Raw genomic sequence first — 288,358 nt, 5'->3', positions numbered from 1 at the left:
CTAGAAATGTAAAAGAAGAGCACATGGCCTTGCACTCTAGTTGCTACAAATCAGCAAAACATGGATATTCTGAGCAATGCACTATCTAATATGTAAGACAAAATTCACTGGATAAAGAATTGCCTGGATGGTGGTACACAGAGTGGTGATCAAGGGCACCATGTCCACCTGGAGACATGAGCCAAGTGGTGCCCCTCAGGGGTCGGTGCTGGCACCAGTGCTGTTTAGCATCTTGGTCAGTGATGTGGACAGAGGAATCAGTGCACCCTAAGTAAGTCTACAGTGGACATCAAGCTGTGTGGCACAATCGACTTGCTAAAGGGCAGGGATGTCATCCAGAGGGACCTGGAGAGGTGTGTCCAGGCCAACCTCATGACATTCAACCAGACCAAGTGTAAGGTCATGCACCTGAGGCAGTCCAATCGCAAACACAGATCCAAGCTGGGTGGGAAAGGGCTGAGAGCAGTCCTGAGGAAAAGGACCTGGGGGTTTGGGGGGATGAAAAGCTCAACATGAGCCTGCAGTGAGTGCAGCCCAGACAGGAACCATGTGCTGGGCTGCAACAAGAGCAGTGTGGGCAGCAGGGCAAGGGAGGGGATTCTGCCCCTTGGCTCTGCTCTCCTCAGACCCCACCTGGAGTCCTGTGTGCAGTTCTGGAGCCCCCCAGCACAAAGAGGACATGGAAGTGTTGGAGCCAGTCCAGAGGAAGGCCAGGAATATGCTCAGAGAACTGCAGCATCTCTGCCATGATGACAGGCTACAAGAGCTGGGACTCCACAGCCTGGAGAAGAGAAGGCTTAGAGGAGACCTTATAGTGGCCTTCCAGTATCTGAAGAGGGCTTAGAGGAAGGCTGGAGAGGGACTGCTGACAAGGTCTTGTAATGACAGGAGAAGGGGGAATGGGTTTAAACTGGCAGAGGGAAGATTGAAAGTAGATGTTAGGAAAGGGTTCTTTGCAGCAAGGGTGGTGAGACACTGGCACAGGCTGCCCAGGAAGGTTGTGTCTGCAGAAGGATTAGTTACCGAGAAGGCAGGTCAGGGAAAAAAGTACACATTCTGCAGCAGAGAGTCACTGCAACTGTTATCTATGCCTTGTGTTCCTGTTTTTATACATCTCAGCAAACCTGTGTGCAGCAGGCATCACCATTGCTCCCTTTTCACAGCCTATAATCTAATTTCTTTCGCTAGAACATTTCAGCTAGCCTCAAACTGGCACAAAAAAATCACAAATTCTCTGATTGATTTGGGCTGTCAGTGTTTGCAGTGTTTTTTAGAGAAAATTCAGCAAAAGATAGTAAAAATAATTTTGATTACAGTAATTCAACTGGAATTTGAATGTCTAATCATGCAGGATTGAAGTCGGTTGTCTGCAATGGGTACAAGTATAGAATCATAGAATCAGTCAGGTTGGAAGAGACCTCCAAGATCATCCAGCCCAACCTAGCACCCAGCCCTGTCCAGTCAACTAGACCATGGCACCAAGTGCCTCATCCAGGCTTTGCTTGAACACCTCCAGGGATGGTGACTCCACCACTTCCCTGGGCAGCCCATTCCAATGCCAATCACTCTCTCTGCCAACAACTTCCCCTTCACATCCAGCCTAGACCTCACCTGGCACAACTTGGGACTGTGTCCCCTTATGTTGCTGGTTGCCTGGGAGAAAAGGCCAACTCCACCTGGCTACAACCTCCCTTCAGGTAGCTGCAGACAGCAATGAGGTCTGCCCTGAGCCTCCTCTTCTCCAGGCTGCACACCCCCAGCTCCCTCAGCCTCTCCTCACAGGGCTCTGCTCTAGGCACCTCCCCAGCTTTGCCACTCTTCTCTGGACACCTTCCAGTACCTCAACATCTCTCTTGAATTGAGGAGCCCAGAACTGGACACAGCACTCAAGGTGTGGCCTGAGCAGTGCTGAGTACAGGGGCAGAATAACCTCCCTCGTCCTGCTGGCCACACTGCTCCTGAGCCAGGCCAGGATGCCATTGGCTCTCCTGGCCACTTGGGCACACTGCTGGCTCACGTTCAGCTACTGTTTACCAGTACCCCCAGGTCCCTTTCTGCCTGGCTTCTCTCCAGCCACTCTGTCCCCAGCCTGTAGTGCTGCTTCGAGTTGTTGTGGCCAAAGTGCAGAAAACCCTGCACTTGGCCTTGTTCAATCTCATCCCATTGGTCTCTGCCCACCCATCCAGCCTCTCCAGGTTCCTCTGCAGGGCTCTCCTACTCTCCAACAAATCCACAACTGCTCCTAGCTTTGTGTCATCTGCAAACTTACTGCTGCTGGACTCAGTCCTGTGGTCCAGGTCATCAATAAAGATATTGAACAGGACTGGGCCCAGCACTGACCCTTGGAGGACACCATTTCAGCATTGTTTGTGATAAAGGAGAGGCAAAGAAAGAAAATATTGAATCTGTGATCCTATAAGACGTATTTAGACATATTTAGGTTCATTGTTTAGAGCCCAGAAGTTATTCTTGGTAGGGAAATGACTGCAGCTGGGGAAGCAGTATTCTCAGTGCAAAAAAACTCCCTTCCAAGGAATCTTTCTTTTGCAAGTGGAGATGGCATCTTGAAGAAACAAAGGTTCTCTTATATTGCCATCTCTCATGAATGTTTATTGCACTAAAGATGAATTCTGGTGATCTCTTTCAACAGCATGAACTCCAAGAACGATACTGCTTTCCAGTTTTATGTGGTTCCTCAGAACTGTCCCCTGAGTCAGCTAAAGCTCTAAGCCAGCTTTCTGTGGTCAGGAATTCAGAAAACTGCAGACAGAGGAAGTGAGAGGAGGCAGGAAGATGAGAGCTGAGGAGAGCGAGGAACTGATAGCAAAAGAGAAAATGGAAAGCAAATAAAAATCCCACATTGAGCTCTAAGGGAGCAGGAGAGCCATATCTAGCAGAGAAAGTTTAATTTTCAAACTCCTTTGTAAGGTTTATCGTTTATATTGTTTGAATGCTTATGTCTAACACTGCAGAAATCCACACAAGGCATTGCACAAGAGTTGCTGGACTTGGAAATGACAGAGATCTCTCTTAAGATCTCTATGACTGCATACTGATATTTTTAAGTTGTTGCATCATACTTCTACTACAGACTTCAGAAGATCCAATGTTTATAGTTTCTAACTGTCTGTTGTAGTGCTTATCAACATTTCTGCTAAAAGTCTCACTGGCTAGCATTCAGGGAATCAGGTTGTATTAAGTAGAAGATTATAGAACCATAGGAAAGGTAGAACAGGAGTAAGTGGAGTGACCGAATGAGTGGTAGCCCTGCTAGAAAAGATATAGAATCAACCAGGTTGGAAGAGACCTCCAAGATCATTCAGTCCAACCTAGCACCCAGCCCTAGCCAATCAACCAGACCATGGCACTACATGCCTCAGCCAGGCTCTTCTTGAACACCTTCAGGGACTGCAACTCCACCACCTCCCTGGGCAGCCCATTCCAATGGCCAATCACTTTCTCTGGGAAGAATTCCCCCTCTTAACATCCAGCCTGTACCTCCTCTGGCACAACTTACATTACAATCACCTGCTTGCTATGGTACCTAATTACATTTCCTAAAATATCTTTCCTCCTGATATCATTTAAGTGTTTCACAGGCTATTTAAATGTTCATGTTACTGTCCTGTTCAGTGACTGGCAGGAGAGACAGGTCAGGAAAAGCAGCCTATTTATATTACACAGCTTCCAACACTAATGACTTCTGTTAGTGATAATAAATATGCTAAATAGATTTTGTTTTTTTTAATATTCCCTAGCTTGGTAAAATGATACTAATTTATGGTTCTCCAAACACATTGCAATGAGCCATGTGTTCTTGCAGTACATAAGGGAAAGCTCTGACTGTGGTCCCTGAACTGCCAGTAGATTATTGGCATTTATTTGCATTACTTTCCCTTTAGTGGCCCTGGGAGCAACTGAGACACTCCCATACAAGCATATTTGTTGAGAACTCCAGCTTCATAAGTGTGCCTATATTTTTTAAGCATTAAGTTGAGATCATGTTAAGAGCTACAACCATTTTCTCATTCCACTCCCACCTATCCCACACCACTCCTATTGATTACAGTGGAGTTATCCCAATCCCACCTGCCCAGTGCCCCGTTACAGGCAGCAAGTACATATGCCTCAAGGAGATCTTTAAGTCTTTGCAAATTTGCATTTCCTGCAAAATTTTAATCCACAAGTTCTGTAGGACAGGGACAGTTATTTACCACAAGCTTCTCAGACCTAGATGAGGCTTTTTGACACTGTGAAAGTTATTTAACTGCTGACTATGTTAGCAATGCAACCATCTTGACTTCTTACTCAAGGCTGGAGATGCCAAACCTGTAATTAATATGCTTCTAAAAGCAAAAAACCAACACATCCTAGATTAATTTTTCCATTTCCTAAGTCCTGAAGAGTACTCATGTAGGGCACATTATTATGTCCTCCTCTATTTTCAATCCCTTGTAGAATAGCAGAAACTAAAATCTAGGTTTTCACTGTCTTACAAGATTCTTTCTTCTCTTATTTGTCTTGTCAGACTTACTGCATCTATACAATTCCCTTAGTAGATTAAGAAGCCTCAGAGGCTATTACTCAGATTAAGCAGAAGCTCTTACTGTAAGCTTCTTATTCTCTGTTTCCATCTTCTGCCCTATCCACACGATTAAACAATAAGTATATTTAATCTTTCAGTACATCTGTCAGTTCAAGACCCATCACTTATTACTGACATTGCCCAGCATAACAAGCCATGGTATCTGTTCTTTGTATAGACAGTGCATATAGCCCACTTTGACCATTCTAGAAAGATGACATACTCAGTGATGCCTGTTACTTACTATGCTGCTTATAACAATTACATTCACTGCCACTTGCCACCATCTTTCAGTACAAAAAGGTCCCTAAGAGTTACCAAGCAATCTCATCAAATCAATTACAAGTGATTCTAGGAGAGTGTCTGGTCAGCCAAGCAGAATATCCTACCTTCACATTTTTTATCAATACTCTACTGAAGCATAATGGGACCATTAATTTTAAGGCTGTCTGCTGCCATGGTAAATAGGCATAGAATCATAGAATCAAGCAGGTTGGAAGAGACCTCCAAGATCATCCAATCCAACCTATCACTCAGCTGTAGCCAATCAACTAGACCATGGGCTGCCCAGGGAGGTAGAGTTACCATCCCTGGAGAAGTTGAAGAAAATCCTGGATGAGGCAACTAGTGCCATGGTCTATCTGATTGGACAGGGCTGGGTGCTAGGTTGGCCTGGATAACCTTGGAGGTCTCTTCCAACCTGGTTGATTCTATGATTTTAAATGCCTCAGTCTTTTCTTGAACACCTCCAGGGATGGTGACTCCTCCATCTCCCTGGGCAGCCCACTCCAATGGCAAATCACTCTCTCTAAATGTCCCAAAGGCTCAGGAACAATACTTTTTTCTTTTCCCCACTTGGAACATGTCTGACATTAACAAACTTTTTTGGTTTTGTTAATGATTAATTTTTTTTACTGTTACTGGTGTTAACACATGACAATAAACTTGAGATGTTAGGATGTGTCAGAATCCTGAAACTTGCAGCAACTGCAAGAAATACATTCTTCAGACCAAATTTACCACGTTCAGGCTTAGATTCAGGCTCAGACCTCTAGACTGTGGAGAGTTTCTTTTGGCCTGGTGATTAGGATCAGGATGAAAACAAATTACAGACCTGAAGGAGACCCAAATATATTTGCTACAGCAAATAAAGCTCTAGTAAATGCAATGTGCCTACTCCCCGTGATTGTTCTGCCTCTGACAGCAGTGGAGGATGAAGCCCTTTCAGTTTATGAGCAGAGCGAGAACACTTTTCAAAGGCAACGAAGGAAGTAGGAAGAAAAAAAATTAAAACCCACCCCACTAAAAAAACAAACCCAGACTGCAATATAGGGACTTGATTTGTTGGATGTATTGAAAGCATTTAACTGAAGCAGCTGAAAAAAAAAAAAACAAAGCAGAAACAGCAACTTCCAAACCCTATGAGGAGAGGCTGAGGAAGCTGGCGGTGTGCAGCATGGAGAAGAGGAGGCTCAGGGCAGACCTCATTGCTGTTTACAACTACCTGAAGGGAGGCTGTGGCCAGGTGGGGTTGGTCTCTTCTGCCAGACAACCAGCAACAGAAGAAGGGGACAGAGTCTCAAGTTGTGCCAGGGGAGATCTAGGTTGGATGTTAGGAGGAAGTTCTTCCAGGGAGAGTGATTGGCATTGGAATGGGCTGCCCAGGGAGGTGGTGGAGTTGCTGTCCCTGGAGGTGTTCAAGAAAAGCCTGGCTGAGGCACTTAGTGCCATGGTCTGGTTGATTGGCTAGGGCTGGGTGCTAGGTTGGACTGGCTGATCTTGGAGGTCTCTTCCAACCTGGCTGATTCTATGAACTTTCTTCTGCAGAAAAGAGCTACAGCAACCAATCCTAACCAGAATGCAAAATACTTCAATTCTCTAAGACCTTTGATAACGGAGGCAATTATGAGGGGATGTAGCAACCATGCCTTTCCTCCAAGGTTATCGTGCCCAAGGAAGCAGAATCATAGGTTGTATAGAGTTTGTTTACAAACTAACAATTAAAAATTCACCTCTTAGCAGCTCCTCAAGGACCAAAATATCTAGCAAAACAACAATCTCGTTAGAAAAGCCAAAGAAAATGGGCCTTACCCAGCTGTCAGTTATCTAAGAAAACACAGTAGTATTCCAGGTTGCCTTGACATAACGAACCAAAAGTAAATAAAAGGACAAAAAAAAACAAACAAACAATAAGAAACAAAAACTACTAAAATCACAGGATGTTAGGGGTAGGAAGGGACCCAAGGAGATCAGCGAGTCCAACCCCCCTGTCAGAGCAGGACAATCCTATCTAACACAGATCACAGAGGAACACATCCAGACAGGCCTTGAAAGTCTCCAGAGAAGGAGACTCCACAACCTCTCTGGGAAGCCTGTGCCAGTGCTCTGGAACCCTTACAGCAAAGAAGTTCCCATGTTGCTGCAATTTACACCCATTGCTCCTTGTCCTATCCCAGGGAGCAGTAAGCAGAGCCTGTTCCCCCCATCCTGGTCAGCCCTCAGATACTTATAAACATTTATCAAATCCCCTCTCAGTCTTCTCTTCTCCAGACTAAAAAGTCCCAATTCCTTCAGCCTCTCCTCATCAGCCATGCCCTCCAGTCTCCTCATTATCCTCATAGCCCTCCCTTGAACTCTCTCTAGCAGATCCCCATGCTCTTAAACTGAGGAGCCCGAAACTGATGGCAGTACTCATAATGAGGTCTCACCAGGGCAGAGTAGAGGGGCAGGAGAACCTCCCTTGCTCTGCTGCACACACTCCTCCTAATACAGCCCAGGATCCCATTGGCCTTCTTGGCCACAAGGGCACATTGCTGTGCCATGGTTATGTAGGATTGTTAACTTTCAATACCATCTCAGTGGGAAGGGAGTCATTCTAAGGAATCACAAACAGCTTTTGCAGACGAAATTGTGGCAGGGTCCTTTTCCTCCTGTTACTCGTGGTACAGAGATTGTGTCTAGTTTCCAGACTAAAGCATAGCCATTTGGCTTCTTGCTGAGGAAAACACATTGTTAGGCTAAGACCTGATGTTAGGGATCATGTCACATATACAAATACTAATGCATATTCACTAGATATGCAAATAAGAACGAAAGACAGATTAGTTTAATCCCAGAGCCAAAAACCTTCAGGTTTAAATAGTGCCTACATGACTGCTTGCCTATCACTGCAACTTCAGCATGCTTCATGATTCACTACAGATCAGCCACATACACAACTTTCCTATGTAACCAGGTCTTATCTGTATTAAAAGTGAAAGTATTTATTGTTAAGACTTACTCTTCCAATTCTCTTTCAAAGACTCATCTAACAACCCTGAATTTGGCAGTGTATTCCAGCTACTTCAGGTAGGTTCTCAAGAGCACCAGCTTTCCTTTCTAATCCCTCACTGAAAGGAGTGAGCTGCCAATACAGCAGATCCAGTTATTTAGTTTTGATCGATTTCCTGCAGAGTTATGCAGCAGAGAGAACTCCCTTGAGGGCTGATCAGCTGAATGGGGACATCAAGTCTATAATAATCTATGGCCGCTAATAATAAATGTAAAAATTTCTTTCCATACACTTGTGTTGGGAATGGTAGGAATTTTAGTGCTGTATAGTTGCTTGGTCTTGACACACTGGAACATAAGCCATGGGTTCAGAATGTATGCAGGGGAAAAGTACTGAGTTAAGTAAAAGAGAGGGTCGAAATGACCTTAGAGAATGTTGCAGCAGGCAAAACTATGTAAAGCACAAACCTGAGGTTTGTTAACCTTTGATTACCTAGTTGCTAATGTACGAGGTTTGTCTTGATGAGGCATGTACTGAGGTCTGCCTTAGTGACCAATTAGGGTTAGGCATGATATTTTAGCTTGTATGTTAAGGTATATAATCAAGTGCTGAAAGTACAATAAACAGAACTTAGCCTGCATCAAGCTGCTTCCCCGTCTTGTCGTCATGGCACACACTAGTATAAAAACTTTTACTGCACTGCATATGCCTCTTCATCTACAGAATAACTGATTTTAGTTGTGACTGTCTGAACTAAGTATTCACTTGGAAATTTGTGAGCTTCTACACTTAGCCCATAAACTACTCCCTGCTCCAATAGAGCCCTTGAAAAAATGGGCACAGATCAACTGACTCTCGTCCAAACCATTCATGCACTTTCCTCCAAACTATAGAAAACAATCTTTATATTACAGAGATGGGAAGAATTAATTTGTGTTTTAATTGAACTGGCACAGTGTTAATTTTCATATGCTCAAAAGACTTAGGAAGGGCAAGCGCAGGGTTCTACACTTTGGCCACAACAACCCCAAGCAGCACTACAGGCTGGGGACAGAGTGGCTGGAGAGCAGCCAGGAAGAAAGGGACCTAGGGGTACTGGTAGGTAGTAGCTGAAGATGAGCCAGCAGTGTGCCCAGGTGGCCAAGAGAGCCAATGGAAATCTGGCCTGCATCAGGAGCAGTGTGGCCAGTAGCACAAGGGAGGTTATTCTGCCCCTGTACTCAGCACTGGTCAGGCCACACCTTGAGTGCTGTGTCCAGTTCTGGGCTCCTCAATTCAAGAGAGATGTTGAGGTGCTGGAATGTGTCCAGAGAAGGGTGACGAAGATGGTAAGGGGCCTGGAGCAGAGCCCTGTGAGGAGAGGCTGAGGGAGCTGGGGATGTACAGCCTAGAGAAGAGGAGGCTCAGGGGTAACCTCATTGCTATCTACAGCTACCTGAAGGGAAGTTGTAGCAGGTAGAGTTGAGCTCTTCTGCCAGGCAACCAGCAACAGAACAAGGGGACACAGTCTCAAGTTGTGCCGAGGAGGCCTAGGCTGGGTGTTAGGAGGAAGTTGTTGGCAGAGAGAGTGATTGGCATTGGAATGGGCTGCCCAGGGAGGTGGTGAAGCTGTTGTCCCTGGACGTGTTGAAGCAAAGCCTGGCTGAGGCACTTAGTGCCATGGTCTAGTTGACTGGATAGGGCTGGGTGCTAGGTTGGGCTGGATGACCTTGGAGGTCTCTTCAAACCTAGTTTCATTCTATGATACTATGATTTCAGCAGCCACACAAATTTCTACAGTAAAAGAACTTCTCATCCAACTATAGAATCAACCAGGTTGGAAGAGACCTCCAGCATCATCCAGCCCTAGCCCTGTCTAATCAACATCAGTCCTTTCACAGGCGCTGATTTCAGCCTGAAACAAGTTTTCACCATCCCATGTATATTCCCATGTTTTATGCTACCATATATCACTGATATGTCTGCAAGTATGATGACTGTGATCTTAGGATCTGAAGAGTATAAACATAGTTGAGCATCCAGCCCTTGGTTAATATTTAATATTGCTTTGATTAATTGCCTTTAAGGAAATTACATTAGGAAGCTTAAAAGACAATGCTGCATTTAAATATTTATAAATATAAATTATGAAATTATAAGTCTGAAATTCTTCAGCTCTCAGTATTTCTTTCCTTGTCTGAGTTCTGCAGTTGATTCTTGTTGCTAGGTTTTAGACACTTCATACATTTAAACACCAAGAGCTGTCAGATCGTGTTCGGTGGGTCACAGGATTGCCATAGTTCTCTCCAGCGTGGATGCCAATTGAAAGCTTGCAGTGACTAACTGGATGAACATTCTTCCACCAACAACAATAATTTAGGAGTTATGCTGATAAAAATACTTAGATTTCAGTTTTCAGACTTACAAAAGCTTGTTAGCAAACCTTTGATTCATACAGAGCTACAGAAAGCTATGTTGAAATCTAGGAGGAAACCAATGAAAATCAGGAACTGGGAGAAAGCAACACCAACTAAATATAGAATTGGTTTACTTCCCATTCTTGTGTTAGCCTAGAACATAGATCTGAAGAAAAAGTAAGTTAAACCCTTTATTTGTCCAGTAAATAACATTCAGTTTATGCTATTTGCCTGAATGTTTTACGTTCCCAGAATGAAAAACTCAAGAGGAAATTTCTGGGGGAGAAGCACAGAACTAAACAAAAAGGATGCATAATTTTAATGCAAGACCAAAAGCTCAATCCTTTCCCATACCTCCCAGAAAAATCAATAGCCAACACAAATTACCTTCAAGCACTCCATCAGTCTTTTATTTTTGGTTTGAATGTTTTGCTTGATGCACTTAAAATTCAATAGGAGAGGATCTTGGCTGAATCTTTTCCCAACATTAATTTATAGGAACAACAAAAGAGATGTATTTTATCTGAAGAGATCTAAAGTGTATTGTTTCAAAGCTGCATCCAGGTGCATAACCTCTCCTGGTGTAGGGCTGACTGGCAGTTAGATGAAAGGCAAATACAGACTCTTTGTTTAAAGGCTGGAGAATCCAAGTCAGCTATTAGATAGCATCAAGTTTAGAGGTTGAATTTGAAGGATACATGGGTTGTATCCCTCCCCAAAGCTATTTTTCCTATGCAATGGCAGATCACATCAAGTTGTCTTTCCACTCCCTTGATTTCTGCTCACCTGAAAGAGCAGAGCCATTGATCCCAGCTATGGTAGGGCCCCTTTTCTGACCACAGTGAGGCTCCCTGATCTCTAAATATGCCATTACCAACAGAAACATGTCAAAGCAGTCACAATCACAGAATCAGCCATACTGGAAGAGACCTCCAAGATCAGCCAGTCCAACCTAGCACCCAGCCCTATCCAGTCAACTAGACCATGGCACTAAGTGCCTCATCCAGGCTTTGATTGAACACCTCCAGGGATGGTGACTCCACCACCTCCCCCTGGGCAGCCCATTCCAATGGCAAAGGAAAACTAAAGATAACTGACAAAAGCTAGCTGACTGCACATATACTGCAACATAAACAACACAAGACTTTCTTCCTGTAGCTCACACTTCCAAGAGGTGCTTATTAAACATGTTTAGTGCATACCATTGAATATTTGGAACTGAGGCAAGTTGCTCCAACTCAGAAGAGCAGATGGCTGTGGAAGCTGCTCTTCAAATGCCATATGTATGCAAATGTGTGTTGCATTATATACCATTAGATTTCTTCTACCCTAAGTACATATGCATTCTTTCTTCAACGTAGGATTAAAACATTCAACATTCCTGGGTTCCTTCCTCTTGCTAGAAGCAGGAAATGAACACTCAAAATATGAGCCTCGAGATCTCACCCAGTCCCTCAAATCCCCTTCAGAAATGAAATCTAGAGGGCCATAAGATAGAACTCAAATATGCCTCTGAGCTTTTCCTTTATTCCCCACACCATGCTTATTGTGCTTATAATGCAAAAATAAGGAGAAAACAAAAAGCTCCAAACCATCACCAGATGGCCTGATTTAGTCAGCTAGAATAATAAATTCTACTTCATGTATTAATACATAAGCATTTCTCAGGGTTTTATCCACTCTAAACACTCATGAGATTCTACTAACACTTACTATTAAAGTGGAAAACATATAAATTCACTTCTAAAACATGACATGGAATTAGAAGAAGCTGCATAAGGACTACAGATCTTGTCTACAGTGATTCCAACACCACCTTAGATACTATTATGTCCAGTAAAAAGAAGGCTTCGTGGTAACAGGTGTTAATCTGTTGGAGGGCAGGAGAGCCATGCAGAGGGAGCTTGACAGGCTGGATGGGTGGCAGAGGCCAATGGGATGAGATTGAACAAGGCCAAGTGCAGGGTTCTGCACTTTGGCCACAACAACCCCAAGCAGCACTACAGGCTGGGGACAGAGTGGCTGAGAGCAGCCAGGCAGAGAGGGACCTGGGGGTACTGGTAGATAATAGCTGAAGATGAGGCAGCAGTGTGCCCAGGTGGGCAGGAGAGTCAATGGAATCCTGGCCTGGATCAGGAACAATGTGGCCAGCAGGACAAGAGAGGTTATTCTGCCCCTGTATTTAGCACTACTCAGGCCACACCTTGAGTGCTGTGTCTAGTTCTGGGCCCCTCAATTCAAGAGAGATGTTGAGGTGCTGGAAGGTGTCCAGAGAAGGACAACAAAGCTGGTGAGGGGCCTGGAGCACAAATCCTATGAGGAGAGGCTGAGGGAGCTGGGGTTGTTTATCCTGGAGAAGAGGAGGCTCAGAGGTGATCGTATTACTGTCTACAACTACCTGAAATGACATTGTAGCCAGGTGGGGGTTGGTCTCTTCTCCCATGCAACCACCAATAGAACAAGGGGACACAGTCTCAAGTTGTGCCGGGGTAGGTCTAGGCTGGATGTTAGGAGGAAGTTGTTGTCAGAGAGAGTGATTGGCATTGGAATGGGCTGCCCAGGGAGGTGGTGGAGTCACCGTCCCTGGAGGTGTTGAAGAGAAGCCTGGATGAGGCACTTAGTGCCATGGTCTGGTTGACTGGATAGGGCTGGGTGCTAGGTTGGACTGGCTGATCTTGGAGGTCTCTTCCAACCTGGTTGATTCTATGATTCTAAGTAAAAGCACCACATATTCACACAACAATGTTCTTTTGGTCTCACTGAACATAAAAAGAAGAAGGTCTCTTCCAACCTGCTTGATTCTATGATTTGCATTCAGCCACACAAATTAGATATAGATTTACATGATTAGTCATAGGAATAAATATTTTTACTTCCCATCTCACAGTCTACAAACAAGAGAAACTATGATGTTCACACACATACATTTGTCTGTAGTACCCACATTTAGTGTGATACCTTATTTCTTATACAGAATGTGAAAATTTGCAGTAAGAATATGCTTTGAAGAGTCTTCTCTGTATTATGTCATCTGCTTTTCAAATGGATTCAATTAAATTCAAGTGTTGATCTAATAAAGATGTACCAGCATAGAATCAACCAGGTTGGAAGAGACTCCAGGCTCATCCAGTCCAACCTATCACCCAGCCCTGTCCATCTTCTATATCAGTTAGTAGTGTCACAGCCTGCACAGAGAAGCAAGCATGCAAGATACAGATAATGAGAGCAAAAGAGGGGAAAAAAAAGAGAAAGACAAAATGTACAAAAGAAGCACATACATCAGTTTTGAAATTATTTCCAGAACTACCTTGAGGTACACTAGTGACAGATGGTCAGGTAATGTTAATTCCAAACCCTCAAAATTTGTTGACTATAAATGTGTGTGATGGTTTGGGAGTTAATTACCCCCACATACACTTAAGAAAACAATCCTGACTAGACTCAGCTAGATGGAGGTTAAGGAAGGAAGCTCTATTTACAGCTTAGCACAATATACAAGAAGATATATACACAAGTTGCTGTCTACAACTACCTGAAGGGTGGTTGTGGCCAGGAGGAGGTTGCTCTCTTCTCTCAGGTGGCCAGCACCAGAACAAGAGGACACAGCCTCAAGCTACATCAGGGGAAACTTAGGCTGGAGGTGAGGAGAAAGTTCTTCCCTGAGAGAGTCATTGGACACTGGAATGGGCTGCCCGGGGAGGTGGTGGAGTCGCCGTCCCTGGAGCTGTTCAAGGCAGGATTGGACGTGGCACTTGGTGCCATGGTCTGGCCTTGAGCTCTGTGGTAAAGGGTTGGATTTGACGATCTATGAGGTCTCTTCCAACCTTGGTGATACTGTGATACTGTGAAATCTTTACAGTTAAATACAAGTTAAAAGTAGTTCAGAAACACAACACCCCTCCCAGAACAATCAGAGTCCCAGAAGGGTCTCCAACCCAAACCTCCTGAAGGGAGGGAAAGAGGGAGGGGGGAGAAGTAATCAGATCAAGCCCAATATATCTGACATGATAAATCTGAAGAGATCTGAGGTGAGATGTCAAAAAGATGACAAGGAGGTTAGAGGGAAAAAAGGTTAGGTCAGATTAAAGAGTTAAGGCAGAGGCAACCACACAGACCCACCAGAAAGAAGTGAAGAGCTGAGAAGTGAGTGTTTTATCTTTATTTTGACTAGTTGCATTTCTCAGCAGAAGAGTGGGTGATAAAGGGTACTGCTGGGGTTTTTTCCTTCTTCTCACAGCTAAGAGTTTCATTTCTCTCAGTAAAATATTCCAATTAGCCTCAAACCAACACAATATGTAGTGGCTACAGTTGGATGAGACTTAACACAGGTTTTAGAATTAAAGTATTAATAAAATAACTTCTCAGATAGTCTCCAGCCTGTAGAGGCCTGTTCTAAGACAGTAGAAATGGGAAAGGAGGACAGAAACACAAGTCCTGTTTGGGGTGAGCATTCTTGAGGTCTGCTGTGGGAAGATTTACCACTGTAAGCACGATACTACACAACAGGGCAAACTACTAGGTTTTAAAGGACCAGTTCATTGTTACCATAGCTATAAAACCAGCACTACTCTTATATAACCCTTGACAGGAGCCATTTGCTCAGCTCTGTGCAAATATGAAGTCGTCCTTGTTCTGCAGCTCTGTACTGCAAAGTTCTGCTCCTGTGAAACCATTAGTATTTAAATGCTCTGCGAGAGAAAAATTACAACACTCTGACCTGGTGGGATTAGGATGTCAGTGCACATAAAGCAAAGATACAGATGAGAAAGGCAAAATGCTTCAGGAAGCAAAGACTCAAGAGATCACCAGGATCCAATGAAAATGAAGTCTGACATTCATGATAACATCTGAATAAGAATTATTTTGAACAAAGCTTCAAACAGAAGGAAAAACAGATTTTGTGCAAGAGAAAACTAAAAGCAATCTTTGATCATCACTGCCATTTATAAAGAAAAAATCATTATATATAAAGTGACATTGAATTACAGAATCACAGAATTTCTTAGATTGGAAAAGACCTTCAAGATTGTCAAGTCCCATCATTAGTTTCACACTGACAAGTCCTTGACTAAACCAAATCCCTCAGCACAGCATCTCATCACTAGGAATCGCTGTGGTTGGAAATGACCACCAGAATCATCCAGTCCCAACATCCTTCATCACTAGACCTCAAGCACCACATCCACTCTCCTTTTAAACACCTCCAGGGACGGTGACTCCACCACCTCCCTGGGCAGCCTCTTCCAGTGCCTGACCACCTGCTCAGGAAAGAACTTCCTCCCAACATCCAACCTAAACCTCCCCTGATGTAACTTGAGGTCACTTCCCCTTGTCCTATCATTAGTAATCTCGGAGAAGAGACCAGCTTCAGCCTCACTACAACCTCCTTTTTGGTAGTTGCAGAGTTCAATAAGATCCCCTCTCAGCCTCCTCTTCTCCAAACTAAACACCCCCAGCTCCCTCAGCCGCTCCTCATAGGTCATGTTTGCCAGACTTCTCTCCAGCCTTGTTGCCCTTCTCTGCACCCGTTCCAGCACCTCAATGTCCCTCCTATACCATGGTGACCAAAACCAGACACAGTACTCGAGGTGTAGTCTCACAAGTGCTAAGTACAGGGGCATGACTTGAGAAAGAGCAATTCCAAGGCATAAGGATTATCACTAGAAGAATTAATGACAAACACAGGACATGACTTCTTCCTGTAAGAAATACAAAGACAGAAGATTGTTCTCTGTCACAAAGACAAGGGAGGCTGAAAGAAGTGATGTTAAAGCAAACACAGCTAGAATTTCCAAAGGTAAAATCAAGTGATATTAAGATAGATCCAGATGCTACTGTCTTGAGCTTCTCTGCCAGGAGTAAGTAGCCCCACCACATCAGCAGCACCTCGGCCAGTCTGGCACAGTCACACTAACTGTCAGAAAAAGCTGCCAGTTTGAGCAGGTACTTTGCCTGGAGACATGTTTCATGCTGCCAGTTTTGTTCTCCTGGCTGTAACCTCAGCTGACAGGCTGAGCAGGCAGCTGGAAAGAATTATGTCTTAACCTCTCATTGCTAAACCTGCCGTAGTTCATTGGTCCAGGTCTTTCTTTTTTCCCCCTTCTCTCCCAAGGAACACCAATATCACAAAACAAAGTCAAATTCAGCCTTGGTAAAAAAAAAAAGGATGTGAGTACAAGGGCTAGAGAGGAACATACAATTCTGCCAAGGCTACAATTGCAGTCTAGAAAATATTAAGCACATGACAAAGGAGGAGAGAAATTAAAAAGAAAATGCTTCAATAAATCTTCCATACTTAGCCTTTAAAAAAAATTAGTTAGGTGGAATTCCATGACAAAGACATTATTTCAGAGAAAGCTGCCTATGTGAAAGACACAGATGAAGTAAAGGCTTAAGAATTTGAAAGTTGGCAGAAGAAATATTTCAGTTTCTAACTTGCTCTTCAGAAGTGAACTAGAGTGAGTCAGTGCCATGGTCTAGCTGATTGGATAGGGCTGGGTGCTAGGTTGGACTGGATGACCTTGGAGGTCTCTTCCAACGTGGTTGATTCTATGGCTTTGGAGTTGTGATTAAAGATGCAAGTTCACTCTCATTTATTTTAAAGCACTAACTTTTGAGAACCAAGTGTGTTAAACTTCAAAAAGGCTATCAGAACTTTTAGTTAGACATCTGTCAATATTTGGCAATGGAACCTGTAAAACCTTATTTCAGATGATGCAGCTTGTGATAGGACAGGAGGGAACGGACTGAAGCTTGAGGAGAGGACATTTAGACTGGGCAGGAGAAAAATTCTTTACTGTGAGGGTGGGGAGACACTGGAACAGATTGCCCAGAGAGACTGTGGTTGCTCTCTCCCTGGAGGTGTTCAAGGTCAGGCTGCATGGCTGTGCTGGTTTGAGGCTAATATTTTACTAAGAGAAATTAAATCCTTATCTGTGAGAAGGAAAAAACTACATGTACCCTACATCAGCATTCTTCTGCTGAGAAACACAACTAGTCAAAATATAGATAAGACACTTCTCATGCACTGCTCAGCTCTCGTTCTGGCTGTGCCTTCTTTCCAGTGGTCTGCTCTCTGTGGCTGTTTCTACCTTAACTCTAATCCCATCTAACCCTTTTGCCTTTAACCTCCTTGTTGTCTTTTTTTGACATCTCACCTCAGATATCTCCAGATTTACCACGAGAGATATACATGGGTTGACCTGGTTATTTCTGAAGGGAAGGAAAGAGGAAGGGGGGGAAGGGAGATTGGGTCAGGAGCCCTCCTAGAGACTGTTTCTGAGGAGGGTATTGTGTTTCTGTATTACTTTTAACGGTATACATTTGTGTGCACCTGCTTGTATATTGTGCTAAGCTGTAAATATAGCTTCACTGCTTAACTTCCAGCCAGCTGAGTCTAGTCTAGGTCATTTAAAAGGGGAGTGGGGGGTGTGTGTGTTCTCCCAAACCATCACAATGGTGCCTTCAGCAACCTGGTCTACTGGAAGATGTCCCTGCCCATAGCATAGAGGTTGGAACTAGACGACTTCTAAGGTCCCTTCTAACCCAAATCATTCTATTCTGTGTGACACACTGCACCTCACTTCCCAACCCATCACAAAACATGAGATGTGAACAAAGATTGGTGGTTTTTCATCAGCAGACAGCATATATTCTACTTAGTCAAGTCTGCATTTCGGAAACAGCTGAGTGGTGCTTATCCAGTGAGTCACAAAACACAGCCAAAATTAAAAGCTTTACTGCCTCCAAGGCTGCATATACACAGAGTAGCTCTAAGAAAAGGCTCCCTTTAGCAGCCTCAAACTGCTCTGCACAGTAGTGTAATTAGTCTCAACACGGTATAATCAAACACATTGATGATTTTGTGACCCAGAAACATTGACAGGGCCAAGGTAACGAGGGTAAATATCACTGTAATCTTGTTCTTAAGCAATATGGGTTTTTGTTTCAATTCCAGCCACAGAGGAGGTAAAGAGATTGGAATAGACTTGCTGAAGCCAGTATTGGAAGAGAAAATGAAGTCTTTTTTGCTCACAAATCTTCCATACTAAAGAGTTAATTGCAGTCTTCGGTCATTTTCATTGCCTTTGCTGCATTTTTCAGGAACATGTTTCACCACAAAACAATCTCTCAGAACTTGCTGCCCATGTTACCTGTGCCTTTCTTGGGGGTGATAGCTCTCACTGATTTCCTTAAAATTCCCCACAGCTACTTTCAGGGAAGAGTGCCTTTCATCAGCCCTCATTAGGAGAGCTTATACAAGCCTCTAAACATGTGCTAGTTTGAAGCCAGCTAGAATGTTCTGGTGAGCACGATTAGTTCACAGGCTGTGAAAGGGAAACAATGGTGATGTCTTCTTCACTCATAGGCTTGCTGAGACATATAAGAACAAGAGTATAAATACAGATAAGGCATTCGGGCACTGCCTGGGCTCTGGCTGCATTTCTCTCTAACCTCACTTACCATCTCTGATTAATCCACTTTGCTTCCTAACCCCCCTGGCTGAACCTTCATTTTTCCTTGGAGCACAAGGTAACATCTGGGGTAAGGTTGAGAGGGGTGGAAAGAAGGTGGAAGGGTGGTTGGGAGCCCCTCCTGGGGACTCAGGTTTCTGGGAGGGCTGTTGTGTTTCTGTCTTACCTTTTACCTTGTCTATTTCTGTCTATAACTGTATATACTGCAAATATCTGCTTGTATATTGTGCTAGATGTAAATATAAGCTTCATTCATATTTCCAGAGCCAGCTGAGTCTAGTCTGGGTGATTTCCAAAGTGTGTGTGTGGGGGGGGGGGGGGCTGGGAACAGCCAAACCATCACAATTGCTCAAGATATGAGAGATTCTTTGACCTACATGAATGTGCAAAACCAAAAACAAGTGATAGGAAGCAGGAAGAACACAGGAACTGACCCAAGGACAAAGAACTGCCTAGCAGGGGTTTCTCAGTACAACAGCCTGCAATACCATGGTTTTATCCAATTAAGGTGGTGAAAGGCCTGGAACACAAACCCTGTGAGAAGCGGCTGAGGGAGCTGGGGGTGTGCAGCCTGGAGAAGAGGAGGCTCAGGGCAGACCTCATTGCTGTCTACAACTACCTGAAAGGAGGCTGTAGCCAGGTGGGGTTGGTCTCTTCTGCCAGGCAACCAGCAACAGAACAAGGGGACACAGTCTCAAGTTGTGCTGGAGGACTTCTAGGCTGGATGTTAGGAGGGAGTTGTTGTCAGAGAGAGTGATTGGCATTGGAATGGGCTGCCCAGGGCGATGGTGGAGTCATCATCCCTGGAGATGTTGAAGAAAAGCCTGGCTGAGGCACTTAGTGCCATGCTCTAGTTGACTGGATAGAGCTGGGTGCTAAGTTGGAGTGGATGATCTTGGAGGTCTCTTCCAACCTGCTTGATTCTATGATTCTAAGTTCTATGACTCTAACTGGTAAATTTGAGAGAAAATAGCTGGCATTTAAGAGGGAAAACCACCCAAAAAAAGCCTTTCAGAGAGAGCTGTTAGCCGGACTGTAGATAATACATTGGCAGTACCTGCAGAACAGATAGCAGCTGGGGAATATCACAGTAAAACCTCATTGCTGTTGAGAAAGATTCTTACTTGAGGTAAATTTATATCTGCTGAGCTCCAAGTCTGATGATCCAAACACGACCCTTAAGCCCACACACATTCTGTATCAGTCGCCTGAAATTTGAGTATCAAATACTGTGTACATGTGAAATTCAAACTGTTAGTGAAGCATAAAAGAGAGATGCTTCTAAATCTGTTGGGTTTGTTTTTTTTAATATGCACACGTTTTCAGAGTCAGGAAAGCCTAAGCAGCATGAAGACATTGATAGAATTAATTTTTAAAATCTCATTTTGTGGAATGCAAGCAATAAACGCTTTCAGGACAAGCAACTTATTCAGAAAATTACAACCATCTGGGAAAATGGCTTTGAAAGAAAGTGACTTTTATCACCTCAATTACAGGAGAATAATAATTCAACCGTCCCCACATCTGTGTGAGGCTGCAGTGTTATAATTGCAAAGCTAGAATAGAAATATGTGAAATCAGTCAGGGAATTATTCAGATGCAATCTACGCAGAACAAACAGGCAGGATTAATGCTGCAAGAGCAGAGGCAAGCAGCATCAGAGAATATCTACCCAATGATGACAGTTTCTGAGAAGTTTCACAACGTGGCTCATCTAGTGGCAAGTAATTTCAGTACCTAGGAAGCTGTTCCACTCCTCCCTCTCCACAGATGGAGCAATTTTATATTTGGGGTTAGAAAGAATAGAAAGAGAAAGATAGATCATTACAGGACCTCACAGGGAAAAGCAAGCTGGCAAGGTGTAAACCTTCAATCCAGTGACAGTGTTTAGGAAATCAAAGATCCTGAAGTAGGAAAAAGGGCCTAGTGTATTAGGGCATGATCCTAGCTCTGATTAGAAATAGACCCAACTGAATTCAGACTCTTCAGATTCCTAGGCACTACAGAAATTGTGTATTCCTCCCACACATCTCAGCAACAGGTTATATACTATAGCACTGTGGTAGCTGCATCAAAGCAGTGATCAGCCACAAGTGTGACCAGTGCAGGATCACTTACAACTGTCCTAAGGACAGTAAAATGTGACTTGATGGAAACTAACAGGAAGCTATTTAGTATTTATCTCACAACTTAAACCAGCAGGACTCTGTTTACAGTAGCAGGAGTATCCTGAGCAGACCTATTATCACAGCTATTTAACAGGGTTTATAGATTCCCTTTGGCTTCCATTGCTCAGACAAAAATCCAAATTGTGTCAAAACAAAACCATCTGGTTTTTTTTTTTTTAGCCAGTTTTGAGTCATGACAAATATAGAAAGAATTAAGGAAGTGGCCAACTTAAAGCATATCCCCAAAGAGCTGCATAAAACCACTGCATGCCAGTGAGTAGCTGACTAGAATTTGGCTAAAACACTTGGGAAACCTTGATTAAACATGAACTAGATAGTAGTTCTAGTGGTTTATCTTCAGACTGGATCTTACAAGAAGCTCTTCAGTACAAGGGTGGTAGGACTCTGGAACAGGCTGCCCAGGAAGGCTCCTTCCTGGGGGTGTTCAAGGCCAGGTTGAAGGAGGCCTTGAGCAGTTGAGTCTAGCTGAGAGGAATCTCTGTCCATGGCGGAGAGACTGGAGTAGCTAATCTCTAAGGTCCCTTCCAACTTAACCTGTTCTATGATTCTACATCACTTCATTCAGTTTCTATTTTCTCTACACAAGCCTGACTCCCCAGTAGAGGCAAACTACCTGTAGATTAAGCTTTCTCCTCTAGTGCCTTTGCAAGGTAGCAAGATGCTCTGTTAGAAGGCTCTCTCCAGTTTAAGTTGCATAAAGCTGGAATTCACACTCAAGTGAAGCTCATTAAAAACTGTTTTGATTGCTTTTATAACATATAGTGACATGCTTAACTCTCTTAGCCTACTCAGGCTTAAAATTATTATTGGACTCACTGTCCTCATCACTAAAGGATAATAAAAATGTCAAAGCATATTCTTTAAAACTATTGCCATTGAACAGATGAAGAAAGGTAACTGATCAGGCACAAGGTTTCAAATGCACTCTATCTGGCTGAGCTGCATCTTGCTCTGTAACCTCACTCTCCATTTTGAACTAACCCACTTTGCTTCCTAACCCCCTGGCCAAACCTTCATTCTTCCTTGGGACTGGGGTAAGGTTGAGAGGGGTAGGGGGAAGGTGCAGGAGTGGTTGAGAGCCCCTCCTGGGCACTCAGGTTTCTGGGAGGGCTGTTGTGTTTCTGTATTACATTTTCCCTTGTCTATTTCTGTCTATAACTGTATATACTGTAACTATCTGCTTGTCTATTGTGCTAGCTGTAAATATAAGCTTCATTCATATTTCCAGAGCTGGCTGAGTCTAGTCTAAGTGATTTCTAAAACATGGGGGGGTGGGGAACACCCAAACCATCACATCTGGGAAAATATAATCTCACATTAATTAATTACCCTTCCGTTACAATAACAAGCAACATAATTCATCAAGGAGGACAGTACAAGTATCATATTATCAAGAGGTAGGGTTTAGTACTTGAATAACTGGTATGTTACATAGTAGGTAGAAATGCCTGATTCAGTATGTCCAATTTTAACCCAATGTGAGTCACTGCTTAGTGCTTGGGTGCTATGAAATTGAGTTTGGTCATGCTAATTAAAGCTCAGAATGCTGAGTGACTGAACTAAAAAAGAAATTTGAGAAGTGATCTCTCTTTATAAATATTCTCTACTCAGAGCTGGGGGGAGTATGCACACCAGAACCACTACTTGGAAATACAGCTGAGTCATGATCTGAAGTATAAAAGAAGTGTATGTGTGGAAGAATATGGCTTAAACCATATTAGACTCAATGAAACTCAAATTCACCAAATGCCAAGAGAAATAAAGAAAAAAAACAGAAAAATAATCAATTATTTTATCACTTTTTTGCCTTTAAAGCAGCAAAACTACTTATAACTTACCAAGAATGAAAAATATCTGAATATGTGCCATGATGTCTAAACATTACTTCATACCTTTAATTATTAAATCTAAATAAGCACCACAGAAATCTGTGGTTTTGATTTCAAGTGAAACAAGATTTTAAGACATTTCCTACCCTAGACAAATGTCTCTGTCAGAAAACTGTGCCAATAATAGAATATTCCTGTTAGGTAAGAAAATATAATTAAACTGGAATCATCTCTTGTCAGAACAGCAACACTTCCATCCTTTTATTTTTTTCAATCTTATTTTTCTTTCCAAGAGCTAAGTTATAACAGGAGTTTGGCTATGAAGTGAATAGTTTTATTATTGAACAACTTGTTTGAATTGTGCCACACATTTCTAACACACACAAGAATGCAAGAAAGTAAGCCTTACAGTAGCTGTGTCGTGTCCCCATCATAAACATTGCCACTTCAAGACTAGAATCCATGATTAAACACTGCATCAAAAGGAGCAAGACAGCTCCTGGTGGATTAGCACAGCTGCAGTATTAGCACAGATGAGATAGTTTCACAAGCCACAGCCCTGGGCTGTCACACATGTTCAGCTGAAATTAGAAAGAGCAAAGTTCAGGAGGTAAGAGACAAGTCTACAGGACACACAAGTACCCAGAGCATTCCTGGAATCTGCTAGCAAAGTCTCGCTCAGGCAAAGAATTGGTCAGGAAGGTTTTCAGCAGAGGAGCAGCCTATGGGAGCTTTCAAGAGCTCAGTCTGTAACACGTTGGCCTGGCAGTAAGCAGGCTGGGGAGTAGGCTGAAGACAAGCCAGCAGTGTGCCCAGGTGGCCAAGAGAGCCAGTGGCATCCTGGCCTGGATCAGGAACAGTGTAGACAGTAGGACAAGGGAGGTTATTCTGCCCCTGTACTCAGCACAGGTCAGGCCACACCTTGAGTGCTATGTCCAGTTCTGGGCTCCTCAATTCAAGAGAGATGTTGAGATACTGGAATGTGTCCAGAGAAGGGCAACAAAGCTGGTGAGGGGCCTGGAACACAAACCCTATGAGGAGAGGCTGAGGGAGCTGGGGGTGTTTAGCCTAGAGAAGAGGAGGGTCAGGGGTGACCTCATTGCTGTCTACAACTGCCTGAAGGGAGGTTGTGGACAGGTGGGGGTTGCCTCTTCTCCCAGGCAACCAGCAACAGAAGAAGGGAACACAGTCTCAAGTTGTGCCAGGGGAGGTCTAGGCTGGATGTTAGGAGGAAGTTGTTGGCAGAGAGAGTGATTGGCATTGGAATGGGCTGCCCAGGGAGATGGTGGAGTTGCCATCCCTGGAGGTGGTCAAGAAAACACTGGATGAGGCACTTAGTGCCATGGTCTAATTGATTGGATAGGGCTGGGTGCTAGGTTGGACTGGCTGATCTTGGAGGTCTCTTCAACCTGTCTGATTCTATGATTCTAAGAGACAGTGCTTAATCAAGCACAAGTTTCACAGTACATTCCTATGGCTTCTGTTGAAGTGAATCAATGCATCCCACACGAACAGGCTTCTCCTAAATTTGAAGTGCAGTGCTGTGTGCATAGCCACTGTCATAGCAGTGAGACATATGCCACCTCCTTCCCCTACTTCTTGTGTTCAAGTTTCTCTCAAATGGCTCATCCCATGTGGAAAAGCAGTTTCTGTTTTCAGTGTCTTCCCCCAATCCTCTGACACATTCTTCAGTTAGAAGGCTTGCACCTCCTTCTCAGAAGGCAGAAGACTACATGATAATTGAGAGCCCTACATAGAACGTGGATATATTTTAAGGTCAGCATATTTTAACACAATTAAGTTCAATTAGTTCACATAAGCAAAGTTATTGTGCCATTCAGCAAAGCTTCTCTACATGTAAGATGTCTCAAGATCAGGTAACTTATTTTGAGGAGATATTTAGCTTTGCAGTGTTTTACTTATCTGCCTTATGCAATCTGCCACAACAACCCCATGCAGAGATACAGGCTGGGGTCAGAGTGGCTGGAGAGCAGCCAGACAGAGAGGGATCTGGGGGTGCTGATTGATATCCACCTGAATATGAGCCAGCAGTGTGCCCAGGTGGCCAAGAGAGCCAGTGGCATCCTGGCCTGCATCAGGAATGGTGTGGCCAGCAGGAGCAGGGAGGTCATTCTGCCCCTGGACTCTGCACTGGTTAGACCACACCTTGAGTGCTGTGTTCAGTTCTGGGCCCTCCAGTTTAGGAGGGACATTGAGATGCTTGAGCATGTCCAGAGAAGGGCAACGAGGCTGGGGAGAGGCCTTGAGCACAGCCCTATGAGGAGAGGCTGAGGGAGCTGGGATTGGTTAGCCTGGAGAAGAGGAGGCTCAGGGGTGACCTTATTGCTGTCTACAACTACCTGAGGGGTGGTTGTGGCCAGGAGGAGGTTGCTCTCTTCTCTCAGGTGGCCAGCACCAGAACGAGAGGACACAGCCTCTGGCTGCACCAGGGGAAATTTAGGCTTGAGGTGAGGAGAAAGTTCTTCCCTGAGAGAGTCATTGGACACTGGAATGGGCTGCCCGGGGAGGTGGTGGAGTCACCATCCCTGGAGGTGTTGAAGAAAAGACTGGCTGAGGCACTTAGTGTCATGGTCTAATTGACTGACTAGATGCTAGGTTGGATTGGATGATCTTGGAGGTCTCTTCCAATATGATTGATATCTCCCCTCTTGTTTCCAATAGAATATTCTATCTGACCTTTTAACTCTTTCATTTGAAAAGCAGAAATAAGAGAAATTAACTGCATTGTTTAAAAATCATCCCTATAACATGCATCTTACTGAAAGTTATTTGAACATCACTCATGCAGTCATATCATCATCAAAAGAAGAATCCTGCATTCCATCCTTCCTCATTCATTATCATAAAGTGGGTAATTGGCATCATTAACATTCTTCCCAGCTGGAAAGAATGCATTTCTACAGTGCAGCTAAAATAACACATTGTTCAGAGATGCCTTTTCTTCCACAGGCATTCAATGGCAATTAAAATTTTCCATGTATTCTTTTTCTTTAATAAAGGCTACTCTCAGAAGTATTCCTTGAATTCCTAAGAAAAGTAAAATATTTAAACAACAAATCATGGAGGTGTTGAAGAAAAGCCTGGATGAGGCACTTAGTGCCATGCTCTAGTTGACTGGATAGTGCTGGGTGCTAGGTTGGACTGGCTGATCTTGGAGGTCTCTTCCAACCTGGCTGATTCTATGATTCTATGTCTCTTTTCACAGAAGTCATCTCTCCTTATGTAACCAGAGTAGCTCTGGGACAGGCAGAGTATAACAGGCAGTAATTACTTTCAAGAGAGAAAGCCTCACTAGAGTTATTGCTACGTCACAAACGAAGTGTCTTGCATCAGGACAGCTTTGCAAAACTGAAGTGATCCAGGGGACAAGCAGCATTTTTCTTACTCCTTGACTATGAATGGTTGGCAGCCCAACAAGTTTTCATAGGCATTACTGAGCCCAGTCCTTGACTCAATTAAATGGGACATAAGGTTTCAGCTGGCTAAGATTGCATAGCATGGACAAAACTTAAAGATAAAAGTGCCTTCAGTGTTTATATCAGTGAAAAAAAAGGCAAGCAAACTAAAAAGCCAAGAAACAAAAAGCATCCCTCAAGAAAAGGCAAAACTAATTGGGAATGGGACTGTTTATTATTTCTTGGCATGGATCCATCAAAACTGGAAAGGAAAATTAACCCAAAAGTTGTTTTAGTCGAGACAAAAAAAAATAATAAATTCTCCTTTACTCTAATTGAAAAATAAATGAGCTTTCTTTGTATCTATGATTAAACCTTATTTTTGGCAAGCTAACGTCATACCTCTTGCCTTCCAGACCTCATCTGTATTCATATTTCCAGTTTCTGATAGTGCTATGGCTAGAGTCACCTAGACTAAATCATAAATCACAGAATTTCTGAACTAAATCATAGAATCAAGCAGGTTGGAAGAGACCTTCAAGATCATCCACTCCAACCTAGCACCCAGCCCTATACAGTCAACCAGACCATGGCACTAAGTGCCTCAGCCAGGCTTTGCTTCAACACCTCCAGGAACAGTGACTCCACCACCTCCCTGGGCAGCCCATTCCAGTGCCAATCTCTCTGCCAACAACTTCCTCCTAGCATCCAGCCTAGACCCCCCCCCCCCCGGCACAACTTGAGACTGTGTCCCCTCGTTCTGTTGCTGGTTGCTTGGCAGAAGAGACCAACCCCACCTGGCTACAGCCTCCCTTCAAGGAGTTGTAGACAGCAATGAGGTCTGCCCTGAGCCTCCTCTTCTGCAGGCTAAACACCCCCAGCTCCCTCAGCCTCTCCTCATAGGGTTTGTGCTCCAGACCCCTCATCAGCTTTATTACCCTTCTCTGGACACCTTCCAGCACCTCAACATCTCTCTTGAATTGATGGGCTCAGAACCGGACACAGTACTCAAGGTGTGGCCTGACCAGTATGATCAGTGACCAGACTCTCTACACCTTAATCAGGATGCTGAGTGAGTAGGAAGGATCCATGGTACAAAGAAATTAAAGCTTCACAGTAATATGAGGGAAATCAAATATTCACAGTAGTATTAGAGGAGGGAATGATTGTTCTAGTTCTTCCTTAAAGAAACTGAACAGCAGCAGCATCAGTTACCACCATGGTGATGGCAGTTCTCACCCACATCTCCTCCAGCAGGTGACTAATCAAAGCAGATGTTAAAGACAACTTTGCCTACATGCCCATCTGGAAGTCTGCAGCTCAAAGCTGTGGCTTTTGTTCCAAGACTGAAGCTACAGATTTCAGGCTAAGCTGAACTTTTGCATTTACCCCTGCCAGAAAAAAAATAAAAGGCAGTGTAGTACTTTGTACTCCTTACAAACTTAGAGCGAACATGCTTTCTGGCACTTGTGACACTTGGAACTATGTTGACTGGACAGAAAGTCTGGTCTAATAACCAGCATCCTAATATGGCTGTCTCCTTACAAGCAAATTCCACTGCAGCTACAGTAAACAATGGTGGAAAAGTGATTTGATTGATCCTTCTTATCTCTAAAGGAGGAGCTATTATTTTATGCATCATGAATACTAAGATACACATACTTTAATGCTCATCAGCCTGTGGAAGCACATAGTTAATGCATGAGAAGCTTTATCAGAGTATATACAATCTAGTAAAAGTGTAGGAGCCTTAGCTTCTTGCCACCTCATCATGTTTTCACAAAACTTCCACACCCACAGCATTTCTATTTTACTAAGCTAATAATATCAACCTATAAATCATATTTAACAGCAGAAAGATTCCCAGAGCTGCAACTATTAGGGGGAAAAAAAACAATCAGGTTAAAATATTGATGCTACTCAAGGGTGAATGATGCTCAAGTATATACCTGTGTTGGTCTAAGCAGGTGTATGAAAGTTCAGATGGTGTTATAGTGTTGTAGTGTTTCTAGCTAGGATATCCAATAAGAAATAGACAACCAATAGAACAAGGGGACACAGTCTCAAGTTGTGCCGGGGGAAGTACAGGCTGGAAGTTAGGAGGAAGTTGTTGGCAGAGAGAGTGATTGGCATTGGGATGGGCTGCCCAGGGAGGTGGTGGAGTTGCTGTCCCTGGAGGTGTTGAATAAAAGCCTGGATGAGGCACTTAGTGCCATGGTCTAATTGACTGGATATGGCTGGGGGATAGTTTGGACTGGCTGATCTTGGAGATCTCTTCCAACCTCGTTGATTCTATGACTCTATTCTTACTGTTAAATGGATGGTATTTTTTGATCTAAATGACAGTATAAATGAGGCAGGGAGAGGTTGGAACTGCTCCCATTTCCCTTCAGGAGTCTCTTGTGCAACAGTCTGATCTTCCTGAGCTGAACTGAAATGTAGAATGCGCTCTCTTCCTGGCGAATAAGAACAAGATACAATTTCCCTTTCATTTGGTGCTCTACTCAAACCTTAAGTTGTAACACTCAAAGCTCAGCAAGATACCTACAGAAGTACTGAAAGAGCCAGCTAGGCACTGGGGAGAGGTTTGGCTCTGCTCTTGTTTTTCAAGAGGAGCAGCTGGATCACCACTGAAGTCAAAGTGAAATGTCACTGGCTTATAAATTACTATAGCCCTCAACACAGAAACAACAATCTTGACTTTCAGAACTGATGCTACCTGGATTCCTAACATAACACTTGCAATTTCCCCCAGGGTTCTGCTCCAAGTGCAAAAAGAAAAAAATGACAAAGCCCACACAAACAGAAAGCCCAAGCAAACAAGCAGCACTTCCCACTACTACAACAACAGGGTGGAAAACAAGTGTTTCTTTGCACTCTTATTAGACACACAAATTACATCAGTAGTAGTACATGAATACTGTGCCAGTCATTTTAGTTCCATGTACAACAAGGCTATTAGTCTTAAAAGTTCAAGCTGACTTCACAGGTTTCAGGTCAAATATTTTCATCCATTTCTACAGGCTCTTAATCTGAGTCTAAGTCCTTAAGATCCTCTTAGCCTTGCAGCTTCTACTCATGCCTTCTCTTTACTCTTCTAACCACAGTAGAAATGACAACATGGAAAAAAATTGCACCACTTATTTTACAGGAACAATTAACCACTCCTTAGGGTATTCTGACAAACTAACAATGCACCTTCATCAGCCTGTTTCCATAAGTAAGCCTTTGCCTACCCATAAATGGTAAATTCTCCTCTGTTTAGAGCCAGCACATGCAGTGCTGTGTAGACCATATTGTCACCCTTTATCCCTGTGCTGTGACAGCAACTGAGTTCACACCAGGGTAATCGGTGCATGGGGCAAGGTACTGGAATCGTAGAATCAGAACTAGTCAGTGTTGGAAGGGACCACAAGGATCATCTAGTTCCAACCCCCTGCCATGCCCTGGGGCACCTAGATCAAGCTGGCCACAGCCTCTGCCAGCCTGGCCTTAAACATCTCCAGGCATGGGGCCTCAACCACCCCCTGGGCAACCCATTCCAGCCTCTCACCACTCTCATACTCAACAACTTCCTCATCATGTCCACTCTGAACCTCCCTGCCTCCAGCTTTGCTCCATCCCCTCTGGTTCTGTCACTGCCTGATATCCTGAAAAGTCCCTCCCCAGTTTTTTGGTAGCCCCCTTCAGATACTGAAAGGCCACAAGAAGGTCACCTGGGAGCCTCCTCTTCTCCAGACTGAACAGTCCCAACTCTTTCAGTCTGTCCTCATAGCAGAGCTGCTGCAGCCCTCTGAGCATCCTTGTGGCCCTTCTCTGGACACACTCCAGCATCTCCACATCCTTCTTGTAATGAAGGCTCCAGAACTGGATGCAGTACTCCAGGTGGGGTCTCACCAGAGCAGAGTAATAGATGCGTGAAAGGACAGTCAAATCTCATTGCTTGGAATTTGCTGTTTTAAATCAAAGGATGAAATTCCAAGTTCAGAACAGAATGTCAGTCTCTGATAATAGCTCATCTCAAAGTTTTTCTTTACGTTTGTGATTCACTCTATTAAGGGAAATGTCACTTCCTTCTCCCTTCTCTATCCAGAAGAAAACATACCTTAAGTAGATCCAACTGTTTACAATATATCACTTTTCCCATTATCTTCAACAGTATCCTTTAGCTGATCAGTGTCAAGGCTAATATCCAGCCATAAAAATCTATTCTCCATCTTCCAATACTAGACCAAAAAGACATTTCAAGAACAGCAAGATTTCTGTTTTCTCACCACCTTAGCCTTGAAGACACTGTATCTTCCAATTTCCTACCCACTGCTTAATGTTATACAGTGTCAGTCACATCACATTATGTCATTCTACACAGCAGGTCAGCAGGAACTGCCATGTTCAGAGATACCTGATATTTTGCCAAAGCATTTGGCACATGGCACATTCTCATCAATTTGAATTACTTGCAGATCATTTCAAAAGAGAGGCATAATTATTGGCAACCCTTTAGTAAGTGGCAGTCTACTGAGTGCTTTGCTGGCCTTCTCATCCATCTATAAACTGCAAGATAGACAGATTTTCATATGAGAGTGTAACTATGTCAGATTAACACATGCAATTTGAGCTTACATTTACTCTCTTAGGAGAATGCTTGGCAATTCTTCCTTACAGTGATTAGAACTTCATTTCACAATTTCCCTAAAGGCAGCTCATAAATCAGTGCTATTAAAAATACCAGATTCTCACCCTGAGGCTGAGATTATATTAATTCAACAGCACATATTTGTGAGAGTAAGCAGGTGTAAGACAAAAGGAGTTCATATGTGTTCTGATCAGAAGTAGACAGCAGGCCAAAGAGTTGCCAGGTTACCAGAAGGTAAGATCTGGGAACTACTGGGTCTTGGAGCTCACAAATGACAAACAGAGCCTGCAGGACCATCCCTGTAATCAGAGACTGGAGTGTGGTGTTGGCAAAACAGTATGTGGAGCCAGCAATGACCTTGACAAGCTCCACAGAGGGAGCTGAAGAATGACGAAGGCTCCCCTCGCTAGGAGGGCACATGATCACCGTGTGCATGAGGAGCAGGGAAGGTCATTGTGTAACAAGTTGTGAAACAAGGAAGATGTTTGGTTCTCCTTGGTTCAGCCTTCTGGGATGTACTGGCCACACATCACAGAATTCTGAGCACATAAACCAGGAGTGTAGGTAGGGGAGCTGGAGCCACACCAGTCTCAGGAGCTCTGCTGGCCAGTGGGGTAGGGTGAGTATAGGCTGCCCTTCCATCAGGAGAGATACTCCAGATTGTTTGTCATAGAATCAACCAGGTTGGAAGAGACTTCCAAGATCATCCAGGCCAACCTAGCACCCAGCCCTAGCCAGTCACCTAAACCACAGCACTAAGTGCCTCATCCAGGCTTTTCAACAACACCTGCAGGGACGGTGACTCCACCACCTCCCTGGGCAGCCCATTCCAATGGCAAATCACTCTCTCTGTGAAGAACTTCCTCCTAACATCCAGCCTGTCTTACTCAGCATCATTGTTTCTCCCTATGGCTGTAGCAGGTGAGACATAGGTATTGTGGTTTCCAGTATACCTTTCTCCTTGTGGTTTTAGTGCTTAAGCTATAATATAGTATTGAAACCGTACCCAGAGTGGGGTACACACATACAAGAGCCTTCCCTGGCTCCAAGAACTCACTGGAACAGCAGGTATCTTTCATCCTTTCAAGCATTCTTACAGTGTTTCTACACCAAGTATAATAATTAAAGCATTCTTTACATCAAACTCTACATTAGTTACCTCTTTTCAATTATGTACATTTATTTTCATGACAACATGTTGCACATCAGAGCATAGTAGGTAAACAGTGCCAAATTAATGGTTAAGTTCCAGAAAAGACCTTGGGTAGTGAGGAGCACAATAGGTAAACAGTGTCAAATGAATGGTTAAGTTCCTGAAAAGACCTTGGGTAGTGAGGAGCACAACAGGTAAACAGTGCCAAATGAATGGTTAAGTTCCAGAAAAGACCTTGGGTAGTGAGGAGCACAACAGGTAAACAGTGCCAAATTAATGGTTAAGTTCCAGAAAAGACCTTGGGTAGTGAGGAGAACAACAGATAAACAGTGCCAAATTAATGGTTAAGTTCCAGAAAAGACCTTGGGTAGTGAGGAGAACAACAGGTAAACAGTGCCAAATTAATGGTTAAGTTCCAGAAAAGACCTTGGGTAGTGAGGAGAACAACAGGTAAACAGTGCCAAATTAATGGTTAAGTTCCAGAAAAGACCTTGGGTAGTGAGGAGCACAACAGGTAAACAGTGCCAAATGAACGGTTAAGTTCCTGAAAAGACCTTGGGTAGTGAGGAGCACAACAGGTAATCAGTGCCAAATTAATGGTTAAGTTCCTGAAAAGACCCTGGGTAATGAAAGCAAAACAAAAAGCACAATGTATAGAGTATTGGTGAAAGCTGAGGTAGTTTTAAAGGATGACAGGTCTCTGTGGAAAACAAAGCTGCAACACAAAGCAGAGAGTCTTCCTTGCAATGGGAAACTGTGCAAAGAATTATCAAGTGACTACGACTCAGTAACAAGAAAGCAGATTGGGAGAGCAGTAATTTTGATGTAAACGAATGAAAGGTCTTCACCTAGTTGCCCAGACATGGAGAAGGCTGCAAAGCAGTACTTGTTCAAAAGTAAACAGACTAGAGGTTAAAAATTGGTAGAGAATTTGCACTGATAGTAGATGTGGGCCAAGAAGATAGACAAAGATCTTAAGTCTGTTGTACAGACTAGGTATTTGGGCAATAAGCAGAAACTTGCACACGCCAGCAGACTCACCCAGGGGTAGCCAGTGAGATATTCTAGACTGAAATGTCAGCACACTAGAGCCCTTTTGTGAAATACAAGCCCCCAAGCAGAGAAGGCTTGACATTTCCAAGTGGACTCCTTTGCATAACCGCTTTCATCAAGCATGGTTTTCTGATTTAAAAGCCTTGATTCCCATTAAGTCACAATAATTAAAACCCAGGCACAACAGACAATCTATATCTTTATCAAGTCAGAGTCATAAAATGTTCTCCAAATAAGGGCTAAATCCAGAGACCCTCTGAAATTACTAAATTATTTAAGCTTATGTAAAGAAACGTTTGTGGTGTTTAACTGCTCACAAGAAACGTTTGTGGTGTTTAACTGCTCACCACAACAAAAGCTGGTCATTAAGTCTGTGTTTGCAGAGATGCAAGGAAGACTGAGCTGTAAACCTAATTACCACCTTGAAAGAAGTGTTGAAGAAACAGCTGCTCTCAGCCAGAGAATGACAGCATTGTGAGACTGAAAAAGCAGCTTCCCCTGTGATTTGACATACAGTGAGAGGTTAAAGTGAGTGTATTTTGCCTTAAGTGGATGTCCTGGCAAGGCAGTGGAGGATAAAATAACCTTTAGGTGTTGCAAGGCAGCTAAAAGCTACTTAAAATCTAATCTCCACCTACAGTTTTACCAAGCCCAGAAAGTCAAATATAAGAACTTTGAAAAAGCTAAACAGTCTCCTAGGCTACTAAGAAGGCATTTTGGTGTCAGATTCAAGTGTCACCTGTTAAAGACAAAGAAGTAGTTTATAAAGCAAAAGGAAAAGGGGGAGCCTAAGTTAGAGCACGGAGAGGAAAGAAATGGACAGGAGGCAACCGAGCTCCTCCTCTGTAATTCTTGGTCAGTGGCAGGGCAAAGAGGACTCAACAAACCTCTCAGCCCTAGATCTTCTCTGCAATGTAATTTGGTTAAGAATATTCATTTATACATACTTTTAACTTTTTCACTTAGAAAATAGAGACTGTGTTAGGAAGGAAGAAATAGCTTAAATAAACTGAGTTATGCTACTAGTGGTAACTTTTCTAGCTACCTAGCCTTTTATCTGTAGTAACTGTATTGATAAAAGAGGCCACCAATAATTACCAGTGAATATTGTTGAGACTTGGAAATAATTTAATCCCAAAGTACAGGATCCTTTATTATTTTTAAGACAATCCTCATTCCCTTATTTCATTAAGGTTATAATACTTCCCTAAATTTCAGTGCTCCATTTTGAGGGGGAAAAAGGGTGACATCTGATTTTAATTTTACATTCTAAGAAAAAGATTTCCTAATTAATTACCTTTTTTAATTTTAAGCCATTCAAATTCCATCAGAGTCCTATTCCCAGCAGAAATCTATTCCATCAGACCAACCTTAATTTACCTCTCTCATACATTTAACCTATTTTCTTTGACCTGTATGACTGAGTTTTCATTACAGAAGTTTAGGAAAGAGCAAGACACACAAAAGCATATCAAAACTGAGATCAGTCTGAACCAAGTTGCTGCCTTTCTTTGACTGAAATAAGATCAAGGCCTGGGGAGGTGGGGGAGACTCCTAAGCAGCCAGCACAGAAGTGGGTAACAGCAGAATAATTTCCACACATTTTATTTTCATTCTTGAGCAAAAATGGATTCCTTGGATTTGAAAACAATTTCAAGTAGCATACACCAGGTAAGATAATTCTTACCTTCATGAATTGATCAATATTCACTTTTCCAAGAGAGGAACAATTCCTAGTTTCCTAGAGCATAAACATTTCAGAGTGACTCATCTTTTGACAAGCCATCATCTTTATGTGAGCATAGATGGCTATGCTACTACCACACTGTGCTAGTTTGAGCCTAGCTGGAATGCTTTGGTGAGAAGAATTAGATTACAGGCAGTGAAAAGGAAACAATGGTGAAGTCTCTGCACTCATAGGCTTGCTGAGGTGGATAAAAACAAGAACATAAATATAGATAACGGAATCTCTGGGCTTTGTGGGCTCAACCTCTCTCTCTAACCTAACCTGCCATCTGTGTGACTAATCCATCTGCTTCCTAACCCCCCTGGCTGACCCTCCAATCTACCTTGGGCATAAGGCAACATCTTGGGTAAGGTAGAGAGGTGGGAAGAAGGTGGAAGGGTTAATGAGACCCCCTCCTGGGGACTCAGGTTTCTGGGAGGGCTGCTGTGTTTCTGTATGACTTTTTAACTTGTATATTTCTGTCTATAACTGTATAGGTTGTAACTATCTGCTTATATATTGTGCTAAGCTGTAAATATAAAGCTTCATTCAATTTCCAGAGCCACTGAGTCTAGTCTGGGTGATTTCCAAAGTCAGGGGGGGCAGGAAACATCCAAACCATCACAAACACTAATTCAGAGTCTAACCCAGCACAACTAATAACAGTTTTCTTTCCTGACCAAAGGTGAAGCAAAACAAAATGTTTGTTGCAGAGAAATGCAAGTGCTTTCTAATTTTGATTCCCCAAAAAGTCAAGCAACCATTTTAAGTCAATGAAAACATATCATCCCCTTCCCCCTAAATATTTTTCTCTATTCCTAGGATTCAAAAACAGCAGCAAAATCTTTGGACACGAGTAGTTATTGTGGGATAGAATCACATAAATTACTTGTTTCCAGATGTTCATTTGACCACAACTTTGATTCATTCAATTCCAAACAGCAGCAATTACCAAAAGAAAAGCTGAGGTGTGCAATGGGAAAATCCTTCCTGGTGCCTCTAGTGTCTGCAAATTATATTGGATTAAGAAACTTCAACATACTCCTTCTAAATTCTGATGATTCTGAATTTGTGATTTTGTTTACAAGGAATCCTGTGTTTCTTTTCATCCAAAAGAAATGTCAATATTCACATGAGGGAATAGGCAGGTGGACTACACACTTCTGGTTAAAAAAAACATCTGCTTCATTCCAAAGTGGTAGAGGTGTTCATTCAACATTATTAGTTCAACTTTAATGTCCTCAGATCCTGTCCTGTTCCTGAGCCAGGTCAGGATGCCATTTGCTCTCCTGAGCACACTGCTGGCTCATGTTCAGCCAATATCAACTGGCTCCCCCAGGTCCCTTTCTGTCTGCCTGCTCTCAGCCACTCTGTCCCCAGCCTGTACCACTGCTTGGGGTCGTTGTGTCCAAAGTGTAGAACCCTGCACTTGGCCTTGGTTCAATCTCATCCCATTGGCCTCTGCCCACCCATCCAGCCTGTCAAGCTCCCTCTGCAGGGCTCTCCTACCCTCCAACAGATCCACTCCTGCTTGGCACCATCTGCAAACTTACTGATGCTGGACTCAATCCCCTGGGGTCCAGATCATCAATAAAGATATTGAACAGAACTGGGCACTGCACTGATCCCAGTAACTGGCTGCCACCTGGATGAAGATACTGATCTAAAGACACAAGCCTTGGATGACAAGTGCAAACACAAGTGTCAGGCTTCACAGACTAAATCACAATTACCATTTCAGATCTTGTAGACAAAGAAAGAATTAAACTGAAGACCACTTAATTATATAGCAGAGTATTTTACACAAAGTGCAGGCTGAAAGCCCCTAACAGCACTAATGATCATTACTAGTTTAAGTAATAACTGTGTACATACAAGTCACTTGTGTACGTAGCTGCCTTGTTACATCTATCTTTGTGAAACTCAGGCTCTGAAAACTATTTTTTTTAGTGGTGTTTTTTTGTTTAGGTTTTTGGTTGGTTTGGGGGTTTTTGTTGGTGGGTTTTTTTTTTGTTTGGGTGGGTTTTTGGGTTGATTTTGCTTTGTTGTTGGGTTTTTTTGTTTGGTTTGGTTTGTGGTATTTTTGGTGTTTTGCCCTTTTTTTTTTTGTTTGGATGGATTTTGTTGTTCTTTCCTTGGTTTTTTTTTTAATAGATATTATAATTTAGTGTACTTTATTGGGTGTTCACCTATGACCATTTTGATGCAGTTTATTGGATGTTCACCTATGACCATTTTGATGCAGTTTATTGGGTGTTCACCTATGACCATTTTGATGCAGTTTATTGGGTGTTCACCTATGACCATTTTGATGCAGTTTATTTGGTGTTCACCTATGACCATTTTGATGCAGTTTATTTGGTGTTCACCTATGACCATTTTGATGCAGTTTATTTGGTGTTCACCTATGACCATTTTGATGCAGTTTATTTGGTGTTCACCTATTACCATTTTGATGCAGTTTATTTGGTGTTCACCCTTTATCATTTCATGTAGTTTATTTGGTGTTCACCATCCTGGTATTTATTTCAGTAGAAGCATTTTTTTATGCTTGCAGTTGAAAACTTATTTCATTCCTTAGCAGAACTAAACAGAAATTTATAACCCAGAGGCAGTCCAGTGAGACATGGTCAGATGGAGACAAGCAACATCCCTGTTCATTCAGCAAGAGTCTCTGTAGAATACTGGCTAACAATAAGCTCTATTCATAAACACACACACACAGAGGATGTTGCAGTGCTATGACAAAAGAAGCTCAGATAAAAACATTGCTTGCCAAGGTCCTGTGTGAACTGCTCCAACTGGGTTGCACAGAATGGGTAATATGATTCTGAATGGGATGCTGTGCTGCAGTTAATAAGACACCACTGCTATGCATTCCCCCCCATCACCCCCAATATAGGGAGAGGCAGATGGCCTCAACATGTTTTCATGCTTGATCAGGTGTTATTAATCTATGAGCAAGGGAGCAGGTGGCTGTCACAAATTGCAAGAGTCTTTCACAAACCATTCATCTCTCCAAAGATGACAAGTACCTGAATATGCTTTTATTTTGTCTTTAAAAAGACAGAAGGAAGGAAGAGATTGTAACCAAATGCTATTTAAAGCAATTTCTAAGTTCATATAATCATGCATTCCAGGAGGAACTGGAAATGCTCTGTCTAGCAGCCTCCTGTGTCTCAATGTTTTTCCTATTAAAAAAATATATGAAAGACATCCATGTAAAGTAACAAAGCTCTGCTTCCAAAGGAAACACACAATTTGGGAATAACAAAAAAGCATTTGAGGGATGCTGAAATGGAATTACTTTATGCTGAGCATTCTGCTGTCAGGGAGTTTTACCATGTCTTATTTCATATAATCATTATATTTCATATAATTCAAACCATGTCAGAAGAGACCTCCAAGATCAGCCAGTCCAACCTAGCACCCAGCCCTAGCCAATCAACCAGACCATGGCACCAAGTGCCTCATACAGGCTTTTCTTCAACACCTCCAGGGACAGTGACTCCACCACCTCCCTGGGCAGCCCATTCCAATGCCAATCTCTCTCTCTGCCAACAACTTCCTCCTAGCATCCAGCCTAGACCTCCCCCAGCACAACTTGAGACTGTGTCCCCTTGTTCTATTGCTGCTTGCCTGGCAGAAGAGATCAACCCCCCACCTGGCTACAATCTCCCTTCAGGGAGTTGTAGACAGCAATGAGGTCTGCCCTGAGCCTCCTCTTCTGCAGGCTGCACACCCCCAGCTCCCTCAGCCTCCTCCTAACAGGGCTGTGCTCTAGGCCCCTCACCAGTTTCGTTGGCCTTCTCTGAACAGGTTCCAATACTTCATCTCTCCTGAATTGATGAGCCCAGAACTGGACACAGTCCTGCACAATGATCTCAAGTGCAGTCCTGAGTCAGTCTAAGATACTGCCATACTACAAAAGCAGCAAGAGACAGGTCTGTCTTGGAGGAAGTCACCATCAGCACAAAAAAGAGAACCAGAGAGAAAGGCTAGTGATGTTGCTCATCTGTAGAACAGGGAAGGCAGCAAATATCAAAGGTCAACTCTTGAAGAACTCAGCTCCCACTTCATCATGCAAACTAAGGATCCACATTTGCAAGTGTGTCCATATTTGCACTGACATAAGGAAGCAAAGCTGGAAAATTAATTTCAGTATCCCATGATCCTGCCCAGCTCTCTGACTAAGATACTGCCTCCTACCACCACAATGAACTGACCACAAAGCCAGCCCCATGAAAACAACATGGGTGATTTTACAGAAGCATCCATCCTGCACCAGCTAATGAAGAGGAAGTGAAAGCAGTATTGTGGAAGGCACCTTTCTGCTGATCTACTCTCTCGGGTAGGCTTGGATACAGTTAATACATGCCATAATATACTACAATTATTGAGTTACTGGGATTTTATCTGCACAGCTGTGCCAGTTTGAAGCAGGCTAGAAGGTTTTGGTGAGAAGAATTAGATTACAGGCTGTGGAAAGAAAACAGTGGTGATGGCTACTGCACTCACAGGCTTGCTGAGATGTATAGGAACAAGAAATAAAAGCATTAGATAGCCACTCTCCCTTGGGCAGCTGGCTGAGGTGCATCTTACTCTCTCTAACCTCACCCTCCTTTTAGAACTAATCTACTTTGCTTCCTAACCTCCCTGGTTGAACCTCCATTCTTTTTTGGGACTGGGCTAAGGTTGAGCGGGGTAGGGGGAAGGTAAAGGGGCAGTTGAGAGCCCCTCCTGGGGACTCAGGTTTCTGGGAGGGCTGTTGTGTTTCTGCATTACCTTTTACCTTGTCTATTTTTGTCTATAACTGTATATACTGTAAATATCTGCTTGTCTATTGTGCCAGCTGTAAATATAAGCTTCATTCATATTTCCAGAGCTGGCTGAGTCTAGTCTGGGTGATTTCTAAAGTGGGGGGATGGGGGGGAGCAGGGAGCACCCAAACCATCACAACTGCTAAAAGTAGCTGTGCTACTTGCACAAGTGATTTGATATTTTATTGACATTCCTTGCCCAATATCACTGGAAAGTTGTGGGGTTTTTGGAGGTGCAATGAACTTTAATTCAGCTTGCCCTGATTCTTAAATAACTTCTGCCACATTTCTGACAAAACCCTCAAGGCAAATAAAAACTGACTCCATGTGCTCATCTTCAATCCGAACAAATTGAATCTAAGCCCTTGATGCAGACGAGATAGTGTGTAAAAGGCAGAGGAAGAATCCCAGGGGATCTCTGGCTAACAATTATCTCACTTGTGCATCTGGTGCCTCACTCAAGGAGCTTTAAAACTCCAGAGTTACAAATCATAACTCCTGGCATCAGTGTGTGCCTCTGTGTGGAGTACCACAGCAATAAGCAAAAACTAGGGGAACTTATACAACTAAAGAAACTAAAACATAAACTGAAGATGTTAATTTAAGAATATGGAGATGGAATTCATTGAATTTAACATTAAACCATTTGTAGCAGATGGTTAAATGAGATCAGTCAAGCAAAACCAGACACAGATAACACAAAATCCTTTCCACAACATTCTTTTCCAGATGTACTCTATGACAAGAGGTGATAGCTTGGTGGCAGTTTTCCTTGACAGCTACTATTAATAAACACTAATGAATCTCTCTTCAACAGAGGTGTGCTGGTTTGAGACTAATTGGAATATTTTACTGAAATTAAATCCTTAGCTGTGAAAAGAAAGGAAAAACAAACAACAGCATCAGAGAATCAGTCAGAATTGGAAGGGACCACAAGGATCATCTAGTTCCAAGCCCACTACCATGGGCAGGGACACCCTACCCTAGATCAGCCTGGCCAGAGCTTCATCCAGCCTGGCCTTAAACACCTCCAGAAATGGGGCCTCAACCACCTCCCTGGGCAACCCATTCCAGGCTCTCACCACTCTCATGCTGAATAACTTACTCCTCACATCCAGTCTGAACCTACCCATCTCCAGATTTGCTCCATTCCCCCTAGTCCTATCACTCCCTTATATCCTGAAAAGTCCTTCCTGAGCTTTTTTGTAGGCCCCCAAATAAATCAATTACTTTACTCAGCCTCAACAAGAATAACTTTTCCAGTAAGTGGAGCTGCACAAGAAGATGACAGGACTAGGAGGAATGGAGTGAAAATGGAGATAAGTAGGTTCAGACTGGATGTGAGAAGGAAGTTCTTCACCATTTTATTTTTAACAAGAGATCTGAAGATGACAGATGGTACCAATATGACAGATGATGACCTGGACAGACTGGAGAGCTGGGCACAGAGGAACCAGATGAAGTTCAACAAGGACAAGTGCAGAGTCCTGCATCTGGGGAGAAATAACAAACTGCACCAGTACAGGCTGGGAGGTGATCTGCTGGAAAGCAGCCCTGTGGAGAGGGACCTGGAGGTCCTGGTGGCTAACAAGTTAACTATGGCACAGCAATGTGCCCTTGTGGCCAAGAAGGCCAAGGGGATCCTGGGCTGTATTAGGAAGATGTGTCCAGCAGATCAAGGGAGGTTCTACTCTGCCCTGGTGAGACCTCATCTTGAATACTGTATTCAGTTTTGGGCTCTCCAGTTGAAGAGGGACAGGGATCTGCTGGAGAGGATGCAGCAGAGGGCTGCAAGGATGATGAGAGGACAGGAGAGCATGGCTGATGAGGAGAGGCTGAAGGACCTGGGGCTTTTCAGTCTGGAGAAAAGAAGACTGAGAGGGGATTTGATAAGTGTAGCCAGGAGGGGGAGGACAGGCTCTGCTTACTTGCTCCCTGGGATAGGACAAAGAGCAATGGGTGTAAATTGCAGCACAAGAGGTTCCATCTCAACACAAAGGGGAACTTGTTTACTGTAAGGGTCACAGAGCACTGGCACAGGCTCCCCAGAGAGGTTGTGGAGTCTCCTTCTCTGGAGACTTTGAAGGCCTGTCTGGATGTGCTCCTCTGTGATCTGTGTTAGATAGTATTGTCCTGCTCTGGCAGGGGGATTGGGCTCAATCTCTTTGAGTCCCTTCCAACCCCTAACATTCTATGATCCTATGATGACCATCAAGAAATAACTCCTGGATCCGTATCTTTGGGTCTCAGTGCCCAAAGATTTACTGGCTAAAGGCTGGTTAAAAACTACTTTGGAGAAGGCATCAGCAGTTACACATTTTCTGCACATAAACATAGGATAGCAGTGAAGTTCAAAGGTGACAGAGATGTGCTATTTCATTTCCAATCCAGCTGCAATCTGATGATTGTTTCCTTCCTTAAACCAAAGGTACTCTTTGGTTTAAAACACAAACAGAAAAACCCTTAATGTGTTTACTTGCCACAACTATTACTTCCAGCAAGGTCATACACTAAATGCAGCATCACAATTGCTGCCTCCACTGCTTATTCATGTGAGTTGCCCAAGAGTTGATATTCTATTATACCGAATTACATACATATTACATTGTTGAATAGAAGTTGGACAAAGGTTCAGGCGAAATACGTCATCTCTTTGACCACCACAAACATGAATTGCTCTTTCTTATCTGCTTGCAACAATAGACCTGTCACAGTATCACAGTATCACCAAGGTTGGAAGAGACCTCACAGATCATCAAGTCCAACCCTTTACCACAGAGCTCAAGGCCAGACCATGGCACCAAGTGCCACGTCCAACCTTGCCTTGAAGTGCCCCAGGGACGGCGACTCCACCATCTCCCCGGGCAGCCCATTCCAGTGTCCAATGACTCTCTCAGTGAAGAACTTTCTCCTCACCTCAAGCCTAAATCTCCCCTGGAGCAGCTTGAGGCTGTGTCCTCTTGTTCTGGTGCTGGCCACCTGAGAGAAGAGAGCAACCTCCTCCTGGCCACAACCACCCCTCAGGTAGTTGTAGACAGCAATAAGGTCTCCCCTGAGCCTCCTCTTCTCCAGGCTAACCAATCCCAGCTCCCTCAGCCTCTCCTCGTAGGGCTGTGCTCAAGGCCTCTCCCCAGCCTCGTCGCCCTTCTCTGGACACGCTCAAGCATCTCAATGTCCCTCCTAAACTGGGGAGCCCAGAACTGAACACAATACTCAAGGTGTGGTCTAAGCATTGCAGAGTACAGGGGCAGAATGACCTCCCTGCTCCTGCTGACCACACCATTCCTGATGCAGGCCAGGATGCCACTGGCTCTCTTGGCCACCTGGGCACACTGCTGGCTCATGTTCAGGCAGGTATCAATCAGCACCCCCAGATCCCTCTCTGTCTGGCTGCTCTCCAGCCACTCCAACCCCAGCCTGTATCTCTGCATGGGGTTGTTGTAGCCAAAGTGCAGCACCCTGCACTTGGAGCTATTGAACTCCATCCCCTTGGACTCTGCCCATCTGTCCAGGTGATCAAGGCATTTTCTAGATGGAAAATAGGCTTTGATTTCCACATATTCTCATTAAAATCTAATTAGTGTGATTTTTGCTTGGAGCAAACGAGGTTACCATTTAAAACTTTCATCATCACAGACCATTGTAAAGGAAGAAGCAGCGTTACAACAGTCACAGCCTTAAAATAAGCAGAAAGCTGTAAGATGTGGTCATGGGAGTGAAATCAGTGACAAAAAAACTTGTGGTCTGTAGACAGGGGCAGAAGCCTATGCAAATCATTCTGAACAGGTAGCGCTGAGGAATTAGGGATGGTTCTTCCTGCGATGCACAAGTCAGCAAAGCCTGATTATATCAGCCTCAGTACTGTCACATTGATATACTGCTGCCTGCAAGCAAATGACCCTGACAGACCCTATCAGGTACAGTCCATGACACAGCTCATCTGTAAATAAATGCAAGCTGACTACCTTCTTTGCTTAAAAAAAGTCAGATCAGAACATTGCATGCCAAAGTATTTGAAAAGTCATGTGGATGTATTGAGGCAGAGGTGTTTAACAGTTTTGAGTTTCTTGAACTGTTTAGCAAAAGGCATTAGTTAATACAATCCAAAAATGAAAGTTTACCTTCTGTGCTAGTTTGAAGCTAGCTAGAATGTTTTGGTGAGAAGAACTAGATTACAGGCTGGGAGAAGAAAACAATGGTGATGACTACTGCACTCATAGGCTTGCTGAGATGTATAAGAATGTAAATATAGATAAGACAGATGCTCTCTGTCTGGGCTTTGGGCTGCATCTCCAACCTAACCTGCCATTTGTATGGCTAAATCCACCTGCTTCCTAACCCCCTGGCTGACTCCCCAGTGTTCCCTGGGCACAGGGCAATGTCTGGGGCAAGGTGGAGAGGGGTGGGGAGAAGGTGGAAGGTCAGCTGAGAGCCCTCCTGGGGACTCAGGTTTCTGGGAGGGCTGTTGTGTTTCTGTATTACCTTTTTAACTTCTATGTTTATGCATATACTGTAAATCTCTGCCTGTATATTGTGCTAAGCTGTAAATATAAAGCTTCATTCAATTTCCAGAGCTGCTGAGTCTAGCCTGGGTGATTTCCAAAGTGTGTGGGGGGGTGGGTAACACTGAAACCACCACACCTTCCCACAGTATCTTCTGAACTGCTGAATTTAACCTACAAAGCCTCAGTTTCTAATTAGTCAGGAAATGAGAAGGCTTTAGGCATTGACAGTATTATCTAGACTAAAAGGTGAAGAGTTTATAATATGTTAATGTAGTGAATTCCTATAAGCAGACACAAGCCAGCAACATCAGAGAAACAAATAGTCTTATAGAACAGCAATAGATTACAGGTTTCAGGTGCCTGCAACAGTCCAAAAACACAAGGTGAGATGGTTTCCTGTTATCCAAGCATTTAATAATATAGAAAGATTTTAAGCTTAAGAAAAAAAAAATAGGTGAAAATGCATTTTTCTCCAACGTTCCTCTGTCATTGCTGCTGGGATTCTAGTCATCTATACGCAACAATCAAAATCTGTAGGTGAAAATACCACACTATTTATTTTTGCAAGTTATTTGGGCTACTCTGTTCTCTGAGTAGTCATTTGTACCACTTTTTAAGACACAAACATTTCATCTAGAAGCTGTAAAAGGCCTTAGCTCTAACACAGGCATCCCTTTATCTGACAACAGTGATTTTTACCAGGTCATTGGTTTCATGCCTTTAAGTCCTTGATAAATCAGTGCAGCCAAATGATTTTGTCACCTTTGTAACAGCAGCTGCAGTGTTGAAGAACTGGTTTTCAATGGAAGATCTGCAATCAAAACCCTTCAGCAGTTTTAAATCAATCTCATCCTATCCACATGAGTTAAGGAATTGCAAGGAGCACGCTGCTATCATTATGGTGCCATATCTCAAACCTAGAGATGATGATGTGAGAGAGGAGGAGTCTAATTACACATGGGTAACTGAGGCATTTTTAACTCTTAGGAATACACAAACATCTCCCACAGTCTGCCCCCAGAAAAAAAACATTTCAACTCAAGTTAATCCTTGCTGATGTCAACTAACTCTGTGCTTTTTCTAGCATTAAGCATTTGTGATTGTTTGGGAGTTACCCCACACACACGCTTAAGAAAATCACTCAGACTATACTCAGTCAAGCTGGAAGCTAAGAAATGAAGCTATATTTATAGCTTAGCACAATATACAAGCAGATACACACACATATATACAGTTTTATACAAGGTAAAAGTAATAGAGAAACACAACACCCCTCCCAAAAAGAGTCCCCAAGAGGCTCCTGACCCAAACCCCTCCAGAAATAACCAGATTAACCAATGTATATATCACGTGATAAATCTGGAGAGGTCTGGGGTGAGATGTGAAAAAGACAACAAACAGGTTAGAGGAAAAAGGATTAGGTTGGATTAAAGAGTTAAGGCAGAGGCAACCAGACAGACTGCCAGAAAGAAGCAACCAGAACTGAGAGGTGAGAAGTGTCTTATCTATATGTTGACTAGTTGTGTTTCTCTGAAGAATGGGTGATGTAGGGTACCGTTATTTTTTATTCTTTCTTCTCACAGCTAAGGACTTAATTTCTCTCAGTAAAATATTCCAGTTAGCCTCAAACCAGTACAGCATTGCTTAAACGCTTGCTGGATCAAGCTTCAGCACTAGTTTCTAGGTAGAAAGGCAAAAGCATACAGCATGAAAATCTTTCACGCATGTATTTATTTAATATTGCATCTTTTCCCTTTTAATGCTCATTAAAAAAATGAGCCATTATGTGACAGAAGTTGTGTGCTTCCTAGAAATCAAGTTCCTTCTAAGAAGAACTTGAATTCTTAATCATGTTACAGAAGTACTTCATGTGGGCATAACATTGCTGACACTGGTCAGGCCACACCTTGAGTACTGTGTCCAGTTCTGGGCTCCTCAATTTAACAGAGATGTTGAGGTGCTGGAAGGTGTCCAGAGAAGGGCAACAAGGCTGGTGAAGGGCCTGGAACACAAACCCTATGAGGAGAGGCTGAGGGAGCTGGGGGTGTGCAGCCTGGAGAAAAGGAGGCTCAGGGCAGAGCTCATTGCTGTCTACAACTACCTGAAGGGAAGTTGTAGCCAGAAGGGAGTTGGTCTCATCTGCCAGGCAACCAGCAATAGAACCAGGGGACACAGTCTCAAGTTGTGCCATGGGAGGTCTAGGCTGGATGTTAGGAGGAAGTTGTTGGCAAAGAGAGTGATTGGCATTGGAATGGGCTGCCCAGGGAGGTGGTGGAGTCACTGTCCCTGGGGGTGTTGAAGAAAAGCCTGGATGAGGCACTTGGTGCCATGGTCTGGTTCACTGGCCAGGGCTGGGTGCTAGGTTGGACTGGATGATCTTGGAGGTCTCTTCCAACCTGCTTGATTCTATGAAAACAGTGCTTAAATGAAGCAGGTATATATTATTGATGGTTGTCATGATCTGTGAAGAAGTTTTGGAATGAAGAGCAAGTCTAATAGGGTCTGTTTTCCTCTAAAGAGTACTGTAGGTTTTGAAAGCCAGCTCTAAATGATGCCTGCAAACTGTACAGGTGTCTGCAACATACAGAACACACTGACCTGAAAACACATCTGCTTGGATCAGAAATCACAATCCAAGTGAGTGGCAGATTCCCAGTCCTTGACAATGTGCATCTCCCTGAGGAGGGAAGGGTGTAGGCGGGGTGGCTGAGTGACCTTGGTACACGGAGCTAGTCACAAATCAGCATTGCAAGACTGCGCTCCAGGGAACTTGTGATGTTATTAAGACAACAGGAGAAATATTGCCAGAGGCACTGCTACTATAATAAGGATTTGTGAGGCGGGGAAAATTGAAAGAAACAAGAGCAGCAGTTGGGAAAGAGGATTGTGATAAGGGGTAGCTAACCAGCAGGGCTATGTGCTCTGTATTCTCACAGAGCTCCTGAATGTCCAGGCACAGTGAAGTTAAGGTATCAGGGAGCTGCATAGGGACGAAAATAAATCCCATGATCTACAGCTGCATTGGGCGAAGAGTGAAGTACTTTTTCTTTATACCAGCTACAAATCACTGAAGGTAGAACTGTCTGTGAGACTGCAGAACTGAAGAACAATCAAGAATGAGGAGAGAGTCAAAATAAACTTACACTGCCAGCTTCCCCTGTCAGCGCTTTCAAAGCGCTTCAGCCCATTGCCCTCCCCAGCCATGGCTCGCCACTGCAGCTGTCACTGCAGTGACAAAGAGGACTCTGCTCAGGAGACGAGCCCTCCATCCCAGGCCTCACACCTACTCAGAGCACATGTGCCCTGGAGAGTTGTGCTGCCAGATCACACTCTGCTCACCATGAAACATGTCACGGGCGGCTGGTCTAGGCAGTGTGTAACTTGCAGGCTGGCAGGCAGTTTCCACAGCAACAGCCACCTCAAACAGCATCACAGGGGAAGGCAGCACACAACCCCCATCCCCAGGGCACACAGCTCTCCGGAGGAGCAGACGAGTGTGAAAGGGCTACCAAATGCCAGGGGGGACACTTCCTCTGACTATCTTCCCACATTCGTCAGGCCATCCTGTCCCCTGCTCCTTCTCACAGCTTGCCCCCTGCACCACCTCTGGTTGGAGGCAGCCCTGCCTCTGAAAGGTCTAACCAAACAACCAGGCTACCCCCAACACACCTGTGATGTTTGCCATTGGTTATACCACTTGTTTTAGCAGGTTTCTATGTTTTTCCTACTGTGCTCTTCACTGTAATGCCTGTGTGTGGAACTAGACTTCCCCAGGGGAGTGGTCACATAGCATCACCACAGCTTGGACCTCCCTCATCAGGGTGAGGAGAGGTGGCACAGCAGGATCCAAAGGAGGAACACACAACAGCAACAAAACCAGAAGACAACAAATTGAAGAAAAAAAGGCTGAAAAGTAAGGTTTGAAGAATGTGCCTTTGCTGTGTTTTAGAAGCACCCTTTTAGTAAGCATTGGTGTCATGGCTGGAGTTGAATCTCATGATGATATTCAGTACAATACTGACATCATGCCAGCTTCAAAATGGAAGAGTTGGCTGGAGCAAGCCCCATCATGGGGCTTGAAGTAAAACTACTTCAACCCAGGGGTGTTTTTTGTGTTACCTCGCTTCCCATCTGTGTGGGGAGAAAAGGGGGCTTGTGAGAGCACAATGTGTTATCCCAGGACAGCTGCATATAGCATAGAGCAAGTACCAGTGTAGAGAAAAGTGATATTCAGAGAATCAAGCAGGTTGGAAGAGACCTCCAAGATCATCCACTCTAACCTAGCACCCAGCCCTAGCCAGTCAACTAGACCATGGCACTAAGTGCCTCAGCCAGGCTTTTCTTCAACACCTCCAGGCACAGTGACTCCACCACCTCCCTGGGCAGCCCATTCCAATGCCAATCACTCTCTCTGCCAACAACTTCCTCCTAACATCCAGCCTAGACCTCCCCCAGCACAACTTGAGACTGTGACCCCTTGTTCTGTTGCTGGTTGCCTGGCAGAAGAGACCAACCCCACCTGGCTACAGCCTCCCTTCAGGTAGTTGTAGACAGCAATGAGGTCACCCCTGACCCTCCTCTTCTCCAGGCTAAACACCCTCAGCCTCTCCTCACAGGGGCCTGCTCCAGGCCTCTCACCATCTTTGTTGCCCTTCTCTGGACACCTTCCAGCACCTCAACATATCTCTTGAATTGAGGGGCCCAGAACTGGACACAGTACTCAAGGTGTGGCCTGAGCAGTGCTGAGTACAGGGGCAGAATAATCTCCCTTGTCCTGCTGGCCACACTGCTTCTGCTCCAGGCCAGGATGCCATTGGCTCCCCTGCCCACCTGGGCACACTGCTGGCTACTATCCACCAGCACCTCCAGCTCCTTTTCTCCTTGGCTGCTCTCCAGCCACTCTGTCCCCAGTCTGCTGCACTGCTAGGGGTTGTTGTGGCCAAAGTGCACAGCCCTGCACTTGGCCTTGTTCAATCTCATCCCATTGGCCTCTGTCCACCCATCCAGCCTGACAAGGTCTCTCTGCAGGTCTCTCCTACCCTCCAACACATTGACACCTGCTCCTAGCTTAGCATCTTCTGCAAACTTCCTATTGGACACCATCTCCTGATCTTGATCATCAATAAAGATATTGAACGTTTTTTGTAGCCTTTAAGGATAGGCAAAAGAAGCTGAAAAGAGACAAAACTGTATAGTTAGCCCCCTTGTTTCAAAAATAGTTGTTCCTAGAGGTTATCAAATGGATTCCTGTGCTACACAGTTTTACACATACCTATGTTTAACCAAAGATTTACTGCAGTATTAACTTTTCTTTCTAAGCCAGTAAATTGTCAGATTCTGAAAAGCCAAAACTACTACAGAAAACTCACCAACCACCTCCAGAATCAGAGTGGTTTTATAAGTACTTTTCTTACTGGGACGACAGCAAGGAGCCAAGCAGCGCTATAGGCTGGGGACTGAGTGGCTGGAGAGCAGCCAGGAGGAAAGGGACCTGGGGGTACTGATAGATAGTAAGCTGAAGATGAGGCAGCAGTGTGCTCAGGTGGCCAAGAGAACCAATGGCATCCTGGCCTGCATCAGGAACAGTGTGGCCAGTAGGACAAGGGAGGTTATTCTTCCCCTGTACTCAGCACTGATCAAACCACACCTTGAGTGCTGTGTCCAGTTTGGGGCCCCTGAATTTAAGAGAGATCTTGAGGTGCTGGAAGGTGTCCAGAGAAGGGCAACAAAGCTGGTGAGGGGCCTGGAGCACAAATCCTATGAGGAGAGGTTGAGGGAGCTGGGCCTGTTTATCCTGGAGAAGAGGAGGCTCAGGGGTGATCTTTTTACTGTCTACAACTACCTGAAGGGGCATTGTAGCCAGGTGGGGGGTGGCCTCTTCTCCCAGGCAACCAGCAATAGAACAAGGGGACACAGTCTCAAGTTGTGCCAGGGTAGGTCTAGGCTGGATATTAGGAAGAAGTTCTTCACAGAGAGAGTGATTGGCATTGGAATGGGCTGCCCAGGGAGGTGGTGGAGTCACCGTCCCTGGGGGTCTTCAAGAAAAGCCTGGATGAGGCACTTGGTGCCATGGTCTATTTGATTGGATAGGGCTGGGTGCTAGGTTGGCCTGGATGATCTTGGAGGTCTCTTCCAACCTGGTTGGTTCTATGTTTCTATGGAGCCACACCAGTGCAGCACTAACACAGAGCTGAAATGCAATGCCTGTCTCCACAACTGCTAATTCACACCCCTTGGTGTGACAGCAGAAAGAGCAATGCAAAAAAAAGGGCTAACTGACTTTGCACAAATAAATACTTGGGAGAAGATCATGATGTTCCTTCAGCCAGCTTCTGTGTGTTGATAAAAACATGCTGAACTGTTCGCTTTGCCTTTCAGCTGCTGATTCAGCTACTGCTGCAAATCTAAACTTCCCCTGAAGGCATATCACTTAACAATCTAAAACCCAGTAAAGTCATTGCACAATTAGCATGTGAGATTACACCGTCACACACTATAAAAAGGGTCAATCATCAAAGTGTTTAAATACATATTTACTCTGTTGTACTTTTTTAAGGTAGCTTGATAATGCAGAGCAGCCACTGCCTCACTTCCTGCTCCAGTTTTGCATTTATCTGAAATAAGCCAGAAACTTGGTATCCAATAGAAAATAAATCTGAAACAAAACACTACAGTGTTCTTCAACAAAGCATCCCAGGGGATTCCCATAAGCTTCATTAAGCACATTCCTGAAGAGGAGGTGGATTACTAGAATCATAGAACCAACCAGGTTGGAAGAGACCTCCAAGATCATCCAGTCCAACCTAGCACCCAGCCCTAGCCAGTCAAATAGACCATGGCACTAAGTGCCTCATCCAGGCTTTTCTTCAACACCTCCAGGTGCTGAGATGCTGGAATGTGTCCAAAGAAGGGCAACAAGGCTGGTGAAGGGCCTGGAACACAGACCCTATGAGGAGAGGCTGAAGGAGATGGGGCTGTGCAGCCTGCAGAAGAGGAGGCTCAGGGGTGACTTCATTGCTGTCTACAACTACCTGAAGGGAGGTTGTAGCCAGGTGGGGTTAGTCTCTTCTGACAGAAAACTAGCAATAGAACAAGGGGAAACAGTCTCGAGCTGTGCCAGGGGAAGTATAGGCTGGATGTTAGGAGAAAGTTCTTGACAGAGAGAGTGATTTGCCATTGGAATGGGCTGCCCAGAGAGGTGGAGTCAGTGTTCAAGACTGGATGTGGTCAAGAAAACACTGGATGAGGCACTTGGTGCCATGGTCTAGTTGACTGGATAGGGCTGGGGGATAGTTTGGACTGGCTGATCTTGGAGTTCTCTTCCAACCTGGCTGATTCTATGAAGAATTAGCTTCAAAGACCCCAGAATTACATCTATCTCTACATTTAGATTTCTTTGGTTAAAATCCAACACTATATATCCCCAAAATGGGAAAGTCCATCCATACAATCTCTTGAGATCTTACTGTCTTTATTTAAGCCTCTTTCCCAGTTTAACATCATCTGATCTACAGATTTTCAGTACTGCTGAGCTCCATGAAACAATTCCTGTAGTCTGTTCCTTGAAGTCATCTCATCTCAGTGGGGAGGGGAATTATCCTTTTACAGACTGTAGACATTCTTTTAACAGAAAAATATTTATTTACAGACTTTTACTAAAGGTAAATTTCCATACATAACCTTAGAGAAAGAACCAGAAGCCTGCCAAAGCAATGATTTTAGATAAGATCTATTGCTATTAAGACCACAAACATTTGCTGATGGATTTTCAGCTTGTTTCTGAAGAATAAAAAGAAGACTTGGATCTGCTGGAGAGGGTCCAGCAGAGGGCTATGAGGATTAGGGGACTGGAGAGCATGGTTGATGAGAAGAGGCTGGAGGACCTGGGGCTTTTTAGTCTGGAGAAGAAAGGACTGAGAGGGGATTTAATAAATGTTTACAAACACCTGAGGGCTGGGGACCGGGTCAGGCTCTGCTCAGTGCTCCCTGGGATAGGGCAAGGAGCAATGGGTGTAAGCTGCAACACAGGAGGTTCCACCTCAACACAAGGGGGAACTTCTTTACTGTAACAGTCCCAGAGCACTGGCACAGGCTCCCCAAAGAGGTTGTGGAGTCTCTTTCCCTGGAGCCTTTCAAGGCCTGTCTGGATGTGTTCCTCTTATCTGTGCTAGATTGTGTGGGCCTGTTCTGGCAGGGAGGTTGGACTTGATGATCTCCTTGGGTCCCTTCCAACCCCTTGACATCCTGTGATGTTCAAATATTATTCTGAAGGGGAGAGGCTGTGGCTGCTCCCTCATTGGAGGTGTTCAAGGCCAGGTAGGATGAGGCCTTGAGCAGCTTGTTCTAGTGGGAGGTGTCCCTGACTATTGCAAGGGGTTGGAGCTGGATGATCCTTGAGGTCCCTTCCAACCTAAACCATTCTATGGTTCTAAGATTGCCAAGGTTTGTAATGCTAATCAGGCCTTGGGATTTTGTTGTCAGGCTCCTCTAAATATATCCATCTTGAATGGCATTTCAGAACCTACTGCAAAGTAAAATAATCCATTTTGATTATCTCACAAATAGAAGCTCTAGAAATATACTGTTCCTTTTCCCTAGATAGTCAGATTTACTCAAAAGTCTGGATGTGGAGCTAGCAGTTGAACCATGCTTTAAGTGCCCAAGTGATGTAGTAGGCTATTGTGGCCTTTCAGTACCTTAAGGGGACTTACAAGAAAGATGGGGAGGGACTTTTTAGGATGTCAGGTAATGATAGGACTAGGGGGGATGGAACAAAGATAGAAGTGGGTAGATTCAGACTGGATGTGAGGAAGACATTCTTCACCCTGAAGGTAGTAAGACCCTGGAATGGGTTGCCCAGGGAGGTGGTGGAAGCCCAATCCCTGGAGGTGTTTAAGGCCAGGATGGATGAGGCTCTGGACAGCCTGATCTAGTGTGAGGTGTCCCTGCCTGTGGCATGGGGGGTTGGAATAAGATGATCCTTGGGGTCCCTTCCAACCCTGACTGATTCTATGATTCAAAAAAGTAGCTGATGAAAGAAGTAGAGAGACAAGGCAAAAGAACACATGTTCTTTGGTTTTGCCCATCTTTGTTTCTCTAGGCAGCCCATAAAATATATGCACTGTTAGACTCTTTATACTAGTTGAATGAGGTGAATCCTCACTAAGATAAAATGGAATGACATACAGTATGCCTTTTAAATAACAACTGAGTTTTGAATTAATTAGAGAAGACTAAATTTCATTAAAGAAGGTAGTATCTTTAACTGAGAGGCCACAGAAATGATGGACTGACAAATATGCACACCAGAGTTAAAAAACATTCTTTTAAGAGGCAAATTGACTTTCTGTAAAGCCTAACAAATGTTTTTCTACCACATGCTTTCTTCCCAAGTCACTCCCTCAAACCAGCTACCACGTTTGTCAGAATTACTTGTTCCTTTATGAAAGCAGTGACAAAGCAAACAAAACCCCCAGATGTTTATCTTTCAAACCTAGTATCATCTTATCAGGCTTCCAAAAGCACAGCAGGTGGTAAATACTGTGCTAAGAAACTTTTCTTGGCTGCCATCATAAATGAAGCAATTTCTAAAGATATTGTCAGGTATAATATGATGATTAGAAGTTACTAACTGGCTTTCTGCCATCATATGATTTACTTGCTCCTGATTTATTACTTACCCAACCACATATGCCTAAAAGTGCAGACAGATCCAGTACAGAACTGGCAAAACATAATTTCTTTCTTATTTGCAGAGTTAGCTCTTTTGTAAGAGCTACCTTGAAAGGGCTACCCCACTAAAATATAGCAGAAGTATGCTGGCAACAGTTCCAGCTGTCTCTTCATCTGCTTTGCAGGTCCTTGCTACATTTAAAGCAGATTACTGTCCACAGGAAAAATTCATTTGGGTCCAATAGAAACGCACTGAGGCATACAGCACACTTGTCAGAAAGATAAATGTAGACCTTAGTAATAAGATTCACCTCAAATCTAGGGTTAAGCTCTACCCCACTGCAGGCAGACCAGGAAAGCTGCAGCAGCAGCATGAACCCACAACACTTCTCCACACCCAGGCCAGCAAAAGCTAAAAGCAGTACACAGCCCAGGCAAAACCTGTTAGTCTCCCAGATAACTCCATTAGCTAACTCTGCCAAGGTTAGCTAATCTCTAAGCTGCTGTAGGGACTACTCAGGTAGAACTAAGCAGAGGAGCCAGAACAAACACTTGCCTACCCATCGATTGGATCACAGAGGAGCAGGAGATGCACCCAGGCACACACCAAGTAGTGAATCCCAGGGGAGCTGGGGCAGCCCAAGCCAACATGCTGCCATTAATCTATACCAATCAGCAGTATCTCCAGAGGCTTCATCTCACAACACTAAACATCTACACTGACACATCAGCTCTCACAATAACAAAAGGCTAAATCATTCCCAGTCTTACCTGCAACGCTGTCTCAGCAAAACATATCTCCCTCCTTCCAGACAGTCACCACTAGAAGAGCTTCTTAACCAAGCAGGAAGAATTTAAACCCTCTCACCTCAGCAGGACCTCTCCCAGAAATCAGCTATACACCTGCCACAGTGTGAAATGCTGATCAGCCACAGCTGATCTACCACAGCTGATCTTGATCACACAAATTGCCTCACCCTTCTTCCCCCATCAACATCTGCATGGCATAAACCAGCCTCTGAATGGTAAGGGTATTTAAACTTTATTTCCCAGGTATGAATTCAGACACCCAGAGTATAACTGTGTCACTTGGTGTGATGGTTTGGGTGTTCCCCCCCACACCTTGGAAATCACCCAGGCTAGACTCAGCCAACTCTGGAAATATGAATGAAGCTTATATTTACAGCTGGCACAATAGACAAGCAGAGATTTACAGTATATACAGTTATAGACAGAAATAGACAAGGTAAAAAGGTAATACAGAAACACAAGAGCCCTCCCAGAAACCTGAGTCCCCAGGAGGGGCTCCCAACTGCCCCTTGGCCTTCTCCCTACCCCTCTCTAACCTTACCCCAGTCCCAAGGAAGAATGGAGGTTCGGCCAGGGGGTTAGGAAGCAAAGTGGGTTAGTCAGAGAGGCTAGAGAGAGAGACACAGCTCAGCCAGAAGTAAGTGTGGGTATCTATGTTTATATTTCTTGTTCTTATACATCTCAGCAAGGCTGTGAGCGAAGTAGACATCAGCCTTGTTTCCCTTTCACAGCCTGTAATCTAGTTCTTCTCACCAAAACACTCTAGCTTGCTTCAAACTAGCACACTTGGGTTTAACTCAAAACATCTCCCCAGCTCCCAGAAGTTGCTAAGTCAGTCTTGGATCAAAAGTAGGTATTTGAAGCTAATACACTAAATTGGATTAAAGAGAGTGAAATGTATCCAAATACAGTTTGTAGGTGATCCATACCTCTTAAACAATTTTGATTCCTGTAAGCATTCAGGGACATCAAACTGCTGTGCATTAGCAGTAATTTGAGCTGAGAACAGAGAATGAAGTTTCTTCAGTTCAGAGAATCATGGAATCGGTCACGGTTGGAGGGACCACAAGGATCATCCAGTTCCAACCCCTCTGCTCATGGGCAGGGACACCCTACCCTAGAGCAGGCTGCCCAGAGACCCATCCAGCCTGGCCTTAAACACCTCCAGGGATGGGACCTCAACCACCTCCCTGGGCAGCCCATTCCAGCCTCTCACCACTCTCGTGCTGAACAATTTTCTCCTCACATCAAGTCTGAACCTACCTATCTCCAGCTTTGCTCCATACTCCTAGTCCTGTCACTCCTTGATAGCCTAAAAAGTCCCTCCCCAGGTTTTCTCGAGGCCCCCTTCAGATACTGAAAGGCCACAAAAAGGTCACCTGGGAGCCTCCTCTTCTCCAGACTGCACAGCCCCAACTCTTTCAGTCTGTGCTCACAGCAGAGCTGCTGCAGCCCTCTGAGCATCCTCTTGGCCCTGCTCTGGACGCACTCCAGCATCTCCACATCCTTCTTTTAATGGGGGCTCCAGAACTGGATGCAGTACTCCAGGTGAGGTCTCAGCAGAGTGGAGTAGACAGGGAGAATCACCTCCTGCAGTAGTTAGTTACTCCCTGTGGCATGAAGAAGTTTAGCTAATGCAAATTTGAAAAACGAGGAAGATGCAAATTGCCCTTAGCAGAAGCTGTTCAAATGAAATAATCTTTAAACAGAAGCAATGGGGGCCTTGTTGTTCTGAGAATTTAAACTTGGGCTAGCCAAAACACTAAAGCAAATATATAGCAATCTTCTAGTGGCAGGGAATTGCTATAGAAGAGGAAGAGACAATTTCTGGTTACAGTGACTGAGTATTTATTATATTTGTATTAAATAACTTCAATCCTATTGAAGCAGTGGCTAGCATGTCATTTTGTGATACTGAAAATTAACTTCTTGTCATGTTTGAATGCATCTCAGTATCCATCTCTGAGGAACAGCATTAGCAACCAAGTTCCAAATGGATTTCAAACCAGTGATTGTTACTTTCTGAGCTGCACAGACGAGCAGACTTTCTACCCACAAGCTCTTCCACAATGAGTGCCTTGATCTCACCAGCTTTCAGAAATCCTCCTATTAAAACTATCTTGTGTGGCCCAAACAGAAATCCACAGTCTGTGTGGTAGCACAGCATTGTCACCTGCCTAACCCACAGGCTACACAGGCCTTCATGTTCAAAGACATCACAACACTGTGCTTGGCTTGATTTCTCTGAGGCAGAATATTGCTCTCGCTAGAGGCAGAAAAGCACACTTGCTGGCAGGTTAAGATTGTGACTGTTTACACTCTGTTGGTGTCATGGTAGGCCTGAATAGACCACAATAGACTTATACATGTCCTGACTTGCCCAGGCATGTTCTTCTGCTCTCCCTCTCTCTGTTCTCAGGGGAAGCAACTGCAGAAAAGAGGACAAAGAACCTGGAGCCACTGAGTTTAAGGACTCTGGCTTGCCCAGACTTGTTTACATCCTGTGGTAAATAAGGTACACACACTTAGCTTGTGCCTGCCTTGTGCAAGGCCTAGGCTTTTCCCAAATTTGGGTAAAACAGGCCTATGGTTTCACCTAATATGGTCAAACTTGGATAACCACCATTCTGATTGGTTATTCTGTGTCCAAAGGCCCTTTACTCTCAGGCTACGTTGATAAAAAGAGTTGAGCAGGTAACTCAATAAGCTCAGCCATTCTCTGCCCTTGTACTTGTGCTTGCTTGCCTGCTGCTACTGCTCTCTGCTTCTGGCAGTGTTCTGCCTTATTGTATCCTGAACTGCCTCGAGTTTACCAGGAACAGGCTCTAAATGCCTCCACGTGATCAGCCTGCACAGCCAGCCTGATGTCATGCTAAGGCTGCACATCGTAAGACATCCTGCCTACACCCAAAAATCTCCTGCCAACACAGGAAGTTCTGGAGATACACAGATCACCCAGAGGAGCCAAGAGATAAGGTCAGAGATTGTCCATCTCCTTTCCCAGCACTCTGTGAAGCCTGGGAAGAATCAGAAGTGACTGACAAGACAGTAACAGAATTCTCTGAAAGCATTTGGATACTGTCTGAAGCTGTAGCTAACCCCAAGAGTCGGGAGATAATATTTTGTGAGTAAACACTTACAGCCTCTTGTGATTCACCAATTGCCTTCTGCCATAAGCAGAAAGGAGCTCCCTGAGTCCATCTAGTGGGCAAGTGGTGTATATTGACTGCAGAAACCTCTTCCAGTTCAATTATGTTCATATATTTTTGCTAGTTCTTTCTAGATCTGGTTATTCCCCTGTATGTTTCCACGACTGTGTGAAGAAACAGTCACTATTAAAATTAGTGGTCAGGAGCAGTGAGAGTTCTGAATATCAAAATTAATAAACAATATTAATTTGGGGAAAAATATCATCTCACATTAATCAATTACCCCTACATTACACTTCTATTCAGAAAAGTAAAGACAAAGAAAGAGATGTGAAGGACAGAGGTCTTCAGGTTGTGTGTTGATTATGCCTGTTGTCATGTGCTGTCACCTACAGCAGTATAAACTGCTTCAGGCCAGACTGTCCTCAGTTATATCTGCACAAATCCTGCTGAAGACTAATACATTTGGATAAGTTTATCCTGAAATGTCCTTTAAGAAAGAATGGGGGCAAACAATTAAAGTGATGGTATAATTTGAACTGTGGTGTTCTTACTAACAGCAGTAGTATCCAGCTTGTCTTTCAGATCCTAGTGATCTGGGCTAAAAGGGAAAGTCTTTCATACATAAGCAGAGCACAACTGATAAAACTCCATGACAACATATAAAAAGTCTTATTGAGTCACTATCACCTTCCTTACAGACATAGCATAATGAGGTTTCAAATAGGCTTGAAAGATTTTTTTCTCAAGAGACCTACTTCTAGAAGGCAAAAATATACTCTTATGAAGTCATCCCCTGTCCATAACAGCATACCATATTCATCTCTTTCTAGAAACTACTTCCATTCAGATCATGAATGTTAAAAAATTGACAATGGGCCATGACACAAAAAAAAATCTAAAACAGATATCTACACACAACAAAAAATTAAAGTCAATTAACTAATCTTCTTAATGATGATACCACTATGTTCAAAGTAAAGGAGTAAGGCATGTTCTTCACAGAGAAACAGCTCATACACTACTTGTGAACTGTAGCCATACCACCAAAAAAACCCCTAACCAACCAACCAACAAGTCTAAAAAAATTTAACAACCAAAATCAACTAAAAAAAGGTGAGAATTTTTGGTCTTTTCTCCCAGGCAAACAGCAATAGAACAAGGGGACACAGTCTCAAGTTGTGCCAGGAGAGGTCTAGGCTGGATATTAGGAGGAAGTTGTTGGCAGAGAGTGATTGGCATTGGAATGAGCTGCCCAGGGAGTGGTGGAGTCTCCATCCCTGGAAGTGTTGAAGAAAAGCCTGGCTGGGGCAGTTTGTTCCATGGTCTAGTTGACTGGACAGAGCTGGGTGATTAGTTGGAGTGGATGAGCTTGGAGGTCTCTTCCAATCTGGTTGATTCTATGATTCTATGTCATCTGTCACCAATGCCATGGCATTCCTAAGGGATTACTAGGGAGAAACATTACACTTAAAATAAATCAATATAGGGCTAGAGAGAAAACCACTGGCTCATATTGATTTGGTGCTGGAGAGATAAGATTAAGAACACCATAGTGTTTATTCTACCAGCACTTGAAGTTGAACTAAGTAACATTAATATTTGCATGAGAGTAAATTCTGAAAAGCAAACTAGTAGTAAATTGGTCTTTACACCAAAGTATAGTAACTATGGTTGTGTCCTTCCAGAAAAAAAAAAGACAATCAAAACCAAACAAATAGCAAACTGATTTCTTCAGCTTCTAAGGTTTTTTTCCTGTCCCCTTTAGATCTATCAGTGAGCCAGCTGATCTAACTCATCCCTTCTATCTGCCACTGGCAAATCAGCAATTACAAACTCCAAAAGAGGCAGCAATGAGCAGCTGGAGACACTAATCTCGGGGATCTGTGAAGACAGTATAAACCACAGTCTTGTCTTACCATTTTTGCTTATTACACCGAAAGCACAAAAGCTAAGAGCAAGTTTTTCAACCCTGTCCTGGCTTGTGGAGTAGCATTTGCTTCACTGTTTGGAAACGTGCCCAGAAACAGTGTGTGTGTGAACTGCCACAGGAGATGAGTGGGTCTTTCCCAAGCTAGGAGCTGACAGTGACACTTAGAGTTAGCAGCTTAAACAGCTGTTAAAAAGAAAAAGCCAATGTCTTTTAAACATTTGAATACCATCAGGCTAGAGAAATTGAAGTCGTGTGAATATCCTCCAAAACTGGGCTAAGATTTAAGCTTCCAAAATTTCAATTCCCAAGTGAGACCAAGAGAGGCTGTTGGTACAGCCTAACCATAAAATGTTTTGAATATGCAATTTTTGGCCCTGAACTAAAGAAACTTTTTTTTTTCTGTAATTGCGTAATTGCCCTGAGTAATTTAACACCATGCTGGAAAAACAAGAGAAACTCCTCCTCCTGTGCTGCTGTAGCTTTGGCGCTGAAGAAAAGAGCAGGCTGTGTAATTCAGATGAAAAGAGCTGGGAAGAATTGGGAATGACAGCAAGTTAGATGTGTGGGGGAGAAGGGGGAAAAGTGTAGGAACAAAAGACAGGAAAAAAATAGTCCAATGGAATAGAATTCAGACGGGAAAGAATGAAAACAAAGGATCAATGGATTCGAGGTAGGGCAGGCAGGAACACAGAAACAGGCTAGGAGAGGGAAGGTAGTGAGAAAGCCCTTTCTAGTTCAGACAGTTATCATTAGAACAGATGACATCCTAGACAGACAGGCACTAATACATGCATGTTATTGGACCTTTGTTATTTATATGAGGATCTGTGGTGCTCTGCATCCTTTCTTTGCCACAGCTGGCAGGACGTGAGCCCAATCCAATTCGCCTGAAGCCTTTCATTGACTTCAGTCTCACCTGCAAAAGACTCAAGGAAGGGATTGCTAGTTCAGTACCACCTTCTTTTGCCTAACTCATAACCATAAAAGGTAGGATATTTTGTGGGTTTTTAAGGCTTTATAAAAGCAGGCAGCCCCTTGGCAGACAATGAGTCCCAGTAAGGGGCATTAAATTGCATAATAGCAATGTTTTGTTCTCCTGTCCTCCACAGGCTTCCATTTCTCCCATTTCATGTAGATATCCTTCCTTGTCTGCTGGTGAATGCAGCCATGACCTACTAGACTTGACTCTAGTTGTTTGTTATAAAATAAAACAGAAATGTCTTCTAGAATTTACAGGTTTCAGAAATTTTAAGTGATTGACTCAGGTGGCACTGGAGAAGAGAAGGCTTCGAGGAGACCTTAGAGTGGCCTTCCAGTATCTGAAAGGAGCCTACAGGAAGGCTGGGGAGGGACTACTGACAAGGTCTTGTAATGACAGGACAAGGGGGAATGGGTTTGAACTGGTAGAGGGAAGATTCCAAGTAGATGTTAGAAAAGGATTCTTTGCAGTGAGGGTGGTGAAACACTGGCACAGGTTGCCCAGGGAGGCTGCAGCTGCTCCCTGCCTGGAGGTGTTCAAGGCCAGGCTGGATGAGGCTTTGACTGACCTATTGTAGTGGGAGGTGTCCCTGCCTATGGCAGGGGGTTGGACCTGGATGATCTTTGAGATCCCTTTCAACCTAAACCATTCTATGATTCTATGTATACAATACCTGGGCAGAGCTCAGTATACTGACAACTTTGGTCTTCTAATCAGAAATCAGAAGCAATGTGATGCAATGTAGGAGAAAATCTACTAGTTCATGAGTTACATGTGGAAAGTGACTACTTTGTACAGTAGAATGAAGGAACAGAAGGGTAAAATTTGCCAGTTACAGCTACCAAGGCAATTCATAATTCACTAGAACCATAATATAATTAAGAAGATGCTCATGATCAAAGCAAGTTGTGCTCTTCCTTTTGAACTCATGCAGAGGAAAGGCTCAGTCAGCATTTTCCTGCTCTAAAAGTGAAGCTCTCACCCTTTGAAGTTATTAAAGATTTTCCAGATTTTATTTCCAATGGAAAAAAAAACAAGTTTAGCTAAGTCCTTTATATTTGAAATAAGCATTTCCTCTAAAATTTTAACTGTTTCACTTGCTGTTCCAAAGCATCTTGTGGTGTTACTTCACACAGCTGAGCACTAACAACATCACCTTGCAGCTTTTAGTGGTTCCTGTCAACACAGTTCAGTCGACATAGTGGAGAACATTGTGGGAAGTACAAATATACTCTCCTCAGCTGCCTGCAGAATTAGATGTTCAGAGACATCCAGGACTACTCTACCCTTAAGGAAAGGATATCTGGGGTATTAGGTAGGTCATGGCTGCTACTAAGTCTAAAGATAACTGCAACACAGCCACAAACAGCAAAACTGTCAGCCACTGCAAAACACAAATCCTGTTTGTTCTGTGGCCTAGGTAGGGCAGTGGTGCATTAGAGGAGCTAAGTCCTTTGGCCCACACTGAACAAGAGACTGTGGAGACTACCTTGCTTTAATTACAAGTCCATGTCCATAGCATGCAAGATTGTTTTCTTTAAGATTGGCTCTCCTCAGTTTCTGCTAGAAAATGGGTGTGGAAAAGAAAAAAAAAAGGCATTGATGTTTCTGTTGCTTGATTATGGATGAAAATCAGGCACATCTCAGATTAAAGTACAGATTTCAATTACAGATTTGGTGCTCGGCTACTGTGGGAGTAAACTGCTGATTTTTCCCAGACAAATTGTTCACAAACCATGGGTAACTTTCACTACTTTGCCACCCATCAAGTAGAAAAGCCCATGGAGGTAACTGGTAGCTACATGGGACTGCCAACCTCCACAGCTACCTCTGGCCAAACCTCTATTCTTTGTTGGGACTGGGGTAAGGTTGAGAGGGGTAGGAGGAAGGTGAAGGGGTGGTTGAGAGCCCCTCCTGGGGACTCAGGTTTCTGGGAGGGCTGTTGTGTTTCTGTATTACTTTTTCCCTTGTCTATTTCTGTATATATACTGTAAATATCTGCTTGTGTATTGTGCTAAGCTGTAAATAATAAGCTTCATTCAAATTTCCAGAGCTGCTGAGTCTAGTCTGGGTGATTTCCAAAGTGTGGGGGGGGGGGGGCTGGGGGGGGTAGGTAACACTCAAACCACCAAACATTGTAACTAGCATTTCAAGTGGACAGACTGCCACTTGTGAGTAGCTGGGGGTTGGAGTGCTCTTCCTGATGCTTGCTGATATTCAAGATCCTACATTTGCGATGGTGGCAGCAGAGCCTCGTTTACACTGCTCAGGCTTTGCAGTGAATGACTACAGTTTCAAAAATGCCTGAGTGCAATAAAATGTGTTCACATAAATTCCTATCTGCACCATATGCCTGACATGGTGTGTGTGCATCATCTTTGTAAGTGACATTGCATTAATGATGTTAGGTTTGCTAAACACTCACAGGTGTGCCTGGTTACTGAAAAATGAGGTTTCCATTGCAAAAGTTTCTCCTGAGAATAAAGTCATTTCAGAAAGCTTAAATACAAACTGTCCTAACTAATAATAGAGTGTTCTTGACATACAAAACATTTCAATGCTATAGAGTCTTTAATGTTGCCTGAGTCATTAACTTGATTGTAGTTAATTTCACAGACTGCCTGGAAGCAAAGATCTTGTAGTTGCATAGGTCCACAATGGAAAATGAAGACAATTAAACTGCATCTCATAAATTACAAGTTGAAGACAGTATACAAAAGTCCTAGAGTATGCCTGAAAACAGCTACCAAATGAGAGCTGCATTTGTCTTGGCCATTTGACAGCTCTTGCTCCTCATTCCAGAGTTTTAAACATTGAAATTGCTTTTACACTGAGTCACTTTTTAGCTGTAAACATTATACCCAGGAGGCTTTTAGGAACATCTGATAACACACAAGCAATTTCCGCTAATGGTAGCATTGTATTAAAGACTCTGGCCTCACAGACTCTGAAATTTCATCTCTTAGCCAACAAAAAATTTCTAGACACCTTCAGATGTCACCCCAGATGATTATTTTTGCTGATTCTTAAACATGATGCATGTTTTTCCCCATCTGGATTTACATAATTTCTAAGTTGCCCTGATTTTGTAGCTGTCTTTCCATTACCATCAGCATCATGAGTCAAAACTGTTGTGAAGAAAAACAAATTCTTCTGTTTCGTAGAATCTTATAATAGATAAGATTTGGTAAATTTACCAAAGATAATTCTGCTAAAGCAGAATCACTTAGGGCAGTTCACACAGAAACACATCCAGATGGGGCTTGAAAATCTCAAGAGAAGGAGACTCCACAATCTCTCTGGGCAGCCTGTTCCAGCTTCCTGTCCCACTTACAATAAAGAAGTTTTTCCTCATGCTGGAGTGGATCTTTGTTCTAGTTTGCATCCATTGCCCTTTTTCCTATCACAGGACATAATTGAAAAGAGACTGGCACCTTATTCTTGACATCCATCATTCAGATATTTATAAACATTAATAAGATCCCTTCCGAGTCTTCTCTTTTCTGGGCTAAACAGCCCCAGGTCTGCTAATTTTCTATTATAGCAAGATGCTAGCAGCTTTCTTATGAGTGTGGTTTTGTACTCTTTCTCCAAGATTTTTCCAAATATTTTATCCTTTCATAGAATCAGCCAGGTTGGAAGAGACCTTCGATATCATCCAGTCCAACCTAGCACCAAGCCCTAGCCAGTCAACCAGACCATGGCACCAAGTGCCTCAGCCAGGATTTTCTTCAACACCTTCAGGGACAGCAACTCCACCACCTCCCTGGGCAGCCCATTCCAATGCCAATCACTCTCTCTGCCAACAACTTCCTCCTAACATCCAGCCAAGACCTCCCCTGGCACAACTTGAGACTGTGTTCCCTTCTTCTGTTGCTGGTTGTCTGGAAGAAGAGACCAACCCCACCCGGCTGCAGCCTCCCTTCAGGTAGTTGTAGACAGCAATGAGCTCTGCCCTGAGCCTCCTCTTGTGCAGGCTGCACACCCCCAGCTCCCTCAACCTCTCCTCACAGGGCTGTGTTCCAGGCCCTTCACCAGCTTTGTCACACTTCTCTGGACACCTTCCAGTACCTCAACATCTCTCTTGAATTGAGGAGCCCAGAACTGGACACAGCACTCAAGGTGTGGCCTGAGCAGTGCTGAGTACAGGGGCAGAATAACCTCCCTTGTCCTACTGGCTACACTGCTCCTGATCCAGGCCAGGATGCCATTGGCTCTCCTGCCCACCTGGGCACACTGCTGCCTCATCTTCAGCTACTATCTACCGGCATCCCCCAGGTCCCTTTCTTCCTGGCTGCTCTCCAGCCACTCTGTCCCCAGCCTGTAGTGCTGTTAGGGGTTGTTGTGGCCAAAGTGCGGAAAACCCTGCACTTGGCCTTGTTCAATCATATCCCAAACTCATGGGATGAGATTTACTCATGTCTCAGTTCTAGTTTAAATTTCCCAGAGACTCAAACACAGTTAATAGAACCAAAAACAATTTATAGGATGCCTTTCTCTCTCCCCCCTTTTTTCAAAGAAAAGGAATTAGTTATAGAGAGGAAAAGATAAAACACATTCTCCCCCCTCCCCAAAAAAAATAGTGTCACTTTGATTTGGAAGTTAAAAGAGAAAATTTTAACAATAAATAAAAGGTATTTGAGGTAGGGGAGTTAGAAAGAGGTACAGGGAAGGGAAAATAAGATACAAAAGTATATATACAACCAGATTTGATTCTATGATTGCTGGCAATGGGTTTGTCCACCTTGTGGACTGATGGCCACATGGTAAAACATGGAGCAGCGGGAACAGGGATGTGGTGCTGGCAGGCAGGGCAAGAGAGAACAAAACAGGACCTTCCTCTGTTTTTATAGGGGGCTAGAGATGAAGTGGGAGTGGGCTAACCACTACACCTGGGGTAGGGCTCAATATCCACCCCTGTTGGAGGAGTCAGGAGGACCTGGTGTCAGGGTCAAGAAGGGTTAACCCTTTATAACTCACACTTCATTTGACTTAAGGGTTGTATTTACCAAAAGAAGAAAAACACTTTCTGGTTGGGGTGATTTGTAAATCATCCTTCTTTATAGCTATATAACTCAGAAATATTGCCAACTGCTCACAGCTGAGGCATGGGCTTTAATTTGACTGAAGTTTGGATACTGCAGTTATTGTTAATCTAAATTATATTCTAGAATATGATGATGGTTTTGTTTGGAGTTGTTTTTTTCTGGGTAGCATTTGCAAAAGCACCTTGGTGACTTAATGACTAAATATCCTTTCCAAAATCAAACAGACACTTACTCAGGAAACCAATTTTGAGCGCACAGACTCAAAGCCCTTTTGATTATGGAGGAAAGCACTTGCACAATTTTGAGAAGCCCAGTAGGTTCTTCAGCTAATCTTTAAGGCTTCAAAATCCAGTCAAAATCTGGCTTAACTCATAACTAATAGTGAGCAGCTTGGGGAATTGGAGCTTTTTAGCCTGGAGAAAAAGAGGCTGGTGGGAGATCTTCTTGCTCTCTACAACATCCTGAAAGGAGGTTGGAGTGAGGTGAGGATTAGTCTCCTATTTCAAGCAACAAGTGATAGGACAAGAGGAAGTGGCCTCAAGTTGTGCCAGGGGAGGCTTAGGTTGGACATTAGAAGATACTTCTTGGCTGAAATGGTACTCAAATACGTGAACAGGTGCTCCAGTGAGTTGTTTAAAAGAGGCAGAGATGTGGTGCTAACAGCCATGGCTTAGCACCAGACTTGGTTGGACTTCATGATCTTGAAGGTCTTTCCCAACTGAAATGATTCAGTAACTTTGTTTATGAGCAACTTTGATTCTAACCTCTACCTTACCTACTACATGGCATGATAGAGAAAAGCAATACAACAATCTTCATGCAGCACACACTCGATATGAAAGCGTCCTTAAATCAGTGAAAGGCCATTCCAGTGACTTCATCAGGTTTTGGATCTGGCCATAACTGACAAAAAGCTCTGAGGATTGCTTTTAATAGTGGCACTTTTCATCTATTTAATTATTTCTCACAATAGCCTTTAAAAGGATTTATTTTCTACACAATGCATAGATAAATGACACAGATAAAGCCTAACATGACACCATTATTTCCTAGGAAAATAGCCATGGCTTTTGTTTTACTTTTCAGATGCTTAATGCAACTAATCCTCCATTTTCCCTGAACAGAGAAACCTGTGTGTACGATCATTTCCAGCAAAGATCAAAGAAAAATTCAATTTCACAGCTTATCAATGAGAAAATCTTTCATTTTCCCCAACTAATATTTATATTCATAGGCTGAAAACTGAGATAAACCATTGCTGAGGCATAAAAAGGCAGTAACTCTCCTGTGAAGACTGCAGTCTGCTTGCACTGAGAAGGAAAACAGCTCCTGCCCGACTGCTTGCTCTCTGACTGGCTTATAGGCAGAAAATGAGGACAGTTTCAGCACTTCTTCTTCTGCACCAATGCACCAGTTAGCATAGTGAATTTGTCCACCAGTTAAAACAGGAACAAGGACTGAAGTGTGACTTCTTGGTTTGAGACAGCCAGAAAGGTGTTACTCCAGTCCCTGTGCTCTGTGGCAGATGACATTCATACAACCACAGAGTCACAGAATCAACCAGATTTTAAGAGACCTCCAAGCTCCTTCAGTCCAACCTAGCACCCAGCCCTGTCCAATCAACCAGACCATGGCACTAAGTGCCTCAGCCAGGCTTCTCTCCAACACCTCCAGGGATGATGACTCCACCACCTCCCTGGACAGCCCATTCCAATGCAAATCACTCTCTCTGGTAAGAACTTACTCTAACATCCAGCATAGACCTCCCATGGCACAGCTTGAGACTGTGTCCCCTTGTTCTGTTGCTGCTTGCCTGGCAGAAGAGACCAACCCCACCTGGCTACAATCTCCCTTCAGGTAGCTGTAGACAGCAATGAGCTCTGCCCTGAGCCTCCTCTTCTGCAGGCTGCACACTCTCAGCTCCCTCAGCATCTCCTCACAGGGCTGTGCTCCAGGCCCCTCACCAGCTCTGTCACACTTCTCTGGATACCTCTCACCCCTGAGCCTGTTCTTCACTTTGATCTTCTGAAAAATGAGAAAAATATTTACTTTATGCAACCTGTAGGGATTTGATAAGGAAATAAAGCACAGAAAGCATCGATGTTGTAAGCTGCTGAGCAGTTCTGTCAGATAGAATTTGCAATTAGCTCATGAAGTGATAGGGATCCTAACCTTACAGGATCACAGCTTCAGAGAATTCAGTCATCTTTTCAAGCATGCCACAAGTATCAGCTTACTAAAGACAACAATTTACTTGACCACAGTACAGGTACAGCATGCAATATAAACAAGGAATATATATCAAGATGCCCTGAACCTGAATTCATTAACAAATTCAGAGCATAATTCATTACTAGCCAAGGTTATGTCTCCAAGGATGACTCAGCATGACTGGCAGGACTGCTGTGATTAAACTAATGTCCACCCTAAAAGTGAAGGAGATGTGAGAAATAAGGAATGTGCAGAATCCCAGAGAGAATGACACACATTCATCTTGCCCATACTTGCAGAATAATCAGCCTTAAAAAACATTTAGGCCCATGGTTCTCTAATAAAAGCCTGCACTACATGAGAATGAGATTCATTGTGTTGATAAGGATTTTGAAGTACTCATTTTAGCTAGCTGAGAAAAGTCAGTCAGAGAAGTAGAACTGGTTTGTAGTAATTTTTTAACATAACAAGCAGTTATTGGGCTGAGATGATCCTTGATTGGCAGCACTGCAAACTAAGTAAATACCTTGCTGAGTTTTAAGCATATGACTCATACCTCTCTAGTGGAACAAGGCTGTGCTAACAACTCTGGTGCAACTTACAGTTCATTACTGTGCTAGTCTGAAGCTAGCTAGAATGTTTTGTTGAGAAGAATTAGATTACAGGCTGTGAAAGGAAAATAATGGTGATGTCTACTTCCCTCATAGGCTTGCTGAGAGATACAAGAATAAGAATCCAAACATAGGTAATGCACTCAGATTCTCATGCTGGGGAGCTCCAAGCTGCATTCTCTCTCCCTCTGTCTCTCTGCTATTTCTTTAATTAATCCACTTTGCTTCCTAGCCCCCTGGTCGAACCTCCATTCTTCCTTGGGACTGGGGTAAGGCTGAGAGGGGTAGGGGGAAGGTGGAAGGGCAGTTGGGAGCCCTTTCTGGGAGGGCTGTTGTGTTTCTGTATTACCTTTTACCTTATCTATTTCTATATGTAACTGTATATATTGCAAATATCTGCTTGTCTATTGTGCCAGCTGTAAATATAAGCTTCATTCAATTTCCAGAGCAGGCTGAGTCTAGTCTGGGTGATTTCCAAAGTGGGGGGGGGCAGGGAACACCCAAACCACCACAATTACTCAAAGACATCCTGAAGAGCCTGTTTCAAGGAAAGACATCTCCAAGAATGTAATTTTAGTTTAAAATCCTCTCCCATTCCTGAAGAAAGAGTTTGATGTTAAAGTCCATTTCTTTTCCCCCAAGAGGCAAAATAAGTATGTTCAGGCCTCCCCCTGGCTTGCAAATGTAAGCCATTCCACCACAATTAAGCTAGATACTTAAAAGCTTCCTGATGAGATGAGCATGAATTCTGTGTTCTCCAAATCACCAAGACCACATTAGAGAAGAAATAAATTGTCAGACCCCAGCTGGTGTACTGTGTGTGGTCCTGGAGCCCCCAACACAAGAAGGACATGGAACTGTTGGAGTGAGTCCAGAGGAGGCTACAAAGATGCTCAGAGAGCTGCAGCAGCTCTGCTATGAGGACAGGCTACAAGAGTTGGGGCTCTGCAGCCTGGAGAAGAGAAGGCTTCAAGGAGACCTTAGAGTGGCCTTCCAGTATCTGAAGGGAACCTACAGGAAGGCTGGGGAGGGACTATTGACAAGGTCTTGTAATGACAGGATGAGAGGTAATGGGTTTGAACTGACAGAGGGGAGATTCAAAGTAGATATTAGGAAAGGGTTGTTTGCAGTGAGGGTGGTGAGACACTGGCACAGGTTGCCCAGGGAGGCTGTGGCTGCTCCCTCCTTGGAGGTGTTCAAAGCCAGGTTGGATGAGGCCTTGAGCAACCTGTTCTAGTGGGAGGTGTCCCTGCCTATGGCAGGGGGTTGGACCTGGATGATCTTTGAGGTCCCTTCCAACCCAAACCATTCTGTGATTCTATGTAGACTTGAATTCACCTCAGAGCTTTTTACTGGAAGAGGAAAGCTTGGCTGCAGTACATAAAATGTAAAAAATTAATGTGGCTGTCTTCCCTCTGAAGTTTAGACTTGTTTATTTTGCAAGGCTAATATCTCCAAAAGGTGACTTATGCTCCAAAGCCATGTATGAGTAATGTCTATAGTTTAATGTAATGTGAAAAACAGATCTCTGAGACTGACTCAGCAAAGCACTAAAATACATGTTTGAATGCCACTGTGAATAAATGACTTCTCTTAAAATGAAGCTGGGCTCATTTACTGGCAATAGTACAAATAAGTGAGTTCTCAAACCCACTTTTTCATTCAGCAATCCCCTTCTGTATAATCCATTGCATTAGTCTTTTCCTTTTTTATCTTCAATGACTTTATGTAAGTATTGTATTTAGAACTAGATTGCCAGAACAATAGAGCCCACCACAGCCAAAAGACTGACATGTGTCACCCTGTGCTAGTTTGAGCCTAGCTGGGATATTTTGGTGAGAAGAATTATAGGCTGTGAGAAGGAAATAATGGTGATGGCTACTGCACTCATAGGCTTGCTGAGATGTACAAGAACAAGAACATAAATATAGACAAGGGAGTCTCTCTGTCTCTTGGGGCTGCATGAACTTCTCTCTAACCTAACCTGCCATCTGTGTGACTAATCCATCTGCTTCCTAACCTGCCTGGCCGACCCTCCAAACTACCTTGAGCATAAGGCAAAGCCCAGGGTAACATAGAGGGGTGGGGAGAAGGTGGAAAGATGGTTGGGAGCCCCTCCTGGGGACTCAGGTTTCTGGGAGGGCTGTTGTGTTTCTGTATTACCTTTTTACCTTGTATATTTCTATCTACAGCTGTGTATATTGTAAATATCTGCTTATATATTGCACTAAGCTCCAAGTACAAAGCCTCATGCAAATTTCCAGTGGCTAAGTCTAGTCTGGGTGATTTTCTTAAGTGTGGGGGGACAAACACCCAAAGCATCACACACCCAAAGACAGACATGTGCAGGACAAACCCTTGAGAGTAGAAGAGCGCTGCCAAATCTTCTTTCATGTAAAAGCCCAAGCGTGAAAGAGGAGTCATAGGGAATGAGAAGAGATACAGAATGCTGTGCTTCAGAGGACAAAATGATAGATAAAATTATGAGGTAAGAGGTAAAAAGGAGCTTCCCATACCTAACATTTTAAGTAAAAGTTTAGAACACCACAATCATTGTGCTGACAACCATAAGACTTTCCTAGACTTCTTCTTCTACTCTAATGTGCCACCTCAACAGTATTGCCTATCATGTCAAGACTCAGAAAGAAACATACAGTAAAGGAAAAGCTGAAAAGACAACAGTGACAGAGTAAGCATAATTAAATAAATGTAATTTGACAGGGAAATTTCAGGGCTTTTTAGTTCTTTCTCCTAAATGTAACCGTAATTTCCTAGAGTACAGTTAGGCTGAGAGTTTGACCATCCACTGTTTATCATAAAGGCATCAATGTCATTCAGCCTTGATTCTGATTTTCTTAGTCCTTACAACAGGTCCATGCCACCTTTCACTTCAGGTTTCTGGTTGCTGCTATGAAAACTGGCAGCTTCTCACTGCTGCTGAATTCTGATGAACATCAGGAAATTCAGAGGAGCTGAAGGCAGCGATATCTGAAAGTCTGTGCTAGTTTGAGGCGAATTGGAATATTCTAAGGAGAGAAATTAGACCATAGGCTGTGAAAAGAAAACAATGGTGATGTCTACTTCACTCATAGGTTCACTGAGACATAAAAACAAGGACACAAACATAGATAAGACAGAGTGAGAGTCTCTATCTGTGGGAGCCAGTGTCTGTGCTTTTCTCCCTGGGCTTTTGCTGTGTAACCCAACTAATTCTGCTTCCTAACCCCCCAGCTGGTCCTCCAAACTCACTTTGCATGTAAGGCAAACTCCAGGAAAAGGTAGAGGGGAGGGAAGAAGGTGGAAGGGTGGCTGGGAGCTCCTCCTGGAGACTCTGGTTTCTGGGAGGGCTGTTGTGTTTCTGTGTTACTTTTAACTTGACTATTTCTGTCAATAGCTGTAAATATTGTAGCTACCTGCTTGTATATTGTGCTAAGCTGTAAATATAAAGCTTCATTCCTGGACATCCAGCCAGCTGAGTCTAGTCTGGGTGATTTCATAAGAGTGGTAACTCCCAAATCATCACAATGTCCTCAACCCTGTAGAGTACTCTTACTTACTGTAGCCAAGTATGAGGTCTAACAACTCACTGTGTCTTGTTTTCTGAGATCTCACATTAGGAAGGCTTTTTATTTGCCAAGACTATTTCTTTGTCCAGAAAAAAATGGATGAAACCAAGCCCATAATCTTCTCTGCATGAGAGTCTCATTTAGTCATGCTTTGGAGAACATTCACACTTTATCTTGAAACAGAAGAAAAATAGAAACCCTACTACTGCAACTAGACTACAGAGCTAAATTAAACTAGGGAAGAATATATGACAAGGGCAGCCAGAATAGGACTAGTTCTTCCAGTTGTGAGTTTTACAGCACAAGTCAATTAGTACTGAAGGAAAACACATTGCCTCTAGAAATTACTGTTTGCCATAAGAATCAGTATTTCACAGTGGTCTAAAAATGAACAGCCCATGTTGTTGCCCCAGATGTTTCAAAACACAGACACACAAAGCAAGCCAGTCCCCAGCCAGCTGCAACTATGCCATCTTCAAAGGCAAACTAAGATCTTACTTAAATACTAGCCACAGCTCCACTCTTCCCTGTACTCAAAAATAGCAAGTTACTTTTAAACCAAAATGTACTGATGACCTCCACAAAGTGCTCTTCCAACCATTCCTGAACATCTTCCCCCGCTACCGCTCCCATCCCCCATCACTATTTCAGTGTTTCTGCTTCAAAGCATTTTAAATTCAGTTCTGTCATTTCTCATTTTACTTCAGGGGCAAATGATAGTTGAATATAGAATAATGCCATAATTTTCTGTCAAAGTTATTGTCGTAAAATTATGATAGCAATTTCAACTTCCAATGTATCTGCTGTTTATAGCATTGTTTAACAGCCCTTGACATACACAGTGCTGGAAGTGCTCTTCCCTTATTGTCATCATTATGCTGAAGTGTGTGGACCTGAGCCTGGATTCATCCAGTTGCATTTTTAAAGTTAGCCAAAACAGAAATTCTGAAATACAGACTTCAGGCTCACCCTGTCATGGAACATTACTCTGGCCACAAAAGGCAAATAATACCTGTTCAGCAGAAATGAACTGGTATAAAGTTAACTTGCCAATGATTTTCAATCTTATCAGGACCTGCAAAAGGTTTTGCACAGGGTCAGCATTTTTGCCACGAGCCCAATGCAATTTTTCAGTATTAAGAGCACTAAACTGGGCTTTATGATATCAGGAAGATGCAGCCCAATTCCACAAGCTACAGAGTATGTGGACAGAAGTGCAAGCTTAGAATCATAGAATCATAGAATCAACCAGGTTGGAAGAGACCTCCAAGCTCATCCACTCCAACCTAGCACCCAGCCCTATCCAATCAACTAGACCATGGCACTGAGTGCCTCATCCAGGCTTTTCTTGAACACCCCCAGGGACGGTGCCTCCACCACCTCCCTGAGCAGCCCATTCCAATGGGAAATCACTCTCTCTGTGAAGAACTTCTTCCTAACATCCAGCCTATACCTACCCTGGCACAACCTGAGACTGTGTCCCCTTGTTCTATTGCTGGTTGCCTGGGAGAAGAGGCCACCCCCCACCTGGCTACAATGCCCCTTCAGGTAGTTGTAGACAGTAATAAGATCACCCCTGAGCCTCTTCTTCTCCAGGCTAAACAGGCCCAGCTCCCTCAACCTCTCCTCATAGGATTTGTGTTCCAGGCTTCTGAGTGGGAAGGTTTCAACACCAGTTTACAATTCCAGGAATTATCAGAAATAAGTTTATAAGATATTGTCCTGGTAGGGCATAAATCCTGCCAGGCCAGCTTAACCCTTGCTCTCCTCCTGTTGCAGGTCCAGGAAGCTGAAGAGCAAACAGTAACGGTTTGGCCCCAGCAAAGCCTCGAGGGCTGGAGGTTTAGCACCAGGTGTCAGGTGTCTTGTGCTGCCCCTCAACATGCCTGTGTGGTCACACAAGGCACAAAGCTTTGAATTCATTGGCCAGAACAATGATGCTAGTACCTATTGGCCAGTTTCATTTTCAAACGGATGTGTTTAATGGGGAGTGATTTAGCACATCATCCACAGCTTGTTAACCGGGAATCACAGTGTCCATGTCTGTGCAGTTTGCACAAGTTCATCACCACCAACTCAGTTCTTGTCTCCTTCCTTCTGCCTGGAATATTTTGTATTTCACCCCAGGATCATTATCACGAGTTTTGGAAGCATCTTTGCACAGGACACTTAGGAACTAAAGTGTCTTGAATACATCTGTTGGAGTTAATGCTGAGGTTCCATAAGCACAGTTAGAATTTTCCTGGGTTTGCATTCCTACTTTTCCAAGTTCTGATTGCTTAAACTGTTTCATTCCATGTTCATAAATACCCTTGGTGCAATTACTTCCTGTTGACCTAAAATCCAAAGAAACTCAGGGAATTGTCCTGAATTTTTAATAATAATAAAATTAATATTCATAATTAGTAACCAATTATTCATTTCCAACACAAGTATACACCGTGGAACTGATCAGAGTAAAGTTTAACCTAGTGTTTGTCAAGGTGTAAGAGTACAAGTATCACAAAAGGCCCAGATATTCTCAGTTTATCAAAAGTTTTAAGGTCCATGGTAGGTAGGTAGCTTAGGAAATGATTGCAGAGCACTAACTCTGAGTAGTGATGGAAAGACAACTTGCCCAGCTCCATCACAGTCAGGTGCTGTTCTAAGATGAAGTCATTCAAATTTCTCTACACAGATGAGGGTCATGTGTAGCTCACATCCCCATGAATCCTGAAACATGTTATCATTCTACCTTGCTTCTACACTTCAAAAATAAACCCTCTAAATCCATCAAGATCCAGTGAAGCTACTCACACATCTAATTTCACCTTCCTAAAGCATGATGCTCTCTAAAGATTCAACAAGACATGGCAGCACTGCCAAGAGGAATCAACCTATATGAGCATGCAGCTTCAAATAAGGCAAGAGCATCTAACTTCATTATATGTGGTACCCTGGAAGCCTCAACTAAATAAAGACTTTACAGTAATAGCTCAGCACAGTAATTACACCAGTCCCAGATCTGTTGTTTTGAATTTCACCCATAACCTTCCTCTTGAGTTTCACACAGATAATGCTGCAGAATTGTTATTTCAGTTCTGGTTTGCATATAATTTTGTTTAGCACTGTCAATTCCATCTACTACTTCTACTGCATCACATCTTTCTGACAGCTTCTCTCAAGCTAAAGATTCCTGGCAATGCAAAGCAGATTAAAATAATTCCTATTAATATTTTACCATACTAACTCTATTCCCATACAGCTCTGTAATTTCATCTGCCTTTCAGCACTGATGTGTTATGCTGAGCTCACAAAAATCAACTTAGAATGATTAAAACATTTTAAAAATTCAGTTGTGTTTTTGGTGGATTTTTGTATTTGTCAGGATTTTTTCTGGGGGGGGTGGGGTGGGGTTGGGTTTTGTTTTGTTTTTTGTTTGGCTTTTTGCTTTGTTTTGTTTTGGCTTTAACAACCTTGATTTATGCAGTAAAAGGTACAATGGTCAGCATAAAGCACCTCAGTTCCTAGAATACACTGTTTTCAGGTGACTCTTTTTGTTCCCATTTCAATGAAAATATGAATTTCTATTACTCAGAAAGCACCTATCTCAGATACTATTATATATATATACACAGCAATAGAACAAGGGGACACAGCCTCAAGTTGGGCCAGAGGTGGTATAGGACTGATGTTAGGAGGAAGTTGTTGCCAGAAAGAGTGATTGGCATTGGAATGGGCTGCCCAGGGAGGTGGTGGAGTTACTCTCCCTGGAGGTGCTCAAGAAAGCCTGGATGAGGCACGTAGTGCCATGGTCTAGTTGATTGACTAGGGCTGGGTGCTAGGTTGGACTGGATGATCTTGGAGGTCTCTTCCAGCCTGGTTGATTCTATGATATATACATTACATATATACACACAGACTATATATAGTGTGTATATATACTATATACATACACTATTTACATACATACTCAATTTTCAAACAATGCAGCAACTTCTTTGTTTCTAGGATTGTCAGTCTGACATTTCAGTGAATCACACTAAATATTTAAGCCACTTGCTTAAATAACAAATATTAAAACATAAATTGATAATAAACACATTCAAAAAATTAAAATACAATAATTTATGTCTTTCAAAAAACAACCAGATACATATTGAGAAAGTATTAATAAGCTACCTTTCATCCAGGAAAAGACTCTAGACTGTACAGTTTGTTTGTCACTGTGAAGCAGTACTTCTACTAAGCACTGCTTCCCATGTTGAATACAGGAATCACTTAATAATAGATAGCAACCTTCCACTGAAAATAAGAGTAATTTATTCAACCAAGGTTGGAAATTCAGTACTTTAACATAGTGCAGTATCCTGGATACACACTGGGGCACTGGCTGATGGTGGAAAGTGCCTCACTAATCTCTGGGAGTCTCCCACCTTAAAGCATACAAAATTTTTGTCTGTACAGTCTCTACTGATATTCATAGAATCAGATGGGTTGGAAGAGACCTCTATAGGTCATCTAGTCCAGCCTTCATACAGTGAACAGGGACATCCTCAACTAGCCTAGGGCACCTAGAGCCCTGTGGAGCCTCAAATCAAACAGCATCTCAACCACCTCTCTGGGCAATCTGTTCCAGTGCTCAACCACTTTCATTGTAAAAAAAAACAAACAAACAAACAAAAAAAAATTTTCCTTACATCCACTCTAAATCTACTCTAATTTCAAACCACTGCCCCCATCCTATCACTTCAGGCCTTTATAAACAGTTCCTCTCCAGCTTTCTTGCAGCCCCATTTCAGGTACTGGAAGGTAGCGACAGTTTTGGGCTGCTATTTGGAGGTGACTATTGAAAAACAAACTCACATTGTTCCAAAACCCACAAGCATGGATGAAAGCCTTGGCTACTTTAATGCTAGACTGGAAACTACATAGCCTAAGTGATTTTGTGATGCCAGTGACACAACTATACTGCTACACCTCTTCGACAGTATGCGTAGTATTTCCTCTAATGATGACCCCATATGCTTAAGTCTGTCCTGTGTGGGTTTTGTAAGCAGAGTGACATCGCTTTATATTACTTGAAGAATCACAGAATCAACCAGGTTGGAAGAGACCTCCAAGATCATCCAGTCCAAGCTAGCATGCAGCCCTGTCCAATCAACTAGACCATGGCACTAAGTGCCTCATGCAGTCTTTTCTTGAACACCTCCAGGGACAGCGACTCCACCACCTCCCTGAGCAGCCCATTCCAATGCAAATTACTCTCACTTAATTACTTCTATCCACATTATCTTCTTTAGTCAGTGTTTGGTCAGCTTACTACAAGCTTTGAGACAGGGCATGTACTCATCTTAAGTACTAAACAGGACAAGACAGCAACTCAAGAGGGAATTCAGGTAACGTCTAAGTAGAGCAAATGACCATGAACTCCCTCAATGGGTGTTACATAGCATGCAGTTTTCAGAGGTGTAATTTTTTGACCTAACTCCTGTCAGAACTGCTACCTGCCTAGCTGAGACTGCCTCTGGCCCCCAAATGCAATGTGACAGTTGTGATAAGCTAATGCCCTATGGCCAGCCCTACTTTGAAAGAACAAGAAGCTACTTCAGCACTTTTACTATAGTCCTGTCTTATTTGAAACAGCCAGTTCTCTGACCTCTAGGGTGGGCTGCAAGGCTTTTGCCTATTAGGCTTTAAAAGTGCTGAAGGGTAACCATGCCACAGGTGCAGTGGTATTAACTATTGACTCTGCAGTTACTGCATTAGGTTTGTAGTGATCCCTAGTTCTCTTTCACACTATAGTGTTTACTCACCACTTTTCTGGGCTTTCATTTGGTTGACTGAAGAGCCTGAAGCAACAAGGAGTTCTGGTCCTTGAATAAATTCAAAAGAAAAACACAAAACAACACAAAATTGAATGTTCTCTGGCATTAATCAACATTCAAGAAAAGCAAACTACTTAGCTGATTTGGAGCTTTAACTGTGCTTTTCCTGAAGCAGGTTAAAATCCCCATTCTGGGGAAACAGGCAAAAGTGCCAACCACCTGCTGTTTGAAGACTCATCATGCCCTCCCAGGACAGGCAGACAGCTGTTCTGTGTACAGAGGCACACACTGCTACCTATTCTAGGAATAACCAGCACCACTTTAATCACAGATAAAATTAAACCAACTAGCCAGAAGAGACCTAATTATATCTACTAGTTAACTGTCCATGTTCACTCAGGCTGGGGCCAGGAATGCAGGACTCACATCTTACCCCAGTCTCACCCAACCTCTCCTACCTTTTGCCCCACTGATTGAACACAAACTGGAATACAACTGCCAGGTGAACTGGCTTGTGAAGCTGATTCAGAAATCCTGGAGGTGTAAAGCTTGGGGGTTTTCTCACAAGTTTTCAGTCCAGCTGCATGGACTAGCTGACCATAAGTGAGGACAACAGCAGGAATACAGAGCTCAGAGTGCAGCAGTGAACAGTTGGACCTACAGGCTCAGCTGCTCTTGAGCGTTAGGTTGGCAAAAGAGATCTCCTGTAGTAGTATAAGTGCAGATCAAAGGTGAACTTTCTTCACCCATCATATCTCCTGAACTTGTCTTTTAAGCCTTTTCTAAAGCAGAAATGTGTATTTAAAAGAAGTATTTGGATGTGGAGTAAAATCTCCCACATTTAAGCCTCATCTCCATCCTGCTCATCAATGAATACTGTAGCTAGGTTGTCTTTTTCTATCCCACCAATTCTGGACTGACTGCAAATGAATTTCATTTAGTTATTCCAGATCCATATCAGTATAAATGAAATCACAATTGCTCTCTCAACTTAATTAACCAAGCAGAGAATAAAACCCACAAACAGAACACAACAACCCCAAACAAATGCTGTCTCCAGGAAAGCAAAACAAACTAAGAGATCAAAGCAACAAACTTCAACTTAACTTCATTTACAAAGAGCATACCATGGCAAGCCCTAATATCTCACCTCCCATAACGTTGGCAAAGCTTACCAGTTTTTTTAATTCCACCATCTTACTGTTGTGAAATTTCTCTTGCAACCTTTTAAGAACACTATTTTCTATGTTGCTGGTTCATTGTATCAACTCACATGAAAAGGTAAGCGTTGTATTTTAGATTACCTAATATGCTTTGACTGTAAATCTTAAATCATAGAATCAACCAGGTTGGAAGAGACCTCCAAGATCATCCAGGCCAACCTAGCACCCAGCCCTAGACAATCAACCAGACCATGGCACTAAGTGCCCCATCCAGGCTTTTCTTCAACACCTCCAGGGATGGCAACTCCACCACCTCCCTGGGCAGCCCATTCCAATGCCAATCACTCTCTCTGACAACAACTTCCTCCTAACATCCAGCCTAGACCTCCCCTGACACAACGGGAGACTGTGTCCCCTTGTTCTGATGCTGGTTGCCTGGCAGAAGAGACCAACCTCACCTGGCTACAACCTCCCTTCAGGTAGTTGTAGACAGCAATGAGCTCTGCCCTGAGCCTCCTCTTCTCCAGGATAAACACCCCCAGCTCCCTCAGCCTCTCCTCACAGGGCTGTGCTCCCATTGCCCTTCTCTGGACACGTTCCAGCACCTCAACATCTCTCTTGAACTGAGGAGCCCAGAACTGGACACAGCACTCAAGGTGTGGCCTGACCAGTGTTGCATACAAGGGAAGAATAACCTCCCTTGTCCTATGTCTCAGTAAACCTTTCCATGCAGTGGACTGCCAGCTTGACGGCCTCAGAAAGGCCTAAGATCTAAATCTCAAAAAAGATACAATGTGAAGTTATTTCACATAACTGGGAAAGGTTTCTGAAAGTTAGACACAATGTTCCCTTCTGCCTGAAGCCACTGCACTTGAAATCTTAATCATCAGCATCTTCAGCACTTGGAATAAAAAGGTTTCAATAAAATAGAGCTAATAAGACACTTTTAAGAGTCTCTACCCCTTTAACAGTGGTAGGTGAACACATAATGTGCCATCACAAAGAATTATTGGCACAAATTTAACATGACCTACAGAATTAAGCCATGGCTTCACTATTTCAAACCTGAACTCATGAAACCTTTGAACCCATTACATTATGACTCTGTTCTACAGATACAGAATTGAACTCAAAATCAATACATAATGCAATTGCTAATTCTGTAAATAACAGATAGATATCTGTATTCTTCCCCCCCACCCCTGCTGTAAACATATGGGGGGGTTGATTTAAAGAGTTTTGGATGTCTGCTTCTGTATAACTTGTTGCATGTTTGTGAACAGACATCTCTGATTGGAAACATTCACCACACAAAGGTGGTAACACTTAAATAAAGCAACCTCAAAACCTCTAAAGTGGGGAATAAATGTCACCACCACTTGAAAATAAAGAATCACAGAATCAGTCAGGGTTGGAAGGGACCACAAGGACCATCTAGTTCCAACCCCCCTGCCATGGGCAGGGACACCCTACTCTAGAGCAGGCTGGACACAGCCTCATCCAGCCTGGCCTGAAACACGTCCAGGCATGGGGCCTCAAACACCTCCCTGGGCAACCCAGTCCAGGCTCTCACCACTCTCATGCTCAACAACTTCCACCTCACATCCAGTCTAAACCTACCCTCCTCCAACTTCATGTGTACACTAAAGGACACATCCCATAAGTTAAAGAACAGATGGTGTACACTGCACAAGGAGCTCTTGGGTGGAGGGAATAATCTTTTGACTCTCTTGTTTGCACAGCATCTATATTGCCATACCAGACCTCTCAGTTTGGCCTTCAACGACATATTGTAGATCCCACTGGAGAACTTAGAATGGCAATTTGCCCCCTCCCTTACTTCCCTTGAACAATTAAATTGTAATCTGCAATGCAGCACTAATTTACAACGTGGCTGTAGGCAAAGGGCCTGCTGCAGATCCTCTGTTAGAAATGCGATTAACACAGCTAATATCAAGGTCATTCTCAAAGCCTGCTAAGAGCAGCCACAGAAATTCCCCATCTCTTTGCATACAGTTAAGCTTTAAAGTTGATTACATTAACAGACTGTATTGGAAATTGATAATCAGTTATGAATTGTGAATATTAATTTCTATATGAATATTACTTTCTACTATTAATATTTTTAAAAATCAGGATAATTCCCTGAGATTCTTAGGATTTTTGGTCAACAGAAAACAGTTGCACAGAATCAAACAGTTCAAACAAACAGAACTTGGAAAATAGGAACATGAGAACAGGAAAAATCTAACTATGCTTATGGAGTCTTAACATTAACTCCCTTAGATGTACTCAGGATGCTTTTGGTCCCTGAGCGAGTCTCCTGCACCAAAGATGCTTTCAAACTCACGATAATGATCCTGAGGTACTGAGGTAAAATACAAAATATTCCAGGCAGGGGAAGGAGAGAAGAGACTCCTTCTCTGGAGCCTTTCAAGGCCTGTCTGGATGTGTTCCACTGTGATCTGTGTTAGATAGAATTGTCCTGCTCTGGCAGGGGGGTTGGATTGGATGATCTCCTTGGGTCCCTTCCAACCCCTAACATCCTGTGGCCCTGTGAAGAGATGCTGCTGCTGAGCTGCTAGGGCAAGCTGCATACACGTGGCCACTTTGATTCCCAGTTAACAAGCTGTGAATGAGGAAAGGCAGGAAGGCTCTGTGCAGAAAGGCACAAAAGTGTGGTTCCTAACTCACCCCCCCTTTAAATACTTCAGTTTGAAAATGAAACTGGCCAGTAGGCACTAGCACCATTGTTCTGGCCAATTAATTCAAAGCTTCGTGCCTCCTTTGACCAGGCAGGCACGTTGAGGGGCAGCACAAGACACCTGACGTGGTGCTAAGCCCCCAGCCCTCAAGGCTTTGCTCATCTGACTCAACTTCCCAGACCCGCAACAGGAGGAGGAGAGCAAGGATTAAATCAGCCTGGAAGGATTTATGCCCTACCAGGACACAGATGCATATAAGATCCAATTCTACATTTATTGCCAAATTATTCTAATGCCTTGGGAAGCAGAAGCTCCACAAACAAATGCATCTCTAATAAAAACATTAATATGCAGCCTCATTTAAAAATGTGCAAAACCTTAATACTACGAGATGTAAATGTAACTCACTGTGGGGGCTTTTCAGGGGTTGAAATTGTGACCTCTGTGCATTTTCTTACATACTGATAAAGTAAACTAAAAACTTAAACCAACTTGCTACTTCAGTTGCTTACAGGTTTCAGGCAGTTGGCAGTAAATTTTATGTAAATAAATGTTATCTCCTTACCAATAATCTCCATTAGGATCTAGCAGAACATCTTGGTTCTAATTTAAACTTCCCAGAGACTCAAACACAGCTGATAGAACCAATAGCAATTCATAGGATGCCCTTCCCTCTTCTTTCCCAAAAGAAAAGGAATTAGATGGAGAGAGAGAGAAAAGGTAAAGCAGACCGAAATAAATAATCTCACTGCAATTTGGAAGTCAAAAGAAGAAATGTTTAACAATAAATAAAAGGTCTAGGAGGTAGGGAAGTGACAAAGGTGTAGGGAAGGGGAAACAAGATACAAAATATGCAAATATACAACCAGATTTGATGGCAATGGAGTTTGTCTGCCTCATGGGTGATGGCCACGTGGTGAAACAAAGAGAATCAGGAACAGGATGGTGACTGCTGGTGAGAAGGAAGGCAGGGGAGAGCAAAAGAGGAATAGGAAGTCCCCCTGCTTTAATGGATCTTAGATGGGAAGGGGGAGTGGGCTAACCACCATCACCTGGTAGTGTTCAGACTCACCCCTGGGGAGGGGTCAAGACCACCTGGGGTCAGGTTCAAGATCCAGGAAAGTTAACTCTGTACACAGACCATGAAATAGATTTTGCAAGATCAAGTAATGTGCCAAGGCCCAGGGAAAAAACAAAACAAAACATTATTTAAGCTCCCAACTTCAGAAATTATGAAGGAAATGAAGCACTGTGTTACAGTCTGAAGCAGACACACTAAATAAGCCTTTTTAGTCAAAGCATCAGGAAAGAGAGGTGCAGATGTAAAAGATAGGTCATTTGGCACCTGCTTCTTAGCTTTAAGTTCCTCTTGTTAACTTCTTACAGAACATGGATTTTGCAGAGGGGAATTTGCAGCATTTCTAACACAGAGTAAGGAAGAACTCATTTTAGACACCAGGGGAAGTAAACAACATTCTAACACATGACCACTTTGATTTTCTAAATGAATAAGATACTGCAGCTAGCTTCAGACTTTGCAAACACTTAGATGATTTTAAAGTCTGGGAAGGGGAAGCTATATTAAAACAAACAAATAAATAAACCATCAAATAAACAAAACCACACACAAAAAAACCCAAAGAGGAAATAAAGTTTTAATTGGCAGTAGGTGGTTCAGGAAGGACACCTGTGGCATGGTTGGGGTTAGGCTGTTTTCCTGAGAAGGCAGTGCTTACATCACCACATTGCCTGTCAAGACAGGTTTTAATCCTTTACCTGGTTTCAGGCAATTCTGAAAAAGGAGCTGTGGCTTCCAATTTAATTGTACTCCTCAAGGTTTCTTGTCAGCTTGTATTTGTAGAGAATAGAGACTCAAATTAGTACCTCCCAAAAGGGAAGATGAGTGGAATTCAACCACCAGCTGCGGTCAGCAAACATTTAACTGGTCAGCACTATTCTAACCACAACACTTCTGCGCTTGGGCTGCACTGAGATGGAAAGCAAATGAAACCAACTTCATCTGGGAACTTGGGGAACAGCAGAGTTCACAGCAAATAAGTTTAATTCATTTAATACTTAAGAAACAACCCATTTGTATTCAGCTTAATAAAATATACTTTCCAGTCTATGGAATAATTTAATCATAGAATCAATCAGGTTGGAAGAGACCTCCAAGATCATTCACCCCAACCTAGCACCAGCCCTAGCCAGTCAACCAGACCATGGCACTAAGTGCCTCAGCCAGGCTTTGCTTCAACACCTCCAGGGACAGTGCCTCCACCACCTCCCTGGGCAGCCCATTCCAATGCCAATCACTCTCTCTGCCAACAACTTCCTCCTCACATCCAGCCTAGACCTCCCCTGCCACAGCTTGAGACTGTGTCCCCTTCTTCTGTTGCTACTTGCCTGGCAGAAGAGATCAACCCCACTTGGCTACAACCTCCCTTCAGGTTGTTGTAGACAGCAATGAGGTCACCCCTAAGCCTCCTCTTCTGCAGGCTGCACAACCCCAGCTCCCTCAGCCTCTCCTCATAGGGTTGTGATCTAGTTGACTGGATAGGGCTGGGTGCTAGGTTGGACTGGATGATCTTGGAGGTCTCTTCCAACCTGCTTGATTCTATATTATTCTATGATATTCTATTACATTATTTCTCCAAGGCGACATTCTTGATATCACTTGAAAAGCTTCTGAAATGAGAGATCCCTGGAGGTGTTCAAGCAAAGACTGGATGAGGCACTTAGTGCCATGGTCTAGATGACTGGATAAGGCTCGGTGCTAGGTTGGACTGGAGGAGCTTGGAGGTCTCTTCCAACCTGGTTGATTCTATGATTCTATCTGGAGAGCTTAAGATCAAGACTGTAATTCCTTAGGATGATTATAGGGTTTTCAGCTTTGACTGATAAATAATGGAGAATGGAAAAATTAAGCAATACTGACTGAAACTCATTCACACATCATTCCCCCAGCCTGCTCTGCTGTGTTTATATCCTGCAACAACACAAAGACCTGGCAGCAAACAGATCCCTGCCTTTCAGCAGCTGCCTTTTGCTATTCTCTTGGTGCAGCTTCCAGGTCTTTGGAGGCATTGGCCATAATTTTTATTGCCATGCAACTAGTAGGAAATGTACATCATCTGTGAGATTTGAGTACAACAGTACACTCTCCAACACTGTTTACTGGTGTCTTTTGGGCAATTGAAAATGAATTTTGAACTGTGCAGCCCACAGAACCTCATGTTCAAAAGAAATAGCACAGTCTTGTAGAGACGTTTACAGGATCACAGGCTCACAGAGTGTTAGGGGTTGGAAGGGACCCAAGTGATTGTTGAGTCCAAACCCCCTGCCAGAGCAGGACAATACTAACACAGATCACTGAGGAGCACATCCAGACAGGCCTTGAAAGTCTCCATAGAAGGAGATCCCACAACCTCTCTGGGGAGCCTGTGTCAGTGCTCTGTGACCCTTGCAGTAAAGAATTTGCCCCCTGTGTTGAGGTGGAGCCTCTTTTGCTGCAATTTACACCCATTGCTCCTTGTCCTATCCCAGGGAGCAGTGAGCAGAGCCTGTCCCCTCCCTCCTGGTCAGCCTTCAGATACTTATAAACATTTATCAAATCTCCTCTAAGCCTTCCCTTCTCCAGACTAAGCAGCCCCAGGTCCCTCAGCCCCTCCTCATAAGCCATGCCCTTCAGTCCCCTCATCATCCCTGTGCCTGTTGGGGTAGTAGGCAACCATTCATTTCTGTGGGGAGAACTTTAACTACCAGTAACAGATTCATTTGAGAAAAGTACTGTCTGTCTTTGTGAGAAATAAGCTCACTCACTCCAAGGCTCTCCAGAGAAACTGTACTCACATCATAGCTCTGAAGTGGATGTAGTCCTTTTCTATGACTTCAAACGCATCTGAAATATTCTTTCTGGGCTCCAGTATAGCTCATATCATCCAGAGCAATCTCTCAAGAGTTAACTTCCATTCATGCCCTCTTGCCAGAGTGAAGGCAGCCCTGCCTAGCTCTTTCCCACAGAGCTTTTCTCAGCCTGTGAGAAAACTCTTTCTATTCATCTCATTGTAATTAGGGCATGTTCAATAAACCACTAGTCATTTGAGAGGAGTTATCATTTCTCTCAACATGACAATATTATCTCCAAAATCCTAGAGTCTTAAGCTAAGTATAAATTGTTGAAATAAACAGTGGAAATTAAATACTGTCCTTCAGTATTTTTTCCTTGTGACAGCAGCTTTTGTGGTCTCTGCTTCCTGCTTGGATTTGGATCACTTTTGTACTGGCTTTGGCCAGGACTGAGTTAACTTTTCATAGCAGCCTGTGTGCAGTGCTGAGGTTTGGATTTGTGACTAAGGCAGGCCTGGCAACGCACACAGTGTTCTGGATATTGCTGAACACTGATTGCACCCTGTCAAGGCTGGAACTTGCACCCTGAACACTGCTTGCACCACATCTTGCTCCCTCAGAGCATGCTGAGAGTGAGCAAGAGGCTGGGAAGTGACACAGTCCAAAGCTTCTAGACATTTAGCACAGATTTGACTTCCTTCCTTCCCCAGAAATAAGCCTTTGTCACAAATTATGGGGTAAGAGTCATAGGGGCAGAGGGACCCCACTTCCACTGACTTTTTGCCACGGAGCAATTTGCCTTTGTTATTTTAAAAAGCCTTCTGGAAACGCTTCTACCCCCCAAAAACACTCCAAGAGTAGAGCTCCAGTGCTATGTTCTTTAACCCATTACACATATGATGTTTGGCTAAGTTAACAGGAAAAGCACTCTTCCAAAGCACTGCATGCAGTTGTGAGCACACAGGCATGTTATGAAGGGGACTAGTTGAAATCTGAGTTTGGGGTGAAATGCAGTCAGGCCGACTTAAAAGTTATTAAATAATGCATTAATACGCACAAAACAATCCCCCCAAACTTACTTACAGCTCTCCACACAAGTTCTTGGATGCAGTGAGCAGAACTATTTCACAGAATGTCTCTATCCAATGGAACTTTCATAGAATCATAGAATCAACCAGGTTGGAAGAGATCTCCAAGATCATCCAGTCCAACCTAGCACCCAGCCCTATCCAATCAACCAGACCATGGCACTAAGTGCCTCAGCCAGTCTTTTCTTGAAGACCCCCAGGGACGGTGCCTCCACCACCTCCCTGGGCAGCCCATTCCAATGCCAATCACTCTCTCTGTGAAGAACTTCTTCCTAACATCCAGCCTATACCTACCCTGGCACAACTTGAGACTGTGTCCCCTTGTTCTATTGCTGGTTACCTGGGAGAAGAGGCCACCCCCCACCTGGCTACAATGCCCTTCAGGTAGTTGTAGACAGTAATAAGATCACCCCTGAGCCTCCTCTTCTCCAGGCTAAACAGGCCCAGCTCCCTCAGCCTCTCCTCATAGGATTTGTGCTCCAGGCCCCTCACCAGCTTTGTTACCCTTCTTTGGACGTGTTCCAGCACCTCAACATCTCTCTTGAACTGAGGAGCCCAGAACTGGACACAGCACTCAAGGTGTGGCCTGAGCAGTGCTGAGTACAGGGGAAGAATAACCTCCCTTGTCCTGCTGGCCACACTGTTCCTGATGCAGGCCAGAATGCCATTGGCTCTCCTGCCCACCTGGGCACACTGCTGCCTCATCTTCAGCTACTATCTACCAGTACCCCCAGGTCCCTTTCCTCCTGGCTGCTCTCAAGCCACTCTGTCCCCAGCCTGTAGTGCTGCTTGGGGTTGTTATGGCCAAAGTGCAGAACCCTGCACTTGGCCTTGTTCAATCTCATCCCATTGGCCTCTGCCCACCCATCCAGCCTGGCCAGGTCCCTCTGCAGGGCTCTCCTACCTTCCAACACATCAACACCTGCTCCTAGCTTGGTGTCATCTGCAAACTTACTGATGCAGGACTCAATCCCCTCGTCCAGGTCATCAATAAAGATACTGAACAGGACTGGGCCCAGCACTGATCCTTGGGGCACACCACCAGTGACAGCTGCCAACTGGATGTGGCACCATTCACCACCACTCTCTGGGCTCTGCCATCCAGCCAGTTCTTCACCCAGCACAGAGTGAATCTGAGAGCTTTCAGAATGTGTCTTTAACAGAGAGTCTGGCAGCTTCATTCACCGCCTGTGAGGTCAACTAAAATCCTTTAGCAACTTGAATAAAGAGTTAAGATTACTCACCAGTCCCAATGGCTGTGGCCCAAAGCATAGGCAGGAAAATGTTCAGCAGAAGTCCTGTGGCGAATTCCATGTGGGCTGCAAAGTGGAATCAGCTGCTGGCTGAGGTGGCTCAGGCAGCTTGAGGCGGCTGAGGCAGCTCAGGCAGCTTGAGGCGGCTGAGGCAGCTCGAGGCAGCTCGAGGCGGCTGAGGCAGCTCGAGGCGGCTGAGGCAGCTCGAGGCGGCTGAGGCAGCTCGAGGCCGCTGAGGCAGCTCGAGGCGGCTGAGGCAGCTCGAGGCCGCTGAGGCAGCTCGAGGCCGCTGAGGCAGCTCGAGGCCGCTGAGGCAGCTCGAGGCCGCTGAGGCAGCTCGAGGCGGCTGAGGCAGCTCGAGGCCGCTGAGGCAGCTCGAGGCCGCTGAGGCAGCTCGAGGCCGCTGAGGCAGCTCGAGGCAGCTTGAGGTGGCTGAGGCAGCTGAGGCGGCTTGAGGCGGCTTGAGGTGGCTTGAGGCAGCTGAGGCAGCTGAGGCAGCTTGAGGTGGCTGAGGTGGCTTGAGGCAGCTTGAGGCAGCTGACAGACGAGCAGCAGGTGAGCAAGGAATGAACGAACAGGCAATCACCTTATTCACCTGTTCACCCCCTTTTATAGGATGGTCTCATTGGCCACACAAGCACCCAATCACCTCTGGCAATCACCCAAACAGACCCAAACAAGGCAGAACCCACAGGTGTTGTCTTCCAAAGCTGAGGGGCGCACAGGCCTTGCACACAACACGGCTGTGGGCCTTTGAAACTCCTCTCAGGCGACCGGATTAAACTGGTCTGGCTTGCCTAGTGTGGCGGTTTAGGCTGCAACCCACTCCCCCACACTTTTGGAAATGCCCCAGCTAGCTCAGACAGACCCTGGGAATGTAAATGAAGCTACTTATTTACAGCAGCACAATATACAAGCAGCTATTTACAGTATATACAGTTATAGACAGAAATATATAAAGGATAAGTAATAGAGAAGCACAACTCCCCTTCCAGAAACCTGAGTCCCCAGGAGGGGCTCTCAACCACCCCATCACCTCCCCCTGCCCCTCTCAACCTTAACCCAATCTTGAGGAAGAATAGAGGTGCAGCCAAGAGGTTAAGGAGCAAGGTTAGTGGCAGTGAGGTTAAGGAGATGTGGCTCGGTCTGAAGGCAAAAGCAAAATGAGAACAAAATGGAGAATGTTATCTAATGTTTACTTCTTGTTCCCATACCTCTCAGCGGGACTGTGAGAGAAGAGACACAACCATGTTTTCCTTTCATAGCCAATTATCTACGTTCTCTCACCAAAACATTCTAGCCTGCTTCAAACTAGCACACCTGGGTTTCTTTGCCCCGTTTGCCCGCCTCTGGCTGCAATGCAGACAGGCAGGTAAATAAGACAGGCCACGCTCAAGCCCATGTTATGCTCTTTAGGACTATTCCCCACAAGGCAAGAACACAGAACAAGAGGACACAGCCTCAGGCTGTGCCAGGGGAGATTTAGGCTGGAGGTGAGGAGAAAGTTCTTCACTGAGAGAGTCATTGGACACTGGAATGGGCTGCCCGGGGAGGTGGTGGAGTCGCCATCCCTGGAGCTGTTCAAGGCAGGATTGGATGTGGCACTTGGTGCCATGGTCTAGCCTTGAGCTCTGTGGTAAAGGGTTGGACTTGATGATCTGTGAGGTCTCTTCCAACCCTGATGATACTGTGATACTGTGATACAATATGGACAAACCTGCAAATCACATTAGAAAATCCAAGCCCCACATATTACCCAGCACTGCTGGTTTGATCACCTCCTTTTGAAGCAGTCGGGGTTAAAGACTGCTTGTTTCGGGTGGCATGCAGGTGATCAGCGTTCAGCTTCATTGGTGTGCTAGTTTGAGGCTAACTGGAATGTTTTACAGAGAGAAATTAAATCCTTAGCTGTGAGAAGAAAAAAAAAAAATAACTGGCATCTATATCCCTCATTTTTCTGCTGAGAAATGCAAGTAGTGAAAATGTACATAAGACACTCACTGCTCACATGCTTCTCAAATTTCACTTCTGTGCTGTTCCTTCTTTCTGGCAGTCTGGTCTCTGTGGTTGCCTCTGCCTTATCTCTCTAGTCCCACCTAGCCTTTTGTCCTCTAACCTCCTTGTCATCTTTTTGACATCTCACCTCAGATCTCCGTATTTACCATGTGAGATATACAGCTGGTGAGGGGCCTGGAGCACAGACCCTATGAGGAGAGGCCGAGGGAGCTGGGGGAGTGCAGCCTGCAGAAGAGGAGGCTCAGGGCTGACCTCATTGCTGTCTACAACAACCTGAAGGGAGGCTGTAGCCAGGTGGGGTTGGTCTCTTCTGCCAGGCAATCAGCAACAGAACAAGGGGACACAGTCTCAAGCTGTGCTGGAGGAGGTCTAGGCTGGATGTTAGGAGGAAGTTGTTGGCAGAGAGAGTGATTGGCATTGGAATGGGCTGCCCAGGGAGGTGGTGGAGACTCTGTCCCTGGAGGTGTTGAAGCAAAGCCTGGCTGAGGCACTTAGTGCCATGGTGTGGTTGATTGTCTAGGGCTGGGTGCTAGGTTGGACTGGATGATCTTGGAGGGCTCTTCTAACCTGCTTGATTCTATGATTCTATAATTTTATGGTCTGGTTATTTCTGAAGGGAGGGAAAGAAGGAGTGGGAAGGAGGTTTGGGTCAGGAACCCTCCTGGCAATCTTACTGTTTCAGCGAGGGCTGTTGTGTTTCTGTATTATTTTAACTTGTATATTTCTGTATATATTGTAAATATCTTCTTGTATATTGTGCTAAGATGTAAATATAGCTTCAGTCCTCAACCTCCAGCTGACTGAGTCTAGCATTGGTGATTTCTGAAGTGTGGAGGTGTGGGTAATTCCCAAACCATCACAATGGGCAATGGTTAGGAGAGCTATTTAAAAAGAAAGACAAATAAAAGCAGAGTGTTATGGCAGAATTGTGAAAATGGCTTCCTTAGTACTTGAAGGGTTTGCAGGAAGAAAAGGGTAGCACTAGATATTGTATAGAGCTGCTTTTCTTTGAGGACAGATTTTTTTCTCAGTGTTGCTAGTTCACCTGCTAAAAGGCAAAGTCCCTGTGGAATAGATCCATGCAAACCCCCCAGTGCTTGGTGAAAATGACAGCTCTGCACATCTCTCAAGGAGGACTGATGTGTTGAATCTGGAACAGGTTTTGTTTTACTGTAACCACATTGAAAGGTTATGAGCCATATGTAATGGAAGTGTGAAATTTCAGGAAACATTCATCTTTGCAGTTCAAAATACTGAACAACCTTTTACAGTGACACATGCTACTAGAACAAGCACTTTTAATTCTTTTTTTTTTTTTAACTCATTTGGGAAATACTAAATGATATCCACATTCATTTATGCCTCCTCTGCCAGAAACCCCACAGCAATACATCTGACTGGATAGGGCTGGGTGCTAGGTTGGACTGGATGATCTTGGAGGTCTTTTCCAACCTGGTTGATTCTATGATTCTATGATATCTATGCACCAGCATTTTTGTCATCTGCTTCTTTAGCAGAATTTCCTGAATTTTTCCTGGTTTTGTTTTTCTTTTCCTTAGGTAATACTGTAAAATTAGTATTTTTTAGAATTAGGTTTTAAATCACTGTCTCAAAGAGCCTCTGCATTCCTTGCAGAAGGACCAGAGTATGAGGATTTAGGCACTTAAAAGACAACATTCTGCCTTCCTCTTCACAACACACATACTTGTTGTGGAGGGGTGTGCTAGTTTGAAGCAAGCTAGAATGTTTTGGTGAGAAGAACTAGATTACAGGCTGTGAAAGGAAAACAATGGTGATGTCTACTTCGCTCACAGGCTTGCTGAGATGTACAGGAACAAGAAATAAAAACATAGATAACCACTCTCACTTGAGCTGCTGGCTGAGCTGCATCTCTCTAACCTCACCCTCCATTTTGGGCTAATCCACTTTGCTTCTTTACCCCCTGGCCGAACCTCCATTCTTCCTTGGGACTGGGGTAAGGTTGAGAAGGATAGGGGGAAGGTGAAGGGGTGGTTGAGAGCCCCTCCTGGGGACTCAGGTTTCTGGGAGGGCTGCTGTGTTTCTGTATTACCTTTTCCCTTGTCTATTTCTGTCTATAACTGTATATACTGTAACTATCTGCTTGTCTATTGTGCCAGCTGTAAATATAAGCTTCATTCATATTTCCAGAGGTGGCTGAGCCTAGTCTGGGTGACTTCTAAAGTGGGGGGGGGGGGGGAGCAGGGAACACCCAAACCATCACAAGGGGAAATTTTTAATTGATGCAAGATGATATTTTCCCAAATTAATATTTTTTACTAATAATGATACTCAGAACTCTGGCCACCCCTGACCACTAATTTTAATAATATTTCAATTTTTACATGGTCATGGAAACATTCTATGGATAATATCTAGATCTAGCAATAACCAGCAAAATATAGAAACATTAATTGAACTGGAAGAGACTATTCCTGTGGTCAAATGCTGCTTGCGGTCAATTGCCACTTGCCCAGTAGCTGGGCTCAAGCTCTTTCTGCTCTATGGCAGAAGGCAGTAGAGAATTACAAAGAGGCATTTAAGCATTTACTCACAGATTATTATTATTACCCACTCACAGGGGCTAGCCACAGTCCAGGCAGTGCCCAAATGCTTTCAGGGGACTCTGTCTTGTTGGACATTGAGGCTTGAATTTTCCCAGCTCCTGGGGAGAGGACGCAGACAATCTCTGACCTTGTGTCCTGGCTGCTTCTGGGTGATCTGTGTATGTGTCCAGGGATTCTAGGCAGGACCTTCAGGTGCAGAGGCAGATGTGGTGCAGTCTCAGCACAATGTCATGCTGGCCACACAGGCTGATCATGTGCAGGCATCCAGGGTCTGCTCCTGGTAACTGGCAGCAGTGGAGTTTAGCAGGCAGCAATAAGGCAGTGTGCAACAGCAGCAGGGCTGGGCACGGCAGAGAGAGCAGGCAAAGAGCAGGGGAGCAGAGCAGGGAAGCAAAGCAGGTTGTTCACCTGCATATCTCCTTTTACCAGTTTGGGCCGAGATTAACTGCCCTTTGGACAAAGAGTAGCCAGTCAGGATGGCAGTCAGCCAAACCTTACCACATTAGGCAAAGCCACAGGCTCACTTTTCCCTCCTTTGGGCAAAGCACAGACCTTGCACTAGGCAGGCACAAGCTAAGTGTGTATACCTTTTACCACGGGACCCTGGGCAGGCCAGACTCAGCAACTACAGGTTCTTTTGTGTCTGTTTCCTGCGTTTGCCTCTCTGGTGGAGCAGAAAAACATGCCTAGGCAAGGCAGGACATTTATAAGCCTATTTTGGGCCTGTCAGACCTACCACAACAATACTTTAAGCTAAACTTCCTCTGTTCTCACTACAAGGTAAAACAAGGTTTAGTGTCACTAAGCTTAACATCTAAAAAGAAAAAAAATATTCAAAACACAGTTTCAAAACTCTGAAGCAGTACAATTGGCTGTCCCATTTGTAAACCAAGGAAAACTGCACCACATTGCCTGCTAAGGAGCTATTCACTTCCTTTGCAAGTATATTTAAGGCACATAAGCTTTTCCTAAATGAAAAAAGGTACTAGAGATGTGAAAAGTTATGATCATAGAATGATTTGGGTTGGGAATGACCTCTAAAGGTCATCTAGTCCAACTCCCCCACAGTGAGCAGAGACATTCTCTAGTAGATCAGGTTGCTCAGAGCTATGTCAAGCCTCACCTGGAATATCTCCAAGGACAGGGCTTCATCTCCCTCCACAGGCAATCTATTACAGTGTTCCACCACCCTCATGATAAAGAACCTCTTCCTGACATCCAATCTAAATCTAGTCTTCTCTAATTTCAGAGCATTGCTCCTCATCCTGTCACTGCAGGCCTTTGTAAACAGTCCCTCTGCAGCCTTCAAGTACCTGAAGGGAGTCCACTATCAGGTTTCCCCACAGCCTTCTCTCCAGACTGAACACCCCCAGTTCTTTCAGCCTGTTCTTGTAAGAGAGGTGTTCCAGCTCACCAATCATCTTAAAGGTCCTCCTCTGGACCTGCCCCATCAATTCCATGTCCTTCCAGTGTTGAGAGCTCTAAAGCTGGATGCATTACCAGAGCAAAGTGGCAGAATGACCTCTCCTCATCTGCTGGCCACATGTCTTTTGATGCACCAGTTGGCCTTCTGAGCTGCAAGTGCACATTGTTGGCTCATGTCCAGCTCCTCATCCAGCAGAACTCACAAGACCTTCTCTGCAGGACTGCTTTCTATCACCTCACCCTACAGGTTGTTCCCACACAGGTGCAGGACTCTGAGTCTTGTTGAACCTCACATGGTTCACCTGGGCCCACCTCTCCAGTTCATCCAAGTCCTTTTGGATGACATCCCATCCTTCCAGAATATTGACAGCACCACACAGCTTGGTGTCATCTCCAAACTTACTGATGGTGCACTTGATCCCACTGTCTAAATTATTGATAAAGATATTAAACAGTACTGATCCCAGTATGGACCCCTGAAGGACACCACTTGGAGGAATCACCATCTGGACTTTAAGACATTGACTATTATCCTCTAGATGCAACCATCCAGCCATTTTCTTATCCACTGAACAATCCACTCATCAAATCCATACCTCTCCAACTTAGCAAGTACAATGTCGTGGGGGATCACATCAAAGGCTTTGCAGAAGTCCAGAGAGAAGGCATCCATATGATCTTCCCTTGTTCACTGATGCAGTCACTTCATCACTCCTCTAAGCCCATGCACTTGCATTTCCCTTCTGTGCAATACATTGTGTGCAAAGTAGACAGGATAGAATATGCTTCTCTTACCAGGCTTGGAAATGCTTCCTGTTTCATGCTTTACAAAGAAGTAAAGCATGGCCAGGGCTGGGTGCTAGGTTGGACTGGATGATCTTGGAGGTCTCTTCCAACCTGCTTGATTCTATGTTTCTATGACAATCTCCGTGGTAAAGGGTTGGACTTGATGATCTGTGAGGTCTCTTCTAACCCTGATGATACTGTGATACTGTGATACGTAGATGTTGCAATACGAGCTTTGAACATTCACATCTTCTATGAAGATTTTCATGATTCAAACACACTTTAAAACCCAGAATATAGCATTTTACTTACCCAAAAGTAAAGAGCTGCCTTCAGAGAAAGACTTGGCTTAGAACGGTCTCTTTAAAATCCATATGTTGCACACCAACCATAGTGATTTCTTCTGTTCCTTTGCTGCTAGGACCTCATCCTTTGCTTGCTGAACTTCCATGTGGTAAAAGATTCCCTGGTTCCCTGCTGCCACAATGCCTGTGGACACTATAAAATGGTAATAGTAACATTGCTGAATTATGACTGCAGCTTCCAGTGCTAATGAGGTTTAATTTGCTGTTACCTCCTCCCACACCTTTTGCTGATCTATCGACTTATAGACCAATGTCTAAATTGTTCCTAGAGTCAAGAGCTTTTGCTTGCTTCTCTATTTTACTGACATCTTTCGGGGAGAGGTTTAATTCTTGCAGCACCTAGACATTATCAAAAAAATAAACTACTTGTACTAATAATGGTATCATTGTTAATGTTGCTGCATATGTTATAAAGAGATACATACACACACCAGCACCATAGACATGTCCAGGCTACGTGCATCTACCAACAGTCAGACATTGGCGAAAGAAAAGTTCCCTGGAAAGTGGACTGTGTCCAGTCACAGAAATCACAAAAGAATCTCCAAGTTGTACAACTATTCCCAGAGCTAAACACTGTTTTCTCCTTTAACTGGAGCCTGGCAAAGGTGCACTGGCTAATAAGCTACCTTTGTGGGCTGCCTTTTGCAAGACACTAATTTGCATCAAATTGAACCATAAAGTAATACATCCCAAGCCCTTTCAACCCTGAAACATTGTGGAGGTGAAGCATTTAACCTCTACCCACAGGCTGCTGCACTAATAGTTTTTGCTCCTTGAAGAGCAGCCAGTATCTACCAGCACTTGGCCTTAGATAGCTTCATCATTAGGCAAGGAACAGCATGAAGTCAAATTTATTCTGCCCCTCAACTGCAAAGCAGAAACATTACTAAAAGGAAAGGAGCAGAATAAAAGATCAACATCTACCTGGAGCTCAGGACAATTATGAGTTACTGAACAGATTTCCTTCCGTGGATCTCTCTCAGCTGCCTGGACTGAGGTTCTATTTCAGCAGACATCCTCCTCTCATTGTTTTTCCTTTGGAAGGAACAACTCTTACCCTGGTTCATGGTCTTTTAATTACATTTATTTTGGTTTTGCTAATATTGAGCACAAACATATCACAAAAACAGATCCTGACACCCCCACCCCCAATACCTGCTCTTCCTGCAATTCAGCATGCGGATATCACTGTGCACCAGATGTAAATCACCACACGTAGCTCTCTGGGAACAAAAGCTCTTCTAAACATAATCTCCTCTCTCTCCATGACCTTCCACTGTGTACATTTGTTTTAAATATGATTTACTCTGCCTGCAGTGCTACAATGCATGTGACATGAGAATCAAAGAATCAGCCATGCTGGAAGAGACCTCCAAGATGATGCAGGCCCAGCTATCACCCAGCCCAAGCCAATCAACTAGACCATGGCACTAAGTGCCTCATCCAGGCTTTGCTTCAACACCTCCTGGGACAAGGACTCCACCACCTTCCTGGGCAGCCCATTCCAATGCCAATCACTCTCTCTGCCAACAACTTCTCCTAACATCCAGCCTAGACCTTCCCCAGCACAACCTGAGACTGTGTCCCCTTGTTCTCTTGCTGGTTGCCTGGCAGGAAGAGACCAATCCCCACATGGCTTCAGCCTCCCTTCAGGTAGTTGTAGACATCAATGAGGTCTGCCCTGAGCCTCCTCTTCTGCTGGCTACACACCCCCAGCTCCTCAGCCTCTTCTGGGCTTGTGCTCCAGGCCCCTCAGCATCTTTGCCACCCTTCTCTGGACACATCCCAGTACCTCAACATCTCTCTTGAATTGAGGAGCCCAGAACTGGACACAGCACTCAAGGTGTGGCCTGACCAATGCTGAGCACAGGGGCAGAAGAACCTCCCTGTGGGAGAATTTCTCCCGCAGCGAGGCATGAGATGTAAACATGAGAACTTGTGATGGGAGAAAGTCCTTGAGCTGGAAGGCACTGTGAGCAACCCACGCATACCTGCTGAGGGGTGGACCCTGCCGGCCCCTGGGCTGGACACAGCTCCAGGGGGCTGAGCCTGCCAGCCCCCTGAGGTGGAACCACAGGCTGTTTTGATAAGGGTAACCTATCTGCACCCTGCACGTGGTTTGGGGCCAATCTGTATTGTCCACTTGTGCCAGCCCCAGGCTGGCTGGGTACACCTCCTCTGAGCACTATATAAGACACTGCTCTACCCTAATAAAATTGTACTGATGCATAGAAGCTGCTGAGTCGAGTCATCAGTGCCCCGATCTCGCCTCTCACCAGCCTCCAGACCCCGACACCTCCCTTGCCCTGCTGCCCACACTGTTCCTGATCCAGGCCAGGATGCCATTGGCTCTCCTGCCCATCTGGGCACACTGCTGGCTCATGTTCAGCTACTATCTACCAGCACTTTCAGCTCCCTCTTTGCCTGGCTGCTCTCCAGCCACTCTGTCCCCAGTCTGTAGCACTACTTGGGGTTGTTGTGGTCAAAGTGTAGAACCCTGCACTTGGCCTTGTTAAATCTCGTCCCATTGGCCTCTGCTACACCCCAGCACCACTTTCACTAACCTAAGTGACTATGTTCAGCTTACAGCAATGCTTCCTAAATTGCCATACACACTTAGAAACCATTCATCACTTAGATACCAAACTGTTAATGCAATTTTCAATGTATCCCAAGCACTTTACATTACAGATACAGAAGACATTACATCCTCCCCATGCACTGTATGGAATTCACCACAATGCCATAAAAGAAGAACTGGCTTGAGAAGGGTTTGCAGCATTAAAACCTCAGCAGAAATTAGTTTTCTAAATAGATACTCACTGCAACACACTCCTATGCTACATCAAAAGACTCAATTTCACAGTAACGTGGCAATCATAGATCAACAAAAGGTCTTTCATAGACAGATAAATCTCCCAACTGCTTTCAGTAAGCCAAGTCCTGCTTTTCTTTTCACATCTTCCCATCAGTTACCTATAGCCACCAAGTCCAGTGTCTCACATGCCTTGACACTTCATCTTACAAGTTATAATTGGCCAAAGAATGTCAGATTTTGATTTTTAATACCACAAAATGGAAAAAAAACACCTCTCTTTTTGGAAGACTATGAATTGCAAATTCCCTGCTAGAGGTAATTGACTTAATTATAGTTTTTAGGTAGCCTATCTTCCTGCCCACTCTATGACTGATCTTGTATCAAAACATTCATTCCCTTTTTTCCTTCTCCAAACCCCATGTAAGGTTAAGAAATAGCCTGAATTGCATGTTTTGAAGGTTTCACCTTCTTTGGAAGGGAAGATAAGAAATAGTATTGATTGAAGCTGACTGGTCTCACTAGAAGTGATGAGGGATGAGGCTACCTCCCTCTTCTCTCCCTCCTCTGCAGTGGCAGAGTGACAGCTAGATCGTATATTCTACACCACGCTGATACCACGCTCACTGCACAACATGAAGAGGTTGGATGGGGTTTATGGGACTTGAAATACATTCCATAGCCTGTGAGGTTTCCTGTTCCAGAGTTTTGTGGTTTCTTCCCTAGCTTCAGGACAGGGATGTGGCCCTTCTTTTTGTTCCAGTTTTGCACAGTTCTGTATTGGACATTAATAATAGCTGTGAATTATGAATATTAATTTCTGTATGAATATTACTTTAATTATTAATATTCAGAAAATCTGGGAAAATTCTGAAACTCCAAAGAATCTCGGGGTTGACAGGAAGCAGTTGCACAGAATTAAACAGTTTAAACAATCAGAACTTGGAAAACAGGAATGCGAAAACAGGAAGAATTCAAACCATGCTTATGGAGTCTTAGCATTCACTCCAGCAGAGATACTCACAACACTTCTGGCCCCTGACTAAGTCTCTTGTACCAAAGATGCTTTCAAACTCACGATAATGATCCCAGGGTACCACACAAAACATTCCAGGCAGAGGGGAAGGAGTTGCTGTCAAGCCCCTAGTGTTAGCTGCAACACCTGACTGCCTTTAATGAGCCGCAAATGAGGAGAGGCAGGAAGGCTACAGGCTGAATCATAGAGTCACAGAATCAAAGAATCAACCAGGTTGGAAGAGACCTTCAAGATCATCCAGTCCAACCTAGCACCCAGCCCTAACCAATCAACTAGACCATGGCACTAAGTGCCTCATCCAGGCTTTTCTTGAAGACCCCCAGGGACGGTGCCTCCACCACCTCCCTGGGCAGCCCATTCCAATGCCAATCACTCTCTCTGTGAAGAACTTCTTCCTAATATCCAGCCTATACCTACCCTGGCACAACTTGAGACTGTGTCCCCTTGTTCTGTTGCTGGTTGCCTGGGAGAAGAGGCCACCCCCCACCTGGCTACAATGCCCCTTCAGGTAGTTGTAGACAGCAATAAGATCACCCCTGAGCCTCATCTTCTGCAGGCTGCACACCCCCAGCTCCCTCAACCTCTCCTCATAGGATTTGTGCTCCAGGCCCCTCACCAGCTTTGTTGCCCTTCTCTGGACATGTTCCAGCACCTCAACATCTTTCTTGAATTGAGGGGCCCAGAACTGGACACAGCACTCAAGGTGTGGTCTGACCAGTGCTGAGCACAGGGGCAGAATAACCTCCCTTGTCCTACTGGCCACGCTGTTCCTGATGCAGGCCAGGATGCCATTGGCTCTCTTGGCCACCTGGGCATACTGCTGGCTCATCTTCAGCTACTATCTACCAGTACCCCCAGGTCCCTTTCCTCCTGGCTGCTCTCCAGCCACTCAGTCCCCAGCCTGTAGTGCTGCTTGGGGTTGTTGTGGCCAAAGTGTAGAACCCTGCACTTGGCCTTGTTCAATCTCATCGCATTGGCCTCTGCCCACCCATCCAGCCTGTCCAGGTCCCTCTGCAGGGCTCTCCTACCCTGAATGCAGGAAGGCTGGATGCAGAAGGCATAGCTTTCTAAATCATTCCCATTAAATACTTCAGTTTGAAAATCAAACTAGCCAGCAGGCACTAGCACCATTGTTCTGGCCAATGAATTCATAGCTTTGTGCCTCCTTTGACCATGCAGGCACATTGAGGGCAGCACAAGACACCTGACACCTGGTGCTAAACCTCCTAGCCACCAAGGCTTTGCTGGGGCCAAACCCTTGTTGCTTGCTCATCTAACTAAACTCCAGGACCCACAACAGGAGGAAGAGAGCAAGGGTTAAGCTGGCCTGGCAGGATTTATGTCCTACCAGGACAAGCTCACAGTGGTGTTCCAGCTGTGTTGGTCTGCTGCCTGTTTGAGTACCCACTTTTCTTTCCTGTTTTCTGTAATCTGCTATCCCTGCACTAGAATAATAAATTGTCCTGACCTCAGCTAACAATTCTGCCTCCCAAGCCATTTCCCCCAGCCAAGCCTGTCAGGAGCAAGGGTGGTGGGGGGTGCTCATGAGAGCAGGCTGTGTTAACCCAGGGCAGAAATAATAACAGAAAATAATAATCTTAAATGTTTAAGACCACAATGTGCAAGCAGATGAAAAACGCGGTTTGAGGCACTTTTCCCTGCCCTTTGAAAGGGACATCATTACCAAGGCAAAGTGCTTCTGTAAAAGGCATCCCTATCCTGTCAGCAACTTGCCACTCTTTGATTTAAATGTGCATGATAACGACTTCTAAAGAACAGGCAAAGTCTTAGACTTCAGGCATTCTGAGGCCATAACTTTCATAGCTCTGATAAAAGCTGCTCTCAATATCCCCATTGTGCTTCTGCCAGTATCTCTCATCAGCCACAAGAAGGGCTGGAAGGCGGAACAGAGAATTTCCAGACCTGTCAGCCTGACCTCAGTGCACACCCCCAGCTCCCCCAGCCTCTCCTCATAGAGCTGTGCTCCAGGCCCCTCACCAGCTTCATCACCCTTCTCTGAACATGTTCCAGTACCTCAACATCTCTCTTGAATTGAGGAGCCCAGAACTGGACACAGCACTCAAGGTGTGGCCTGACCAGTGCTGAGTGCAGGGGCAGACTAAACTGCCTTGTCCTGCTGGCCACACTGTTCCTGATCCAGGCCAGGATGCCATTGGCTCTCACAGGAATATTCACATGCTTCCAAAATCCAGGCATTAAAATAAAGTATGTGGAGTTCTGCATGCAGTGTACAGCAAGGAATGAGGCCCTGTGGGTATAGTTCAGAATTCCTACTATGGTGTCTGCTGAGGTCCACTGGACATCTAAAAGCCAAGGTTGCAACATCCTCTTACCATGCTGACAAAGTATCTAAAAGTCTGTAAGACTAGAATTCCAAATCCAGAAATCATCCACGCCTTAACAACTATCAAAACAATCAGAAATCACTCTTCCTTATCAGTGAGGCAAATACAACAGTGGCATGTAAGATCAGATATCACATTAGAAATCAAAAACACTTAAGAATGACTTAAAATAATGACAGAAAGATAAGTCTGCTCCAAGTAACAGCTAATTACAGGTTCACATCGGTGTAAGATGAGTTTTTAGGTATTTAAGACATCAGATCTGTTGAGCAAAGTTACTTATCTAAAGACAGCAAAGTAGGGAAATAAAAGTTCAGGCTTCTCACAAGTAAAATGCTACCATTAAGTAAAGCATCAGTCTTAAGGCAAGAACCTGGGGAGTTCAATCAGACTTTTGCAATAGCAGCTTATGTTACAGGCATATGCATATGTGTCCAGATTGGATTTTTTTCTGTGATTACACCATGTACATATGCATAGACATTTCTATATAGAATTATCATCTTAATATGACACTTGTGAGCAATAATAGATAACTCAGAAACATAAGAACAGAGGAAGTTCAGTCAATGTACGGTCCTCCTTATGCCTAGCAAGGAATGTAATTAGCTATTAGTCTTGATTTACATTAACATTTTGTTTAAGAGAACTAAACACATTGAAGTTCATCTCTCACTCCTCTTCACACTTCCAGGCATTGGCTTTGTTACAGAGCAGAGTTGACGCACCTGAATTAGGTTCCTTGTGGAAAGAACTCTTACCCATGTGCACAGCAAATGCTTTCTAAGCCCTAACAGACACAGTTAAGTCCAAATTCCTAACTGAGCATAAACATACTGAAGACCTTCAGTCGAGGAGACATGTCTCAATTCATGCTCTAGCAAATTCTGACTTGCACACAGTGAAGATGTAAAGGATTTACACAGCTTGCTGAGAAGCCCCTGCTGCACTCAATTACTCAGTAGTGGCTCTAGCAGACACCAGCAGCAGCAGTGGCACTAGCAGACCCTAGCAGCCATAGTGGCACTGGCACACACAGCAACCATAATGGCACTAGCAGACCCCAGCACCTGCAGCAGTGGTACTAGCAGACACAGCAGCAGCAGTGGCACTAGCAGACACCACCAGCAGCAGGGGCACTAGCAAACCCTAGCAGCCATAATGGCTCTAGCAGACCCCAGCACCTGCAGCAGTGGTACTAGCAGACACAGCAGCAGCAGTGGCACTAGCAGACACCAGCAGCAGCAGCGGCACTAGCAAACCCTAGCAGCCATAATGGCTCTAGCAGACCCCAGCACCTGCAGCAGTGGTACTAGCAGACACAGCAGCAGCAGTGGCACCAGCAGACCCCAGCAGCAGCAATGGCACTAGCAGACCCCAGTACCTGCAGCAGTGGCTCTAGCAGACCGCAGCAGCAGCTCTAGCAGACTGCACCAGCAGCTGCAGTGGCACTAAGCAGACCCCAGCAGCTGCAGCAGTGGCACTAGCAGACAGCAGCAGCCATAGTGGCACTAGCAGACAAAGCAGCAGCAGTGGCTCTGGCAGGCCACAGCAGCAGCCATGGTGGCACTAAGCAGACCCCAGCAGCTCTAGTGGAACTAGCAGACCCCAGCAGCCATAGTGACACTAGCAGACACCAGCAGCCATAGTGACACTAGCAGATACCAGCAGTCATAGTGGCACTAGCAGACCCCAGCAGCAGCAGTGGCACTAGCAAACACAGCAGTAGCACTAGCAGACCCCAGCAGAATGTAGCACCAATGAAAGTGTGGCTATGGCCAGGGGACAAACACATGCTGAATTTTTGGGTTTTTCCTATTGCACTTGCTTGAATGATGCAGTCATTCACAACAAACCTTTATAAATCAGATAGCTGTGTCCAGAGATAAAGAACTTCTACAAAAATGATTAAGAAAAAGAATTGTAATAACATATTTGGTCATGGGGCAGGTGTACATAAAAGCAAGTCGATCATAGAATCAACCAGGTTGGAAGAGACTTCCAAGATCATCCAGGCCAACCTAGCACCCAGCCCTAGCCAATCAACCAGACCATGGCACTAAGTGCCTCAGCCAGGCTTTGCTTCAATGTCTCCAGGCATAGCGACCGCACCACCTCCCTGGGCAGCCCATTCCAATGCCAATCACTCTCCCTGCCAACAACTTCCTCCTAACATCCAGCCTAGACCTCCCCTGGCACAACTTGAGACTGTGTCCCCTTGTTCTGTAACTGGTTGCCTGGCAGAAGAGCCCAACCCCCACCTGGCTATATGCAATACCACACTAGATAATGCTCCATAGTGCTATAGTAGAGCACAGTTTCTCATATTCAATGAATGCTTCCATCAGCCAGTTTCTCTTTAGCCAGTTCTCACCATCCTGACAGGACCAGGGAATGAGATGACCTTAATCCTGTTCTCAAGTTGCCAACTAAGTAAAAATACACTGTTGGTAGAAGATAAATCAAATCAATTTATACTATAACTGTACCTATGCTAAAAATAAACAGGGTAAGAAAACCATCATTTAATAACATATGGACACATCATTTTATTACTTGGCAGAGACAAAATGCCCCTTCTAACAAAGATGCTAATAACTCAACATAAAGATCTGTATGATGACTTTGGAAAAAAGCCAACAATATTCCAAGTAACTAAAATAATAATGAGAAAAACATTGCAATGGACTAGATGACAAAACCTAGGGAGAACAGCTGAGAAGGATTAGAAGATGAAGAGCTGAAGGGATAGCTATCAAAATGTTTGTCTTCCCTGTCAAGTCCTCCTCCTTTGCAAACAAGGAATTCCTTAAACAAAACATCATCTCCCACAAAAACAAACACAATCAACTGCATGTAAGTCAAAAAATGTAAGGCTGGAGTCTGAGAAAGAAACAGGTTTGTGCTAGTTTGAGCCTAGCTGGAGTGTTTTGGTGAGAAGAATTAGATTACAGGCTGTGAAATGGAAACAATGGTGATGTTTGTACACTCATAGGCTTGCTGAGATGTATAAGAACAGGAACACAAGCATAGATAAGGGAGTCTGTCTGGGGCTGCATGAACTTCTTTCTAACCTAACCTGCTGACTGTGTGACTAATCCATCTGCTTCCTAACTCCCCTGGCCAACCCTCCAAACTACCTTGAGCATGATGCAAAGTCTGAGGTAAGGTAGAGGAGTGACAGGTGGAAGGGTGGTTGGGAGCCCCTCCTGGGGACTCAGGTGCCTGGGAGGGCTGCTGTGTTTCTGTATTATCTTTTTAACTTGAATATTTCTGTATCTATTGAAAATCTCTGCTTGTATACTGTGCTAAGCTCTAAGTATAAAGCTTCATTCAATTCCCAGGTGGCTGAGTATAGTCTGGGTGATTTACCAAAGTGTAGGGGGGTGGGGAACACCCAAACCATCACAAAGTTTTATATCCTTTTTCAAGTCTTGTTTTCCTCCAAAACAAATTGACAGCTGGCAGACTTCGAAAAGAAAACCAAACCAAAGGTCAGGTGTTCACATGCATAGCTTTTGTGAAACAGTAAGCAGATGAAGAGACTGTCTTTTAAAAATATACTGATTAAAGCTCCTTCTTGTGGCCTTTCAGTATCTGAAGGGGGCCTACAAACTAGCTGGGGAGGAACTTTTTAGTTCAGGTAGTGACAGAACTAGGGAGAACAGAGCAAAGCTGGAGGTGGGGAGATTCAGACCGGACGTGAGGAGTAAGTTGTTGAGCATGAGAGTGGTGAGAGGCTGGAATGGGTTGCCCAGGGAGGTGGTTGAGGCCCCATGGCTGGAGGTGTTTAAGGCCAGGCTGGCTGAGGCTGTGGCCAGTCTGATCTTGGGTAGGGTGTCCCTGCCCATGGCAGGGGGTTGGAACTAGATGATCCTTGTGGTCCCTTCCAACCCTGACTGATTCTATGCCATTGGAACTAGGTAACAAGTGGGAAATGAGTTTCAAGAAGCTAAAACACAAAGAATGCTTTGCCGTATTCCTGTAACTTTGTGCACTGACTGTACAAATACTCTCTGCTCACACACTCAGTGTGCTGTTGATTAAGAAAGAGCTCCCTTGAAGACAGCAATTCTTAAAAGCTGTTGACAACTACATCTACTTTTTGCCAGAACTCTAAATGTTCCCTCAGGAAAGCAAGCAACAAGTATGTTAGGCTCAACCATCTCAAAACACAGGATTTTTTTAATGGGTGTATCTATACAAACAGCTAGAACTAGTCTTGATATTCTAACAGTAAGCTCAACAGGAGCCTGCAGTGTGAGTGCAGCCCAGACACAAGCCTGTGCTGGGCTGCAGCAGGAGCAGTGTGGGCAGCAGGGCAAGGGAGGGGATTCTGCCCCTTTAGTCTGCTCTCCTCAGACCCCACCTGGAGTCCTGTGTGCAGTTCTGGAGCCCCCAACACAAGGACATGGAACTGTTGGAGTGAGTCCAGAGGAGGCCACAAGGATGCTCAGAGGGCTGCAGCAGCTCTGCTATGAGGACAGGCTACAAGAGTTGGGGCTCTGCAGCCTGGAGAAGAGAAGGCTTTGAGGAGACCTTAGAGTGCCCTTCCAGTATCTGAAGGGGACCTACAGGAAGGGAGGATAAATTTGCAAGGTCTTGTAATGAGAAGCCAAGGAGGGCTTGACTAGAAGGGAGGTTCAAACTAGATGTTAGGAAGAAGTTCTTTGCAGTGAGGGTGGTGAGACACTACGTGTCACCTTGAAAAATTCATAATATGCCAACTCAAAGGAAGTTTTGTTTACCATCACCCTTTTACATGTCCCTCTTCTGAGCAGCATTGTCAGATTGTGTACTTGCATCTGATAAACCCTGCATGGAGCACAACTGCTGTTAGGCTGAGGGTTGATATTTATAAACACATCAGCTATTAATTAGTTAGACACTGGAAGAGGTTGCCCAGGGAGGTTGTGGCTGCTCCCTGACTGGAGGTGTTCAAGGCCAGGTTGGATGAGGCCTCGAGTGACCTGTTCTAGTGGGAAGTGTCCCTGCCTATGGCAGGGGGTTGGAACTAGATGATCTTTGAGGTCCCTTCCAACCTAAACCCTTCTATGATTAATGGCATATGAATTTTGTACTGTAAGGCACTATGGTCAGCAAGTTCAAAATATTCCTCTGACATTTTATTTCCTCAGAATTCTGATTATTACTTCTTTATGCTCCCTCCAGATGGAGATAGCCTGTTCTTCCCACAGTGAAACTGCAAGGTCATTTGTAACAGGAAGGGTTAAAAAATATAAGACACTGCCAAAAATCTCCACAAGAATACTTCCAAGTTTTCTTGTGAGGGAAAGATATCAATTCAGGTCTAGATGACATAGCTGCACAGTGAGAGCTGCTAGACTTTACAGAAACCTAGATATTCCTAGTGCAGTCTGAACAACCAAAGAAGAGAAGATCTTTCAAGCCAAAATTAAACTGCATTAATGGCTTGCAGCAAAGAAACCAACAACTGTTTTTGTAGGAAAATAAGTAGCACAAAATGCAAATGAACTGCATTTTGAACAGACCCATTCCTATCAAAAGACACAAGGCACCTATTTGGAATCTGTAGTTATAACAAGGGCACATGAAATTGATGCTCTAAGCCTCCACTAATAGTATCAGAAATAGAATCTGCAGTAAAAGTCAAGCATATACCTAAGCCTCATGTTTGGAATAGAAAGAGCTGCCTTAAAAGTCTCTGCCTAGTAGACAAGCTATTAGTAACCCACACAATGGCATCCTGGCCTGGATCAGGAATAGTGTGGCCAGTAGGACAAGGGTAATGAACCAAGATATTTTAGTGCCTTTTAAAGGTAACCAAAGGACGTGGCACTTGGTGCCATGGTCTAGCCTTGAGCTCTGTGGTAAAGGGTTGGACTTGATGATCTGTGAGGTCTCTTCCAACCCTGATGATACTGTGATACTGTGAAATTACATTTAATCTAGTCTGTCATAAATCAGAGTAGAAAACACAACCTATCACATCTGATGTATCTCCTAACCTGGGGGTACTGATAGATAGTAGCTGATGATGAGCCAGCAGTGTGCCCAGGTGGCCAAGAGAGCCAATGGCATCCTGGCCTGCATCAGGAACAGTGTGACCAGTAGGACAAGGGAGGTTATTCTTCCCCTGTACTCAGCACTGGTCAGACCACACCTTGAGTACTGTGTCCAGTTCTGGGCCACTCAATTCAAGAAAGATGTTGAGGTGCTGGAACATGTCCAGAGAAGGGCAACAAAGCTGGTGAGGGGCCTGGAGCACAAATCCTATGAGGAGAGGTTGAGGGAGCTGGGCCTGTTTAGCCTGGAGAAGAGGAGGCTCAGGGGTGATCTTATTACTGTCTACAACTACCTGGAGGGAGGTTGTAGCCAGGTGGGGGGTGGCCTCTTCTGCCAGGCAACCAGCAATAGAACAAGGGGACAGAGTCTCAAGTTGTGCCAGGGTAGGTATAGGCTGGATGTTAGGAAGAAGTTCTTCACAGAGAGAGTGATTGGCATTGGAATGGGCTGCCCAGGGAGGTGGTGGAGGCACCGTCCCTGGGGGTCTTCAAGAAAAGACTGGATGAGGCACTTAGTGCCATGGTCTGGTTGATTGGATAGGGCTGGGTGATAGGTTGGACTGGATGATCTTGGAGGTCTCTTCCAACCTGGTTGATTCTATGATTCTAAGAGAATCTCACAATGAAAAGGTACCTAGCAAGAAATCAGCAGACATGCCATGCCTTGAATTTCAAGGATCAGGCTATGCTATACTGTTGAAAAGAAAGATGCTGCAAACATTCACATTAGTTTGTTCATAACATCATAATAATCTTGACATCTAAGGCACACTGGAAAGTTTACAAGTTTCATTCTGCATGTTTGCAGCTCGTGGAGATGTAAGATGAGGCAGCAGGAGGGCAACTAAAAGAAAATAAGTAAAATATGCAAGTGTTGTTGAAATATTGTTCCTATTATTTCCAGGATTGGAAAGGGCTGCCCAGGGAGGTAGTTGAGTCACCAACCCTGGATATGTTTAGAAGTCATTTGGAAGCAGTGCTTAGGGATATGGTTTAGAGTGGATCTTACAGAGTAGGGATGTCAGTTGAACTTGGTGATGAGGATCTTTTCCAAATGGAATGCTTCTATGACTCTGTGATCACGCAAAGAATTTAACATTGCTGAGACAGACACATAGCATCATGACAGAGCAGATGAGGGATCTCACAACAGCTCCTGGACTTACTTCAGACCTCTGCTGAAATTTAGTCTGTGATTCAGATTGAGAAGCTTCCTGCTAAACTAACACCATTTTTTCTTTATCACTGCATAAAATAGCTCGTTCTTAAGAACATTACCTTGATGGATGATTATTATTAGGAGGAAGTTCTTCACAGAGAGAGTTATTTGCCATTAGAATGGGCTGCCCAGGGAGGTGGTGGAGTCACCATCCCTGGAGGTGTTCAAGAAGACTGGATGGGGTACTTGGACTTGATGATCTGTGAGGTCTCTTCCAACCCTGATGATACTGTGATACTTAGTGCCACGGTCTAGTTGATTGGATAGGACTGGGTGCTAGGTTGGACTGGATGACCTTGGAGGTCTCTTCCAACTTGGTTAATTCTATGATTACTTACATTGCCTCAAGAAGTCTAAATGGAATCTATGCTTCAGTCTAAGTGCAGAACTTAGTTTCAACTGCAAATCTGCAATCAAAAATCCAGAGTAAAAGTGAAACATCAGAAGTTATGATGCATTTATATTGCATTAACTGCTAGAATAATGAAGATACAGTGCTACTAGCAATATCAATTACTCTAAAAAACAAGGAAAAATAAGTTTCTTTTAAAATAGAGACGACATCAAGTTGTTTAATTTGAAAATATTTTCTTTCAGTTAACAGAACAGAAATATATTTTCTTAAAAAACATGATCAAGCCATAAGTCCTGCTTACAATAATCACTTTGGATCAGTCTGCTAGAAGGAATGGGGGTGGGGTAGAGAGGTGTCCTATCTGTTACTTCTGACACTGCAAGAACTATTTCTGTGTGCATTTTAATGCATCCTAGACTAAATCAATCTTAACAGACTTACTTACCTGTACTCAGGTAACAGACTTACCCAGTGCTCAGCACTGCTCAGGCCACACCTTGAGTACTGTGTCCAGTTCTGGGCCCCTCAATTCAAGAGAGATGTTGAGGTGCTAGAGCATGTCCAGAGCAGGGCAACAAAGCTGGTGAGGGGCCTGGAACACAAATCCTATGAGGAGAGGCTGAGGGAGCTGGGGGTGTGTAGCCTGGAGAAGAGGAGGCTCAGGGGTGACCTCATTGCTGTCTACAACTACCTGAAGGGAGGTTGTAGCCAGGTGGGGGGTGGCCTCTTCTCCCAGGCAACCAGCAACAGAACAAGGGGACACCGTCTCAAGTAGTGCTGGGGTAGGTATAAGCTGGATGTTAGGAGGAAGTTGTTGGCAGAGAGAGTGATTGGCATTGGAATGGGCTGCCCAGGGAGGTGGTGGAGGCACCGTCCCTGGAGATGTTGAAGCAAAGCCTGGCTGAGGCACTTAGTGCCATGGTCTGGTTGACTGGATAGGGCTGGGTGCTAGGTTGGACTGGATGATCTTGGAGGTCTCTTCCAACCTGGTTGATTCCATGATCTTACTGATCTGAAGGAGTGTGAGGTGAGGTTCTTAAAGTAATCTTTATTAATATAATTAGAAGTTGCAGAAACAACTTGTAATAGAAAGGCACAGGAAGACAGTTTTGATAAAATATTTCAATCAAACAGTAACTTACAGTACAAAAAGACAACTGTAATGCACAGACGAGCCCCAAACAAGTCATTCAAAAATAGTTCACTGTGTTCATCAATAATAATGGGCAATGACTAAAAATATAAACTGTTATTGTACAATAAATATCTGATAGGTGCAAACAGAACAAGATTTATTGCTCTCCACAAAGTTTCCCTGTAGTGTTTTGTTGTTGTTTTCGTTTGGGGGTGGGGAGGTGTTTGTGGGTTGTTTTGTTTTTGTTTAGTTGGGTTTTTCTAAGTTCCAAATTCCTTTTATGATCAGCTTTAGTAGCTCACTTCTGAGGGGAAGACACCTCAAACCAAACCTGATAGGACATTCTGGTATTTACAAAACTGCCTTGAGTAGTACCCAAAACTGGCACTGCTTGTGTCTCTACAACATTACCAAGCATACTCCACACAACCATTGGGAAATGTGGCAGATGTTCAAAAAGAATAAACAAGGCAAACAAACAAACAAACTAAAAACCCCACCAACAAAACCCACTATATTGAATGATAAATCAAGGCTTTCATAGCAAGGCAGTACCATAGAATCAACCAGGTTGGAAGAGACCTCCAAGATTATCCAGTCCAATCTAGCACCCAGCCCTAGCCAGTCAACCAGACCATGGCACTAAGTGACTCATCCAGGCTTTGTTTCAACACCTCCAGGGATAGTGCTACCTAAGTCTGAGGATATGTTTATTTTCTTCAAATAAGTAGCTTTTGATGACAAATAATATGACCCTTCTTTGGCAGAGCAAGCATGCAAAACTGTTTTCAAACAAGGGGAGAAATAAAAGCTAAAATCTGTATTGGCCACTCTGATTCCAGAAAACAAGAGAAGGCATTGGGAGAAAATTAGGACAACGTAGGCCAAGACAGCTTAAGGTGACAATTCTAAAAGAGCCTTAATCTAGTCATCTAAGAAACTAAAAAGCACTGTGCATCTTTATATGGCTCCACTTTTTGAGCTTTCAGAAAGAAGAGGCAGTCAGGGAGTTTGCCATGTTCCTCACCATGCACTTGCAGCAACTTGGTAAAAGAGTTTCCATCCAGTCTTTTGATGCAGTATGAGAGGCATACTAACCTTGCTCAGAGAGCTATTTAGCTTGAACAACCTATTTCTTGAATTGCTTTATAGAACAATATTAGTTTCCTCCATTACTGTAACAAGAAGCAATATGCATATATTGCCTAGAACTTCAAAAATGAAGAATTAGACTAGTTAGGAAAAAAAAAGGAGCAAACTTGGAAGTGAATTCCTGTAGCAATAGCTGAGGATTTTATAAAGACTGTAATTTATAGGAGCAAACTTGGAAGAGAATTCGTGTAGCAATAGCTGAGGATTTTATCAAGACTGTAATTTGTAGGAGCAAACTTGGAAGAGAATTCTTGCAGCAACAGCTGAGGATTTCATAAAGACTGTAATTTATGCAAACAACTCCAGATTTATACAAACCTTAACAACTCAATTTTCATTGCACTGGGAACAGCCAAACGGTTCAAAAAAAGGAGTCTTGAGTGAACATAGCTTAATCAATTTAGTTGGTGGATTAAAATAAGAACATTCTACAAAGTCCATTACATTTGAGAAGAGGTCTCAAGTCTCAAGTTGTGCTGGGGGAAGTCTAGGCTGGATGTTAGGAGGAAGTTGTTGTCAGAGAGAGTGATTGGCATTGGAATGGGCTGCCCAGGGAGGTGGTTGTTGTCAGAGAGAGTGATTGGCATTGGAATGGGCTGCCCAGGGAGGTGGTGGAGTCACCGTCCCTGGAGGTGTTCAAGCAAAGCCTGGATGAGGCACTTAGTGCCATGGTCTGGTTGATTGGCCAGGGCTGGGTGCTAGGTTGGACTGGATGATCTTGGAGGTCTCTTCCAACCTGGTTGATTCTATGAATTCAGCAGAACTGGAATGATGTTAACTGAACTAACTTTCAAGGTATTATTCCTATTAAGGGTCGTTTCTAGCATAAGCATAGAGTTTAACAAGTTCTTCAAAGAGTAATAAAGGACCACTGAAATCTGAATTTTGAGAATTGTTACCTTCACTGCAGAACAGCATTTTTTTCTCCACTACTTGTTCAGAAACTAATAAACAAAACCAATTTCTTTGGTTTATGCTTAACTACACTGGACTGGTGAATTTTTATTTTTAGTCAAGCTTCTATCCTCGATTTAAGTTAATATAAATCCTTTTATTGTAGTCTCTCTCCCATTCTATAATTACCTCTGTTAAAAGCAAGTTTGTTCACACCGTGATTTCCTGCTGAAACCAGTCACGAATATAGGCTTGCATGAAGGGTACAATAATTACATTAAGTAATACTTCTAATGTCAGAACTACAAAAGACATCAAATGAATGTTAGTTCAAATGACATTTGAGTTTATGACAATCTTAAAAGAAACACAAACAAACCACAGTGTCTAAGCATAGTAAAATACAGTGTAAAACCCCTTAAAATCAGACAGTAAAGGTGGGAATCCTGTGCTCACCATAGGAATGTACAGCACAGCATTAACATGAAAGCTTGTTGGATTTGAAACAATGCAGACAGCTAGATTTACCTGGATGTAAATGCCACTTCAAAGTGTTGAAACAAACACAAAAATGAGGAAAATGTCAGGGAAAAAGGCCTTTAAAACAGGCCATCAGTCTGAAACTTGACTTTCCAAGTAAGAACATCAGCTTCACAAAACTGTGACACCAATGCAGTTTTATGTAAAGTACTCTGACACACAAGCTGTCAATGAAGCTTTTCTGACCTACTCCCTTTTAAGTAGTTAGAGAGAAGAGTCAACAGTAGCTCAAGTTTTAATTCAGTAAGTACCTTGTCTGTTTGCAACCAAACATTGTACCACCCATAAAATTACCTAGTTTTATGGTAGTTAGAAAAACAAAAGAAAAGATAAACTAGCTGTGGTTTTTATTCTTTTCTCTCTTTAATAGACAAGTTCAAACTTTCATTTTCTAGTGTTTTTGCAATAGTGTTTCAGCCAGCGTTGCAAAAAACGTTCACTGTGGACTACCTCACATTGCTGCTCAACTGTGCAAGGTACTCGCGCAGCTCTTTTGCGGCTTGGAATCTACCGTAGCGCTTCTTTGGGTTGGCACACTCGTCCAGCAAGGCCTCCAGTCGACCATCTTTGGCTATTTCAGCTGGGGGGTCATGAAGTAGTCCTCCAGAAGTGCCACGCCACGTGGCATGTCTTGATAAAAGGTTCTGACAAATAGCATAGTAATTGTGGTCCACAGTGACACGAGCGCAAAGTATCTCCTTTGAGAAGGACAGACAGGCTTCTTTGTCACAGTCATCAAATTTGCTTTCATACCACACATCCCAGTTTTCAGGTTTATCTGTGAAATGGAAAGAGACAGTAAAAAACAAAAAATAAAGTGAGAGAGTAGGGAAGACCACATATATGAATACAATCATAGAATCAACCAGGCTGGAAGAGACCTCCAAGATCATCCAGTCCAACCTAGCACCCAGCCCTAGCCAGTCAACCAGACCATGGCACTAAGTGTCTCAGCCAGGCTTTGCTTGAAGACCTCAAGGGACAGTGCCTCCACCACCTCCCTGGGCAGCCCATTCCAATGCCAATCACTCTCTCTGACAACAACTTCCTCCTAACATCCAGCCTATACTTTCCTCCAGCACAGCTTGAGACTGTGTCCCCTTGTTCTGTTGCTGGTTGCCTGGCAGAAGAGACCAACCCCCACTTGGCTACAGCCTCCCTTCAGGTAGTTGTAGACAGCAATGAGGTCACCCCTGAGCCTCCTCTTCTCAATCAATGCACAGCAGACCTCAAACTGGAAACCAACTTAGAAGGTTCTAGCCTAAGCTTGCGTCTGACAGTTTGATCTGCCCTTCTGCTGAAACGGTCACAGCAATACAAAAAGTAGTGGGGAAAAAAGAAAGAGGGCAAAATGGATAGCAAAGGGAAAGAAGCAGAAAAAACAGCCCACTAAAGGCATGAAATCTACATTCACACACACATCTAGAGGGGAAGAATGTAGCACAAATCCAAGAGAAGGATCCACTCCTGAAGTGGAGAGAAATACAAGCTAGTAATGTGAGTCATTGCAGTGGCAAGATTTGCTTTCTCCAGTTGCTCTGGGAACTAAGATGGTTAAGTAGTCTACCAGCAAACAAAAATCCCATCTTGCAAAGTAACTGCCTTATACTTCTGAAACACTATCTTCCAGCTTCTTATTTTAGACATGGTAGTTACTATGAAGTGTACATTAAAAAAGCAGATGCAGAACTAATAATCTTTGAAGGAAGATTCAAAACCAACCCAACAGAACAAGGAGCATTTATGTCCGTGTATAAACTCTTCCTTAGATATAAAAAACATCAAAATTTGAAGCTGTAATTAGCAGCTTTGCTACAGAATATTAACTTAAAACATGACTTATAGAAAGTATTGCATACAAAAGTAATACACAAAAGGTTACTAAATGTGAGATCTCCTGAGCTCTGCTGGAGCATGTCCAGAGAAGGGCCACGAGGATGCTCAGAGGGCTGCAGCAGCTCTGCTGTGAGCACAGACTGAAAGAGTTGGGGCTGTGCAGTCTGGAGAAGAGAAGGCTCCCAGGTGACCTTCTTGTGGTCTTCCAGTATCTGAAGGGGGCCTAAAAAAAGCTGTAGAGGGACTTTCTAGGATATCAGGGAGTGACAGGACTGTGGGGAATGGAGTGAAGCTGGATATGTGTAGGTTCACACTGGACATGAGGAGGAAGTTGTTGAGCATGAGAGTGGCGAGAGGCTGGAATGGGTTGCCCAAGTAAGTGGTTGAGGCCCCATGGCTGGAGGTGTTTAAGGCCAGGCTGGCTGAGGCTGTAGCCCGCCTGATCTAGGGTAGGGTGTCCCTACCCATGGCAGGGGGGTTGGAACTAGATGATGCTTGTGGTCCCTCCCAACTCTGACTGATTCTATGATTCTTACTCAGTTTTGTTAGAAAACTTTCATTTCAAGTTTCTAGACTACTGCCAGCTTCAAGAAGACATCCTTATCATGGACTCGGGTAGTTTTGTAGATCTCCCTTAGCACTAGAATGTATAAAGAACAAAATCATCTCTGAGCTAACTCTTGAGTCTACTCATCCACTGTGCACTGCAAGTCAGTCTGGAAAAAAAGTGCACTTTTTTGGATGACTTCTAAAACTGCAAGAATGTGAAACAAAATTTGCACAATGAACAGCAGACTGAACAGGGACAGAAGCCTGCAACAAAGGAGAACAGGCGAAAAAGGACTCCTGCAAACTCAGCTGTGAGACACCACACACACAACTGGACACTCCAGGCAGACATTGCTCAGTGAAACTTCCCCGATTATTAACAAAGTCAGCATTAAATATCAGGTTTATACAGTGACTGAGAACTTTGGGTGCTCATTCATTTTCTGTTTTCTTGATTAGTTGTCAGGTTACAGATCATGCAGCAAACCCCTCGTTCAACCCAAATTACTTTGAGAACTACAGACAAGAAAAGTAAGTATGACACTTTCAGCATTCAGTTTCTGCAAGAATCTACTTGCAGGATCCTACTCCATGTGTGTATCAGATTGTTCCAGTGAGCTCTTTGGGACCAGGCAATGCTCTCACACATGGGTACCCCTCTCTGGGTTCAGTTTCAATACTTTATCATAGCTTAAACACTAAAACCAAAAAACAATAAAGGTATATATACAATACCTATGGCTCACCTACTACAGCCATAGGGAGAAACTACAGTGTTGAGTAAGACATGAGAAACAATCCCAAGTAGCTCTATTGATCAAAGGGCAGGCAGTACTGACCCTATCCCCCTGGCCAGCAGAGCTCCTGAGATGCACATATAGCAGAGCTGGTTGGCTGCTGTCTCAGCAGGCAGGTGTCCCCAGCAGGCACCACACCAGCATGGTGGTCAGAGTGATGCTGCTCCAACTCGCCTACCCTTGCTCTCCATTTAGAGGTGTTCAGAATTCTGTGACCTGTGTCCAGTGCATCCCAGAAGTCTGAACCAAGGGGAACAGAACTCCTCTTTAATTTGGAATCTGTCCCATCCCATCTTTCCCTACTGCTCATGCACATACCTGCAAGCCCTGCTTGCCCCAGATCTTATCTTTAGTAACCTGGTGACTATCAGCCTGTTGTAACTTCTAATCACACACAACTTCCCTCTTACAGATTCATAGAATCATGGAATGGTTTAGGTTGGAAGGGACCTCAAACATCACCCAGTTCCAACCTCCTGCCATAGGCAGGGACACCTCCCACTTCCTCAGAGTTCATTTGGTCCTCTATGTGACTAAGTAATTCAGATACACTCCACAAATCAAAGAAAACAAGAGGAAAAAATAGAAAGAAAGAGGGAGAGGGAAAAAAGAGCTGTTTAATCGTGTGGCACATAAGCACTAAAATAAATGTACTGGGTATCTAATACATTAGAAGGATTTCTTGGTAGGGTCAGATAATTTTAATCTAAGATCTTTGAGAATTCATCATAAAACTAACACACACACACACAAAACCACACACCCAAAACTAACACACACAAAAACCCAAACCAAACCCAAACAGACAAGAACACACAAAAAACAAAGAAAAAACCTTCACAAAATAGACCCCAAAAAAACCTCAGACCATAAACACAGACACCACCAAACCCAAAAAATCTCCAAACCATACCTCCTTGTAGAAAAGTGTATCAGTATAAAAGAGAGTCTTAAAGTCTTCAAGTTAATTCTGCAGCTGAGCATATGAAGTCTGTTTGCAAAGCTTAAAAAACCCCTCTATTCACCCAAGGCAAACTGGAATCACTTGGCCTACTGCCATGCACTTCTGCAGAAGCTACATTTCATGTTCAATGTCTCTAGCTCTTAGGTCTGGGAAGTTTTGTTTACAAACTCAAAAGGAATGTAAACCCACATAATGCCACCTTGTCAAACATCTCTCCTGCTGTCATTGTTTTGAGAGCAGACGAAAAGATGAATGATTTTTCACTGCTTTCATTTGGAAACAGCACTAAAATTACCCATCCCTTCAGCTCCACTATTACAGAGCATCAACCTGAACAACATAACCACAGACAGGCTGTGTAATTAAGGCAAAGTGAGCAGGAAGACTGTCTTGACATTCACAGAAAAGAGAATGCTAAGACTTCCATCCTTACAGGTGCCTGGAAAAAATGAAAGCTAAGTAAACCCAGCTGTCTGTATCTGCCCACCCTTCCCTACAAATCACAGTCTCACAGTATCATCAGGGTTGGAAGAGACCTCACAGATCATCAAGTCCAACCTTTTACCACAGAGCTCAAGGCCAGACCATGGCACCAAGTGCCACGTCCAATCCTGCCTTGAACAGCTCCAGGGACGGCGACTCCACCACCTCCCCGGGCAGCCCATTCCAGTGTCCAATGACTCTCTCAGTGAAGAACTTTCTCCTCACCTCCAGCCTAAATTTCCCCTGGCACAGCCTGAGGCTGTGTCCTCTTGCTCTGGTGCTGGCCACCTGAGAGAGCAACCTCCTCCTGGCCACAGCCTCCCCTCAGGTAGTTGTAGACAGCAATAAGATCTCCCCTGAGCCTCCTCTTCTCCAGGCTAACCAATCCCAGCTCCCTCAGCCTCTCCTCATAGGGCTGTGCTCAAGGCCTCTCCCCAGCCTCGTTGCCCTTCTCTGGACACGCTCAAGCATCTCAATGTCCCTCCTAAACTGGGGGGCCCAGAACTGAACACAGCACTCAAGGTGTGGTCTAACCAGTGCAGAGTACAGGGGCAGAATGACCTCCCTGCTCCTGCTGGCCACACCATTCCTGATGCAGGCCAGGATGCCACTGGCTCTCTTGGCCACCTGGGCACACTGCTGGCTCATGTTCAGGTGGGTATCAATCAGCACCTCCAGATCCCTCTCTGTCTGGCTGCTCTCCAGCCACTCCGACCCCAGCCTGTATCTCTGCATGGGGTTGTTGTGGCCAAAGTGCAGCACCCTGCACTTGGAGCTATTGAACCCCATCCCCTTGGACTCTGCCCATCTGTCCAGGCGGTCAAGGTCCTGCTGCAGAGCCCTTCTGCCTTCCAACTCAGTCACATCTGCCCCCAGCTTGGTGTCATCTGCACACTTGCTGATGACTGACTCCATGCCCTCATCCAGATCATCTATGAAGATGTTAAAGAGGATGGGGCCCAGCACTGATCCCTGAGGGACACCGCCAGTGGCGGCTGCCAGCTGGATGTGGCACCATTCACCACCACTCTCTGGGTCCGGCCCTCCAAAATCCTTTCAACACCCAAACCCTCCCACTCCCTCCCACCTCTCACTTTAAGCAGGCTTACAGAGATTAAAAGTATATGTAAATTAAGTTCAAGTAAAATCAACACTTCATAAAACGGACAAATTGGTAAGTTAATTAGCAGCCTAATTGCTGAAGAAAGTTAATTAGCTTGTTAATTAGTTGCCTAGTTATTAAGTCACCAAAATGGGTATTCAGCAACCACAGACACTTTAAATATTGTGCTTGAAGAGGAAGGAGCTGGAAATTTGGGGGGAGGGGGAGAGAAAGGAGACACTTACTCTGCCTGATTAACCTTTTGTCCGCTACCAGAACATTTTCTGCGTCTACAATGATAACCTTCCCATCTCTTGGTCCAACTGCAAAGTTGTCAAAGCTGACATCGAGGAGGTAGAGTGCAAACTCAAAGTCATTATTTGTCAGCTGTTCAGCGATTTCCATTAACTGCCAGGCCAGATCCACTCGTTTCTCCCAGGGCGCGTTGAAGTAACTCCACAGCTCTTCTCCAACGTAATTGACAGCCACCATTCTCCCGCAGGCTCCTAGGTACTTGGCGAACGGCCAGCCCTCATCGGATGGAAAACTCTGTGCATGAAGAGATGGTTCAAAGTTTTCATTAATACAAACCAGTTTAGGTTTTAAAAGGCTGTTCAATAAAATGTACATAAAAAGACACCTGTAAATAGCCGTGGACACTACATTTCCAGAATCCTCACCGCTGAAAGACAAAACAAAACAATGTTTGTGCCAGCAAGAGGACCTGCTGGACCACTAAAGAGTTAGAGTCATACAATCAACCAGGTTGGAAGAGACCTCCAAGATCATCCAGTCCAACCTAGCACCCAGCCCTAGCCAGTCAACCAGACCATGGCACTAAGTGCCTCAGCCAGGCTTTGCTTCAACACCTCCAGGCACAGTGACTCCACCACCTCCCTGGGCAGCCCATTCCAATGCCAATCACTCTCTCTGCCAATAACTTCCTCCTAACATCCAGCCTAGACCTCCCTTGGCACAACTTGAGGCTGTGTCCCCTTGTTCTGTTGCTGGTTGCCTGGCAGAAGAGGCCACCCCCCACCTGGTTACAGCCTCCCTTCAGGTAGTTGTAGACAGCAATGAGGTCTGCCCTGAGCCTCCTCTTCTCTAGGCTAAACACCCCCAGCTCCCTCAGCCTCTCCTCATAGGGTTTGTGTTCCAGGCCTCTCACCAGCTTTGTTGCCCTTCTCTGGACACGTCCCAGCACCTCAACATCTCTCTTGAATTGAGGGGCCCAGAACTGGACACAGTTAGAGGACTTGAAATAACACACATTCCATATCTAGCTTTCCACATATCACACATACTCATGTATATATGCATGCTTCCACCCTCTTTCTCCATTGCTATTTCATACACATCTGTTGCACTAAGACAAGTATACTCCCAACCAACACAATCTTGCATCTGATATGTTTAATTAATATCAATTAAAAAAACAAACTAGAAAGTTTTTTGAACCTACACCTCCTTCTCTTCAACATTCCCTCCCTTCCTATTTTTCACCAGTCTATTAGGTTCCTTTGAAGATACTCCTATGTGCTCGTTTGAGCCTAGCTAGAATGTTTTGGTGAGAAGAACTAGATTACAGGCTGTGAAAAGGAAAACAGAACGATGTCTACCTCACTCACAGGCTTGCTGAGAGATACAAGAATCCAAACACAGATAATTCACTTCTGCTGGGGAGCTCCAATCTGCATTTCTCTCTTAAGCCTCTCTGCCGTTTCTCTGATTAACCCACTTTGCTTCCTAACCCCCTGGTCAAACCTCCATTCTCCTTGGGACTGGGGTAAGGTTGAGAGGGGTGGGAGAAGGTGGAAGGGCGGTTGGGAGCCCCTCCTGGGGACTCAGGTTTCTGGAAGGGCTGTTGTGTTTCTGTATTACCTTTTACCTTGTCTATTTCTGCATATAACTATATACTGTAAATCTCTGCTTGTAAATTGTGCTAAGCTGCAAATAATAAGCTTCATTCAATTTCCAGAGGTGGCTAAGTCTAGTCTGGGTGATTTCCAAAGTGGGGAAGGTGGGGGGGCAGGGAACACCCAAACCATCACACCACATTTGAAGATCTCTCCCAGAAAAGGTCACAGAATAAAGTATGAAAGAAAGCTCAGGATTTCTTTTGCTTCTAGTACCACTGAATTGCTATGCACAGGCTTTGTCTGTTGCATGCAATCATAGAATGGTTTAGGTTGGAAGGGACCTCAAGGATCATTCGGCTCCAACCCCCCACTGTAGGCAGGGACACCTCCCACTAGAGCAGGTCGCTCAAGGTCTCATCCAACCTGGCCTTGAACACCTCCAGGCAGGGAGCAGCCACAGCCTCCCTTGGCAAACCTGTGCCAGTGTCTCACCACCCTCACTGCAAAGAACCCTTTCCTAACATCTACTTGGCATCTCCCCTCTGCCAGTTCAAACCCATTCCCCCTTGTCCTGTCATTACAAGACCTTGTCAATAGTCCCTCCCCAGCCTTCCTGTAAGCCCCCTTCAGATACTGGAAGGCTACTACAAGGTCTCCTCGAATCCTTTTCTTCCCCAGGCTGCAGAGCCCCAACTCTCATAGCCTGTCCTCATAGCAGAGCTGCTGCAGCCCTCTGAGCATCTTCATGGCCCTCCTTTGGACTCGCTCCAACAGTTCCATACACCCACAGAGCATTTTCATCACAAGTAAGATCTTTCTGAAACAGTAGCTTTCTTGGAAATTAACATAAGAGACTGCAAAAGCATAACATATCACAAGCATTTAAAAACCCCACGAAACACACCAGCATATTTTCCCTACTTCAGTTGTGCTGAACATACCCTAAGACTTCAATATGAGTGGATGAACATTTAGAAGGTATCCTCCATGCTACGTATCATGGAGAGATATTAAACTAAGAAGCCCAGGATACACAGAAGTTCATCCTCTTTAAGAATATTAGCTACACTGATTTTAACAACTGGGAAATATTGCTATGTGGACATGCTCCTCCCTTGTGCACTAGCTTGCTGTTGTGTCATCAGAAGCAACTGATAATCAGATCTGCAGTTACAATACCTTGGGCCATGAGGATGATCAGAGGGCTGGAACAGCTCTGCTATGAGGACAGACTGAAAGAGTTGGAGCTGTTCAGTCTGGAGACGAGGAGGCTTCCAGGGGACCTACTTGTGGCCTTCCAATATCTGAAGGGAGCCTACAAAAAGGATGGGGAGGGACTTTCTGGGCTCTCAGGGAGTGATAAGACTAGGGGGGAATGGAGGAAAGCTGGAGGTGAGGAGGTTCAGACTGGATGTGAAGGGGAAGTTGTTGAGCATGAGAGTGGTGAGAGTCTGGAATGGGTTGCCCAGGGAGGTGGTTGAGGCCCCATGCCTAGAGGTGTTTAAGGCCAGGCTGGATGAGGCTGTGGCCAGCCTGATCTAAGGTAGGGTGTCCCTGCCCATAGCATGGGGGCTAGAACTAGATGATCCTTGTGGTCCCTTCCAACCCTGACTGATTCTGTGATATAGCACAGACTTTACCACACTTGACACGAACATGGGTTTCAGTCTGAAAGGAGGCTTCATACTTCCCGCAATCCATCACTGCAGAAAACATTTAAGGTAAATTGAAGAAGAGAGCTATTAGAAGGAAACACATCATTGTAGAACAAATCTGACAGGAACAAATGTGCCTAGCACTCCTTATCCTTTATACACCCCACTGTAAAACAACTTAGAAAAGCTGTGAGTGCTTATGAACCCTTAGTTTTACCTGTGCCTGTGCTTCCTTTTGTAACAGTTGTTTAATCATTTTATCTTGTGTGGCTGCCACTAAGCCAAGGTTACAACACTGATTTTGGCCACAAATACCAGAAGCTGAATAATGCACAAGGAACTTCAAGTCACATCCAATCCCAAGAATTAATACTTATTCTTCAAATGCAAGCAGCAGAATGAAAGCCATATTCAAATCACAAAACAAAACTAAAGCCTTTAAGAAACAAACAAACAACAAAACAGATCTACTTTTTGGGGAGGGAAGGATGAGATTGAACAAAGCCAAGTGCAGGGTTCTACACTTTGGCCACAACAACCCCAAGCAGCACTACAGGCTGGGGACAGAGTGGCTGGAGAACAGCCAGGCAGAGAGGGACCTGGGGATGCTGGTAAATAGTAGCTAAACATGAGCCAGTGTGCCCAGGACAGCCAATGGCATCCTGGCCTGGCTCAGGAGCAGTGTGGCCAGCAGGACAAGGGAGGTTATTCTGCCCCTGTGCTCAGCACTGCTCAGGCCACAACTTGAGTGCTGTGTCCAGTTCTGGGCTCCTCAATTCAAAAGAGATGGGCAATGAAGCTGGAGAGGGACCTGGAACACAGCCCTGTGAGGAGAGTCTGAGGGAGCTGGGGGAAAAGGAGGCTCAGGGCCGACCTCATTGCTGTCTACAACTACCTGAAGGGACATTGTAGCCAGGTGGGGGTTGGCCTCTTCTGCCAGGCAAGCAGCAACAGAACAAGGGGACACAGTCTCAAGTTGTGCCTGCAGAAGTCTAGGCTGGATGTTAGGATGAAGTTGTTGGCAGAGAGAGTGATTGGCATTGGAATGGGCTGCCCAGGGAGGTGGTGGAGTCACTGTCCCTGGAGGTGTTGAAGCAAAGCCTGGATGAGGCACTTAGTGCCATGGTCTATTTGACTGGCTAGGGCTGGGTGCTAGGCCTGGATGATCTTGGAGGTCTTTTCCAACCAGGCTGATTGTATGACATGCTATTTAATGTTATCTCTCAGCAAGAAGATGAGCTTTCTAGTTTGCACAACTGAAAAATGCTCACTTTCACATGCTTTTTTAAAAGGGCATGACTTAATGATCATTAAACCCCTTTCTGTGTGCCAGAATCCAAGGATTTCTATCAAAGGTTAGAGGCATTAATTGAGCTCTTATCCAAAATAAAGGCTGAGTACCAGGTTAGCTTGTACCTAGCTGCTAGTAGTCCTTGCTTGGAACATTTAAGAACACTGCAATCTGTTCATTTACAGTTTAAAATCTTTAATTTTGAGACATTTAAAAAATACTGTTTTAATGTGCTAACAACTATTCAGTATTTGGATCTTACTGGGAGGTGAGCATTCACTCCAGACTATTCTGGCTCAAAATGACCTTTACAGAATTTTCAAGAACTCTTCAAAGGTTGTAGACAGCAAATCTTGTCTACAAAATACATACAAACAAATTAAAACCATAACCAGTCCATGCTGTTGACACAGTTGGCCATCTTTACAGCAAAAGCCTTTAAGCTAACCTTTAAAATGACAAGTGTAGAAGACAAATATAGAGGAAATTACTGTGTTTACCATTGCAAAGAACCACCTTTCTTGGTTGGTCAAAAGGACATCAAGGCCCACATTACTAGCAGAATTTTCAAGTGCCAAGTATTTGGACTTCTGCTTTATTTTCATCACCTGATGTAATGACATAGGCAAATATGGTCATGAGAAGTTCTCAGATTGACACAGAGTTAAATTTGATGGGCTTGAAATCAGTGTATTTTCAAGCAGTGATACCATACTATGTCTCTGTCTAGACTGCTGGAGACTGCCCTCAAGAGCTCCAGACCTCTGAGGCTCCAGAGCAAGCCAGGATGGAGGAGTTTGCTTTGGCTGATGAGGACTATGTCAGGGATCGGTTAAGCAACCTGGACACCTATAAATCCATGGGTACTGATGGGATGCACCAGTGGGTATTGAGGGAGCTGGCAGAAGTCATTACTAGGTCACTCTCCATCACCTTTGTAAGTCATGGGGAATAGGAGAGGTGCCTGAAGACTGAAGAAAATGTCACTCCAGTCTCCAAAAAAGGCAAGGAGGATAACTCAGGTAACTACAGACTGGTCAACCTCACCTTCATCCTTGGAAAGGTGATGAAGCAATATCTCCTTGGCACAGCCTCAAGGCACAGCAAGGATAAGGTGATCATGGGGAGCAGTCATTATGGTTTTACCCAGGAGAAGTTATGTTTAACCAATCTGACAGCCTTTTAAGAGGACATAAGCAGGCAGATAGATGATGGCAGTGCAGAGGATGTGCTTTATCTTGGTATCACAAAAGCATCTGACACCATCTCCCACAGCATCCTCCCAGCCAAACTGAGGAAGTGTGGTCTGGGTGATTGGGTAATGAGGTGGGTTGAGAACTGGTTGAAGGAAAGAATTAAGAGAGTTGTGGTCAAGTGGCAGAGTCTAATCAGAGGCCTGTGTCAGGCATTGCTACTGGAACCAGTACTATTCAATATATTCATCACTGGCATGGGTGAAGGAACAGAGTGCACTGTCAGCAAGTTTGCTGGTGACAATGAACAGAGGAGTGGCTGGCACACCTGAAGGCTGTGCTGCCACTCAGTGAGACCCAAACAGGTTGGAGAATTGGGCAGGGAGAAACTGAATGAAATCCAACAAGGACAAGCAGAGAGTCTTGCATCTGGCAAAGAACACCCCCATGGAGCAATACAGGTTGAGGCTCAGTCTGTTAAAGAACAGCCCTAGGGAAAAGAACCTGGGAGACCTGGTGGACAACAAGATGATTATGAGCCAGCAATGTGCCCTCATGGCCAAGAGGGCCAAGGGCATCCTGGGATGTACTAGCAGGGGTGTGGGTAGTAGGTCAAGAGAGGTTCTCCTCCTCTATTCTGCTCCAGTGAGGTTGCACCTGGAATACTGTGGCCAGTTCTGGGCCACTCAATTCAAGGAGGCCCTCAGAGAACTGTGTGAAAGAGTCCAGTGCAGAGACACAAAGGTATCACAGTATTATTAGGATTGGAAGAGACCTCACAGATCATCAAGTCCAACCCTTCACCACTGAGCTCAAGGCTAGACCATGGCACCAAGTGCCACGTCCAATCCTGCCTTGAACAGGTGATTAAGGGAGTGTACATTTTCCTTGTGAGGAAAGGCTGAGGCAGCTGAGGCTCTTTAGCTTGGAAGAGTGATCTTCATAAAGCTTATAAGTATGTGAAGGACAAGTGTCAGGAGGATGGAGCCAGGCTCTTCTCAGTTATGTTTGATGATAGGACAAAGGACAGCAAGTACAATGCTGGAGCAGAGAAAGTTCCACCTAAACATAAAGAAAAACCTTTTTCACTGTAAGGGTGACAGAGCAGTAGCAAAAGCTGCCCAGAGAGGTTGTAGGGTCTTCTTCTCTGGAGGCATTCAAGACCCACCGGGATGCTTTCCTGTGTGACCTACTCTAGGTGATGCTGTTCTGGCATAGGGGTTGGACTAGATGATCTTTCAAGGACCCTTCCAGCCCCTAACATTCTGTGATGTAATTGAGAAGAACTAAATCTCACTGACTGAATCTACTATGCAATAAGGGTGACACCATCCAGTCTTCAGATTTCATCTGTAGAATGCAGGGCAATAAATGAAGGTAGTATGCATGGCAAATACCCAAAAGTTCAGGGCAAGTCAAGTGACAATGTTCCACAGTTAAGAATTTGGCTGGGTTTTGTTGTCTGAGGGTTTTTTTGTTGGTGGTGGTTGGTTACTGTGGTTTTGGTTGGTTAGCTGGGCTTTATTTGGTGTGGTTTTGTTGTTGTTGTCTTTAGCAAAATAACCTTCCAGGAAAAAAAAAAGTATTATGGTAATTCAGTGTTCTCTGTTCTACCAACGCAAGGAAAATTCATACCTGTGGCACCAATAACCACCAAAATGTGATTCTGTGTCTGTTGTTCATCAAATTAAACTAGTTCTTCACAAAGGATTGTGTCATTTCTCTCAAAACACAGCAACTAGGAGCTGCTGTTAAGGCATAACCACCACAGAAGTCTAGGAAAGAAAGAGGTTTGTTCCAGTGAGGGGGATCAAGAGGCATACAGCAAAATTCAAAATACTGCCCACCACTACCACTCTGTTGGAGAGTAGGAGAGTTGGGCAGAGGGACCTGGCCAGGCTGGATGGGTGGGCAGAGGCCAATGGGATGAGATTTAACAAGGCCAAGTGCAGGGTTCTACGCTTTGGCCACAACAACCCCAAGCAGCACTACAGGCTGAGGAGAGAGTGGCTGAGAGCAGCCAGGAAGAAAGGGAGCTGGGGGTGCTGGTAGAGAGTAGCTGAAGATGAGGCAGCAGTGTGCCCAGGTGGGCAGGAGAGCCAATGGCATCCTGGCCTGGATCAAGAACAGTGTGGCCAGCAGGACAAGGGAGGTTCTTCTGCCCCTGTACTCAGCACTGGTCAAGCCACACCTTGAGTGCTGTGTCCAGTTCTGGGCCCCTCAATTCAAGAGAGATGTTGAGGTGCTGGAATGTGTCCAGAGAAGGGCAATGAAGCTGGTGAGGGGCCTGGAACACAGCCCTGTGAGGAGAGGCTGAGGGAGATGGAGTTGTTTAGCCTGGAGAAGAGGAGGCTCAGGGCAGACCTCATTGGTGTCTACAGCTACCTGCAGGGAGGTTGTAGCCAGGTGGGGTTGGTCTCATCTGCCAGGCAAGCAGCAACAGAACAAGCGGACACAGTCTCAAGTTGTGCCAGGGCAGGTCTAGGCTGGATGTTAGGAGGAAGTTGTTGGCAGAGTGACTGTCATTGGAATGGGCTGCCCAGGGAGGTGGTGGAGTTGCCATCCCTGGATGTGTTCAAGAAAAGCCTGGATGAGGCACTTAGTGCCATGGTCTGATTGATTGGCTAGGGCTGGGTGCTAGGCTGGCCTGGATGATCTTGGAGGTCTCTTCCAATCCAATTGATTCTGTGATCAGAGAAAAGCTACACAGCTTCCTATTATGGAAGCTCAAATGTGTGTACCCATGCTTTACCCATATCTTATAAACAGTAATTTACCTCTCCAATTGGAGAACATTTCACCACATGTGCATAACATTTTCATACTACAGGATTTTACCAGCACACAATGCAATATATGCAGCTGCTACAGACACGAGACCTAAATGTTTTCATTTAGGCATGACTTTGGACCACCAGACTCCTTTTCCACCTATCTCCTATATTCCAGTTCTGCTTTGCTTAAAGCCTTTGCCTCCCTTTACAAATATAAATCCCACAAGCAGTGGAATCTGACAAAGGCTGTGCTATGTTTGGAAGTGAAGTTGTCCATCCCTTCCAACCCATCAGGCACAGTCATTTCAATCCTTCCCTTCATATCATTAGGAGAGCAATGTAGTTAGTGCTTGCTTGGCTGGTGTTCAGCTGAATGGGAAGCCTGATCCAGCTTACCAGATCATGATAGTCCTGGGAAACAGGAGGCAGCCTAAATATCTAGGTGCAGAAGAGAGGGAAGGAGTTAAGAGGACCTTTCCTTTCCAGCAGTAGCAGGTATTTTAAAAGCACAGTGTTTGTCATAACAGTACACTGATCTTCAAAACACATCTATTATGCTTCCTGCCTTATCTACACTTCATCACACACAGGAAATTCCAGGAGCAGTCTGGTTTATTAAGTGAACATCCCAAACATTACTAGTAAAATAGCTGCATGGCATACCCTAACAGATCTATTTATAACTCCGTGGCAATAAAAAGATCTTTTGACAACAGGAGCTCAGGGAATCCTGCCAACATCTGCACATGTACAAACAACATCTCTGTTTTGGCTCACCTCCAACTGGCATGTAACAGCCACATATACACTCCATTACCCGAGCCAGCAGCCGAAGAAGGGGATAAAAATATGCACAAGTGCCTCATTCAGCAGTTTTAGACCCACTCAGTGAATATGACAAGAATATTAATTGAAGTGTAGATCTGTTGTCTCAGTAAGGAGAGATCTGTAACTTTGTACTGGTTTATTTTTGTAGATGGAATTGCAGTTAACAGGAGGACTTAACCAGTTTATGGACTGAAACCCAATCTGACATGAACACATGTGGTCATTACACGAGTTTTCCATGAACGAGCTGCATGGCAAAATGAAAAGCCTGGGAGACAGCTGCTGAAAAGAACAGATTTCTGTCATGTATAACCTCATTGTATATTAGCAGGGGTGAGGTTAGGGGCTCAAGAGAGGCTCTCCTCCCGCTCTAGTCTGCCCTGTAAGCCCACATCTGGAATACTGTGCCCAGTTCTGGGCTCCTCAGTTCAAGAATTGCCCCAGGGAACTGCTTGAAAGCATCCAGCACACAGCCACAAAGTAGATGAAAGGAGTGGAACATCTCCCTTATGAGGAGAGGCTGAGGGAGCAGGGGCTCTTGAGCTGGGAGGAGACTCAGAGGTGACCTCATTCATGTTCACAAATATGCAGAGTGTTGGAAGGACAAAGCCAGACCTAATGATAGGAAGAGGGCAATGGGTGCAAGCTGTCATAGAATCAACCAGGTTGGAAGAGACCTCCAAGATCATCCAGGCCAACCTAGCACCCAGCCCTATTCAGTCAACCAGACCATGGCACTAAGTGCCCCATCCAGGCTTTTCTTCAACACCTCCAGGGACGGTGCCTCCACCACCTCCCTGGGCAGCCCATTCCAATGCCAATCACTCTCTCTGACAACAACTTCCTCCTAACATCCAGCCTGTGCTTCCCCTGGCACAACTTGAGACTGTGTCCCCTTCTTCTGTTGTTGCTTGTCTGGCAGAAGAGACCAACCCCACCTGGCTACAGCCTCCCTTAAGGTAGTTGTAGACAGCAATGAGCTCTGCCCTGAGCCTCCTCTTCTGCAGAGTGCACACCCCCAGCTCCCTCAGCCTCTCCTCATAGGGTTTGTGTTCCAGGCTTTTCACCAGCTGAAGCATAGGAGGTTACTTGGGAATACAAGGAAAAACTTTTTCACTGTGAGAATGCCAAAGCACTGGAACAGGCTGCCAGGGAAGTTGGAGTCTTCTTCTCTGAAGACATTCAAAACCCACCTGGATGTGTTCCTGTGTGACCTATTCTAGGTGAGCCTACTGTGGCAGGGGGGTTGGACTAGATGACCTTTCAAGGTTCTTTCTGACCCCTAATGTTCTGTGATTCTGTGTGATTTTAACTTTACTTTCATTCTTAAATTATATATATATATATATATTTATATATGTAAGTATAAATTAGATATTTTTGTCCTTGACTATGCGATTTGAAGACTTTAAAATGTGCATTGGATAATCAGGATAAAAACTAAGGTCTTGTTCAAAATCAAAAACCTCTGGCAAAAGAATCCACAATTCTGATGCATCCATTCACGTTTTGTCTGTGAATATACACAAAAATGCCATGGAAACCATAGACAACTAAGCTCTTTGAAGTGTTTGAAAACACAGTAATGCATATAAAATCATAGTCAGGGTTGGAAGGGACCACAAGGAGCATCTATTTCCAACCCCACTGTCATGCCCAGGGACACCCTACCCTAGAGCAAGCTGCACACAACCTCATTCAGCCTGGCCCTGAACACCTCCAGGGACAGTCTCCACCACCTCCCTGGGCAACCCATTCCAGGCTCTTTCCACTCTCATGCTCAACAACTTCCTCCTCACATTCAGGCCAAATCTCCCCAGCTCCAGCTTTGCTCCATTCCCCCCAGTCCTGTCACTTCCTGACAGCCTAATAAGTCACTCCTCAGCTTTTTTGTAGGCCCCCTTCAGATCCTGGAAGGCCACAAGAAGGTCACCTCAGAGCCTTCTCTTCTCCAGCCTGCACAGCCCCAACTCTTTCAGACTGTGCTCACAGCAGAGCTGCTGCAGCCCTCTCAGCATCCCAGTGGCCCTGCTCTGGATACACTCCAGCATCTCCACACTCTACCAGATGCTACATGTCATTACCAATTTTTGAGTAAAAAAGCCCCCAAAAATCACAAGCTTAAACCAAACCATAAAACACTCTAAAGAACTACATCTTAAATATGATGGAGCTGAAAGGAAAAAAAACAACACAACAACAACAACATCTGCAAAACAGAGTAGGAGCTCAAGACTCTGAAGACTTTCATGGGCAGAATTACACACTTTGGGACACCTTTGCTAAAATATTCCTGCTAAAACATGGTTGTCCAGGCACACCTTGGCCTGGCAAGTAAGAATGTGGGTTCCTGGCTGGATGAGCTGCCTTGGAGTGGTATTTGAAAGACTGAGATTGGGGCTTTTTCAGTCTGGAAAATAGCAGACTGAGGTGGGGGAATCTCAGCAGTGCTGAGCAATACTTCAAGGGTGGGTGTCAGGAGGGTGGGACCAGTGGTGCTCAGTGGCAGAAGAAGATGTAACAGACACAAACCTGAATGTAAGAAGTTGCATCTAAACATGAGGAGGAACTTCTTTACTTTGAGGGTGGTAAAGTGCTGGAGCAGGCTGCCCAGAGAGGTTGTGGAGCCTCCTATGGAGACATGCAAAACCTTCCTAGATGTGTTCCTGCCCTGGCTGCTCCTGCTCTGGCAGGGGGGTTGGACTAGATGATCTGACCTTCTGAGATGCCTTCCAACCCTTAACACTCTGTGAGTCTGTGACACACTCTTCAAAAGGGAAAAAAGTCCTTCTTTCTCACAGAGCACACTTGATTCTGCTGTGTAAACCAAAGCTGGCAGCTCTATTACTCATCAAGGCACAGAAGTAAAGCTCTGGAACCACAAAGAGATAGAGATCTGACTTTACAACTAAACTTTTAAGATCAAAGAACATTAAAGTGCATGGTCTTAACAGAGATGCCTTCTTTTGTTAGGAGCTGATCTCCATTCCACAAGATAATGTATTCAAAAGACTTTGTGGATGCTAGCAAGTCTAATGAAAGCAATTTCACTTTCAAACACATGCCAATTCAGTTGCCAGTCAACTAAAATTCCCACAGAAAATATATACTGAGTGTGGATTTCATTAAGTATTCCAAATATGAGGTGTTCTTGTTGAAATTAAGTTTATTTTACTTGGGTTTGGTTTCATTACATTTCAGCCAGTTCCTACGTAAAAATCATGCCAACAGGGGGTACACATCAGGGTTAACTGAGACACTAAAGGATCACAACGCAGACAATTCTACCCAGAAGTTGCTTAATGATCAAGTTGAACCCCTGAACTATAAAGTTTATATTTTACACTGTTGTGAGGGATCTGTAACTTCTCCATGCAAATTAATGCATTATTAAATGCAAGAGCCACCGTAACAGAAATCCAATCACAGCATCACAGAACCAGTCAGAGTTGGAAGGGACCACAAGGATCATTTAGTTACAACCCCCCTGCAATGGACAGGGACACCCTACCCTAGAGCAGGCTGCACACAACATCATTCAGCCTGGCCTTAAACACCTCCAGCCATGGGGCCTCAAGCACCTCCCTGGGGCAACCCATTCCAGGCTCTTCCACTCTCGTGCTCAAAAACTTCCTCCTCACATCTAATCTGAACCTCTCCACCTCCAGCTTTGCTCCATTCCCCCCAGTCCTGTCACTCCCTGACAGCCTCAAAAGTCCCTCCCCAGCTTTTTTGTAGCCTTCTTCAGACACTGGAAGGCCACAAGAAGGTCACCTGGGAGCCTCCTCTTCTTCAGACTGCACAGCCCCAACTCTCTCAGTCTGTCCTCACAGCAGAGCTGCTGCAGCCCTCTCAGCATCCTCATGGCCCTTCTCTGGACACACTCCAGCATCTAAACATCCCTCTTGTCCCAGGGGCTCCAGAACTGGATGCAGTACTCCAGGTGGGGTCTCAGCAGAGCACAGCAGAGGGGGAGAATCACCTCCCTGTCCCTGCTGGCCACATTTCTCCTGCTGCAGCCCAGGCTCTGCTTGGTTTTCTGGGCTGCAAGTGCACACTGCTGGCTCCTGTTGAGCTTCTCATCCACCAGCACTCCCAAGTCCCTCTCCTCAGGGCTGCTCTCCAGCCACTCACTGCCCAGCCTGGATTTGCACTTGGGATTGCCCCGACCCAGATGCAGAACATTGCACTCGGTCTTGTTGAACCTCACATTACATTGTTGTGGGTTTTTTTAAAGATCTTTCCACAGTGGTTTATACTTCAAGAAGCTTTTTTAATTAAGCTTACATCAGATGAAAGCAAACAGCATCAACTTCTCATCAGTTATGGGCTTGGAATAGATCACTGTAAAGAAATCCTAGCAGAGATGGCATACTCTTAGTTCTGAAAAAGTTCACTTGCAAAACTAAGACAAAACTAAAGCCTCAATTACTCACTTGAGGGAAGTAAAACTCAGCTCGCCCTCAATGTTAGACTTAACAGAAGCCAAAGCACCACACTCATTTTTCAAGTTTCGAAGGTGTAGTAAACACTTTTTTTGTTCCTGAAAACTGCTGAGAGTTACAATTTAACAGGAGGATTTCTACCACAGTCGGTGCAAGTTTCTTGGTAGCTTCTAAGAGAGTCACTCCTCATAACACACACCCCACAACTTCAAGAGTTTCTAGACTACTGTAAGACATTCCTCATGTTTTCACTCTAGGAGAGTTCCAGCAGAAAGGATGAAAACAGTTGTGACCACTCAAAGAACACAAGTAAATATGGTGGCACGAGAAACAGAAGACAGTTGTGGGCTAACAGGCACACACACAGTGTCACTGCCAGAAACAACTCTTCAGTTTTCAACACAAATCACAATCATAGAATCAACCAGGTTGGAAGAGACCTCCAAGATCATCCAGTCCAACCTAGCACCCAGCCCTAGCCAGTCAACCAGACCATGGCACTAAGTGCCTCAGCCAGGCTTTTCTGGAACACCTCCAGAGACAGCGACTCCACCACCTCCCTGGGCAGCCCATTCCAATGCCAATCACTCTCTCTGACAACAACTTCCTCCTAACATCCAGCCTAGACCTCCCCTGGCACACTTTGGGGCTCTGTCCCCTTGTTCTGTTGCTGCTTGCCTGGCAGAAGAGCCCAACCCCACCTGGCTACAGCCTCCCTTCAGGTAGTTGTAGACAGCAATGAGCTCTGCCCTGAGCTTCCTCTGCTGCAGGCTGCACACCCCCAGCTCCCTCAGCCTCTCCTCACAGGGCTGTGCTCCAGGCCCCTCACCAGCTTTGTTGCCCTTCTCTGGACATGCTCCAGCATCTCAACAGCTCTCCTGAACTGAGGAGCTCAGAACTGGACATAGCACTCAAGGTGTGGCCTGACCAGTGCTGAGTACAGGGGCAGAATAACCTCCCTCATCCTACTGGCCACACTGCTCCTGAGCCAGGCCAGGATGCCATTGGCTCACTTGCCCACCTGGGCACACTGCTGGTTCATCTTCAGCTACTATCTTTCAGTACCCCCAGGTCCCTTTCCTGCTGGCTGCTTTCCAGCCACTCAGTCCCCAGCCTGTAGTGCTGCTTGGGGTTGTTGTGGCCAAAGTGCAGAATCCTGCACTTGGCCTTGTTCAATCTCATCCCCTTGGCCTCTGCCCACCCATCCAGCCTGGCCAGGTCCCTCTGCAGGGCTCTCCTACCTTCCAACAGATCAACACCTGCTCCTAGCTTGGTGTCATCTGCAAACTTACTGATGCAGGACTCAATCCCCTCGTCCAGATCATCAGTAAAGATATTGAACAGGACTGGGCCCAGCACTGATCCCTAAGGATCAGTGCAACCTTCTCCTAATGGGAGGCTACAATACAACAGTGATGGCAGCTTTGCTATTTTAAAACGTGGACAGTGGAAATTCAGGAACAGACAACAAATTCATCTCCTTTCTCTGCAATACTGAGTATGCAAAATAGCAATCAAAAAAAAGACTAAAGCCTCTGTTTAACGATTAAAATTTAAATCCTTTGCTTTCTGGATTATCTCCTCTACAGGTGCCAGTCAATACAGCTGTGTAAAACACAATTTCAAGATGGATGTAGCAAGGGGGAAAAACAGGGGGGCCAAGCAGAGCCTGGGCTGCAGCAGGAGAAATGTGGCCAGCAGGGACAGGGAGGTGATTCTCTCCCTCTGCTGTGCTCTGCTGAGACCCCACCTGGAGTACTGCATCCAGTTCTGGAGCCCCCATTACAGAAGGGATGTGGAGATGCTGGAGTGTGTCCAGAGAAGGGCCATGAGGATGCTCAGAGGGCTGCAGCAGCTCTGCTGCGAGGACAGACTGAGGGAGTTGGGGCTGTGTAGTCTGGCAAAGAGAAGGCTCTGAGGTGACCTTCTTGTGGCCTTCCAGTGTCTGAAGGGGGCTACAAAAAAGCTGGGGAGGGACTTTTGAGGCTGTCAGGCAGTGACAAGACTAGGGGGAATGGAGGTGGGTAGGTTCAGGCTGGAGGTGAGGAGGAAGTTCTTCACCCTGAGAGTGGTGAGAGCTTGGAATGGGTTGCCCAGGGAGATGTCTAAGGCTCCATCCCTGGAGGTGTTTAAGGCCAGGCTGGCTGAGGCTGTGTGCAACCTGATCTAGGGTAGGGTGTCCCTGTCCATGGCAGGGGGGTTGGAACTAAATGATCCTTGTGGTCCCTTCCAGCCCTGACTGATTCTATGGAAAAAAAAATTAAAAATCTACTTATCCATAAATTAGGGCTTGTAGAAACATTCTTTAAGTCACATCTACGTTTAATGCAAAAAGAAAAAATAGCTTTAAAAGCAAAAAATATTCCAACAGCTTTAAAAGCAAAAAATACTCCAACAATTACATAGCTGTAACTTGAGGAGAAGCAAGAAGTCATGATTTATAACCTATGATTTATAACCATCTGCAGCAGACTGTAGTCAATCTTTACATTGAAACTGTAGATAATCAAAACACCTCAAAACAACTGGAGATAAAGACAACTAGTGATAAAGTTTAAATCTTGTTTGGGATCAGTTATCAGAAAGATCAGAGGAAAATGTTTAGCAATTTAAAATGCTATGCACCAAGCTAGGAACAGGTGTTTACCTGTTGGAAGGTAGGAGAGCCCTGCAGAGGGACCTGGACAGGCTGGATGGGTGGGCAGAGGCCAATGGGATGAGATTTAACAAGGCCAAGTGCAGGGTTCTGCACTTTGGCCAAAACAACCCCAAGCAGTGCTACAGGCTGGGGAGAGAGTGGCTGAAGAGCAGACAAGAGGAAAGGGACCTGGGGGTACTGGTAGGTAGTAGCTGAAGATGAACCAGCAGTGTGCCCAGGTGGCCAAGAGAGCCAATGGCATCATGGCCTGCATCAGGAGCAGTGTGGCTAGCAGGACAAAAGAGGTTCTTCTGCCCCTGTGCTCATCACTGCTCAGGCCACACCTTGAGTGCTGTGTCCAGTTCTGAGCTCCTCAATTCAAGAGAGATGTTGAGGTGCTGGAAGGTGTCCAGAGAAGGGCGACGAAGCTGGTGAGGGCCTGGAACATAAACCCTATGAGGAGAGGCTGAGGGAGCTGAGGGTGTGCAGCCTGGAGAAGAGGAGGCTCAGGGCAGAGCTCATTGCTGTCTACAACTACCTGAAGGGAGGCTGTAGCCAGGTGGGGGTTGGCCTCTTCTCCCAGGCAAGCAGCAACAGAAGAAGGGGACACAGTCTCAAGTTGTGCTGAAGGAAGTATAGGCTGGATGTTAGGAGGAAGTTCTTCACAGAGAGAGTGATTGGCATTGGAATGGGCTGCCCAGGGAGGTGGTGGAGTTGCTGTCCATGGAGGTGTTGAAGCAAAGCCTGGATGAGGCACTTAGTGCCATGGTCTGGTTGATTGGCTAGGGCTGGGTGCTAGGTTGGACTGGATGAGCTTGGAGGTCTCTTCCAACCTGGTTGATTCTATGATTCTAAATACTACTTAGTACATCAAAATGCCAGTAACTGTGAGCCAGGAATTAAATACTACAAGTCTACTAGAGGACTTATCAAGTAGTGCAGATAACTATCTTAAATCCTCTACTCTGTATTTAGTATAGGAAATTTTGAATCAGAAACAGCAAATTGAGTAATAAAGCTTAAAAAGTAGCAAGTGGAAAGCACTTGGCATTTTAATCATGTATTTAGGATAGAACTACAGAAAATGACCTATGACTAGAACAGTGCACATAATAAAAAAGAAAGAAATCTCAGCCAAGGAAACCTTCCCATTTACTACTGAGTTATATGTGGCACAACAAAATAACACTGTGAAATACTTTGCTAAATTGCTACTTTGAGTAAATCCAGCACCAGAAATCACTTCAGAAAGAGATCACAGTTGATGTTTCCATGTGTGTATAGCAGATGTTGATTACTGTTCTTCCAATAACAAAACCACACAGAAACCCCAACGATGACATTAAGACAAACCAAAAGAATTTTAGGTTATGTGGCAACAGAGTGCTCATGCAGAGTAATTATACCATGAATAGGGATACAGCTGTTGGACTGGGCTCTTTTTTATCACAAGGAACAACTGTGAGCAGGAAAAAAAGCCCTTAAACTGAAGTATTGAGAAAATGAATATAGGGAAGTGCAATGATTTGCACCATCTATTAAAACACACAAATTCTGCTGTTTTTCAGATAACTATTGGAGTTTTTCTTACAACCAGCAAAATAGAAGTATTTGAGACTTGTAATTTACATATGAGATCATAGAATCAATCAGGCTGGAAGAGACCTCTAAGCTCATCCAGTCCAACCTAGCACCCAGCCCTAGCCAGTCAACCAGACCATGGCACTAAGTGCCTCATCCAGGCTTTTCTTCAACACCTCCAGGGACAGAGTCTCCACCACCTCCCTGGGCAGCCCATTCCAAGGGCAAACATTCACCATCATTGTTTGTGCTAGTTTGAAGCAGGCTAGAATGTTCTGGTGAAAAGAAATAGATTATAGGCTGTAAAAAAAAAAACAATGGTGACATCTACTTCGCTCATAGTCTTACTAAGAAGTATGGGAACAAGGAATAAAAATAACCAGATAACACTCTTGCCATTTTTTCTCTCACTTGGGCTGCTGGCTGAGCTACATCTTACTCTCTAACCTCACCCTCCATTTGGGCTAACTCACTTTGCCTCTTAACCTCTGGCCGAACCTCCATTCTTCCTTGGGACTGGGGTAAGGTTGAGGGAGAAGGTGAAGGGTGGTTGGGAGCCCCTCCTGGGGACTCAGGTTTCTGGGAGGGCTGTTGTGTTTCTGTGTTACCTTTTACCTTCTCTATTTCTGTCTATAACTGTCTATACTGTAAATATCTGCTTGTATATTGTGCCAGCTGTAAATATAAGCTTCATTCATATTTCCAGAGCTGGCTGAGTCTAGCCTGGTTGATTTCTAAAAGTGGGGGGGGACAGGGAACACCCAAACCATCACATTGTTGAAGAATCTCTATTTTAACCAGGCTGTTAAAACCTGCAGCTTGAGATAAGCTTGCACTGATGCGCCCTGGCTATAATTCAGGCACCTTCCATAGTCTGAAAAAGACAGATTACTTGCAAGGATTGTATTTACTTTTATTAGCAAAGTTTTCATTAAAACTTCCATGTCCCTTTGAAAACAAAGCAAATGCACTCATTTCAACAGTGCATCTGGCAGTGTTGATCAATACAACAACCAGCACAAAAGTGAGTAGCGCAAGACCACCTCTAGGTGCACTGTTGACAACAGTATACAAAACCTCTATCTCAGTTATGCCAGGACAGATGGAAACTATCTTTTCTGAAGATTATTGGAGAAATACAACCATTTTACTGAAAAACCCTAATTTTCTTAGTTAGAAACTCTTTCTTACTTCAGCAGCAGTGAGTTACACTGTAATTTCAGCAGCTCCCAAACCAAGAAATTCTCCATTCTGCCCTGTTATCTGGAGTTACTGATTTTCAGGTTTTTAATGTGTTTAACTACAAAGTTTAAAACTTTGCCAGGGGCTTTGTTGGACAGAGTGTGGTTACATACCACAGCTCACAGAGTACCAGCTACATACAGACTTACACTGACAGCAGCTCAAAGAAATGGTAAGAGGCGACCACAGTGTGATGGTTTGGGTGTTCCCCACCCCCCCACACTTTAGAAGTCACCCAGACTAGTCTCAGTCGGCTCTGGAAATATGAATGAAGCTATTTATTTACAGCTAGCACAATGTACAAGCAGAGATTTACAATATATACAGTTCTGGTTGATTGGTTAGGGCTGGGTGCTAGGTTGGACTGGATGATCTTGGAGGTCTCTTCCAACCTGGTTGATTCTATGAAAAGGTAATACAGAAACACAACAGCCTTCCCAGAAACCTGAGTCCCCAGGAGGGGCTCTCAACCACCCCTGCACCTTCCCCCTGCCCCTCTCAACCTTACCCCAGTCCTAAAGAATAGAGGATCAGCCAAGAGGTTAAGAAGCAAAGGTGGGTTAGGCCAAATGGAAAGTGAGGTTAGGGAGTAAGATGCTGCTCACCCAGCAGCCCGAGGCCGAGTGCCACAAAATGGCAAGAGTGTTATCTAATGTTTTTCCTCTTCACCAAGACTCTGAGGGGAGTAGACATCACCACTGTTTTCCTTTCACAGCCTATGATCTAGTTCTTCACACCAAAACATTCTACCCTGCTTCAAACTAGCACACACAGTCACTCTGAACTCCTAACAGATCAGTGCAGGAGCTCTCTAGTAAATAAGAGGTTTGTCTAGAGAAAACTTAACTACTTCCCCAAATCTTTCTGCTTAACTACTTCATTTTTAGGAAAAAAAAAATCTTGTTCAGAAATGGGGGAAATTGTGTAAGAGTCAAAGACTGAACAACACTCTTAGTTCTACAGAATGCAGCAAGAGGCAGCAAGCATTTTTAGTTTGGTAACAGCGAGCTTATATTTGCAGCTGCAAGGAAAGAAAAAGAAATAATCATGCTATCACTCTGAGTAACAACCACTGTTTGCATGCCTTGGTTTAAAACACACACACCCACCACAAAGAACACAAGAAATGGTTTCTCCACTACAGTTATAACACAAACTAGAAGGTGAGTAGTTTATAAAAAGTCCTAGGGTAAGGATAAATCAGTTCACACCCATTCCAGTTCTATGAATTCTGCAAGAAGTGAATATTCACACTGCACTCTGTCTGCAATCTTACTTTTAAACCTCTGCTATTTCTCCACAAAGCAACTTTGGCCAGCCTGTCTTTGCAAGTGCTTGATGCAAACAGCCATCATACTCAATGATTAATCAGATGCCATGCACATATCACAGTATCACAGTATCATATCCCATCCTCCAGGTGATTCCTCTTTAGAATACTGTTTTCTATCACATGAGTTGAGAGGAACAGCAACAAAGTTTGTTCCTTTTGTCCAAATAAGCTGTTCTAGTTCATACAGAACATCACTTTAGGTGTAACAAATGGTATATATGTCGTTTCATTCAAATGAGAACTCAGATCAAAAAATGTGAAAGAATTTAACTACTGACTAGTTTTGCAAGATTCTGCAGAGGTAAAAATAGTAGTTTTCTTATTTCATGAAGTAGAATAGCAAGGGAGACTGAATTTTTCACAAAGTATGCATGAAGTTAAAAAGAGAGCTATTAAAAAATACAAATAGTTAGGATTTCAGTAAGCAATTTACACGATCTGTGTAATCTGTGCTCTTTTGTTACTGTTCAAAGACCTATAATAGGAAAGTATTATGCTATGAATTAAAGCACTACATGAAAATTTCCTACAGTAAAAGCTTTAAGTCAGCTGTGACAATACAGAGTTTGTAAGCAACACCACTTTAGGAATAATCCATTCTCCAAAGAGGCTCCATACTAAAATCCCTGGTACTGCTGATAAAAAGTCTTATAATCCACAAATTACTAACCCTAGTAAATGACTACAGTAACCTCTCTATTATAAAGTCAAAGACTGAGGTTTAAAATCAGTGATGATTTACATCTGCCTACTCCTGTAACTTAACACAGAACTTCAAAGCACCAAACAGTTTAGAGAGATCTCTGCTCCTGAATCAAGTGTTACTCATGACGGTGTTCTAAACAGTCACAATAATGTTTTATGAAAAGCTCAAGGGGAAAACTAACAATGTTCTTCTTTGTGCCTTTTTGTGACAGACAGATATCAGTGGCTGAATGCATTGATTATGTCTTTAAATATCTAAAGTCTGATTATTCACAGGGCAAGCAGGTTTCCTTTCCTGGAAGCAGCTGATTTTTAGAGTACGCCTCTATAGCTCATTCCCATCCCAGTATCTAATCTTCACCAATAATGCTGAAGCTGTCCTGGTTTTGCTGGGTCAGAATCCCAGGCCAGCCATGGGCTTCAAGCCATTAGCAATTCCAAATTACACAGGACAGCTGACCTGTGTTGGTCCACAGGTGTATCCCAGGCCATGAGCATCACACTCAGTATAAAAGCAGGAGTTCAATGAAGACAGGAGCCCCTCTTGCTCTTGATCCTGCTCCTCTTCCTTATCCCCAACCCTGGAAGGGCTTGCTCACCATGCTTGCCCTAAGGACTCCCTTCCTGTTTGTCATGATTGCTGTACACTTGCTGGGCAGATTATAACTTTGTACATTTTATATTGGTATTAGTTGAGCTGTTTCATTAAATCTGTTTTCCTTTCAGCCTATGCATCACCTCTCCTCTTCCTGATCCCCTTTCTCTGCTGGGAAAGGGTCACCAGGTGACTGAGTAACTGCTATAGTCTAACCCCACACACAGGCTACACCCAGATGCTACACCATAAAATGGAGAATCTATTAAGTGTGTTTGAACACACAAAGCTGGCCTGAAGTTCCCCAAAAATATTTTCCAGGATATACCTATTCATCAAAACTTACAAGGCACTGCAAAACATCTTCGATGTGACATGAAGTGACTGAACTTTACCTCATTCTGGACTGGTAAAGGCTGCCTTATTTCCCACCAATATGACCTGCCCTGCTCTCAGCAGCACCTTCACTAAGACAAATGGCAAGCAAAGTGCTTGCTAAGTTCATGGCCAATGATTTTCATCTCTTCGACAGATCTGCTTAATAGCCTCAGGGATCATCCACAGCTTATTTAAGAAGCTGACAGGAATCACGGCACTTAAATCGACCAGTGCTGGCCACTGCCTTTGATCCACCCCACAATAGTAAATACTGCAACAGTGCCACATCCTTTGTCTGTAAAGACTACATTAGCGCTGCAAACTATGAAGCGCACACAACTGTTTTCTGGACATCCAGATTCATGCTCAGGACACTGGAACCAGCATCCAGAACCAAAACCTGGACGTTGTGTGAAACACAGCCCAAACAAATCCATTTTCAAAGAACTTACAAATATATTCAGGCAAAGCAGCTCGGATTTTCTTCCTAGGGTTTCCTTTTTCACTAGGCTAAGGAGCGATTCTACAGCGAAATGTTAAGAGACATCCTGAGAAGTGAACTGGAAACTTACTCTGGAAACAAAACCCAAGAGCTGTACGTAAGGAGGCTAAAGGGCTGAACATATATTACCCCAAACCACATTTCTAGTTAAGTAGAACTCATAATTGCATTCTTTATAAATTAATCTGTAGGTGAATTTGCTAGGGGGGGAGGTGGAGTTCACAGCGATGCTTTCTGATCATTAGATAGTTCTCAGCCTCTCACTGAAAAAGCAGATGTTTGTAACCATAATCATGTAGTGATGCTCTGAAATGCATTTGCTAATATTATTTTTAGCAAGGTAAGGAGGGCTCAGTGGTTAGATGACAATTCTGAGACCAAACTTACTCACTAAAGGCATACTTGATATACAGCGTCAAGAGACAAAATGCAAAGCTCCTAATCTCAACAGCTATGCAACAGAAGCAACTGAATGGTGCTAGAGGACAAAACAGTTTCCAAGCAATTTTTCACGTAAAACTTTACCTAACAAGTCAAAGCACCCACTTCTGGCCCGTGTACCTAACCAGTCCTCTCAATGAAAGAACACAAAACATGCAACCACTGAAAAGAAAGTACTACTGGGCACTCCATTTTCTGCCTACAAAATAGCTATTGATGATTTTAACCGACAGAAAAAAAAACAAAAGCTGGACTTAGTTCACTCGATGTCAAACGAGTTGCTTTTTAAGAAGGAAAGCACAACAGCATCACAGCGGACTCTCCACTGTCTATTAAACTACGCCCTAAGAAACTACCCGGTTCCCTGCGCTGCCTAGGAATCTATGTGTTAGGGGAAATGCCACCGATGAAAGTGTGACACTTAACTGTAAAAAAGGTATAAATTCACCTGAAACAATCTATTTGCCTTGCAGCAAGCCACCCCACCACGCTGCGTGTGGAATAGCTGCTTGCTTTCACAGTATCACAGTATTATTAGGATTGGAAGAGACCTCACAGATCATCAAGTCCAACCCTTTACCACAGAGCTCAAGGCTAGACCATTCCCCACCGAACAGACGAGCTAGATATGAAAGGCAAAAATGGGTGGAGAACAAGTTAAAGTCTTAAGGCACAGCAGCACCGAGAAGACTAACCAGGAACGTAACGCTTAATGTCTTTGACGAAGAAAAACTATAGGACTGAACGAAGAAGATACAGCTCTCCCCTGGCTGGAAGCCCTCTCTTCAGGGTTATCTTCAGATAGGAGTCACTGTTAAAGATTTAAAGCAGTGCCCAGCGCCTCGCTGCTATTTCTGGGACGCGCTTCCCAGGAGTCCCCCCCTCTCCCTGCTATCCCCCGCCCGCAGGCAGCTGCGTGCGCCCGGCGCGGCGGCAAAACACCACCCGGCCACAGCCAGGGAGGGGGCGAGGAAGGGTCACGCTTAGGCAGCACGGGCTTAGGAACCCGCCGGACACTACTTGGCCGCACAGCATCTAGGAGAGCAGTCGAGGGCAGGCGCACTTAGCTTACCTGCAGCACCAGCGGCTCGGGGTTGAAGGCGAGGGTGATTAGGAGCTGCATGCGCTCCGAGTCCTTCAGGTTGCGCAGCAGGAAGCTGCCCGAGTCCTTGGTCTCGGCGTATCGGCGGACCAAGCGGTCGAGAAGGCGCTGCGAGGGGCAGTGTACCAGGTCCGACCAGCCCTCCACGGCGTCGGGGGTGAGGAGCCGCACGTCGCCGTTGAGGTTGGCGAACTCGGTGGCGTGCAGGGCCTGGAGGAGGTCGCAGCGGCCCCTGCCGGTAGCGCGGCGGCAGATTTTGGTGTCGATGTCGGCGAGCTCCTGCGCGGAGCCCAGGCGCTTGAGGACGACGCGGCGGCTGCCCTCGCGGGGCTCCCCGTAGCGCGCGAAGTAGACGTTCTTGACGTTGAAGAAGTCGAAGAGGCGGAGGCGGCCCCAGCTCTCCAGCCGCAGCTGCCCGTTGAGGAACTTGCGGCACCAGCTGGTGCCCCAGCAGGCCGGGCACTTATTGAGCTGTAAGAAGCGCCGCTCCGACAGCTCGTTGCGCTGCAGCGAGGCCAGCAGTGAGTGCGTGTTCAGCACCAGCGCCGCCGCCAGGCTGCCCAACACCGCCAGCTTCACGTAGCGGTACAGCCGCCCCAACTTCAGCGACACCAGCCGCAGCATCGTCCCGGGCCGAGGCCCCCCCCCGCCCTCCGCCGCGGTCGCTCCCCGCCCCGGCCGCGCTGCAGCTCCAGCACCAATAAACTCTCCGCCTCGCCGCTCAGCCCGATAAAAGGCAGCCAAGTTACAGAGGGGACGGCGGGGAGGGGGAGGTGCAGGGAAGGGGGAGGTGCCAGCAGCCCCGCCGGCCCCGCCCCCGCAGGAGGGGCTCCGCCGCTGCTGCCCCCCGCCGCCGCTGCGGAGGTGGGCACGAGCCGCCCGACCACCTCCGGCGGGCCCCGCCCCCCGCCGCTGGCCCCGCCCACCCGGGGCGGTTGGCTGCACGTGATGCGGCGCCGCGGCGCGTGCCCCGCCCCTCGGAGCGGCGCGGGGCTGCGCGCGCGGGGCGGAGGGGCGGGGCCTGGGGGCAGGTGGGAGGTCCCTGCGTGCACGCGCGCCGGAGAGGGGCTGTGGCGGGCCGCGAGGCGCGGGGCGGCGCTTCCCCGGGCCCCAGCGCCGGGCCCCTCCGGAGGCCTGCGGGACGGGCGGGCGCCGGCGGGGTCGGTAGCGGTGGGCGCCATGATGTGTCTCTCTCGTCCCAGGGTCGGGGTAGCCACAGTCGGCGCGTTCTAGGAGTGCTGTGCGGCCGGAGAGATGCCGCCTGGTTGTTGGCCGTGCGGATTCCGTAACCCTGCGCGGCGTGGGCTGCCTCTCAGGGTTCGCCGCAGCCCTCGCAGCGCTGCGGGTTCTGAAGGGTGGCCTTCGCGGTTACTCCGTTCTCGCCTGGCACGGCGGCACCGGCGCCAGTGCAGCTCAGCCCTGCCGCTAAGCGGTTGCTTGCTGACGCGATGCGCTGCCGCGGCTGTCGTGTACCCGGCGAGTGCCCGGGACGGTCAGACTCAGCGGGGCTTGGCGGCTTGGGGAGAGCATGGCCTGTGTGTGCCGGCGTCCGGCAGCCCACTGAGGCTGGACTCCTCTTGCCTTTCCTGGCGTGGATTGCCGTGCTTCATACCAGGGATAAAAAGAACAGAACTCAAACTCCTTCATAGTATACCCAACTGCATAAACCAGCTTGGTTTGCTGGGGCCACAGGATGGATCTCCCCGGTTTAAGTAGCAGTGATGGCATTGGGCAGTGCATGTGTTTGACGAGGTGTCAGTTTTATTGTGGGATCACTCTATCTGATCCTTTCGAAGGCATTCATCCTATACCACGTCTGGAGTGCAGAACCTGAAGGTTGTAGCCACCCAGTCGGCTAAACGAAGAATGTAGCACACTGTGCAGACTGCCGTCACAGAGTTCTGCCTCTCTTGCTGACCACAGTTTAAGAACCAGTTTGTAATACTAAGAGGGGTTGAGTTGTCTGTGTACAATACTGATTCCCTGCTTGGAGTGAAAGCAAAAGTGAAAAATAAATAGCAGGGTTACAGGGTTGAAAATCATGCTCAGAACATACTACACAGGCTGCAGAAACACAGAGAAATTGCAGCTCTGTAGAGTCACAGAAACGTTCAGGTTGGAAAGGACCCTCGGGATCACCAAGTCCAACCTATGAGCCTACTCTACAAGGTTCACCGCTAAAACATATCCCCAAGGACCACATCCAAACGACTTTTAAACACATGCATGGTTGGTGACTACTACCTCCCTGGGCAGCCTATTCCAATGCCTGACCACTCTTCCCATGGGAAAAAACTTCCTAATGTCCACTCTGCGCTTACCCAGTGACAGCTTGAGGCCATTCCTTCTTGTTCTATCACTAATTACCTTTGAGAAGAGACTGGCATCAACCTCTCACAATGCCCTTTCTGGTAGCCATAGACAGCAGTGAGACATCCTCTTTTCAAACTAACCATCCCCCATCTCCTTCAGTCTCCATAAGATTTATTCCCCAGGCCCTTCACCAGCTTTGTTGCCCTCCTATGCACTTGCTCCAACACCTCAACATCTTTCTTGTATCAAGGTGCCCAAAACTGAATACGGTACTCAAGGTGTTGCCTTAGCAGTGCCAAGTACAAGGAGACAATCACCTCTCTAGTCCTGCTGGACACAGCATTTCTAATCCAAGCCAGAAAACCATTGGCTTTTTTTGGCCACCTGGGCACACTGCTGGCTCATATTCAGCTGCTTTGTCAGTGAGAACCCCCAGGTCCCTTTCTGCCAGGCAGCTTTCCAGCCACACTTCCCCAAGCCTGTAGCATCGTTTGGGGTTGTTGTGACCTAAGTGCAGGACTGGGCATTTGGCCTTGTTGAAGCTCATCCCATTGACATTGGCCCATCAGATTTTTGCCTTGAGTAATTTGGTGGGTTTCCTCAATTTTTCTCTCCCTTTTCATTACTAAATATTACATGCTTGGAACAGCTGAATAACGTTACACGTTGTTTTGCTGAATCAACATCTTACCAAATGTGCTTCATTATGATCACAGGCTCACAGGATGTTAGGGGTAGGAAGGGACCCAAGGAGATCATCGAGTCCCAACCCCCCTGCCAGAGCAGGACAATCCTATCTAACACACATCATAGAGGAACACCTTGAAAGTCTCCAGGGAAGGAGACTCCACATCCTCTCTGGGGAGCCTGTTCCAGTGCTCTGGGACCCTTACAGTAAAGAAGTTCCCCCTTGTGTTGAGGCAGAACCTCTTTTGCTGCAACTTACACTCATTGCTCCTTGTCCTATCCCAGGGAGCAAGTGAGCACAGCCTGTCCCCCCACCTCCTGGCAGCCTTCAGATACTTACAAACATTTATCAAATCCCCTCTAAGTTTTCTCTTTTCAGACTAAAAAGTTCGAAGTACTTCAGCCTCTCCTCATCAGCCATGCCCACCCATCCCCTAATCATCCTTGTAGCCTGCCACTGGACCCTCTCCAGCAGATCCCTGTCCCTCTTCAACTGGGGAGCCCAAAATTGAACACAGTAGTCAAGGTGAGGTCTCACCAGGGCAGATTTGCGGTTTATAGCACTGAACCTGAATATTAAAAGCTGAACATTTGTTTTTAAGTTCTCCCTTCACTCCCCTTGCATCTTCAAGAAGAATGGTCACTATTTTAATCCTTTAGAGTCAACATTAATTCTTCTTCTGATTTCCTGCAATATGCTATTTGTGTTGCTGTAACAATTAAGTGACAGTGCTTGTATTGTTGTGTGAAATCTCTTTAATTTGTCTCTCATTTTGAAATCTCCCAATGTCTTGCTTTTATCCAACATCTTTGCACAGTTTTACCACAGACATTTCCTTTTGGTGCAGAATTCTGCTACTTTTATGTGTAGCTTGATTTTTGTTCAATTAGTTCTGCATGCAAGAATTTAATACCTCTGTTTATTGAAATGTACTACCTGAGGGGAGGCTGTAGCCAGGTGGGGGTTGGTCACTTCTGCCAGGCAAGCAGCAACAGAACAAGGGACACAGTCTCAAGTTGTGCCAGGGGAAGTATAGGCTGGATGTTAGGAGGAAGTTGTTGGCAGAGAGAGTGATTGGCATTGGAATGGGCTGCCCAGGGAGGTGGTGGAGGCACCGTGCCTGGAGGTGTTGAAGCAAAGCCTGGCTGAGGCACTTAGTGCCATAGTCTAGTTGACTGGCTAGGGCTGGGTGCTAGGTTGGACTGGATGATCTTGGAGGTCTCTTCCAACCTGTTTGATTCTATGATTCTATAAATGTATCATTGCTTACTGTGGATTTCCAAGTTTTTTTACTGGAAGGGCTTAAAATTTTGGAGGTTTATTTTTCTCCTTTCTTACTATATACCTTTCAATAATCAGTCTGTAAGTTTTATTCTTGCAGTAGCCAAATTCTCATGACATGGAAATTTTAGCCCTCTGAAAGTTATTCTTTTTTATTATTATTATCTTATAGAAATATGAACCTGGTAGGGCTGCACCAAACTTAATAGAAAATAATTGATTGTCTTGGACTTTTTGTGAGCTGTCCTGGCTCTGATGTTACTGATTTCACATGATTATTTACAGATTGGAAGAAAGGAACTGAAAAACCATTTCTCTCTTTTACTTTTGCATGTTCCTTTGGTGGTCTCTGCCCATCTCTTAATGAAGTCATCTCACTGTAAACAGTGAAAATCTGTAATAGAGGAAATCACATGAATGCAACTTTTGCTTTCTTCTTTACTGAAGCCACTATTATTGTTATAAATGAATCTTTTAAGTGACTATGTGAATGCATTGCTATGGTAACTGGTCCACAACAGCAGCTTCTTGCTTTTCATTGCTATTGCATATAGACCTTAAAGGCAGCAATGTCTTTCCTTTCAATTTTAATCTGTTTAATCTGAAAAAAAATAGATAACAGCATTTCAAAAGCTATGCATCTAATGTCATAGGAAGCCTATCTGTAAGTTAGATTTATTTAGTCTTTCAGTTTCAGCCTTAGAGTTGTTGAAGATTAGCTAAAACCTTAGCTTTAAGTGTGATCTTTTGCCATCAGGAATTACTGCACAATAGGCAACACAAGGAAGTCCCTCCCATGCTGTTCCCAGGTACTTTTTTGTCCATACTGTTTTGTCAGGTACAAAAGATGACAAGATTTTCCACTAATTGTTTCAGAAAGTGTCTTCTGAAAGTGGAATCAATACTTCTTTTTTATACTAATTATAGGCAATAATTGTGAAGACTTTTATTCTCTTGCCAATCTTTCCAGGAGGACTATGTAAATGGGGCTTGTGTTCCAGCAGCCCTCCTTCTGCTATCCTAGTGTGTCTCTTTGTCAGGCAGGCAGAGGAAGTACAAAGTGTGTTCCTTATGTTAGTAAAATGGTCTCATTAATTTTAACAACCTTGTGAGAGAAGCATTTTATGTTACCCCTGCTTTAAAGATGAGGAAAATATAACACAAACTGAACAGTCAAATTGAAATATCTACTATGACTTGTAGAAGTAGAATATTACTTCATATAGATGAGGGCCACTTCCCACCATCAAGCAGGTGTTCAGCCATCTAGAGGAGAGGAGGGATCTGTCATGTGTAATAGTTACTTGGGAAGACAAACGTCATTAACTCTGAACACCTTTCTTCTTTTCCTCCCAGCTTTATATGCTAGGTGTGACAGCAGATGGTATGGAACATCCCTTCAGTTAACTGGGATCAGCTATCCCAGATGCATCCCCTCCAAATGTTTTATACATCCCCATCCCATCTGGAATGGTGTGAGAAGTAGAAAAGGCACTGACCCTGTGTTAGCACTGTTCAGCAGTAACGAAAACATCTCTGCATTGTCCATGCTCTTTCCAGAACGACTCCAAAGCACAACCCCATACTAGCTGTTATGAAGAAAGTTAAATCTATCCCAGACAAACCTAGCATGCTCTAGCAACAGGGCAAGGGGAAATGATTTTAAGCTGAGAAAGAGAAGGCTTAGACTGGACCTTAGGAAGAACTTCTTCAGTACAAGAGTGGTGAGACTCTGGAATAGGCTGCCCAAGGAGGCTGTGGAGGTTGCAGATGCCTCCTCCTTGGCAGTGTTCAAGGCCAGATTGGATGAAGCCTTGAGCAGCCAAGTCTAGTTGAGAGGCATCCCTGCCCACAACGAGGAGGTTGGAGTTGATGATCTGACAGGATCACAGGATATTAGAGGTTGGAAAGGACCCAAGGAGATCATCAAGTCCAACCCCCTGCCAGAGCAGGACAATACTGTCTAACACAGATCATAGAGGAACACGTCCAGACAGGCCTTGAAAGGCTCCAGGGAAGGAGACTCCACAATCTCTCTGGGGAGCCTGTGCCAGTGCTCTGTGACCCTTACAGTAAAGAAGTTCCCCCTTGTGTTTAGCTGAAACCTCTTTTGCTGCAACTTACACCCATTGCTCTTTGTCCTAAAGGTCCCTTCCAACCTACACCATTCTGTGATTCTGTGATATTCTCCAGCCCTTGTCCCTTTGGATCAGATCACAGCATTTAACATTGCAGTGAACTCCTTACCCCTGCTTCAGCTTGAATTTACCACAGACTACAGTCCCTTAGGGATGTATCTGCTCCAGCTGGAGCCTTACCTATGGGGGACAGTCTCTTCAGAGAAACACCTGCTGCAGCATAGACTTAGGCACAGCCACACTTGTTCTGAGGTGCACCTATTCCAGCACGACCTTATTTACAGGCCATAAACTTAGCCTTTAGAGACATAGCTGCTCCATTCTGGATACTGAAAAGGGAGCAAAAGCACAACCATTGTTAGAGCTGATATGGTTAGGAGGCACTTTGGAGGTCTTGAAAGTATGAAAAGTAAAGGGTTACTAGAAGATTACACATACAACAGACAGACAATCAGAGAATACACAGGGTTGTAAGGGACCCTCAAAGGTCATCTTGTCCAATGCCTCTGCAGTCAGCAAGGACATCTCTACTTAGACCAGGTTGCTCAGGACTCCATCTAGGCTCCCCAGTTGGTATTTCCAACATCTCCCCTCTGCCTAACCTGCAGTAATGTTTCGAAGGCTTGCTTTTTAAATTAGTTTGGGAACATAAATCAGCAGCAAAAAAGGCAAACCAAAATGATATGCAGAATTTTGAGCCACATCTGTTAAACACCTTAGTACTATGAGAGTGAGCAAAACATGGAATCAGAGAGTCAACCAGGTTGGAAAAGACCTCCAAGATCATCCAGTCCAACCTAGCACCCAGCCCTAGCCAGTGAACTAGACTTGGGCAGGACACATCTATACCTTCAGATGGATTTCATACATTGCATTTATCTTGAATATTTACCAGGTTCAAAAGCAGCTGAAAAAAAAATGTTTGCAGTGTTATTCTAGTAATAAACAGTGACCTAAGGAAAATAAAAAAGTGCCTCTTATTTCCTGGAAAGGAGCAGTCTGCTTGATTTATTTTTTTTTTTCTGTAATGAAAGCACTGGAAGAAGTAAGGCATACAATTAAAGTAACACTTTACCTCATTTATTTCAAACTCCATTTCCACTGGTTTGGGTTGAAAAATGAGTGGTCCACAGAAACAAACATAATATGTGGCTGGTTCTGTAGGTAGAAAAGTGGTGGTTCATTAATTCTGAAGTATTTAATCTTAACTGCCCTAAGTTCAACAAGCTTCTGCTGAATCCAAAGTAAGGCTTTCTCAGAACTCTACAAGGGTGCAGCCGTAATAGTAATGAGCAGCCTGAGCACCACATTACGAGGTGGAGTATTGAAGAGTGTGCACCCAAGCAAGCTGTGCTGGTGGAGACAGTCAGCTGCTTAGTTTTTCTTCCTGTGTACCCAGTTGTGAGTATTCTCAGACATGTCCTCTGTGAGTGCACTGCCTTATGTTTTCTAATTGACTGAAAGTCAGTGAAAGAATCATAGAATCAACCAGGTTGGAAGAGACCTCCAAGATCATCCAGTCCAACTTATCCTCCAGCCTTATCCAGTCAACTAGACCATGGCACCAAGTGCCTCATCCAGTCTCTTCTTGGAGACCTCCAGAGATGGTGCCTCCACCACCTCCCTGGGCAGCCCATTCCAATGCCAATCACTCTCTCTGTGCAGAACTTCCTCCTAACATCCAGCCTAGACCTACCCTGGCACAACTTGAGACTGTGTCCCCTTGTTCCTGAGAAGTTAACTGAAAGGTTGGAGCTTCATGGCCACACTGCTAGGACACAGCCTACTTTGGGTCTTCAGACTGAAGTGGTTTATCCAAAGGAGTTTGCAGATCCATTACAGAGCAGTCTGATCTTGTGTCTGAAGTTTGACTTCAAGATCACAATCTGAAAATATATCATAGAATCATAGAGTCAGCCAAGTTGGAAGTGACCTCTAAGATCATCCAGTCCAACCTATCACCCAGCCCTATCCAGTCAACTAGATCATGGCACCAAGTGCCTCATCTAGACTTTTCTTGAACATCTCCAATGCCAATCATTCTCTCTGCCAACAACTTCCTCCTAACATCCAGCCTCTATCTCCCCAGCACAACTTGAGACTGTGTCCCCTTCTTTTGTTGCTGCTTGCCTGGCAGAAGAGACCAACCCCACCTGGCTACAGCCTCCCTTCAGTTGGTTGTAGACAGCAATGAGGTCTGCCCTGAGCCTCCTCTTCTCCAGGCTGCACACCCCCAGCTCCCTCAGCCTCTCCTCACAGGGCTGTGTTCCAGGCCCCTCACCAGCTTCATCGCCCTTCTCTGGACACGTTCCAGTACCTCAGCATCTCAATACGGTTCCTATCATGCAACCATGAAAATTAACAGAGCTGTATTTGGTAATTTTCAGTCCAAAGAAACTTACTTGTAGGGATCTGAGTTCATAGGCTTGAGAAGCAATATTATAGAGTGTTCTTTCTATTACAGTGACATGTCTTTCAAGTTCACAAATCACATTTCAGAGGAAGTTTTGCAGCAGTTTTTATCAATCACTGACACATCATGCGTGAGAGAGAGAGGAAAAAAGGAAATGGCCTCATCAAGTCAAAACTTCAATAGTTTCACCCTCTGATTCTGAATCAATTCCTACAGAGACAGTCAGTTAAATTACATACTTTCTGTACTTTACTCCAGCTGACAATCTGCTGGTTCTAATGCAAGATACACAAGGACTCAAATAGATTTTTCTGACATGGTGTGCCATCTGGCACAAAACAGTCTTACAAGTGCTGCTTCCCTGCTCTGCTCTGCTTTTGCACATCTAGTGATGGCATCATTGTAAGCCTTGTCAGTTTTCAGTTAGCTTAATGCAATCTACCTGCAGGTGTTAGAATCAATGTTCCCCAACTGAAAGATGCAGAAAACTTCTCCAACCTTAGAAGTGTAGCAGGGTTAAAGCAAGAAGTAGGGAATCATATCTGTGACTGCTTAATAAAATACCACATTAGGTAGCAAATGACTTATTTCACTGTTATTGGACCAAATTGTGGTTTCATTTCCTCAGACGCAAGAGAGATGAGAATCTGCTTTTAACAAGCAAAGCATTAACAGAATGAACTATCATGCAGCAGTACTGATTAAGTGTTCCCAAGCAGCTCTATCAGTACATCTCACTGTTGAAGCAAGGATGCGTGTCTGTGCCTTTGATTTCCTCACATTTTGAATGTCTGGTGATGCTGCACAGATGGTGACCGACATAAAATTACCCTTTCATTTGTGACCCAGCTCAGAATTCAACAAGTCTCCAGCAGGGATGGGACAGTAAACCAACTCACTGAGGCAGGTGGCTCTCTTTCAATGAATTTTTGAAATGTCTGGCTAAATGGTGCTGCTACTGATGAAAATCTTGTTTCTTACACAGCAGTGTTTAATCATAGAATCAACCAGGTTGGAAGAGAGTTCCAAGATCGTCCAGTCCAACCTAGCACCCAGCCCTAGCCAGTCAACCAGACCATGGCACTAAGTGCCTCAGCCAGGCTTTGCTTCAACACCTCCAGGGACAGTGACTCCACCACCTCCCTGGGCAGCCCATTCCAATGCCAATCACTCTCTCTGCCAACAACTTCCTCCTAACATCCAGTCTAGACCTCCCCTGGCACAACTTGAGACTGTGTCCCCTTGTTCTGTGAGCCTCCTCTTCTCCAGGCTGCACACTCCCAGCTCCCTCAGCCTCTCCTCATAGGGTTTGTGTTCCAGGCGCCTCACCAGCTTCATCACCCTTCTCTGGGCACATTCCAGTACCTCAACATCTCTCTTGAATTGAGGAGCCCAGAACTGGACACAGCACTCAAGGTGTGGCCTGAGCAGTGCTGAGTACAGGGAAAGGAATAACCTCCCTTGTCGTGCTGGCTACACTGCTTCTGATCCAGGCCAGGATGCCATTGGCTCTCCTGCCCACCTGGGCACACTGCTGCCTCATCTTCAGCTATTATCTACTAGTACCTCTGGGTCCCTCTCTGCCTGGCTGCTTTCCAGCCACTCTGTCCCCTGCCTGTAGTGCTGCTTGGGGTTGTTGTAGCTAAAGTGTAGAACCCTGCAGTTAACCTTGTTAAATACCATCGTTTTATTATAGTGCTATATTAAAGGAAGGAGGGAAGGAAGGAAGGAAGGAAGGAAGGAAGGAAGGAAGGAAGGAAGGAAGGAAGGAAGGAAGGAAGGAAGGAAGGAAAGGAAGGAAGGAAGGAAGGAAGGAAGGAAGGAAGGAAGGAAGGAAGGAAGGAAGGAAGGAAGGAAGGAAGGAAGGAAGGAAGGAAGGAAGGAAGGAAGGAAGGAAGGAAGGAAGGAAGGAAGGAAGGAAGGAAGGAAGGAAGGAAGAGAGGGAAGGAGGGAAGGAAGAGAGGGAAGGAGGGAGGGAGGAAGTGAGGTTAAAAAAAGAAAGAACAACAGTTCTAATTGTATTCCATGAGCAGCCTGACAGAGGAATGAAAATGCACAAGTCATCATATGATGCTTTGAGTACATACTTTTGAATTCCAACTCTTAAGTCATTAATGTGTTTTTTTGTGCATAACTTTTCCCAGCTACTACCTTAATCTGAATGCAGTACTTGTTTCCTTACTTTCTTCTCTACCTTACAGTTAAAAATATAGGGAAAACAAAAACAACCCAGCAAGGCATTGAGCAGTTGGGAGCCTGATCTAAGCTACCTCAGACTTTGGACCTGATGACTCTCAGAAGTCCTTTCAAACCTGAATGATTCTTTCATTCTGATTTTATGATGCTAAATCAATCACAAATTCCAAAAGATAACAGCACAGGATTTATGACAGGCAGTCTCTGTTGACAGAAAAAACTAGCCTGTGTAAACAAGAGCAACCACTTCTCTCAACAGGCTACTATCAAAACCAAGAAATGCCTAATACGGACTTTGATCAACAGATGAGACTGATCACCAGAGGAGAGCAGAATTCAGAAGAGAATTTCTTTTGTTCATGATTTATTTTAGGAGTTTTCCACAGCTTATCTTCAGAGAGCAGGAAAAATAACAAAGAGAAACAGAAATGCCTGCTGAAGCAAGAAGAAATGCCAAATTCTGAGGAAATTATCTGAAGGGAGAGGAATGATAAGTGAGTCTGGATTCCCTCAGAGCCTTGGCATGAGCCCAAAAACCTGCTACAGAGCAGTAAGCACACAAAAATCATCGTAGTGTACACAAGCTTCTAGTGTTCTGCTTGTATCTGACAGTACCCTGGGAGAGGCTCCAGTAGACATCAATACAAAACATGCTGCTGCAAGGTGTGGTTAACTGCAGTTTGTGTTTTCTGTTGTAGTGGCAATGTTTCTCCATCCCTTAGCAAATGAAAAAAACTCCACTGCAGTTATTGTGGTCTAGATATTTAGAAAGGGATCAATTATTGCTATTTCATAGAATCAGCCAGGCTGGAAGAGACCTCCAAGCTCATCCAGTCCAACCTAGCACCCAGCCCTAGCCAGTCAACCAAAACATGGCACTGAGTGCCTCAGCCAGGCTTTGCTTCAACACCTCCAGGGATGGCGACTCCACCACCTCCCTGGGCAGCCCATTCCAATGCCAATCACTCTCTCTGCCAACAATTTCCTCCTAACATCCAGCCTAGACCTCCTCTGGCACAACTTGAGACGGTGTCCCCTTGTTCTGTTGCTGCTTGCCTGGCAGAAGAGCCCAATCCCACCTGGCTACAGCCTCCCTCCAGGTAGTTGTAGACAGCAATGAGCTCTGCCCTGAGCCTCCTCTTCTGCAGGTTGCACACCCCCAGCTCCTTCAGCCTCTCCTCACAGGGCTGTGCTCCAGGTACTCTCATGATTGACTTTCATTTATGGGTATGAATTGCTACTGGGGACATTCAGACTGGATGCCAAATTTTTTTTTTTCACCACTCTCACTATTAGACATAAGAATAAACTCCCAAGAGAGGTGGTGGATTCTCCTATATTATAAGTTTCAAAGGCTCAGCTTGACAGGCTGCTGAGCCAGCTCATTTAAACTACATCCTTATCTTGAAAAGATGGACTAGGTGATCCTTGAGGTCCCTTCCAACCTGGTATTCTGTGAACTATAAATCTATTCCCAGCTACTCAAAATGAGCAGATTTTTATACAAAACATGCATGGTAGAAGTAAGAGGACTTCCAGGTTTTGGGGTTTATTTTAGTTTTGCAGCAGCTGTTGAAGTAAGCACATCAGAATTTGCTTTGAGCATGAAAATCAGACATTTTATGGTCTTGCTTCTATTCTTCTAATACAAACTCACAGTAGAGTGAGTAGCTCATAGATTCACAAAAACAGTGGATTGCCAGGGGGATCATAGAATCAACCAGGCTGGAAGAGACCTCCAAGATCATCCAGTCTAACCTAGCACCCAGCCCTAGCCAGTCAACCAGACCATGGCACTAAGTGCCTCATCCAGGCTTTTCTTCAACACCTCCAGGGACAGCAACTCCACCACCTCCCTGGGCAGCCCATTCCAATGCCAATCATTCTCTCTGCCAACAACTTCCTCCTAACATCCAGCCTAGACCTCCCTCAGCACAACTTGAGACTGTGTCCCCTTGTTCTGAGAATTTTAGTATAGCCTGACAAAATAAACATAAGTGGAATTATTTAGGAAATGCAGCACTTTCAAGTCTTAACTCCTGCTTGAATTGTATTCCCACTACTTTAAAACTATCTCCAGGACATCTTAAATCACACACAGCATCACAGTATCACCAAGGTTGGAAGAGACCTCACAGATCATCAAGTCCAACCCTTTACCACAGAGCTCAAGGCCAGACCATGGCACCAAGTGCCACATCCAATCCTGCCTTGAACAGCTCCAGGGACGGCGACTCCACCACCTCCCCGGGCAGCCCATTCCAGTGTCCAATGACTCTCTCAGTGAAGAACTTTCTCCTCACCTCCAGCCTAAATTTCCCCTGGCACAGCCTGAGGCTGTGTCCTCTTGTTCTGGTGCTGGCCACCTGAGAGAAGAGAGCAACCTCCCCCTGGCCACAACCACTCCTCAGGTAGTTGTATACAGCAATGAGTTCTCCCTTGAGCCTCCTCTTCTCCAGGCTAACCAATCCCAGCTCCCTCAGCCTCTCCTTGTAGGGCTGTGCTCAAGGCCTCTCCCCAGCCTTGTTGCCCTTCTCTGGACACAGAAACAGCTGAAAGGCAAAGTTGGCTCCACAACATTTTTCAGAGGTCATTCCCATAATGTCAGGGAGAAAAAGAAATAAAGCTGAGGGATACTGCCAAGAAATGCTGGCCTTTGGAAGAACAGCATTACATTTACCCTTTTAGTAGGGGTACCCTTTCTAAGATGGGAAAATATTTCCTTGAGAAGGTCTACTCTTTTGTTACTATTTCAACAAAGCAAGAAAATGAAAACAATTTTGTTTCTCAGTTCTTGAATAGAAAACACACACCCCCCTGCCAAGGAGGTGGAGGATTTGATTTAACAAGTGACTGTTGCTATAATATTTTAAAACCCCCAAACAAACAGGAAAAAAAACCACACCAAACTATCATCTACTTTGCTAAAATACAGTCATAGACATCCAAGTTTTGTTACTGGCTTCAGACTTGGCTAACTGAATGAAACTATACTCTGCCACTGTGCTGAAAGTAGACTCCTTTTGTTAGCTGTGCACACAGATGCTTAGCACCAAAGTGTGGTCTCACTGGAGTTTAATGGCAAAACTCCCACTGGCTTAAATTAGAAGAGAATTTGGCTCACAGTCTCATTGCTGAGTAGAACAATTAAAAGAAGGTTTTACAGGCTATATTGCTGTGTAAAAGGTCATGAACAGTGTAGCAGATTTCATTGAACCCCCAGCAAACAGTCATTGCTATAGCAACCGAGGTTCTAACAAAGGTAGTCACTGCCTCTGTAATCATCAGGTATCTCTATAGCAACTAGAGTTGCCAGAGAACAAGAGAGAAGTATTTGAAAACTGACAGTTGGAAGAAAAGAGCTCTGTGAATAAGAAGGTTAGAATGAAAAGCAACATAAGGATAAAGCAAGAGCCAGAGGGAGGAGAAATGGTTGCTCAGAACCAAAGCATACAGTGGCAAAACTACCTGAAGGGAGGTTGTAGCCAGGTGGGGTTGGTCTCTTCTGCCAAGCAAGCAGCAACAGAAGAAGGTGACACAGTCTCAAGTTGTGCCAGGGGAGGTCTAGGCTGGATGTTAGGAGGAAGTTGTTGGCAGAGAGAGTGATTGGCATTGGAATGGGCTGCCCAGGGAGGTGGTGGAGTCACCGTCCCTGGAGGTGTTGAAGCAAAGCCTGGCTGAGGCACTTAGTGCCATGGTCTGGTTGATCGTCTAGGGCTGGGTGCTAGGTTGGACTGGATGATCTTGGAGGTCTCTTCCAAGCTGCTTGATTCTGTGATTCTAAAAAGGGTGCAGGCTAAGGGCTAGGCTGGAGATAAGAGAAGTGTTCCAGGTTTTCCCCTGTGTAAGGAAAGCAATATGGCAATCTGGGAAGATATTCCCAGATCTAAATCAGTCATATTTTTAATCACAGTATCATCAGGGTTGGAAGAGACCTCACAGATCATCAAGTCCAACCCTTTACCACAGAGCTCAAGGCCAGACCATGGCACCAAGTGCCACGTCCAATCCTGCCTTGAACAGCTCCAGGGACGGCGACTCCACCACCTCCCCGGGCAGCCCATTCCAGTGTCCAATGACTCTCTCAGTGAAGAGCTTTAGAACCAATGCATAACTGTTCTTAATGTTTCTTATTGACAAGATTTTAAAGAGTGTTCAAGTGAGAAAAGGAACAGCTGGATACTGAGAAGAGAAGAAAACAGCATGGCTCATCAGGACTCTCAGCAAAATGTTTCTAGGCAGGGTTTTCTTCACACAAGCAATACCAGCCTGTATTAAACAGAAGCCTCTGACCAAAAAAAAATACTTTAACAATCTTGGCAGAAGCCATAAAGCAGTAATTTTATCTTCATTTAATTCCTACTGGCCTCAGGAAAAAGTGAATTGAGGTGAAATGTTTCACTTAATTAGGAGTTATCCAAACCCGCTCATGTTCACAGAGTGAATATAATTCACTTGGACCAGCATGAAGGCACCAAACTGCTTGTGTATTCTAAACGGGGTCCTAGCCAGTAGGCTGCTGCACCACCGAACCTTTCTTGTGTAAGCCAGAACCGCTGTCAGTAGCATGAAGAGCTGAGGGAGGCTCCAGTGCTGCAAGGTCAGATTCTCATTTCACGTGTAAAGACAGCCCTCTAGTGGGATCTGCTTTGTGAAACATACACTCATGGAGTCGTAGAATCAGTCAGGGTTGGAAGAGAACACAAGGATCATCCAGTTCCAACCCCCTGCCATGCCCAGGGACACCCTGCCCTAGATCAGGCTGCCCACAGCCTCATCCAGCCCCTTCAGATCCTGGAAGATGTGATGGTTTGGGCTGATGAAAAGCTCCACAGGAGCCTGCAGTGTGAGTGCAGCCCAGACACAACCCTGTGCTGGGCTGCAGCAAGAGCAGTGTGGGCAGCAGGGCAAGGGAGGGGATTCTGCCCCTTGGCTCTGCTCTCCTCAGACCCCACCTGGAGTCCTGTGTGCAGTTCTGGAGCCCTCAACACAAGGACATGGAACTGTTGGAGTGAGTCCAGAGGAGGCCACAAGGATGCTCAGAGGGCTGCAGCAGCTCTGCTATGAGGACAGGCTACAAGAGTTGAGGGTCTGCAGCCTGCAGAAGAGAAGGCTTCAAGGAAACCTTATAGTGGCCCTCCAGTATCTGAAGGGGACCTACAGGAAGGCTGGGGAGGGACTATTGACAAGGACTTGTAATGACAGGACAAGGGGGGAATGGGTTTGAGCTGGCAGAGAGGAGATTCCAAGTAGACGTTAGGAAAGGGTTCTTTGCAGTGAGGGTGGTGAGACACTGGCACAGGTTGCCCAGGGAGGTTGTGGCTGCTCCCTGCCTGGAGGTGTTCAAGGCCAGGCTCATGAGGCCTTGAGTGACCTGCTCTAGTGGGAGGTGTCCCTGCCTATGGCAGGGGGTTGGAACTGGATGATCCCTGAGGTCCCTTCCCACCTAACCCATTCTGTGATTCTACTGCAGCTGCTCTATGACCTACACCACTGCATCAGTGATGCCATCCCAGCAGTCATATGGCAGGGTGGGATAACGTTCATGTCAACAGCACAGGAGTCCTGACTGATCTTCAAAGGCAGCCTTCTCAAAGCACAAGAACCTCCCAAGATGCAGAAAGCAGAGCAAGCATGGCAGGAGGCCAGTGTGGATGAGTAAGGATCATCTGTCTGGGCTCAAATGGGAGAAAGACACACAAAGAAAGTGGAAGCAAGAACAAGCAACTCAAACCTAGAAGGAATATAGAGACATTTCCTAAGCACTGAAAATCAGATGGAGTTGAAATTCATTAGGCATATAAAAAAAAAAGGTCTTTTATTAATACATTGGCAGCAAAAATGACCAAAAAAAAAGTAAACTCACAGCTCAGTGAGGCAGAGAAACTAGTGACAAAGGACATGGAAAAGACAAAGTTGATGAATTACCTTTTCTGCCTCGATTTTCATCGATTAGATTTCCCTTCACACCTCCCAGTCTGCAGCAGAGTCTGTGGGACTGGTGTACTACCTGCTTTATAGGAAACTAAAACCAAAAATGGAGGACACAGCCTCAAGCTGTGCCAGGGGAGATTTAGGCTGGAGGTGAGGAGAAAGTTCTTCACTGAGAGAGTCATTGGACACTGGAATGGGCTGCCCGGGGAGGTGGTGGAGTCGCCGTCCCTGGAGCTGTTCAAGGCAAGGTTGGACGTGGCACTTGGTGCCATGGTCTGGCCTTGAGCTCTGTGGTAAAGGGTTGGGCTTGATGATCTGTGAGGTCTCTTCCAACCCTAATAATACTGTGATACTGTGATACTGTGTGACTACCTGAGATAAGAAGCAAATCAACCCTTATGTGTGTCCTTAGTGGATGAACATTACATTTCATAGTGAACTCCCCTGCCCTTTTAACTCCCCATTATAGTTTACTGGTAGGAGAATACTGCTTTAAAAGTATCTTTACAGCTGGCATCTTTAAATTAAATCACAGTATCACAGTCTCACAGTATCATCAGGGTTGGAAGAGACCTCACAGATCATCAAGTCCAACCCTTTACCACAGAGCTCAAGGCCAGACCATGGCACCAAGTGCCACGTCCAGTCCTGCCTTGAACAGCTCCAGGGACGGCGACTCCACCACCTCCCCGGGCAGCCCATTCCAGTGTCCAATGACTCTCTCAGTGAAGAACTTTCTCCTCACCTCCAGCCTAAATTTCCTCTGGCACAGCTTGAGGCTGTGTCCTCTTGTTCTGGTGCTGGCCACCTGAGAGAAGAGAGCAACCTCCTCCTGGCCACAACCACCCCTCAGGTAGTTGTAGACAGCAATAAGGTCACCCCTGAGCCTCCTCTTCTCCAGGCTAAACAATCCCAGCTCCCTCAGCCTCTCCTCATAGGGCAATCTTTCTGTTTTTAAGGCTGTTTTTAAGTTTATTAAAACAGGAAAGTTAGGAAAGGTAAGAAAAAAAAAGAGAGAGAGAAAACAACAAGACAGCAATTCAAGCTGAAAATTATCATTAAACCCCCAGAAGTAAACCTGGAAGTATCTCCTCCATGTACATTAAACTGGATAAATAGATAATAACAGTTTCTCAGAACCTTAGTTCTGAACCTGCTGGCTAGAACTGTCAAAAATTGAGCAGCTCAACTGTAGTTAGATAACTCAAAGAAGCAAACTGTTCTCTTTGAGAGCTTCAGCGTCTCCAAAAGTGCTGACATTTGTGGCTTGTCTCAGAGGAAAATGCACTTAAGCATTTCAGCTCTTAATTGGAACTGGTCTGCAAATGTTGGCTCTAGCATGGTGATTACACTAAATTGAGCTGATATGCATAGGGTGCACTGAATTCAAGCCGAGCTGGTGTGCAGAGGGTGCACTGAATTCAAGCTGAGCTGGTATGCAGAGGGTGCACTGAATTCAAGCTGAGCTGGTATGCAGAGGGTGCACTGAATTCAAGCTGAGCTGGTATGCACAGGGTGCACTGAATTCAAGCTGAGCTGGTATGCATAGGGTGCACTGAATTCAAGCTGAGCTGGTATGCATAGGGTGCACTGAATTCAAGCTGAGCTGGTATGCATAGGGTGCACTGAATTCAAGCTGAGCTGGTATGCATAGGGTGCCCTGAATTCAAGCTGAGCTGGTATGCATAGGGTGCACTGAATTCAAGCTGAGTTGGTATGCATAGGGTGCCCTGAATTCAAGCTGAGCTGGTATGCATAGGGTGCACTGAATTCAAGCTGAGCTGGTATGCAGAGGGTGCACTGAATTCAAGCTGAGCTGGTATGCACAGGGTGCACTGAATTCAAGCTGAGCTGGTATGCATAGGGTGCACTGAATTCAAGCTGAGCTGGTATGCATAGGGAGCACTGAATTCAAGCTGAGCTGGCATGCATAGGGTGCACTGAATTCAAGCTGAGCTGGCATGCAGAGGGTGCACTGAATTCAAGCTGAGCTGGTGTACACAGGGTGCACTGAATTCAAGCTGAGCTGGTATGCACAGGGTGCACTGAATTCAAGCTGAGCTGGTATGCAGAGGGTGCCCTGAATTCAAGCTGAGCTGATGTGCAGAGGGTGCACTGGATTCAAGCTGAGCTGGTATGCACAGGGTGCACTGAATTCAAGCTGAGCTGGTATGCACAGGGTGCACTGAATTCAAGCTGAGCTGATGTGCAGAGGGTGCACTGAATTCAAGCTGAGCTGGTATGCACAGGGTGCACTGAATTCAAGCTGAGCTGGTATGCACAGGGTGCACTGAATTCAAGCTGAGCTGATGTGCAGAGGGTGCACTGAATTCAAGCTGAGCTGGTGTGCACAGGGTGCACTGAATTCAAGCTGAGCTGGTATGCAGAGGGTGAACTGAATTCAAGCTGAGCTGGTATGCACAGGGTGCACTGAATTCAAGCTGAGCTGGTATGCACAGGGTGCACTGAATTCAAGCTGAGCTGGTATGCATAGGGTGCACTGGATTCAAGCTGAGCTGGTATGCACAGTGTGCACTGAATTCAAGCTGAGCTGGTATGCACAGGGTGCACTGGATTCAAGCTGAGCTGGTATGCACTGGGTGCACTGAATTCAAGCTGAGCTGGTATGCATAGGGTGCACTGAATTCAAGCTGAGCTGGTATGCATAGGGTGCACTGAATTCAAGCTGAGCTGGTATGCAGAGGGTGCACTGAATTCAAGCTGAGCTGGTATGCATAGGGTGCACTGAATTCAAGCTGAGCTGGTATGCATAGGGTGCACTGAATTCAAGCTGAGCTGGTATGCAGAGGGTGCACTGAATTCAAGCTGAGCTGGTATGCACAGGGTGCACTGAATTCAAGCTGAGCTGGTATGCACAGGGAGCACTGAATTCAAGCTAAGCTGGTATGCACAGGGTGCACTGAATTCAAGCTGAGCTGGTATGCAGAGGGTGCACTGAATTCATTGGTGCTCAAAAGGGAGAAAAGATTTCCCTGTGTTAACACAATACCTGAAGACATTGATGTATGTGCAGGAATATCACAACTCTCGTGGGAGATTAAAAAGCCAATTCCGTTCAATTCAGTGTGTATTGTGGGAGATTAAAAAGCCAATTCCATTCAATCCAGTGTATATTCATCATAATTAGCAGTGTATTTCAATTAGGCAATAAAAAGCAAGGAGGGAAAAGGATAAAAAGACTCTGCATTCTAGATAGAAAGATGAATTCCAGTAAGATGAAACTATTCTTAATGCCATTCATTTTGGCTAAGAGCAATAGCTGTAACATGCTGGATGTATAGATTATGTGGCTTGACTCCTCTCACTAGGGATATTGTGAGCTGTGTAGATAAAATACCAGCAATACTGACCTGGATGCAATCCTGTGTGACCTGAGCTAGATTGTGTGGTCCAGATCTGGCAGGGAGGTTGGACTTGATGATACCCGCTTGAACATGAGCCAGCAGCATGCCCAGGTGGCCAAGAGAGCCAGTGGCATCCTGGCCTGCATCAGGAATGGTGTGGTCAGCAGGAGCAGGGAGGTCATTCTGCCCCTGTACTCTGCACTGCTCAGACCACACCTTGAGTACTGTGTTCAGTTCTGGGCCCCCCAGTTTAGGAGGGACATTGAGATGCTTGAGCGTGTCCAGAGAAGGGCGACGAGGCTGGGGAGAGGCCTTGAGCACAGCCCTACGAGGAGAGGCTGAGGGAGCTGGGATTGGTTAGCCTGGAGAAGAGGAGGCTCAGGGGTGACCTTATTGCTGTCTACAACTACCTGAGGGGAGGTTGTGGCCAGGAGGAGGTTGCTCTCTTCTCTCAGGTGGCCAGCACCAGAACAAGAGGACACAGCCTCAGGCTGCACCAGGGGAGATTTAGGCTGGAGGTGAGGAGAAAGTTCTTCCCTGAGAGAGTCATTGGACACTGGAATGGGCTGCCCGGGGAGGTGGTGGAGTCGCCGTCCCTGGAGCTGTTCAAGGCAGGATTGGACGTGGCACTTGGTGCCATGGTCTGGCCTTGAGCTCTGTGGTAAAGGGTTGGACTTGATGATCTGTGAGGTCTCTTCCAACCTGGGTGATGCTGTGATCTCCTTGGGTCCCTTCCAACCCCTAACGTCCTGTGATCCTGTGTGATCCTGTGACCTAGAAATAGTAAAATAGTAAAATACTAATAGTATTTTTCTGTGTACTAATAGTTATTAATGGTTTACTAATAGTAAAACCAGAGTCTGATCTCAGACAAAAAGAGAGGACAAGAGCAATGGCTGTCAGCAATAAACTGATTTCATTCAAAGGCTCTTCTAAGCAGCAGAACAGATTTCAAAACACATTGAGGAGTGGCAGTTACAAGCTGACATTTAGCCCACCACTGTGGGCTTAGTGGCCTTAAGTAGCCTTAACCCACAGTATTTCATGGGCAGTTGTGTGTCAGAACAGGCAGATCTCCTTGGCTGGAGTGGATTAGAGAAAGATAACCAGTTGTGATCCCACTAATCCTGTTCCCGTCTGTCTGGGGATTTTAGGCAACCAAGCTGTGACAGAACATTTGTTATCTGTGCACTGGTTGATTTCTCAGTTTCAGAGTGGAAATTTCTTGCCTTTTTTTTTTATTTCCATATATAGATGCAGATGTTTTCAATATCCATTTTTACTTTGGGTTGTACTTTGAATAGTGCACCACTGCCAGCGTTGTTTGACATTCCAGCTCACTATAATTACTATAGCTAATTGCAGTTTGCACATTGTGCTCCTTTTCTGACTTTATATTTTACAAGATGAGAATCTCTGCTGATTTACAAAACTCTTCTGGCTTTTGGTTCAATCTTAGTAGTTTCTCTAAGAGCAGACTTTACACCTGCCAAGATAAGAGAGGAAAGAAGTAGAGTTGATAAGCAAGAAAATAATCAAGGCTACTACTGCTTGTGTGGAAAACACACCAAGAAAGATGAAGCAAATATTATTTCTAATAAGAACATGGCATTATGAGAGTGATTTGACAGAGAGAGGTTGAGATACTGGAACGTGTCCAGAGAAGGGCAACAAAGCTAGTGAGGGACCTGGAACACAAACCCTATGAGGAGAGGCTGAGGGAGCTGGGGGTGTGCAGCCTGCAGAAGAGGAGGCTCAGGGCAGAGCTCATTGCTGTCTACAACTACCTGAAGGGAGGTTGTAGCCAGGTGGGGTTGGTCTCTTCTGCCAGGCAAGCAGCAATAGAACAAGGGGACACAGTCTCAAGCTGTGGCAGGGGAGGTCTAGGCTGGATGTTAGGAGGAAGTTGTTGGCAGAGAGAGTGATTGGCATTGGAATGGGCTGCCCAAGGAGGTGGTGGACTCACTGTCTCTGGAGGTGTTTAAGAGGAGACTGGATGAGGCACTTAGTGCCATGGTCTAGTTGACTGGCTAGGGCTGGGTGCTAGGTTGGACTGGCTGAGCTTGGAGGTCTCTTCCAACCTGGTTGATTCTATGATTCTATGATTCTGGGTGTTCTCACGATATCAACCCTTTGGTTGTTTAAAGCTTGCTGATTCTGCTTTCTGCATGAAACCAGAGGAGCTATGCTTTATAGTGAGTACAATACAAATTCAACTGCCAGCTTAAGTTGGTACTAGTCACATACTTGTAATCAGGCCAATTGCCACATCAAGCACTGACAAAGTGCTGAATGGAAGTGTCATCAGCACCATAACTGCATAGTAAAATAATAGTGTAACAGCATCTCTCATGAACTAGCTAGAGGCAGACTTGTTTAAGGAGGAGCTCTCACGAGCTGGTTATCCTCACAATGTGCACATTGTTTTCTTTGTAGCCAGACAGACACTGCACAACACTCAGGGAGCTAAGGAGTTCAATTTTAAATAGAATGAAATGCCTGCAGTGAAATTAGGTTATTTACTTTGCTTATTCTTCACTCTTGCTTTGCATAGCATTCAAAAGCAATAGAGTAAGGAGCCTTGAGGATACAGACACATTGTTTAATAACGTTTAAATGATGCTGAGACTTTTCTTTTGTTTGTTTGATTTTTCCCCCTGTGCCTTTGAAAAACACACTATGAAGAATGCCTCTCTGAAGCCTTCTCTGAGCGCTGTCATCGTACTGCAGTGTCAGTTTGGCTACCAACTTCTATGAAGTTCTGACAAAGCTGCTGAGAGGCCTCAAGCACAAACCCTATGAGGAGAGGCTGAGGGAGCTGGGGGTGTGCAGCCTGCAGAGAGGAGGCTCAGGGGGGACCTCATTGCTGTCTACAACTACCTGGAGGGAGGCTGTAGCCAGGTAGGGTTGGTCCAGTCCAACCTAGCACCCAGTCCTATCCAATTAACTAGACCATGGCACTAAGTGGTTAAAATATATCACTTAGGAGAACAGCTAGTACCTAGGATAATAAAATATGCAAAAGGAAACCCAAACAAAGAATAGAAATATCAGAAGGGGGAACAAATAGCAAAGCATAAAAGCAGCTGTTAGAATTGGGAAATGGTGCAAAAAAAAGTAAGATTGGTTTTGTTTTAAAAAGACATCTATAACTCGTTTAGACTCTTTGTCTGTTAGTGCAAGGTTCCTATAGACTGCAGAACAGTTCATAGCATCATAGAATCACAGAATCAAGCAGGTTGGAAGAGACCTCCAAGATCATCCAGTCCAACCTAGCACCCAGCCCTATCCAATCAATCAGACCATGGCACTAAGTGCCTCAGCCAGGCTTTTCTTGAACATCTCCCGGGACAGCAACTCCACCACTTCCCTGGGCAGTCCATTCCAATGCCAATCACTCTCTCTGACAACAACTTCCTCCTAACACCCAGCCTAGACCTCCCCCAGCACAACTTGAGACTGTGTCCCCTGATTCTGCTGCTGGTTGCCTGGGAGAACTTTGAAAGACAGCAAGTAAACAATAAATGCCTGTATGAAGCCACTCACTGGGCCCCTAGCAGATGGATCTGTGGGATCTCTGAATTCTCATCTAACTTGTACTTGTTTTAAAGTTCTGGGAAAGCATGTAGTGGACAGGATGCCTTTTTGGTTTTGTAATCTTGGAATCTGTTGCACAAAGCAAACGCACTTCAACTAAATCAGTTGAGACCAAAGGTCACAGAAATAGTGAAATGGTTTTCGTTGTCAGACATCACTTAGATTGCTAATGAGTTTTAAGGGTTGGAAGAGACCTCATAGATCACTCCACCACCTCCCTGGGCAGCCCATTCCAGTATCCAATGATTTTCTCAGTGAAGAACTTTCTCCTCACCTCCTCTTCACTTCCTTTCCCATGCCTCTCCTGCACCTGCATCTCTTCTGCATTCTTCATTCCCACACTCTGGAGCCTCAGAGTGCATTTGCTTGTTGTATTTCTATTAGCTTCTCTCAAAAGGAAAACAATGAAACACTGTGCATTCATTATGAACAGCCATTAAGATCTACTTGTAAATCATGGCAAGGTTATTGAGATTACATGGATGACTCTTCTACAGCAGCTTCCTTTACACTAGTGAGCTATTTCTACCATGTGTGGCTGCTGACATTTGTTAAAGATGTAGCCAAAAGCCTATCAAAACAGGAGTCAAATTTGAGAAGATGGAACATTACACAAATAAATCAGTATTTAATTAGTTTTACCTTTCTTTAAGTCCCACTTTGCTGCTTGCAGTTCATGAGGATAACCAGTTTGTGATATTCTTTTGGTGAGTTGAGAGATGAGTGTGCCAGCAAGAGAGAGATTTGAATTATTAAAACATTTATGAGCAAAGAAAACATTCCTCCTGATTGTAAATAAACTACTTAGTCTTGCATTATTTATGGCAACCTTCAAAGACAGGGGAAGAAAGCATATCAGTGGGATTCAAACAGCTGATGATAACCATTTTATCCTTAGAACATTTGGATCCAGATTTAGGACTGCAGAATAACAATAATGAAAAGAAAATGGAATTTCAGGTCATAGCAGAAGTGTCAGATCAACAGACAGCAGCTTTGGGGGGAAAAAAAGGCACCAAGCATTGGGAATGAATTCAATCATGTCCTCACTTATTTTTTTGCCTTCATTATTAGAACATTATTGGTTTATACCATTTTTGTACAAAAGTCTCTGCCCTGGAATTTGCTTTACTCCAGCTCATTAAACTATATGCTAGGTACATGAGTAGCAGCACAAGAAACCAGGCATTGTGCTTCAAGTGATGGAAGAATATGGCCACTTACTAGCCAGAGTATGATAGATGGTTCTGTGTTCCTTACCTTATGGAGTATAGCAGTGGAAAGCACAGAGAAAAGTGAAATTTGAGGAAGACCAAGGGTGGGGGGAAGGGGAAAGAACAAACATAAACCACAAAATCTCACAAAACTCCACAGAGGTACAAAATAGGAAGAAGTTTTACTCCAAAGTCCTCAACAGCCACAAAACAAACACTTAGAAGCAGCCCAAAGAGAAAATTCTGTTGAAAGAATAGAACAAATAAAAGGAGTTGTTTGGGGTTGGGTTTGGTTGGGGCTGAGGGAGCTGGGGTTGTTTAGCCTGGAGGAGAGGAGGCTCAGGGGTGACCTCATTGCTGTCTACAACTACCTGAAGGGAGGTTGTAGCCAGGTGGAGTTGATCTCTTCTGCCAGGCAACCAGCAACAGAACAAGGGGACACAGTCTCAAGTTGTGCTGGGGGAAGTATAGGCTGGCTGTTAGGAGGAAGCTGTTGGCAGAGAGAGTGATTGGCATTGGAATGGGCTGCCCAGGGAGGTGGTGGAGTCACCATCCCTGGAGGTGTTGAAGCAAAGCCTGGATGAGGCACTTAGTGCCATGGTCTGGTTGACTGGCTAGGGCTGGGTGCTAGGTTGGACTTGGATGATCTTGGAGGTCTCTTCCAGTCTGGTTGATTCTATGGTATTCTATGATGATATTTTGGTGGGTTTTGGGGTTTTTTGTTTAGTTGGATTGGGCTTTTTTTTTTGTTTGGTTGCATAAGATTAGTAGGAAAATGAAGTTTTAGGCTGAATAGTTGCAGCTGAAAGCAGCCCATTCTGGAAAACTGCCTATTTAGAAACTTTTAAACCTGGGCTCTTCCAACCTGGTTGATTCTATGATTAAGTCCATGTAATACCTGATAACAGAAGTGCAAGAGAGGCTACAGTTTAAAACACTAAGTGATAAGAACAAAAAGAGTAAAGGAAAAACTTAAGTTTTCTATTCCAGAGAATAAGGAGGAAACATTGAGTCCTGTCCAAGCATCAAATGAAGCTGAGTTTTTAATGCATTTAAAATTGAGTGTGAAAATTAAAGATGTGGTTCTTCTACAGGAAATCTAAGACAAAAACCCTGGCTGGTTTAACTAATTAATGCTTTCCTGAGTTCTGGGTCATGATTATGGACATCTGAGACTGACCACTGTGGAAGTTGTATTTCATAGCAGTACATGCAGTGCTTGATTCCCTTTTCCCACGTGTGCTCTCCCCTCAATTTTTGAGGAGTTCTGTCATTTACAACAGCTGGATTCATTATCTGATAACAAAGTGCTATATTACTGAGTAGAGTGGCCTTGGAATTCCTCTACCATTTAGGGAAATCAGCCATACCAAACAACAGACACAAAACAAGCATTAAATGCACATGTGAGTGAAAGAAGCAATACAGCTGTAGCTCTGCTGCAGCATCAGTTCAGAAAGCTACAACTTGCTGTTTGGAGTCTGTTAGGGAAAACCAAGGCAATAACAAAGATGTCCTACTAGCATCTCTAGACATTTATGGTCACTTTTGTCACCATGGCATCTAATTACTGATAAAACTTTAACATCCTATTTTTCAGATGTGTATCAGCTGTTTCCCTGCATCCAGTTCTGGAGCCCCCATGACAAGAGGGATGTGGAGATGCTGGAGCATGTCCAGAGAAGGGCCACAAGAATGATCAGAGGTCTGCAGCAGCTCTGCTATGAGGACAGACTGAAAGAGTTGGGGCTGTTCAGTCTGGAGAAGAGAAGGCTCCCAGGTGACCTTCTTGTGGCCTTCCAGGATCTGAAGGAGACCTACAAAAAAGCTGAGGAGTGACTTTTTAGGCTCTCAGGGAGTGACAGGACTAGGGGCAATGGAGCAAAGCTGGAGGTGGGGAGATTCAGGCCATGAGGAGGAAGTTGTTGAGCATGAGAGAGGTGAGAGCCTGGAATGGGTTGCCCAGGGAGGTGTTTGAAGCCCCATACCTGGACCAGTCTGGCTGAGGCTGTGTGCAGCCTGCTCTAGGGTAGGGTGTCCCTGGGCATGGCAGTGGGGTTGGAACTAGATGCTCCTTGTGGTCCCTTCCAGCCCTGACTGATTCTGTGATTCTATGAACCACCTCTAAACATTGGAGTGGTTGATCTTGGAAGCCTCTTTCAACCTGATTGATTCTATGATTCTGGTGGAAAATTACAGAAGAACATTTTTGTGGTAACTGTAAAGGGAGTCAGTGTCTATCTTAGGAGCCCTCAATTTTAGATAATTAACTCAATTAATCTTCCATTCCTAGATCCCACCTTTATTTTCTCACATTTATAGTCTCAAAAATACGTTGTCTTCTACAGAATGTGCTGCAGGATACCAACAGATCTTTTTCCTCCAGAAATGAAGTGTGTAAGATCTCCAAAAGCACAGCTGATTTTCATATGCCTCCTGCAGCACATTAGTGCCACAGGCATCCCCCTTCTCTAAATATCTATTGGAAATGTGGTGGATGAGCAACTCAGTTCATGCTAGCAGCAACTCCATCACAAAATATAGGGCTGTAGCTGAACATGTTAACTTTGCATCTATATTCTAATGAAATTACCATCTTTGAGGAATATTTCATGGTCATCCATGAAATACAAAGGTGTAAACACAAAGAAGGTGGTGTCCTAGCTTTAATAAGAGCTCAGTTTCCTTCAAATCTGTAGCATCAGAGATTTAAAAGTACCTGAATCTCTTTGGGTTTGTTGCTTGTTTGTTTTTATTCTTGTTTGGTTTGTGTGGCTTGGTTTTTTGTTTGTTTGCTAGAGTTTATGGTTCTCTCTCTTTTTTTCTTTTGGTTCATAGAATCATAGAATAAACCAGGTTGGAAAAGACCTCCAAGCTCATCCAGTCCAACCTAGCACCCAGCCCTATCCAGTCATCTAGACCATGGCACTAAATGCCTCATCCAGGCTTTGCTTGAACACCTCCAGGGACAATGACTTTTGTTTCCAGGCCTTGTAATGGGATTATTTATACAATATACAACAAAAAGCAGCAGATGCTGAAAGGAGATCTGCCTATAAATGGGAAAAGCTGCAATCTGGGCCACCCACTCTACTTACTGATAGAGATCATCAGGCCTATGAATATCAGTGCAAAAGAGAGATCAGCCCCCACAATGTCAGTGATCACTTAAAAAAGTGAAGCTTATCCTATTTTTGTTCTGAACTGTGTCAGAGATTTCTTTTGTTTACACCCCTGAGAGTGGAATACAAATTTCAAGCTAAAAGGTGATTGAGGCTGTCCTGGATTTAGGGTGAGAAGGGTAACTGAGGAAGGAGACCAGGAAAGGAAATAAAGTGTAGTTAGAAAGCTGTCAGATAGCACTGTAATACAAGTTACTGTATATTCTAGTGATTATTACTATTAAGAAACCCAATCTTTTCAGTTATGCTTAGAATGTACACTGGGGAACTCAGAGCAGAATTAGGATTTAACTATCTGCTTAAATTACTTGCTGATGCAGCACCATTGTGTGCCTGCCTGCCACTACTGCCAGGCTCTTGCCTTCTCTGAAAGAACAAGGCTGTCAAGAGCTATTAAAGCTGTAGTGAGTAGAGACAAGAAAATACTTTGTCTGCCCAACTAGTTAGGGTTTGCTGCATCTTCATCCTTTTGCCTGCTAGTTGGTTGCAGGAGGTTTGTTTAGTTTCCAAGCCATAGGCACTAAACCATTACATTTTAACGTCTTCAGTCAAACCTGGTATCCTGAGGCTGGTTTTGTTAGGAGACAGGAGAAGGACCAACCTGCACAGAACTTTCTTTTTGCTCTTCTTTCCATAGTGCTACTTTGCTGGAAGACTCTTGGAAGTCTCATCTGTGAATTGGGGGTTTCTTTATGCTGCTGTAGACATGTCAGCCTGTCTGGATTTTCACTTCTTTTTACCCTTAAATTTAATCATATCATATCATATCATATAATCAACCAGGTTGGAAGAGACCTCCAAGATCATCCAGTCCAACCTAGCACCCAGCCCTAGCCAGTCAACCAGACCATGGCACTAAGTGCCTCAGCCAGGCTTTGCTTCAACACCTCCAGGGACAGTGACTCCACCACCTCCCTGGGCAGCCCATTCCAATGCCAATCACTCTCTCTGTGAAGAACTTCCTCCTATACTTCTCCCTCATTCTATCACTGCAGGTCTTCACAAACAGTCCTTCTGCAGCCTTTTTATAGCCCCCTTCAGGCACTGGCAGGCTGCTCTTAGCTCTGCCTGGAGCCTTCTCCTTTCCACGCTGAACACCCCCAGCTCCATCAGCCTGCCCCCACAGCAGCCCTCTGGTGACTGACAGGATTGCTCTGCTTTCTGACCCTGGGCTTAGCTGTGCTCCTTTTCTCCCATCACCCCCAAGCACAGGGCTCATCATAGGGACTGTTAAATGACACTAGAAAAGATCCCACTTTGGGAAATGAACTGGGAACTGGAGCTCTCTAGCAGCATCCACATCAGGAGGAAGGCTTCTAGCAAAGGCAACAGCTATTAGGGAAACATCTTCAACAAGTCCTTCAGCTCAAGCAGGACATGGAAGTGTTGGAGCCAGGTCAGAGAAGGCCACCAAGATGCTCAGAGGGCTGCAGCAGCTCTGCTCTGAGGACAGGCTGAGAGAGTTGGGGCTCTGCAGCCTGGAGAAGAGAAGGCTTCCAGGACACCTTGGAGTGGCCTTCCAGGATCTGAAAGGGGGCTCCAGGAGGGCTGGGGAGGGACTATTGACAAGGTCTGGTAATGACAGGAGGAGGAGGAGGAATGGGTTTGAAGTGGCAGAGGGGAAATTCAAACTGGATGTTAGGAAAGGGTTCTTTGCAGTGAGAGACTGGCACAGGTTGAGGGTGCTGAGACACTGGCACAGGCTGCCCAGGGAACTTGTGGAGCCCATGGCAGGAGGTTGGAACTGGCTGAGCCCTGAAGTCCTGTCTTCTTAAAAAAGAAAACAAATGGGGGAAAAATAAACTAAAAAGGGAAGATTCCAACAGTATTTAGGAAACAATCCCTGGCAGCCTTCCTGATTGACAAAAGCACTAATGTCAAAACCAGAAAACATGATCACACCACGCTTTGGGCTGTATCCAGCTGCAATTCCCTTTTGACCTCAGCATAAGTTTTTGTCAGGAAGAATGGGCAGTATCTTGACTTACAACTGTATATGCTTTAGAACACAGCTCTGAATAACACAACGTGCAGTCAGGATTTCTGATCCTGAAGAAGTAAATATTATTACGTATTTGCTGAAGCATAGATATTTAGAGAAGGGGGATGCCTGTGGCACTAATGTGCTGCAGGAGGCAAATGAAAATCAGCTGTGCTTTTGGAGATCTCACACACTTCATTTCTGGAGGCAAAAGATCTGTTAGTATCCTGCAGCACGTTCTGTAGAAGACAATGTATTCTTGAGACTGTATAAATATGGGATCTAGGAATGGAAGATTAATACTGGCCTTAATTGAGTTAATTATCTAAAATTCAGGACTCCTAAGACAGACAACGACTCCTGTTACAGTTAATACAAAAATGTACTTCTGCAGTTTTTCACCAGAATCCTAGAATCAATCAGGTTGAAAGAGGCTTCCAAGATCATCCAGTCTAACCTAGCACCCAGCCATAGCAAATCAAACAGACCATGGCACTAAGTGCCTCATCCAGGCTTTTCATGAACACCTCCAGGGATGGTGACTCCACCACCTCCCTGGGCAGCCCATTCCAATGCCAATCACTCTCTCTGCCAACAACTTTCTCCTAACAGCCAGCCTAGACCTCCCCTGGCACAACTTGAGACTGTGTCCCCTTCTTCTGTTGCTGGTTACCTGGCAGAAGAGACCAACCTGTCCTCAGTGCAAGGGCATCTGCTTCTGAAGAGCAGATGCCTGACTTCAATAATTTCTATTAATCTTCTGGAGCCAGAAATTTAGCCTATGACTGGAAATTAAAGTAGTGAGCAGACATTCATTTGTACATAGTATAACTTTTGTAAGAGCATAGTACCTGCACTGGTGCCTGACTTTGTGTTTTTGGTTGCTTTTGTGCCCAAAGCAAATCCATAACTGAGACCTTTGCACCACTTGTGCAGTGCCTCAGTCACAGTATCACAGTATCATCATGAGGCACTATTCCACCACTGTTGGACTGACTGGAGGTAACTCATCAGGAATTATTTAGCTGGAAAATCAAACTTAATCTCTTCAGAGCTATCTAAAGAAGACAACCTAACCCTGAGGCCCAGCAGGAAAAGAATCAGTTTGTTTATTTGTTGGTGTGTAGCTCAGTCCCTCAGTGCATTAGCTTTGATTCTCTGGGCAGTCTGAATCTGCAACAGTTCTGTTGCAGTCTATGGAATTGCTAACTGCAAGGTGCAGTGCTTAGTGCTTTTGTTTAGAGGTGGTTCATAGAATCAGTCAGGGTTGGAAGGGACCACAAGGAGCAGCCAGTTTCAATCCCCCCTGCACATAAGGGCCCACTTAACAGCTTTAGTGTACTTACACATGAAACTGCTCAGCCTTGGTACTTCTTCAGAAGTGTATAAGCCTTTTTCTTTAGCAGCTAAGGTACAAAATGTGCAGAGAGAAACACACTTCTAGCCGAGGCAGAAAGGAGAGAAACAGAAACACTTTTGTCATCAGATGGATGGTAAAAAGGTAATAAATATTCATAGAATCATAGAATCAATCAGGGCTGGAAGGGACCACAAGGATCAGGCAGTTCCAACCCCCCTGCCATGGGCAGGGACACCCTACCCTAGAGCAGGCTGCCCACAGCCTCAGCCAGCCTGGCCTTAAACACCTCCAGCCATGGGGCCTCAACCACCTCCCTGGGCAACCCATTCCAGACTCTCACCACTCTCATGCTCAACAACTTCCTCCTCATGTCCCATCTCCAGCTTTGCTCCATTCCCCCCAGTCCTGTCACTCCCTGAGAGCCTAGAAAGTCCCTCCCCAGCTTTTCTCGAGGCCCCCTTCAGATCCTGGAAGGCCACAAGAAGGTCACATGGGAGCCTCCTCTTCTGCAGACTGCACAGCCCCAACTCTTTCAGTCTGTCCTCACAGCAGAGCTGCTGCAGCCCTCTGAGCATTCTCATGGCCCTTCTCTGGGCACTCTCCAGCATCTCCACATCCCTCTTGCAATGAGGACTCCAGAACTGGATGCAGTACTCCAGGTGGGGTCTCAGCAGAGCACAGCAGAGGGGGAGAATCACCTCCCTGGCCATGCTGGCCACACTTCTCCTGCTGCAGCCCAGGCTCTGGTTGGCCCAGAATTGTTTGATGAATCCATAAGGGGTTAGTAAAGTTTGAGGTTTAGAGAAGCTAGACAAGAAAAGCTGCTGTGACATCTGAATAGAGGAACTTTGCAAAGGGAGCATAAAGGGAAAAGGCTTTCTCACAGGCATAACTCCCAGAGAGTTCTAGCAGTTCTTAAAGCTATGAAGTAGTTAAAAAAAGCCTCTAATTTGCATGACTTGTCAGCTTAATGGATAAGAGGCTGTGTGAAATCAATACACTCCTCTAAAATAGTGCTTCCCAGACCACTAACACCCACAACAGAGCTGAAAGGTCTTCCAAGAGTACTTTGATGCGTTCAAGCCTGTGTTGCTGCAAGTTCAGTCAGAATCTGGAGCTATTGCACAATAAACATCTGACATTGTTTATTACAGCAGAGTTGATCATGCAGAAAACACACTTTTCCCTTCTCCTTAACAGATGTGGTGAACAGCAGGGTGCAGTTATTGGTGTTTGCCAGAAGGACCCCTCAGCACACTAAGGGTATGGAAGGAATTGTGTTACAGGGAGCACCAAAGGTAGGGGACTGCAGAAACAAAACGAGTCTGTAATACCAGGGGACTCATCTAAAATCAGGAATGTTTCATTTGGTGTTTGATATCCAGTAGGTTCTCCAGGAAGCCTGTAAACAAATTTAAACCATGCTTTCTTCTGAGAAACAAGCAAATGGCTCTTGTTGCCAAGCAGGAGAAACATCCAAGGCCAGAGGTTTTCCTGGGAAGAAACCCCACACTGGAGGGAAGGGCTTTGTCTGGAGTTTGTTTGTCTTGAGTTGTTTGGGGGTTTTGGGCTTTGTGGTTTGAGGTTATTTTCTGAGGAGGGTGAGTGGGTAGGTTTGATTGATTGGGTTTTTTGGCAAAGTTTTTTGGATATATCTCCCAATGTCTATGAACATCCATAGATCCATCTTCATGGATCCTTTAAGAGTTCACACTCAATGTGGTCTCCACAGGCTGCCCTCTGCTGTATCTCAGGATACAGACCATCCATACATCTGTGCACCCCAGCTTCTTGAGTGTTCTTCATGGATCCTTTAAGAGTTGACACTCAATGTGGTCTCCACAGGCTGCCCTCTGCTGTATCTCAGGGTACAGACCATCCATATATCTGTGCACCCCAGCTTCTTGAGTGTTCTTCATGGATCCTTTAAGAGTTGACACTCAATGTGGTCTCCACAGGCTGCCCGCTGCTGTATCTCAGGGTACAGACCATCCATATATCTGTGCACCCCAGCTTCTTGAGTGTTCTTCATGGGTCCTTTAAGAGTTGACACTCAATGTGGTCTCCACAGGCTGCCCGCTGCTGTATCTCAGGGTACAGACCACCCATACATCTGTGCACCCCAGCTTCTTGAGTGTTCTTCATGGATCCTTTAAGAGTTGACACTCAATGTGGTCTCCACAGGCTGCCCGCTGCTGTATCTCAGGGTACAGACCACCCATACATCTGTGCACCCCAGCTTCTTGAGTGTTCTTCATGGATCCTTTAAGAGTTGACACTCAATGTGGTCTCCACAGGCTGTCCTCTGCTGTATCTCAGGGTACAGACCACCCATACATCTGTGCACCCCAGCTTCTTGAGACTTCCAAATGCTGCTGTAGCTGAAGCATGCAAGACTCCTCTTGCAGTCTTTATACTAAATTTCAGAGTCAAACATCTTTACAGGGCTGGTGAAATGAAAAATATGTATCTCTCCTGGGCCTCCTATCCTGACTGTTCACTGCCATCTTCAGAGGTATATAACCCTATTCCCAGAAGAATTCCAGGCCACAGAGGAGATGAAAGGAGAGAGAAGAGGAGGTTTACTGACTCTGGTCTCTTTGCTCTGTTTCCATCTCCTATAGCTATTCTTCCACACTGCGTGAGAAAGCTGCAAACAATGCATACATCTGAGGAAGACTTAGAATCACAGAATCAGCCAGGGTTGGAAGAGACCACAAGGATCATCCAGTTCCAACCCCCCTGCCATGCCCAGGGACACCCTACCCTAGAGCAGGCTGGCCAGAGCCCCATTCAGCCTGGCCTTAAACACCTCCAGCCATGGGGCCTCAACCACCTCCCTGGGCAACCCATTCCAGGCTCTCACCACTCTCATGCTCAACAACTTCCTCCTCACCTCCAGCCTGAGCCTACCCATCTCCACTGTGCATTGCTTGATGCCATATGTAGCTGTATGGCTTTGCTAGGTAGCAAGCCATGCTGTGCTTCCTTCTGGATTGAGATAGACAATGACATGACCTCTGTCATGTACACAGGAGTTTGGGAATTGGCTGCAAAGAGCTTTCAGCTGCTTCAGGGTGAAAGTTGTAACAGAAATGTAAGACCGAGAAAGAAAATCCTATTCTACTTCAGTACCATGGAGCTGCCTGCAGCCTTCAGTCTTTTCAAACTGACCAGCACTTGGAATCCTACAGGCACACTGGTGTCCTTGCTTTGGAGCAGAAAAGGAGAGGGTGGCACAGATCTACATGCCACCTTGACAATTTCATGACATGCAACTCAAAGGAAGTTTTGTTTACCATCAACCTTTTACACGTCCCTCTTCTGAGCAGCTTTGTCAAATTGTGCACTTGCATCTGATAAACCTTGCATGGAGGAGCACAACTGCTGTTAGGCTGAGAGGGTTTATAAACACACCAGCTAGTCATTGGTGAGACACTGGCACAGGTTGCCCAGGGAGGTTGTGGCTGCTCCCTCCCTGGAGATGTTCAAGGCCAGGTCGGATGAGGCTTTGAGCAACCTGCTCTAATGGGAGATGTCCCTGCCTATGGCACGGGGTTGGAACTGGATGATCCTTGAGGTCATTTCCAACCTAAACCATTAGAATCATAGAATCATAGAATCAACCAGGTTGGAAGAGACCTCCAAGATCATCCAGTCCAACCTAGCACCCAGCCCTATCCAATCAACCAGACCATGGCACTAAGTGCCTCATCCAGGCTTTTCTTGAAGACCCCCAGGGACGGTGCCTCCACCACCTCCCTGGGCAGCCCATTCCAATGCCAATCACTCTCTCTGTGAAGAACTTCTTCCTAATATCCAGCCTATACCTACCCTGGCACAACTTGAGACTGTGTCCCCTTGTTCTATTGCTGGTTGCCTGGGAGAAGAGGCCACCCCCCACCTGGCTACAATGCCCCTTCAGGTTCTATTCTGTATGAACACCACAGATTTCACTTTGTCTCCCTTCTAACAGCTTTCTCAGACAGATTGCTCTTCAGCACACTTTTCTCACAGTCATCAAATAATTTAGGGTAGAATTGACCTCAGGTCCAATTCCCTGATGGAAACAAGGCTAATTTCAAAAGCTAGAGCAGGTTGCTCTGAGCTTGCTTGTCTGGTCATGTTTGAATGCATCTCAGTATCCATCTCTGAGGAACAGCATTAGCAACCAAGTTCCAGATGGATTTCAAACCAGTGATTGTTACTTTCTGAGCTGCACAGACGAGCAGACTTTCTACCCACAAGCTCTTCCACAATGAGTGCCTTGATCTCACCAGCTTTCAGAAATCCTCCTATTAAAACTATCTTGTGTGGCCCAAACAGAAATCCACAGTCTGTGTGGTAGCACAGCATTGTCACCTGTCTAACCCACAGGCTACACAGGCCTTCATGTTCAAAGACATTAAAGCACTGCTTGTGCTTGGCTTGATTTCTCTGAGGCAGAATATTGCTCTTGCTTTAGAGGCAGAAAAGTGCACTTGCTGGCAGGTTAAGATTAAATCACAGAACCATAGAATCAATGAGGTTGGAAGAGACCTCCAAGATCGTGCAGTCCAACCTAGCACCCAGCCCTGTCCAGTCAACCAGACCATGGCACTAAGTGCCTCATCCAGGCTTTTGATACCTCCAGGGACGGTGCCAGCTGGATGTGACACCATTCACCACCACTCTCCACTACAGTTGGTAACAGAGCTGGGAGACAACTTGGAAGCCCCATGGCCTGCTGTAATCACTGGGCTGTGTGCACCATATGATGCACAACTGTGAGTATCTGAAGAGCAGAGCTTCATAGGCTGTTCACATGCTTGAAGCCCAGGATAGAGACAAAAGAGTGAAGTTTTAAATGTTCAGTATAGCATAAGGACAATTTCCCCTTTGTCTAAACTCTTTAAACCAGGCTGTTCTTTCCTTGCTTGGGAAAGCTACGTGATGCAGTGAGGCAGGCTGCTGCCACATCTGCAGAGCACACTGGTAGCAGTTTCCCAATAATTGCCCACAAATGCTTTTAAAGGACCAACAGTTCTACAAAGCTTCTCAGATCACATTCCCCCTGATTAAAAAGCCTCAGGAAGGGCTCCTTTGTTGAGGAGAAAAAAAAATAAACCAACTAAAAAAAAACCCACCACACCTTGAGGTTAGCTTGTTGTGGGCTGTAAATGAGGCATCTGTAGCAATACCATTCAAAACCATTTTTCCTCTGTGTTCTTTCCCTTTTCTTGAGGTACTGTCCTCTGAGTGGCTTTTGCTTTGAAAGAATCAATTATTCAAACTCTGCCTTCATATCTCTTTTCAGCAACAGCTAACTCCTTTGTGTTACAAGGTCTCAACACTTTGATAGCAGCCAGGACAGATGGCTGAAGGCAGGCAACACATTTCTGAGGTGTGCCACACCTCTGTTGTCAAGCCTGGTTTTATTGGCAAGCCTCATTGCCTTTGCTATTTTAAGTGGAATTGTGACATTGAGGATATTCTTCTTGTTCAAAAACCTTACAGTCAGTTATTTTTTAATGCCTCATGAAGAAAAACTGCAAAACAGCATCCAACTAAAAGCTGCACAATCTAAAGAATCATAGAATCAAGCAGGTTGGAAGAGACCTCCAAGATCATCCAGTCCAACCTAGCACCCAGCCCTGGCCAATCACAGAGTCATAGAATTAACCTAACCAGGTTGGAAAGGACCTCCAAAATCATCCAGTCCAGCCTACCACCCATCCCTGTCCAACCATAGAATCAACCAGGTTGGAAGAGACCTCCAAGAACACAAACTATGTCATTTCATGAAAAAAAGAGTGGGTGTTTTCACAATATGCTGGGGGTAGAGACACTGCTTTGTTATTCAGCCAATATCCCTGCTGGAATGCTCTTTTCTTTCCACAGTGATACTATGCAAGCCTCTCTCTCAAGGGAATGTGTAACAGTGCAGCGCCAAGATGTTATGCTGAGATATTTGTGTCTTCATATTTCCTTTTCTGCAGGGCTTTCTGCCCTGTAAAAGACATCTGAGTTTCTTTCTAGTCTTCCTCTCACTTCTTTGATCTGCTGGATCATTATAATTTAGCCTGTTCTTAATTTCCTCTTACTAACCCATTCTGAAAGCCTCATGTGTGATTTCCAGTTGATAAAATTGCCGCTGGGACGCCCTTTCTCTCTCTCCTTTAGCATTGGTCAGCATCACTCAGGAACAGATGCTGGGGAGGCAGGTGATCTTTCAAATGTGGCAAGGAGGATTTACAAGAAGGATGCCTGGAGGCATGTTCAACCACGTGGAGGCAGGTAGTCAAACGCCATGGTGGCAGCTTGATTCCAGGAGGGAGGGGAGCAAGAGCTGAACAGCAAAATGCAATGGAAATCACAGCCTTAGTGCTGTGATTCATTCTTTCATCTGTGGTTTTTTCCTTCTGGCAAAGTGTTGAAGGCAATTCTCCTTTCTATGCCACCAGATACATGCAAGCTTCAGTGAATGAAAATGGAGCTCCTAGATCTGTTTTTCATCCTCTACTAACATTGGTACTAATTTCAGTCATCCAAAACAAATACAAGCAAGGCTCACATGTGTCGTGATAAGCCTGAATAGGCCACAATAGGCTTATGCATGTCCTGGCTTACCCAGACATGCTCTTCTGCTTCCTTCTCTTTGTTTTGGGGAGAAGCAGCAGTGGGAAAGAGGACAAAGAACCTGGAGCCACTGAGTCTAAGGACTCTGGTTTGTTTTGCTCCTATTTACACCCTGTGGTAAATAAGGTACACACACTTGGCTTGTGCCTGCCTCGTGCAAGGCTTATATTTTTCCCAAATTTGGGTAAAGCAAGCCTATGATTTCACCTCATATGGTTAAGCTTAGCTAATTGCTATTCTGATTGGCTACTGTGTTTCCAAAGCTGTCTGTCTTAGGCTGGAGTGATAACAAGAAATGAGCAGGTAACACAACATGCTCTGCCATTGTATTTGTGTTTGCTGCTGCTGCTGCCATTTCTCTCTGCTTCTGGCAGTATTCTGCCTCACTGCCTTCTTGTATCCTGAACTGACTGGAAACTGCCTGCCTCGAGTTTACCAGGAATAGGCTCTAAATACCTCTGTGTGATAGGCCTGCATAGCCAGAGTGACATCGTGCTGTGACTGCACATGGCAAGACATTCTGCCTACACCCGAAGGTCTCCTGCCAAGACAGGAAGCCCTGGAGGTACACAGATCATCCAGAGAAGTGAGGATAAGGTCAGAGATCATCTACCTCCTTTCCCCAGCATGCTGTGGAGCCTGGGAACAGTCAAAAGCCTCAGTGTCTGAAAAGACACCAACAGAATTCCCTGAAAGTGTTTGGGTACTGTCTGAAGCTGTAGCTAGCCCCATGAGTCAGGAGATAATATTTTATGAGTAGTTACAGCCTCTTGCAATCCACTAATTGCCTTCTGCCATAAGCAGAAAGGAGCTCCTTGAGTCTATCTAGTGGACAAGTTGTATAATTAACCTCAAGCCATGTGCTGACTGCAAGAACCATTTCTTCCAGTTCAATTGAGTTCAATTAACGTTTATATTTTCACACTAGTTGTTGCTTAAATGGTCTAGATCCTGTGTTAGCATTTGTATAATGCTTCCATGACCATTGCAGAAGAGCCTGATTATTATTAAAATTAGGGGTCAGAGGAGGGGGGGAGGGGCAAGGCTCCTGAGCATTTAAAATTAATAAACAATAGTATTTGTTTAAAAAAATATCATCTCCCATTAGTTAATTACCTCTCCATTACAACATGTTCTTCAGTCTTGTCTTGGGTTCAAATGCAGGTTCCCAGAGACTCTAATAACTTTAGTAGACCCAATGACAATTTATAGAATTTATAGAGTGCCCTCCCCTCTCCCCCCTCCTTTTCCCAAAGATAGGGAGAGAGAAAAAGAGATAAGCACACCCCAATAAATCAATCTCACTTGATTTGGAAGTTAAAAAGGAAAAGTTTAACTATAACTTAGAAAAGGTATTGGAGGTAGGGGAGTTTACAAAAGATAAGGAAGGGAAAAACAGCAAAATACAAACAGGGATGGATACAACCTGAGCAATGTGATGGTGTCTCTGCCTCGTGGCTGCCACATGGTGTGCTGGTATGCAGTATGAGTGTGTGTGTCCAGAGGGAGCCAAGGCAAAGGAGAGTGAGGAGCAGGAAGTGCTCCTCTTTTATACCACAGGAAGTGGGGGGAGTGGGCTAACCATCACCTGGAGTGTGGCCCACCCCTGGGGAGGGGCCAAGACCCCCAGGGTCAGGTTCAGGGTCACTCCCTCAGGAGTGTTAACCCTATACAAGTCTCAAGATGAAACAGGATATGGACAAGCAGAAGAGTTGGGAGCAATCCACCCTAGGGGACTCCTGAGGCCAGATCAAAGTCCTATGCTGCATGGTGGTGACAGATTGGTGTGTGGGACAGAAGCTTTGGTGCAGAATCCTGCCTATCTTTTTGACACTGTGTCCTGTCCCAGCTGCAATTGGCTGAAGTAGTTGAAAAAGATGTGGCAAACAAAATGTCCCTTTCCAGATTTGTACTGGGAGCTGAGAACACCTCAGAACCAAGCTGCTGTAATATTTTGCAAGGTAAAAGGTAAAAGGTGGGGGTTGGTCCCTTCTCCCAGGCAACCAGCAACAGAAGAAGGGGACACAGTCTCAAGTTGTGCCAGGGGAGGTCTAGGCTGGATGTTAGGAGGAAGTTGTTGGCAGAGAGAGTGATTGGCATTGGAATGGGCTGCTCAGGGAGGTGGTGGAGTCACTGTCCCTGGAGGTGCTAAAAAAACGACTGGCTGAGGCACTTGGTGCCATGGTCTGGTCGACTGGACAGGGCTGGGTGATAGATTGGACTGGATGATCTTGGAGGTCTCTTCCAACCTGTTTGATTCTATGATTCTATGATATGCTTCATGGTAGTCTGATTGGTGACTAGGACAGAAGCTTTGGTGCAGAATCCTGCCTATCTTTTTGACATTGTTATCCTGTCCCAACTGCAGCTGACAGAAGTAACTGAAAAAGATGTGGCAAACAAAATGTCCCTTTCCAGATTTGTACTGGGAGCTGAGAACACCTCAGAACCAAGCTGCTGTAATATTTTGCAAGGTAAAAGGCTCCTGAAAGTTTAATTGTAGTTAGTGCCCCAGAAAACAAACAAACCAAAGCCAAAAACCGCACACAAAGAAAACCTGCTTCAAAGAAGGCTTTAGTGGGGTAAAAGGACTCCCAGCTGCTAGGGCAGGATTTGGCCAGCAGAGGGCGGCAAAGCGCAGCTAACGGCCGGGCTCAGGGTACCGCTGGGCGCTGCTGCTCTCCCCCCTGCAGCCCATGCGGCTCCCTGCAGCAGGACAGGCATTAACATTCCTTTCCAGTTGTGAGGTTCCCTCATCTGTCATGTGGCATCTCTTGTTGCTGGAGTTATTGCTTACCTGCAGGCAGCTCTGCCGCGCTCTTCTGTCTCGTCTCTCGAATTCTGTTTGGGTTGTGCCTTACGTTCGGTTGCTAGAAAATAAATTGTCATCATTATTTCCTTGCACAGGCTAAACGTCTGCTGACTTCAGTAGGTGTTTGATGGGTGTGAAAGAGACCAGTGGCTGTTGTACAGGAGAAACTGCAATGAGGAAAGAGGGCTGCATGTGTGTATCACAGTCTTACAGTATCATCAGGGTTGGAAGAGACCTCACAGATCATCAAGTCCAACCCTTTACCACAGAGCTCAAGGCCAGACCATGGCACCAAGTGCCACGTCCAGTCCTGCCTTGAACAGCTCCAGGGACGGCGACTCCACCACCTCCCTGGGCAGCCCATTCCAGTGTCCAATGACTCTCTCAGTGAAGAACTTTCTCCTCACCTCATGCCTAAATTTCCCCTGGCATAGCTTGAGGCTGTGTCCTCTTGTTCTGGTGCTGGCCACCTGAGAGAAGAGAGCAACCTCCTCCTGGCCACAACCACCCCTCAGGTAGTTGTAGACAGCAATAAGGTCTCCCCTGAGCCTCCTCCTCTCCAGGCTAACCAATCCCAGCTCCCTCAGCCTCTCCTCGTAGGGCTGTGCTCAAGGCCTCTCCCCAGCCTCATCGCCCTTCTCTGGACACGCTCAAGCATCTCAATGTCCCTCCTAAACTGGGGGGCCCAGAACTGAACACAGCACTCAAGGTGTGGTCTAACCAGTGCAGAGTACAGGGGCAGAATGACCTCCCTGCTCCTGCTGACCACACGACACCTTGAAACGTAGTAGAAAAGTCATAATATTGTCAGGCGAATGCAGCAAGAATTCCACTCTGGAGGAAGCAGAGAGCTTTTAAAGGCAGCAAGAATTCTGCACTGAAGGAAGTAGAAAAAGCTTGCTTTGAAAGTTCTGTCAAGAAATTAGAATCATGGAATCAGAGAGTCAGTCAGGGTTGGAAGGGACCACAAATTTCACAGGATATTAGGGATTGGAAGGGATCCAAGGAGATCATCGAGTCCAACCCCCCTGCCAGAGCAGGAGAATACTATCTAACACAGATCACAGAGGAACACATCCAGACAGGCCTTGAAAGGCTCCAGAGAAGGATCAGCCAGTTCCAACTCCCCTGCCATGCCCAGGGACACCCTACCCTAGAGCAGGCTGCACACAGCCTCAGCCAGCCTGGCCTTAAACACCTCCAGCCGTGGGGCCTCAACCACCTCCCTGGGCAACCCATTCCAGCCTCTCACCACTCTCATGCTCAACAACTTCCTCCTCACATCCAATCTGAACCTACCCACTTCCATCTTTGCACCATTCTCCCAGTCCTGTCACTCCCTGACAGCCTCAAAAGTCCCTCCCCATCTTTTTTGTAGGCTCCCTTCAGATCCTGGAAGGCCACAAGAAGGTCACCTTGGAGCCTCTTCTCCAGCCTGCACAGCCCCAACTCTTTCAGTCTGTGCTCACAGCAGAGCTGCTGCAGCCCTCTGAGCATCCTCCTGGCCCTTCTCTGGACACACTCCAGCAGCTCCACATCCCTCTTGTAATGGGGACTCCAGAACTGGATGCAGTACTCCAGGTGGGGTCTGAGCAGAGCACAGCAGAGTAGAGGAGGAGAATCACCTCCCTGTCCCTGCTGGCCACACTTCTCCTGCTGCAGAATTCGAGAATACTGACTGAATTACTTGGTGCTATACCAACAGGCAGCCCAAACCAATTAGTGTTTGCTTATTCCTGAAGCACTTTTTTCCCTTTTTTTGTGTAGTTTTGATCTTTTTTCCCACCTGCAGTGGCCTGCCTGATTGAAGCAAGACTTCTATAATGTGCTAAGAGCAGTATCTCAGGAACTCTGGTTCAGTGTATGGTACAAGCTGTGACTGGCAAGTATTTTGAGCAATCCATAGTCCATAAGAGGTTAAAGATGGGGGGAAAGAAAAAATAGTTCTGCAATTTACAGCTTGCAGTGAAGGCTAAACAGGTATCTTCTAAAACTGTGTGTCTGCCTTAAACAAGCTCTGTCATGACTGCTGTACAAGTATCAAACTCCAAAGTTACCACGGTTCATAGGAGGCAATGCTCAGTGATGCAATGTCAGTTGGTTTCTATCAGTGTCCTCCCAAGACAGGAATGTTCTCCAGCCCTGCTCATTTAGAACTATAACCCTTCCCTGATCTTTGATGCGGTGAAAGGATGGAGTGGATCATGGAAGCACAGAAATTAGAGCAAGAAAAGAGCTGTTAGACCACACAGCTGATTGTTCCATCCCTGACAGGCTATTCTGCAGTACTTTCTTGGGTGCTTTGCCAGTATGCATCAAAACGTGGGAGCATGGAAATAAGGAAGGGCAGAATGTGTGTGCAGGAATGCCAGTCCTTTTCTCCCTGCTTTAACCCAGCTATAGGATAAAGGAAAGCAGTAATTGCTGGCATTATGGAGAACAAATCTATTTGCATTTCTACAGTGCTTCAGCTCTAACTGTGAATGTCTAATCAGTCCCATTGCTAGAAAAATGTTTTCCACCCACTTGTCAACTCTATGTCTGATTGCAGTGCATTACCACATAGCCACTTAACTCCACCCATGTCCTGGCCTTACATCAGTAGAGGGCTGTGATGAGAAATCTGAATGATGAAACTTAATACACCAGTGTCAGTGTTCCAGTAAATATTCCTTTCACCTCTGATAAAATACTACTGTGACAGTTTGGGAGTTACTTGGGGCCCCCCTCCCCTTATGAAATCAGCCAGACTAGACTTAGCCAGGCTGAGAGTTAAGGAATGAAGCTTTATATTCACAGCTTAGCACAGTATACAAGCAGGTAGTTACAGTATTTACAGCTATAGACAGAAATATGCAAGTTAAAGGTAATCCAGAAACACAACAGCCCTCCCAGAAACCTGAGTCCCCAGAAGAGGCTCCCAACCACCTTTCCACTTTCTTTCCACCCCTCTACCTTATTCCAGAGTTTGCCTGTAAGCTGTTCAGGTTAAAGTTCCCTATAGGAAAAGGAGGTGGCTGAAACAGCACAGAAGTGCTCTTGTGAGCAACGGTGTGATGGTTTGGGTGTTCTCTGCCCCCCCAGACTTTGGAAATCACCCAGACAAGGCTCAGCCACCTCTGGAAATTTGAATGAAGCTTATATTTACAGCTGGCACAATAGACAAGCAGGTAGTTACAGTATATACAGTTATAGACAGAAATAGACAAGGTAAAAGGTAATACAGAAACACAACAGCCCTCCCAGAAACCTGAGTCCCCAGCAGGGGCTCCCAACCACCCTTCCACCTTCTCTCTGAACCTTACCCCAGTCCCAAGGAAGAATGGAGGTTTGGCCGGGGGGTTAGCAAGCAAAGTGGATTAATCAGAGAGACAGCAGAGAGGCTGGAGAAAGAGAAATGCATTCCAGAGCTCCCAAGCAGAAGTGCCTTATCTGTGTTTGGATTCTTGTTCTTATACATCTCAGCAAGTTTATGAATGAAATAGACATCACCATTTTTTCTCTTTCACAGCCTGTGATCTAATCCTTCTCACCAAGACATTCTAGCTAGGCTCAAACTAACACAAATGGACACATTATAGGTGAGGATAGATAACTATTTCTAAGTGACAACTCTTTTCACTCCTTGACAGCCCTTGATTCAACTGAAGGAGCCCTAATATACCAAGTAAAGGGAAAATGTTGTTCAGTTAATTGTCATAGATATGGTGAGGAAAAAAAGCAAAGAGGTGTAACTTCCAATGAAGTAATCAGCTTGTTTTACAGGGGAAGCTCAGTTTACTTTTCCTCCTTTTCATTATCAGTTGTTTATCAGTACCATACTGTTAGTATATACTATTTAGTAACTACTGTTATCAGTCATTACAAATCACTATGTCTTATAAAGCGTATCACATGGGTTTGGGTTACAAATAGGCAAATCACAGTATCACAGTATCACCAAGGTTGGAAGAGACCTCACAGATCATCAAGTCCAACCCTTTACCACAGAGCTCAAGGCTAGACCATGGCACCAAGTGCCACATCCAATCCTGCCTTGAATGTTTATATTGGAACATCTATAGTGGAACATTATAGTTGAACATTTCCTTCAAGGCTAGGCTGAGGGAGCTGGGGCTTGGAGCTGGGAAAAGAGGAGCCTGAGGGCTGCCCTCAGTGCTGTGCTAAAGATGTGCAGGGCAGTGTCGGGAGGATGCAACCAGGCTCAGGTCAGGGATGGCCAAGGACAGGATGTTAGGTAGAAGATCTTCACTGCAAGAGTGATTGGCATTGGAATGGGCTGCTCAGGGAAGTGGTGGAGTCACCATTCCTGGAGGTGTTTAAAAGGAGGCTGGATGAGGCACTTAGTGCCATGGTTTAGTTAATTAGAAGGGTTAGGTGATTGGTTGGACTCAATGATCTTAAAGGTCTTTTCCAACCTGGTTAATTCTGCGATTCCATATGGTTCATCTGACAGAATTGTTCATGCCTGGGAAGGAAAAAGGGGCTCTTTCTACAGGCTCTTTTGCCACAGTCAGACAATCACTATATCCAACACTCTTTAAATTCTCAAAAGATCAAATAAGATGCACAAAACAAGCTCAAATCAGTGACACAGACTGACAGTCATACCCAGTGAATAGTGGTGTAAGTCCAAAGTTATTAGTACAATTACTCTGCACTTACATCCTATTGACAGGAATCAGTGCCTGGGAGCAATATTCAGCCTAAGCACTAGAAGAAAAAGGGACAGAAGAGTGTTTTAGTGTTATTTTCAGCTAGTCAGATTCCATATACTTGCCTTATTCACATGTGTGTTTCATTTGATATGTAGTCCACGTGGGCTAGGCATAAATTATTTGTCCCTGAGTTTGATATTTTTACATACATGTCAAGAATTGTACCCCCTGTAACCCTCTATTGCTATGTTAGAATTGTCCCAAAGCAAAAATCGTTCATACAACTGCCTCAGTCTTTTCTCTTCGTGTATTTACAAAGCAAATTCTCTGTTTGAAAGCAGCCAACACCTCACAACTGCATTTCCATTTAATCAAATGAATTATCATTCATTTGCCTCAGCCAGGAAACATTTTAAGGCAGTTTTCCACGCTAATAATTTCAACCAAAAGCTACAGCAGCAGCTTTAGATTTTGGAGACTGAAAAGCCTTACCTCTGTAAATTTTGTTTGTTAAACAGGTCACACAAGTATTCTGAAGCCCCTGTAATGAGAATAGCATGTCCTCTAACTGGGTGTGTGCAAACCTTGGAGCTCAGAAAGCCACCCTTCATGGGATGCATCAAGTCAATCTGTCCTAAAGATGTTACTGCCACAGGCTGTTCAGAATTGCTGTGTGCTGGTTTGAAGCAGGCTAGAATGTTTTGGTGAGAAGAACTAGATTACAGGCTGTGGAAAGAAAACAGTGGTGATGTCTACTGCACTCACAGCCTTGCTGAGATGTATGGGAACAAGAAATAAAAACATTAGATAACACTCTTGGCATCACTCTTGCAGGGGCTGCTGGCTGAGCTGCATCTCTCTAACCTCACTCTCCATTTTGGGCTAATTCACTTTGCTTCTTAACCTCTGGCCAAACCTCCATTCTTCCTTGGGACTGGGGTAAGGTTGAGAGGGGCAGGGGGAAGGTGCAGGGGTGCTTGAGAGCCCCTTCTGGGGACTCAGGTTTCTGGGAGGGCTGTTGTGTTTATCTATTACCTTTTTGCCTTGTCTATTTCTGCCTATAACTGTATATACTGTAAATCTCTGCTTGTCTATTGTGCCAGCTGTAAATATAAGCTTCATTCATATTTCCAGAGCTGGCTGAGTCTAGTCTGGGTGATTTCTAAAGTGTGGGGGGGCAGGGAACACTCAAACCATCACATGCTGTAGTAAAACTCTCTTGTTACAGCTGATACACTCTTTTGTACATTCTGATATGCCTTCGTGATAAGATCCCAGGGTTAGCAAAAGAAAATGCAATTATTTAGAAGGGTGTTCTGCCTTCAGGAGAAAGGAACTGAAAAACTGTAGAGAGAGCCAAGTAAATCTTGACACATCTGTACATTTATCACAGTATCACAGTATCATCAGGGTTGGAAGAGACCTCACAGATCATCAAGTCCAACCCTTTACCACAGAGCTCAAGGCTAGACCATGGCACCAAGTGCCACGTCCAGTCCTGCCTTGAACAGCTCCAGGGACGGCGACTCCACCACCTCCCCGGGCAGCCCATTCCAGTGTCCAATGACTCTCTCAGGGAAGAACTTTCTCCTCACCTCCAGCCTAAATCTCCCCTGGCGCAGCCTGAGGCTGTGTCCTCTTGTTCTGGTGCTGGCCACCTGAGAGAAGACAGCAACCTCCTCCTGGCCACAACCTCCCTTCAGGTAGTTGTAGACAGCAATAAGGTCTCCCCTGAGCCTCCTCTTCTCCAGGCTAACCAATCCCAGCTCCCTCAGCCTCTCCTCGTAGGGCTGTGCTCAAGGCCTCTCCCCAGCCTCGTCGCCCTTCTCTGGACACGCTCAAGCATCTCAATGTCCCTCCTAAACTGGGGGGCCCAGAACTGAACACAGGACTCAAGATGTGGTCTAAGCAGTGCAGAGTACAGGGGCAGAATGACCTCCCTGCTCCTGCTGGCCACACCATTCCTGATGCAGGCCAGGATGCCACTGGCTCTCTTGGCCACCTGGGCACACTGCTGGCTCATGTTCAGGCAGGTATCAATCAGTACCCCCAGATCCCTCTCTGTCTGGCTGCTCTCCAGCCACTCTGACCCTAGCCTGTATGTTTATGTTAGAGATTCAATCGTATATCCCGTGGGATCCTATATGTTTATTTCTTACACACCAGAATGAATCATAGAACCATAGAATCAACCAGAATGGAAGAGACCTCCAAGATCATCCAGTCCAAGCATTAACTTCTGCCTACTGCCTTCTACTAGCACTAACTAACCAAAGTCTTGGCAATTTGTAAGTTTAAGTGGGACCTGTCCTTGGTTGTTTTCAGTAAGGAGCATAGTACTGAGTCACAGAATGTACTGCAGTGTGTTGGGGTTGCTGCAGAATGAACTCCATTAAAAGAATCAAAACCCAGTATTTCTACATAGGGCTTTCTGTATGAAAAGAACTTGAATTTAGCATAATAGTATAAGCAGCAGATAGCCTGTCTGACACAAGTTAAGTGTTTTGAAGCTTGTCTCATCTTGACTCATTCTGAATCATATTAGGACAAATACTTGCACACTGAGAAGTTATTTACTGGCCTGGTTCCCAATTCTGAAAGTTTAACACACTAGTTACATGTCACTTTAGACCATCTATATTTTTGCCACTCAGTTAATTATTATTAATTTCCCATTAAAAAAAATCACTGTTTTCACTTGACCAATAAACATCATTGTGCATTCACATTCTTACACTCCTAGAGGTAGGAGCTAGGGGCTGGACACAATACATCTGTCACTGTTCTCCATCCTTGTTTACTACAGCAAAATAAACCCAAACTTGGTATGTTTGTTGAAGCATGGATGGCTTGCATTTGAGAGGTCTAATTTTGGGATTTCAATTACTAAGGAAGAAAATCTGTCACAAGATTCAATCATAGCCCAGGAGGTAACCCCACCCTCACTTTGAAATGTGGAACACAAAGCTGATGTACTTGTGTCCTTTATTTCTGCTGGAGATTGAACCAAACCCAAGTAGATACTTGAAAACTTTCAAGCCTTAGCAAGGTCCTGACCTCATTGCTGTCTACAACTCCCTGAAGGGAGGCTGTAGCCAGGTGGGGTTGGTCTCTTCTCCCAGGCAACCAGCAACAGAACAAGGGGACACAGTCTCAAGTTGTGGCAGGGGAGATCTAGGCTGGATGTTAGGAGGAAGTTGTTGGCAGAGAGAGTGATTGGCATTGGAATGGGCTGCCCAGGGAGATGGTGGAGTTGCTGTCCCTGGAGATGTTCAAGCAAAGCCTGGATGAGGCACTTACTGCCATGGTCCGGCTGGGTGATAGATTGGACTGGATGATCTTGGAGGTCTCTTCCAACCTGGTTGATTCAATGCTTCTACTCAACTGTTTCATGAAACAATACATTTTACACCATAAATTAAATGTCCATCCTCTCTTCTTTGTTCTTGAGCACTTGTGTCACTATTTAAGTGAGCTAATCCAACAAAAATGGCTCCAAACACGCTTCTCTGTAGTTCATTTCATGCCTTACTTTACATCAATTTCTTCTCTAATCTAATTTACATTATTCTGAAACCACAAATTCATCAGAATTATCTTTTAATGGAAACACAGGCTCATGTAAAAGGTGCTCCAGTGAAAACCTACTGCATCAGATCCTTCCAGAGATGATCGCAGGTTTTATGTACTTTGATAGGAAATACTGGACAAAAACATTTACATAAATTCAGTGCATTTTAAAATCTGAGCAAAAATGTTGTTGTTTCAGAATAGCTGAGAGAGAGATTCCTTCTGAACTTTAGAGAATAGCTGAATTATTCATTAATTAGCCCAGTGTGAATAATAACCAGAAGCATGAATCTGTCTTCCACAGAAATTGACAGCAGGTCACTATCCAGCAGTGTTGATGTAGTTGGAAAGAGTCCAAAACATGAGTAGCTCAGGAATCAAAATACTTTCCTACTGATTTCCTGCTAAATAAGACCTCTTTTTATCTTTTAATGATCCAAGTCAGTGAGGTGTGAAGATTTTGCCCAGGCAAGTCTTTTATACTAACATTCACAACTGTCCTGAAAGTTCTTTCTGAAAGAATTTTGTTGTGACCTGGAGTTCTGAATAAAACTCGTGTAAGTTTTTTTGACACAGAGGGTGTTCTTGACTGTCTCCTTTTCACAGCCTAGCATCTCATTTTTCTCACTAAAATATTCCAATTAGCCTCAAACCAGCACAGTCTTAAAATAGTATCACAGTATCACCAAGGTTGGAAGAGACCTCACAGATCATCAAGTCCAACCCTTTACCACAGAGCTTAAGGCTAGACCATGGCACCAAGTGCTTATTCAATACCTGCTGGAGGTTTTCTCAATTAATAATGCTAAGTAAAAACTTGATGCCATCTTCTAATCTCTGTGGTGCAATGAAATATTCAGTGGCACATCAATTTGGATGCAGCACAGTCGACAGTGCTTTATAGCTCTTTTGCCCAAGTAACTGTGAGATTTTAGCTGTCACTTGTGCTGGTTTGAAGCTAGCTAGAATGTTTTGGTGAGAAGGATTAGGTCACAGGCTGTGAAAGAGGCACAAATGGTGATGTCTACTTCACTCATAGGCTTGCTGAGGGGTATAAGAACAAGAATCCAAACATGGATAAGCTCTTCACCTGAGCTCTGAGCTGCATTTCTCTCTAACCTCATCCTCCGTCTCTCTGATTAATCCACTGTGCTACCTAGCCCCCCCTGGCCAACCCTCCATTCTTCCCTGGGGCACAAGGCAATGTCTGGGGTAAGGTAGGAGAGTGGGAGAAGGTGGAAGGGCAGTTGGGAGCCCCTCCTGGAGGCTCAGGTTCCTGGGAGGGCTGTTGTGTTTCTGCATTACCTTTAACCTTGTCTATTTCTGCATATAACTGTATATACTGTAAATCTATCATAGAATCAACCAGATTGGAAGAGACCTCCAAGATCATCCAGTCCAACCTATCACCCAGCCCCATCCAGTCAACTACACCGTGGCACTAAGTGCCTCATCCAGTCTTGTCTTGAAGACCTCCAGGGACGGTGCCTCCACCACCTCCCCAGGCAGCCTCTGCTTGTCCATTGTGCTAGCTGTAAATATAAGCTTCATTCAAATTTCCAGAGCTGGCTGAGCCTAGTCTGGGTGATTTCCAAAATGTGGGGGGCAGGGAACACCCAAACCATCACATCACTCAAAGATCAAAAGCAACTTTCCCAGCAAACAGGTTCAGAGAGTTTTATTTTTATAAGGCATAATGGCTCTGACTTAAACGGAGCTCCTAAATGGTATCCTCAAGCTGTGTTATGCTCATTAGAGGAACATTAAAAGTGCATTAATATTGTGTGGTTGTGGTTTGTGTGCCTTTGATGCAAAGTACAGCAGAACTGTAGTACAATAAAGCTATTTCAAACTTGTTCTGAAAAGGAAAAACAAAGAAAAGAGAGAAGGAAAAAAGGAATTAACATTTATCGACAGTTTTAAGCTGCAATTGGTGACCTCTAATTTCTTCCACTCCCTCTCACTTTTTCCAATGCTTGTTTGCTTTTTCACACACAGTATCACCAAGGTTGGAAGAGACCTCATAAATCATCAAGTCCAACCCTTTAGCACAGAGCTCAAGGCCAGACCATGGCACCAAGTGCCACGTCCAATCCTGCCTTGAACAGCCCCAGGGACGGCGACTCCACCACCTCCCCGGGCAGCCCATTCCAGTGTCCAATGACTCTCTCAGGGAAGAACTTTCTCCTCACCTCCAGCCTAAATCTCCCCTGGTGCAGCCTGAGGCTGTGTCCTCTTGTTCTGGTGCTGGCCACCTGAGAGAAGAGAGCAACCTCCTCCTGGCCACAACCCCCCCTCAGGTAGTTGTAGACAGCAATAAGGTCTGCCCTGAGCCTCCTCTTCTCCAGGCTAACCAATCCCAGCTCCCTCAGCCTCTCCTTGTAGGGCTGTGCTCAAGGCCTCTCCCCAGCCTCGTCGCCCTTCTCTGGACACGCTCAAGCATCTCAATGTCCCTCCTGAACTGGGGGGCCCAGAACTGAACACAGCACTCAAGGTGTGGTCTAACCAGTGCAGAGTACAGGGGCAGAATGACCTCCCTGCTCCTGCTGGCCACACCCTTCCTGATGCAGGCCAGGATGCCACTGGCTCTCTTGGCCACCAGAAGAAGAGATGGGGAAAAAGGCTTAACATAAGCGAGTTCCAAATCTGGATCCATTTATTGCACTCCAAGCCTAGGCTTATATACTTCCTATCAGAATGCTACATAAGAAGGTTACAAATCATATTAGACTCCAATTGGCTACTTACACTTGCGTTAAGACCACGGTAGGATTACACACTGGGGGTGTCCTCTTCTCCCAGGCAACCAGCAATAGAACAAGGGGACACAGGCTCAAGTTGTGCCAGGGGAGGTCTAGGCTGGATGTTAGGAGAAAGTTCTTCACAGAGAGAGTGATTGGCATTGGAATGGGCTGCCCAGGGAGGTGGTGGAGTCACCATCCCTGGAGGTGTTCAAGAAAAACCTGGGTGAGGCACTTAGTGCCATGGTCTAGTTGACTGGCTAGGGCTGGGTGCTAGTTTGGACTGGATGATCTTGGAGGTCTCTTCCAACCTGGTTGATTCTATGATTCTTCATATTCTCTCAACAGCACTTATGTTGTGTCTGAGCAGTTCTGTCAGCAGAGATAGGTGGAAACCACAGACTCCAGCCTTACATTTGTTTCCATTAGTTACACCATTCTCTAATGTCCTTCCAACCCTCTATCAGGACTCCTGAACTCGTGCACTCTCGCCTGTCCCTGGCTTGTATTCCACTGTATAATATGCAGACAAATCTATAAAATCACTGTATTTAATGTTACTATAACCAACATGGCCCCTTACATTGACTGATATAGATACTTAGAATCATAGAATCAACCAGGTTGGAAGAGACCTCCAAGATCATCTAGTCCAACCTAGCACCCAGCCCTAGCCACTCAAATAGACCATGGCACTAAGTGCCTCATTCAGTCTTTTCTTGAACACCTCCAGGGATGGTGACTCCACCACTTGGGCTGGATGGTTTGAATAACTCTAAACAGCCATCACTTTCCCAAAACCCCAATACCACAAGTGTACCTAACGATCTAAGCTACCTATTGTGCCATGCTTACTGAAATGCAGCCTTTCTTGTTCACACCCACGCACATCCTATTTCTGAGGTGTAAAGTGTGTGTCTCTCCATTAGGCTTTCCATCAAAATTCTGATTTAAGAGGCAAACAGACCACTGAAAACACATGGTGGAAGATAATTTCCATTGTTCCTTGGGAAATGCTAAGCAGAAATATTCCCTACATCACCTAATGTCCTGCCAGGAGCGTGGCTATAGATGTTTAAGTCTTGCAGTATCACAGTATCATCAGGGTTGGAAGAGACCTTACAGATCATCAAGTCCAACCCTTTACCACAGAGCTCAAGGCTAGAGCAGAAGCCCTCCGAGGAGAGGCTGAGGGAGCTGGGATTGGTTAGCCTGGAGAGGAGGCTCAGGGCAGACCTTATTGCTGTCTACAACTACCTGAGGGGAGGTTGTGGCCAGGAGGAGGTTGCTCTCTTCTCTCAGGTGGCCAGCACCAGAACAAGAGGACACAGCCTCAAGCTACGCCAGGGGAAATTTAGGCTGGAGGTGAGGAGAAAGTTCTTCCCTGAGAGAGTCATTGGACACTGGAATGGGCTGCCCAGGGAGGTGGTGGAGTCGCCGTCCCTGGAGCTGTTCAAGGCAAGGTTGGACTTACACATACATTTCCAATACTCAGCTCTTGTTGTGTCACAGGTAACCAGGTCTGCAGTGGATTTCTAAAGACAAATTCTTGTCTGTTCTTCCAGACAATTCTATAGCCAAAGGGGTTTTCTTCTTGTGTGATTTACAGAGAATAGCTTCAGGTACATTTATAATCAATTTATTGTTACCTGTGGCACTTCATTGAAGTTTTATCTTGCTTTGATAGCTTGGCAAATGATTTATCAAAGAAAAACCTACAATAGCCTTTCTAGTGATAAAACTAATCTAAAAGATGACCAAAAGAAGAGCATAACAGTACCTAAACCACTTTGAAGTAATGAATCACTGTAGCCAAAACATTTCATGTGAAGCATTTCATGGTATGGGAAAAGTTACAGGAATATATTGGTATGGTAGAAACAGAAAGATCAGAATCAATGGAAGGGAAGGGGAGAGGGTCACTTGCTCCCTGGGACAGGACAAGGAGCAATGGATGGGAGCTGCAGCACAGGAGGTTCCAGCTCAACACAAGGGGGAACTTCTTTACTTAAAGGTCACAGAGCACTGGAACAGGCTCCCCAGAGAGGTTGTGGAGTCTCCATCTCTGGAGCCTTTCAAGACCTGTCTGGATGTGTTCCTCTGTGATCTGTATTAGATAGGATTGTCCTGCTCTGACAGGGGAGTTGGACTCAATGATCTCCTTGGGTCCTTTCCAACCCCTACTATCCCGTGAGGCTGTGAGAATGAAAACCTAATTTTCATCTCTACTATCTCTGGTTTTCAGCATAACTTCCAAAGCCTGACTAGTGACTTTATTGCTGTTGTAACAGCAGTTAGTCAATCACTATGTTACTTCTACACTAGTGAGAATAAAATCATCTACTTTTCCTGTTGTTGGCTTACTAATTCCTTGTGAAAAGAAAGAAATGCAATCCAGACCTTTGGCTTACATGATTACAATCTGTAGCTGTGTTCAGCTGGCTTCAGGCTACAAGATAATCATGTCTAGATAGAGTAAGATTCTTTAGGGACTTAGAATGTGACATGAAGAATCACTGCAAGTGAGAAAAAACATATTTGGCAAGACAGGTTGAAATTGCAAGTCTGAACTGTGCTACACAGCAGAGCTGCACACTTGAAATCTCAAATTATGTTCTTTAAACCTTTAGCACGATAAAGCTGTGAGATTCAGCAACAAGGCAATGAATAACAAACCCAAAGAAAATAGAGTTGCTGATAAAAGCATCAGGCAAATGAGGCTGACTACATTGAGGATATGGCATCTGTGTTGTACCTCTTCACTGAGCAGTTTCTGGCACATTCTAATTACCTCCCCTACAGCTTCAAATTAAGAGTAGATCCTTCTAGAACTGATAGGGTTTCTCCTATCACTGCTAGTTTGAGGGTAATTGGAATGCATGTGAAGATGCAGTTACTTATCTAAGATGCAGCATCATATAACTCAACCTGCCAACATATATTTATATTTATCCAGTCACTAGTGGTGCTCCCCAGGGATCAGTGCTGGGCCCAGTCCTCTTCAACATCTTTATTGATGATCTGGGCCAGGGGATTGAGTCCAGCATCAGTAAGTTTGCAGATAACACCAAGCTAGGAGCAGCTGTGGAGCTGTTGGAGGGTAGCAGAGTCCTGCAGAGGGACCTGGCCAGGCTGGATGGGTGGGCAGAGGCCAATGGGATGAGATTGAACAAGGCCAAGTGCAGGGTTCTGCACTTTGGCCACAACAACCCCAAGCAGCACTACAGGCTGGGGACAGAGTGGCTGGAAAGCAGCCAAGCAGAGACGGACCTGGGGGTACTGGTAGAGAGTAGCTGAAGATGAGGCAGCAGTGTGCCCAGGTGGCCAGGAAAGCCAATGGTATCCTGGCCTGGCTCAGGAGCAGTGTGGCCAGCAGGAGCAGGGAGGTTATTCTGCCCCTGTACTCAGCACTGGTGAGGCCACACCTTGAGTGCTGTGTCCAGTTCTGGGCCCCCCAGTTTAGGAGGGACATTGAGATACTGGAACATGGCCAGGGAAGTGCAATGAACCTGGTGAGGAGCCTGGAGCAGAGCCCTGTGAGGAAAGGCTGAGGGAGCTGGGGGTGTGCAGCCTGCAGAAGAGGAGGCTCAGGGCAGAGCTCATTGCTGTCTGCAACTACCTGAAGGGAGGCTGTAGCCAGGTGGAGTTGGTCTCTTCTGCCAGGCAAGCAGCAACAGAACAAGGGGACACAGTCTCAAGTTGTGCCGGGGAGGTCTGGGATGGATGTTAGGAGGAAGTTGTTTGCAGAGAGAGTGATTGGCATTGGAATGGGCTGCCCAGGGAGGTGGTGGAGGCACCGTCCCTGGAGGTTTTGAAGCAAAGCCTGGATGAGGCACTTAGTGCCAAGGTCTGGTTGACTGGCTAGGGCTGGGTGCTAGGTTGGACTGGCTGATCTTGAAGGTCTCTTCCAACCTGGTTGATTCTATGATTCTGTGATGTTTTTTTCAGCTTGCTCTGATGCCAGGGGATAAATGCTCTGACATTAGTTTCTCCAAGCTAAATTTTTGGCCACTATTTTTCAGGAAGCAAAGCTGAGTACAAGTTTTCTCACTTGACTGAACCATTCAGGCATGCTTTTTACCACAAGAGACTTGGAAGACAGATTTCAACTTGTATTTATCTCAACTCAAATTTACCTAAGCTACCTTCTGTTAAGGTAGACTGTTTGTCATTGTCATCTTGTGCCCCTTTGCACATGAACACTGTGAAGAGTGGTTCATGCCTGAGTAGCCCTTCTCAACACTCCTTTTGGACACCATGTGCCTTGCATTCCTAGCAACACTGGTTTCAAAGCTTTCTCTTCTCCAGGATGAAGAGAAACCTGGGGTGGCTTTTTACCAGTTGTAATTAGGTTTAGTATGGCCTTTTGCTGTCTGTTTTGACGTTGGGTATGTTGCCTATAGACATGTTTCATACATGGCCTTTATTTTCCACATGTATGTCTAACTCCTTTGCCAGTCTTTTATCTTTCCTGTCTACTCTAGGATCATTTTTTTTGGCACATGTGGTCTGATACCATTTGTGGCTATTCTCAATGCTTCTATTAAAATCATTCTTCCAGTCCCTTGCAGCTTTTATCCTTGCATCTTCCTCCAGCCTCCCCACTCTATTTTGTATCAGACATACCTGCTTGCCTCTACTTTAGACCTACAAATTACCTCTCTTCTACTAACATTAGGCTGGACAGAAGTTTTCCTATTTAGAACTTTCTGACAAGAGCTTTCCAGAAAACCCCAAAGCAATTTCTTTTTAGACCCCTTATTAAAACCAGCAGTTGCTAAAGGTGAGTCTTGAAAATAATAGGTGTCTGTTGAGCTGCATCTAAAGCTCTCCCTGAGCATTTAGATGCTTGTGTAGTAATTACTCTGTAAAGTCCTGAAGAGAGGGATCTCTTTCCCCCCACCCCTCTGCATTTAAACAGCAGCTAGTTCAAGACTCTTCCAATTCCAGAGTAGCCTTCCTAGAGAGCAGCTTTATAGATAAATGCATTGGAAACTTCTATCAGTACCCAGGTAGAAAATGTGCTTTCCAAACTCCTTTCCTCAGTGCATGACAATAAAAAGGTTAGGAGCAACAGAGCTGTGGCAGGTAATCTCACTACATTGATTAGAGCTCTAAAAAGAGAAGATAATTTCCCATAAACTGGGCAGTGAGTGGCTGGAGAGCAGCCCTGAAGAGAGGGACCTGGTGGTGCTGGTGGACAAGAAGCTCAACATGAGCCAGCAGTGTGCACCTGCAGCCCAGAAAGCCAAGCAGAGCCTGGGCTGCAGCAGCAGAAGTGTGGCCAGCAGGGCCAGGGAGGTGATTCTCCCCCTCTGCTGTGCTCTGTTGAGACCCCACCTGGAGTATTGCATCCAGTTCTGGAGCCCCTGGGACAAGAGGGATGTGGAGATGCTGGAGTGTGTCCAGAGCAGGGCCAGGAGGATGCTCAGAGGGCTGCAGCAGCTCTGCTGTGAGCAGAGACTGAAAGAGTTGGGGCTGTGCAGTCTGAAGAAGAGGAGGCTCCCAGGTGACTTTCTTGTGGCCTTGCAGGATCTGAAGGAGGCTACAAAAAAGCTGAGGAGGGACTTTTGAGGCTGTCAGGGAGTGACAGGACTGGGGGGAATGGAGCAAAGATGGAAGTGGGTAGGTTCAGATTGGATGTGAGGAAGAAGTTGTTGAGCATGAGAGTGGTGAGAGGCTGGACTGGGTTGCCCAGGGAGGTGGTTGAGGCCCCATGTGTGGAGGTGTTTAAGGTCAGGCTGGCTGAGGCTGTGTACAGCCTGATCTAGGGTAGGGTGTCCAGGGGGGTCGGAACTGGATAATCCTTGTGCTCCCTTCCAACCCTGACTGATTCTATGATTCTATTCTGTGACAAATAAATTCCTTTATTGTTTAAGTTTTACTACCTGTAATCTCTGTCACTAAAGACAGTGATAAATACCACTGAATAATGACAAATTCCAAGCTGGAATAAACACTCTGACCTCAGTTTTACCAGTTTGAATTGCAGAGTAGCTCCTGGGATTGAGAATTTTGATTTCTTTAATTTAAAAAACACTGAACAAGTTACATACTCAGCTTATGATATATATCAAGAGAAATACAATAAAGCAAATTTCTAGCAGCAATCTTGTAAGAGGTGACCCTGCCCATGGTAGGGGGGTTGGAGCTAGATACTGCTTAACAATCCAGCCCTGACAATTCTATAGAATCATAGAAGGGTTTAGGTTGGAAGGGACCTCAAGGATCATCCAGTTCCAACCCCTGCCATAGGCAGGGACACCTCCCACTAGAGCAGGTTGCTCAAAACCTCATCCAACCTGGCCTTCAACACCTCCAGGCAGGGAGCAGCCACAGCCTCCCTGGGCAGCCTGTGCCAGTGTCTCACCACCCTCACTGCAAACAACCCTTTCCTAACAGCTACTTGGAATCTCCCCTCTGCCACTTTAAACCCACTACTCCTCATCCTGTCATTACAAGTCCTTGTCAATAGTCCCTCCCCAGCCTTCCTGTAGCCCCCTTCAGATACTGGAAGGTCACTCTAAGGTCTCCTCAAAGCCTTCTCTTCTCCAGGCTGCTGAGCCCAACTCTTGTAGCCTGTCCTCATAGCAGAGCTGCTGCAGCCCTCTGAGCATCTTTGTGACCTCCTCTGGACTGGCTCCAACAGTTCCATGTCCTTCTTGTGCTGGGGGCTCCAGAACTGCACACAGGACTCCAGGTGGGCTCTGAGGAGAGCAGACTAAAGGGGCAGAATCCCCTCCCTTGCCCTGCTGCCCACACTGCTCTTGCTGCAGCCCAGCACAGGGTCGCTGTCTGGGCTGCACTCACACTGCAGGCTCCTGTTGAGCTTTTCACCAACCCAGACCCCCAGGTCCTTTTCCTCAGGGCTGCTCTCAGCCATTCCCCACCCAGTCTGGATCTGTGCTTGGGATTGTACCAACCCAGGTGCAGGACCTTACACTTGGCCCTGTTGAATGTCATGAGGTTGTCCTAGGCACACCTCTGCAGCCTGTCCAGGTCCCTCTGGATGGATCCCTTCCCTCTTGCAAGTCGACTGTGCCACACAGCTTGGTGCTATCTGCACTTGCTGAGGGTGCACTGATTCCTCTGTCCATATCCCTGACAAAGATGTCAAACAGCACTGGTGCCAGCACTGACCCCTGAGGGATGCCACTTGGTGCTGGCCTCCAGGTGGACACAGTGCCCTTGATCACCACTCTCTGCATGCCCCCACCCAGCCAATTCCTTATCCAGCAGTGCTCCACCCATCCAGTCTGTGTGTTTCCAGTTTGGTGACCAGGATGTCCTGTGGGACAGAGTCAAATGACTTACTCAGGTCCAGGTAGATGCTGTCAGTTCCCCTTCCCTTGTCCACTGTTGCTGTGACTTCATCATAAAAAGCCACTCAATGTGTCAGGCAGGATCTGCCCTTGGTGCAGCCATTGCTGGTTACCACCAACCACCTCTGCTTTGTTTTCCATTTGCCTTAGCAGAGCCTTCAGGAGGATCTGCTCTGTGATCTCGCCAGGCACAGAGGTGAGACTGACTGGTCTGTAGGTCCCAGGGTCACCCTTTTTCCCCTTCTTGAAGCTGGGCCTCATGTTTGCCCTTGTCCAGTCAGCAGGAACTTCACCAGTCTGCCAGGACCTTTCAGCTATGATGGACAGTGGTTTAGGAACTTCACCTGACAGTTCCCTCAGGACCCATGGGTGGATCTCATCAGGCCCCATGCACGTTCAGATTCCTTAGGTGCTCACTATCATGATCTTCAATTATAGTGGGCAGATCTTCCTTTTCCCAGTCCTTACTTTTGCCTTCTGGGACTTGGACATTGTGTTTGGAGCCCTTGCCGTTGAAGACCGAGGCAAAGAAGTCATTGAGCACTTCAGCCTTATCCATATCCTTTGTCACCAGCTCTCCATTCCCCTTCTGGAAGGGTCCCACATTCTGCCTACTCCTTCTTTTCTCACTAATACACCTGAAGAAGTTGTTCTTGTTGCCCTTAATGTCCCTAGCCAGATTTAATTCTAGCTGTCCTTTAGCTTTCCTAACCTGAGCTCTGTTTGCATGAACAACTTCTTTGTATTCACCCCCTATGATTTCATTCTATGATATTGAAGTGTGTCTTTGTTGTCTGACTGACATTGTGAGTTGTTAAATATCTCATTTGGAAACCTTATCTGGAACTTTGAATACAGTGAACATTTACAAGCTGATAAAATAAAATAACTCATTAATAAATATTAGAGTAAGCCACAGAGCTGATAGAACAGCCTCAACATTAGATAAATTAGTCTTAATAATGTTTTCTTAGGTTTGCTTTATCTTTCCCTTTGAAAAATAAATACCTAGAAGCATTGTCCTCTGCTGCCAGCAGCTGACAATTATTAAGCCATGTCTTTCTTTTGGAATTTCAGTGCAATACTTGAACAGTTAAATAGATTTTTTTTTATTATGATAGCATTTTATGTCCAGTACTCATGTGATAAATTTAAAATAAGATAGAATCATAGAATCAAGCAGGTTGGAAGAGACCTCCAAGATCATCCAGTCCAACCTAACACCCAGCCCTATCCAGTCAACTAGACCATGGCACTAAGTGCCTCATCAAGATTAAGGGAACAAGAAACTCAGTCTCAAGTTGTGCCAGGGAATGTCTAGGCTGGATGTTAGGAGGAAGTTCTTGCCAGAGAGAGTGATTTTCCCTTAGAATGGGCTGCTCAGAGAGGTGGTGGAGTCACCATCCCTGGAGGTGTTGAAGCAAAGCCTGGCTGAAGCACTTAGTGCCATGGTCTGGTTGACTGGATAGGGCTGGGTGCTAGGTTGGACTGGATGATCTTGGAGGTCTCTTCCAAACTCCTTGATTCTCTGAACTGTGTGTGCTGCAGAAATGGTCAGTTTCTGTTCTTGATGTTTCATTCCCATAGATATTAAAGGTTGGATATTCTGATGGTCATAAGGCAGCCTGGCTCCAGAGATGATTTGTATTTGTTTTAGTAACAAGGTTATCTATGTTTAGATCCCAAACTTCATAAATTAAGTGGCTGGGAAGATTAGAAAACTATTCTCCAACCTTCAGGGCACTCAACCTATTCATTGGTGTTCACTACCCTTGAGAACCTTCTTTGAGATACTCATTCATAACTCTTCCAAATTCGTGGCTATTAAAAGAAGCGACAAGAACCAACATTGCCCAGGGAGGTGGTGGAGTCTCTGTCCCTGGAGGTGCTCAAGAGAAGCCTGGCTGAGGCACTTAGTGCCATGGTCTGGCTGATTGGCTAGGGCTGGGTGCTAGGTTGGACTGGATGATCTTGGAGGTCTCTTCCAACCTGTCTGCTTCTATGATTCTATTGCTTTACAAATTTGTTCCATTCTCTAAGCAAACCCCCCCATACTTAGCAAAAGGCTCTGAACTCAGGGTTTATCATTCCAATGCCTTAAATATCTGGTGTCAGCCACATAAGTTCCACAAAAGTGTTTTCTGCAAGGTTGCTATAAAAAGCTGCATCAAGTTTCCACTCTGAAATTAATCCAAGCATCTAATATGCTTCCACGTTGGAAATCACCCAACTACTTCAGTAAAATTCAGCACATGAGCTGAAGCCTGTGCTTACAGCAAGAGAAAACCACAGAAACTGAAAGCAGAAAGAAAACCTAAGGGAAAAAACCTCCTTGTGGAATAAAAGGTCGCTTACAGCTTCCAAGTACATTTCTAGCTTGTGCTATGAATAGATTTTTGCAGTTAGCTTAGTTTCTTTGCCTTTTTACCATCCAGTATTATTTAGTTCCACAAATGAACACGCTGAACTATGAGGAGAAATACAGAAGACAAATGCACTGATTTTGATCATCATAGTATTAAATCACCACTGCTTCATCTGGAGCAATCATGAGAAAGGAGAAAAAAAACATAGCTCCTCCAAGAATGGAGGGAATAACAAATGACAAAGGATTTCTTTTCCCAGATACTTAAATAGGCCTAAAAAATCATAGAATCAACCAGGTTGGAAGAGATCTCCAAGATCATCCAGTCCAAACTATCACCCAGCCCTAGCCAGTCAACCAGACCATGGCACTAAGTGCCTCAGCCAGGCTTTGCTTGAACACCTCCAAGGATGGCGACTCCACCACCTTCCTGGGCAGCCCATTCCAGTGCCAATCACTCTCTCTGCCAACAACTTCCTCCTAACATCCAGCCTAGACCTCCCCTGCCACAACTTGAGACTGTGTCCCCTTTGTCTGTTGCTGCTTGCCTAGCAGAAGAGACCAACCCCCACCTGGCTACAACCTCCTTTCAGGTAGTTATAGGCAGCAGTGAAGTCACCCCTGAGCCTCCTCTTCTCCAGGCTAAACAACTCCATCTAACAATGCAGCTGAGAAAACTACTTTTAGCATGGCAAACTAGCATTGATTAATATTGTTTGTAATTACCCTTCTGCTTATCTAGAGTGTCTGTGCTTTTAACATTCAGTCTTACTCTCTCTGTTATCTATTTGCAGGATTCTAAGCTCTTTCATGTCTTTACTAATCTTGCCTGTAAATTTCAGCCCTTCAAAAAACTTAGGCAGTGTTGAATGAATTAAGTTGTAGACATAGATGAAAATATTTCATTGTTTTGGTGGATTTGCTGGTGAATTATGATCTCAAGCCCTTTAAAGATCTTTTGACATTCCAAAATCCTCCTCTGGAGAACTGATAGACACTAGGGTATAGAATAATCAGGCTAAGGGTGTTAATTGTTGTGATATCTAGAATTAAAACAATAGAACCAAAACTCTGGTAAAATGTTGTTAGTCTCATAACAGTAGGAAAGAGCAACAAATTATTCTCTCAAAATTAATAACAAATTCCTGCCAGCTCTGCTACCTAAATTTTCATTTAATTCTTCACTATGTAGTATTAGAAGTTAATTTCATAGAATCATAGAATCAACCAGGTTGGAAGAGACCTCCAAGCTCATCCAGTCCAACCTAGCACCCAGCCCTATCCAGTCTCCCTTGGCTGTAGAAAGCATTTAAATCCCAAAAGATGTTAAAAACTTATCTATTGACTCGACAGAAGTTGTTTGGGTTGGGTTGTTTATGACTGCTAAATGTTTGTGTTAAGCAAACAAATTTACTAGGAGAGCAGTAAACAGATTGTGATGGTTTGGGTGTTCCTCGCCCCTCACACACACCTAGGAAATCACCCAGATTAGACTCAAGCAGCTCTGGAAATGGGAATGAAGCTTATATTCACAGCTTAGCACAATAGACAAGCAGAGATTTACAGTATTTACACTTACATAGAGAAACAGGCAAGGTAAAAGGTAATGCAGAAACACAGCAGCCCTCCCAGAAACCTGAGTCCCCAGGAGGGGCTCCCAACTGGCCTTCCACCTTCTCCCACCCCTCTACCTTACCCTAGATGTTACCTTGTGCCCCAAGGAAGAATGGAGGGTCAGCCAGGAGGGTTAGAAAGCAAGTGGATTAATCAGAGAGATGGAAGGGTAGGTTAGAAAGAAATGCAGCCCACAGCCTGGACAAAGAGTGACTCCCATATCTATGTTTGGATTCTTGCTCTTATAGCTCTCAGCAACCCTATGAGTGAAGTAGACACCACCATTGTTTCTGTTTCACAGCCTGTGATCTAATCCTTTTCACCAAAACGTTCTAGCTAGCTTCAAACTAGCACACAGATGCATGCCAGCAAGAAGAAGTTGCTATAATATCCTGAAGAGGAAGCAAATATTGTCACAGCATTCTTTAAGTGTTAGGGTTGAAGCATCATAGAATTATAGAATCATAGAATCAACCAGGTTGGAAGAGACCTCCAAGATCATCCAGTCCAACCTAGCACCCAGTCCTAGCCAGTCAACCAGACCATGGCACTAAGTGCCTCAGCCAGGCTTTTCTTGAACACCTCCAGGGATGGTGACTCCACCACCTCCCTGGGCAGCCCATTCCAATGCCAATCACTTTCTCTGACAACAACTTCCTCCTAACATCCAGCCTAGACTTTCCCTGGCACAACTTGAGACTGTGTCCCCTTGTTCTGTTGCTGCTTGCCTGGGAGAAGAGCCCAACCCCACAGAGAGATTTTTGCATAAGATTCAGCAAAGGTGATGAATTTATGACTGGATATACTTGAGACTATGTTTTGTATTACAGACTGTGATCCCTAAGCCCAACCTGTGATCCTTAAACACATCTCAGAAACCTCTCACATCTTCAAAAAGGAAAGGTAGAAACCTCAGGTGCAAAGCAAGGTTACTGTCAAGTAAAGCATTCGTTGTGCAGAGAATATTACCTTCCAATAATTTATCATTTCCTGCAGAAAAGGTTTCCCATTGCAAAACTAAGATTGATCTGAGGAGAGAGATTTCATTTCTAGAAACAGACTCTTCAATTTCTCACATTCTCCATTTTGTTACTTTTTAAGTTAAAACATCAAAACAGTACTTCTAGTTTTTGCTTTATTCTTATTAATAGATCTATTTTTGCATCTCTTTTCTTGCTTTTTAATCTGTGTAAAGCAGCACAGATCCCACTGCTTTGCAGTTAAAAGTTTCTCTTATGTTACTATTGTGTTTTGATTCCTAACATGAGTCCTGGGGCTTTTTAGTCTGCAGAAAAGAAGACTGAAAGGGGATTTGATAAATGTTTATAAGTATCTGAGGGCTGGCCAGGAGGTGGTGGACAGGCTCTGCTCACTGCTCCCTGGGATAGAACAAGGAGCAATGGATGTAAGCTGCAGCAAAAGAGGTTCTGCCTCAACACAAGGGAGAACTTCTTTCCTATAAGGGTCCCAGAGCACTGGCACAGGCTCCCCAGGGATGTTGTGGGGCTCTCCTTCTGTGGAGACTTTCAAGACCTGTCTGGATGTGTTCCTCTGTGATCTGTGTTAGATAGCATTGTCCTGCTCTGGCAGGGGGGTTGGACTCGATGATCTCCTTGGGTCCCTTCCAACCCCTAACGCCCTATGACCCTATAACAGCGAAAATTTTCCCTTATGTTACTACTGTGTTTTGATTTTTGTGAGAGGCCTTGAGCACAGCCCTACGAGGAGAGGCTGAGGGAGCTGGGATTGGTTAGCCTGGAGAAGAGGAGGCTCAGGGGAGACCTTATTGCTGTCTACAGCTACCTGAAGGGTGGTTGTGGCCAGGAGGAGGTTGCTCTCTTCTCTCAGGTGGCCAGCACCAGAACGAGAGGACACAGCCTCAGGCTGTGCCAGGGGAGATTTAGGCTGGAGGTGAGGAGAAAGTTCTTCACTGAGAGAGTCATTGGACACTGGAATGGGCTGCCCGGGGAGGTGGTGGAGTCACCGTCCCTGGGGCTGTTGAAGGCAAGGTTGGACATGGCACTTGGTGCCATTGTCTAGCCTTGAGCTCTGTGGTAAAGGGTTGGACTTGATGATCTGTGAGGTCTCTTCCAACCTTGTTGATACTGTGATACTGTGATTCCTAACATAACATCTCTGGAAGGGTTTTTTTGTGTGTGTGTGATGCCTTCAAAGAGGGTGGAGCAGTTCCTCGCTGTGTTCTAGGAATGTTCATGCCTTGCTTATCAAGTGCAGCAAAGAGACTGTGGAAAAGGTGCTGATGTGTGGAGCAGAGCCCCCAGCTGTTAGTCCCTGAGCATCAGAGACCTGCAAAATGAAACTCTCACGTGTGACGACAGCTAAGAATATTAGGATGGCAATCCTCTGTGCTTGAAAGGCAGACACAACAATAAGGCCCAGAGACAGGCTGCTTCAGGCTACCAGTGGTTGTAATGCAATATGGCGAATGACAGCACAAAACTGGCACCTGAGTGAAAAGATCTGACCTCTGCTTCAGCGACTAAAAGAAAAAGAACTGTAAAGTGCAACTCTGGCAGTTTGTCTTAGCTGCTGTTATTAACATGTCATGGGCAATGACCTTCCAATCCAAAGACATTTCATATGTCTTTAGCACTTCTCTTTTAAAAAGCTTTGGACATCTCAAGCATAAAGATTTACCTTCAGAAGGCTGCCTGAGGCACAGCTATTTCTGAGTTATATGAACTCCCTTACCTTTGGCCATATCGATAATCACAAGGCTCATCCCTATTTGATGTTACTATGGTTACGGCTGAACCAAAGGTGTGAGTTGCTCTGCTGTTGTTATTGATAAAATTGGGTATTTATCAGAGAGATCAGCTTCTGTTTCTCATAAAACAGAAGAATTTCTCATTAAGGAGCAGAGTTTATAAATAGAGCAGCTGTTTATGCACTGATTATCTAAGACTGTTCACAAACGTGCTTTAAATTAAAGTACTCTTATGCTTTCTTCTTATTTGCCACTGAACTAATCTATGAGCCTGACTGATTAGCAGTAAAATGAGGCTATAATTAAAATGTGAATTGTTATTTTTAGGGGGAAATGGTTGGGAAATATAAGTGAGATTTGTCTCACCTCCGCTGTCCCTGGAGGTGTTGAAGCAAAGCCTGGCTGAGGCACTTAGTGCCATGGTCTGGTTGACTGGACAGGGCTGGGTGCTAGGTTGGACTGGATGATCTTGGAGGTCTCTTCCAACCTGGTTGATTCTATGAGGGGAGATGTAGGTTAGACATTTGGGAATAGCTGCATTTATTAACAGTCTGAATACCAAAGAACAGGTTAGTCTCCCTTGGAATTTGGGGAACCAGCCCCACTTCAGTTCTTTATAAACAGAGAAGATAAATATCTACTAGCAGCAGAACAGCTGAAGCTTGGTGTATCTTCAGTCAAAGAAACATAAGGACAGAGTAAATATCAGAATTCTTCAGTCAGGGGCAGGCAACACTGTGAAGAAGATCCAATAACCTCAACTAGAGATGGAAGAAGCATTTGAATGGAAGCTACTTCCTGAGAACTGGGTGAACTGTGGAGTCTCTCTCAGAAGAGCTGATTGATGCATTACTGAGTTGCTTGCTTTGTTATTTTTGCTTTCATTTTAAAAAGATTTTAAGTCAGATTTTTGAGTTAAAGTTGAAAGAGAAAGCAAGAGAAAGCTGTTTTCTTAGGAGGCAATAACAAAGAGAGAAATGTGTAGGCATCTGTTTTACTGGCTTGACCTGCTACACTTAAATACCAACAGCACCTTGGACTTTGATTTTATTTTCCTGCTATCATTACAGGGACATTAATGTGAGCCCAAATTAATCAGCTGTAAGCAAAAGCTGGAAGTGGCAAATTGTTTGAGAAAACAAGTCTGTTGGTAGGCCAATGACATGAAAAAATGACACTAAATTAGATCTATATTTATCACCTTGCTAATCAAGTGAAAAACTGAACATACATATTATAGAATCATAGAATCAACCAGGTTGGAAGAGACCTCCAAGGTCATCCAGCCCAACCTAGCACCCAGCCCTAGCCAGTCAACTAGACCATGGCACTAAGTGCCTCATCCAGTCTCCTCTTAAACACCTCCAGAGACAGTGAGTCCACCACCTTCTTGGGCAGCCCATTCCAATGCCAATCACAGTTATGTTGTCATCAATACTTCTGATATCGTAAGAATTTCTTCTAGCCCACAGTCTGTTCAGTGAACTAGGAAAATATCTTTTGCCAGTGAAACTTCTTCCTACATCCCTGAGCTATTCTGAGGGAAGTTAAAATTGTAACTGCACTGGGAGTAGATGGGTGAGGTTACCAGGATAGTTAAATATAACTAAGCCTGTTTAAATATAGCTGTATCAGCAAACGTTCTGCTGCACGTCTTCTAAACTGTCTTCTGTAGAATAACACTTCCAAAATGCTTCAAAGATAACACATCAACAGAGAGCACTTTGACAAAAACTCACAGGAGAGCTGAGAATCCATCTTGAGTTTATAAACTGACTTTTGGATTACACAGAACAGAATAGAATAGAATCGACCAGGTTGAAAGAGACCTCCAAGGTCATCCAGCACAACCTAGCACCGAGCCCCACCCAGTCAACTAGACCATGGCACTAAGTGTCTCATCCTGGCTTTTCTTGAACACCTCCAGGGTTGGTGACTCCACCTCCTCCCTGGGCAGCCCATTCCAATGCCAGTCACTCTCTCTGACAACAACTTCCTCCTAACATCCAGCCTAGACCTCCCCTGCCACAACTGTGTCCCCTGTTCTATTGGTGGTTGTCTAGGAGAAGAGGCCACTCCCCACTTGGCTACAACCTCCCTTCAGGTAGTTGTAGACAGCAATGAGGTCACCCCTGAGCCTCCTCTTCTCCAGGCTGCACACCCCCAGCTCCCTCAGCCTCTCCTCACAGGGCTGTGCTCCAGGCCCCTCACCAATTTCGTTGCCCTTCTCTGGACACCTTCCAGCACCTCAACATCTCTCTTGAATTGAGGAGCCCAGAACTGGACACAGTTCTGACATTTAAGAACCATTTAGAAAATCTTATCAAGCAGTGATTTTGCAGGTCCAAGGGCTACTATTAAGACAAAGTATAATCACTACTTAACATTTTTGTGTGAATTATAAGCAGTTGTCTCAATTTAAAAGTATTTCATTTTCATTTCTGAAATGTCAGATGTTAACATGGCATCCCAGAGCCACTCCTAATCTTTGAGGACTAGGAGATCCCCAGACTAGGATGATTGAGTCTGTTCACTCAAAGAGGGTCTTGGTCAGGCTTGAGAGGTCAGCCTAAGCCAGCCTCATGAAATTCAGCAAGGCCAAATGCAAGGTCTTGCACCTGGATCGGGACCATTTCAAGCACAAATATCAGCTGGGTGTGGAGTGGTTCAAGAGCAGTGTCTATGAGAGGGACTTGGGGATATCAGCTGATGGAAAACTAAACATGAGCTGGCGATGTGTGCTTGCAGCTCTGAGAGCCAACTGTGACCTAGGCTTTATCAAAAGCAGTGTGACTAGCAGGACAAGGGAGGTGATTCTGTCCCTCTACTCTGCTCTTGTCAGATCCCACCTGCATCCAGTTCTGGTGCCCCCAGCATAAGAGGGACATTGAACTGCATGAAAGATTCCTGAGGAGGGCCACAAAGATGATCAGAGGGCTGGAGAACCTCCCCTATGGGGCAGCTGGAGAAGGTTTGGGGCTGTTCAGCTTGGAATAAAGAAGACTCCAGGGAGACCTTTTAGTTGCCTACCAACATCTGAAGACAGTCTACAAGTCAGCTGGGAAAGGGCTGTTCACAAGGGCTTGTAGTGATGGGACAAGAGGGAATGGATTGAAGCTTGAAGAGAGTGTATTTAGACTGGATATAAGGAAGAAATTCTTTACTGTGAAAGTGGTGAGACATTGGAACACATTGCCCAGGGAGGCTGTGGATGGACTCTCCCTGAAGATCCTGTATATTTCTGTCTATAGCTGTATCTATTGCAAAGACCTGCTTGTATGTTGTGCTAAGCTGTAAATATAAAGCTTCATTTTTCAATTTCCAGCCTCTGAATCTAGTTAATAGTTATTAACAGCCTTCACCTGGATATCAAAATTAATACAGATGATTAATTTTGCATAATTTGTCACATCCCAGCTCCATTCTTTGCTTGCTGAAAGAATTACAAGCTTTAATTACTAATATAATTCTCACTGATGTAGTTTGTGCAAGTGCACATCTCATTACAGGGATATAGTTCCAGAACTGTTCTCCATTTGTTCAAACACTGGAATTCCAATATTGCTAATGGCAAATATGTAGCCAGAATGCAACTTCAGTTCATTTTCTTCAACCTAGAAAGCAGAATATTATGTAAAATGTGTAAATTTAATTTAATGTGATTGCTTTTTTTGTGTTAACAAGTGTAAAGGATTAACCCTCCTGGGGGGGGGGAGTGTTCACAAGCCCTACGAGGAGAGGCTGAGGGAGCTGGGATTGGTTAGCCTGGAGAAGAGGAGGCTCAGGGGAGACCTTATTGCTGTCTACAAGTACCTGAGGGGAGGTTGTGGCCAGGAGGAGGTTGCTCTCTTCTCTCAGGTGGCCAGCACCAGAACGAGAGGACACAGCCTCAGGCTGTGCCAGGGGAAATTTAGGCTGGAGGTGAGGAGAAAGTTCTTCCCTGAGAGAGTCATTGGACACTGGAATGGGCTGCCCGGGGAGGTGGTGGAGTCGCCGTCCCTGGAGCTGTTCAAGGCAGGACTGGACGTGGCACTTGGTGCCATGGTCTGGCCTTGAGCTCTGTGGTAAAGGGTTGGACTTGATGATTTATGAGGTCTCTTCCAACCTTGATGGTACTGTGATACTGTCTTGACCCTGACCCCAGGTGGTCTTGACCCCTCCCTGGGAGTGGATCAGAACACTACCAGGTGTGGTGGTTAGCCCACTGCCACTCTCTAAGACCCCATATAAAAAGCAGAGGAAGTTTCTGTTTCTCTCTGTCACTCCCTGCCTCCTGCTTGCCAGCAACACCATCCCATTTTCCTGCTGCTATTTTGTTTTGCCATGTGCCCTAACCCACGAGGGGACAAACCCATTGCCATGAAATCTGGTTGCATATATATATAGATATAGTACCTTGTTTTCCCTTCCCTATAGCTTTTGTAACTTCCCTACACCTTTTGTAACTTCCCTATCTCAAATACCTTTTATGTCCTGTTCAAAATCTTTATTGAGGATCTGGGCCAGGGGATTGAGTCCAACATCAGTAACTTTGCAGATGACACCAAGCTAGGAGTAGGTGTGGAGCTGTTGGAAGGTAGGAGAGCCCTGCAGAGGGACCTGGACAGGCTGGATGGGTGGGCAGAGGCCAAGGGGATGAGATTTAACAAGGTCAAGTGCAGGGTTCTGCACTTTGGCCACAACAACCCCAAGCAGCACTACAGGCTGAGGAGAGAGTGGCTGAGAGCAGCCAGGAGGAAAGGGACCTGGGGGTACAGGTAGAGAGTAGGCAAAAGATGAGGCAGCAGTGTGCCCAGGTGGGCAGGAGAGCCAATGGCATCTTGGCCTGGCTCAGGAGCAGTGTGGCCAGCAGGACAAGGGAGGTTATTCTTCCCCTCTACTCAACACTGGTCAGACCACACCTTGAGTGCTGTGTCCAGTTCTGGACCCCTCAATTCAAGAGAGATGTTGAGGTGCTGGAACATGTCCAGAGAAGTGTGATGAAGCTGGTGAGGGGCCTGGAACACAAACCCTATGAGGAGAGGCTGAGGGAGCTGGGGTTGTTAAGCCTAGAGAAGAGGAGGCTCAGGGGTGACCTCATTGCTGTCTACGACTACCTGAAGGGAGGCTGTAGCCAGGTGGGGTTGGTCTCTTCTGCCAGGCAACCAGCAACAGAAGAAGGGGACACAGTCTCAAGTTGTGCCGGAGAAAGTACAGGCTGGCTGTTAGGAGGAAGTTGTTGGCAGAGAGAGTGATTGGCATTGGAATGGGCTGCCCAGGGAGGTGGTGGAATCACTGTCCCTGGAGGTTTTCCAGAAAAGCCTGGATGAGGCACTTAGTGCCATAGTCTGGTTGACTGGCTAGGGCTGGGTGCTAGGTTGGACTGGATGATCTTGGAGGTCTCTTCCAACCTGGTTGATTCTATGATTCTGTGATTTATTGTTAAACTTTTCTTCTTTTAACTTCCAAAGTGAGATTATTTATTTGTGTGTGCTTACCTTTCCTCCCTCTACAACTAATCTCTTTCATTTGGCAAAGGTGGGGGAAGAGAGAAAGGCATCCTGTAAATTGTTATTAGTCCTATTAGCTATATTTGAGTCTCTGGGAAATTGAAATTAGAACTGAGACAACAAGATGTCTTGAAATAATAATGCTGAATGACCACCTAAGATGTAAGGTGTCTATAAAAATCAAGATGAGTTTGGTTTATGCTTGGCAATCTATTTTCCCAAATTAAAACCAAAGTAGCACACAGCAGCTCAATTTATCTGCTTCTGCTAATTGATTCTGACAAAGCATAAGCTGATAATATTAAGTTTATATATAGATTTTTATTCTCAGAAATCTTCAGATCACATATGATGCACCAAAATCACACAAGTACATGCTGCCCTAAAAACACAAATGCTAAGTACAAGATTGGCAGGATTTCAAGTTAACACCACTCTACATGTATTATATGCTTGCTGGAGCTTTGCTAGAAATACAAATGATCTTCTCAACCTTGAAAGTAACAGAACACTGCAAAATCAAATTCAGTGTTGACATGTTTGAAGGTGCTTCACAGAATGCCTCATTTGTCTACCATCTTTATCCTTAAAACACAGTTCCTCCAACTAAGATTTATTCTATCCTTCAACAAAAATAGGCTTTTACAGAGTTCACAGCTTTATATTTTGTCTGAAACCCTTTGGAGGAAGTCATGGAATTACTCTCAACTCTTCACATTGCTCTTAGAGCAAGAGTAATATTTTAAAACACAGAATTTCTTAGATTGGAAAAGCCCTTCAAGTTCATGGAGTCCAATCATTAGTTTCACACTGACAAGTCCTTGACTAAACCAAATCCCTCAGAACAACATCTAATTGCTATGAGTCTCTATGGTTGGAAAGGACCACCAGCATCATCCAGTCCAACCTTCATCACTAGACCATAGCCTCAAGTGCCACGTCCATTCTGCTTTTAAACACCTGGGTAAAGCTAGCAAGGACATTGGGGCACATGCAGCTCTTCTGGGAAAAATGCACAATGGGCTCTCTCTACATGTAATCCAATGTGCCACCAAATGCCTGAACACAGCATTTGATGTTTAGATACAGCACAGCTATCACATTCAGTGACCATGGTTAAAATATATCACTTAGGAGAACAACTAGTACCTAGGATAATAAAATATGCAAAAAGAAACCCAACCAAAGAATAGAAATCTTAGAAGGGAGAGCAAATAGCAAAGCATAAAAACAGCTGTTAGAACTGGGAAATGGTGCCAAAAAGAAGTAAGATTGGTTTTGTTTTAAAAAGACATTTAGACTCTTGGTCTGTTAGTGCAAGGTTCCTATAGACTGCAGAACAATTCATAGAATCATAGAATCAAGCAGGTTGGAAGAGACCTCCAAGATCATCCAGTCCAACCTAGCACTCAGCCCTAGCCAGTCTACTAGATCATGGCACTAAGTGCCTCAGCCAGGCTTTGCTTCAACATCTCGAAGGATAGAGACTCCACCACCTCCCTGGGCAGCCCATTCCAATGCCAATCACTGTCTCTGACAACAACTTCCTCCTAACATCCAGCCTAGACCTCCCCTGGCACAACTTGAGACTGTGTCCTCTTGTTCTGTTGCTGGTAGCCTGGCAGAAGAGACCAACCCCACCTGGCTACAGCCAGACAGCAATGAGGTCAGGACCTTGCTAAGGCAAGTTAAGCTGCAGGCAACTCAACGAGACCCAGAATAGTGTCTCTATTTTTCAGTTGCTGTCATGTCAAAGCAAGCAGATTCTCTTTAAAGATGAAGCTCAGCTGCCAAACAAATCTAGACAGAAAAGTACTACAAGACAGTACATGAATCAGGAGTTTCTAACCTCTACACCTCCCAGTACTCAAGTCTAGGTTATGACTCTTAGGCTGCCATGTGGACAGAGGAATCTACAGGAAGGATGCTGCATGCAAATGCTGGATAAATCCTTCTCACAGTTTCTGTGCTGTACATGGGAGATTGCAGTTCCTCTTTACTAGACAATCTCCTGTCATTGGAAAACCAGGGTTATTCTGTACATTCAATGTGACTGACATTTTGGTTTCTCTCATATAATTTATAAAGAGGAAAAAAATGGCACAATCAGTTCATTAATTTCTGGCTTAAATAATCTCTTGTGGACAAATACAATGAGGTGTTTGTGTGCTTAGGCATTTACTAGCAGTGGGCCACTGTGGGAATGCAAAGTGAAGAAGGATGTGGGAATGGAGTGAAGAAGAGTAATAACAGGTGGATGCTGACCCTGGTTCCCACCAGCTGCTGGCTACCTTATCTCAGAAGGGGTAGATAACAGACATCTCGTTAATGAGGAAAACAAGGTGTGGTTTATGCTGATGGAGAGGGCTGTCCTTCACTAATTACGTTAATGTGTGGCTTGTGCCTTATGCCCTGAGGGATATATTGAGAGCTGAAACGATCAGTAAAGGTCTCTGGCATAATTCACATTGAATTGTCTGGAGTCTATGTGGCTTTGCCTTTGATCACATTGATCTGTGAGGACTTTGACCACATTTCCACTTCAAGCTAGTCAGGGGTTTTGCATCAGACCACATTCTGGAGATCAAAACTGAGAAACATCCCAGTACCTTCAGTTAGAAAAACACCTGCACATCTTTTGAGTGCCTGTGCTGTAGGTTTGTATTTGGCAGAGTTTTTGCACATTTGCAGAGGGATTTGATGAAGAGAGCGAGGAATAAGTTGTAGAAAACCCATTAAATAGCTTGAGATGAGACTGAAAAGTAACCGAACAGGTCATTAGCACCGAGACAGTATATTTAGCAGAGCTGTTTAATCTTTCTCATGCTGAGTGCTCAGTGAGTGCAGAATGTGGAAAGCAGTAATGAATAATGATACATGTTCCCTGCTAACAAATTATCTAAGAGAACATTACACAAGAGATATTTCAGTTGTAGCCAGTGACAGAAGTGTTTGTATCATCGTTGTGCAAAAGACATGACTTAATTTCCCTGCTGGCTCTGCATGCCTTTGCTTTTTTTTTGCCCTCTAAAAATCTGTGCTGGTAGAAGGGTACTGCAGCCCCCTTAGAATCATAGAATAATAGAATCAACCAGGTTGGAAGAGACCTCCAAGATCATCCAGTCCAAACTAGCACCCAGTCCTATCCAGCCAACTAGACCATGGCACTAAGTGCCTCATCCAGGCTTTGCTTGAACACCTCCAGGGACAGTGACTCCATCACCTCCCTGGGCAGCCCATTCCAATGCCAATCACTCTCTCTGACAACAACTTCCTCCTAACATCCAGCCTAGACCTCCCCTGGCACAACTTGAGACTGTGTCCCCTTCTTCTGTTGCTGGTTGCCTAGCAAAAGAGACTAATCCCCACCTGGCTACAACCTCCCTTCAGGTACCTTCTATATAACAAGCTTCTACAGACTGAATCAAAGATTTTACCAAGCAGTTTACCATGAAATTTCATTTCCCAATGTTCTTGGTATACATATTACTTCTCTAAAAATAGATATGTTTTATGTCTATTATCATGATCTAGCTACAGCATGTGGTAGCCATATCTGTACTTAATAAATTAACTGTTCATAGATTCCAGACCACTTAATAGTCTAAAAGGCTTGAAGTTCATGGCAAATAGATTGGAGATTGTTCACTTCATCTTGCTTTTGTTTTCTTTGGCATAAACAGACCTTATCGTCTTTGTCTACAGTAAAGTAAAGTTTAAAGCAGGATGTCTGATTATTCAAGGTGGTTGTGATACCAGGGCATAGAATAGAGTACAAAAAGGACAGAACAAATTGATAAAGGTGGTGGTCAGCTTTACTACACCCAATGAGGAAATTTCTTGTAACAATAGTATCATGGCTCCTCCTAAATACTTCACAGAATGATAGAACATTAGGGGCTGGAAGGGATCTCAAAAGACCATCTAAGTTCAAATCCCCTGCCAGAGCAGGATCACCTGTACCAGACCACACAGGAAAGCATCCATACAGGTTTTGAGTATCTGCAGAGAGGGAGACTTCCACACCCACCCTGAACAGCCTGTTCCAGTGTTCTGTCACCCTCATAGTGAAAAAAGTTTTCCTCACATTTACATAGAACTTCCTATGCCTCAACTTCCACCCAGTGCCCCTTGTCCTGTCATTGGACATCACTAAGATACATTTCCAGGATGACAAACATGTCACAGTATATTTATTCCCTGCTTTAAAAACCAACCAAACAAAAAATAACAAAGCAAAAATCTTTCATTCTAGACTATGAGTACCCTACTCAAGGTTTTGTCATACTCAAACCATTATTTCTTGACAGATATTCTCCTTAAAGCTTGGATGGGGCTTTCTAAAGTAACACAGTGGAGAAAAAAATATTGAAAACCAGTGCCCATTTCCAGGGGAAATAACTCAGAAACCAGATTTCAACTCACTTTGTGCTGCACACCCTCTAAGGTTGACATTTCTCAAGCAGTCATCCCTACAACTGCCTTTGGAAGGCAAGAGAATTCCTTTAGTCACATTGGTGATTCTTACTGATACGTACAGTCAGGATATGACTAATTTTAGTTGAGTTCAGATCTCTTCAAAATATAAGCAACCCTTTTGATAAAATTGACCTCAAATAGAAGGTCAGTAAGAGCCCTTAAACCTGCCTCAAGTTTAGTTATTTTTCTACCTGTATCTTTACTATTTCTGTGGCTTTAATTGCTACTACTATCATTGACCTTGAAAGTAGTTTACATAAGAGAAAAACGTAGTCAGAGACTGAGGGCACAGGCATTTGACAAACACCTAATATAGATATCAATATTCAATTTATGTTTCACTTAGTCACTGGCCTGGTGAGGTAATAATCCATTATCTCCAAGCATTACTTTCCTACTTCTCACACATTGTGAGTCCTTGTGTGTTACATATTGATGTCAGCAGTTCTAGAAAGGATGTGAAAAGATACTTTAACTTTGCTGCCAAGTAACAAAGTCGAGAGCTGAGATTTGCAGGGATTAATATTGGCTTTGAAAACTGGGATGGGTGTCTCCTTGATGCATAGATCAGTGGAATCATAGAATCAACCAGGTTGGAAGAGACCTCCAAGATCATCCAGTCCAACCTATCACCCAGCCCTATCCAATCAACCAGACCATGGCACTAAGTGCCTCAGCCAGGCTTTTCTTGAAGACCCCCAGGGACGGTGCCTCCACCACCTCCCTGGGCAGCCCATTCCAATGCCAATCACTCTCTCTGTGAAGAACTTCTTCCTAACATCCAGCCTATACCTACCCTGGCACAACTTGAGACTGTGTCCCCTTGTTCTATTGCTGGTTGCCTGGCAGAAGAGGCCACCCCCCACCTGGCTACAAAGCCCCTTCAGGTAGTTGTAGACAGTAATAAGATCACCCCTGAGCCTCCTCTTCTCCAGGCTAAACAGGCCCAGCTCCCTCAGCCTCTCCTCATAGGATTTGTGCTCCAGGCCCCTCACCAGCTTTGTTGCCCTTCTCTGGACACGTTCCAGCACCTCAACATCTCTCTTGAATTGAGGAGCCCAGAACTGGACACAGCACTCAAGGTGTGGTCTGACCAGTGCTGAGTACAGGGGCAGAATAACCTCCCTTGTCCTACTGGCCACACTGTTCCTGATCCAGGCCAGGATGCCATTGGCTCTCTTGGCCACCTGGGCACACTGCTGCCTCATCTTCAGCTTACTATCTATCAGTACCCCCAGGTCCCTTTCCTCCTGGCTGCTCTCCAGCCACTCTCTCCCCAGCCTGTAGTGCTGCTTGGGGTTGTTGTGGCCAAAGTGCAGAACCCTGCACTTGGCCTTGTTAAATCTCATCCCATTGGCCTCTGCCCACCCATCCAGCCTGGCCAGGTCCCTCTGCAGGGCTCTCCTACCTTCCAACAGCTCCACAGCTTCTCCTAGCTTGGTGTCATCTGCAAACTTACTGATGCAGGACTCAATCCCCTCGTCCAGATCATCAATAAAGATATTGAACCATGGCACCAAGTGCCTCATGCAGGCTTTCCTTCAACACCTCCAGTAGATGTGAGGCTTCCTTTATTTTAAGTTTTCTTCTTTTCTCATGGACTGTCTCTAATTTGGATCCTGTGCCCTTCCATTTTGGAACACTTGTCTCTATAGATTTTGCCACACTTTGATCCCTGAACCCTTTGAATTTCAAATTTGGCAGAGGAAAGACAGCTGAGTGTTCTCATATAATATTTTTTTTCCCCTTTAAACTGCAGTTATGGTCAGAAAGTGCCTTTAAAAGTGACATTGTAGGCTTCAGTACATAGTCCTTCAAACTTTGTGTGTCGTGTTTTGTTGATTAAGAAGCAAAGACTTTTCTATCAGCCAATATTTTGACTCTCTTTCAATTTCCTCCTCATCTGCGTGTACCTGGGGGTTCATTCAGCCTAAGAATATGGTGAAGTCTGTCAGCTGGGTGTCCCATCTCTCCTGCTGAGATTTATCAGATGTTGTTTGCAAATAACAAAAGCTATGATTCCTTCAGCACTGAGTCATCACAATATATGTATATATTAAAAAAAAAGGAGGTTTGTTTCTCTGCTGCTGTTGCATTTTTAGCCATTTGGCTAACCATGTGTCCATGCAATTTCTTAGTGTGCTTTACCACACTATTTCATAGAATCAACCAGGTTGGAAGAGACCTCCAAGATCATCCAGTCCAACCTAGTACCCAGTCCTGCCCAGTCAACTAAAACATGGCACTAAGTGCCTCAGCCAGGCTTTGCTTCAACACCCCCAGGGACAGCGACTCCACCACCTCCCTGGGCAGCCCATTCCAATGCCAATCACTCTCTCTGCCAACAACTTCCTCCTAACATCCAGCCTAGAACTTCCCTGGCACAACTTGAGACAGTGTCCCCTTGTTCTATTGCTGGGTGCCTGGCAGAAGAGACCAACCCCCACCTGGCTACAACCTCCCTTCAGGTAGTTTCAGTCACTGAAGTGAAAAGGAACTCATTTAAGTTCTATTTATTTCCAGGGTGCATGTGAAGGCAGACAAGATGTCATTCGCACGTCACAGGTGTATCAGTACATAAGTAACAGGGTAAAAAAAACCACTTTTATTCATGAATGTGTGCACATAAGGGCCCACTTAACAGCTTTAGTGTGCTTACACATGAAACTGCTCAGCCTTGGTACTTCTTCAGAAGTGTATAAGCCTTTTTCTTTAGCAGCTAAGGTACAAAATGTGCAGAGAGAAACACACTTCTAGCTGAGGCAGAAAGGAGAGAAACAGAAACACTTTTGTCATCAGAGGGATGGTAAAAAGGTAATAAATATTCATAGAATCAATCAGGGCTAGAGGGGACCACAAGGATCATCTAGTTCCAACCCCCCTGCCATGGGCAGGACACCCTACCCTGGATCAGCCTGGCCAGAGCCTCATCCAGCCTGACCTTAAACACCTCCAGCCATGGGGCCTCAACCACCTCCCTGGGCAACCCATTCCAGCCTCTCACCACTCTCATGCTCAACAACTTCCTCCTCACCTCTAGGCTGAATCTCCCCACCTCCAGCTTTGCTCCATTCCTCCCCAGTCCTGTCACTCCCTGAGAGCCTAAAAAGTCCCTCCCCAGCTTTTTTGTAGCCTCCTTCAGATCCTGGAAGACCACAAGGAGGTCACCTCAGAGCCTCCTCTTCTGCATACTGAACAATCCTCAACTCTTTCAGTCTGTGCTCAGAGCAGAGCTGCTGCAGCCCTCTGAGCATCCTTGTGGCCCTTCTCTGGACATGCTCCACTATCTCCACATCCCTCTTGTCACAGGGGTTTCAGAACTGGATGCAGTACTCCAGGTGGGGTCTCACCAGAGTGGAGTAGAGGGGGAGAATCACCTCCCTCTCGCTGCTGGCCACACTTCTGCTGCTGCAGCCCAGGCTCTGCTTGGCTTTCTGGGCTGCAAGTGCACACTGCTGGCTCACATTGATTAATATTATATTCCATTAATAAGTGCAACATCTTCCTGCTTGAAGAGAATAGATAGCACAGAGACTTCTATGAGTGAGAAGAGATGGTGAAACCGAGATGAAAGTAAGAATTTGAACTGGTAAAAGCAACAAATGGTTCTGTCTTGCAGCTATGCCTTCAGAATCTCCAAGAGAGGGAATCAACAAGACACTGAGCAAAACAAAGATAGGGCAAACTATGAAAACACAGGCCATGATAGTGTTACATAAACCTGTAGCTAGGACACTTAGAGGGAGGAGAAGCCTGTTTACTCACATGGATGCAGCAAGTTTGCAGATGATACCAAGCTGGGGGCAGATGTGACTGGGTTGGAAGGCAGAAGGGCTCTGCAGCAGGACCTTGACCGCCTGCACAGATGGGCAGAGTCCAAGGGGATGGCATTCAATAGCTGCAAGTGCAGGGTGCTGCACTTTGGCCACAACAACCCCATGCAGAGATACAGGCTGGGGTCAGAGTGGCTGGAGAGCAGCCAGACAGAGAGGGATCTGGGGGTGCTGATTGATACCTGCCTGAACATGAGCCAGCAGTGTGCCCAGGTGGCCAAGAGAGCCAGTGGCATCCTGGCCTGCATCAGGAATGGTGTGGCCAGCAGGAGCAGGGAGGTCATTCTGCCCCTGGACTCTGCACTGGTTAGACCACACCTTGAGTCCTGTGTTCAGTTCTGGGCCCCCCAGTTTAGGAGGGACATTGAGATGCTTGAGCATGTCCAGAGAAGGGCGATGAGGCTGGGGAGAGGCCTTGAGCACAGCCCTATGAGGAGAGGCTGAGGGAGCTGGGATTGGTTAGCCTGGAGAAGAGGAGGCTCAGGGGAGACCTTATTGCTGTCTACAACTACCTGAGGGGAGGTTGTGGCCAGGAGGAGGTTGCTCTCTTCTCTCAGGTGGCCAGCACCAGAACGAGAGGACACAGCCTCAGGCTGTGCCAGGGGAGATTTAGGCTGGAGGTGAGGAGAAAGTTCTTCACTGAGAGAGTCATTGGACACTGGAATGGGCTGCCCGGGGAGGTGATGGAGTCGCCGTCCCTGGAGCTGTTCAAGGCAGGACTGGACGTGGCACTTGGTGCCATGGTCTGGCCTTGAGCTCTGTGGTAAAGGGTTGGACTTGATGATCTGTGAGGTCTCTTCCAACTCTGATGATACTGTGATTATTTTTCCTGTGGTACAATATTGCAGGGTTATGTTGTTTTGTCAGGAATGCCCACGTTTGAAATTCTCAAACAGTGCATGGAAAAGTGCTCCTGAACTGTAAAGAAACTGCAAAAAGTATAGGAACTAGGCCAGGCAGTTATAAAGAGCCGTGCACTGCAATCAGGAAATTAATCTGAATTCAGAAAAGGAATGAGATTCTGCCAGATACACAGGCACTTGTCCTCACATCCTTCCTTTAGAGCTTTCTACATCAATTAGTTTGACACAACTGGAGGAACAGAGGCTTCTATGAGCTCACTTTGAGCTGTAGATGGGTAGCTGCCTTCACAACACCTGACCTAGAGCTTGCAGATCAAAGACAAGCACTGGACTGCAACAGGCATAGGAAGAGTTGCTCCATGTACTTGCATGACCTTGAATCCCTGGCAAAGATTTAGGGATTTTAAGGCTTGGGAGCTACAGATCTGACTAACTGGAGCACTAGAGTCTGCCTTTGCCTCATTCTGAGCAAACATTTACTGCAATGAAGAGACAGGGATGTTGTGTAGGGCCTGTAGGCCTGGAAATAGACTTACCTATGCCTTGCCCTGCCTGGACATGTTTTCCTGCCCAAACCAGAGGTAAACACATAACGAGCACAAAAGGGGCACAATAGGTCTGCTGCCATAAAGTCTGCTCTGCCCAGGACCCCTGATTGAAAACAGGTTGTGTGAGCCCCCACACGCCCAGCTCATGCCTGCCTGGGGTAAGCCCATGTGATCCCCATATTTGGGAGAGTCCAGGCAAGTGGCTTTTGCCTACCATGGTAAGGTTTGGCTGACTGCCAACCTGATTGGCCATTCTAGTGGCCAAGGGGCCATTAATCTCAGCCCACATTGAATAAATGGGAGTACACAGGTAAACAAGGTGCTCAGACTCCCTGAATTGCTCCCCTGCCTGCATACTCACTTGGGCAGAGGCCAATGGGATGAGATTGAACAAGGCCAAGTGCAGGGTTCTGCACTTTGGCCACAACAACCCCAAGCAGCACTACAGGCTGGGGACAGAGTGGTTGGAGAGCAGCCAGGAAGAAAGGGACCTGGGGGTACTGGTGGATAGTAGGCTGAAGATGAGGCAGCAGTGTGCCCAGGTGGGCAGCAGAGCCAATGGCAATGACAACCCCAGCTCCCTCAGCCTCTCCTCATAGGGTTTGTGTTCCAGGCCCCTCACCAGCTTCCTTGCCCTTATCTGGACACCTTCCAGCACCTCAACATCTCTCTTGAATTGAGTGGCCCAGAACTGGACACAGCACTCAAGGTGTGGCCTGAGCAATGCTGAGTACAGGGGCAGAATAACCTCCCTTGTCCTACTGGCCACACTCTTCCTGATCCAGCCCAGGATGCCATTGGCTCTCTTGCCACCTGGGCACACTGCTGCCTCATCTTCAGCCTAGTTCCAAGTGTGTCAAGATCAAGCAGCTGTACAGCACTAAAAGTCCTACCATTCCCAACAAATGCTCTTTGTGATTTTATTCCTGAACAGGGCTGACTGTAACACTGTGAATGGGAACAAATCAGAATTACCTGAAAACCCAAAAGCAAGCAAAAAGCTGAGTGGAAGCTCAGCCCAAAGCTCTCACTCACTGTTTCCCCTTAGACAGGGTGAATTTGGCTTCTATTCCCAACTGTTTTAGAAAGGATTATGTACTAAGCAGCCACTCGACCAGCCAAATGAAAGACTAACTTATACATTAATACAGCAAGAGTTAATTATACAAGTTTATGAATGAATTTAAAAGGTAGATGAGGAATTCTTTCCATCTATTATTTCTATAATAATGAAATGATGGTTGCCCATCTGCTCTTTTTACCTTTGAGGAAGGGTTTAGTCCCAGCTTGTTTTGTGGATGATAATTAAAGTTTCACGTCACTGACCATCTGGAACAGGAGATGTGAGCACTGGGAACCTAACCAAACTCATTATTAGCAGGAACTGTAAAAGAGCTTCTTTCACAGAAAATGATGGTGTCCCAGCTTAATAAAACTTCCTTTCCTTTTTTTTCCCTCCATAAGTCTTACTGTACAGACCAGTTGTGATGGTTTGGGGTGCTACTCACCTCCCCACACTTAAGAAAATCACCCAGACTAGACTCAGCCAATCTGGAAATGGAACGACTGAAGCTATATTTACAGCTTAGCACATTATACAAGCAGATATTTATGATATATACAGAAATAGACAAGTTAAAAGGTAATACAGAAACACAACAGCCCTCCCAGAAGCCCAGGAGGGGCTCCCAACCACCCTTCCACCTTCCTCCCCTGTACCTTACCCCAGACTTTGCTTTACTTTGAAGGCAGTTTGGAGGGTCAGCCCAGGGTTATTACGAAGCAGATTGATTAGTTAGCAAGTCAGGAAGAGAAGTGCCTGCAGCCAGAGAACAACTCCCTTATCTGTATTTATGTTCTTGTTCTTATCCATCTCAGCAAGCCTATGAGTGCAGCAGACAACACCATCATTTCCTTTTCACAGCCTATCATCTAATTCTTCTCACTAAAACATTCTAGATAGCTTCAGACTAGCACACCAGTGCTGTGCTTAATGTTTGGGGAGGATGGGGGATTGCAATGGGAATTCTGTATTACTGGAAAGCCAGTTTGAAAATGGAGGCTTGTAACAATATTTTATGGAAGGAGTTCTCATCACTGTCATTTTCCCCCCCACTTTTTAAATGCTTCATATCCCTTTTTTGAATATCATCTCCAGATTCAAATTCTACCTAGCTTCTAGCTGATACACACTAAAGGTCTTTCTAGCTATGCATTACCTAATCGGCTCTGTTTTGTTCATGCCATTTGTTTAAACAGGCAGCCTTCAGCTGCAGTCTGCTAAGCTAGAATAGATTTCAGTGAGTACTGTTATGGAGATCCCCCTCAGGGGTATATGAAAATGTAGCTTAGCTCACATCATCTGGGAATGTCTGTGCTTGTCAGATCCAATCACATCAGGCTAGCTGCAGGTATTTCTGTCCACTTATTCACAAACAAATTGATAGCATTTTTAATATGTAATGCAAGCTCAGAAATAAGAAGGCTGCTTGCACTTCTTGCAAATCACATCTAGGAGGCAATAATTTAGCTCCATTTTCCATAGCAATGATGAAAGCCTCTTTGTTTTCATTCTGTGATCCTGCTCTGACAGGGGGGCTGGACCAGATATCTTTTGAGGTCCTTTCCAGTCCCTGACATTCTAGGATTCTATGAGTTCAAAGATTCTATTAGGAACTCTTCAGAACTGAAGTACACCCTGGTACAAGTCAGCTTGGTTTTTGAGCTCTTCCAGATGCTTTTTCTTACCCAAATAACCTTCTTCTAGTGAATAAGATAAATTTTCTAAACACAAGATAATTACAGAGTCTACATAGAGTTGTGCTTTACAGAGATGACTCCTTTTTAGTTTAAAGTGAATGTACTGATGATATTTCCCTCGAAGTGTTCCACAAGTAAGCTCATTTCATCCTCTCTGGATGGATACTGCATGCAAGAGTCTGTCTGATACTTGGGGTAGATCAACATATTTTGCAATCTTCTTGGCAGGAAAGACAGGAAAGCAGTACTGTGCTAGCTTGAGCCTAGCTGGGGTATTTTGGTGAGAAGAATTAGATGACAGGCTGTGGAAAGGAGACAGTGGTGATGTCTGCTGCACTCATAGGCTTGCTGAGATGGATAAGAACAAGAACACAAACATAGATAAGGGAGTTGCTTTATGGCTTTAGGCTTGCACTTTTTTTTTCCTCTCTCTCTAACCTGCTGTCTGTGTAACTAATCCTTCTGCTTCCTAACCCCCCTGGCTGATTCTCAAAACTCACCTTGAACATATAGCAAAGTCTGGAGTAAGGTAGAGGGGTGGGAGAAGGTGGAAGGGTGGTTGGGAGCCCCTCCTGGGGACTCAGGTTTCTGGGAGGGCTGTTGTATCACACAGTATCACAGTATCATCAGGATTGGAAGAGACCTCACAGATCATCAAGTCTTTACCTCAGAGCTCAAGGCCAGACCATGGCACCAAGTGCCACGTCCAATCCTGCCTTGAACAGCTCCAGGGACGGCGACTCCACCACCTCCCCGGGCAGCCCATTCCAGTGTCCAATGACTCTCTCAGTGAAGAACTTGTGTTTCTGTATTACTTTTTAACTTGTCTATTTCTGTATATATGGTAAATATCTGCTTGTATGTTGTGCTAAGCTGTAAATACAGCTTCAGTCGATTTCCAGATTGGCTGAGTCTAGTCTGGGTATCTATTGTAAATATTTGCTTGTATATTGTGCTAAGCTGTAAATATAAAGCTCCATTCTAAAATCTTTTATCACTTCCTCAGCCACAGCTTATCTAAACTGGCTTAAATGGATGACACATTACCAAAACCAGTACATTTTATCAGTGGATGACTTGTGACAGCACATGTGTTCAGACTTGTTGCATTAGACCTTCACCTCCATAGAGCCCTGAGTTTTAATATCCTCTGTCTAACACTAGAAGTATAGAAAAGAGTTTAAAGACATTCAGGAAACAAGGAACAGGTAAAATTGTAATTTTACAATTTCTACCATCGCTTGGTTGGGGTCTTTTGTTGGATTTTTTTGGTGGTTTGGGTTTTTTTGTTTGTTGTTGGGTTTTTGTTTGGTTTTGGGTTTGGGGCAGTGGTTTTGGTTTGTTTGTATTTTGGTTAGTTGGATGCTTTTGTTTTATATAAGCCCTAAAAACAAAAACGTTAACATATTCATCTTGAGTACTGTGTTCACTTTTGGACTCCCCAGTTGAAGAGGGACAAGGATCTGCTGGAGGCAGTCCAGTGGAGGGCTACGAGGATGATGAGGGGACTGGAGGGCATGGCTGATGAGGAGAGGCTGAGGGACCTGGGGCTGTTTAGTCTGGAGAAGAGAAGACTGAGAGGGGATTTGATAAATGTTTATAAGTATCTGTGGACTGCCAGGAGGTGGAGGACAGGCTCTGCTCACTGCTCCCTGGGATAGGACAAGGAGCAATGGGTGTAAGTTGCAGCACAAGAAGTTCCACCTCAACACAAAGGGCAACTTCTTTCCTGTAAGGGTCACAGAGCTGCCCAGAGAGGTTGTGGAGTCTCTTTCTCTGGAGCCTTTCAAGGCCTGTCTGGATGTGTTCCTCTGTGATCTGTATTAGATAGGATTGTCCTGCTCTGGCAAGGGGGTTGGACTCGATCTCCTTGGGTCCCTTCCAACCCCTAACATCTTATGATCCTATGACTATCAGAGAGGTAAATAAGGAGAGCTTCAGCCTTATGTTGCTCCTATATTACTGTGTTTCTGTATGCAAAGCCAAGCAGCTTTTCTAGCAAGTGAAGTGTTTTTTCCCTAAGGTGAAATCTCATTTGCTATATTTGGATCAGGAACAGAGACCTATAATTCAGAATATCCCTAAATCCCCATCCTCACTCCAGTACATCAAGATGACAAAACACATAACATGTTTTGTTTCTGACATTATTACTGCCAACTTTAGACCATACAATTCACATCTGGATTTATTTTGGACTTTCTCATGATAACAGCTTCATTTCTTGTCCTCACTTGGATACATTTTTTTAAATGAGAAGTGCTATAGCAACAGCTGCAATGGTTTAATATAAAGCAATAGAATTGGGACTAATATTTGTGAGAGAAGCTACATTAACAGGACACTATTTCATTGAGATGATGCCAAAATCATTTTTTTTTCTCTCTAGGCTCCAGTTTGAAAAAGAAAAATGTAGAAAAATACTTTCAGTAATGAAATGTAGGTGGGATTGAACAGCTCAGAAGATTAAAAAGAATTTCTGTAGATTACTGGCTCATCTCAGATCCAGATTAGCAGGAGGCAAAAATTATAATCTGGTGGATGTCCAGAGAAGGGCAACGAAGCTGGTGAGGGGCCTGGAGCACAAATCCTATGAGGAGAGGCTGAGGGAGCTGGGGGTGTTTAGCCTGGAGAAGAGGAGGCTCAGGGGTGATCTTATTACTGTCTACAACTACCTGAAAGGGCATTGTAGCCAGGTGGGGGGTGGCCTCTTCTCCCAGGTAACCAGCAATAGAACAAGGGGACACAGTCTCAAGTTGTGCCAGGGTAGGTATAGGCTGGATGTTAGGAGGAAGTTCTTCACAGAGAGAGTGATTGGCATTGGAATGGGCTGCCCAGGGAGGTGGTGGAGGCACTGTCCCTGGGGGTCTTCAAGAAAAGCCTGGATGAAGCACTTAGTGCCATGGTCTGGTTGATTGGTTAGGGCAGGGTGATAGGTTGGACTGGATAATCTTGGAGGTCTCTTCCAACCTGGTTGATTCTATGATTCTATGAAAAAGAAAATTGGTAAGTGTGATGGTTTGGGTGTTACCCACCCCCCCTACACTTCAGAAATCACCCAGACTAGACCCAGTGGCTGGAAATCAAAGACTGAAGCTTTATATTTACAGCTTAGCGCAATATCCAAGCAGTTGTTTACAATATCTGCAGCTAAAGACAGAAATACACAAGTCAAAAAGTAATACAGAAACACAGCAGCCCTCCCGGCAACCTGAGTCCCCAGGAGGGGCTCTCAACCACCCTCCCTTCCACTGTTCTACCTTATTCCAGACTTTGCCTTATGTTCAAGGTGAGTTTGGAAAATCAGCCAGGGGGGTCAGGAAGCAGAAGGATTAGTTACACAGACAGCAGGTTAGGGAGAGAAGGGAGGCAGCCAGAGCGCAACTCTGTTATCTATGTTTGTGTTCTTGCTTTTATACATCTCAGCAAGCCTCTGGGTGCAGTAGACATTCACCATTGTTTCCCTTTCACAGCCTATCATCGAATTACACTCACTAAAATATCCCAACTAGGTTCAAACTAGCACAGTAGGGGTACCAAGATGTGGAAAACTCTTTCCCATGCTAGCTATTTCCTCAGCTGAAGCACAGAAACAGTAAACTGGGGGTGTCTTCACTGGGGCAATAAAAGACATGACCCATCCTGGAAAAGAAAGCCTAACTCAAAGGAAAAACTCATAGGCAGCTTTCAATGTTAACACTAATTGTTCCAAAATAAACTATCCTTCCCTTAACATTTTATAGAATCACAGCATGGTTTAGGTTGGAAGGGACCTCAAGGATCATCCAGCTCCAACCCCCTGCCATAGGCAGGGACACCTCCCACTAGAGCAGGTCACTCCTCATCCAACCTGGCTTGAACACCTCCAGGCAGGGAGCAGCCACAGCCTCCCTGGGCAACCTGTGCCTGTGTCTCACCACCCTCACTGTAAACAACTCTTTCCTAATATCTACTTTGAATCTCCCCTCTGCCACTTTAAATCTATTACTCCTTGTCCTGTCACTGCATGACCTTGTCAATAGTCCCTCCCCAGCCTTCCTGTGGGCCCATTTCAGATACTGGAAGGTCACTCTAAGGTCTCCTCAAAGCCTTCTCTTCTCCAGGCTGCAGAGCCCCAACTCTTGTAGCCTGTCTGATCATCTTTGTGGCCCTCCTCTGGACTGGCTCCAACACTTCCATGTCCTTCTTGTGCTGGGGGCTCCAGAACTGCATACAAAACTCCAGGTGGGGTCTGAGGAGTGCAGAGCCAAGGGGCAGAATCCCCTCCCTCGCCCTGCTGCCCACAATGCTCTTGCCGCAGCCCAGCACAGGGTTGCTGTCTGGGCTCACTCACATTGCAGGTTCATGTTGAGTTTTTCATCAGCTCGGACCCCCAGATGCTGTTTCTCAGGGCTGCTCTCAGCCATTCACCACCCTACCTGTGTCTGTGCTTGGGATTGCACTGACCCAGGTGTAGGACCTTACACTTGGCTTTGTTGAATGTCATGAGGTTGGCCTGGGCACCAGGTCTCTCTGGATGGATCCCTGCCCTCTAGCAAGTCGACTGTGCCACACAGCTTGGTGTCATCACTTACACTCTATTATGCTTCCTAAGATAACAGTTTACTATTTTCCCCAATGAAATACAGCCAAAGAGCAAACTTTTGTACAGATCTCAAGGTCATGTTGTTGCAATCCAGGATTGAGATAGGGTCACCCACCATATGGTCCAGCCACATTAGGAATCACGTGGCCCATTTTGTTGGCATCTGTTTCCAATGTTACCCAGAGCACTGAACCTTTTTTCTTTAATGCTCACAAGAATTTGAGTAGACAACTGACAAACTACATCGAAAAAGTATGTGAAATGAAAAACTGCTTTCCTATTTAAACCCCTTCTGACCATGATAAAATGTGATTTGCAGGCACATACTCAACAGGGACCGCATACAACATTGTAGATGCATGTGAAGGAGCACAATTCTTATGGTGTATTTGGTGAGTTTGGGGCTGGAATGAGGGAGAAGATTGAAATAAGAAAAAAAAAAAACTTTAGCTAGGCTTTCATACTCCTTTCACTCTAATTTAATGAAATTTCATGTAGTTGATCTTCAGCAGCTGCATTCAGCATCAAGCCCTGCAGCGTACAGCTCTGTTCACAGGCTCCTGAAGATACTGAAGCTGTGAAGGGAGACTGGGACCTACTTTCTCAGTCTCTCACTGTGATGGTTTGGGTGTTCCCTGCACCCCCACATTTTAGAAATCACCCAGACTAGACTCAGCCAGCTCTGGAAATATGAATGAAGCTTATATTTACAGCTGGCACAATTGACAAGCAGAGATTTACACTATAGACAGTTATAGACAGAAATAGACAAGGTAAAAGGTAATACAGAAACACAACAGCCCTCCCAGAAACCTGAGTCCCCAGGAGGGGCTCCCAACCACCCCTTCACCTTCCCCCTACCCCTCTCAACCTTACCCCAGTCCCAAGGAAGAACGGAGGTTTGGCCAGGGGGGTTAGGAAGCAAAGTGGATTAGTCCAAAATGGAGAGTGAGGTTAGAGAGATGCAGCTCAGCCAGCAGCCCAAGTCAGAGTGGTGCTGAGTATCTTATCTATGTTTTGACTTGTTTTTATGCATCTCAGCAAGCCTATGAGTGAAGTAGACATCACCATTGCTTTCCTTTCACAGCCTGTAATCTAATTCTTCTCACCAAAACATTCTAGCCTGCTTCAAACCAGCACACTCACAGAAGACATTCTGGAAGTTAAAAGCCCAAGAGAGTTTATAGGTCAGAAATTTGGCACTTAGCACAAGCAATAGAGTATCCATCTGCTCCAGCAACTGTCTGCACCCTCTAGCAGCAGACTTAGAGCTCTCTAGGATATAGCATTTCAAACACAACAGTAGCTTACACATCTCTTACCAAAGGTTACTCATACTTCATTGACTACTTACTAAATTCTAGAGTTGCTCTGAACAAAGTTTATCATCTAGTTGAGCTTCATCAAATTACATGTGTACATCCCAGACATTTTATTTCAAGGGGTAAAATAGAGAGGGGAAAAAAAAGAGACCAAAAGAATAAAATTTATTTCTACTGTGCCAAAGAAAAAAATTGCAAAACCATGTGATTCATACCGTCTGATTTGAAGAGACTGAGATCTGGAATAAAGCACAAAGGTACAGTTCCCTTCTAGTTTCTCCTGCTTCCTCACTTGGAATCAACCAGGTTGGAAGAGACCTCCAGGATCATCCAGTCCAACCTAGCACCCAGCCCTGTCCAATCAACTAGACCATGGCACTAAGTGCCTCACCCAGGCTTTTCTTGAATGCATCCAGGGACAGCAACTCCATCACCTCCCTGGGCAGCCCATTCCAATGCCAATCACTCTCTCTGTGAAGAACTTCTTCCTAACATCCAGCCTAGACCTGCCCTGGCACAACTTGAGACTGTGTCCCATTGTTCTGTTGCTGTTTGCCTGGCAGAAGAGACCAACCCCCACCTGCCCATAGCCTCCCTTCAGGGAGTTGTAGACAGCAATGAGCTCTGCCTTGAGCCTCCTCCAGGCTAAACGACTTAATGCCCTGAACTCCTTGTAGCATGTCACCATAGCACGCTCCCAATTCTGTTCTTCTGCTTAAACAGTCATAGGCAATCTCTGTGTTACACATGAACCAGGGCAGCTACATGGAACAGTTGAGGCTTGACAAACCTCAAGAAAGAAGGGTGTTATTTTACTCACAGATCATAACAACCTCAGAATCTTAATAAAGAGAAGAGAAAAGCTCTTTGAATATTAAATAAGCATCTGCTGTCTGTGTTCTTTCACTGATCAGGTAAGCAATCTGATATTGCCCTTCATTCAGATTCATTTGAAGGATTTCAGAGAAGATTGTTGCTGCTGCAGTCCTGTTTAGCCATCTAAGTTGATTTAAATCCAAGAGGAGGAGAATGGAGTAGGAATATGGATTTATGAGGGGCAATGACTAGCTATTACTAAAACTGTAAGGCTGCAATTCACCCCTCAGTATTGCATGTTGTGGACAGGTGTTGGGTCGGAGTGGCTGGAGAGCAGCCAGACAGAGAGGGATCTGGGGGTGCTGATTGATACCCACCTGAACATGAGCCAGCAGTGTGCCCAGGTGGCCAAGAGAGCCAGTGGCATCCTGGCCTGCATCAGCAATGGTGTGGCCAGCAGGAGCAGGGAGGTCATTCTGCCCCTGTACTCTGCACTGGTTAGACCACACCTTGAGTGCTGTGTTCAGTTCTGGGCCCCCCAGTTTAGGAGGGACATTGAGATGCTTGAGCGTGTCCAGAGAAGGGCGACGAGGCTGGGGAGAGGCCTTGAGCACAGCCCTACGAGGAGAGGCTGAGGGAGCTGGGATTGGTTAGCCTGGAGAAGAGGAGGCTCAGGGCAGACCTTATTGCTGTCTACAACTACCTGAGGGGTGGTTGTGGCCAGGAGGAGGTTGCTCTCTTCTCTCAGGTGGCCAGCACCAGAACAAGAGGACACAGCCTCAGGCTGCACCAGGGGAGATTTAGGCTGGAGGTGAGGAGAAAGTTCTTCACTGAGAGAGTCATTGGACACTGGAATGGGCTGCCCGGGGAGGTGGTGGAGTTGCCGTCCCTGGGGCTGTTCAAGGCAGGATTGGACGTGGCACTTGGTGCCATGGTCTGGCCTTGAGCTCTGTGGTAAAGGGTTGGACTTGATGATCTGTGAGGTCTCTTCCAACCCCTGATGATACTGTGATACTGTGAGTTGTGCTACAGTGTTACGATTACAAATCAAGCTCTAAACGAAGGGAGTGCTGTCTGGCATAAAATACACATCATTTTCTCTTATTTCAGCTTTAAACCTCTCCTGACCAGAGTCGTGGGCTGTGTGATACCAGGAAAATTACAATTCAATAAACATTTAGTGGGAACTGTTTCCAGGTATTGTCTGCTAGGTTCTCATAAAGCCAAAGGATTTCTCATGGCTAACCAAGCTCTTTGAAATGTTCCTTTAAATGTTTGGGTCATATTCCACCTTTTTTCCTTTTTTTTTTTTTTTCCCTCCTGGAACAACTGCATTGAATCAGTGGAGCTGTAACAGCAGTTTGAGGCCATTTCTCATCTAGAGCACTCCAGCACAATGATGGTAAATCATAGTTGTTTAGAGGCAATCTTCTGCAGTGTTCTGATGTGTATCGATCAGTGCAGGCAACTGCATTGAGACATAGCTCAGGCTACATCTTTTTATCACCAAAGAGGTAGAAGTCACGGAATACATCTGGTTGGAAGAGAATTCAAAGACCATGCAATCCAATCACAGTATCACAGTATCATCAGGGTTGGAAGAGACCTCACAGATCATCAAGTCCAACCCTTTACCACAGAGCTCAAGGCCAGACCATGGCACCAAGTGCCACGTCCAATCCTGCCTTGAACAGCCCCAGGGATGGCGACTCCACCACCTCCCCGGGCAGCCCATTCCAGTGTCCAATGACTCTCTCAGTGAAGAACTTTCTCCTCACCTCCAGCCTAAATCTCCCCTGGTGCAGCCTGAGGCTGTGTCCTCTTGTTCTGGTGCTGGCCACCTGAGAGAAGAGAGCAACCTCCTCCTGGCCACAACCTCCCTTCAGGTAGTTGTAGACAGCAATAAGGTCTCCCCTGAGCCTCCTCTTCTCCAGGCTAACCAATCCCAGCTCCCTCAGCCTCTCCTCGTAGGGCTGTGCTCAAGGCCTCTCCCCAGCCTCGTCGCCCTTCTCTGGACACACTCAAGCATCTCAATGTCCCTCCTAAACTGGGGGGCCCAGAACTGAACACAGCACTCAAGGTGTGATCTAACCAGTGCAGAGTACAGGGGCAGAATGACCTCCCTGCTCCTGCTGGCCACACCATTGCTGATGCAGGCCAGGATGCCACTGGCTCTCTTGGCCACCTGGGCACACTGCTGGCTCATGTTCAGGTGGGTATCAATCAGCACCCCCAGATCCCTCTCTGTCTGGCTGCTCTCCAGCCACTCCGACCCCAGCCTGTATCTCTGCATGGGGTTCTTGTAGCCAAAGTGCAGCACCCTGCACTTGGAGCTATTGAACCCCATCCCATTGGACTCTGCCCATCTGTCCAGGTGGTCAAGGTCTCATTGCAGAGCCCTTCTGCCCTCCAACTCAATCACATCTGCCCCCAGCTTGGTGTCATCTGCAAACTTGCTGATGTCTGACTCCATGCCCTCATCCAGATCATCTATGAAGATGTTAAGGAGGATGAGGCCCAGCACCAAACCATGTCCAGGTCTGCACACTGCTTAAACACCTCCAGGGACTGCAACACAGATAAATATGTATGTGAAAAATGCAGACAGTGTGAAAGACAAGAGTAGCTGAAAGCCTTCATTATCTCTCCCTGGAAGTTATCTCAACAATTTTTAGCATGAAAGGGGATGGTTTAATGAAGACCACTTCTAGTAATCAGCTCCTTTACCCCTTGTAAACACAGCAGTCAGTATCTTTTTAGTGTGCTCTGATGTTTTATTCTTTGCATTCCACAAGTGCAAATTAAGTCCTATAGTATCAGGTTTTGCTATGTTGGTACAAATAAACCTGAGCTGTGGATAGAATTAGATCTAAGAACTTACTGAACTCTTTTCCTTAAGCTCATAGAACCCTTGGCCACAACAACCCCAAGCAGCACTACAGGCTGGGGACAGAGTGGCTGGAGAGCAGCCAGGAGGAAAGCGACCTGGGGGTACTGATAGTGGGCTGAAGACGAGCCAGCAGTGTGCCCAGGTGGCAAGAGAGCCAATGGCATCCTGGGCTGGATCAGGAAGAGTGTGGCCAGTAGGACAAGGGAGGTTATTCTTCCCCTGTACTCAACACTGGTCAGGCCACACCTTGAGTGCTGTGTCCAGTTCTGAGCTCCTCAATTCAAGAGAGATGTTGAGGTGCTGGAACATGTCCAGAGAAGGGCAAGGAAGCTGGTGAGGGGCCTGGAACACAAACCCTGGCTGAGGGAGCTGGGGGTGTGCAGCCTGGAGAAGAGGAGGTTCAGGGCAGAGCTCATTGCTGTCTACAACTCCCTGAAGGGAGGTTGTAGCAAGGTAGAGGTTGGTCTCTTCTGCCAGGCAAGCAGCAACAGAACAAGGGGACACAGTCTCAAGCTGTGCCGGGGGAGGTCTAGGCTGGATGTTAGGAGGAAGTTGTTGTCAGAGAGAGTGATTGGCATTGGAATGGGCTGCCCAGGGAGGTGGTGGAGTCACTGTCCCTGGAGGTCTTCAAGCAAAGCCTGGCTGAGGCACTTAGTGCCATCGTCTGGTTGACTGGCTAGGGCTGGGTGCTAGGTTGGACTGGGTGATTTTGGAGGTCTCTTCCAATCTGGTTGATTCTATGATTCTTGCAATTGTATGTTAAATTTTTCTCTTCCAAAAGACAGATGTATTTTTCACTGGAAATCTTTATTCCAGAGCCTCTTCACTGTGGACTAATGGTAAGAACTGCCACATAAATGGAAGCTGGCATAAATGTTTCTGACAACTTAGCTCTGAGTAACTTTGAAGGCTAATGACTCGCCAATAAGGGATTAAATGATAATGCACAAATGAGGAATGCTGTAGTGAAGAGGAATAATGTGAAAATAATAAGAGATAAAGATGTAGCAATATACAAAGAAAGGAAGTGTTGTACACTATTCTAGTATTAGAGAGGTACAACTCATTGTTTTACAAGTTCTGATTATTTGGTCTAGAAGTGTGACATCTGGAGTGGAGGACAGCTCTCAACTTTGGTATTAGGAGTAGGGAGCTAAAGTGCTAGTTCAGGCTCCTAAGACAAATGTTAGTCATGACGCTAACCCATACAGGAAATCTAATTCCCTTAATGGCACAGTATTTATGTTTAAAATGTCAGGTTCTACTTTTGGGGTTTAGCAGTCACTTCTTTTTTAGGAAACTATTTTAGCTCAAATCCATCTTGGGTATTATTGCACTTCTTGGGTGCTTGAAGATGCCTCCACAAAGTATGTGATGCTATGCTCTGCTTGAGTCATTCTATTCACCTCACACTGTAGATTTGCTTCTACTAACATACAGCTGTTTAGGCTAGAAAAGGCTTTTTACATCACTGAGCCCACTACAACCACTAAACCATGTCACTAAGTGTCACATCATACTGCTATTAGTTTTTTTTTTCCCTCCAGATACTGATTAGAGAATTCTCCCCTTGTTCATTGTTTCTTATTAACTCAGAGTGTTGGCAGCTTGATCCACCACTGCTTTGTAACTTTTACATTCCTGTTTCCCAAGCAAAAACACCCACATATTTTTTGCAGTATTGTTCTAATTTATAAAGTTTTTTTTTTCCTGCAGGCATGAGTGATTACAGAGACATGCAAGGCACAGGAGAAATTAAGTTCTTCATGTTTAATAATGTAATAATTTACTCATACATGTTCCTTGGTGGTTGATTTTTTTGTTTGTTTTCACTTTGTATCCATCTTTGCAGCTGATGAAACCACTAAGAGTTCCCTATGAAGGCACAGCCTTCAACATGCTCTAGACACAGAAACCATTTCTCTTCAGGTAACAACTGAAAAGCATAGAAATTAAGTACTGGGTTGGTATGATGGTTTGGGTGTACCCTGCCCCCCACACTTTAGAAATTGCCCAGACTGGACTCAGTCAGCTCTGGGAATTATGAATGAAGCTATTTATATACAGCTAGCACAACAGACAAGCAGAGATTTACAGTATAGACAGTTATAGACAGAAATAGACAAGATAAAATTAATACAGAAACACAACAGCCCTCCCAGAAACCTGAATCCCCAGGAGGGGCTCTCAACCACCCCTAAACTTTCCCCCTGCCCCTCTCAACCTTACCCCTGTCCTAAGGAAGAATGGAGGTTCAGCTAAGAGGTTAAGAAGCAAAGGTGAGTGGAGGGTGAGGTTAGGGAGATGCAGCTCAGTCAAAGCCCAGCCAGAGAGTGAGAAAATGGCAAGAGTGTTATCTAATGTTTTCCTTTCCTCAGCAAGACTCTGAGGGGAGTAGACATCACCATTGTTTTCCTTTCACAGCCTGTAATCTACTTTTTCTCACCAAAACATTCTACCCTGCTTCAAACTAGCACAGTTGGATTACAGTTCTGATCTCCAAAAGGGAAAGGATTATAGTTGCAGGCACAGAAACCTGTGATGTTCTTACTTCAGAGCTGATTGTATCAAAAGGCACAGTCAGACACTGATAATAGTGTGGCACAGAATGCAGCACACGGTGTCACAGATGACCCACTACCATCCATATGTCTTCTGTTGATGTGCTTTACCCCTCTCACAGATATGAAATAGGCTTTTTGGTAAAGAGCTGTCAACTGGAAGGTGACTGTGATATTTTCATGTAGACTTATGAAAATTAGACATTTAGAAGCAATAGCAATCACTTAAGAATTGAGCAATCCTGTAACAAGCCTCAGTGTCTCAGCTCTACTTTAAATTTCCCAGAGGCTCAAATATAGCTAATAGAACCAATAACCACTTAGAGGATGCCTTTCCCTCTTCTTCCTCCCTCCCCCCCCCCCCGCCCCCAACCCCTCTTATTTTCTTTTCAAAGAAAGAGAATTGGATATAGAGAGGAAAAAGGTTAGAAGAATAAAAGTTTAACAGTAAATAAAAGGAATTTGAGGTAGGGGAGTTACAAAAGGCATAGGGAAGGGAAAACAAGATGCAAAACGTGTAAATACAACCAGATTTGATGGCAATAGGTTTGTCTGCCTCGTGGGTTTTGGCCACGTGGTAAACCAAAGAGTAGCAGCAAACAGGGAGGTGATGCTGGCAAGCAGGGAGGCAGGGCAAGAGAAAGAGGAAGTTCCTCTGTTTTTATAGGGATGTGCTGGTTTGAAGCAGGCTAGAATGTTTTGGTGAGAAGAACTAGATTACAGGCTGTGGAAGGAAAACAATGGTGATGGCTACTGCACTCACAACCTTGCTGAGAAGTATAGGAACAAGAAATAAAAACATTAGAGAATCACTCAGCATCACTCTTGCTGGGGCTGCTGGCTGAGCTGCATCTCTCTAACCTCACCCTCCATTTTGGGCTAACCCACTTTGCTTCCTAACCCCCTGGCCAAACCTCCATTCTTCCTTGGGACTGGGGTAAGGTTGAGAGGGGTAGGGGGAAGGTGCAGGGGTGGTTGGGAGCCCCTCCTGGGGACTCACAGGTTTCTGGGAGGGCTGCTGTGTTTCTGCATTACCTTTTCCCTTGTCTATTTCTGTCTATAACTGTTTATACTGTAAATATCTGCTTGTCTATTGTGCCAGCTGTAAATATAAGCTTCATTCAAATTTCCAGAGCTGGCTGAGTCCAGTCTGGGTGATTTCTACAGTGGGGGCGGGGGAGGCAGTGGCAGGGAACTCCCAAACCATCACAGTGAGATCTGGACAGGAAGTGGGAGTGGGCTAACCACCTGTCCTGGAGGCACAGCATCACAGTATCAGTATCACAGTATCACCAAGGTTGGAAAAGACCTCACAGATCATCAAGTCCAACCCTTTACCACAGAGCTCAAGGCCAGACCATGGCACCAAGTGCCACGTCCAACCTTGCCTTGAACAGCTCCAGGGACAGCGACTCCACCACCTCCCCGGGCAGCCCATTCCAGTGTCCAATGACTCTCTCAGGGAAGAACTTTCTCCTCCTGTATCCCCAAAATCCCTCTCCATGGTTTGAATGGGGGAGGAAAGGCGCAAAAAACCTGTTCCCCCCCCCCCCCCCCTTGCAGGTGTGAAGGGGAGCAGCAAAGGCCCTTCCGGCACCAGGGGTGCCCACGCAGTGCCTGTGCTGGGGCCGGGCTGGGCATTGGCTGTGCTCTTCGCACCCAGGCAGTGCTAACTCTGCTCTGTGTCTAGGGAGGGTATAACTACTGGGGGACTTCCCGCTCTTGGGGCCTTCGCCTTAGAGTTCTCCCCAGCTGGGTAGTTCCTGCAGAAGGAGTGCCCTGGCACTGCACAAGACAGGCTGCTGAGGGACAGGAGCCTCCCTGCTCTGGACCCTCTGTGAATGCTGACAAGCCTCGGATGGCCGCCGAGAGAGCTGACAGGCATCTGGGCCGCCCTTTCTCTCAGCCTGACTCACCTGTGAGTAAACTCTACCTCAGCTTGCTTAATTAGTGGGGAATGCTATGTTTAGCCTTTCCATCTCGATGTCCAGGGTGACAAGGCTGGGGAGAGGCCTTGAGCACAGCCCTAGGAGGAGAGGCTGAGGGAGCTGGGATTGGTTAGCCTGGAGAAGAGGAGGCTCAGGGGTGACCTTATTGCTGTCTACAACTACCTGAGGGGAGGTTGTGGCCAGGAGGAGGTTGCTCTCTTCTCTCAGGTGGCCAGCACCAGAACAAGAGGACACAGCCTCAGGCTGTGCCAGGGGAGATTTAGGCTGGAGGTGAGGAGAAAGTTCTTCCCTGAGAGAGTCATTGGACACTGGAATGGGCTGCCCGGGGAGGTGGTGGAGTCGCCGTCCCTGGAGCTGTTCAAGGCAGGACTGGACGTGGCACTTGGTGCCATGGTCTGGCCTTGAGCTCTGTGGTAAAGGGTTGGACTTGATGATCTGTGAGGTCTCTTCCAACCTTGGTTATACTGTGGTCTCCTGACTTCTAAAAGAGTCAAATTTCTCTATGATATCCTTGTAAGACCTTCTCAATTGAACTGAGTCTGCTAATGAGAACTGAATTCATTTCTGTATATAGTTCTGGGGTCAGGTTTCAGGAAAACAAAATCATTCTATTTTCATATCTATGTTCCTGACTAGGCCACGTTAACTCCCTGCCTCCACAACATCACCACACCTGGGAGTGTTCAGATTCACTCTCGGGGAGGGTTCAGGAGGACCTAGGGTCAGGGTCAAGACCACTCCCCCAGGAGAGTTAACACTAGACTCAGATCAGTGTGGATATATTTTTCTATTAAAGCCATAGTTTGCTTTTATAATTAGGTCCAAGTTTCTCTTCATCATGATCTCTTCTCTCTGTGATGGTTTAGGTGTTCCCCGCCCCCTCCCCCCCCACACTTTAGAAATCACCCAGACTAGACTCAGCCAGCTCTGGGAATATGAATGAAGCTTATATTTACAGCTGGTACAATAGACAAGCAGATAGTTACAGTATATACAGTTATAGACAGAAATAAACAAGGTAAAAGGTAATGCAGAAACACAACAGCCCTCCCAGAAACCTGAGTCCCCAGGAGAGGCTCTCAAGCACCCCTTCACCTTCCCCCTGCCTCTCACAACCTTACCCCAGTCCTAAAGAAGAATAGAGGTTCAGCCAAGAGGTTGTGAAGCGAAGGTGGGTTAGGCCAAATGGAAGGTGAGGTTAGGGAGATGCAGTTCAGTCAGCAGCCCAAGGCAAAGAGAGTGAAAATGGGGAGTGTGTTATCTAATGTTTCAATTTCTTCTTCAGCAAGACTCTGAGTGCAGCAGACATCCCCATTGTTTTCCCTTCACAGTCTGTGATCTAGTTCTTCTCACCAAAACATTCTGCCCTGCTTCAAACTAGCACAGTATCAAAGATAAAAACAGGACAATATTTGCCCAGAACAAGGTAATGGAAAGTTCAGAGAGTTGTACATTATGACAGCACACACCATTTCTCAGATGCATCGGAGTAGATAAGCTCCACACCAGATGAGATGTGACATTAGAACTGAAATTGTTCAGCCTGCAGGCCCTTTAGATCATTACTCATTGTTAAAACTAGCATGTCACACCTCCTTTCTACATGCCTGGTGTGACTACAGGTCTTGTAGTGACTAAGGGCAACAAAGCTGGTGAAGGGCCTGGAACACAAACCCTATGAGGAGAGGCTGAGGGAGCTGGGGGTGTGCAACCTAGAGAAGAGGAGGTTCAGGGCAGACCTCATTGCTGCCTACAACTACCTGAAGGGAGGTTGTAGCCAGGTGGGGGGTGACCTCTTCTCCCAGACAACCAGCAACAGAACAAGGGGACACAGTCTCAAGTTGTGCCAGGGAAAGTATAGGCTGGATGTAAGGCGGAAATTGTTGTCAGAGAGAGTGATTGGCATTGGAATGGGCTGCCCAGGGAGGTGATGGAGGCACTGTCCCTTGAAGTCTTCAAGAAAAGACTGGATGAGGCATTTAGTGCCATGGTCTGGTTGACTGGGTGGGGCTGGGTGACAGGTTGACCTGCATGATCTTGGAGGTCTCTTCCAATGTAGTTGATTCTATGATTCTATGAATTCTGATCAGGATCAGAGGGAGGGAGTGTTCCCAGCACTGTTGTCAGGAGGGGCTTGTAGACATATTTCCTGGACACCAGGGTATTTTGTTTAACCACACCAAGGTGGGTGAGCTGACAGATCCTTTTAAGGTGAGGGTAGTAGAATTTTAAGGGCAATAATGAGATCAGTTATTATGATGAAAAAATAGTTTCCAAGGCTCCCTGAGATACGGCAACTACCTAAGGGTAATGGCTAGGAAGGCAGAGACAGGGAGAGAGAATGGCAGATTTTCTGCAGTCCCTGATCACAGAATCATAGAATCAACCAGGTTGGAAGAGACCTCCAAGATCATCCAGTCCAACCTAGCACCCAGCTCTAGCCAGTCAACTAAACCATGGCACTAAATGCCTCATCCAGTCTTTTCTTGAACACCTCCAGGGACAGTGACTCCACCACCTCCCTGGGCAATCACCTCCCTGGGTCTCAGGGTTGATGAGAACTACGGTCTGCACTAGGGCTGGAACACCACAAACTACTCATTGCTTTCTCCACAAGCCACTGCCATGTGTCAGCTCAGACCTCAATGCTGAAGAAAACTGACATAGTTACCAGCATAGAAAATATTTATCATGAGCTGCCAAAAATTACTCCTGATGATCTCAACTCATCTTCTGTACATCTGTGTTTCTTACTGATCATTGTTTTAAATATGTTTGCAAACTCAAAGCTAGGGTTTTCTGTTGGAAATTTTGGTCTAGTGAATCTCTGTGTTTGCCTCAAAGCACTGCTACAAGTGGCTGCTTTTGCTAATCCTAAAGCCTTTCTGCGCTGGTGTGCCTGTCTCTTCTTTGCTTTCCCCAGATTGCCTGCAAACCTTCCCTACTTCACAGGTGCTTTTGTTGGCTTAGCATATTCACATTCTAATCTCATCTCATTTATTTTCAGTTTTATAGTTCATCCCTGAGATAGGACAAGGAGCAATGGGTGTAAGGTGCAGCAAAAGAGGTTCTGCCTCAACACAAGGGGGAAATTCTTTCCTGTAAGGGTCCCAGAGCACTGGCACAGGCTGCCCAGAGAGGCTGTGGAGTCTCCTTCTCTGGAGCCTTTCAAGGCCTGTCTGGATGTGTTCCTCTGTGATCTGTATTGGATTGTGTGGTCCTGCTGTGGCAGGGGCTTAGACTGGATGATCTCCTTGGATCCCTTCCAACCCCTAACACCCTGTGATCTCCTTACTATTATGGTGTGAGGAGCTATTTTATGAGCAAGCCTGGAAGGCTTGCCAAGAGAAGGCATAGGAACCTGGTGCTATGCATGAGCTTTCACATCTAGCCTCTAGTCCAAACACTTTCCACAGGGGGAAAACTGCAGTTCTGGATTCTTTCTCAGCTTTCTTCCAACACTTTTAGGAAAACTACAGAGATAACCAGTTGTGTGGGAACAGGAGTTGTTTAGTTCAACCCACTTGTCTAAAAGCTCCAGATTTCCCAACACAGTATAGTGACCTACCTTCTTTTGGATAATATCAGGGAAAAACAACCTTCTTTTCCTCTTAAAAGTAACCTTGAACTACAGATTCTTTTTTTTTTTCCTCCTGGCTAGTTTTATTTTCCTCAATTAGCAGCTGCTGATTTCACCATGTAGCTCTATAATTATTTAACACCTGAGGGAGATGCCACTCCATTCCATGAAGGTATTTTAAGCAATGTCTGACCTTCCTGTAATTTCTAGTTTTTGGCTTTGGGGTATTTTTGTATTAGATCGTTCCTGATTCTCCTCTGTGCAATATTAAAGTGGTGCATGATAGTGCAGAAAACAGGGAGGAGATCACTGGGCAGAAAACAGCCCTTTGATTCAGCAAGTAGAAAGAAATCTTCCTCTCCAAAGATTATAAATTGTCTGTTTTCATCTTGGTGAAAGACAGAGGAGGAGGGGAATAAAGAATGAACCAGTTTACTTGCTGGTTATTTCCAATCATTTATTCCACATGGCCCTATTAGAAATTTTCTGCTGGTTGCACATGTTTTCACTCTGATGCCTTTCTCTAAAATTCTGTGTTGCACACCTGTGTTGCTTCACTTGGGCTTATATCAAAGCCAAGAATCTCTGTGCAGTTCTGCTCCCAGGATGTTAGGGGTTGGAAGAGAACCAAGGTGATCGAATCCAACCCTCATGCCAGAGCAGGACCACACAATCTAGCACAGATCACAGAGGAACACATCCACACAGGCCTTGAAAGCCTCCAGAGAAGGAGACTCCACAACCTCTCTGGGCAGCCTGTGCCAGTGCTCTGGGACCCTTACAATAAAGAAGTTCCCCTTTGTGTTGAGGCAGAACCTCTTTTGCTGCAACTTACACCCATTGCTCCTTGTCCTACCCCAGGGAGCAGTGAGCAGAGCCTGTGCCCTGACTCTTGATCAGTCCTCAGATGTTTATAAACATTCATTAAATCCCCTGTAAGTCTTCTCTTCTCCAAACTAAGCAGCCTCAAGTCTCTCAGCCTCTCATCAGCCATGCCCTCCAGTCCCCCAATCATCCTCATAGCCCTCCACTGGACCCTCTCCAGCAGATCCCTGTCACTGCTAGCTAAAACTGATTAACAGCTCTTTAATTGATGCTGCTACACCAGCCCTAGGCATGCCATGCTTTGACAGGAAAAGATAAGACACAAAAATTCAGCCTCACCTAGAGATTTTTCTTCAAAAACATTTCCATTACTTGCTGAAAATTGTTTGCTCCTACCCTAAATGCTTCCTATTTTCTTTAAAAGGAAAATATACTACATCCACAGGCTGGGAAAAATTGCTGGAAGAAAAGGATTTTATGAAATCTTTTTGTTGTTGAGAACAACTGAAATTGTGAAAAATAATCAGTTCAGATGTAGCTGGAAGGGTAACTAAACTTTCTATTGCCATAGCACTTCTTGCCATGGAGACCTTTAGTATCCTATCCCTAGGTAAGTCCACAAAAAGAAACATTCTTTGCTGCTATGAGCTTTCATCCTTGGCAGATCTGGGGAAGGAAGAAGCAGAGTGAAGGGAGGAAGCAGAAGGAGGAAGCAGAATGTGCAACAGGCACAAACTGTTAATCCTTCTGTTTCAAGCCAAAACAACCATCAGAACTAGCAATTTTGTGTGTATAAATAAAGACTGCTTTTATTTCCTTTTTGAAAGCTGTGAAAGCACTTGGTCCTATCTTGTTATTCGGTCAAGGAACCACAGAACTCCGTTCTTCTGTGAACAACTTGCACGCGTGAAAAGGGATCTGTTAAATGTTTAAATATAGGAAGCTGTGGGCAACTCTTCTGAGAAACAACAAGGAAACTATTGGTCTTGGCTCCAACCTGAAAGACAGGCAGAGGTTCCCAAACTCACAGATAGATAGGCCCCATCCCTGGAGGTGTTTAAGCCCAGGATGGATGAGGCAGTGACCATCCTGATCTAGGGTCCCTGCTCATGGCAGCGGGGTTGGAACTAGATGATCCTTGTGGTCCCTTCCAACCCAGAATGATTCTGTGATTCTAAGATAGTTATAGACAATATGGACTTGGGCAGCTGTCTTTTAAGCATTGAGTCAGGACCTAGCAAAAAAATCTTTTATTTCTGTCCCCACCCCCCCCACTTTTAATCCCTTTATTGGTAGCAGATAAAGCATCTCTTTGCTATTAGTTCTGTTTGTTCCTCAATCTCTGAAACCAGTTTTCTATTGCAATCATTTTCCAGATTTTGCATACTCAACCTCTGACAAATTTGCAAACATACCCACCCCCCCAGCCCTTTTTTTTGTCTTTTACTAGTTCAACAATTAGAAAGCCTCTAATAATTAGAAACTAAATAAAACTAAATAATTAAAACGGTTGCAAATTTATTATCGAACTCGTGCACACTTCTTGTTAACTGTGCTGGTTTGAGGCTAATTTTTACTGAGAGAAATTAAAGCTTTAGCTGTGAGAAGAAAAAACACAACAGTAATCTATATCCCTTAGTTTTCTGCTGAGAAAGACGACTAGTCAAAATACAGATAAGGCACTCACTTCTTACACACTGCTCAGCTTTCACTTCAGGCTGTGCCTTCTTTCTGTCAGTCTGGTCTCTATGGCTGACTCCACCTTTAACTCTCTAATCCACCTAACCCCTTTTTCCTCTAACCTCCTTGTCATCTCTTCTTGATATCTCACCTCAGATGTCCAGGTTTATCATGTGAGATATATGTGAGTCCATCTGATTATTTCTGAAGGGAGGGAAAGAGGGAGGGGGAAAGGGGTTTTTGGTCAGGAGGCCTCCCTGGGCACTTTGATTGTTTCTGGGAGGTGCATTGTGTTTCTGTGATACTTTTAATTTGTATATAACTGTATATGTTTATATATATTGTGCTAAGCTGTAAATATAGCTTCATTCTTTCATTTCCAGTTTGGCTGAGTCTAGCCTGGGTGATTTCATTAGAGTGGGGGGGCAGGTAATAACCAAATTGTCACATTAACAAACTGTGATCAACCCCTCTCCTATCAGGCACAGTGAGCAGGTAACACTAAGTTTAATTATGTTTCTCTCCAGTGTTGAGCCTTGCCATTTTCATTCTAGGTCAAATCAAAGAATCCATTCCTTAATTTCCAGCTTGGCTGAGTCTAGTCTGGGTGATTCCATAAGAGTAGGGGGGAGGGTAATACCCAAACTGTCACACTAACAAACTGTGATCAATCCCTTTTCTATCAGGCACAGCGAGCAGGTAATATTAATTTTAATTGAGAACCCCACTTGTCTTCATGCTATTTGGATCTTACTGAATGAATGCAACACTAGAAATTCCTCCCTCTAAGCCACATCTCCAAGTCTCCCATTCAAAAATACTCCTGACAGTTGTACTCAGGGATGGGACACAAGAGATGATCCTTGACAACTGCAACAGCTTCTTTCTCTGGGACAGCATTCCTTTTGTCCACAAGGTTTCCTATTTTGATATGGTTTCAGCTCTACATCAGTAAGGGAGCTACTAAATGGTTTATGGCAGGATTGATGCTGTAGATTTGATACGTGCTATGATTTGTGTCACTGATTTGAGCCTCAGCCACAAAGCTGCATTCTTTATCAAGAATGCTTGTAAATATAACATTGCCCTGAAGACATACAGCAGATAAATAATTCAGAGTTATTTATCTTTCCTGCTGTTTTCTTATACACCTACCACCCTTTTAGTGTTTAGCTGGCTTGGAAACTGTATTCTTTATGGCACTTCTAGAACAAAAATGTTTACTGACTGGCAGTAGACAATTTGCAGTGCAATACCATGGAAATAAACTGCTCCCCCACCATGCTCCATCTGCCTTTCTCTCTTGTCTGCTACCAGCCCAGAGAAGCCTTAGTTTGCTTTTTTGAGTACCTAAATTGTGATTTCATTCATTATTCCTTTTCTATCCCTATACCCCCTTGCCACGGGCTAAAATGCCATAGGCATCAGAAGACACAGGGAGAAGCTTGACACAAGCAAATTCCATCCTGGGCTGGCTCAGGAACAGTGTGGCCAGTAGGACAAGGGAGGTTATTCTGCCCCTGTACTCAGCACTGCTCAGGCCACATCTTGAGTACAGCATCCAGTTCTGGGCGCCTCAATTCAAGAGAGATGCTGAGGTGCTGGAAGGTGTCCAGAGAAGGGCAACAAAGCTGGTGAGGGGCCTGGAGCACAAACCCTATGAGGAGAGGCTGAGGGAGCTGGGGGTGTTTAGTCTAGAGAAGAGGAGACTCAGGGGTGACCTCATTGCTGTCTACAACTACCTGAAGGGACATTGTAGCCAGGTGGGGGTTGGCCTCTTTTGCCAGGCAACCAGCAATAGAACAAGGGGACACAGTCTCAAGTTATGCCAGGGAAAGTATAGGCTGGATGTTAGGAGGAATTTGTTGGCAGAGAGAGTGATTGGCACTGGAATGGGCTGCCCAGGGAGGTGGTGGAGGCACCATCCCTGGAGATGTTGAAGCAAAGCCTGGATGAGGCACTTAGTGCCACAGTCTGGTTGATTGGCCAGGGCTGGGTGCTGGGTTGGACTGGATGATCTTGGAGGTCTCTTCCAACCTGGCTGATTCTATGATTCAATCCAATTCAATCCATTTATTGCATTCCAAACATGTGGGTTTTATACCTTTCATCAGAAGGCTATAAACTGTATTAAACTATAATTGGTTACATGCACTTGCATTAGAAATTACATACTAATTGGCATAGACATTCATCATATTCTCTCAACAATACATACATTGTGTCTAAGCAATCCAAGTCAGCAGAGATAGGCAAAAACCACAGGCTGCAGCCTTACATTTGTTTATATTCGTTACACCATTCTCTAAGGTCATTCCAACCTTCTATTTTATCTCAACTCAGTACTTCTGAGCTTGTGCACGCCTGTCCATGGCTTATGTTCCAGTGTATAATATTCAGACAGTTCTATAGAATCACTACATTTAATATTAGTATTCCCAACACCCCATGATTTTGTTTTCCTTCCAGTTAGGATTCTCCTCAAGAATGTAAAGTGTTTAATGCTGCTGCTTTCTTCCATTTAGGGAGAAACTTGCAGAGGATCCTTGCTGGTTCATTTGCCATAGGATTCTCTTATCTTGCTCTAACAGCTTTAATGTCCTTTATGGTTTGTTGTCAGAGAGAAAAATCTATATATATTGCCAAAAAAAAAGTGTGATCTCTTGTGATTAGCTTTAATCTGAGCCTGAATCTTTTCACTGTCAAGTCAAGATTTTGCAAATCAAATCAGGAAATAGTCAGAATATTGCATTACTGTGCAGACTTTGACATTTCCTACATATGCTAGTTTGAAGCTAGCTGGAATACTTTGGTGAGAAGAATTAGATGCTAGGCTGTGAAAAGGAAACAATGCTGTTGTCTGCTGCACTCATAGACTTGCTGAGATGGATAAGAACAAGAACACAAACATAGATAACAGAGTTGCTCTCTGACTCTGGCTACCTGCACTTCTCCCTCTAACCTGCTGTCTGTGTAACTAATCCTTCTGCTTCCTAACCTCCCTGGCTGATTCTCCAAAATCACCTTGCACATAAAGCAAAGTCTGGGATAAGGTGGAGGGTTGGAAAGAAAGTGGAAAGGTGGTTGGGAGCTCCACAGCCTCCCTGGGCAACCTGTGCCAGTGTCTCACCACCCTCACTGCAAAGAACTCTTTCCTAACGTCTACTTTGAATCTCCCCTCTGACAGTTCAAACCCATTCCCCCTTGTCCTGTCATTACAAGACCTTGTCAGTAGTTCTTCCCCAGCCCTCCTGTAGGCCCCTTCAGATACTGGAAGGCCACTCTAAGGTCTTCTCAAAGCCTTCTCTTCTCCAGGCTCTTGTAGCCTGTCCTGGAGATAGTTTCATCTTTAAGAGCAAAGCTGTAGAGATACTGGATAGTTCTTTCAGACAGCCACTTAGATCAGGCTCAAGTCATCACTCTTTCTTCCCTACACTGTTCCATCCCTATTAATTCCACTGTTAATCTCACTATAAAAGGATGGGGAAGCAATTATAGCATCACATTACTGTATGCTCCTCTGCATTAACTGCATGTCCTGCTCCCTCCTCAGTTTTCCCAGCTAAAGAAATGGTCTTTGCTGGTAGGTCACAGCCACCTCTGGATTTAAAAAGGATTAAAAAAATCACCTTGTTCAGCATCCCTACATCAAGATCTTTTGCAGCAGGAGTGGTACAGTCACATGCCAGAGACAAGCAGGAAGATTTGATTTCTGTAGCTTTCATTAACATTGAGAAAGATTTTGTGGACTCAATCAAGTACACACCCAGGGACCATCAAGAGCCCACAGAAGTCTAGGCAAAAGTTGTAAGTGTAGTTTACCTGGGCAGCAGCCTACTGTATAGGGTCATTTGAAAGAACAAAGTTTGCAAGACCTTGGTTATTTCAGTGTTCTTGTTACTGTCACATCTGAAATCCAGTGCTGCAATTAATGTCAGGGACAGCCAAGAGAAGAGAGCTGCTTAATGGAGTGTTAGTGCAATTTATACTGCTATGCTTGTTTTGTTTCAAGGAATTTTGGAGCCAGTTATATTTTTCACTGACTTCTGTAGAGCCACATAAGCTATTTCCAAATGAGCACCAACATCTGAATCTCCTGGCATCATTACTTTATTAAATATAAAACTTTGAATCCTGCTGACTGTCAAAATCTTCAGGCCAGTGAACAAAAGGATGTTATTCCATCACAGAATAGAGAAAATTGATACTAACTGAAATAAAAATCTCTTAAAAGGTTTAAAAATGTGACATGATTACTACATAAAAATGGAAGCAGAGAAGAATGACTGTTCAGCTGCCTCCTCCTGGAGGTACAGATCTTCTAATCTAATGGCTTCCAAGGAAACAATGTTTTAAAACAGATTCCTGGCTGAAAACAAGGATGCTATGTTTCAATAAATTATAGAGTCATAGAATCAGCCAGGTTGGAAGAGACCTCCAAGATCATCCAGTCCAACCTAGCACCCAGCCCTAGCCAGTCAACCAGACCATGGCACTGAGTGCCTCAGCCAGGCTTTGCTTCAACACCTCCAGGGATGGTGACTCCACCACCTCCCTGGGCAGCCCATTCCAATGCCAATCACTCTCTCTGCCAACAACTTCCTCCTAACATCCACCCTAGACCTACCCTGCCACAACTTGAGACTGTGTCCCCTTGTTCTATTGCTGGTTGCCTGGCAGAAGAGACCAACCCCACCTGGCTACAGCCTCCCTTCAGGTAGTTGTAAACAGCAACGAGCTCTGCCCTGAGCCTCCTCTTCTGCAGGCTGCACACCCCCAGCTCCCTCAGCTGAGCTGGAAATTGAGGAATGAAGCTGTATTTACAGCTCAGCACAATATACAGGCATATATATACAAATATATACAGTTATATACAAATTAAAAGTATCACAGATACACAATAACTTTCTCAGGAAGTCCCTAGGAGGGCTTCTGACCCAAACCCCCTTCCCCCGCTCCCTCTTTCCCTCCCTTCAGGAATAACCAGATCAGCCCATGTATATCTCACATGATAAATCTGGAGATCTGAGGTGAGATGTCAAAAAGAGACTACAAGAAAGTTAGAGGAAAAAGGGGTTAGGTGGATTAGAGAGGTAAAGGCAGAGTCAGCCACAAAGACCAGACCACCAGAGAGAAGGCACAGCCTGAAGTAAGAGCTACCTGAGCAGCATGTGAGAAGTGTCTTATCTATATCTTGACTAGTTGTGTTTCTCAGCAGAAAACTAAGTGATATAGGGTGCATGCAGGTTATTTCTTTCTTCTCACAGCTAAGGATTTCATTTCTCTTAGTAGAATATTTCTGTTAGTCTCAAACCAGCACAGGATTTTAAACGGACAGAGTGGAGCCACACAAAGAGACTGGAAACCAAAGTAATGCTCCAATTGAAGGGGGAAAAAAAGAAAGAAAGATGTTTGAAAGTTTAGCTTACATAGACATATGAAAAATTGCTAATTCTCACTTTAATTCCCACAGAAAACATATCCAGCCCTTTTAGGTCTGTCTGTCTTTTGTTTATAAATGTGTTTGCAGTTTCTGGTGGCAATTGTTTAATTCCACTATTGCAAGGAGAAACTTTCATCTTGAAAGATTTATCACTTGTCCTTTGGTTTCTGTGAAAGGCTTCTGTCAGAAGGTCTTTGATGAAAAAAAGAACCTCACAGAGCCTTTTTTTGTAGCTTCAGAAGTTCAAAGCTGTTTGGTAATGCATTGACTTTATCAGTGCTGTGCTAACATTACATTGTAGAGTGGGTATTTCCAGTTGTCTGGTTTAAGCAGTTACAGTTCTTCTCTCAGTCTCATGTGAAATAACTCTAACTCCCTTCCTTCCAATATGATTTTAAACTTCCAGTTCAGCAAGAGTATGAATTGGTTAAGAGTTTTTCAGCTGACTTACATTCTCTTGGAGTTCTGTATTTCAGAGGTGATGTAAATTTCTCATACCTGTGCTAGGGAAACCTGTGTAAAATTCAGTAACTGCCTACAGCCTTCTACAGAGGTAGGTGGTGTATGAATGGCCTGTTGCTGAAGGCAAAGGGAACCCAGGTAAAAGTGAGTCATCCCACAGAATAAACTCAGCTTTTAATCTGCACTCTATCCTTTCCAGTGCTTTCCAGCTTGTTTTGCACCTTGGACCCGAGTAAGGTATTTGACTCTGTCCCACAGGACATCCTGGTCACCAAACTGGCAACACACAGACTGGATGGGTGGAGCACTGCTGGATAAGGAATTGGCTGGGTGGGGGCATGCAGAGAGTGGTGATCAAGGGCACAATGTCCACCCAGAGGCCAGCACCAAGTGGCATCCCTCAGGGGTCAGTGCTGGCACCAGTGCTGTGTGACATCTTTGTCAGGGATATGGACAGAGGAATCAGTGCACCCTCAGCAAGTGTGCAGATGGCACCAAGCTGTGTGGCACAGTCTACATGCTACAGGGCAGGGATCCATCCAGAGAGACCTGTGCAGGCTGCAGAAGTGGGCCTAGGACAACCTCATGACATGCAAAAGGACCAAGTGTAAGGTCATGAATGTGAGTCAGGCAATCCCAAGGACAAGTCCAGGCTGGGTGGGAAATGGCTGAGAGCAGCCCTGAGGAAAAGGACCTAGGGGTCTGGGGTGATGAAAAGCTCAACATGAGCCTGCAGTGTGAGTGCAGCCCAGACAGCAACTGTGGACTGGGCTGCAGCAAGAGCAGTGTGGGAAGCAGGGCAAGGGAGGGGATTCTGTCCCTTGACTCTCCTCAGACCCCACCTGGAGTCCTGTGTGCAGTTCTGGAGCCCCCAGCACAAAAAGGACATGGAAATGTTGGAGTGAGTCCAGAGGAAGGCCACAAAGATGCTCAGAGGGCTGCAGCAGCTCTGCTATGAGGACAGGCTGAGAGAGTTGGGGCTCTGCAGCCTGCAGAAGAGAAGGCTTCAAGGAGACCTCACAGTGGCCTTCCAGTATCTGAAGGGGACCTACAGGAAAGCTGGGGAGGGACTATTGACAAGATCTCGTAATGACAGGATGAAGGCTAAAGTGGCAGAGGGGAGATTGAAAGTAGCTGTTAGGAAAGAGTTCTTTGCAGTGAGGGTGGTGAGACACTGGCACAGGCTGCCCAGGGAGGTTGTGGCTGCTCCCTTCTTGGAGGTGTTCAAGGCCAGGTTGGATGAGTCCTTGAGCGACCTGCTCTAGTGGGAGGTGTCCCTGCCTATGGCAGGGGGTTGGACCTTGATCATCCTTGAGATCTCTTCCAATCTAAACCATTCTATGAGTCTATGATTGTCTGTCTCCACGAGTATACCATCTGGTTCTCCAGTCGAGTACGTTATCCTCAAGAGCAGCTATCAGAACAAAGAGCATCATAACCACACAGTGACAGCACTGGACCACTCCATTCAATCAGCTGAATTCTTAGTCTCAAGTCTTTGATTTCAGTACATTTTCTCCTAAAATTAACATAATCCATTGTACATTTACACCTATAATCACCTTCATTTCCCTCTGATACTGTGTTTCCTTTGTTCAGACCTTCTAAAGGAACTTCAAAGGACTAACACTAGAAATCAATATTTCTCTGTAGCTATTAAGTAATGTAATTGCAAAATAATTGTATTCTTATAATGCTTTCCACACTAACTCTTCAATCACCCTGGGTCTTTTGAAGTCTAATATTGATGTTATAATTTATAAATAAATGAACTACACTGTTGTCAGGTAGGCATAGCAGGTGGGAGAGGTCAATTTTTTTTTTGAGCTTGTAGATTTTCAAACTAAAATGCAAATATAAAGTAGTAGAGCTCAAGATTTTATCAATTATTTTGTCCCTCTACCTCAAGATATCCCATAATATCTAATGCACACTTTATGGGTCTGACCCCTGGTTGAAAAATGGATGTGACCAAACCAGCACATCAACACAAAAATCTGGGATAACCACTCAATTATCATTAATTTGCAATGCAGAGTCATCAGTATAACATTACGATTAGCAATCCTGGCTGCATCGAGCTATGGCACATTGTGCTAGTTTGAGCCTAGCTGGAACGCTTTGGTGAGAAGAATTAGATTACAGGCTGTGAGGAGGACACAATGGTGATGTCTACCTCACTCGTAGACTTGCTGAGTGTGATGATTTGGGTGTTACCCGCCCCCCCCACACTTTAGAAAGCACCCAGACTAGACTCAGCCAGCTCTGGGAATATGAATGAAGCTTATATTTACAGCTGGCACAATAGACAAGCAGAGATTTACAGTATAGACAGTTATAGACAGAAATAGACAAGGTAAAAGGTAATACAGAAAACACAACTCCCTCCCAGAAACCTGAGTCCCCAGGAGGGGCTCTCAACCACCCCTAAACCTTCCCCCTGCTGCTCTCAACCTTACCCCAGTCCCAAGGAAGAATGGAGGTTCAGCCAAGAGGTTAAGAATCAAAGGTGAGTGGAAGGTGAGGTTAGGGAGATGCAGTTCAGTCAGAAGCCCAAGGCAGAGTGCCAGACAAAATGGTGAGAGTGTTATCTAATGTTTTCCTTTCTTCCTCAGCAAGACTGAGGGGAGTTGACATCACCATTGTTTTCCTTTCACAGCCTGTAATCTAGTTCTTCTCACCAAAACATTCTACCCTGCTTCAAACTAGCACACTGAGATGGATAATAACACAAACATAGATAACAGAAATGCTGTCTGGGCTTTGGGCTGAACTTTCTCTCTCTCTGCCGTCTGTGTGACCAATCCACCTGCTTCCTGGCCCCCCATACTACCTTAAACATAAGGCAAGATCTGGGGTAAGGTAGAGGAGTGGAAGGTGGAAGGGTGGTTGAGAGCCCCTCCTGGGGACTTAGGTTTCTGGGAGGGCTGTTGTGTTTCTGTATTACATTTTAACTTGTCTATTTCTGTCTATAACTGTACATCCCTTCAGGTAGTTGTAGACAGCAATGAGATCATCCCATGATATTTCATCTCCTCTATTTCTCTACAAAAGAAAGCCTGCAAAAACCTCATCTATGTGCCATGCAGAGTTCATGCAGTATTTTGCTACCCATCTTCCACAGACTTAGAAAGAAAAAACAGTCTGGATTTCTTTGTAACTAAAAAGCTCCACGTTTGGCATCCCTTCCCTTTGTAGTTGCATTAACATGTAATTGCTCATTACACTTCAGTAATCACTTTCGCGGAACCGCATTACAAACAGTTTTTGCCAACCTTTTAATGAGCCATTCACTGGGAGAGGCAGGGCTGCTGCACAGTAAGCCTTCAACTGTAGCAACTCAATCTTCCTCTGCTTTCTCCCAGCCTTCCCCGGAAACAGGATCCTTGGTTTCTGCACTTGCATAATTGCATGGTTTGGATTATTTATTCCTATTGTAAAAAGCCTGGAGAAGAGGAGGCTCAGGGCAGACCTCATTGCTGTCTACAACTACCTGAAGGGAGGCTGTAGCCAGGTGGGGTTGGCCTCTTCTGCCAGGCAACCACCAATAGAAACAGGGGATACAGTCCAAAGCTGTGGCAGGGGAGGTCTAGCCTGGATGCTAGGAGGAAGTTGTTGGCAGAGAGAGTGATTGGCATTGGAATGGGCTGCCCAGGGAAGTGGTGGAGTCACTGTCCCTGGAGGTGTTGAAGCAAAGCCTGGATGAGGCACTTAGTGCCATGGTCTAGTTGACTGGATAGGGCTGGGTGCTAGGTTGGACTGATCTCTGAGGTCTCTTCCAACCTGGTTGATTCTATGATTATTATTATTATCTAAATTTTCACCTTCCTATGTTTCCTTACCTACATCATGTTTTGGGGGAGAAAGATCTCACCTACCTCCAGGGCTCTCTTGCTTCTAAAATTAAATCATTAACAAGCTTATCCAAGTCTCTAACAGAAGTTACAGAGGCAGCAGTACTTTCACTTGAGACTTGTCCAGTGCATCACCATCCACTCCTTTTCCCTGTGACTGCAAAGCCTCGCCTGCTTCTATGAATCCTTTTGAAGTGGCAGATTAGTTTTGTACTGGGCTTGCTGTAGCTAGGGCTAGGTTGGACTGGATGATCTTGGAGGCCTCTCCAACTTAGTTGAATCTGCAAAGTAGTTTCAGGCTGTTTTATTTGTCGTGTCACTCTCACTTTGCTCACTACCCATAATAAAGAGTTTCTTAGCAGTCAAAAAACAAACACAACAGTGTATAGTCATGGTTAAATTTAATAGTCATAAGTTGGCATGATCATGTTTCACACAGGGAAAAAAAAGTGAATCAGAATCTCTTATCTCCATTTCTGTTATTGAGCTTGGAGCTACTGATACTGAGCAGCATCACTGAGTGGTTATATGTTTGAACTGAAATGTCATTGTTTGAGCAGCCTGTTGCACATTATTAATGCCTTGAGAATTTTTCAATTTCCCAGATCAGTTCTGCAACAATCAAACAGTTACTGCAGGGGGAAAAAACATACTTTGAGGCAGTTAAGAGGACAAGCAGACCTCACAAAACCACAAACCTCCTGGAACCTCTTTAGGCAGTAACAAATTTCACTATCTCCCACCTTATTTACTGTGAAGAAAAGTCCTAATGTGGTTGTGTGGGGGAGGAATGTATAAAAACACACCTAAGAAAATAAATACTAGAAAACTCCAAAGACACAATAGTTACAATAGTTAAAGCTCAGTAGGATTTCTCTTGGCTACAGAGACTGTACTCTGTAGAAGCATGAGTAAACTTACAATATAAAGGGAACCCAGGAGCAAAGAAAACATGCACAGCAGTCTGAGAAGAAAATAAGTTTGCTTGCTGTTTGCAGCTATCCCTTCTGCTAAATTATTCTTACAATTTTATGCACTATGCTTTTGTCACAGTATCATCAAGGTTGGAAGAGACCTCACAGATCATCAAGTCCAACCCTTTACCACAGAGCTCAAGGCCAGACCATGGCACCAAGTGCCACGTCCAACCCTGCCTTGAACAGCCCCAGGGACGGCGACTCCACCACCTCCCCGGGCAGCCCATTCCAGTGTCCAATGACTCTCTCAGTGAAGAACTTTCTCCTCACCTCCAGCCTAAATTTCCCCTGGTGCAGCCTGAGGCTGTGTCCTCTTGTTCTGGTGCTGGCCACCTGAGAGAAGAGAGCAACCTCCTCCTGGCCACAACCACCCCTCAGTTAGTTGTAGACAGCAATAAGGTCTGCCCTGAGCCTCCTCTTCTCCAGGCTAACCAATCCCAGCTCCCTCAGCCTCTCCTCGTAGGGCTGTGCTCAAGGCCTCTCCCCAGCCTCGTCGCCCTTCTCTGGACACGCTCAAGCATCTCAATGTCCCTCCTAAACTGGGGGGCCCAGAACTCAACACAGCACTCAAGATGTGGTCTAACCAGTGCAGAGTACAGGGTCAGAATGACCTCCCTGCTCCTGCTGGCCACACCATTCCTGATGCAGGCCAGGATGCCACTGGCTCTCTTGGCCACCTGGGCACACTGCTGGCTCATGTTCAGGAAAGTATCAATCAGCACCCCCAGATCCCTCTCTGTTTGGCTGCTCTCCAGCCACTCTGACCCCAGTCCTTCATCAAAAGCATGCCTCAGGTATAAGACTCTCCCAGAAATTAGAGGGGCATGTGAGTAAAGGAAGTCGGGTTACATTGGGCAACATTTTCACAGTTATCTATTCAAAGAGTCAGAAATTCAAGACATGGGAAGGCAATAATTAGTTTCACTGGTATATGGCCATGTGCTGCTGAGACACTCCCCCCAAATGAAATTGTTGGGTTGTTTAGCCTGGAGAAGAGGAGGCTCAGGGCAGAGCTCATTGCTGTCTACAACTACCTAAAGGGAGGTTGTAGCCAGGTGGGGGTTGGTCTCTTCTGCCAGGCATCCAGCAACAGAACAAGGGGACACAGTCTCAAATTGTGCTGGGGAAGGTCTAGGCTGGATGTTAGAAGGAAGTTGTTGTCAGAGAGAGTGATTGGCATTGGAATGGGCTGCCCAGGGAGGTGGTGAAGTCACTGTCCCTGGAGGTGTCCAAGAAAAGCCTGCATGAGGCACTTAGTGTCACAGTCTAGTTGACTGGCTAGGGCTGGGTGCTAGGTTGGACTGATCTTGGAAGTCTCTTCCAACCTGGTTGATTTTATTATTATAATTATTATCATTATCTAAATTTTCACCTTCCTATGTTTCCTTACCTACATCATGTTTTGAGGGAGAAAGATCTCACCTACCTCCAGGGCTCTCTTGCTTCTAAAATTAAATTGGTAACAAGCTCATCCAAATCTCTAACAGAAGCTACAGAGGCAGCAGTACTTCCACCTGAGACTTGTTCAGTGCATTACCATCCACTCCTTTTTCCTGTGGCTGTGCAAAGCCTGGCCTGCTTCTATGAATCCTTTTGAAGTGGCAGATTAGTTCTATATAGGGCTTGCTGTGGCAACACCCTGCAGCATTGTTGATTCTGCCTTCTTATTCAGTTCTTGCTAGCCTTTGTAAGTTCAGGAGAGTTACCATCCTGGAGAATGTCTAACCCACTTTGAAGTTCAGTACTGAAGGCACAGACTGGGCTATTTTCACCATTCTACTTTAAGTTCTTTGCTTCCATTTAAATTGGTTTATGTATTTCAGTTCATGCTAGTTTAACCAAAGTGCCTAGAAAGTTGCTGCACAGTCACACTCTGAGGATGGGTATTGCCTAAACCTTTTCCATTTGGTTTGTTGCCTCAATGCATTTCTTTGGACTCCTCGGTGTTATTTCAGTATTTATGAGCAGCCTACGAGCTAAAAGCTACCTAACAATTTGCAGAACAGTCCCTCAGGAGGCAGGAATAAAATGCTAATTAGGGTATCTTGTAGGGCTGTGAGTAAAAGGACTGAAAGGCACAGGAACTAAAGCACTGAGAAGCATATGAAGGAGGATTGAACTGCCTGTATGTGAGCCCTGGAGGTCACAAGCATGCAGTGATCACACTGTGCACAAAACCAGGGGTTGCTCATGTGGTGTGCAGATAGAAACTGAGCAGAACTTGCACACTTCAGTGCTTCAGAAAAGGTGTATAGAGGTTTTCTAGGGAAATGATGGTCTGAATAAACATTAACAAGCCCTGAGCTGTTGCATGAAAAATTATACATGTAGACCACACCCTAAGTCTAAGAAAAGCACAGAGCTTTCCTCTTCCATAAGCATTTACACATGCTTACTGGTGGACACACTACTGGTTTGCCATTTTCTCCCTACTTGGGTTCCTTTTGTGCCCAGAGCTGACAGGAAATTGCATGTGCAGTCTTATCAGCTACTGCAGGAAACTATGGCCAGTAGGACAAGGGAGGTTAATCTTCCCTTGGACTCAGCACTGGTCAGGCCACACCTTGAGTGCTGTGTCCAGTTCTGGGCTCCTCAATTCAAGAGAGATGTTGAGGTGCTGGAACGAGTCCAGAGAAGGGCAACAAAGCTGGTGAGGGACCTGGAACACAAACCCTATGAGGAGAGGCTGAGGGAGCTGGGGGTGTGCAGCCTGCAGAAGAGGAGGCTCAGGGGTGACCTCATTGCTGTCTACAACTACCTGAAGGGAGGCTGTAGCCAGGTGGAGTTGGTCTCTTCTGCCAGGCAACCAGCAACAGAACAGGGGGACACAGTCTCCAGTTGTACCAGGAGAGGTATAGGCTGGATGTTCAGAGGAAGTTCCTGGCAGAGAGAGTGATTGGCATTGGAATGGGCTGCCCAGGGAGGTGGTGGAGTCACCATCCCTGGAGGTGTTTGAGCAAAGCCTGGATGAGACACTTAGTGCCATGGTCTAGTTGACTGGCTAGGGCTGGGTGCTAGGTTGGACTGGATGATCTTGGAGGTCTCTTCCAACCTGGTTGATTTTATGATTCAATTCTAATAATGTATTACAGAGATGCTAGTCAATGATTTTAGAGAGTTAGGACCAGGGAGGAAGTATTAAAATATAAGAAACATCACTTAATATAATTGCATTACTCTTATTCCTGACAAGCCTGCTGCCCTGCTCCTCAAGACCTTCCATAATCTGGGAAGGATAATTATTGCCAGTCCCTGACCTGGTCATTCTGAGCAATGCAACCTCCACCTGCCAGAGCATCCCTTTTGAGCAGTTTATTGTCCACCTTGCACCTTGTCCAACAGTGCTTATGACAGGGTTCAACATTCAGGCAGAGAATGAAATTACTTTCTCCTGTTGCAGTCCTTCAGTACTAAGTGCCCTCAAACCCTTTCAATGCAAGAACATTATTTTTTCCTTTCCTGTTCCACACACTACAACCTGAAGTTCCTGGGACACACTTGTAAATAGTATAAGGTAAGAAAACTACATTTAAATGACTTCTCAGAGGACTTAAGGAAAAGAGAAGTAGTCTAAAAGTACTCCTTGTGTTGAAAAGTATTTCGAACATAGCAATATGTTGATTGGACAGGGCTGGGTGCTAGGTTGGACTGGTTCAGCTTGGAGGTCTCTTCCAACCTGATTGATTCTGTGACACGTATCTAGTTTGAAGCTAGCTAGAATGTTTTGGTGAGAAGGATCAGATCACAAGCTGTGAAAGAGTAACAAATGGTGATGTCTACTTCACTCATAGGCATGCTGGATGTATAAGAACAAGAATCCAAACATAGCTAAGAGAGTTGCTCTCTGCCTGAGCTCTGGGCTGCATTTTCCTCTCTAACCTCACCCTCTGTCCCTCTGATTAATCCACTTTGATTCCTAATCCCCCTGGCCAACCCTCCATTCTTCCTTGGGGCACAAGGCAACATCTGGGGTAAGGCTGAGGGGTGGGAGAAGGTGGAAGGCCAGTTGGGAGCCCCTCCTGGGAACTCAGGTTTCTGGGAGGGCTGTTATGTTTCTGCATTACCTTTTACCTTGTATATTTCTGTCTATAACTGTAAATATCTGCTTATATATTGAGCTAAGCTGTAAATATAAGCTTCAATTAACTTCCAGAGATGGCTGAGTCTAGTCTGGGTGATTTCCAAAGTGAGGGGGGACAGGGAACACCCAAACCACCACAGGTTTCTTCCATCATTTAGAACAAAATGGAAACAGGTTGTCCAAGACTATAATTTTCATGATGTGATCTCATACCTTTTTCATCAGTTTCTCTGTTTTAGGCATTGGAAATTCTACATAGAAAAAGTCACTGCTTCATGCACAGCTCAGTTTAATCAAAAATCCAATTTTCTATCAAAACCAGTTTGATGGGGGGGGGGGGGGCAATATTGGGCAGTGTTTCAACAGTCAGAGATAGACTTTATATCACCAGAAAAAAAGTTTCTGGCCAGCACTTTCAGAATAAAGTTCTATCTATGGAACAGGATAAGCCTTCTCAGTTGCATTTCTTCATAGCAGCTGAGGCTGATAGCTTTGAAAAGTATTACAGTGCAGAGCTCTCCTCTGATAACTGTATTGTAAAGGAATAACATTTATATCTACCATGGAACTGTTTCAACGTTTCAGAAATACTGAATTGCATGTGCCATTGCACAGAGCTGATACAAAGCTGTTTCAGGGATTCATCAGCATGATTTAGTGATGTGTAGCCTCAGGGAGGAGAAAGAGAAAAAGAAAAGGGAAGGCCATGGGGTTTAAATTACTAACAGTTTCAGCTGCAGAGTTAACTGTTCAACAGTGCAAAACAGCATAGTGAAAATAAACTGAATCTACCCTTGAACACACAGAAAAAAGGACTCATGCCTGGACCCATGAGTTTTAAGCACTGCTAAAGTACAGCAGAGAATGGGAATTGGGAAAAGGAGAAAAGACCCACAAGTTGAAGTGAAAATTGATTTAGGGAAGTATCAATATCAGTACAAGATATAGAAAGTTATATAAGGAAGTATCAATATCAGTACAAAATATAGAAAGTTATATTCAGCTCACCAGGAGTGCAGTAGTCACAAGGCAATCCTCAAGAGCAGGAAAGGAGAGCAAAGCAGGCTGTATGAGAAAGCTCCCTTCTTAGCAAACTTCCTCCTTTATACCATGTCATGCTCATGGTATGGGATACACCTGTGAAGCAACTCAGAACTGCTGGTGGCACTCAGCTCATGGCCAGCTGTGATTCTGTCCCAGCAAAATGGGAACAGCCTCCTATTCTACTTTTCTCTCCCTTAATAGTCTCTTAATCATAGAATCATAGAATCAACCAGGTGGGAAGAGACCTCCAAGATCATCCAGTCCAACCTAGCGCCCAGCCCTGTCCTCAATCTCCCTTATGATATGATTCAAAAATAGTTAAATCCATTTGAATTCTTCTATTTTCTTTCTAGTCCAGGGATCACTATTTCATATGCAGCTCTTTCAGCAAGTCCTGCACTGCCTCTTTCTTTCTTGCCTTCAAAGAATTCTCCTCAAGCAAATTTACTAAGCCACATGCTTGGCATTCTCATAACAGTACATAATTTCCAGTGCATTTTAAGTTAATATTGTTTCTCAGACAAATGGCTTTGTTCCAAACACAAGTGAATTTTATTGCTCTTTATTGGCCCAAATCAAAAGCTTTGCAGTTCATTTATAGAATTATTCCAACAGAATCTCTCTCTCTTGTTGCAACATGACAGATCTTTAAATAACTAAACTCTAATGCACAGTGAAAAATAGTGAGTTAAGGCTGAAGCTAAGGCTAACAAAAAACAATGAAATTAGATTTTAAACTGTGTATCAGACTGGGAAATTGAGTTAGTGGTTTTTAAACAAATGGGTTTTTTCTTTACTACTTTCTGTAACTGTCTTGAGAATTTTCACTAGCTGTTAAAAATTCATAGCTTGGTGGTAAAACTCAGAATTACAGTGATAAAAGTGGCATTTCTGGACATCATGTTGAGTTCTACATTTCTCATAACACCTCATCATTTACTCTATCTGTTGAGGTACTGGAAGGTGTCCAGACAAGGACAATGAAGCTGCTGAGGGACCTGGAGCACAGCCCTGTGAGGAGAGGGTGAGGGAGCTGGGGGTGTGCAGCCTGCAGAAGAGGAGGCTCAGGGCAGACCTCATTGCTGTCTACAACTACCTGAAGGGAGGCTGTAGCCAGGTGGGGTTGGTCTCTTCTGCCAGGCAAGCAGCAATAGAACAAGGGTACACAGACTCAAGTCGTGCCAGGGGAGGTCTAGGCTGGATGTTAGGAGGAAGTTGTTGTCAGAGAGAGTGATTGGCATTGGAATGGGCTGCCCAGGGAAGTGGTGGAGTCGCCTTCCCTGGAGGTGTTGAAGCAAAGCCTGGATGAGGCACTTAGTGCCATGGTTTAGTTGATTTGACATGGCTGGGTGCTGGGTTGGAGTGGATGATCTTGGAGGTCTCTTCCAACCTGGTTGATTCTATGATTCAATGACTCTAAATGTTGCCCATCATACTTTCAAGTTGTATAATCTTATGGTTATGGTCTCTTAACTCTAGGGAACAGCCGCAACAAAGAGAGCAGGAAAGAGGGAAGCATGCAGAAGTATGGAGAATTCTGCTTTCAGATGAAATACAGTGCTGGCAAGTTAGAAATTCTGGAAAAGCTATTCTGAAATGTGGAAGCAGAGCCATGAAATTACTAGAAAGCAGAGGAAACCATGTCCAGCTATCAGGGGCATATGTCATGCACTGCCCTGCCTGTATCCATTCATTCCACCTTGTTCACATAGTCATCTCTGAAGTAGTTGGGTCTAACAAGATCATAAAGGTTCCTTTCTCACGTTAGACACTTTTCTAGCAACATTACTAGTTAAACAGTTACAATTTTTGCTGATCCTGGTAGCAAACCCATTAAGGAACACCTACATTATAGATAAAAGCTTCTGGCCTGATTGTTCCCCTGCACTGGGTGTCGTGAGATGTGCTGTGATGGTTTGGGAGTTACCTGCCCTCCTCTACTCTTATGAAATCACCCAGACTAGACTCAGCTGGCTAGAAGTTAAGGAATTAAGTTTTATATTCACAGCTTAGCACAATATACAAACAGATATTTACAATATTTACAGCTATAGACAGAAATAGACAAGTTAAAAGTAATCCAGAAACATGACACCCCTCCCAGAAACCAGAGTCCCCAGGAGGGGCTCCCAACCACCCTTCCACCTCCTTTCCACCCTGCTACCTTACCCCAGAGTTTGCCTTACGTGCAAGGTGAGGTTGGAGGATTGGCAAGGGGAGTTAGAAGCAGAAGGATTAGTTACAGAGAAGACACCCAGGAGAAAAGCACAGGCACTGACTCCACTAGAGACTCTCTCTCTCACACCATCTTATCTATATTCATGTTCTTGTGTTTATACACCTCAGCAAGCCTATGAGTGCAGCAGACATCACCATTGTTTCCTTTTCACAGCCTATCATCCAGTTTCTCTCATTAAAATATTCCAGCTAGCCTGAAGCTAGCACAAGCATGCACAAGATGCCATGTTGAGATTCCAATTGCCCTTCACCTCCTTGTTTTCACACAAGCTTGAGAATAGGGTAAAAGAAGAGAACTCAGTGCTACATAACTTGCACCTTAACCAAAATAGGTACTATTACTGTGGCTACCTGAGCAAGTTAACTTAGTTTGTAGGGCTGTAGGCAAATTCAGACTGGTCTCTTGGTTTTGCTCTCTGATGCACATAACACTGATTGCTTCAGATATTAATCTCCACACTATAGAGCAGACATCTTTATCTCTAATGATGTAAAATCATCACTTTACAGAGGAGCAGCTAATATCTACTGAACATCCATTGAAAGCACATTAAGTTTTCAGAAATTAGGTCATTTATGATATAGCCACACATTTTCCAACAAGGAAACAGAAGTGGAGTCAGTCACTGGATCATAAATTGAGCTCTATTCCAAGGACAGTTTGGTACAAAAGGGTTGTGTTTATAACATATTTCTTTAATTCTAATTTATCCTATTAAATGGGCTCATAAAACAGTCAGGAGACTTTTTCTTTCCTCAAAACCTGTGAATTACATCATTATAGTCCCTTGACCCTGATATGCCATTGAATAGCTTCATTATGGACTTTAGACTTGGTGTGGTTCCATCAACACTTACAGACTCGCTTCTTAAGCAAATTAGAACAGGAGAGTATAACTTTAAAGTATGGAAATGCCCATATGAAGTCCTTCACAAAGAGAACTCCACACAGAGTGATTTGCCATTGGAATGGGCTGCCCAGGGAGGTGGTGGAGTCACCGTCCCTGGAGGTTCAAGCAAAGCCTGGCTGAGGCACTTAGTGCCATGGTCTGGTTGATTGGATAGGGCTGGGTGCTAGGTTGGACTGGCTGATCTTGGAGGTCTCTTCCAACCTGGTCGATTCTATGATTCTACTGAAGCTGGGGAGGGAGAGGAAATCAATTAAAAGAGTGGTGGTCGATTCTATGATTCTACTGAAGCTGGGGAGGGAGAGGAAATCAGTTAAAAGAGTGGTGGTCGATTCTATGATTCTACTGAAGCTGGGGAGGGAGAGGAAATCAGTTAAAAGAGTGGTGGTCGATTCTATGATTCTACTGAAGCTGGGGAGGGAGAGGAAATCAGTTAAAGGAGTGGTTCCTGAACAGCATCAGACAATGTTTAGCAAACACTGCATCATAGGGTTGGCCATGCACCCAGTTTTTAGCCCAGCAAAACATAGACTTATTCAAACCACGAGCAATTTTTGCTGCAAGAAACAGTGTCAAAGGCTTTACTAAAGTCCAGGTACAACACATACAGAGCCCTTCCTTCATCCATTAAGTGGGTTACCTTCTGAAAGCCCCAAATCTCAAGAGTCTCTAGATATTAGCTATCATTAGAGCTCTAGCTTAAGTATCCTGAGAACAAAGAACCTGTTACTCTTGTCCTGCCCTCTCCCTTATAACTTAAATTTTTCCCTCCTGAGGCACTAATGAGTTCCAGCTGTGTCGCAGGCATGCTGGCTAAGCCCAGGATTCCTGACCTCCATCATCATGGCTTGCTGATTCAATGCATCTCTGTGGAACCATTGGGTCTGTTGAGAACAGGCTGCCCTCGTTTATAAATTGCCTTCTTATCTCTAATTGAATATGCACCACAGGCGTAATGCCTGTAATAATTATTACCTTTTAAATGGATTGCAATTGACAGGAAGTGTACAAAGTGTTCCAGTTCTCCACACAGCTATTTTCTGTGTTTAGTAGGAAAAGCTGAGGGCTGGAAACATGCCAGATGCATTGTTTGACCAGATGTATCATCAGATCTTATGGAACCCTGTAGAACAGTATGATGCTGTAAAGAAATCTACAGCTGCTTACTGTACAAGTTTAACAAGAAGAATCATAACAAGACAAGGAAATCTTGATTCCTGCAAAGGCAATTATACTACCACACCTTTCAATCTGAATTTCCTAACAGAATCCTTCATTATCTGACTGATGTTCCTGATTACTTAACCACGCTGAAATGCTAATCTGAGGTCTCCACATTAAGCTTCTCTTGAATTTACTTAGAAATGCTGTGTTGCCTCTGTTTTAGCTGTGAGATACATGGAATCATAGGTTGGAAGGGACCTCAAGGATCATCTAGTTCCAACCCCCTGCCATAGGCAGGGACACCTCCTGCTAGAGCAGGTCACTCAAGGTCTCATCCAACCTGGCCTTGAACAACTCCAGGCAGGGAGCAGCCACAGCCTCCCTGGGCAACCTCTGCCAGTGTCTCACCACCCTCACTGCAAAGAACCCTTTCCTAACACCTACTTTGAATCTCCCCTCTGTCACTTTAAACCCATTACACCTTGTTCTGTCATTACAAGACCTTGTCAATAGCCCTTCCTCAGCCTTCCTGTAGGCCCCCTTCAGATGCTGGAAGGCCACTCTAAGTCTCCTCTAAATCATTCTGTTCTCCAGGCTGCAGAGCCCCAACTCTTGTAGCCTGTCCTCATAGCAGAGCTGCTGCAGCCCTCTCAGCATCTTCGTGACCCTCCTCTGAATTCGCTCTAACAGTTCCATGTCCTTCTTGTGCTGGGGGCTCCAGAACTGCACACAGGACTCCAGGTGGGGTCTGACAGGATTTGGAATGTGCCAGTAAGGTTGAAATATATTATTATGAATTCACTAATAGGAACCACACTCTGAATCTACCCCAGGGTCTGTCTTACTCATCGCTGCTATAAATGGGTGCTAAGGTGTATCTATGTGAATTCAGTCATATACATCTGAGTGCTGTTGTGCTTTACTGTGAAGCATGGTGGATCACATGAGCTAGAAATAAATCTTTGCCAATTGCAGAGCAAGAACTGCAGAGGCACAGCTGAGACACCTGGCTGCTCCAGCCTTCTGATCATCCTAGTGACATATACATGATAGATAGCATCTTGGAAACAGTTTTACAAGCAACCTGATAACAGGAGATTTTACAACGATGATCTATCAGTATATATAACTGATATCTCAGTAATTAGCTGCATACTTTAAGATTTATATCAGTAATTTGCTGCTATGCTCTCCATAGCACTCAGATAAACACACAGAAAGGTAGTGAGAATATTCAGTTCTCTACTTCACTCTTTAATCCCCGTTTTACCTCTGGTTTTGCACACCTACTTTAATGATTCCTTAACTGAGAATATGCAGATTTACCCTGGCCTCATTAGTTTCCATCCAGCATGTATCACTTTGTCGTCAGCATTCTGTGTGGAACACCATATTCTATCATCTTAGGCACTCCCCCACATAAGAATAAAAGTAGTATTTTGGACCTATGAAAAATAGAGCTTCTGAAAAACAAAGGAAAACAACTTTCCTTCATTTTACATAAGCACAGGAACTGGAAAATACACAAACTGAAATGGAATCCATATCCTGAAGAAATCCAGACTTGCAGTGAAAGTAGAATTGCTACAGAAAGAGAAAATTATGTCATATTTGCTGCTGGTAGGCTAATCATAGAATCATGGAATCAACCACGTTGGAAGACACCTCCAAGATCATCCAGGCCAACCTAGCACCCAGCCCTATCCAGTCAACTAGACCATGGCACTAAGTGCCTCATCCAGGCTTTGCTTCAACACCTCCAGGAATGGTGAATCCACCACCTCCCTGGGCAGCCCATTCCAATGCCAATCACTCTCTCTGCCAACAACTTCCTCCTAACATCCAGCCTAGACCTACCCCAGCACAACTTGAGACTGTGTCCCCTCCTTCTGTTGCTGGTTGCCTGGGAGAAGAGACCAACCTCACCTGGCTATAGTCTCCCTTCAGGTAGTTGTAGACAGTAATGAGATCTGACCTGAGCCTCCTCTTCTGCAGGCTGCACACCCCCAGCTCCCTCAGCCTCTCCTCAGAGGGTTTATGCTCCAGGCCCCTCACCAGCTTCCTTGCCCTTCTCTGGACTCGTTCCAGCACCTCAACATCTCTCTTGAATTGAGGAGCCCAGAACTGGACACAGTAATCAAGCTGAATAACCTACTGGCCACACTGTTCCTGATGCAGGCCAGGATGCCATTGGCTCTCTTGCCCACCTGGGCACACTGCTGGCTCATCTTCAGCCTACTATCTATCAGTACCCCCAGGTCCCTTTCCTCCTGGCTGCTTTCCAGCCACTCAGTCCCCAGCCTGCAATGCTGCTTGGGGTTGTTGTGGCCAAAGTGCAGAACCCTGCACTTGGCCTTGTTCAATCTCATCCCATTGGCCTCTGCCCACCCATCCAGCCTGGCCAGGTCCCTCTGCAGGGCTCTCCTACCTTCCAACAGATCAACACCTGCTCCTAGCTTGGTGTCATCTGCAAACTTACTGATGCTGGACTCAATCCCCTCATCCAGATCATCAGTAAAGATATTGAATAGGACTGTGCCCAGCACTGATCCTTGGGGCACACCACTAGTGCCAGCTGCCAACTGGATGTGGCACCATTCACCACCACTCTCTGGGCTCTGCCATCCAGCCAGTTCCTGACCCAGCACAGAGTGAATCTGTCTAAGCCATGAACTGCCAGCCTGGCCAGGAGCTTCTTGTGGCAGAGAGTGTCAAAGGCTTTGCTGCAGTCCAGGTAGCCTCCATCCACAGCCTGCCCCACATTCACCACAATTCACCAGAAGCATAATGCCATATTCAAACCAGTTTCCAAATGGCTTCATTAAAGTTTTTACAACCTGTTAAAGATGAAACATTTTCTTTAAACATTACTAAAGTTCTGTGGTTGTTAAGGTTATCATTTACTCTTTACAGCACAGTGGCAGGAGTTAGATAACACACTAATTGGAATTGGAAGCTATAGGCCAAAATCTCATCGACATATGGAGAAACAAGTAATGCAATTCCAAACTGAGAGGCAGGATGTGCTTTCTTTGGAAGGTGCCCTGAATCACAAGACACTCTCATGTCCTCATCTTTGCAGTGGAGTCAAAACTCTAGGGACTATGCAAACCACTGCAGAATGAAAAACTGGTTTATAGAAGTATGCAGATGACACCTGTGATGGTTTGGGTGTTCCCTGCCCCCCCACACGCTTTAGAAATCACCCAGACTAGACTCAGCCAGCTCTGGAAATATGAATGAAACTTATATTTACAGCTGGCACAATAGACAAGCAGATAGTTACAGTATATACAGTTACAGACAGAAATAGACAAGGTAAAAGGTAATACAGAAACACAACAGCCCTCCCAGAAACCTGAGTCCCCAGGAGGGCTCTCAACCACCCCTGCACCTTCCCCCTACCCCTCTCAACCTTACCCCAGTCCCAAGGAAGAATGGAGGTTTGGCCAGGGGTTGAGAAGCAAAGTGCGTTAGCTCAAAAAGGAGGGTGAGGTTAGAGAGATGCAGCTCAGCCAGCAGCCCCAGTGAGAGTGATGCTGAGTGTGTGTTGCCTAATGTTTTTATTTCTTGTTCCCATACATCTCAGCAAGTGGTGGGGTGGGGGGTCGGGTAACATCCAAACTATCACACTATAAATGAAGAGCTTCAGGATTATTAATCCCCTGCTTGGTTTATTTGGCATCTTGTTTGGCTGATTGGTTGGTTTTGTTATTTGGGGTTGATATCACAGGCTCATAGGATATTAGGAGTTGGAAGGGACCCATGGAAATCATCAAGTCCAACCCCCCTGCCAGAGCAGGACAATAGCAATTTAGTAGATCTGAAAACACTGGAAATCTTTCCAATACTTACTCCAACATCTTCTATTCTCTTGGTTTGAGCCAGAGTCACATTATAGCCAGACACTAACCTGCCCCACTGAGAGCAACCATGAAATTATCATTTAGATTATTTAAATCTGCGTGGCCTCACTTTGAGATTGTTCACATTTACACTGATGCCAAGATTTTTTATATTTTGAAGCACAGAATCACAGAATTGTGAAGGTTGGAAAAGACTGCTGAGATCATCGAGTCCAACCATAACCCCACTGCCATGACCACTGAACTCTATCCTGAAGCACCACATCTACAGCCTCCTAGAGTCATAGAATCAAGCAGGTTGGAAGAGACCTCCAACATCATCCAGCCCAACCTACCACCCAGCCCTAGACAATCAACTAGACCATGGCACTAAGTGCCTCATCCAGGCTTCTCTTGAACACCTTCAGGGACGGTGAACATGTCCAGAGAAGGGCGACGCATCTGGAGAAAGGCCTGGAACACAAACCCTATGAGGAGAGGCTGAGGGAGCTGGGGGTGTGCAGCCTGCAGAAGAGGAGGCTCAGGGCAGAGCTCATTGCTGCCTACAACTACCTGAAGGGAGGCTGTAGCCAGGTGGGGTTGGGCTCTTCTCCCAGACAAGCAGCAACAGAAGAAGGGGACACAGTCTCAAGTTGTGCTGGGAAAGTATAGGCTTCTTCTAGGAGGGAGTTGTTGTCAGAGAGAGTGATTGGCACTGGAATGGGCTGCCCAGGGAGGTGGTGGAGTCACTGTCCCTGGAGGTGTTGAAGCAAAGCCTGGATGAGGCACTTAGTGCCATGGTCTGGTTGACTGGATAAGGCTGGGTGCTAGGTTGGCCTGGATGATCTTGGAGGTCTCTTCCAACCTGGTTGATTCTATGATTGTATGATAATGGTCCAAGCCTTTGTTTTCCTCCTTCCTTTGCTCCCCCCATCAGCAGAAGGATGGGGCAAGCCAGGACATCTAATAGGCCTATTGGCCTTCCAGGACATGTAGTTGAAGCTAGTCCATGAGAAGAAAGGATGTTTAGAATATTAAATGTAATTTAATATCATCAGTACCTCATGCTATTCACCATTAGTTAGAACAAGAACAGATCACAGAAGGCAGATGCTTTCATCAGGTTAAAAAGAGGTAAAATCTTGTTTTCATTCCTCTCCAATCTCTACTAATAGTCATATCAAAACAGCATATTTGTCAAGAATCCTGAACAAAAAAATATGGCACTGAAAATGGAGAAGTTATTTACCCTGATTTACAATTCTACACCATTTTTGCACAGTGGAGGCTTCAGCATGTAAAGGAAAGCATCAATACAGGAAGATAGAAGTTGCAGTATAATTTCTATGGAACAGGCACAAAGGCAGCAAGCATTTGTCCTGTAGGATGTTTGATTTGCAGTGAAATGGAAATCTTATAGTCATGAGCACCAGATAGTGTTTCAAAGTCTTTATTCTTGCTGAAAAGAATGAAGAAATGAACATTATAAAAGTCCTTTTTTTGATCTTCCTGGTGCCTTCAAGGTGCTCATGTTGGTTGCTAGTTCCTAACACATCAAAAACTAAATGAATTTCTTTCCAATGCACAAAACTTGGCAAAGAAAGATTTATTTTTTTCATGAACTCACTTCAAGAATTAATCTTAGAGAGTATTTCCTCGTGGCAAATTGAAATGGAATAAATTGCATTTGTTCTCCTTAGAAATTGAATTGATCACTTGAGGGTAGGACTGTGATGGCAAGTCACAGAAAAAAAAAACGACCCTTAAACACTCAAGAAGGATAAAAAGAGGAAGATATTGATTTTGTGGTTTACTTCTGAAAAAATCAGAGACAGTTCCTCTAATCCGAACATAAATGCAGAAACACAAAATATGTATTAGCTCAGTGCCATTTAGAGACAATTAGATTACATTGATAATGCTATGATTTGGGATGGGGTTCAATAGCTCCAAGTGCTGGGTGCTGCACTTTGGCCACAACAACCCCATGCAGAGATACAGGCTGGGGCCAGACAGAGAGGGATCTGGGGGTGCTGATTGATACCCACCTGAACATGAGCCAGCAGTGTGCCCAGGTGGCCAAGAGAGCCAGTGGCATCCTGGCCTGCATCAGGAATGGTGTGGTCAGCAGGAGCAGGGAGGTCATTCTGCCCCTGTACTCTGCACTGGTTAGACCACACCTTGAGTGCTGTGTTCAGTTCTGGGCCCCCCAGTTTAGGAGGGACATTGAGATGCTTGAGCGTGTCCAGAGAAGGGCGACGAGGCCGGGGAGAGGCCTTGAGCACAGCCCTACGAGGAGAGGCTGAGGGAGCTGGGATTGGTTAGCCTGGAGAAGAGGAGGCTCAGGGGTGACCTTATTGCTGTCTACAGCTACCTGAGGGGTGGTTGTGTCCAGGAGGAGGTTGCTCTCTTCTCTCAGGTGGCCAGCACCAGAACAAGAGGACACAGCCTCAGGCTGTGCCAGGGGAGATTTAGGCTGGAGGTGAGGAGAAAGTTCTTCCCTGAGAGAGTCATTGGACACTGGAATGGGCTGCCCGGGGAGGTGGTGGAGTCGCTGTCCCTGGAGCTGTTCAAGGCAGGATTGGACGTGGCACTTGGTGCCATGGTCTGGCCTTGAGCTCTGTGGTAAAGGGTTGGACTTGATGATCTCTGAGGTCTCTTCCAACCCTGATGATACTGTGATACTGTGATTTTTCTTTGACCAGGAGAACTGCCATGTTTTAAAGCATCCAAGCTGAAATCCGCTTTGGTAAAGCCACAAATCAGTTCTTCCTTGTGCTTATATTTTTTTAACCACTGTTCTATGTAGCTCTTAATTGTCAGTGCTTCATGTCCTTCCTTCTACCTGATTGGTGATTCACTGCCCCAGAAAGAGTAATCCTTACAGTGTAAGTGCAAAAGTTGTGCCAGGGTAAGTATAGGCTGGATGTTAGGAGGAAGTTCTTCACAGAGAGAGTGATTGGCATTGGAATGGGCTGCCCAGGGAGAAGAAAAGCCTGGATGAGGCACTTAGTGCCATGGTCTGGTTGACTGGCTAGGGCTGGGTGCTAGGTTGGACTGGATGATCTTGGAAGTCTCTTTCAACCTGGTTGATTCTATGATTCTATGATTGAAAATATTGCTGGCCTTCCCTTTCCCTTGGTGCTGCTGTTTTCTTTATTACTTTTACCTTTTATAGTCTCAGTTCCTCTTCAAGCCTTACAAATCTTTTAAACCTCCTGGCTCTATAGGGAAATAGAAAGTTACTACCAACCTGCCATAAATCTGTTGGAGTGAAATCTATTGAATTCAGTAACAAAGCCTACCAACAACAACAAAAAGAAAAGGGTCAGAATTTTGCCTTAGGGCATAAAAGATTGTGTCAGAATCTCTCTCTGCCAGTATGTTGTCACTCTACAGTTAAATATGATTTGATATTGAAATCAGCATCATAAACAAGTTTATATTCTATCATGACTGGATGAGGCACTTGGTGCCATGGTCTAGTTGACTGGATAGGTCTGGTTGATAGGTTGGACTGGATGATCTTGGAGGTCTCTTCCAACCTGGTTGATTCTATGATTCTATGAATTTAAGTTACTTTGTGGATTCTTCTAAGCAAGTTATTCTAGAAATGAGCATTATGTTACTATGCCATGAAGATTCATTAGAGCAGCACAAATGAGTAAAGGCAAAGGGTTGGTTCAAATTTAAACCTTCTTTTCCTGATTTTGAAATCTCTATTAAATATTTTTTTTTCTTCTGATTAAAGTCATTAAGCTATTAGAAAGACTACAACCTCAGAAAAAAATATCATACTTTGGATTCTCCCTGCATTTTGATTCAAACCAGTTAGGGGAAAGCCATTTTACCTGGCTATTGATATAGCAAAATCCTTGACTTCATGAAACATTTTTGACAGCTGTGTTCTAATTATGTTACTCAAATGCAATAGATTTTATAACCATCACAACATTGAGTGCTTGGGATTTTAGTACCTCTGTGAGTCAAGGCAAATGAGACCTCACGACACATTGAGTGTTATCAGGAAAGATATGTTTAATCAGCACTGGGTGACAAGGGGAGTTCCTCCTCCAAAGCTCTTGTACAACCTCACCTTGTTGAGGTATAATATTTGTGCTACAAAATCACAGCTGTTCAGTGCAGGGGTAAGGTGATTACAATTAGTTCTGGGAATTGGTGGAGTTATTACAATCAGTTCCTGGAACTCATTTCCATGCTGTCCCACCTCTTTACACATGCTCATTGCCACCTGGTGGTCGCCTTTTGGGGTCTTTGGGAGAAAGGTTGATGTCTTCCTCACTCTGACCTCTCCACCTTTCACCCATCTGGCATCAGTTGTGGGTCACATTCTTGGCTGGAGTTTCCAATGTTCTCATCTTTGAATACAGAATTCTTCTTCTTCATTAGAGTGTTTCAAGACCCTCTCAATCCACCTTCTTTGTGTTTATCTGGTTGATGATGCTTTATATCAGTGCTTACATAGTTTAACTGGGTTTCTGCACTCTATGTTCTCTAGCCCTTTTCCCAGTTCACACAGGATCACAGGATGTTAGGGGTTGGAAGGGAAGCAAAGAGGTCATCAAGTCCAACCCCCCTGCCAGAGCAGGACAATACTATCTAGCTCAGGTCACAGAGGAACACATCCAGACAGGTCTTGAAAGTCTCCAGAGAAGGAGACTCCACAACCTCTCTGGAAAGCCTGTTCCAGTGTTCTGTGACTCTTAGAGTAAAGAAGTTCCCCCTTGTGTTGAGGTAGAACCTCTTTTGCTGCAACTTACACCCATTGCTCCTTGTCCTATCCCAGGGAGCAGTGAGCAGAGCCTGTCCCCCCTCCTCTTGGCAGCCTTCAGATACTTATAAACATTTATCAAATCTCTTCTCCAGACTAAGCAGCCCCAGGTCCCTCAGCCTCTCCTCATCAGCCATGCCCTCCAGTCCCCTCATCATCCTCATAGCCCTCTGCTGCATCCTCTCCAGCAGATCCCTGTCCCTCTTCAACTGGGGAGCCCAAAACTGAGCACGGTATTCAAGATGAGGTCTCAGCAGGGCAGAGTAGAGGGGCAGGAGAACCTCCCTTGATCTGCTGGACACACTCTCCCTAGTACACCCCAGGATCCCATTGGCCTTCTTGGCCACAAGGGCACATTGCTGTGCCATGGGTAACTTGTTAGACACCAGGTCCCCAGGTCCCTCTCCACAGGGCTGCTCTCCAGCAGATCACCAGCCTGTACTGGTCGAGTTTATTATTCCTCCTGAGATGCAGGACTGCACTTGTCCCTGCTGAACTTCATCTGGTTCCTCTGTGCCCAGCTCTCCAGTCTGTCCGGGTCATCATCTGTCATATTGGTACCATCTGTCATCTTCAGATCTCCTGTTAAAAATAAAATCATTTTAAAATCCTAGCTTCCCAGCTGCTGTTAGACTGTTGAAACTCCCTGATGTGATGCTAGGCAAGCATATATCATTGCAAGATGCAACCCCTAGACAGGGGTTTGCTAGCAAAATCAATGTGTCTGGAGAAGTCTTGCAAACACCTGCAAAAAGTGGGTGGCCTTTCATCAGCAGATATTAAATCAAGGGCAAGAATGGAATATTGCTATTAATAAGATCATTGCTCTAGATTATGGTCCTGGTCTGGCAAGGGGTTGGACTTGAGGTCACTTCCAACCCCTACTGTCATCCTGTGAGTTCAGTTCATTGATTTTTGCTAGCTGTAGATATAAATCAACTTTTACCCAATATCCACATAATAACCTTCCTCTCATGAGAGTAAAGAGCACTGTTTGCTTTTCTGCTCTTACCCATTCCCTTGAGAGGAAAAAAGGTTGTTTAAAACATCAGAGTTTGAGAACTCCTATGTTTTTCACCCCTGCAACCACAAGAGGACTGGGGCATAGAGTGTGTTAATTTTCTCCTTTTGCTGCTCCTTTAAAGAATTCTGTATTTATTGCATCTGAGATTGGAACTTAGTGTGTCCTACCTTCCAGGTGCACCAGTTGCTTACCTAGATAATCTCTCTAGCACTCAGTGAAAATTCAAGTACTTCCATAAAACAGTTCAAGCTGCAAACCCAACTTTGGCATATCTTGTTCTGCTAATTGGCTTGAACTTAACTGTGGGGGTGGAGGGAAAGGAGAAGAAAAAAGGAGGCTTTTTAGATCTCACTCAAAAGATGAAACTGTCACAGTCTTTAAATCATATAGAACTTTCTGCCCGAGTTTTAATAAAACATGGTATAAGATAAATGTAGCAGCTACAGTAAAGCTTGAGGTGGAGGTAACATGGATTGATTCCCTCCTCTGTCTCTGTCAGCGAGGGCTGAACTGTAAATGCTACTTTCCAAAAGAACATCCCAGCTTCAAATTGATCTTATCATAGAATCATAGAACCAACCAGGTTGGAAGAGACCTTCAAGATCATCCAATCCAACCTAGCACCCAGCCCTAGCCAGACAACCAGACCATGGCACTAAGTGCCTCAGCCACACTTTTTTTCAACACCTCCAGAGTCAGTGACTCCATCACCTCCCTGGGCAGCCCATTCCAATGCCAATCACTCTCTCTGCCAACAACTTCCTCCTAACATCCAGCCTAGACCTCCCCTGGCACAACTTGAGACTGTGTCCCCTTGTTCTGTTGCTGGATGCCTGGCAGAAGAGACCAACCTCACCTGGCTACAACGTCCCTTCAGGTAACAAGGGAGGTTATTCTGCTCCTGTACTCAGCATTGGTCAGGCCACACATTGAGTCCAGCATCCAGTTCTGAGCCCCTCAATTCGAGAGAGATGTTGAGATACTGGAACAAGTCCAGAGAAGGGCAACAAAGCTGGTGACAAGCCTGGAGCAGAGCCCTGTGAGCAGAGACTGAGGGAGCTGGGGGTGTGCAGCCTGCAGAAGAAGAGGCTCAGGGCAGAGCTCATTGCTGTCTACAACTACCTGAAGGGAGGCTGTAGCCAGGTGGGGTTGGTCTCTTCTGCCAGGCAAGCAGCAATAGAACAAGGGGACACAGTCTCAAGTTGTGGCAGGGGAGTTCTAGGCTGGATGTTAGGAGGAAGTTGTTGCCAGAGGGAGTGATTGGCATTGGAATGGGCTGCCCAGGGAGGTGGTGGAGGCACCGTCCCTAGGGGTCTTCAAGCAAAGCCTGGCTGAGGCACTTAGTGCCATGGTCTGGTTGACTGGATGGGGCTGGGTGCTAGGTTGGACTGGATGATCTTGGAGGTCTCTTCCAACCTGGTTGATTCTATGAGCTGCTTATATGAACTGGTGGGGTCTTTTTACATTAAAACTGTACTCTCTAATGTGTTGACACTAGCGATTTACTATAAGCCTCAGTTGAAAGCTATGAGCACATTTATAAACTTCATGGAGAGGTCACAAAAGGACACCTTAAAAATGAGGAGTTTTAGCTTTATACAGAAACAAGAATCTCTTGTTCCTGTATGCATATTTAAATGGTTACCAGTATAACTTTCTGATAGCCTTGGGGAAACTAATTGCAGCATATAAGGAAATTAATATGAGTTTCACTTAAAGTAGAAAGAGATCAGTTGTCTGTGTGGGAGGCAAGGGAAGGGAACCTATGGTTATAGAGAAAATATTTCCAAGACCTAGGATTCTTTTTATTTATTTATTTAATTGTAAGCAATCCTTCTTGCAACTACTGTTACAAATTATGCCAAGTTAATCATCAATATGAATTTTGATATCCAGGCAAGGATTGTTAATAACTATGATTGCTGGGGTCACTACATTAAAACTCTTATCATTCTGCTTCTCAAAGGCTGCAGCGTGGCCAGATTATTAATTGCCAGGTGCTACTCATCTCTAGTCTTGGTTCTACTTTTATCAGATCTGAGAGCAAAAGATACTTGCAGCTTACAAACCTAAAATAGCTAAGAAGTGTTAGTACAGATATACTAGTGCAGAAGGTAGGTAAAGTGCTCTCTGTCAGTTTTATTCCATGGTGTTAACTGACATACTGCATGCAGTGCCTGACAGTCCTGTTAAAACTTAGTTTAAAGGTAATTAAAGACTCAGGGAAAGGTAATTAAAGACTCAGGATTTGGCTGCTTATTGTGTTGGCCACTTCAGCTTTCATAACACAAAAAGAGGAGGCTTCCAGAGGTGCCAGATAAGACCTCTTCATGAGAGGGTCAAAGCTGACAAATGCATAGCTCCCATTTTAGTTTAATATTCCTTTAATCTCTTTACTGGTGGCAGGTCTGGAATGCTGAGGGCTGGGAGAACAAATCATTTTGGACCAGAGCAATGGAAATAAAGATGCTCAGAGGGTAATCCCTGGCCTGCCAACTCAACAAGAATGGGAAGAACTGTAAAAAGAGCCTGAGTTATGTCATATTGCACAGGCTGGGAAACTGTGCGTTTTCTGTGCTACTCTTGATAGTTATTAGCATGAAGTTCTTCACAGAGAGAGTGATTTGTCATTGGAATGGGCTGCCCACAGGGGTGGTGGAGTTGCTGTCCCTGGAGGTGTTCAAGAGAAGACTGGCTGAGGCACTTAGTGCCATGGTTTGGTTGATTGGCTAGGGCTGGGTGCTAGGTTGGACTGGATGAGCTTGGAGGTCTCTTCCAACCTCATTGATTCTATGATTCTATGAAAATTGTTTATTAACATTAAATCTCACCAGAAAACTTATTTGCAAGGTTCAAAATGCAGGGTTTGGATATTTATACACACAAGGAACAGGCAATCCAGAACGCTTAAGAGACAACTAGCAAACACAAGCATTAAACTGAAAACTGGAAAGTAGTTCTTAGTTTCAATTATACCACTTGCTCCCCTAGGTGATTCAAGAGGCTCCTTTTCTCCACTTAGGCAAGAAGGCACAATAGAATCTAGTTACAGAATGTCTTACAAGAGGGTTTAAATAATCACAGAATCAAACAGGTTGGAAGAGACCTCCAAGATCTTCCAGTCCAACCTAGCGCCCAGCCAATGGTGACTCCACCTCCCTGGGCAGCCCACTCCAGCACCAATCACTCTCTGTGTCAAGAACTTCCTCCCAGCATCCAGCCTAGATCTGCCCTGGCACAGCTTGAGACTGTGTCCCCTTGTTCTGTTGCTGGTTGTCTGGGAGAAGAGACCAATCTCACCTGGCTACAGCCTCCCTTCAGGTAGTTGTAGACAGCAATGAGGTTGCCCCTGAGCCTCCTCTTCTCCAGGCCTCCCTGGAGGGCAGCTGAGTCAGCTGCCACAGCACACAGTTATTTACTCATAAAATATTATCGGTACCCAAACACTTAAAGGGAGTTTTGTAGGTGACTGGAAAGTCATTGCAGAGGCAAAGCAGAGCATAATGTGGCAGGATAGAGCAGGCAAAAGCAAAGGTGAAAGCGAAAGCAGCATAGGGCAAAAACCTATTTTATTGTTTGCCTGAATGCAGTGGTCCCTTTGTCCACAGATATTCACCAATCAGCATGGCACCTTGCCAAACCTGATCATATTAGGTGAAGTCAGGAGCTTGCCTTCCCTTTTTTGGGAAGAGCAAGCCTGGGCAAGTCTCAGACCTTCAAAGTGGATGTCTCCAAGCCTTTCATCTTCTCCCTCTGCTCTGCTTCCCCCTCCAGCAGAGGGAAGGGGACCATGGGATCATGCCTGGACAAGCCAGGACATGCATCTTCCACAACTACATATATTCAAAATCAAGGAAATTTCAGAGAGGCATTTAAGCAGTCATGGAACAAAGCATGGACCTGGTTTGTGGCCACTCAGGAGGATGTGTACAGCTCAACTGTTCTCTGAAGTCCTTGTACATCCTAGGAAATTATGAACTCCAAATAAACACCTATTCTTCTGCTTAGAATCATAGAATCAACCAGGTTGGAAGAGACCTCCAAGATCATCCAGTCCAACCTAGCACCCAGCCCTATCCAGTCAACTAGACCAAAGGCCTGGTCACCTCATCTTTACAACAGTGACAGAAACATTTCTCTGAAAGGCATGACAACTTAGTAAAAGGCTTCTATGGAATCTCTTTATTTCTGTAGAACAAACCTTTCTTTTTTGTGTTTTTTTTTCCCTGATGAGATTTATGCTGCACAACACTGAAAGTTAGGTGCTTAAATGAGTACCTCCACAGGCTATGTATCGCTGTTGAGCAAAACACAGATACTGAAGAGACCCTAAATAGAACATGATGCTGAATACAGGAATAAAAGTGAAGTCTGGAGCAGAGTGAATAAATTTCACACTGTATCCACATGCATCATGGTCTGGGAAAAGGCATTCAGATTGTCTCTTCTTTTATCTCCCAGGGGAGATTTAGGCTTGAGGTGAGAAGGAAGTTCTTCACTGAGAGAGTCATTGGACACTGGAATGGGCTGCCCGGGGAGGTGGTGGAGTCGCCGTCCCTGGGGCACTTCAAGGCAAGGTTGGATGTGGCACTTGGTGCCATGGTCTAGCCTTGAGCTCTGTGGTAAAGGGTTGGACTTGATGATCTATGAGGTCTCTTCCAACCCTGATGATACTATGGTACTATGAACTAGCTCTCAAACTATTTTGGGTTGTTACTTGGTGTGATGGTTTGGGTGCTCCCTGTCCCCCCCACACACATACTTTGGAAATCACCCAGACTAGACTCAGCCAGCTCTGGAAATTGAATGAAGCTTATATTTACAGCTTAGCACAGTAGACAAGCAGTTAGTTACAGTATATATACAGAAATAGACAAGGTAAAAGGTAATACAGAAGCACAACAGCCCTCTCAGAAACCTGAGTCCCCAGAAGGGGCTCCCAACCACCCCTTCACCTTCCCCCTACCCCTCTCAACCTTACCCCAGTCCCAAGGACAAATGAAGGTTCAGCCAGGGGGTAAGGAAGCAAAGTGGATTGATCAGAAAAATGGAGGGTGAGGTTAGAGAGAGATGCAGCTTGGAGCTCATCAGCAGGAGAAGTGCCTTATCTGTGTTTGTGTTCTTATTCTTACACATCTCAGCAAGCCTATGAGTGAGGTAGACATCAGTCTTTTTTCCCTTTCACAGCCTGTAATCTAGTTCTTCTCACCAAAACATTCCAGCCTGCTTCAAACTAGCACATTTGGGTTTGGTTTTGTTTTTAACCCAGAGTGAGAAATTTAAACAAGTTACATCCTATGAATGTTACATGAGTGATATACTTTTTATGACAGCAAGCTACATGGGGAATAGAGAGGACTTAGAATGGAGTTAACAAGCTAGTTTTACCACTGTAAGGAGCTGAATCTTTCATAACAGACCATATCATGTCTGTGCCTGGAATAGGAATGAGTCTACTCTAAACTGGCTGCTGTAACAGCACCTGGATTTTTGCAGTACAAAGAAAGGAAACCAGCCTACATTTAATCTTCTAGCAAGTAGGCAATGATCAAACCACAAAGAAACTAGAGATAAGATGAAGGGGGGAAATCAGCAGAGTCTAGCACCAAAATTCACAGAGAAAGAAAAAAACTTTGAGAGAGATTTGGATCATATTTATTCTTACAAACAACACATTTGATATCCAGCAATATGATTCAAGAAGTGCAATAGATTATAGCATTGGAGGTATCTAACATAGATGATATGGCTGAAAAGTGTTACATACACTGTAGGCAAAAGCCAAGACTGCTAAGAGGCCTATGCTGGTGGCACAAGAAACTACCTGAAGAGAGGTTGTAGCCAGGTGGGGTTGGTCTCTTCTGCCAGGCAACCAGCAATAGAACAAGGGGACACAGCCTCAAGTTGTGCCAGGGGAGATCTAGGCTGGATGTTAGGAGGAAGTTGTTGGCAGAGAGAGTGATTGGCATTGGAATGGGCTGCCCAGGGAGGTGGTGGAGGCACTGTCCCTGGAGGTGTTCAAGAAAAGACTGGATGAGGCAACTTAGGTCTAGTTGACTGGATAGGGCTGGTTGCTAGGTTGATCTTGGAGGTCTCTTCCAACCTGGCTGATTCTGTGATTCTATGATATGACTGAAAAGTGTTACATACACTGTAGGCAAAGGCTAACAATGCTAAGAGTCCTATGCTGGTGGCACAAGAAACATTGTCCCAGCAAGTGAAGCAAGTCTATATTGTTGATGTTGACTGGAAACAGGTAGTCGAGAATTACAGGAGGGTTCATTTTAAGAATCACTGCAAAAGTTTAAAGTAGGAAGAGAATGCATGGAGCCAGATGTTATGAAGGGGAAATTAACTAATGCAATTAATTAACAATCGTTTATTAATGATTAATTACTTATTAATAGTGTTCACTAATTATTTATTGGTGTGGTGGCTTAGGCAGTAACCTGCCCCCCCACACTTTAGAAAAGCCCCAGCTAACTCAGATGGACTCTGGGGATATAAATGAAGCTATTTATTTACAGCAGCACAATATACAAGCAGCTATTTACAATATATACAGTTATAGACAGAAATATACAAGGGATAAACAATACAGAAGCACAACTCCCCTCCCAGAAACCTGAGTCCCCAGGAGGGGTTCTCAACCACCCCAACACCTCCCCCTGTCCCTCTCAACCTTACCCCAAATTCTGAGAAAGAATAGAGGTGCAGCCAAGAGGTTAAGAAGGAAGGTTGGTGGCAGTGAGGTTAAGGAGATGTGGCTCGGTCTGAAGGCAAAAGCAAAGTGAGAACAAAATGGAGAATGTTATCTAATGTTTATTTTTTGTTCCCACAGTTCTCAGTGAGACTGATGAGGGAAGGAGACATCACAATTGTTTTCATTTCCCAGCCTATTATCTAGTTCTTTTCACCAAAACATTCTAGCCTGCTTCAAACTAGCACAATTGGTTTATTTATTATTAATGAATAATTATTCCCTTAATAATTATTATTAATAATAACATCTGTTCATTAATAATAAATATTTATTAATTCATTTGTTATTAATTTTACTTATTAACAAATAATTATTTGATTGTTTAATCAGTTATTGTTAATTAATTGTTTATTAACTTGGATACTCAGAGCTCTTGCCACCCCTGACCACTAATTTTGTTAATCATGGCTTCTTCACATGGTCAAGGAAACATTGTACAGATAATAACCAGATCTAGTAGTAACCAGCAAAATATACAAACATTCATTGAACTGGAAGAGAAGACAAATGTGGTCAAATGCCACTTGTGGTCAATACACCATCTGCCCACTAGGTGGACTCAAGGAGCTCTTTTCTGTTTATGGCAGAAGGCCATACAAAGAGACTTCAAGTATTTACTCACAAAATTATCATTACCTGACTCCTGGGGGCTAGCCATAGCCCCAGACAGTGCCCCAAAGCTTTCAGGGAACTCTGTCTTGCCGGCCACTGAGACTTGATTCTTCCCACACTTTTGGGGAAAGGAGGCAGACAATCTCTGCCCTTGTCTCCTGGCTCCTCTGGATGATCTGTGTATCTCCAGGACTTCTTGCCTTGGCAGGAGACTTTCAGGTGTAGGCAGGATATCTTGCCATGTGCAGCCTCAGCACGATATTGCTGGCTATGCAGGTTGATCGAATGCAGGCATTTAGAGCCTGTTCCTGGTAAACTTGAGGCAGTGAAGTTTCCAGGCAAACAATAAGGCACCAGGCAATGGCAGCAGGCAGCAGCAGGCATGAATAGAATGGCAGAGCACAACAGAGCACACTATTTACTTGCATATCTCCTTCTATAAATGTAGTTGGAGACTAATTGCCCTTTGGACACAGAATAGCCAATCAGAATGGCAGTTAGCCTAACCTGACCATATTAAGTGAAGCATAGGCTTGCTTTACCCAAATTTGGGAAAAGCACAGGCACAAGCTAAGTGTGTGTGCCTTGTTTACCACAGGACCAAGACAAGCCTGGGCAGGCCAGACTCCTTAGACTTAGTGGCTCCAGGTTCTTTTGTCTTCTTCCTGTGGTTGCTTCTCCTCATAACAGAAGGAGGAAGAGCAAAAAAATATGCCTGGGCAAGCCAAGACATGTATGAGCTTATTTTAGGCCTATTAGGTCTACCACAACACCAGAAATGGAAGTAAATAGAGAAATTTAAATGACTGACTAACCTGAATTCACCAGAAACACATAAAGACTGCATCTTGACCAGATCTCTTAGACACAAGGAGCGAAAAGATTAAACAGAACTGATGTCATGAAAGCACTTCAGACAAGAGTAAAAGAATGAATTCCCTGTTGAGGATACTTGAGACAGCATACAGCAAAAGCAACGAAAAAAAACGGAGGTCAACCTAAAGTCTGGAAAATAGAAGAAAGAAATTCCAGTTTCAGAAACTGTGTTTCCAGAATGCAGCAGTAGATTATCTATTTTAGATTTCTTTAAGATTTAAATGAGATTTTGTAAACTAAGAGTGAAATGTTCAGCTTGAAAAGCTCTGAAACAGCTAAAGCAGGCAGTTGTGGTCCTGTCTCACCAACCTGATATCCGTTTATGATCAGGTCCCCTGCCTGGTGAATTTGGGGCAGGCTGTGGATGAAGTCTACCTGGACTGCAGCAAAGCCTTTGACATTGTCTGCCACAAGAAGCTCTTGGCCAGGCTGGCAGCTCATGGCTTGGACAGATTCACTCTGATATGGGTCAGGAACTGGCTGGATGGCAGAGCCCAGAGAGTGGTGGTGAATGGTGCCACATCCAGTTGGCAGCTGTCACTAGTGGTGTGCCCCAGGGATCAGTGCTGGGCACAGTCCTGTTCAATATCTTTATTGATGATCTGGATGAGGGGATTGAGTCCAGCATCAGTAGTTTGCAGATGACACCAAGCTAGGAGCAGGTGTGGATCTGTTGGGAAGTAGAAGAGCCCTGCAGAAGGACCTGGCCAGGCTGGATGGGCAGAGGCCAATGGGATGAGACTGAACAAGGCCAAGTGCAGGGTTCTGCACTTTGGCCACAACAACCTCAAGCAGCACTTACGGCTGGGGACAGAGTGGCTGAGAGCAGCCAGGAGGAAAGGGACCTGGGGGTGCTGATAGATAGCAGGTTGAAGATGAGGCAGCAGTGTGCCCAGGTGGCCAAGAGAGCCAATGGCATCTTGATCTGGATCAGGAGCAGTGTGGCCAGTAGGACAAGGGAGGTTATTCTTCCCCTGTACTCAGCACTGATCAGGCCACACCTTGAGTGCTGTGTCCAGTTCTGGGCTCCTAAATTCAAGAGAGATGTTGAGGTGCTGGAAAGTGTCCAGAGAAGGGCAACGAAGCTGGTGAGGGGCCTGGAACACAAACCCTATGAGGAGAGGCTGAAGGAGCTGGGGGTGTGCAGCCTGGAGAAGAGGAGGCTCAGAGGTGACCTCATTGCTGTCTACAACTACCTGGAGGGAGGCTGTAGCCAGGTGGGGGTTGGTCTCTTCTCCCAGGCAAGCAGCAACAGAACAAGGGGACAGAGTCTCAAGTTGTGCCAGGGGAAGTATAGGCTGGATGTTAGGAGGAAGTTGTTGGCAGAGAGAGTGATTGGCATTGGAATGGGCTGCCCAGGGAGGTGATGGAGTCACCATCCCTGGAGGTCTTCAAGAAAAGATTGGATGAGGTACTTGGTGCCATGGTCTGGTTGAGTGGATAGAGCTGGGTGCTAGGTTGGACTGGCTGATCTTGGAGGTCTCTTCCAACCTGGTTGATTCTATGATTCTCATAACAGTACCGTTCTCTCAAAAGACAGTAATATATACACACAAATACATATATATATAAATGCATATTTTCATACATGTAGATCCTGTCTTGACATCACTGATAGATTGTTTAAAGCATGAGAAAAATGTATCAGATAACATTCCCACAAAGAAGTGGGGTCATAGTTGCTTCCAGAATGGAAATACAAACATTTATCACAGTAATTCCTATGGGTTGCAAGATTTCATACTTAGGTTTTTTGACAGGTACATTATTTCATATAAATTGAATTCAAATATTGCAAGTCTGCTAACTTTCAAATATTTCTTCTGTCTGTTTGGATGTTGCTCAGTACTGCAGCACAGAATGAGACCTATGCAATATGAGCTCAGGATAATTGATGGTGCTGCTATGGGGTCCAAAATATCCTCCCATATGCTCCTGGGTTTTATACCATTTTGCCTCTGAAATTTGTTTTAAATAATGATTATGACAGGTCTCATTTTCTCTTTGTTAGATCTCAGTGCCAGATATTGGATATTTATTTTTAGAAGCACATATTAAAAAAAAAAACAAACCAACAAACATGAGCCCATTGAGGATGAATAAATCATAGAATCAACCAGGTTGGAAGAGGCCTTCAAGATCACTCAGTCCAACCTAGCACCCAGCCCTACACAATCAACCAGACCATAGCACTAAGTGCCCTGTCCAGGCTTTTCTTCAATCCCTCCAGGGACAGTGACTCCACCACCTCCCTGGGCAGCCCATTCCAATGCCAATCACTCTCTCTGCCAAAAGCTCTTCCTCCTAACATCCAGCCTAGACCTCCCCTGCCACAACTTTAGACTGTGTCCCCTTGTTCTGTTGCTGCTTGCCTGGCAGAAGAGACCAACCCCACCTGGCTACAGCCTCCCTTCAGGTAGTTGTAAACAGCAATGAGGTCATCCCTGAGCAGTGAGATATGACTGGTTGTAGACAGGTTGACAAATTCTGACCCTAATTTTACCTCAGGATTTGTTAGCATAGTCTCTGCACGCAGAAGTGACTTCAGAAGCGTAAAGACCTCTTGCAGTTATTTAGTAGCAATGACTGAGTTGGTTTTTTTTCTCCAGGTATGGATAAATAAGAAAATTTCTTGTACTGGTCTTTCTACAATCAGTTGCAAATGCACAGTATCACAGTCTCACAGTATCACCAAGGTTGGAAGAGACCTCACAGATCATCAAGTCCAACCCTTTACCACAGAGCTCAAGGCCAGACCATGGCACCAAGTGCCACGTCCAGTCCTGCCTTGAACAGCTCCAGGGATGGCGACTCCACCACCTCCCCGGGCAGCCCATTCCAGTGTCCAATGACTCTCTCAGGGAAGAACTTTCTCCTCACCTCCAGCCTAAATTTCCCCTGGCACAGCCTGAGGCTGTGTCCTCTTGTTCTGGTGCTGGCCACCTGAGAGAAGAGAGCAACCTCCTCCTGGCCACAACCACCCCTCAGGTAGTTGTAGACAGCAGTAAGGTCTCCCCTGAGCCTCCTCTTCTCCAGGCTAACCAATCCCAGCTCCCTCAGCCTCTCCAGTGAGGAA

The 288,358-nt window shown here is 45.0% G+C and overlaps 1 protein-coding gene and 2 long non-coding RNA genes across 4 annotated transcripts in view; all 3 read right to left on the bottom strand.

Annotated features, from left to right (window-relative positions):
* Positions 1–112,232: 112,232 nt before the first annotated feature.
* DIPK2A (divergent protein kinase domain 2A) lies at positions 112,233–143,753 on the bottom strand. The gene is made up of 3 exons (XM_064152660.1): positions 142,900–143,753; positions 118,613–118,916; positions 112,233–113,414 (listed from the first exon to the last, which is right to left on the bottom strand). The coding sequence occupies exons 1-3, from the start codon at positions 143,551–143,553 to the stop codon at positions 113,083–113,085; spliced, it is 1,290 nt and encodes a 429-aa protein (XP_064008730.1). The 5' UTR covers positions 143,554–143,753; the 3' UTR covers positions 112,233–113,082.
* Positions 143,754–144,622: 869 nt separating this feature from the next.
* On the bottom strand, positions 144,623–263,112 carry LOC135180286 (uncharacterized). 2 transcript variants are annotated; one of them, XR_010304363.1, is made up of 5 exons: positions 263,025–263,112; positions 184,007–184,079; positions 150,425–150,507; positions 149,530–149,678; positions 144,623–144,912 (listed from the first exon to the last, which is right to left on the bottom strand). It is a non-coding gene; the product is annotated as an uncharacterized LOC135180286 (long non-coding RNA). The 2 variants fall into 2 exon arrangements; XR_010304364.1 differs by lacking the exon at positions 144,623–144,912 and adding an exon at positions 147,602–147,812.
* Positions 263,113–276,489: 13,377 nt separating this feature from the next.
* LOC135180431 (uncharacterized) overlaps positions 276,490–288,358 on the bottom strand; it is a 12,413-nt gene continuing 544 nt past the window's right edge. Inside the window, exons 2-3 of the long non-coding RNA XR_010304427.1 lie at positions 277,223–277,331; positions 276,490–276,589 (exon numbers count right to left, since the gene is read on the bottom strand). This is a non-coding gene — a long non-coding RNA (uncharacterized LOC135180431). The remainder of the gene's footprint in view (positions 276,590–277,222; positions 277,332–288,358) is intronic.

The sequence above is a fragment of the Pogoniulus pusillus genome, chromosome 13 (genome assembly GCF_015220805.1).
Source record: "Pogoniulus pusillus isolate bPogPus1 chromosome 13, bPogPus1.pri, whole genome shotgun sequence".
NCBI lineage: Eukaryota > Metazoa > Chordata > Aves > Piciformes > Lybiidae > Pogoniulus > Pogoniulus pusillus.
Note: the sequence above shows the minus strand (reverse complement) of the source record. Positions and strands in the feature narration are given on the sequence as shown.

What these genes read in the sequence shown, in the direction of transcription:
- DIPK2A (XM_064152660.1), bottom strand. Translation starts at nt 143,553, where the DNA reads ATGCTGCGGCTGGTGTCGCTGAAGTTGGGGCGGCTGTACCGCTACGTG. An exon ending in CCGAGCCGCTGGTGCTGCAG is followed by an intron (nt 118,917 to 142,899) that starts GTAAGCTAAGTG and finishes CTTCATGCACAG; the next exon opens with AGTTTTCCATCCGATGAGGG. An exon ending in CAAAAGGTTAATCAGGCAGA is followed by an intron (nt 113,415 to 118,612) that starts GTAAGTGTCTCC and finishes TCCATTTCACAG; the next exon opens with ATAAACCTGAAAACTGGGAT.